At 48.8% G+C, this 281,633-nt stretch overlaps 6 protein-coding genes, 1 long non-coding RNA gene and 3 pseudogenes across 19 annotated transcripts in view; 6 read left to right on the forward strand and 4 right to left on the reverse strand.

Moving 5' to 3' along the window:
• The first annotated feature begins 4,457 nt into the window (after positions 1-4,457).
• Positions 4,458-14,936, forward strand: PLA2G15 (phospholipase A2 group XV). Of its 2 annotated transcripts, none has more exons than XM_028096684.1 (6): positions 4,458-4,767; positions 7,528-7,684; positions 10,183-10,301; positions 10,550-10,648; positions 11,049-11,273; positions 12,996-14,936. In XM_028096684.1, exons 1-6 carry the CDS (start codon positions 4,653-4,655, stop codon positions 13,505-13,507), a joined length of 1,227 nt encoding a protein of 408 aa, XP_027952485.1. In that variant the 5' UTR covers positions 4,458-4,652; the 3' UTR covers positions 13,508-14,936. The 2 variants fall into 2 exon arrangements, with proteins under 2 accessions (XP_027952485.1, XP_087883565.1); XM_088027439.1 differs by lacking the exon at positions 4,458-4,767 and adding an exon at positions 6,833-6,968.
• Positions 14,937-17,698: 2,762 nt separating this feature from the next.
• On the forward strand, positions 17,699-54,017 carry SLC7A6 (solute carrier family 7 member 6). Of its 7 annotated transcripts, XM_088027443.1 has the most exons (13): positions 17,699-17,781; positions 19,610-19,737; positions 23,822-23,958; positions 28,529-28,683; positions 30,153-30,705; positions 40,393-40,518; positions 42,603-42,747; positions 43,410-43,533; positions 43,736-43,839; positions 47,319-47,415; positions 49,170-49,319; positions 49,431-49,614; positions 50,295-54,017. In XM_088027443.1, the coding sequence occupies exons 5-13, from the start codon at positions 30,189-30,191 to the stop codon at positions 50,387-50,389; spliced, it is 1,542 nt and encodes a 513-aa protein (XP_087883569.1). In that variant the 5' UTR covers positions 17,699-17,781; positions 19,610-19,737; positions 23,822-23,958; positions 28,529-28,683; positions 30,153-30,188; the 3' UTR covers positions 50,390-54,017. The 7 variants fall into 7 exon arrangements, with proteins under 7 accessions (XP_087883569.1, XP_087883568.1, XP_087883572.1 ...); XM_088027442.1 differs by lacking the exon at positions 28,529-28,683; XM_088027446.1 differs by lacking the exon at positions 23,822-23,958.
• A 456-nt stretch (positions 54,018-54,473) lies between these two features.
• SLC7A6OS (solute carrier family 7 member 6 opposite strand) lies at positions 54,474-62,496 on the reverse strand. 2 transcript variants are annotated; one of them, XM_028092124.2, is made up of 5 exons: positions 62,260-62,490; positions 61,854-62,135; positions 57,952-58,155; positions 56,556-56,673; positions 54,474-55,257 (listed from the first exon to the last, which is right to left on the reverse strand). In XM_028092124.2, the coding sequence occupies exons 1-5, from the start codon at positions 62,452-62,454 to the stop codon at positions 55,127-55,129; spliced, it is 930 nt and encodes a 309-aa protein (XP_027947925.1). In that variant the 5' UTR covers positions 62,455-62,490; the 3' UTR covers positions 54,474-55,126. The 2 variants fall into 2 exon arrangements, with proteins under 2 accessions (XP_027947925.1, XP_027947930.1); XM_028092129.2 differs by lacking the exon at positions 56,556-56,673 and having other exon boundaries at positions 62,260-62,496.
• On the reverse strand, positions 59,146-59,989 carry LOC148163165 (cytochrome c-like; annotated as a pseudogene).
• A 43-nt stretch (positions 62,497-62,539) lies between the features above and the next one.
• Positions 62,540-106,978, forward strand: PRMT7 (protein arginine methyltransferase 7). Of its 4 annotated transcripts, none has more exons than XM_028092089.1 (18): positions 62,540-62,631; positions 67,264-67,440; positions 71,355-71,391; positions 79,450-79,599; positions 84,074-84,182; positions 87,752-87,864; positions 91,030-91,271; positions 91,495-91,675; positions 96,455-96,582; positions 97,014-97,149; positions 98,351-98,434; positions 98,983-99,030; positions 99,676-99,765; positions 103,450-103,611; positions 104,730-104,804; positions 105,585-105,745; positions 106,450-106,546; positions 106,754-106,978. In XM_028092089.1, exons 2-18 carry the CDS (start codon positions 67,346-67,348, stop codon positions 106,928-106,930), a joined length of 2,085 nt encoding a protein of 694 aa, XP_027947890.1. In that variant the 5' UTR covers positions 62,540-62,631; positions 67,264-67,345; the 3' UTR covers positions 106,931-106,978. The 4 variants fall into 4 exon arrangements, with proteins under 4 accessions (XP_027947890.1, XP_027947905.1, XP_027947897.1 ...); XM_028092104.2 differs by having other exon boundaries at positions 106,450-106,556; positions 106,754-106,842; XM_028092096.2 differs by having other exon boundaries at positions 62,563-63,193.
• A 3,741-nt stretch (positions 106,979-110,719) lies between these two features.
• On the reverse strand, positions 110,720-121,717 carry SMPD3 (sphingomyelin phosphodiesterase 3). The gene is made up of 7 exons (XM_028092115.2): positions 120,398-121,717; positions 115,610-115,685; positions 115,324-115,479; positions 113,723-113,812; positions 113,356-113,419; positions 111,053-111,215; positions 110,720-110,821 (listed from the first exon to the last, which is right to left on the reverse strand). Exons 1-7 carry the CDS (start codon positions 121,715-121,717, stop codon positions 110,720-110,722), a joined length of 1,971 nt encoding a protein of 656 aa, XP_027947916.1.
• Positions 110,868-112,572, forward strand: LOC148163166 (uncharacterized). Its single transcript, XR_015769132.1, has 2 exons — positions 110,868-111,548; positions 112,331-112,572. It is a non-coding gene; the product is annotated as an uncharacterized LOC148163166 (long non-coding RNA).
• A 34,732-nt stretch (positions 121,718-156,449) lies between the features above and the next one.
• On the forward strand, positions 156,450-165,230 carry LOC148163167 (heterogeneous nuclear ribonucleoprotein D-like; annotated as a pseudogene).
• Positions 165,231-221,913: 56,683 nt separating this feature from the next.
• On the reverse strand, positions 221,914-223,916 carry LOC114198967 (myelin-associated neurite-outgrowth inhibitor pseudogene; annotated as a pseudogene).
• A 35,862-nt stretch (positions 223,917-259,778) lies between these two features.
• The window catches only part of ZFP90 (ZFP90 zinc finger protein), a 25,880-nt gene continuing 4,025 nt past the window's right edge, over positions 259,779-281,633 (forward strand). The window contains exons 1-5 of one of the 2 annotated variants that reach the window (XM_088027447.1): positions 259,779-259,935; positions 260,223-260,287; positions 277,109-277,259; positions 277,599-277,694; positions 281,446-281,633. The exon at positions 281,446-281,633 is cut by the window's right edge and continues 4,025 nt beyond it. In XM_088027447.1, the coding sequence (XP_087883573.1) occupies positions 260,255-260,287; positions 277,109-277,259; positions 277,599-277,694; positions 281,446-281,633 (468 nt within the window). In that variant the 5' untranslated portion in view covers positions 259,779-259,935; positions 260,223-260,254. The remainder of the gene's footprint in view (positions 259,936-260,222; positions 260,288-277,108; positions 277,260-277,598; positions 277,695-281,445) is intronic. The other variant, XM_028094996.2, reaches the window with a different exon arrangement.

A 281,633-nucleotide genomic window follows, 5' to 3' on the forward strand; every position in this document is an offset into this window, starting at 1 on the left:
GGCTTGTAGTAAACTTGCTCAATGAATGAATGAATGGTTGTCTTAAGTGCTTTGCTTTGCATCATCAGCCTAGTAACTTTCAGCACTAGTAACCTTCCCTGGGGCTATGGGCCTTTTCCTCTAGGAGTCTCATCTGAGCTCTTTCCACCCCCCTCCCAACCCATCCCTTGTCCTAGTTAACGCCTGCTCTTCTTCCAGATTTTCTCTCAAGGCACCTCCCTCTGTAGCAGGGGTCTCCACTGTAGTATGAGATTTCCTGTATTTCATTGGGCAGTGTCCCCCACCCCAACCCAGCTACTAGGGTTCATAAATCGTTAATGAATGAATTGAAAATAACATTCGTGAAAGGGGTGAGCAAGGCTCCAAAGGTCCAGCCCGTAGCGTTTCCCAAACTAAAATGCAGGTACTTGGGGGAAAGGAACTTGGTCCTGTGACCCAGGCCACACACTTGCGGAATCCCATCCTTATCTCAGCCCCTGGAGGCCTGCTATGGAGGCAACTGGCGCTCCAGCGGCGGGTACGTGAAGGTCGGCGCAGATACCGGGTGGGAGTCCTCATGTGGGCCCCGGAGTGTGGCCGGTCATGTGGACCTGCAGGGCATCTAGGAGTGGTGTAAAAGGGCCCTCTTCTCTCCCTCCCAGGCCAGAAAATATCCCACTGTGGGAGACGATTCTACACTGGATGCCTTGTGGGATCCACTGCGGCGATCTACACTCGTCGGCTCTGGCCCATCCACACCCTCTGCGGCCCAGTGGACCGCAACTTGACCATCTGCTGCTACCCTTATCTCCTGGCCCTCCAGGGTAGCCGGCGCACTGGGTTCCACCCAGGTTCCCAGCTGAACGCCTTTGCCGAATCTTCGCCGAGTACCCACCAGAGGGCGCACTGACCCTGTCGCCTGAACCAGGCGTTGGGGGCTGGGAGGAGGAACTTGCACAGGAGAGCCCAACCGGCAAGGCTCTAGGACAGAAGTGAAAAGGGAAGGGCCTTGAGACCGCCTCCTTCTGGTTTGAGCATCTTTGCAGATCCTGGCTTCCTGTACAGAGGCCAAGTTTTTAAGCTTGGTTTTCAAGACCTCCAACCTCTCTGTTCCGTTCCCACCCACCATGTGCCCCAGACACACTTAACTGTTATTGTTCAGGTCTCCAGGCTGTTGCAAATACTAAGCTCCCTACCTGGAGCACCCACCCACCTACTCATCCCTTTGTTTTCCTGGCAAATTCCTACTTATTCTTCAAGACCCATCTCGAATAATTCTTCCTCCAGGTAACATTCGTTGATGCCTAAGCCAGGTTAGATAACCTGTTCTGGGGGCACCTGGGTGGCTCAGTCGGTTGGGCACCTGCCTTCGGCTCAGGTCATGATCCTGATGAGGGAACAGAAGACTGGCTGAAGACAAAGCATAAGCTGACACTCTGCAACCACCCCCATCCCCCACTCCTGGGTGGGACATATGTGACATTCTTCAGGAATCTCCCAACTATCTTAATGTTAATGTCTTGCTAGAGGGGAAAAACAACCCTAAGTTGACAATGGCAAGGCCTCCAGGATCTTGTAGGTCCTCCTTAGCATATGAAAGTTCTTTTTCCTTACCATCCCCCAACCCCATAGTATATAATCAGCCACCCCTCACAACCCCGGTGCCCAGCTTTTCTGCCCATGGCCCTGCCGCCCGTCCTTTAATAAACCAGCATTCTGCACCAAAGACGTCTCAAGAATTCTTAGTCGTTGGCTCCAGACTCCACCCCACTGAGCCTAACCTATATTCCAAAACCCCATCGATCCCAGGACCGTGGGATCCCCTGCATCCGGTGCCCTGCTCAGTGGGGAGCCTGCTTCTCCCTCTCCCTCCCGCTCCCTCTGCTTGTGCCCACGCTCTCTCTGTGTCAAATAAATAAATAAGATCTTTAAAAATATATAGATAACCTGTTCTGTCATGATTCGGTCAGTGTTTGGCTCTGGCATCAGAGGAATAAGAGCCTGATGAACTGTGAGCTTTAGGGAGAATCAGTTGGCCTCCAAATGGGCTCAGCTCTGGCTTAGAAGCCGTGGTCTTGGTTGGGTTGCCCGAAGCCCAAGGCACCCACCTGGTCCAGACAGGGGAGCTTGGAACTTGTGCGAGCAAGAGGGAATGCAAAGGACCCAGTGTAACAGAGAAAGGGCAAAGGCTGTTGGCTGGATTCTCATCGGAGGAAGCTAGCACAACTGGCCTGTGGCCCTCTCAGTCCCTTATCTCCTTCTCCAGGTCGGAGAGGCACCCACCAGGACCATATCCTGGAAGGGGGAAGTGTTAGAGAAGGGGGTGTATCACTCAATCATCCAGTATATGTTAAGCACCTGCTGTCCGCCTGGGACTGTGCTAATGATACCTAGTAACCAAGAAGGCAGTTGCACCAGTAACAGGCAGGTGAAGGCTTCCTCTTCCATGGCTTATATTCTGCTGGGAGTCAGGCCGGGGCTGCTCCAGAATCAATGGTCGTGTCTGGGCTGAGGCCTAAAGGCAGAGCTCAGCCGAGTCCCCCAAACTGGGGGCTGCAGAGTGACCCCAGTGCAACAAGTGCAGAGGTCCAGAGCAAGAATGAGGTTGTCCTGTTCTAGGCAGCGAGGAAGCTGTTGAAGGTGGAGACAAGCGAGCTGAGGAAGAGGGGAAGTGAAAGTTGTGGGAAAAGGCCAGAGTCCCCTGCAGGCTCCTCATTCACTATGAGTGAGATGCCTATGATGCATTCAGTAGGAGCATTGTGAGGGGGGTTAGGCGGAAAGTGATGGGCCTGATTTAATGTTTAATGGTGTCGACCCCATGGAGAACAATCCATAGGAATAAGGGCATAAATTGGCACATGAGCAAGGAGACTACTATGGGGATGAAAGTGGTTTGGCTTTGGGAAGGTGGGGGGGGCAGGGCTTGGTGACCACCTGGTTGTGGGGTCTGAGAATCAGGATAGTATCTAGAGTCCAGGTCTGCAGCCAAGGGCGATCATGTGGACGGCAAGGTCATTGTGAGAAGGGGGGATCCTTACCTTCTGATTCCTCTCCTCTCCACAGTGCCAGCACAGATCATTGCTGACTAGGTCTTGACATCCTCACCCCGCAATGGCTGTGGTTCCTATTATCTGCAGGGCCTGTGGGACTGGGACACCCTGTGAAGGGCCCATGGTCACCTGAGGCTGCTGGGTTGACAAGACATTCAGACTGGCCACAGTCCAAGGCCGCCCAGGCCATCCTGATGCCTACCCTCCCTCCACTTAACCCTTGACTGTGGACTCCTGCCTGTTCCTAGTACTGGCAGAAGGATGTCTATGGTCTCCCACTGTGGACCTGCACTAGATTGGTCCTTAGCAACCCCTCTTTCTGGGGGTCAGGATGGAGGTGAGCGAGTCAGGGTTTGGGGTCCTTGCCAGGGCCTGAGGGAGATAGTTGGACCTTAAGAGAGTAGTGTACCCCAACCACCAATGTGTTCCCCTATAAGAACACAGGAGGGGCAGGCCAAGATGGTGAGTTGATTCATCCAGGAGTACTCTGAAAGGCTACAAAGGGTCAGCTATTGGCCAAGAGGAAGGAAGGAAGGGGAGGGCTAGAAGTCTTAAGACCAGGGGATGATCAGGGTGTTGTCTGGCCCTCAGGAGTAAGTGTGTGGAGGATCAAGACTTTCTGTCTCCAAACATACTGGTCTCTGGATCCTAGAGTGACCCGTGGTGCTGGTCATATCGCCAGCTGTCAAATCTGCCCATTCTGTTTGCCTCTGATTCCTCCAGCAGGGAGTCTGTGTCCTCTCTGGATCCCCAGTTTGCGTGGAGTGGGAATGGTAGGTGGACTCCAAGGTCACAACACCTGTCCTGCTCTGCTGGGGAATCTGCCAATGGGCCATGGCCATAGGGTTGAAGTTCAAACCCACTTTCTCTGGGGCACTAGAACTGCTCAGTCTGGAGGGGTGACTCCATATTACCCGGAACTAAAACTTCAGGCCGGGCAGCCCTCACCTGTCCCACCTGCATTCCTAATCCCTGGACAGACGCAGGGGGCCCCTGGACCCCTTGCTTGAACCCACGTGCCGTCGGGGCAGGGTGTGAAGAATCGGTGTGGGGACTGCACAAAGGTCCTGGTCAGCTCCCGGTCCCCTAAGGCCCAATAACTTTCCGGGACTCACTTCTCCCCTTCTTCCCCTTGCTCTGACCAGAGTCTCTCAGCAGCGGCGAGCACTGGACTCTGAACCCACCCTCGGCCCGACCCGTTCCAGATCTCAGGTCAGGGACGAGCCAGGAACTGGGGGTGAGGGCTGCGCAGCGTGGACTTTGGGTACACAAGGCTGGGTTGGGTATCCAGCAGCGGCGAGCTGGGTCCGGGACTGAGCAGAGAAGCCAGGCTGAACCCGGATCGATCGATGCGATCGATGCGATCGATGCGCTCGGCGCGCGGCGCGGTCCAAGGAGCTGGCCTGGGAATCGCAGGGGCGAGGCGGTGAGCTCCGACTGTGAGGGACGTGCCTGGCGGCGAGTCCCTATTGGCAGGCCGTTTGGGGGAGGCGGATGCTGATTGGCCCGGCCGCCGCGGCCGAGTGCGGGCGGTGGGGTTAAGCGCGTCGCCGCCGCCCCGGCCTAGGCGCGAGCACAGAGCGCTGAATCCGCACCTCGGACCTGTAGCGGTGGTGTCACGCAATGGGTCTTCGCCTTTGTCCCTACCATGCGGCGCTGCTCCCGGGTGGCTTCCTGTGCCTCCTGCTCTTGGCGGATCCGGCGCTCCCGGTCGGACGTCCCCCTCCGGTGGTGCTGGGTGAGGCGCGCGTCCAGTCGTGGGTCCGTGTGTTCGTGGGTCCGGCAGGACGGGCTCCGGGGCGGGGGGGGTGGCTGTCTTCCAGGTCTGCATCTGCTCTGAGCCTGGGGTGGGGGAGCATATGACTGTCTTGCCTCCTGGGTCTGTCCGTCCACCTCCCGCCATGCTGGGCGCGGTGTGGTCAACCTCTGCTCACCTTCTCCTGTAGAATATGGGGTAAGTGGGAGGGCTACGGTGCGGTTGTCCCTCAGTCCTGTGTCTGCGTCAGTCCCAAGCGTTGCCTCGCTTTATGCCCATTTTTTAGCTGGAGAGACCGAGGTCCTTTGGCCCCACTCCTGAGGATCGCCGGGGAGTTGGATGTTCTCGGATTTGGTCCCCAGGGTCCTCATTGTTGGTTTGGGCATGGCTAGGAGGCTCTCTTGACCCTTCCAGCCCCATGTGTTTCAGGAGGCATTATTAAAAGGAAGCTTTCTGAGGAAAGAACGGCTCTCCTAGCCTGCCACCAAGACTTCCCCCACCCCCAAACTTATCAAATGGGTGGCCTTAGGCCTGAGAGAGGAGGCTTAAGGGAATCTGAGGATGGCTAAAGACAGAGGTAAGGTTTGGGACAGTGGCTATGAACAGACGTCAAGGAACATGCCTGTACTCTGCCAGACCAATTTGGACTGGGCTATACTGGGACTAGATGACCTTCCCTGCTTATCCCCTCGTGGCCCTGGCCCCTGCAACTCCACAGGAGCCACAGTATTACCCTGTGGTGGTGGACAGGGAAGAGACTTCTGTCTTCATTCAAGCATTGAGTTGGTGGCCAGCCAGGACTCCTAAAGGCAGAGACATGTTACATACTGAGTCTGCTACAGCATGACCCCCATGCTCTTTCTAATGGGAATATTTTAATGGGGATGATGCAGATTGCAGAGGCGTAGGGTTGGCAGGCAGTGTGGTCCCAAGGGGGTCCCCCATCAGGAACTCTGGTCCAGGAAATACCCCAAGGGGATGCTGGGCTCAGGTTCACCATGGGATTTGGGCAGACATGGCCCTGCATTCCCTAAGCTTGCAGGGGTCCCCAGAGATGAGGTCTGTGTTGGGCAAGCACAGAGAGTCCACCAACCCAGTCAGGAAAGGCTTCTTGGAGTGTGTAGCTAGAGCTGAGGCCAGGAGAGAGTACCAGGAAGAGGAAACTACATATTAGAGGGAGGGAGGTAAGCAGTCCAGGCTGTCTGGAATGGAGTTGGGGAAGGAGTGGATTGTGCAGGGCCTGTGACTGGTTGGGTCATCTAGACTTTATCCTCTAGACCCACAGGGGGGCACAGGTAGGCCTAAGTTCTGAGTATGAAGGGTGTGGCATTGGGAAATGTGTGGTCCCTGATGCACGCAGGCTTTTTGCTTGGATCACCGTGCTCATTAATTCATTCAGTTCTTGGTTGTCCTAGGTCACAGCAGAGGAGCCTTATGCTCCACCCAGAGTCACAGAATCCTCATCTGCCTAGCTTCTCAGAGAGTGAAGGTGTTGGCATCAATCCTGGGAAGCCCCATGGTGGGCAGTGGAAGAGCTGTTCCTGTGCACCAGAGCAGGAACCTGACCTTGGCCATCAGAGGATTGGCATCCCAGGGTGACCAGCCTCTATGAGTGAGACCCAAATTGGTGGTAGAGGAAGCAGAGACCAGAGAAGTGATACAAAAGAAGTGGGCAGGAGGAAACTGTAGCAAGCCATTTCTGCCCCTCTCAGCCTCAGTCTCCTCATCTGTAAAGTGGGCATTGTAAGGATGTTCTCTCCCAGTGTTATTTGCAGTGAAGGGTACATAGATGTCCTAGTTTTAAGCAGCAAGGGGCTTAAGAAATCACCACACAGCCTGTCCAGGACAAAGGGCATTCAGGCACAGCAAATCTGGTAGCTTCCTCATTTAGCCAATTCCTTTTGGTGGAGACAGTGACCAAGGTCTCTGCACTGTCATGCTGAAGACTCCCCACTTCTGCATCTGTATTGCTAAGGGAGGTGAAGGCAGGTGTCATACCTGCCTCCCATGGTTGCCCTGAGGACACAGATGATGTACAGGGGAGGGCATGCCCTCTTCAGGGCTGGGTTCACAGAGCCCCGAGAAGGCTCAGGAGAGCCAAGAGCTGGTTGTTCACTCAGGGATCATGAATTCTAAACGGGGATGTGCTTGGAAGGTGTCAAGAGCATGGCATGTAGAAGCAGGTGAGGCCTGAAAGGCCAATGGGAGCAAATATTCTGGGAAGGGCCTTAATATTGGGCAGTGAAGCCATGGGGATGGGTTTGAGTGTCACAAGGGCCCCAGGGCTCTGTGTAGACCAGGCTCTGTGTAGCTGGTCTGTTGAGCAGCTTGGGCAGAGAGAAGTTATCCTTGGGGCCTGGGCATACCACCCCTACTGGGCCATGGCTGGAATGCGGTGATGTTTCAGGGTAGCCATCTCTGCCACAGGGGCCAGGTGTGCTGAGAGGCGAGGGCCCTGCAGATGGTCTGCTCCCTGGAACCTTACTGGGCTCTCAGTAGGCTGGCAGCTACCTCTTTTCATTGCCCCCCTCCACAAGCCTGCCCTGGAGTGCCTTCTCTGGATTCAGTTTTGGTTGGTTAAGTGGCCCAGTGCTTTGTCCTGTTTCCCACTCCTTCTTTGAGTGAACAAGGCCCTCCTCTGTAGCCTGGGACAGCTGTGGTAGAAGGCCTTTGGGTTCGAGCCTCAGGGGTCCCCAGCCTGCCAGGTCCAGGGCCTCACGCGTGCTCTGTGTCCCTCTGCAGTGCCCGGTGATTTGGGCAACCAGCTGGAAGCAAAGCTGGACAAGCCAACGGTCGTGCACTACCTCTGCTCCAAGAGGACAGACAGCTACTTCACGCTCTGGCTCAACCTCGAACTGCTGCTGCCAGTTATCATTGACTGCTGGATTGACAATATCAGGTGGGGGCTGGGGCACAGACGCGGTGCTGCTCACCAACCCAGCCTAGAGAAATCTCTAGAACCCGTTTCTGTCTCATCCCCACTTCAGCACACCCTGAGGTCACTGACCTCTTGCCCTTCTCCTTTCCTCAGTCTGAACGGCACCATCTCTGCACCCTCCCAGACAGAACTTTCTTCCCTTTCCTGCAGCTCTTGTCCCAGCCTTATGCCTTGTGCTTCACACCCTCTGCGTGAATTCTTTTTTTTTTTCTCTTAAGATTTTATTTTGGGCGCCTGGGTGGCTCAATCGGTTAAGAGTCTGTCTTCGACTCAGGTCATGATCCCAGGGCCCTGGGATGGAGCTCCGCATCGGGCTCTCCCTCTCCCTCTGCCCCTCCCCCTGCTCCTTCTCTCTCTCTCAAATAAGTAAAGTCTAGGGCGCCTGGGTGGCTCAGTTGGTTAGGCGACTGCCTTCAGCTCAGGTCGTGATCCTGGAGTCCCGGGATCGAGTCCCGCATCGGGCTCCCTGCTCGGTGGGGAGTCTGCTTCTCCCTTTGACCCTCCCCCCTCTCATGCTCTATCTCATTCTGTCTCTCAAATAAATAGAATCTTTAAAACGAAAGAAGGAAAGAAAGAGAGAGAGAGAGAAAGAGAAAGAAAGAAAGAAAGAGAAAGAGAGAAAGAAAGTCTATTAAAAGAAAAAAAAATCCCTGCACCTAATGTGGGGCTCAAACTCACAATCTCGAGATAAGAGCCCCATGCTCTACCGATTGAGCCGACCAGGCACCCCCTTACATGTAGATTCTATGCTCCAGCCCCTATTCATAGATTCAGTATGGCCTCCACTTCTTCCCTTGCCTCTGAGTTGGCCACTGGCCCCTCAGCTTCTTGTTCCTCCTGGGACATACCAGGTCTCCATGTCTTTGTGCATGTGGTTCTTTCAGCCTGGAATCTACCTCTACACCCTTTGCCTGATAAATTCCCTCCCATTCACCCTTTTAAAACCTAAGCCTGGTCCTTCTGGAAAGTTTCCCTTGCCACTCCCCAGAGCTCTTAACCTTTCCTTCCTCCAGGCCACATGCCTATTTCCTTTCATCCTTATCAGGTGCCAAACTTTGCTTCCAAGGATGTTTCCCTACTAATAAGATAATGTTTTGGGAATAACTCCTTATCGAATATAGGCACTGTCTATATTACATACTTTCTTTCATTTAGTCTTATAGCAACCCTATGAGACAGGTACTGTTTTCAGCCCTGTTTACAGATGAGGAAATCTGGAAGCTCAAAGATTACAAAGTTGCCTAGGGTCACTTAGCTCATAAGTGGCAGAACCAAGACTTAAACCCAGATTGTGTGACCCTAAGACCCAGCTCCCTGAAGACAGAGGTTGTCTCTCTTTTATCTTTATAGCAGTAGAACCAGGAACACAACTGGTGCTCAGTAAATGTTTGAGCTGAATGGAGTCTCACAAATTAAATTTTTTTCCTGGAGACATACTAGCAGGTTCTGCAGGTGCCTTGCCTTTCCCTGTTGTTTATGACATCTGCTTTGTTGACTTTTTCCTCTTCTGTACGTGATCAGGGTTATTTCTGGGCTGTTGATCTGCAGTTCTATTTTTATACGAGAGGCATAGTCTCAGGTACTGCCAATGGGAGGTTCAGGCTGATACTGAGAGGGGCTTGTCTACCTTCATTGGACATCTGACCTGTTTAGAGCGGCTTTGGATTTGTAGAAAGTTTTCTACACTTTGCTGAGTGGCCACTGGGTTCATCCACAGATTGCCCTAGAGAAAATGGGTCCCCAGGACCTATTATTTGGATCAATGTTGGGTATCTTGTCAGCTTTCTGTGGCTGATCTTAGGGGGTTAGGACTCAGGGCCACCAAGGATCGCAGGTCTAGCCTGTGTTTCCTTGGGCACATTTGTCTCCTTGGTTATCAGGGAGGCCAGAACAGGGTTCCCGGTTAGCACAAAGGTTTCCTCTTGTCTCCCACCACCCTGTCCGTCATTTTCCAGGCCTTGCCCGTCCATCCACATAGCAGCCACAGGTGTTTGGGCCTTAAGGTGGGGGTTGCTCTGTTTGGTTCTGTTGTGTGCTACACTTACCCTCTCCTTTGCTTGTGTCGTGTTGGGTGGTAGGAGGTGAATCCATGCAGATGGGGCAGTGGGAGTGTGCAAGATTAGGCTGACTGCCTTTTGGGTCAAGTGTGGTGTGGATGGCAGAGCCAATTTCCCAACCAAATCCAAGACCTGCATTCTGCGGTAGATAACATTGAGAAGGAAATACTGCCTTGATGGGGCTCCTTGGGTTAATCTTTGGAATGAGTCTTGGTTGGGGTCTCAGGTGGGTATGGTTACTCTGATCTGTGCTTCATAAACCTGCTTTGTTACTTTTTAGTCTCCCCTATACTTGCCAAACATGAGGATAGTAAGGGAATATGGCTCAAGACACAGAGCAGTATTAGGACACACCAGGTTCAGTGTCACCTCTGGGTCATCAGCTCAATCCTCCCCTGATAGGCTGGTCTACAACAGAACGTCCCGGGCCACCCAGTTCCCAGATGGTGTGGATGTGCGCGTCCCTGGCTTTGGGAAGACTTTCTCACTGGAGTTCCTGGACCCCAGCAAAAGCAGTGTGGGTATGTAGCCCTTCCTCATGCCCTCCAGGGAACGGGGCTGGAAGTTCTGCTATATTTCCAGAGTGGGAGAAATGCTGTTGGTTTGAAAGGGTAGCCTGTAAACTGTCTCTCGGCAGTGTAGCCACTGAGCCTTATAGCACTCCTTCGGGGATCTTCTGCAGTAGATGTCCCGGTCTCCTTGTTGGGCGTGGTGTTGGGGGCAGGCACTGGCTGTACTCGCCCTAATTCCCATACATTACTGTCTGCAGGTTCCTATTTCCATACCATGGTAGAGAGCCTTGTGAGCTGGGGCTACACACGGGGTGAGGATGTCCGGGGGGCCCCCTACGACTGGCGCCGAGCCCCAAGTAAGTGGTCACTCTTGCTTCCTCTGTGACGTCTTGGGAGGTGGGGACGAGGAGGTCACAGCCACCATAGGCCCTGGGCTCTCCCCTGCCCCCAGGGCCTCTCGTGTCTATCCCAGCGGTCACAGCTGTCACCCCCTAGTCAATCTGTCCTGTCCCTTCCCATCCCTCACCCCAGGATTTCTGGGCCTCGGAGCCCTGGGGAGAGCTAATGAGGCTGAGGAGGAGAAAAGGAGCTCCTAGGTTTCCTCCCTTCCTGGAAAGGGAGGGGAAACCAGACCATTCCTACTTGGATTTTAGCATTTTCCCCACCCACCTAGTCCTGGATCTGGCCTGAAGAACATTTAGTGGTTCAGGTCCCAGGACCCTTCCTTTCTGACCCCTGCCTGGCTCTGGCCTACAGATGAAAACGGGCCCTACTTCCTGGCCCTCCGGGAGATGATCGAGGAGATGCACCAGCTGTATGGGGGCCCTGTGGTGCTGGTTGCCCACAGCATGGGCAACATGTACACACTGTACTTTCTGCAGCGACAGCCACAGGCCTGGAAGAACAAGTACATCCGTGCGTTTGTGGCACTGGGTGCGCCCTGGGGGGGCGTGGCCAAGACTTTGCGTGTCCTGGCCTCAGGTAAGACCCTGTCTGACCTACCCGATACGGGGGCTGATGTGGCAGGAATGGTGCCCTCTCTTTCCTTCAGCAGTGTCCTCCTGGGAAACCTCGTGTCTTTTCTCTTGGGTGAGGATCGTTCTTTCTCCAGAGCGGTATGCTTTTCCAAACATCTCTTTTCCCAAAAGAGAGCCTAACGCTACTTAATTTCATCTCTCTAGTTGGTGTCCTTGGTTGTCTGTGTACTTTTTTTTGCAGCGTGTCCGTGCACTGGCCCAACTGTTGGTCACACAGGTACTTGATTGTGCTTATGTGTACACACATAGGCTGTGCTCTGGCCTGGCTGGCCTAACTTGGTTTGACCCAGAGTTCTTTGGGGGAGCCTTCTCCCTATCTTCATGCCCACCTTTGCCCCACAGAAGGAAGGTTGGGCTACAGTTTCCTGTTTATGAGTTACACCTCCGTCTGTGGCAGTGGGGAGCCTTTGTGGGTAATGCCGGGAGGAAGCAGGTGCAGATTTCTTTGGGCCTGCTTGCCTGGCAGGGGGGAAAGCCACCTCCTTCCCCATTCCTCCCCAATTCACCTGCCTTTTCATGACTGTCAGAGCCTGCCACCTGTAGCCGTGGGGCTTTCCTCCCTCCCTCTGCTAGGACTGCGGGGTGAACCCGCGGCCCCTTACTTGAGGAGCCATGAGCCATGGCTATGCTAAGCATCTGAGGAGTTTTCTTCCTCATATCATCAGCACTGCCTGACCTACTTGTTGGTCAACTGATAGTTGCCATCACGTTAGACTCAGTGTAGTGACCGTGGATTGGCTGGACAGTGAATCCAGATACAGTGAGGACTCATTACAGCCACCTACTCTGTCCAGCCTGAACCTGAAAGGACAGATAGGGGCATGCCTGAGTTTGAGACAGGAGCTGTGGTGGGGCTCAGGTTCCAGCCTTTCAGAGCCTCCCTATGAATCCCCTTAGAGCTGTGCCTCAGATTCTGGGAAACTGTTCCGGCAGGCCCTGACAGGGGGGTGGTAGTCATGGACTAGCTAGGGGCTTCCTTTTCCTCAGGGGTCCTACAGCCAGACCCCACAAGAGCTGAAGGCCTGTGGTCAGTCAGAGAGGTGGGGTGATGGGTGGCTGTGGGTCCTGAATAGATCAGACGGCCCCTATTTCCAGTTCCAGCTCACTTCCCAGAGGCCCTCACTGGCTGTGTGGTTGGCATTCCTGTGTGAGAAGGGTTCTCGTTCTGCCTGCAGCCTCCCCTCCTGCCTCGTCTCCTGCAGGCCTGGCTGCCCGGGTTAGTGACAGGCCGATGAGTGGGATACGACCAGGGCTGGCTGGTGGCAGGCCTGAGACTGAGCCTAGGAAAAGAAAAACATTTTCATAACTCCGTGTAAGCAAAGAAAAAGAGGAATGTGTCTGTGGGCTGCCAACGTGCTGATTCACCTTCAGCAAGGTCAGTGCCCACAAGCCCGGTGACAAGCGCTCGGTGGAGGGTACTCCTTACACAGTGAATCACCTTGTGGGTATGTGCTGCCTAAATCCCCGGTGATGAAGTGCAGAAGGAAAGAAACAAGGCCTGGTCGTGTGCTTCGCAGATGGAGCAAAAATAAAGGGAACATGGGAGGTGCAGTGACAGCATGGAGGCGCTGGAGTGCTGACTGGGCCCCTCCCTCCCCTCCCCGGGGCCCCACAGAGGCCCAGCGTGTGTTCCTGAGCACAGACTGAGCTAGCCCTCTCCCTGCAGGAGACAACAATCGGATCCCGGTCATCGGGCCCCTGAAGATCCGGGAGCAGCAGCGGTCTGCCGTCTCCACCAGCTGGCTGCTGCCCTACAGCTCCACCTGGTCGCCTGGCAAGATCTTCGTGCGCACACCCACAACCAACTACACGCTGCGGGACTATCCCCGCTTCTTCCAGGACATCGGCTTCAAAGACGGGTGGCTCATGCGGCAGGACACGGAGGGGCTGGTCGAAGCCACGGCGCCACCTGGCGTGCCACTGCACTGCCTCTACGGCACCGGTGTCCCCACGCCAGACTCCTTCTACTACGAGAGCTTCCCAGACCGCGAGCCCAGAATCTGCTTTGGCGACGGTGACGGCACCGTGAACTTGCAGAGTGCCCTGCAGTGCCGGGCCTGGCGTGGCCGCCAGGAGCACCCAGTGTCGCTGCAGGCACTGCCGGGCAGCGAGCACATAGAGATGCTGGCCAATGCCACCACCTTGGCCTATCTGAAACGTGTGCTCCTTGGGCCCTGATCCGTGCGCCAGGCAGGGCTGTGGGACGGCCTAGCCACGGCCGTTTGCTTCTCTTGTCCTTTGGGGCTCTCGCCGCCCGGGAGTTCAGCAGCTTGGGACTGACTGCCTCAGGTCCTCAGTCTCGGGTTGCGACATATCTGCCATTGGAAAGTGCTGTTTCTTGTCCTTCCTCTGTGGGAGTGAGGAAGGAAGAAAGAGTCTGGACTCACTTGGGGGATCCTTGCTGGAAAGAATGCTGCTGCTGTTGGAATTGCTGTGACCTCAGGACTGGCTCCGCAGGCGGGTTGGTGCCCCAATCCTGAACTCAGGGGCCATTTGTTCTAATACTCCTGTGGCCTTTTCACACTCACCCACCAGGCCCTGGTCCCTCAGTCTTCCTGTGAGGGCTATTACTGAGCTGTGGTCCCTGTCCCTAAAGGTCCCAGGGATGGACTCCTGGTCCCTACGGTGATCTTCCCACAGACTGGCCACAGGTAGGCTTGCTACTGGCTGTGAGTGGCTGGAGCTGCTGGCTTCCCCGTGGCCTAGTTGCTCAACAGCCTGACTGTGGCTTTCTGGAGGCAGTCTGGTTCCTCCTGCAGACAGGGGTGAGTTGTGTTCTCCGTAGTTCCCAGGTACTGGGCCATTCACTCCTACCTCCCTCACCTCCAAGAACAGCCTAGCTCGGGATCGAGCAGCAGGTGGCCCTCCATTTCTTGGGGGCGCTGTCCCAGGAGGCTTGATTCCCCTTGGTTGTGCTGTTAACCCACAGTATTGATGCTGGTTCCCTTTGCCCTGGGACTGTGGTTCAAGGATGAGAGCAGGGCTCAGTCTCATGGCCTTTTAGGTACTCATGAAGAAAACTCAAGGAAGTAGCGAAGGCCATTCAGAGGGACCCTGAGCTGCCCTCTTGATAAGCCCACCACCACATTACCACCCTGCCCTAGGGTTTTTCTAGCACCCAGGTGGGCCGGCACAGGGCTGAGAGGAGGTAGGGCTCTTGCCCGTCTTGCCCAGCACCTACTCCCGCCAGGCAGCTCACTGGTGTTAGTCTGCAGAGACTAGCCCAGAAACTTGAGTGGGCCCCTGAGAGAGCCAGGTGGCTTGGGGCTCCCCGGGTAGTTTTTTGTCTGCTCCAGAGGTGCTTCATGGATCTTGCTATAATAGCAGGGATGGAGAGTCTGGATCTGCCTTGGTGGCAGTCATCTCCAAGTGGGCGATGGCTGTAGGCCAAGACTTGAGTCTCGCCTCTAGGATGGGACCCCAGAACCACAGTCGGGCCGGACTGGGCTGCTCTCCCACCAGGTTTCTGTGGAGCTGGATTTTCTCTGTTGGGAACATACCCAGCATCTCTCTCTCCTTTTATTCCTGGATTGTGGGCCCCTCGTGGAGCTCTAAGCAGGCTGTACCTTGATTCTGGCAATAAAAATTTTCTGGATGCTGTAAAGTACCCTGGCTGAGGCTCTGTTCTGAGCATGAGAGGAGGGAGGTAGTGGAGGGGTGAGGGGGCTAGAGAGGTAGGTAGTCGGGCTAGACCCTTCCCGGGGCCTTGATGGGTTCTCTCAGCACCAAAGCATGGCTCCTATGCACCTATTTGGGCCTTACCCTCCTGCCCCATCTCCTGGAATCTATTTCCCCTCCTGGGATTAAGAACCAGGACCTGAAACATTCCCACTGGAATGTGGCTCCTGCTTTCCCCCTGCTCCTGCTTGGCTGGCAGGCCCCACATGCTGCCACAGAGCTGGGGGCAGAGGACAATCCTTCAGGTCACCCTGGCTGGACTCTGCCTCCCAACCTTTTTGTCCTCTCTCACCTTTCAGGTCTCAGCATCTTTTGACCCTAGAGTTCTTTTTAAGACACCACCCTTCTACTTTGTTTCTTCAGTTTGTCTGCCCACCATCTGTCTCCCTTGGGACAGAGACTGAGGGAGGAGGAGAAACTAGGCTGAGACTAGGTCAGAGACCAAGATGGGCAGAGACAGGGACCAAGACTGGGAACCAATGGAGATGGATAAAGACAGGGAAACAGAGAGCCTGATACAGGGAAACATGTATAGGGATGGGGTCCAGGATTGTCTGTAGTGCAGAGCCCAGAGAGGGGGTTGAGGCCTGTGGGGGTGGTGGGAGCCCCAGTTCCTGGGGACCTGTCCTCCCACATTCACAGCTCAGCTCCAGCCAAGTCCACTGAGGCCTCCACAGACACATGGACACTGTTGTGCTTCTGTAGCCACCACCTCCCCGCCCCCTGGGGCTCAGGCTTGAGGACGTTATTGAGGGGCTGGTGGTGAACAGGGTGTGGCGGCTGTTTAGAGCTCCTTGTGTAAACTGTGGCCAAGAGCCACATAGGAACCGGCTGTGCGGGGCCATTTAGAGCGAGGGTGGCCGGGCCCTAGTCTCCTGAAGCCCCTCCTCCTCCCGGCCTGGGCTTCAGGCTTCAATACACCCTGGACCACTAGAGGGCGCTCTGAACCCTCACTGCACTAGTTATTGGCCAAACCTGGAAGAAGGGTGGCCCAGAGAGGGTGAGGACGCCCAGCGATACATGGGTCCAGCTGCAATTGCTTGCTCTGGTAAAAGGGTAACAGCACAAAAGGGTGCAAACCCTTACCTCCAGGTCCTACCCAGCCTGAGTCCCAGCTCTGCCCTGACACCCACCCTCCCCTGCCACTCCTTGTGGTGGCCTTAACAGCCACCTACTCACCCGTGACCTGTTTTAGCCCCACTGCCATCCTTGGTTTCACAGCTGCAGAGAGAGAGCATGGAGTCAGCAGGCTTTAAGACCAGCCGACTGGGGTTCAAATCTGAGCTCTACCAGCTCCAGGCAAGTAGCCTGGGGAGTCTCCTTACCTCCCTGAGTCTCAGCTTGCTCATCTGAAGAATGGAGCTGAATAAATGTACCCCGCAGGGTGGTCCTGAGGAACACTGATGGTATTGGGGAACATCCGATTCAGTGCTTGCTGCATAGTGGGCTTTCATGGTGGGTTGTAACCGGGTGTGAGACAGCAAAGCCAGAGAGCTGGATGCTGGCAGGTCATGTATGTGTTTGTTGCAGGGGTAAGTGGACCAGCTGCCACTGAGTGACACAAGTGAGCGCAGTCCTTCCTCTGCCTGGCCAGGGAGACAGAAGGAAGGGATCCAGGGGTTAAAGGGTCAGATTCTAATGACTCCAAATATACAAGCACTCTCATTCACACTTAGGGAGGGTAGTCCAAGCAGAGAGCACAAGGAGGGCATACGAGTGAGGGTTCTTCGAGGTTCATTGTCTCAGGTCTATAGGTAGGAGAATGGAGGGGTTTTTAGGCAGAGGAGATACAAAGTCATTCCCCTGTGGGGATGGGTTAGAAGGAACAGGGTAGGGATCGGGAGGCTACTAGAGCTGGAGTGAAGAAAACCTTGAGAAGATCTGCAGGTCCTTGGGGGGCAGGTGTGCTGCCCATCTCTGGCTGCGTCCTGGGTGATGGGGAACAGGGCTTTGGGTATGGTCAGTCTGGAATTAGAGGGTGTGCAGTTGTAAACACGTGTCAGGGGAAATGACTCCATGTTCCAGGAGAGAGTCATGGCTTGAGGTTGTGGAAAGGAAGCTAAGGTGGAGGGCTCAGCTGCCCATGAGGTCAGGAGACCTAGAAGAGCCCAGAGCTACCAGAGGAAAAGAGCCCCTAGAAGGAAAGGAGGAGGAGCAGCCAGAGGTAGAGGAAGACAGGAGGGTGCAGCTACCCCTCCCCCCAGGGGATGTTAGTAGGGTCACACAAGTTGAGGATGGAATAATGTCCTCAAGCCTGAGCCCCAGGGGGCAGGGGGGGTGGTGGTGGCTACAGAAGCACAACAGTGTCCATGTGTCTGTGGAGGCCTCAGTGGACTTGGCTGGAGCTGAGCTGTGAATGTGGGAGGACAGGTCTTCCTAAAGCGCGTAGGGAAGGGGTTGGTGGTGAACAGGGTATGGCGACTGTTTAGAGCTCCTTGTGTAAGCTGTGTGGCCAAGAGCCACATAGGAACCGGCTGTGCGGGCCATTTAGAGCGAGGGTGGCCGGGCCCTAGTCACGGGCAGCCAAGTGCACGCAGACGCTGGGACCGCACTTCCGAGCCGGGTCGGCAGATCCCTGAGGCCGCCCCGGCCCCAGGGGCCCAGAAGTGACGCCGCAAGCCGACCCCGCGCGCGGAGCTAGGCGTCCTGTCCCGACGCGGCGCGCGCTGTCGCGATCCGGCGGCGCGTGACGTGGCGGGGGCGGGGCCTGAGCGGCCGCGGCGGCCCCGGCGGTCGAGCTACCGAGCATCCTGTCGGCGCCTGGCTACTGCGAGGTAACGGGCCGCGGGCGGGTGCGCGGGGGAAGCGGGGCCGGGGCCGGGGCCGGACCGGGGCCGGGCCGGGGCCGCGTCCTGGAGGCCGAACTGTCTGCGGGGTCGCCGCCGCCGCAACGTGCGGGGTGCGGGCCCGCCAACCCGGGCGCGGAGCGGGCGGGCCGGTGGCACGTGAGAGACGCGGCGGCGAGAGCGTGCCGGAGGGGTGACGCTGTGCGTGTAAGAGGGACTGCGAGCGTGAGGGTGGCTCCAGGAGTGTGGGGAACGCTGAGTGGAAGACTGAGCGTGTGAGAAAGACTACGTGTGTGAGTGTGAAAGACCCCCTGAGTCTGAGCGTGACTGTGTGTGTGCTCAAGAAACACCCTGAGTGAGAAGATGACGCTGATAGTATGGGAGAGACCTTGGTGTGAAGGAGACTGGGTGTGCGTGAGAGACAGGCGCCCTAGACCAGGAGGGGGGAGAGAGAGAGAGAGAGGGCGCGCGCGGGCGTGTGTGTGTGTGTGTGTGTGTGTGTGAGAGAGAGAGAGAGAGAGAGAGACCCAGAGGGTGTGAGAGCCTGAGTGTGAGGGTGACTCCACAAGTGTGGGAGAGGCTGAGGGTGTGAGGGACACTGTGGTGAGTCCCTGAGTGCAGTGCTGACTGTGTGAGAGACGGGGAGATACTGGAGGCTGAGTGTGATGAGAAGGAGAACCTGGGCTGTGAGAAACTGCAAGTGCAAGGCTCTGTCCCGCAGGATCAGAGCTTCCGGGGATGCTGCGAGATTTTCTAGGGCCCGCCCGAGCTTGCAGGGCTGGCCTGTTGGTGCTAGGGAACCGGGTGCTCCTGCTGTGATGGCTCTCTCTCGTGTCTTCATGTCCTGTCACCTTGTTTGATCATCTCATGTTATAAATGGAAGGAGATATTTGTAAAACATTCTGAGAATTCTTCACTAAGCACTGAGCAAACAGTCTGGGTACCACATTGTGTAATGATCAGTATAAATTGGAATCAATATTTAACATGTTTTTGAGTACCTCTTGTGTGCACTGGGCTGTGTGCTTGGTGACACAGTTCAAAAGAATTAGGTCTCTGCCCTTGATGGGGGGGAAAAAAGCACTGCCAGCAAATCTAGCATCGCGGTAGCCGAATGCTCAGCCATCTGGTGCTTCTCTGAGAGCTGCTCTCTGATTTGAAGATCTGGGAGGAGCAAACTTTTTGAAAGTCTGTGAGTGCTTCCTGAGCTCATTTTTGTCTCTCTTTGCTTGCTGTGAAGCCCTTTAGGAGGAAACTGCCCAGTCTGCCTACATTGCTAAGGTGCCCTTGTGTGCTAATGGCTTTTGCTTCCCAACTTTGTTCTCAGACTGCCATTCAAGTTCTTATATTTGATTTCCCTCTCCTGACAAAAACGCAGAAAACCACAAACACGATTTTTTTTCATATCTTCCTTCTTCCCTGTCTGGCTGTGGACATATTTTTTTATTGCAGACTAAAAGTAAATACCAGTTATGTGACTGATCTCCTTGGCCCTTCTTGGTACAGGAAATTTCCTGACCTCTGTCCTGCGTGTTTCCTGCTATAGTCTCCAGGATGTGGATACATTTTTACAAAAGTGACGCAAACAGGGCTTACAGGACCTGGGACTTGCATGATTTGAGATGACCGGGTTGGTTCTCTGACACATGTGGGCTGGTTGCTTCAGTTACACTCCACTGTGGGTGTGACAGAACTTCTCAGTAATTGAGTGCTGCCCCTGCCAGGCATGTAAAACTTAAATTTTACAAAGGGAAATATCATCCTGTTGCTTATTAGGTTCATTTTTTGATAAGCTGCCTCTTACTCTTTGTTGCAGAGGTTAAATGGCCAAGACAGACAAATGGAATTAGGCCTTGGTGTGAAGACTTCCATTTTCTTCTCAGTACCTGACCATTTATGATGAGGCAGCTTATGAAAGTGTGATGTTTGCTTATTTCCTCACAGGTGAATATTATTGCTCTGTTCTCTATTAGATCTTGGATCTTTGCGATTTGTAAAGAGTTTCAGTTATTTGTGCAAGATGCGAACAGGATACTATTAATGAAAATGGCTCACATATAATTAACAGTTATGTAACACTATATTATATAAAATTGTATGTTAAATTGTATCTTTTTCTAAAGAGTAATTGTGGTGGTTTATAATTAAAGATACTTCAATGAGGTTGTTAAAAAGAAATTGAGGGGCGCCTGGGTGGCTCAGTCGTTAAGCGTCTGCCTTCGGCTCAGGTCATGATCTCAGGGCCCTGGGATCGAGCCCCACATCGGGCTCTCCGCTCGGCGGGGAGCCTGCTTCTCCCTCTCCCACTCCCCCTGCTTGTGTTCCCTCTCTCGCTGTGTCTCTCTCTGTCAAAAAATAAATAAAATGTTTAAAAAAAAAAAAAAAGAAATTGAAAACCAAAGTCAATGGAAAAGACTAGATATCACATACTGTTGAAAGTGAGGGTATTTATTCACTGTGATTAGGTGCTGAATTTGATATTGAGTTTCCTGGTATCTTAGGTAAAAACATAAATGTAGAGTTATGTAACTTTTTCATTTGATATAGGGGTACTATATATATAGAGAGAGAGAGAGAGGGAGAGAAGGAGTTAAGCATTAAAAAAGTTAACGCCTATTAATTGTGGAAAATATATAAGACTGAGAGAAGTATAGAAAAGAAAGAGTCCTCTATGTTTTCACCACAGTAGAGATTTTAGTATTTTTCTCAACAATCTTTTCCCCTATAGCCACCAATTATAAAAGAGTTCTCTCTCTTTTTTTTTTAAGATTTTTATTTATTTATTTTGACAGAGACACAGCGAGAGAAGGAACACACGCAGGGGGAGTGGGAGAGGGAGAAGCAGGCTTCCTGCCGAGCAGGGAGCCTGATATGGGGCTCGATCCCAGGACTCTGGGATCATGACCTGAGCCACCCAGGCGCCCCAAGAGTTCTCATTTCATTTTATTTTTATTTATTTATTTTTAAAGATTTTATTTATTTATTTGACAGAGAAAGACACAGTGAGAGAGGGAACACAAGCAGGAGGAGTAGGAGAGGGAGAAGCAGGCTTCCCACTGAGCAGGGAGCCCGATGCGGGGCTCAATCCCAGGACCCTGGGATCATGACCTGAGCCGAAGGCAGGTGCTTAACGTCTGAACCACCCAGGTGCCATTTTATTTTTTAAAAGATTATTTATTTGGGATGCCTGTGTGGCTCAGTTGGTTGGGTCTGCCTTCTGCTTGGGTCATGATCCCAGGGTCCTGGGCTGAGCCCCACATTGGGCTCCCTGCTCAGCGGGGAGCCTGCTTCTTCTTCTGCCTGCAGATCCCCCTGCTTGTGCTCGTGCACTCTCTCTCTCTCTCTCTCTCTCTCTGACACATAAATAAATGAAATCTTAAAAAAAAAAAAAATAAAGATTTATTTATTTATTTTGAGAGAGAGAGAGCATGGGCATGGGAGGAGGGGAAGAGGGAGACAGAGTCTTAAGCAGACTCTGCGCTAAGCACAGAGCCCAACATAAGGCTCCATCTCACGACCCTGGGATCATGACCTGAGCAGAAACCAGGAGTCAGACGTTTAACCAACTGTGCCACCCGGTGCCCCTATAAAAGAGTTTTTAAATCCAGCTTGTAAAGTATTCTTTGTAATTGAACTTTGAAAGATTCTTCCTTTTTTTTTCCCCTTAAAATTGCATATGATAGTTTCATGGTTAAATTTTCATGAGGCGATGTTAGTGGTCTGATGAATTCCTTTATTATCTGGTACAGGAGCCTGTAAAATAGGATGAAAACCTGCTAGAAAGCTGCATTGTGTCCTTACGGGCAGGGTTTAATGCTAGTTTTTCACAACAGAAACTTAGAGGCTATGCTGAATTTGGAAATTGTCTTCAATAGTGATTTTATTTATTTTTATTTTTTTATTTTTTAAAGTAAATGGTGTTTTTTTTTTTTTAAGATTTTTTATTTATTTATTTGACACAGAGAGAGAGAGAGAGACAGCGAGAGAGGGAACACAAGCAGGGGAGTGGGAGAGGGAGAAGCAGGCTTCCCTCTGAGCAGAGAGCCTGATGCAGGGTTCCATCCCAGGACACTGGGATCATGACCTGAGCCGAAGGCAGATGCTTAACGACTGAGCCGCCCAGGCGCCCCTTCAATAGTGATTTTAGAAACTGTATGAGAGAGACTGAGAATCTGATACTGTGTGTGATCTTCAGATGCCGCTATCTCTTATCAATTGGATAAAAATTGAAGGCAGAAGGATAGCCAGTTCATAGAGGGTGATCTGATAAGATTTTGTTGCACACTCTTTCCCCCAAATACCAGGCTACTGAGCTGGAGATAGCGGCTTAGTTATTAGCTCCTTGATTTTCATCCCATTGTTGAAGAAGGTCTGCAAATCTATTCTGTGGGGATAGGATAAACAGTGCATCTCACACAGGTATGGACTGCCCTTTTGAGAATGTATGTAGATACTATGGTGACTGATTAAATGCAAATGAATTCAAAACCATTATTGTAGTCATAGTTGCTTTTTATCATTTTTTTCTCCATCATCTGTTACTTAAAGAACAAGTACTTTGACAAAATGTTAGGAACCACTGTCTCAGACTGAATTTTCTGTTTGATCACTTTTCTTAAGGGTTTTTTTGCTTATTGTTCTGGCGAGCAGGTGGCTTAAGGTCTTAGACTTTCAGTAGGGTTTGTTGTGTATTTTCTCTTAGCTATTTTCTGTCCTTGGTGTATTTTATTCAGTGATCATGGACTGAGTACTGAACCTGGGCTAGGCCTTGTCCTGGGTGCTGTTAAAATAGATGAGGAACTCACAAACTAGTTGGGAGACTGAAGCTAAGTAAATGCAACAGAATGAGGTGGCTGCTAAGGCAGAAGTATGTACTACAAATCTTTTGGGCACAAAGAGATATATGGAGAAAGATGGCAGCTAGGCTGTTGGGGAAAAGGTGGTAGAAGAAGGGTGTTAGAGGGCTCAGTATGAGCAAAAATATGTTTGTCTCATGGACTTTGGAAACCCTGGACTACTTCAGGTTCTAGAAACTGCAAGTAATTCAGTGGGACAGGACCTTGGGTGGGACTGGACCTTGGGTGGGACTTTGGGGTCGGGGTGGGGTGGTGCAGGACATAGTGATAAGGCCCTGCTAAGAAGGTTGGAACTGGTCTTAAAGGCCTCAGGGAGCATCTTGAGGGAGGGTTCCTAACAGTGTTCTGATACCAACTGCGATATAGTAGGATTGATACTCTGTTGTGAAACTTAAGGAGCCAAAGCAGTGTTTTTTCTGCTTAGAAGGTTGTCTCCCACCTCTAGCCTGTCCCGCTCTCCTGTGTGGAGGTAAACCCTATTGCAGATGCTATTTTTTTTCTTTCCCACTCAGAATTCACATAATTACTTAGACAAGAGCTATGTTGGGACATTCCATTTTCAGGCCTTTTAGATCTTGCTGATTTTTTTTTTTCCCCCACACTCCTTCCATGGGGCTTGAACTCATGACTCTGAGATTAAGAGTCTCATGTTCTACCGACTGAGCCAGCCAGGTGCCCCTAGATCTTGCTGATTTTTTGTCTGCATATTCTGTTAATGACTGAGAGAGGTGCTTTGAAGTCTTAACGTAATCGTGGATTTGTGTATTTCTCCTTTCATATCTATGATATTGCTTTATGTACTTTGAAGCTATGTTGTTGGAGGAAACACACACTTAGAATTGTCTTCTTGGTGAATCAATCTCTTTGTCATTATGTAATGTCCCTCTTTATCCCTAGCAGTATTTCTTATTCTGAAGTTTATTTTGTCTGATGCGAATATAGCTACTCCAACTTTCAATCAGTGTTTGCATGATTTATTTTTTCCTATCTTTTTACCTAGAACTTATTTATATTTATTTGTTTATTTTTAAGTAGGCTCCACACTCAGCATGGAGCCCAACGAGGGGCTTGAACCAACTACCCTGAGATCAAGATCTGAGCTGAGATAAAAAGTTAACCAACTGAGCCACCCAGGCACCCCTTTATGTTTTTATATTTATTATTTTTTTAAGATTTTATTCACTGAGAGAGAGAGAGAGCACAGAGGGAGTGTAAGAGGGAGAAGCAGACTCCTCGCTGAGCTCGATCCCAGGACCCTGAGATCATGACCTGGGCCGAAGGCAGACGCTTAACCAACTGAGCCACCCAGGTGCCCTGATGTCTTTATATTTAAAGCGTGTTTCTCATAGACTACATGTTGGGTTTTGCGTTTTTATCTAATTTGTTCTGTCAATGTCTATCTCTTAATTGGTATGTTTAGATCATTTACATTTCATGTTACTATTGGGTTAGTTGCGTTAAAATCATCCATCTTGCTAGTTGTCTTCTGTTTTCTGTTTGTTGCATGTTTTTTTTTCTGCCTTCTTAAAAATTTTTTATTACTTAAGTATATTTGATATGCAATGTTATATTAGTTTTAGGTGTACAACATTGTGATTCTACAATTCCATACATGCTCACTATGATAAGTCTAGTGTACCATCTGTCACCATACACTGCTATTACAATATTATTGACTATATTTTCTATGCTGTACTTCTTTAAAAAAGATTTTATTTATTTATTTGAGAGAGAGGAGAGCATGAGTGGCAGAGGAGCAGAGGGAGAGGAACAAGCAGACTCCCACTGAGCATGGGGAGCCCTACTCGGTTGATCCCACGACCCTGAGATCATGACCTGAGCCGAAATCAAGAGTTGGAGGCTTAACTGAATGCGCCACTCAGGCGCCCCTATGCTGTACTTTTTGTCTCTGTGACTTATTTATTTTATGACTGGAAGTTCGTACATCTTAATCCCCCTTCACCTCTTTTGCTCATCCCTTCACCCCCCTCCGCTCTGGCAACCACCAGTTTGTTTGATGTATTTATGAGTCCTTTTTTGTTGTTGTTCACTTGTTTTGTTTTTTAGATAAGTGAAATCACATGATACTTGTTTTTCTCTGAGCGATTTATTTCTCTAAGTGTAATACCTTCTAAGTCCATCCATGTTACTGCCTACTTTTGGTTTGAGTATTTTTTTATTTTATTTCCACCTTTGGTTCATTATTTATACCCCTCCTTTTAATCTTTTTACTTTAGTGTTTTTTTAAGTAAATTACATTATTTCACATATAAGAAATTTACAACTGTATAACTCCCAATTCTTCCTTCTGTCTCTGTGCTTTTGTTGTCATACATTTTACTTTTTTTAAAAAAGATTTTATTTATTAGAGAGAGAGAGAGAGAGAGAGAGAATGAGCAGGGGGAGGGCAAAAGGAGAGGGAGAAGCAGCCTCCTGACTGAGCAGGGAGCCCAATGCAGGCTGATCCCAGGACCCTGGGATGATCCCAGCCCAAGGCAGAAGGCAGATATTCAACTGACTGAGCCACCCAGGCTCCCCTCATACATTTTACTTTTATATATGCTATAAATCCACAATTCATTGCTACTATTTTTACTTGAGGCAGTCAATTATATTCTAAAGCAAATAAAAATAGCCACCCCCAAAGTTTTTTTTTCCAAAAAGTATTTTTTTATATTTACCTCAGACCATTTGATATTATCCGACAGCTCTTGGGGGCTCCATTCTATTTTTTTTTTTTTTCATTTTTTCCCACTTTGACTCTTAATGGTTTTCATCCCTCTGCTGAAATTTCACATCTGTTTCTGCATGCTGTCTAACTTTTCCATTAGATTGTTTAATGTATTAATCATAGTTATTTTAAATTTCTTGTCTGGTAGTTCCAATATCCGGGTCATCTCTAAGTCTTGTCCCGTTGATTACTTTGCTTCTTTGCTTTTTTTTTTTTAAAGATTTTATTTATTTGTTTGTTTGTTTGTTTGTTTGGGGGAGAGAGAGAATACCAAGCAGACTCCTTGCTGAGTGCAGAGCCTGACGCGGGGCTAGATCTGACAACCCTGAGATAATGACCTGAGCCAAAATCATGAGTTGGATGCTTAACAACCCACCCAGGTGCCCCTGATTACTTTGCTTCTCGGTAATGGATTGTTTCTCTTGTTTTTTGTTGTGTTGCTTGTAATTTGTTACTGATTGCTAGATGTAGGACTTAAAACAGTAGAAACTGAGGCAAGTATTTATTCTAGGTACATCTCTTCTTTTGTTAGGGTATTAGTGTGGGAGTTCCAGTCAGTTAGGAGGTGAGTTGGGTTTGGGTTTTGTTGTTGTGGTTACCTTAGATGCACACGGGGGCTTCAAATTCCTCAGGTTTAGGATGAGTTTACTGGTGGGAGGGCTTTTCCTCAATGTTTATTATGCTTTACTCTCAGCTTTAGGTCTTTCTTTTGTTGCTGGGTGCTTGCTTACCTGCTGGTGGGGAGCAGGGATTCTCTGTTGTCTTGGTTTAGCCTCAGTGTTAGGCAGGCCCTGTTTTTCTGGGTCTGGGGGGAAGAGGGGTGTAGATCTTTCTGGTGATCCTGCCCTTGCCCCAGAGGTAGGATACTTCTAATGGTCCAGATCAGAATTTCCTGCCTTTCCCCCAGGCATAAAGGGGTGTTTTATTTTTCTTTTACTCTGCCCCAGCTGCCTTGGGAGGGACAGAGTTTACCACCCTTTCCCCAGGGGTGTAAGATTTTTATTCTTTAGAAAAAGGACTGGGTGGACCTTTGCATTTTTCCCAGAGTAGTGATTGCTTTCCTTCTCCAGACTAGCACTACTGAGAAGCTGTCTCTGGCCTCCTGCGTAGTATTTTTTAATGAACATCCAGTCTACTGAAGTCTGTGGAGAAAAACCTCTGGGTGTCTATGCTCTTGCTAAACCACACAAGACCTTTAGTAATTCATTAAAAATTGTACCTGAGTTCTTCTTACTTGCCTGCATGTTGGTCCCATCATTCTCCCTCTGCCACAGGTGAACCAGAGCTTGCGTCTCTTCATGGAGGTGCCTGTTTTTCCTAAAATTTCAGTCTGGTAGATTGCCCTGTAACCTCAGCTCTCTGATGGCTTCAAGAAAAGTTATGGTTTTGTAGATCGTGTGGCTTTTTCTTGTCATTGGAGTTGGAGTGATGCTTTTCCCAGCTTTCTATATCCTAAATGGAAGTTAGAAGTTAAGGCAATTCCATTTTATACTAATTTTATTTTCCAGTGAAATGAATTTCCCTCTTTCTTTCCCAGTGATCTTGTGATTAAATACATACTTGGTCTTCATCCACTGTTTCTAGACACAGCTCCTATAATTTCCTATATAGGAGCCATAGGGGCATGTTCTGTTATAACATTTGCTTTTGTTCTCAATTCCTGAAATAGCTCCAGGGCAATGAAAGTGAAATGGTGTCTTTTGTTATTTATATAACAAGTCCCTTTCAACCCACTTCTGAGTTTATGTTAATGAGGTGATTTTTGGAAAGTATCCAGATCTTCTAAGGATGGGGGCTAGTTGCTAGAGGAATCAACTGTGTGATTAGGCTGTTGGAACTTTGAGTCCAGTCTGACCTCTGGGGAGGGGAGAGGGGCTGGAGATTGAATCAAGCACTAATGGCCAATGATTTTAATCAGTCGTTCCTGTGTAATGAAGCCTCCATAAAACCCCCAAAAGGACAGAGTTTGGAGAGCTTTCACGTTGGTGAACAGGTGGAGGTGCTGGGTGAATAGCTTGCCCAGAGAGAGCATGGAACTCCACACCCCTTCCCATATGCCTTGCCCTATGCATCTTTTCCATCTGGCAGTTCCTGAGTTATATCCTTTTATACTAAACTGGTAATTTAGTAAGTAAACTGTTTTCTTGAGTTCTGTGAGCCACTCTAGCAAATTAATTAAACCCAAGGAGGGATAGTGGGACCCTCCAATTTATAGCCAGTCAGTTGGAAGCACTGGTAACAACCTGGACTTGTATTTGGCATCTGAAGAGGGGGCAGTTTTGTGGGACTGAACCCTTCTCTAGTAAAGCATTAACATGAAGACAGTTGGGAGCTTCCGGGACATTATACTCTGCCTTCCTCAAGTATTTGTCAATGGGCTGCAGGTTATAAGGACATTTAATTTTATCTACATTTCCTTCTGGAAGTTAGGTTATTGGTAAGTGCTTTTTTCTCATAAATCACTAAGACATTTGTAAACTAAGGGAGACTCCTGTCCTGTAGGACTATAATCTCTATAAATTAACCATTTGTTTTTTCTTCCCTTAGCTTTAGGGCAGCCAAGAGTGCTGAGGAATGTCACATATATCCCACCTTGGGGGTGGGGGTTGTGGGGTGTCAGCTTGTGCTTTGTCCTCAGCTTGTCTTCTGCTCCCTCATCATCAGAATTGAGTTAAATTGTCTGGTGTTGCAGAATTGCTTGATGTGTAGAAAACCCATACATCTGGGGCGCCTGGGTGGCTCAGTCGTCAAGCGTCTGCCTTTGGCTCAGGTCATGATCCCAGGGTCCTGGGATCCAGCCCCACATCGGCTCCCTGCTCGACGGGAAGGCTGTTTCTCCCTCTCCCACTCTCCCTGCTTGTTTTCCCTCTCTGGCTGTCTCTCTCTCTGCCAAATAAATAAATAAAATCTTAAAAAAAAAAAAAAAAGAAAACCCATACATCTGGTGTCAGAGGTCCAAAAAGAATATGTGGGAGCCCCAGCCTCCTCTCCCCATCTGCTAGGGTCTGATAGAATAGAGGGGAGGCTGAAGCGGTCACTGGGACCAGGTTTCTCTGCTTGCTTCTGTGTTGAGTTGGGTGGAAAAGGGCAATATAGGTCTCTCTGCACCTGACTCATGTGAGAATATAGGCTCCTCTGCTATTTCCAGGTTTGTTTTCATGGTTGCTTTGGCTCACCTGACAGACACGTGAAAACAAGTATGTACCCACATGCCTGTGCCTGCCTAGGGAAACCTGCGTGGCTTGGTGCCAAGAGTGAAAGAAAGAGTGGTGCGCCTTAAAGCCAGATCTCATCTAAGCAGAGGTAGGCTGGGAGTAAAGGAAGGCTTGGTAGTGCCCCAGAGGAGTTTTTTTCTCTTGATCTCCAGTCCAGACCCTGGCAGGGGACCAGGACAGGTAAGGCAGGAGTTTTGGATGGAGCTGTGGAGACTGAAGTTTTCCCTGAGAACTGCTTACTCTTGAGTGGCTATGGTTCCCTCGCTCTGAGCTCCGTGAGGTAAGGTTCTGGCACTTCCATCTTTGTTGAGTAGATGAGAGGCTTCTGGGAAGATGATGTGCTGATCTCATTCTTATCCCTGAAGTTATCTCTGTGACCTTAAAAGACTGATTCCTGGGTGGGAATCATATGGCTTATAGGATTCCTTTATCCAGAAGATGAGGTGGAAGTAAGTAGGTGATCTGAATTCCTGATTACTGGGGCACAGGAATTGAGAGTGCAGGTTCAGGAAGTGCTTGTCCTCCTCTGACAGATTCTGGGTTTTTCATATATAGGTTGTTGTGGAATCTAACTTCTTTGAGGTTTCTGGACTGGCTCAACTCTAAACCAAAAGTAGTGGTGTGTGCCATCTCCCTATGGGATGCCTTCTAATGCCAGATCTGTGGATAAGAGAAGCCATGTAGCTCTGATTGGGTGTCAAAATTCCTGGGTCCTGTTCTGGGAGAATCTCCTTGCAATCCCAGACGGTAGTGAGGGCATGCTGAGGAGGAAAACAAATAAACTGATAGCAGTCAAGTCCCATGTTAGGGTGCCCTCTGGATGTTCTTTCTCCATCGGGTCTTAATTATATTCTCTCTTTTCTGGGCACTTTGGAAAAAGAGATGTATTGAATGGGCAAGCAGCAACGTAGGAAATAAGATTGATGTTGTAGACACAGCAACACACAGGCGTGTATTTTCATGAAGGTCCTTTCCTTATTCTAGTCTTTGCAATGGCCCTGGTCTTAGCATCTTCCTAGCCAGCCTTTCTCACCACCTGCTCATGTTCTTTGCTGGCCTGAGAGTAGCTACAGACTTGTCCACATGTTGCTGGATACTGCAGAAGTTCCTGTTTATGTTTGGGTGGAGGTGAGTGGGTGTGGGCAGTGAGAAGCCTATCAGGCTGACTAACCTGGCAGTGGGAGTCTGGTCTTTGCAGGAGAGGTTTGTAGGTTTTAAAATGGTAAGACCAGACCAAAACCTGCACCTCAGGGAGAATCCATGCTATGGATAAACCTAATGCCAACCTATTCTTGGTGTCAAGCCAGGTACCTCTTGTTGGAAGTTGCCATCAGCTGAGCTCTCACAGTTAGGTTTCTTGGGAACACTAGGTGTTTGCCTGCCTCCATTTATTTCTCTGTGTCCTGTGGTGGAAACGGAGATAACCTCATTATATTTAGGTCTGTGTGTAAGGCATGCTGTTCCTACATAAGAGGTTGGCTTTGCGGGTCTAAACCAGAGACTCACCAGCTTCTGCCCTAGACTGACATACTTATATTCTTTGATATTCTTTGCCAGGCCACAGTAAACACAAGTGAGAAGGAAACATTTGTCATGGAAGCCAGGGAGCTGGAGAGTCCCACACCAACCTACCATCTCATTCCCGAGGCCAGCCAGCCCAAGGAAGATGTCAGCATGCAACCTCAACAGACCGCAGAAACTATGCAGCTAAAGAAGGAGATCTCGCTGTTGAATGGGGTCAGCCTGGTGGTGGGCAACATGATTGGCTCAGGAATATTTGTCTCACCCAAGGGCGTGCTGGTATACACTGCCTCCTATGGGTTGTCTCTGGTCGTATGGGCCATTGGTGGGCTTTTCTCCGTTGTTGGTGCCCTTTGCTATGCAGAGCTGGGGACCACCATCACCAAGTCTGGGGCCAGCTATGCTTATATTCTAGAGGCCTTTGGGGGCTTCATTGCCTTTATCCGCCTGTGGGCCTCTTTGCTAATTGTTGAGCCCACCAGTCAGGCCATCATTGCTATCACCTTCGCCAACTACATCATCCAGCCCTCGTTCCCTACCTGTGATCCCCCATACCTGGCCTGCCGTCTCCTCGCTGCTGCGTGCATATGTAAGTCTGGGGTTTAGTGGCGGAGTATGTTTAAGGGTGTGGGTTCCTTTAATAATGCTAATGGTAACTGATACTTGAACACCATATTTTGCTTTTGGCGGGGAAGAGAGGCATCTTACCTTTTTTTTTTTCTTTTTTTAAAAAAATATTTATTTAAGAGAGAGAGCAGGAGCAGGATGGGTGGGGGAGAGGGAGAGGGAGAGGCAGATTCCCTGCTGAGCAGGGGGCCTGATGCGGGACTCAATCCCAGGACCCTGGGATCATGACCTGAGCCGAAGGCAGATGCTTAACTGACTGAGCCACCCAGGCGCCCCGCATCTTACCTTTTGAAGTAATTTCACCAAAGTCATTTAACCCTGAGAGATAAGTAAGGGTAAAGGTTAGGGATGAGAGAAGTTTGAGTTTCTTTGTGGCTTTTGGTGCCTCACATTCCTTCTACTCTTGACTGTTCCAGAGTCCTGTTCCCCAGTCTGTGTGACAGGTTGGTGCATGTCTTACATTTGTCTTACTAGATGTTTTGATTGGAGTCAACATCACTAGTTGTAACTGAACCCAGAAAAAACATCGGTGCTGAGGACTTTATTTTTTGCTTCCCAGCTTTTTATTTTAAACCAGTTTAGAGGCTGAGGAAAGAGGCTTCTCTAGATTGTTGGGGTCCCAAGGTGTTATCCCTCAGCCCACAGTACCAGTGATTCCTGCCACTGCCACTCTTTGCAGCCCATTCTAAGCAGCAGGTACCACACCAAAATGGCTTTTTCTCATTGGTGTTTCAGATTTCTTTCTCTCTCTCTCTTTTTTAAGATTTTATTTATTTATTTGGAAGAGAGAGTGCGCGTGCGCGCGAGAGAGAAGGAGGGAGATCACAAACGGGGAAGGGTAGAGGGAGAAGCGGACTCCCCGCTGAGCAGGGAGCCCAATGTGGGACTCGATCCCAGGACCCCGGGATCATGACCTGAGCCGAAGGCAGATGTTTAACTGACTGAGTTACCCAGGCGCCCCATATTTGGGTTTCTGAGGACAGAACCCGAGAGATCCCAGTTGATCCCTCTTTATTTTCCTTTTTCTCTCATGAGGTGGTAAGGAGGGATTCTGTGAAATCGCTGAAAAGGAGAGAAGATTGCTGTGAATTTACCCAATCTTGTAGAGCTAGTGTTTTAGCTGAGAAGTGGCCCAGAATTCCCTGTGTTCCTTAGCACTGTGCTGCCAGGGGCACTTAATTATACTCTGTTCTTTCCGTATCTCTGCTTGCAAAAGTTTTGGCAGTATATGTAGTTTATCCACAGTGTTAAAAATAGACTGAGAGTACCGTGGAGTTAGCAAAAAAGGATTGTATGGTACACTGTGCTTCCTGACTTGAAGGAATTTGTTAAAGACAAATGTTAAAGGGAACCCCTCCACATGGAGCCCCAGGAGGAGGGAAGGTGGGTACTCAGCTGTATGTGTGTTAGGGTCTGGCCAGGAGAACTTGGGCCTGACTGAGTTCTCTAAAAAAAAAGAAGAATTTTCTGATTATAAAATGTGTTCATTAGGAGAAGATGAACTTATCCTCAGTCACCCATAATCTACCACCAAAAGATGAACACCTTTAATAATTAAATCATGTCTTCATTTCTTTCTTGTATAGAATTGGCATCGTACTTTGCATATAACTTTATATTCTGCTTTTTAAATTTAGTATATCATGTTTTTCCCCCTTTTTATGGAACGTTCTTCAAAAGAAACATTTTTTAAAGTAGCGTCTTTTTTTTTATAATTACTGTTATTTAAAGGGAATACATAGACGTTATAGGCACTTTGAAAATGCAAAAAAATAGAAAAAAGAAAAGAAAAATCACCCATAATTTTTTATTTTATTTTTAAAAGATTTTTATTTATTTATTTGTCAGAGAGAGAGAGAGAGAGCACAAGCAGTGGGAGCAGCCGGCAGAGGGAGAAGCAGGCTCCCCACTGAGCAAGGAGCCCCATGTGGGACTCGATCCCAAGACCCTGGGATTATGACCTGAGCTGAAGGCAGATGCTTAACCAACTGAGCCACCCAGGCATCCCCACCCCATAATTTTAACTCCCAGAGAACTATTGCTACTATTTCTGTGAAATACCTCCTAGTATTGTTTTTTCTGTGCATATATCATTTTTTTTTTCTTTTTGCTCTTGAGATCATACTCTCTGTGGTTTGTATAATACTTTAAAAATTTTAATATTTAATCCCTTTCATCAGATATTCTTAGGAAACATGGTTTAGGGACACATAAATAGTTTCCTGTCAGTGTGGTATAGTGGTTAAGATCATAGGCTCCCATGCCAGACCAGGACTGATTCTAGCTTTACCAGCTGTTTTTCCCAGCTGTTAACCTTGGAGGAGTTAGTTAACTGTTGCCTTGGTCTTCTCATTTGTAAAATGGAAATAGCATGAGGAATAAATGGATCAATATAGGTACAGTACTTCTCTTTCTGGCATGGAGTTAAGTGCTCTGTATTATTATTATAAATATAGCTGTAGGAGTCTTTGTATATAAAGATTAAGAGTTTCTGCACCTTTTTTTTTTTAGGGTAGAATTAACTATACAGGAGAAATACCTGTGTCTAAAGAAATAAACAGTTTTAGGATTCTTCATGTGTTACCCAGTTTCCTTCTAGAAGGTTTTGTGAGTTTGTACTCTTATCTAAGCACTTGAGAGTGCCTGTGTGTTGGTCTCGTGATGGCCTTAGGGTGAATTCCAAGGATAACCAAGTCAAAGGACACCATTCTATATATAATTTTTCATGTACCGAAGATTTTTGTTTGGTAAATCTTTTTTCGTTTATGATTTTCTCCACTGTTTTTGTTCTTTTTTAACGAAGCCCATCCCCATACCGGGAACTGCTCTTTTTTCTTTTCTTTGCCAGAACTGCTCTTTTGATTGGAGGAGAGACCTCACCTCTTAGAAGTGCAGTCATGGTATCTGTGGCTTTTTCCATTCAAGTGTACTTTTACCCAGATTACTCACCATCAGAATTCCTTCAAGCCCCTATCCCAGAAGCCCAGGCTTTTCCATAATGCATACCTGCAGGTAGGAACTTGTCAGAGATGGGCTTAAGTCATAAAACCATGTCCTGTCCTAACTGACAAGACTTTGGGGTTCAGCTTACTTCTCTTCTTGGAATTTAGTGTGTAGAATTGGGCTGATGCACCATGTAACAAAGCTGGGGTGTGCTGAAGGGAGTCTCTTTGGGCAGGGGTGGCAGTGGTCTTAAGAGACAAAATTGGAAGATACCAATTAGCTCATAATTGGGGTAAAAAACACAAAAATCTGTGCTGAATCCATGGCGAAATTTAGGTAGGTTAGGAGAATTGAGTTAGTCTTCAAATTAAGATAAGAGGGGTCCAGGTTGTTTTTTTGGGAGACTGTCTATGGAAATTATAGCCAGACAAGCTAGACAATTGAAGTTCCATTCTAGAAGAAAGGGCCCAGCATTCTCCATATAACAACTGGTCAGAGTTGCAGGCTAGTGGCCCATGGGCCAGACTTGACCCACAGATATATTTGTTTAGCCTAGTGTTGTAAGCAATTTTGAATTACTTGCCAACATTTGAAAACCAGGACCTTTCTGTTGAAAAATCAAAAGTTCTGGCAACCTTGGACCCAGATTCCTTCCTGAAACAATCAGCTGCCTTTGTGTAGTGGTTGCTCCCTTTATTTTTTTTTTAATATTTTATTTATTTAGGGTGCCTGGGTGGTTAAGCGTCTGCCTTCGGCTCAGGTCATGATCCCATGGTCCTGGGATCGAGTCCCGCATTAGGCTCCCTGCTCCTTGGGAGCCTGCTTCTCCCTCTGCCTCTCTCTCTCTCTCTCTCATGAGTAAATAAAAATTTTAAAAAATACATTTTATTTATTTATTTGACAGAGAGAGAGAGCATGGTGGCGGTGGGGGGTGGGTAGCAGGAGAGGGAGAAGCAGACTCCGCCCTGAGAGTGAGGAGCCCGACCGTGGGCTTGATCCCAGGACCCTGGGACCACAGGCCCAAGCTAAAGGCAGATGCTTAACTGACTGAGCCACCCAGGTGCTCATATACCCAGACAGTCTTGCCTTTGCTCAGTTGCATTACCTCCTTGGCCCTTGAAGGCATTGCTGTTTCACATCCCGACTTTCCAGCAGCCCCCCCACCCTATTCCCAGGTTATACTGGCAGAGAGATCCTAGCAACTTTTTTGAATTTCAGGCTATCTTAGCTACTCATTATCCTAGAACAGTGGTTTTCAACCAGAGGTGAGTTTGTCGCCCAGAAAACATTTGGCAAGGTCTGGAGACATTTTTGGTTGTCACACCTCCTTGGAAGGGGTGCTACTCATCTAGTGAGTAGAAGCCAGGGGTGCTATTGAGCATCTTATAAAGTGCAGGACAGCCTCTCACAACTAAGACTTATTTTGCCCCAAATATCAATAGTGCTGAAGTTGAGAAACTCTATTCTAAGGGTGCATTCTATTCATATGTGTTCTGGGAGTTTGTAATCTTCCGTGGTGGGTGGGGCCTCAGGCTGTCAACTGGACTCGGTGTGCTCAGAGGCTCTTATACTCACTTATGGGACTGTAGGGGAAAATGGTAGTTCTTGAGGCCCATAGGTCCCTCCTCTTGCCAGCTGACCAGCAGTATTATTGGCAGCTCAGGTGCCCATGAGTACTTGATTTGATTTTGGAAGGGTGATTTTTCTTAGTCTGTTTATTTTTGTGGGATCCTGCCTGTTGTGTAGGCTCATACACGTCATTCAAAAATATTTGCTGTGAAGGTTTCATTGTAGAAGTCGTTCAGCACTGACACTGGCATCAAAGCAGAGGCTTGCTCACCGCTGAGACTCCATTTCCCTCAACCCCCAGGGTTGGTTTGGGGAAAGCTGACAGTGAAGAGGAGCAGGAGCAGGAGGAAATGGGGGAGGGAGACTTCTAAATTAGAGGAGATTGGAGGGAAGAAACACTGTGTAATGCCTGAATAGCTTTCTGTTGTCTCTTGCTGTCTTGGACTCAGGCCTGGGCAGGGTTCTGAGAAGGAAGTTTATGCTCCCCTACTTTGGTCACTGGTTGCTATGGATAGACAGCTTTCATGTTCTGAAAGTCACATGACTCAGAAGGACTGGGTCTTTACCATAGTCTCAAAGACCCTGGAGTCTACCCCTGTACAGACCTTGAATGGTTTGATAATAAGACTAAATGTGTGTATTTGTGCAGTTAAAACAAGGAGGATTCTTAAAAAGGCATATACCTGACATAATCATATGCGTCCCACGAGGGAGCTCCAGAGTCCTGGATTTCCATTTGGAAGGGTTTACCTCTCCTGGACTGTTACAGAACATTTTTCTCCTAATATACTTGTAGATGGTCTCTCCCTAGCTTTTTTCTTCTCCCACCTTGTTGCTGTTGTTGTTAAGGATTGCATTCCTCTGTCCTTGAGTGCCCCTTAGTAACACCCAGCTTGTTTGTGGGAGGAATTGGAAGGGTTCCTTCCTCCCTGTTGCTGCGGGAAAAGGGAGCCGTGACTGTCAGCATAACTGGGACTATAGCTGCGGATTGCTGAGTGATCTCCTCATCAGAAAGAGAATATGAGAGGTACAGTTCTGTTTTAGGGTACATGTATTATCCAGGATTGATTTGGGTTTCAAACACCTGAAAACCAAAAGCAGCATGGCTCAAATATATTTAAGTTTATTTCTATCACATATTAAAGGTAGGCAGTATGGGACTGGTAGGGTGACTTCATAATTTTTCAGGGAGCCAGGTTCCTTCCTTCTGCCTTACTGCTCTGCTATCCTCAGCATGTGATTTCTAGCTGGTGGTCCAAGATGGCTACTCAAGCTCTAGCTGTCTAGTCTGTACTGTGGCTGACAGGAAGAACAAAGAAAGGCATGCTCCGCCCTTCAAAGAGACTTCCTGAGGTCTTATTTATATGAAACTTTCCTTACCTCCCTGGGGCAAGAACTTAGTTACTTGGCTGTAACTGCCTGCAAGAGAGGCTGGTAAATGTCAGCTTTAATTTATTTATTTATTATTATTTTTTAAAGATTTTATTTATTTAATTGACAGAGAGAGAGACAGAGAGAGAGGGAACACAAGCAGGGGGAGTGGGAGAGGGAGAAGCAGGCTTCCTGCCAAGCAGGGAGCCCGATGCAGGGCTCGATCCCAGGACCCTGCAATCATGACCTGAGCCGAAGGCAGTCGCTTAACCAACTGAGCCACCCAGGCGCCCCATTGTCAGCTTTAATTTAGGCAGGCCACACTCTACCTAAAATTTCTATTACTAAGGAAAAATGGAGGAACAGATATTTAAAGATAACTAGCAGTGTTTGCCACAGAGAGACTTTAGGGTTTGGTGTAGATCTGCTATTTGAGTATTCCTTTCCCAGCATCATGCCCCCAGAACTTGAAGACCCTCACATGGACGCCACACTCATTGGTGTAGGCTTTCCAGCAAGGACATGAGATCAGAAGAGGAGGGAAGGCTTGGATGTTGTAATTGTGGTAGTTACTTTTATCTGAGCACCTGGCCTCCAGGCCCAGCCTTGTGCTTGAGCGCTGATAGAATCTATGGTGCTAGATGGGGATGGGAATTTGGGGAGGTTTGGAGGGGTGAGGATCAGATGGTGAAATGTTTCTTATTTAGAATCAGGAAAACGTTCAGGGGACTTGGCTTCTGTTTGGTAGACTGTTTCTGGGAGCTCTCTGTTCTCTGGCAGAGCTGAGAGTACAGTGAAGCAAGCAAGACTCCTGGGGCCAGCCTTTAAGGATGCACTCACTCTCAGGTTCTCCAAGTGGTTCTGAAAGTGAGTGTTTCCTTAAATTTTGTGCGCCAGGCGCCCCCCTCACCTCATCCTACTCCTGGCCTTGCTCCTTGGCTGCACATTGTTCTAGATTAAGTAGTTTTTATGGAGGAAGAAGCATATGTGCAAGATAAATAAGTCAAGAGTATAAAATAGTATAAAATGGAAAAAGTCTTTCTCTCTCTCCAGAGCTTTGGTCTTCTTCCCCAGAGGCAACCACTGTGACAGGCTCTTTTGTATCTTTCCGACTGTCATTCAGAATGGGGAGAAGGAGTAGAAGTGAGATGGAGTGCCTGTCAGTGGGTCTGAGGATTATGTCTGCTTCTCTCCCCGATCTTGCATCCACATCTTGGTGCTGCATGGCGGAAGCACAGTGAGCATAGCCAGGGCACTGTGTGCTAATCTCTTTCTTCATGTGTATGTCCATCTTTTTGTCTCCCTCTCTTTTTGTCCCTTCTCTCTGTCTCTTTATCTCTGTCTTTTGTCTCTATCTCCACTGTCTTCTGTGTATTTCTCTTTCTCTGTTAGGCTTTTTCTCACAAGCTGCATGCCCTCTCACTTCTGCTTCTTTTCATAGTCCTGCTTCCTTCCTTTGTTTTCTTGTGGTTTTTTTGCTCTATTACAAGGGCCTGAGTGTCACTTTGACTTGCTGTATCTCCCAACTCTGCGACTGTTAGATAGATTCAGTCTTTTGGTACCGCAGTCTATGTTCCTGGGAAAGGCAATTGAATAGGCTCAGCTTGGGTGATCAACTGTGGTAGGTGAGTAGGAGCAAGTCCCAAGAAGGGGCCTGGAAGGTACCTCAGAATATGCTTACTATATTGCACAGGGGTCTGTGGATTACAGGTGGTTATTAATTAGGTAATCCTTACACTAGCTGATGTAGGCTTAGCCCCACACAGCAAACTTTGATTTAGCAGGGCAGCAGCATGCGTTCCTTTGGCCTTCCCTCCCATTTGTTTGTTGCCTCCCACTCCTGACTGACTAGTGAGCACTTGTGTCATTTGCCAAAGTACTACTGAGTGAAGGCTCTTTTTTTTTTTTAAAGCTTTTATTTATTTTTTTGTCAGAGGGAGAGAGAGCGCACAAACAGGGGGAGTGTCAGGCAGAGGGAGAAGCAAGCTCCCCACTGGAGCAGGGAGCCCAATGCTGGACTCGATCCCAGGACTCTGGGATCATGACTTGAGCTGAAGGCAGATGCTTAACCAACTGAGTCATCCAGGTGTCCTAGTGAGTGAAAGCTCTTAAAGTGCTATGGAGCCTATTTAGCCATCGTGTTTATTTCCACAGGCTCTAGGCTCTCCTCCCTTTGAGTAGAGGAATGTGAACTTTCTGACAGTTGCCTCGCTCTAGGGAATTAGTGGTTAAGTGAAAGTCATCACCCTTTTGATTCCAAGCAGAGTTCATCATTTCCCCTCTTTGCTTGGCAAACAGTAAAACAATATGCTTTTGTTTCCCCCCGTAATAATTTGTGGTCTCCTTGGGGAAGCACCACGTAAATGCCTGAGGGAGAGACCTTGAGCCAGGTGTCCACATGAGTATAGCATAGATACTAATCTGTGCTGTGAAGTGGAAATGTTACAGGGTTCAGGGAGAGACAGCTCAGTGAGCAGCTGGCTGGTATATTTGGGGAAGGTTTTACAGAGGAAGTGGTGACCAAGCTAGACCTTGAAAGTGGGAGATGCTGTTGGCTGTGGCAGCACAAGGAGGAAAGGACATTTCTTTTAAGAATACATATGGCACCAGTAGGGTGCCTGGGTGGCTCAGTTGGTTCAGCTACTGCCTTCAGCTCAGGTCATGATCCTGGAGTCCCAGGATCGAGTCCCGCATCGGGCTCCCTACTCAGCAGGGAGTCTGCTTCTCCCTCTGACCCTCCCCCCTCTCATGTGCTCTCTCTCTCTCATTCTCTCTCTCAAATAAATAAATAAAATCTTTAAAAAAATTAAAATTAAAGAATATATATGGCACCAGTAAATGGTGTAGGAGTAGATAGAGGTGGCTTAGAGGATGAGTGCAAAAGATTTTGTAATAATGTTTGAGGTTCACATAAAAGTTCTATTTTTGGAGGCTTAGGGCAGTACTTAGCAGTGTCACTGTGGTGCCCCTTGTATTCTGCTCTTGTGTCCTCCTGGTGGGTGAGAGCAGTCCCTGTTTAGCGGGGGTAAGGTGCTGGGACCCCCAGCACGGGGCCCAGATAACACTGAGGTCTACAAGGAACTGGAAATAAAGCGAGCAGTGCAGACAGGAGCCTGGGGAATGCCCAAACAAGCTCGCTTCTCCATGGACCTCACTGAGAATTGGGAAGTTTGGATAGAAATGGAGAGGGAATTGGGGGAGGTCCTTATAAGCTGAGGAATGATGGGTGGCCTCTCTCAGCCACAGTTTCCTCATCTATAAAACAAGAATAGGAATGTCTATATTTTGGGGTTGTGAGAATTAATTGAAAGGATGTATGTGAAATTGTCAGGAACTTACATACAAAACATTGTCTCTGTAATTCTTAGATGACTTGCCACCTGCATTCAAATTCACCTCATTTATTGATGGGCCTCTCTTGTGGCCATGGGAATGTTTTGTGCCTTGGATGGTTTGGAATGTTAGGAGTCTGAGTGGGAAAGAGCGGGTGAAGTCCATTATTCTTGGGCCTGGGGGCAATTTCCAAAAAATGATTCTGGCTGTCAGAATTTATGAATGTGTTAATGCGTGCCTTTGTATCTTTACTTGTTAACAGTGATGGGCAGATGGTGGATGTCCCTCCATTGCCTGTTCTTCAGGCTCTGATTGGTCCATTGGCCCCTTTGCTTTAGGCAGATAGGGCAGAAGCGATGTTCTCTATAAGAAGAGATTGGATCACTGTGCCCTCAGCTTAAGCCTGCCAGTGACTTTATGTTTTTCCTTCTAGGTCTGCTGACATTTGTGAACTGTGCTTATGTCAAGTGGGGCACACGTGTTCAGGACACGTTCACTTATGCCAAGGTCCTAGCGCTCATTGCCATCATTGTCATGGGCCTCGTTAAACTGTGCCAGGGTAAGATGGGCCTGGGCTGGGAAGGAGGGTGGATGACTCTGGGAGTTAGCCTAGATTTCCTAAGGAGGACATGGGGAATCTTGGCTTTACTGATTAGCTCTTTCTGTGTATATTGTAGACTGTCAGTGAGAACAAGACATCTGTTCCTGGGCTTCTTGGGCCAGGCTGGCTTGGCCAGCTGAACATGAGTCAGTCACTCCCTCAGGGCTGCTTTCCCTGTGTGGAGGCTGGGAACATTGCAAGAAGGCAGCTGGGAGCCCAGGAGTTTTTGAAACCTGGATCTTGTGTAATTGGATCATAAATGTAGCTGGTGGGGATAGAGTGAGCCCTGCTTGGCCCTGTTTTTGGTCTGTGACTGCCAGGCAGTGAATAGGAAAACCTGGCCGTCCTTGAGAGGAGTGGGTAGGTGTGTATGTGGGGTAGATGGAGTATAGAAATGAGTGGTTATTTTGCAGCCTTTACTTTTCATCTGGATTTGCTTTTATTTAACATTCGGTCTCAAAGTCAGCTCTCAGTAAAATAATAAAATAGTATGAAGTTGGCACTGACTTTCCTGCATGTTGGCTTTAGAAAGCTTTTCATTCCTGAACCGGAGTGGACTGGCAGTGAGGATAGACAAGGTCTCCTGAGCTCTTAGGGAAGTCTTGAGGTATCTTTGGCCAAGGAGATCTCAGTCATTCTCTAGATTGCCTGACACTAAACTCAGCCATGTTTACATTTACCAGGGAGAGCTGAGACCCCCACCTCAGATTCATTGGATTAAACACAAAATGGTTTTGGAATTCAGAAAGCTCTGTCTGTCTTGGCAGCTGGTCCAGTACCTTTGTGAACTTGTGCCAAGTTAGTACAGCCAGCCACCTCGATGTCCTTGAGTCCCAGGAACATCTTGGGGTCAACTAGGGTAGCTGAGTTATGCTCCTATCAAGATCTGTGCCTTAATTGCTATGTATGATGACTGACACGCCTGGGGCATGAAAACCTCTATTTTCCCTTCTCTTGCTGCATACCCAGCCCTTTTTGACACATTGAAGGAATAGGTCTACTTTTTGCAGGGGGTGATGGCAGGCTTCCTTATAAATCTGGATCTTGTTAAAAACCTCCATTGTGTCCAGAAGGTCTTTCTCCTGGGCAGGCAGGTGCTGCTCCCTTGGCTTTCAAGTGTGTGGTCTCCAGAGGCCTCTAAAGAGAATGACAGGTGCCTAGGCTGGCTCTCTAAGGGTGGAAGTGGCTCAGGGCTACCCCAGGCCTAGTGAGAGATAAGAAGATCTCAGTTCTTACATAGCCTGTGATTTCCTGCCACATGCAACTGCAGCCTGTGCAAGTAGAGCAACAGAATTCTCTTCATGAGAATGAGGAAACTATTTGACCAAATTGTGCGGCGGTTTTGTCCACAAGACACAGTTCCACAGGAAGGCCTAATTGTTAATTAAAAATACCTCCTTTATGTGAAACAGGGTTCTTTCTAAAAAATAGGAAGAAGAGCTCTGGCCTACTGTGAGGTCACTTAGAAATTCATTAGAGCTTTTCTGGAAAAGGTGTTATCACTTCAGAAAGCTGCCAGGAATGCCTGTGTTTTCCTGAGATTGCATATATTGCTAGAGGAATATGCACTTTTTTTTTTTAAGATTTTATTTATTTGATAGGGAGAGACACAGCGAGAGAGGGAACACAAGCGGGGGGAGTGGGAGAGGGAGAAGCAGGCTTCCCGCGGAGCAGGGAGCCTGATGTGGGGCTCGATCCCAGGACCCTGGGATCATGACCTGAGCTGAAGGCAGACGCTTAATGACTGAGCCACCCAGGCGCCCCGAGGAATATGCACTTTCTAGAGGGAATGGTTGGGGTGAAAAAGTACGGGGAGAGCTGGTGGTTGTTCTTTTGATGTTAAATTATGTTTTTTTTCTTCCCTCTGCCTGCTTGCTTTTCCCTTCTTTTCTTGACCCTCCTCTCTTTTTCCCCATCTTCGCTTCCTTTTTCTTACTGCCTCTCCCTGTTTTTCTCCTTATACCTTCCATCTCTCCCCTCCTTCTTCTTTCTCTTCCTTTTCACTGAACCCCTTCTTCCCCTGCCTGCCTTTGTCCCCACAGGACACTCTGAGCACTTTCAGGACGCCTTTGAGGGTTCCTCCTGGGACATGGGAGACCTCTCTCTTGCCCTCTACTCTGCCCTCTTCTCTTACTCAGGTTGGGACACCCTTAATTTTGTAACAGAAGAAATCAAAAACCCAGAAAGGTAACGGTGGGATCACACTCTTACTCCCCAACTTGGCTGGAACTCCTGCTGATAGTGGGCACACTTGCCCTCTTCCCTCCCCCTTCTCTTTCTCTCATCCCTTCTTCCTCTCCCTACTCCTCCTTCTCTAACTCAGAGAGATTAGGGGCTAGGTTGGGAACGAGTGAGGGTGGGAAAGCCCCTTGCTCCTCACCCTCGGGGTACACTGGAGGATCCCCCAGGTCCTTGCTCGTGGAGAGATCCTCCAGTGGGCAGTAGCTGACCCAGCTCAGGCTAAGGTATTAGAACCTTGTGCTCTGGTGCTAACACTGAAGCCTGGGGAGCCAGAAGCTTATTCTGGGCATTCAGGTTCCTAGCCTGGCCTCCAGTCCCTGAAGGACACTGCTCCTCCTTCCGTGGGACCCACTGGTTCTCTTGTGGCAAGGATCAAATACTGAGCCCCAGCTATTTTCACAGAGAAGGGTCGGTCTCTTTCTCTTTCTCTCTGTTTCTCAGCAGAAAGGAGCATGGGATTCATAAACCCCCCTAGACCATGTGGGAAAGGGGAGCCTGCCTCAAAGACTTAGAGCCAGGGAACTGTTAAATTTTCGAAAAATCCCTGGGTGAACTTTGACTCCAAAGAGAGTTGATTCTAGGTAGTCCTATCTTACTTGTCCTGACAGAAATTTGCCCCTGGCCATTGGGATTTCTATGCCAATTGTGACGCTCATCTACATCCTGACCAATGTGGCCTATTACACAGTGCTGAGCATTTCAGATGTCCTTGACAGTGATGCCGTGGCTGTGGTGAGTCCCCATTTGCTCATCATCTTATAATACTGAAGGGCTCAGTCTCTCTCTAAGCCCCGCCGGCGCTGCAGGGTGAGATGATGGGTCCAGGCTAGAGGGCGGGCTGCTCGGCAGTGACGGTGTTTGTCCTGACAGCGTAGGTACAGGTGGCTTATGAAACCCTGTCCTGTGCTGAGGGACTTCTGTGCTCTGTCCCCAGACATTTGCTGACCAGACATTTGGCATGTTCAGCTGGACCATTCCCATTGCTGTTGCCTTGTCCTGCTTTGGGGGCCTCAATGCATCTATCTTTGCTTCATCAAGGTAATGTGTTTCTGCTTTACCAATAACAGACTGCAGTATTTAATCTTCTGAGGCTCCAGGTGAGCCCATTAGAGCCCTTCTTTCTTTTAGATGTGTACAGGGTGTGTGTGTGTGTGTGTGTGTGTGTACACTTGTGTGCATGCATCAGCTGGCCTTCGTGCAGACATTTGTATGCTTGAAGCTCATACTTCCATCTGAGGCGATGATGGATTGGTGAGAGGCAGAGGGGAGGAAGGTTATAGCTTGGAGTAGAGAAGATTATTAGTGATCACTTGCCGTGTACCAGGTATTGGTACAGGGTGACTCTGCCCCCTCACTTCACAGAAATCACCGAAGCTGACAGGCAGGCTCTGTTCTCCTCTCTTTGTAGACACTTCTCTATAAGAGTGTTTGTCCTTCCTGTTGTTTCAGAGAAAGGAGTTCTGCTTTTCCAGGCTGACTCTGCTACCTGGTTTCAGGGCCCCAGCACTACCCCTCTTCTTAGCACATGGCTTCGTCACTTGGCCCTTCTCTTTGGTGGATTCCAGTAGGAGCCAGCTCTGCACAAGCTTCTCTCATCTCCGCTCAGTGAAGTCACAAACCAGCTTTTCTCATCTCCCTTCTTCCTTTCTGGACACACTTCTTCAGGGAATGGTCTGCATTTTGACTGCCACTTATTTTCTAGCCATTACACTTGGACTTCTGCTACCTAAAAAATACTCTTATGAAGTGTCCCTGTGATCTCCTTAGCCTACTTCTAGTCCTTTTCCTACTGGACCCCTGAAGCCAGTGATGCTTACCGTCCTCTGCTTCTGAAACTATTCCTGTGACTCTGTAACACTCATATTTGAGAGGAAGCCTTCTTTCCTGATTTCTCTTTCACTCACCATATAAATGTTGCTGTCCCCAGGGCTGGGAGTGTAATAGGCATTCAGTAACTATTTTCTATGTGAACAGGTAAGAGGATGAATTAATAAAAGAAATAATTTTTTGTCCTATTTATTTTTCTTTCTTTTATTTTTTTAAAGGGAACTTTTTTTTTTTAAAGATTTTATTTTTTTGACAGAGAGAGACACAGCGAGAGAGGGAACACAAGCAGGGGGTAGTGTGAGAGGGAGAAGCAGGCCTCCCGCGGAGCAGGGAGCCCGATGCGGTGCTCGATCCCAGGACCCTGGGATCATGACCTGAGCTGAAGGCAGACGCTGAACGACTGAGCCACCCAGGCGCCCCTGTCCTATTTGTTTTTCTTACTGGTTTTGACACCACAGTCCATGTACTTGGGGCCTCCCTTGGGTAACCAGAGTAATAGATCAAATTCTTGGAAAACGGTGTGGTATCTTCCCTTAACTTCAACCTGGTACGGCCAGGGTTGCACTGGATGTGACTCTTAACAAGTTACCCTACCCAAAGATGGTGTTTCCCATAGCCTTACCCTTATCAATGCCCAAGACATTCCAAATGGCTCTGTCATTCTTCTTAAAATACTTAACACAGTACGTACGTTTTAAGCTCACTCAGCTGTGTTGTGGCATTGACCGGGTGGGGGTGGGTATCAGAGGGTAAGAGTCTGGACCAGCACACAAGGGGACTGCAGTGATGTGGAGGTAATGTACAATTGTCTCTGTGTTAACTTCTCGCTTTTTCTTTTATTACCTATGTAGTTGTTTTTGGCTTTGTACTAGACACTTTTGCTCTGCTTGCACATTATCCCCTTCCAGCATCCCCTCTACCATATTTCTTCTCTGCCCAGTGCAGATTATTATTATTTTTTAAAGATTTTATTTATTTGAGAGAGAATGAGAGAGAGAGAGCACGAGAGGGAAGAGGGTCAGAGGGAGAAGCAGACTCCCCGCTGAGCAGGGAGCCCGATGTGGGACTTGATCCCGGGACTCCAGGATCATGACCTGAGCCGAAGGCAGCTGCTCAACCAACTGAGCCACCCAGGCGCCCTGCCCAGTGCAGATTATTAACCTGTGAGCCAACTCCCACCATCTTGCCCTACAACCTTTCCAGATGCTATCATCAACTCCTGTGGCTCCATCTGGATGACTCACAAGTATCTCAGTGCACTCCACCTGTGCTTTGTCTTTAGTTGTGTTATTATGTGCTGTCGAGTCTCCTTGCTTGGCCTCTATATTTCCCTTGGTGTTCATCCTCTTCTCCCAGCTCAAAAATGTACATGCATGCACACACACTCACATGCAAAGGATCACCAGATTTGATTGAGGTGGTCACATCTGTCTTGTTTTCTCTTCAGCCAGGGTGTCTACCCTCATTCAGGCCTCCTCTCTTATAGGACAGTTATCACAGATTACTTTTTTTTTTAGATTTATTTATTTATTTGGGAGGTGGGGGGAGGGGCAGAGGGAGAGAGTCACAAGCTGACTGTGCGCTGAGCGCGGAGCATGACGCAGGGCTCGATCCCATGACCCTGAGATCATGACCTGAGCCCAAATCAAGAGTTGGAGGCTTAACTGACTATGCTACCCAGGCACCCCACGGATTACTTTATCTGGCCTTCTCCCTGTACCCTAGCTTCTCCCTGCTTTAGTTGGCCTCCATGATGCCACCAGCGTCTCTGTGTCAAATCCTGTCAGGCCTTTACTTCAGAGCCACAGCAGGCTCTCAGTGTTCGTTCAGACTCCACAGCATGGCCTCGTGCAGGTTCCTCCCAGCTGTTTCCTCACACACTCTAACCTGGGACTGTAGGCATTCTAGTACCAACCTCAAGGAGGCCACCCTCTTCCACTCCTTCAAGCCTCTTTTGCCTTTGCCTATGCTGTTTCCCACCCGTGTGCTCGCCTTCTGGCAAACTCCAGTTCTTCACAGCCCGGATGTGGTCATCTCTTGTGAAGTTTTCTGTTCCCCCAGCCCACCCCCAAGCCTGGTGAGTGCTTTGTGCTCCATGATGATGCTGACTACCCTGGCTGGCAATTCATTTCTCTCTTGCTCTGTTTCTCAAACAGTAGGGCTCTTTAGGGACAGAGAGGAACCCTGGGTTGTCTCTGAGCCCCAGGCTTGTCCTGTTGTATCATGTATCTGGAGCTCAGGGAAGTTATATAGAGAGCACAACAGAAGGCTGGCTGCCCTTTAAAAAGCCATTGTGTTAAGTATGAAATCTGGGGGGTGGCAGAGTGGGAGTACCCCTGATGGAATGGATTGGGGTGGCAGTGAGTGATGGCAGGGTGAGGCATCCGTTGGTTGATGGTGGGTTTCATAGCTGAGGGGCTCGGGGGTGTCCATGGCCAACAGAGGGGTAGGGCATTCCTGGATAACGTTGAAGTACCCATGGTTGGAGGTTGGAGACATCTATGGGTAAAAGTTGAGGGGTGAGGGTGAGGGAGGGTGGGTGTCGGGCATGCATTGAGAACATGGGATACTCCTGAGAGACTGACTGCCTCCTGTGTTTTTCTGGAGCTCTGAGCCTAGTTTGTCAAGTGAGGAGTGTGGCTATATGGCCAAGTGAAAGGATCATCCTGACACATTTCTTATCCTTCTAGGTTGTTTTTCGTGGGCTCCCGTGAGGGCCACCTCCCGGATGTTCTGTCCATGATCCACATTGAACGTTTTACACCCATCCCTGCTTTACTGTTCAATGTAAGCTCTGCTGGGGGAGTGTGGAGAATTGTAGTACTCCTGCTGACTTTATGAGACGACTGTGGGTGGGAGGTATACTAACTTAAGATATTTCCCAAGCCTCTCAGTGTTTCTTCTTTTTTCTTAAAGTTTTAAAAAATATAAAAGTAAAACATAGTTATAGGAGAGAAGGCAAATTGTACAAAAGAATATAAAAATAAGTTTGTGAGATTTATTTTTGAAAGATTTTATGTATTTATTTATTCAGAGAGTGTGAGCAGGGGGGAGGGGGAGGGGCAGTAGGCGAGAGAATCCCAAGCAGACCCTGCACTGAGTGCAGAGCCTGATGCAGGGCTCCATCTCACGTCCCTAAGATCATGAGTGAGCCAAAATCAAGAGTTAGATGCTTAACTGATGGAGCCACCCAGGCAATCCTAAATTTTTTTTTAAGTAGGCTCCACACCCAATGTGGGCTTGAACTCATGACCCTGATATTAAGAGTCCCATGTTCCACTGACTGAGCCAGCCAGGTGCCCCTGCTTTTTTTTTTTTTTTTTAACTTTAATTAAATCATATTTAGAAGAGCCAGGCCAGTTGTATACCAACTACCTAGGGACTTCTTTTCATATTATAGACTTTATAGATTTCTTTTTTTAAAGATTTTAAGTTATCTCTACACCCAACATGGGGCTTGAACTCACAATCCTGAGATCAAGAGTCATGTGCTCCACTGAGGAGCCAGCCAGGTGCCCTAGATATCATAGATTTATATATATTAGATGGTGCTTCATATGTGCCAAGTACAATTATATACCCCTTAAATAGTTTTCATCAGCTCAACCCTTCCTCGCCATTAGTATCAAGCTTCGTTATTTAGCTTTATACTGAATTTCTGCAATCTAAAGACGATTAAGGATACTTCTTTAGTTTCTTCTTACCCCTGGAATTTTCCTGGCAATTATCACATTTGTGTTTATCATTATGAACTTTGTATTTTGTCAAAGTAACAGAAATCCTCTCAGTATATTGATTGGGATAGCACTGAATTTATAAATTTAGGGAAGATTTGACATCTTGTCTTTTAATCATCTCCCCAGTTTTCCCAATACGGTCCCCCTTCTTTCCCTAGAATGGGCCCTTTTTGTTTTAAACCCTTTGTTGATAATCTGGGTGAAAAGATTAGGTGGGGGAACTCCATATTCTTCAAGTTTAAGTAAATCTGACCATGTCACAGGACTCTAGTCCCTGACTTGTCTTCTAGGACTCTTTTGTTCTAGAGGTCAAATTCTGTCATACCTCTCTTATCAGGGGTATAGATCCATTTTGTCAATCTGCATTTCTAAGACCCCAGCACAGTGAGATGGTTCTGGAGGCATATACTCAGTTTGTATGCCAGGTAGCTGAGACTCAGGAGTAATGGTATCCAGAGGGGAAAGTGATTCATATTGAGGTTGGTGCATCAAAGTGAGGAGGGCCTCACTGTCTGCCATCAGGAGAAAGGAGTCTGGCTTGTTATTAAAGTGCTTGCAAAAAGAAGGGAGACATTGTGTGTAGGAAGGGCCCCCAACAGAAGAGGGAGCGATGCCACCTTGAAGGTTAATACAGAGATTAGACCTATCTAATGCCAAGGGGTCAATGGAAAGAACTGGAGGTAACCTGGTAAGCTAAATCAGCGGTGAGCAGATGATCGGTACTGATTGCTGGGTGGTTGAAGTCTCCTGGGGTGGCCTGGTGGTAACAATGCCCACTCCTCCTCCCATCCCGTCCCCTTCCAGTGTACCATGACACTCATCTACCTCACTGTGGAAGATGTTTTCCTGCTCATCAACTACTTCAGCTTCAGCTATTGGTTCTTTGTGGGCCTGTCTGTTGCTGGACAGCTCTATCTTCGCTGGAAGGAGCCCGAGCGACCCCGGCCTCTCAAGGTCAGTGACTCTGGATAGACTAGGAGGGATGGGCCCTCTCCCCACCGTGACTTCTCTAAACCCTGTTCCCCCATAGCACTTTACCTAATATCTCACCTCCCTTCATTTCAGCTGAGCCTGTTTTTTCCCATCGTGTTCTGCATATGCTCCTTGTTCCTGGTGATTGTGCCTCTATACAGTGACACCATCAATTCCCTCATTGGCATCGGGATTGCCCTCTCTGGGATTCCTGTCTACTTCGTGGGTGTTTACTTGCCTGAGTCCCAGAGGCCAGTCCTTATTCGAAATGTCCTGGGTGAGCTTTTTTGCCTGTTATTCACAATGTGTGTGTGTGTGTGTGTTGCACAGATGCCTGTTATTCACACTGTGTGTGTGTGGTGCACAGATGCAGGCAGAGGTGGGAGTGGTGGCTAACAGCTGCCCCTATACTAGTGATGTGCTAGAGACCATGAGACCTGGTTGCTCCACATGACTTCTTCCCTTTTATCTTTTTTTTTTTTTTAAAGATTTTATTTATTTATTTGAGAGAGAGAGAATGAGAGCACGAGAGGGAAGAGGGTCAGAGGGAGAAGCAGACTCCCTGCTGAGCAGGGAGCCTGATGTGGGACTCGATCCCAGGACTCCAGGATCATGACTTGAGCCGAAGGGAGTCGCTTCACGAACTGAGCCACCCAGGCGCCCTTCCCTTTTGATCTTGAGCACTTTAGTGCTAACTTTAGAGTCCTATTTTGGGGTTAAAACACTCGCTTTTAAAAGTGTAATCCATGTGGGAAGATGAGGAGTCATGCATTACTTTCTGGTTGGGCACATAATGAAGGACAGTGAGGCTTGCTGGTGGTAAGAGGCAAAGCCTGGTGCAGGATACCCAGGGGACAGGTGGGAGGGAGCCACAGACCTGCTTTAATCAACTTTGGGGTGTTCATATTGAGGTTGTAGCTGTCAGCTTGCTGAATTCTGTTCTCTATTTTCATTTAGCTGCTGTCACCAAAGTCACCCAGCAGCTTTGCTTTTGCGTCCTGACTGAGCTTGATGTAGCTGAAGAAAAAAAGGTTGAGAGGAAAACGGACTAGAGGCCAGAGGTGATCTCTCTTGAGGCCTGGAAGGCCAACCACAGCCACCAAAGTCCAGATGACAAGACTACAGGCCCACCCCTCTTGTTCTAAAGGAGTGTGGTGGCCCACATTGTATAAGGGGGGCTCAGGGCTGATGGCCTGCTCTGGTGGTCACTCTCATTGGTAAGCTACGGGAGACTCAGGTTCCGAGGCAAGCCTGAAGATGGGAACTTTATAGAGGATGGTGGTGGGGAGGGCTTCGTCAGGGTAATAGTTTAGTTTTATTCCTGGTGAGTAGGTACAGTTTACCAAACACTTGGCGAACTGCACTGGGAGAAGAGGGAGTGCTAGGTTAATAGATGTAGCTGGTGGTTCTGAATTTGTTATTTGAGGTTTGAATCAGGAGCCTCTACAAATGGGGCTGCTTTATGGGAAGATTTCCTGTGATGGTCCAAGCACTGACTCTAGAGGCCTGAAATCCTACCATTTCTTCCTCTGACTCAAAATCTTTCCCTGGGAAGACAGTTGTATTTCATTATTTATTGATATTTAATCCAGGACACCAATTCTAGCAGAGCATTGGTGTTTATTCATCTACAGGATGCAAAAAGCTGATTGTGTTTAAAAACTCAAAGTACCCCCAACCGAGTCCCTCTGCCCTTAGAGGTGTGTCTGTGTGGTGGGTCAGCCTCTGATCACAGAGTTTTTTTTTTTGCTTGGTTTTACGCACAATTTTCTGTTGAGTCTTAGCTGCAAAGGTGAACTTTAAAGATTTTTTTTTTTTACTCATGTATTGGTTACACTTTAGTTAGTAGGTCACACATTATAAGCACCTGGCTCAAATCAGCAAGGACGAATGAACAAATTCATGAGTCAGAAGTCTGATAATACTGCTATTCTGAAAGATAATCCCTTATTTTACTTGAGACCTCAGGTCCTTATTCTAGATGATAGAAGGTATATCTCTGGTTTCTGGTATGAACTTTAGGAGGACATAAACTGTTTTAGAATTCAAGTGGATTACCTGGATTCTCTCAGCTGTTCAATGGCTTAGAGAACATCTCATGGACTCAAGCCACCAAATAGCTTGTTTCTGTCAGGGCTGGTGTGAGGAACTGCTGTGCAGACCCACGCAAGCCCACCTTGGTGCTAGAAGTGGTCATTTCCGTTTTCCAAAAACCTCACACCAGACTGCATCCTCCTCTTCTGTCCCCGACACTGGGCTTCGTTTACACTCTGAACTGTCTTGGTGTGGATCATCAGGATAGTGCATTCCCGTCCTGTCTGCCTCCCTTTGCTGGAGGTCTGGCGGGCCTGCAGTCTCAGGAAGAGCTTGGTACTTGTGTGGACTTCTATTTTCTCCCTTTGGAGGTCAGAGAAGACTTTGGGGGACAAAGCTGCTTCAACCTCAATCTGGCTCCTCAGCAGGCTGCATGATTGGAAGCAACTAATTCTGGTGCTCAGGGTGTGCTTTAGCATCCAAGTCAGGCCTAATGGATGTTCCCTGTGGGCAGCCATGGTTGCAGTGGACTATACAACTGTCCAGACTTCACCCAGGAACCCTTCTGTGGGAGGGCATCCAGAGACTCCCTACTGTCATCCTGGGTCCAGAGGAACCTGCTGACTTGGCTAACCCCATGCCTGGACTTCTTATCCTTTCGTTTTAGAACTGGTCAATGGTAAAGACAAGAACTATGAGGCAATCTCCCTTTCCGAACATTCTTTTCCATCAAATGGCCAGGGCAGTAACCTTGGCCATACTTGTTCAATAAAGACAATTTAGGGGAGCATGATCACAGCTGCCTTCCGTTCAGGGCATGCATGGATGAGAAAATGAGGGGACATTCTTACTGTCATGGGTTGGGGATTTGCACAGCAAATTCCTTCCTGGCAACAGGGAGTCTTATGCAAAGGCTGACTTGCCTGGAGTATGTAAACATGACTCCTGCCTGAGCCAAGATGGCACCTATCCCAGGGATCCTCTGGAGCTAATCCTTTAAGCAGAGTGTGCTTGTCTTAAGGATACCTGACCCAGGTTTTAGCTTTCTCCACTGAAGCAAATGACCAGCTAATCCCAGGAACTTGCTGCCCCCAGTGGCTCCCGGGAGAAGCACGGGCCTCATGCCTTAAGTGCCCCAGGACAAGCTTAGTGAGCCATGTCGTCCTCCTCTCATTACTGGATGGCAACCACATTCTTCCTCTCTGTGCTGGATACAGACTTCACCCAGGAACCCTTCTGTGGGAGCGAAGCCAGAGGCTCCCTACAGCACTCAAGCTTCATGGTGGAATTAAATTTCTGCAAGGTCTCTGTTGTTCGTCTCCTTCAGTCCTTCTCCTGGTGTGCTAATCCCTTTTGCAGTAGGTACAGTATGTGAGGTTGTCAGCCCTTTCGTGTTGGCAGACTTTAACGGTACATAAACAGCAGTGAGCACATTATAATGGCACGGAGTGGTTTCTAATCCTTTGTTTCTATGCCTACAGAAGACTAAGAGGACTACTGTTAGACATGTAAGTCGCTGCCTGTCGCAACACTGAATTGTACCTTTGTGGAGAGCTAGGATGGTTTCACTGGTTTTCTTAACTGTAAGAGCCTGAGGATGTGAACATACAGAATTTAACCACGTAGGCAGGTTTAACATGTGGATAAGAACTCATGTAGGTGAAGACCTACAAAATGAATACAGAATGAAAGAAAGGGTGGAGGCAGGATGGAAAAAGAGAAATAGGAAATCTTAAAAGATGTGGGAAGACCTATCCCTGTGTACATGATAGTGAGTCTGTGCCACGTGCCAAGAAGGCACATTTTGAACCAAAGATTGTTTTCCTAGACCTGTGCTGTCCAGTATAGTAACTACTAGCCACAGGTAGCTAATTAAAATAAAAAATTTGATTCCTCGGGTGCACTAATCATATTTCAAGAGCTGAGCCACATGTGGCTAGTGGCTACTACTAAACATATCCATCTGCACAAAGTTCTGTGGGACAATGTTACATTAGAAGAATAAATGCCAACTCAGAGTTAAGACATTTGTGGTATGGAAAGAAGTAGGGTCAGGGTTTCCTTACAAGGAATCTAAGTTCTGGTAACAGAATTGGTCACTGTTTTTGGTGAGTGCTGTGAATAGTTGACCTTTCTCATTGGAAAGCTATGTTTAGGATATGTTTTCCTTTTCCTCACCTGCCTAAAGTCCTTAGTGTCTAAGGTCAATCCTGAAACTTCTGTCTCACTAACCCCCTCCCCCCATCTTTGGTGGACGGTAGGGAGAGAGTGTGTACAGTGGGAAAACATATGTAAAGACACTGAGATCTGGGGACGCCTGGGTGGTTCAGTTGGTTAAGCAAGTGCTCAGGTCATGATCCTGGAGTGCTGAGACTGAGTCCCACATTGGGCTCCCTGCTCGGCAGGGCCTGCTTCTCCTTTTGACCTTCCCCCCTCTCATGCTCTCTCTCTCTCAAATAAATAAAATCTAAAAAAAAAAAAAAAAAGACATTGCGATCTGGGCACCTGGGTGGCTCAGTCAGTTAAGCATCTGCTTTCGGCTCCTGTCATGATCCCAGGGTCCTGGGATTGAGCCCTGTGTCAGGCTCCCTGGTCAGTGGGGAGCCTGCTTCTCCTAATAAATAAAATTAAAAAAAAAAAAAAAAAGACATTCAGATTTAAAAGGTTTTTAAGTAGGGGCACCTGGGTGGCTCAGTTGGTTAGGTGGCCAACTCTTGCATTTGGCTCAGGTCATGGTTTGGGGGGCCTGGAACTCCCCCTCCCCCCATTGGGCTTTGTGCTCCATGCAGGGTCTGCTTGAGGATCATTCTCTCCCTCTCCCTCTGCCCCTTCCTCCTGCTTGTGTTCTCTCAATAAATCTTAAAAAAAAAAAAAGTTTTCTTTTTTTTTAATTTTTTTTTTAAGATTTTATTTATTTATTAGAGAGAATGAGAGAGAGAGAGAGCACAAGAGGGAAGAGGGTCAGAGGGAGAAGCAGACTCCCCGCCGAGCAGGGAGCCCGATGTGGGACTCAATCCCAGGACTCCAGGATCATGACCTGAGCCGAAGGCAGTCGCTCAACCAACTGAGCCACCCAGGCGCCCAAAAAAAAAGGTTTTCAAGGAATTTTCTTGCTCCCTTTAATTTTTACTAAACACAGAGTATCACATTCATACATCCTGTTCTCCCTGGCACCACTGCCAAAGGAAGACAGCAGTCTTTACAACCATTATCAGAGTCAGGAAGCAGGGCGATGGAGACAGCTATTAACTTAAAACCTCTCAGAGCTCAGGCAGATTCTACTTCCCTCTCCAACAGCCACCACTATGGCCACCACTATCCCGTCGGTGTTGCTATAAGGGACCCCATGTAGCCCTTCTAGATTCCGTCTATCAAAAGAAACAGGCTTTTAGTGGAGGCAGTGGCCTGGTGGTATGAGAAAGCTAAAGCTTAGTGCTGAGGAAACAGAAGTTTCTCTTCCACTTACTGGCTTTAGCACAGGAGGAGAATGGGAAAATCCCCAGGCCAGGAAGCTTCACAAATGGCATTTTTCCCCCCAGACTGTAAAGTCACTTTTGATTGAGGATAAGGGGCCCTACTGTTACTGAAAAAGACACAGTCCTTTAGCACACATTTTCACTGGTAGGATGGTGCTGCTGGACACGGTTTTTCCTTTTGTGTTAAGCTAGAAAACCCAGGGATGTTACCAGGATGGCTGAAGCTGCAGTCAGAGCCCTCAGGGCACATAACTGAACTTCATATATATCACAGGATCATCAGTCTGAATCCAGGTCATGGGGGCTGTCGTAGCCAAACTCTTTCTGCACATCCAAAGGGTATTTGCTCCACATCTGTGGTCTGCTGTTGCCTCTTTCCTCTTCGCTGAGGCTGTCATATTCATCAGAGCCTAGAATGGTAACAGGAATGGGCTCTGAGTTTCTAGGTGACCATGATAATCATTTCCCATCTCAGGAAGGTCTGGTTTTTTTTTGTTGTTGTTGCTGTTCTCCCTTCTATGATACTTGCTCAGTAAAGAGAATTTAGGGGGTAAAAAAAGGCAAGCCCGTTTCTACGACCTAAACCAAATCCCTCAACAACACGGGGAGTATTTTTTCATTTCTCCCCTAAGTATAGGATTTCTTTTTGTTATTATAGTTGTAGTCATACTGTAAACATAATTTCACGTCTGCCCTATCCTTTTAACTTATCAGTACTTCCCCAATAGAATATTCACAGTTTAATTAACTGTCCCTCCATTAACAGACACCAAGAAATTCTTTTTGTTGGCACAAAGAACATAGTCCCTGAAGGATCCATGTCACCAGAGTATCTTTCCTTCCTCTTTCCCCCAGGTACCATGTCTGTGTTGCATCTTTCTCAAAATGTAAACAAAACAACTTCTTGAGAAGTTAGATAACTGATCTGTCAAAATCCTAGCCCTGCTCCAACTGGCAAACCTCTCCAATACCTTTTTTTTTTTATTTATCAGAGAGAGAGAGACAGAGGCAGGCAGAGGGAGAAGCGGGCTCTGATGTGGGACTCGATCCCAGGACCCTGGGATGACCTGAGCCGAAGGCAGACGCTTAACCGACTGAGCCACCCAGGCGTCCCTCCAATACCTTCTTGACTGAAGCAAGAGAAGAGACACTGAGCTGTTTCCCTTAATCCCAACCACTGAAGTTAGTGCAATATTCTCTTGTTTTCTGGAGAGAGGATGAGGCTCCATGAGGTGAAGTAACTTCCCCAAGACCTACAGATAGGCAATGACAGAACTAAGGATTTGAGGGGCGCCTGGGTGGCTCAGTCGTTAAGTGTCTGCCTTCGGCTCAGGTCATGATCCCAGGGTCCTGGGATTGAGCCCCACATCGGGCTCCCTGCTTGGCAGGAGGCCTGCTTCTCCCTCTCCCACTCCCCCTGCTTGTGTTCCTGCTCTTGCTGTGTCTGTCTCTATCAAATAAATAAGTAAAATCTTTAAAAAAAAAAACACACTCTTTAAAAAAAAAAAAAGAACGAAGGATTTGAACCTAGGCTTCCCCCGGAAACACTAGTTCTTGGGGCTCCTATAGCTCTAACAGCTTGTGGTTGAGCTGTTGGGAGTTCAATGGCAGAGAAGGAAAGCCAGTTAAGATGTACTTGTTAACCATGCTCACAACTCAGTCTTGGATCCCACTAGTCCCTTCCCATCCAAGGCCGTCACCCATGTACCTCTGGACTCATCTCCATCAGTGTTCTCCTCCTCTGGATACTCATTGCGCCAGTTATTCTCACTATTCTCATCATCATCATCTTCATAAATATCTTCTGGTTGCTGGTCATCATTCACCTGCACATCTCAACACAAACATGAGTATAAGTCAAAACCTCTAAGGTTGTGCTGCAGGAGAAGCTATTAGCAGACCAACTTGGAAAAATCACTTAAGAGCACTGTGTGGAAAAGAGGCAGCCTAGGAGCTGGTCTGAGTATGCTGCACAAGGGGCTGTAGTAACCTTGGGCTACAAGGTAGAGACAGCAGCCCTACTCCTCACTCAGAGTCTAGCTCCAGCCATCACATTCCTGGTGGGATAGGATGAACTCCAGAAGGGAACACACCAGGGTGGGGATGAGAGAGACCTCTGAGTAAGTGTTGGCAGTGATCTTTAAACTTTTGGACAGCCAGGTGGGAGAGAGATTACATGGATTACGGGTGATGCCGAAAACCAGAACCAAAATCTAAGTGTGAGGGGCGCAGGGAGAGGGACTATGCAATGATCCAAGGTGGGCGCCTGACTGTGAGACAATGGCTGCAATGCAGGTATGGGATAAGGTGCCGCTCCTCACTTTAGAATTTATTTTAAGAATAATGATGTCAAGGGGTGCTTGGCTGGCTCAGTCAATAGAGCTGCAACTCTTGATCTCAGGGTTATGAGTTCAAGCCCCACACTGGGTGTAGAGATTGCTTAAAAAAAAAAAAAATGTCAGGATGTTAGCTTTCTTAATCCAAGGTCTCCCCCCTTTTAAGATCCAGTTAAAAAAAAAAAAAAGCTTTTACTCCTATTCATGTTAAGAATTTCTGGTTTAGGGCACCTGGGTGGCTCAGTCGGTTAAGCAACTGCCTTCGGCTCAGGTCATGATCCTGGAGTCCAGGGATCGAGTCCCGCACCGGGCTCCCCGCTCGGCAGGGAGTCTGCTTCTCCCTCTGACCCTCCCCCCTCTCATGCGCTCTCTCTCTGTCTCTCATTCTCTCTCTCAAATAAATAAATAAAAATAAAATCTTTAAAAAAAAAAAAAGAATTTCTGGTTTATTTTGTCTTTATTATAAGCCCCTATATGTTTTCCCCTGAAAGTGGGTGTTAATAAATGATAAAAACGATGTTGCAAACCTTGTAAAAGATCTAAGAGCAAAAATTATCAGTGTACCTGTCATTCCCAAAATTCCCTGCACTAAACCCAGGTTCCTAGAAGGCATTTAGAATAAATTTTTCCATTTAAACAAGGACAAGAAGAGCTAAGAACAATCTTGAACCCACTGGAGGCAATGTGGAACACAGGGAAGCAAAGCACCCAGACTAGAGAAATGCTTAGGCTACCTCATACCCTTCTCATCCTCAGGGGTCCCCTTACCAGCTCCCACTCCTGGCAATAGGGCTGCACAGAGAGGATGTTCTCAATCCATCCTGGAGTGGCCATCTCCAAGTAGTAAATGTCATATACATAGTCATCCTTCTGCTCCTCCTGGTGCCCGATTCTCGGTCCATCCTCAGATAGAGTCAGCCGTTCACGAATCAACTCTATGGAATTGCAGAGGATCACATCTGGGTCAGATGTCTGTAAAGAAATCAAGAGATGATACATACATGATCCAAAACATGGATGTTCCAAAAGGAGAAATTTAAGATTTGAGTGAAGGAAGTCTCTATAGTTGTCTATGTTAGATTCAAGATTCTTTTTTTTTTTTAAGATTTTATTTATTTGACAGAGACAGAGCGAGGGAACACAAGCAGGGGGAGTGGGAGAGGGAGAAGCAGGCTTCCCTCTGAGCAGGGAGCCCGATGTGGGGCTTGATCCCAGGACTCTGGGATCATGACCTGAGCCGAAGGCAGATGCTTAATGACTCAGCCACCCAGGCGCCCAAAAGGCAACATTTTAGATGCAGGTAATTTTAACCGAATTGGCATAGTTAAGACCAAAAAGGTAAAGTGGACACTGCCAGCTTATCTTCAGCCCTTGCCTTTAACAGGCTAACAAACACAACTTGAAACACAGCTGAGTCTTGCTGTTCTATGAGACGGTGAAGGGATTTCCTCAGTATTTACATATATATTAATATAACCAGTTATATCAATCCAAATATAAAACCAATCTTCTATAAGTTTAGAAATGGCATTTACCATCTCTGTGAAAGGCTGAACATTACTGGGGCACCTGGCTGGCTCAGTTAGTGGAGTATATGACTCTTCGTCTCTGGGTTGTGGGTTTGAGCCCCATGTTCAGTGTATAGATTACTTAAAAATAAAATTAAAGGGCGCCTGCGTGGCTCAGTTGGTTAAGTGACTGCCTTTGGCTCAGGTCATGATCCTGGAGTCCCACATCGGGCTCTCTGCTCAGCAGGGAGTCTGCTTCTTCCTCTGACCCTCCCGCCTCTCATGCTCTCTCTCTCAAATAAATAAATAAAATCTTAAAAATAAATGAATTAAATTAAAAAAAAAGGTGACCATTACTAATCAATTGTAATCAAATCTCTGGAAGGGGAAAACAGTGACAGCATTTGCTGAACCGGAATTACTATCAAAGTTCAAAAAGGTGATCCTATTCATTTAACCACAAGCCCATCTTATTTAAATCAGGACTGTCTAAAAGAAACACTCTATCAGCCATTCATAATCTGAATTCTGGTGTATGATACAGTTTAAATATGGTACACATAAAAAGACATGAGACATTTTTGTTTTGTAATAAAGTTGTGGCCAATTATTACTCCTTAGCTTTTTTGAGATAAGCTATCAAGTCTGCCCTTTCTCCTGTCTTAATGTCACGAAGATAATTTTTGTTTCAGGGATGTACTTCTTTGGGTTATCCAAATACTCCATCAGTGTCTCCTCTCCCCAGGTGATGCATTTGTTCTATTTATTATTTTACTTATTTATTTGAAAGCGAGAGCTCTTGCACACGGGGGGAGGGGCAGAAGGACAAGTAGACTCCCTGCTGAGCATGCCCAATGCAGAGCTGGATCCTCTGACCCCAAGATCATGACCTGAGCTGAAGTCAGACACAACCGACTGAGCCACCCAGGTGCCCGGATACCTCTTGTTGGCATCCTTGTAAGAAAATCCAGGGGCCAGGGCGCCTGGTTAAGCGACTGCCTTTGGCTCGGGTCATGATCCTGGAGTCCCAGGATCCAGTCCCACATCGGGCTCCCTGCTCAGCAGGGAGTCTGCTTCTCTCTCTGACCCTCCCCCCTCTCATGTGCTCTCTCTCTCAAATAAATAAATAAAATCTTAAAAAAAAAAAAGAAAAGAAAATCCAGGGGCCCGACCTTTCGCTCAAATAGACCATAGAGATTTGGCCCAGTCTTATGCCTTGCCTTGCCTCTCTTTTCGACAGTATGGCAATGGGCACACTTCTGAACAAAAATCTTCTTGCCCTTCTCAACACTACCCATTTTTAAATCGCTCTTCTGTTGCACGACAAATGAAGGTGACTGCTGGCAAGCCAGATGTCCCACTCTTTCATGTGCAAACACTTTTTTAAAAAAATTTTTATTTATTTATTTGAGAGAGAGAAAGAGAACAAGCAGGGAGGAGGGGCAGAGGGAGAGGAAGAAGCAGGCTCCCTGATGCAGGGCTTGATCCCAGGACCCTAGGATCATGACCTGAGCCTAAGGCAGCCACTTAACCGACTAAGCCACCCAGGTGCCCCAATGAGCAAACACTTTTTGATGTATTTACAGTTTGTATTGCATTGTTGAGAAAGATCTGTGTTCACATCCTTCATCAGTTTATATACTAGTTTTTGTTATAAAACTGAATGAGCTATTTGATTGATTTGATTCCACTCAACACTGGTTTACTTTTAAAAGGTATTTGACTTGTAACTTATGAATCAGTCTTCAATTAGTTTTGGTAAGAAGTGGCTGTAGTCATCATGCCCAAATTGTTATCCAAGTATATTAGCACCACAATTAAATATTTTTTGCTTGATATATTTTGAATTAAAATTTCAGTTTTTAAACTTCAAAAACTATCAAAAGGAGTGAAGAGTGAAGTTTTTTTTTTAAATGCTTATCAAGAGGAGGCAAACCTTAGCTTGAGAATTTTCTATTTCTATAGTCTTTTTTTTTTTTTAAGATTTTATTTATTTGACAGAGAGAGAGAGAGAGAGCGAGAGAGGGAACACAAGCAGGGAGAGGGGGAGAAGCAGGCTTCCCACCGAGCAGGGAGCCCAATGCAGGGCTTGATCCCAGGACCCTGGGATCATGACCTGAGCTGAAGGCAGAAGCTTAATGACTGAGCTACCCAGGCGCCCCCATTTCTACAGTCTTAATACATGTAGTAGAGTTTGTTTTTTGGAACTGAGGTACAAAACAAATTTAGTAAATATAACAATGGAAAGAACACTGGATTAAATGTGAGAAGACTTGCACTCTACACTTCAATCTGCCTCAAACTTGATTTGCTACGCAAGACCAGTCCTTTAATCTCCCTTTGATGAGTTTTTCCATCTGTTCTATCTTTACCTTGCTCAAAAACCTCCAGTAATTCCCCATCTCAGGGTGAAAGGCAGTGTGTCCTTAAAAGTACCTTCAGGGTCTAGCAGGCATCCTCTCCCAAAATCCTTATTATTTTTCCTCCGTTCACTGGGCTCCAGCTCCTCAGTTCACTAGGCTCTGGGCACAGTGATCTTGAAAACACCAAACTGTCTTTAAGATATCCACAGTGCCTTGCCATTCACCTCCTCCAAGCTCTCACTCATGTCATTTTCTGAGACCCTCTCTGAAATGGAACAACTCTTTCCCTGCCACCCAACCCCCCCCACACAGCCCCTATCAACATCTGACATTGAATTTCACTTCTTTACCGTTTCTCTCCTCTACCTGAATGTTAAGTCCTCGGGGCTCCTGGGTGGCTCAGTCGGCTCAGGTCATGATCCCAGAGTCCTGGGATCGAGCCCATGGGGCTCCCTGCTCGGCGGGAAGCCTGCTTCTCCCTCTCCCACTACCCCCATGCTTGTGTTCCCTCTCTCGCTGTCTGTCAAGTAAATAAATAAAATATTAAAAAAAAAATGAGTGTTAAGTCCTCAAAGGTATATCCACAGAACCTAAGAACAATGCCTGGCACATAGTGGCCACTCAGTAAATACTTGTTGGATGAATAACCTAACCTGCAAAAAGAGGTTACCAGGGCTGACAGATCATCCATCGGGAAGGTGAAGCCGTGTACCTCCTCTTAACTATGTGCTGACTTAACGCCCAGACTCCTGGCACTATCAGTCCGGGGAGGCCCAGTGCTCTCTGGGCGGGTACTCACCTTGGAGGAGCCTGCGGTGGCGACGGCCTCTGGGTCTCCTTCCTCGTGGACTAGGTCGAACAGCTGGAAACCTGCGTCCTCGGAGGCTTCTGGGTTTCCCGGTGCGTCGATGGACTCTGGGCTACCCGAGGGAATCCCCGAGGACCGGCGGCCAGAGATCACCCTGTAGCGGCCCTCCTGCCGGATCTCCCGAGTCGAAGCGCGGAGATCGCGGCGGATACGCTGCTGGCTGCCCTGGGAAGGGCGCAGGGCGGCCCGAACGAGCGCCTGGACTGGCTCCTCCTGGAAGGTAGTAGGGGAGGGAAGCCGGGGTAAGCAGGAGGTTCTTCAACGGGTCAGGGATACAATTTCGTCCCGGCAGTGCTCTAAGATCCCCTTCAAACACCGGCTCCAACCCGCCCAATACCTGGGAGCGCACGGTGGCCACCAATTGGAAGACATTATTCTCCGGCCCTCTCTCCAGATCCTCGGGGGCTGTCTTTTGGGTCGCCGACTCGACGGCGCCGCTCCGGAGGCGTTTACAAGAGAGGACAAGGGCTTCGGCAGGCTCCGCGCTGCGCTTTCGCTTCACGCGAAGGACTGCAGTCCTGCCGGCCTCCATAGCGGCTGTCGCGGAGTACTGTGGGAACGCGTGGGGTGCGACGGGAGGGCCCTAAAGTTCCGCTTCCGTGCCTCGCTCCCGGCACGCTCAGCGGGCGCTGGGAAGTCCCGCCCCCTTTTGCCAGTCGCGGCCAGGTGGAGGCGGCGGCGGAAGTGAACGGAACGGTTTCTGCGGCGGGTGAGGCCCTGGGCGGGTTGGAAATGAGGGGTCTCAGTAGAGTCCCGAGTGCAGCCATCATCTGTTCTCAGGCCATGGGCTCGGGCTGACGTACCTGGCGTGGGCGTATTGGGCCGCCGGAGTTTCCGTCTCTTCCGGATTCTCGAGGACCTTTATAGAGTCCTTATGGGGCGGCTTAAAGCCCCTGGGCTGGCAAGAGAACTGGGATACGGTTCTGTTGGGTGACCTCCACGGGGACCTGGATTATACTACTTGGCGCCTCCTCTCAGCGACAGAGACTCGAACCGCAATCATAACGGAGCTCGAAGCATCGCACCCCTAGCTGGGCCACGTTTCTTGGATTCAGGGAACTGCTTATGGGCTCGCTTTTCCCAGTCACTGTGTTGAGTAGTTGGAAACCGGTCCATTCACCACGTTAGCCAGAGTGGCCCTGTAAAAGCGTACATCTGACGTGGACATTTTTGTGCTTAAAACTCTTGAGTGGCTCCCAGTGCATGTAGAACAAAATCCAAACATCTTTCCGAAGCCAGCTTGGCACAGTGTGATTTGCAGAAGCCCACCGGTATAGTCTATTTTACTTTTGCTCAGAGTGCTTCAGTCACTCAGGCTTTTGTCAGTTTTTGCTTATGCACTTCCTTATTTTTCCCCCGTAGGGAAAATAGGGGTAGGGGAAAAGTAGGGCTAACGTTTCCAGAGACATAAGCACTACTCTTTCCATAACTTTTAACCTGGCTTATCTTGCATGTCTCAACTTAAATGGCACCTTCATCATTCTTTCCATAGCCGTGTTACTCTTTTTAATAGCATCCTGCATATTTCCTTTCTTGCACCCACACAGTGTGGGATTGTTTATCCTTCGTCTCTCCCTCATTAAAATCTAATCTGTTGGAGGACAAAGATCTCCTTTTTTTGTTTATGGGAGTCCTCCAGCCCCAAATGCAGTGTTTGGCATTGTGTAAATTTTACTAAATTTTGAATGAATGAACCAAATACCTGCTGTGAAGTCTGACAGGTAATCCACTTGGGGCTTGGCAGGGTGGTTTCCATTCCCTCCTTATAAACCATCAATTGAGTTGACAGGTTTTGGGGAATGAGGAGGGGGGTGTCACAATATCTCTTGAATCTGGAGTGTGGCTCCTTTTGGGAGAAGACAAGTTGTAATAATAAATGAGGGGATTTCTCTAGAAGATGTGTAGTTCTCACCCAGAGAGGTTACAAGACATGGTTCCCATCTGCAAGCATTTATTTACATTTATATGAAACCAGTAACTTCTCTCCGGTTGTGAAAAAAAACTGTAGTCCTATGTAAAGCCCGAGCAAGAGCACGAAAAGGAAATTCCATAGATTAGAATACTACACTGTTAACCTTTAAATGACTTCAGAATTGGTCCCACATACCCCACAGGATAAGGGTTTCAGGGCTCTCCACAGTATGTACCCCACTGACATGTTTGACTCTTTGTTCAGTTTTACTTCAGCTAAATTGGTTTATTCACTGTGCATGACAGTCTCTCTAATCTGATGAAGTGCCCTCTCCCTCCCATGCTTGCCTTAAATCGTAGTCATCTTTTAAGTCTTCACTGAACATTCAGCCAGATGTGGCTATTTCTTTCTACTCTAGCAGTTTTTGGACACAGTTTTCTTTCTTTCTTTTTTTTTTTTAAGATTTTATTTATTTATTTGACAGAGACACAAGAGAGAGAGGGAACACAAGCAGGGGGAGCGGGAGAGGGAGAAGCAGGCTTCCCGAAAAGCAGGGAGCCCAATGCGGGGCTTGATCCCAGGACTCTGGGATCATGACCTGAGCCAAAGGCAGATGGCTTAACGATTGAGCCACCCAGGCACCCCGGACAGTTTTCTAAAGCACATTATGGATTCTGATAGTTGTACTCTTTTTTTTTTTTTTGATTAGCACAGGAGATGTTCACGGTTGATTCTAGCAAAGCTTTTTTTTTTTTTAAAGATTTTATTTATTCATTTGAGACACAGAGAGAGTACATGAGCAGGGGGAGAGGCAGAGGGAGAGGGAGAAGCAGGCTCCCCGCTGAGTCAGGAGCCTGATGTGGGACTCAATCCCAGGACCCCGGGACCACGACCTGAGCAGAAGGCAGACAGACACTCAACCATTTGAGCCACCCAGGTGCTCCCTCTAGCAAAGCTTTTTAACCTATAGGTTGCAACCCACCAATTATGAAATCAGTTTAGTGGATCATGATCAATTTATTTATTAAAGGTTTTATTTATTTGAGAGAGAGACAGAGCTGGCCACAGAGATAGCGAGAGAGAACATCAAGCAGGGTGGAGAGAGAGGGAGAAGCAGGCTCCCGGACGAGCAGGGAGCCCGACACAGGGCTTGATCCCAGGACTCTGGGATCATGACCTGAGCTGAAGGCAGACTTAACTGACTGAGCCACCCAGGCGCCCCAGATCATGATCAATTTAAAAAAAAATGAAATAGAGTAGAATATATCAGAGGGCCTTGCTGGCAGGAAGGCTAAATACTGTTTTGTGAAAGCTTATGTTTATGTGTGTGTATTGTGTTGATGTAAAGTATATTTCTTACTGAGGTTGCCACAGTTTGAGAGCCGCTCGATGAGAGGATGGATACACTGAGATTTTAGAAGTCGAGTTTCACTGAAGGATAAACTGACTACTTTGAACCAGACTACTGACTGCCTGAGTCTTTAAAGAAAAGATATTCCCCGTCTTCATTTGTAAGAATTCAGTGTTTGGGGCGTCTGGGTGGCTCAGTGGGTTTAAGTGTCAGCCTCTTGATTTCAGCTCAGGTCATGATCTCAGGGTCGTGAGATCCAGCCCCCTGTCAGACTCCGAGCTCAGTGTCGGGTCTGCCTGAGATTCTCTCTCCCTCTCCCTCTGCGCCTCCCCTGGCAGGGCTCTCTTTCTCTAAGTAAATAAAATCATTAAAAAAAAAAAAAAAAAAATTCAGTGTTTAGTTAGTGTAGATAACTTCAAGAGAAAGGCCATAATTCTGGCCAATTAAGTGCCTTAGGGACGTTTTAGGGATCTGTGGAGTAGGCATTCTTTCTAAGGTTTCCTGAAGATGGATCAGTGTTTAACAGGAAATGAAGGGAAGTGTGGAACATTTGATGTTTTCTGAAGGTAAGAGGCAGGGTGCTGGAAGAGCTCAGACTTGCAGAGAGGTGCCTTCAGACTTTGAGGTGTGGTGTTTCTCTGTCAGAAATAGATCTGCGGAAATAGCGCACACAAGACATGAATCTGGCAACATTTATTTGAAGGATGTTGTTTAGATGAATATTCTTTTAAATTTTTATTTCTTTAGGGGTGCCTGGTTGGCTGAGTCGGTTAAGGGGCTGCCTTCAGCTCAGGTCATGATCCCAGGGTCCCTGCTCATCAGGGAGTCTGTTTTTTCCCTCTCCCTCTGCCCCTCTGCGTGTGTGTGTATATATGTGTGTGTGTGTGTGTGTGCGCGCGCGCACACTCCCGCTAATAAATAAAATCTTAAAAAAATTTGTTTTTAATTTCTCTAATCTCTATACCCGATGTGGGGCTCGAACTCAAGACCCTGAAATCCAGAGTTGCACACTCTATAAAGACTGAGCCAGGCAGGCACCCCCTAGATGAAGACTTGTTTTAAAATTGCTTTTAAAACCAAATATTGAGTAAGAAGTACTAGTTACTAAAAAATGGTAAGGCATAAAGAATGACAGTATCGTGAACCTCTTTAATCCTACCACCCATTTATGGAAGAAACAGTGCTATTTTGAAGTCACCTCTGTGACCCTTCTTGATCCCAGGCTTTTCCCTTCCCTCTTAAGGATAACCACTGTCTTCATTCCCTTCTGTAGCTTTTTAGTGTGATCCCTGAAGGATATATGGTTCTTGTTTTTGCATAATTATAATTTTATGTAAATGTAATCATACCGTATGTATTCTGTGATTTGCTTATTTTTTGGCTCGACGTATTTCTGGGATAGCTGTGGTTTATTTGTTTAGATGAAGGTTTTCCTAGTTTGTTTGAAGTGCTCTTTATTATTTTTCCCTTTTTTTTTTTAAGATTTTTTTTTTATTTATTTGTCAGAGAGAGAGAACACACAAGCAGGGGGAGAAGCAGAATCCCCGCTGAGCAGGGAGCCCGATGTGGGGCTCGATCCCAGGACCCTGAGATCATGACCTGAGCCCAAGGCAGACCCTTAACCGACTGAGCCACCCAGGCATCCCTTTATTATTTTTCCTTAAACTAAGTGTGTGATATACTGAGGCCGTATTGGTGGCACTCTTTTACCACCACCCCAGTCTCTGTTTCTCCTTTCCTATTAGCCTCCTGTTCCCTCTGCTTTATTTCTCTTCTCATCTGCCTTTACTTTGAGGCTGCACCCAGATGCACTTGTGAGGCTCATTTGACCTGTGTTGGAATCACTGAGGACTGCTGAAGTTTCCAGATAGCTTTATGAATTTATGTATTACAGTTTTTGATGTTATATGCTGAATATAAAATCAAATAACTCTTGCTGGAAAGATTAAAATACTGATTAACAAATATTTTCAGTGGCTTTGACACTTGTGTATGTCTTGATTTTTTTTTTCCTTTTTCCTTTTTTTTTGTCTTTAAAATTTTTTTTCTTTCCATTTTGGGCATTATGATGTGAATAGATTCTGACGATTAGACCTGTCCACAAGAAGTGAGCTGGCAAGGCTGCTTTTCTGTGCTAAAACCAAGGAGCTGATTGGCACCATGAAAGTCTTCTGCGGGCGGGCCAATCCGACCACGGGATCTGTGGAGTGGCTGGAGGAGGATGAGCACTATGATTACCACCAGGAGATTGCAAGGTAACAAGGGTGTGTTCACAATTGGTTGCAGCTGGGTGGGGCATTTTGCTCTCAAAGCAGGAGCCCCGGAATGCGATGACTATGGACTAGGCATTACCCAGTGCTGCTCTTCAGGGCAGGTACTGGTCATGAGCAGGTCTGCTTAGCCAGGTAGGTTTGTGTGGGAGTGAGGCAAAGTCATTTCTGTGTGGAGAGTCAGATATGTAGCAGCCTTCTTGGAGTCTTGGGAGGGTCTGTCTCATGGAGCAAAGAGGGCCCAAGGGTCAGTAGTAGTAGTAGTTAGTAGTTAGTAGTAGTAGTAGTAGTAGTTAGTAGTTAGTAGTAGTAGTAGTAGTAGTAGTTAGTAGTAGTAGTTAGTAGTTAGTAGTAGTAGTTAGTAGTAGTTAGTAGTTAGTAGTAGTAGTAGTTAGTAGTAGTAGTAGTTAGTAGTAGTAGTTAGTAGTAGTAGTTAGTAGTTAGTAGTAGTAGTTAGTAGTAGTAGTAGTTAGTAGTAGTAGTTAGTAGTTAATAGTAGTAGTAGTAGTTGTTAGTAGTAGTAGTTAGTAGTAGTAGTAGTTAGTAGTTAGTAGTAGTTAGTAGTAGTAGTAGTTAGTAGTAGTAGTAGTAGTTAGTAGTTAGTAGTAGTAGTAGTAGTAGTTAGTAGTAGTAGTAGTAGTAGTTGTTAGTAGTAGTAGTAGTAGTAGTTAGTAGTAGTAGTTGTAGTTGGTAGTGGTAGTGTTTCTGAAATTTAATCATTTACTTGTGCTACCAAAATGGTGATACATTTAACATATGGCTAAATTCTCTTGAATGGAAAAAGTGAAAAAATGTGTTTTTTTTTTTCCCTTGGATGGGATCTTTAAACCTGTGTAAGTGAGTTACTGTTCTTTAGCAATCATTAAGTGCATACAACATGATAGCACCGTGCTAGGACTGTGAATACCAAAATGAAGACGATAGGGTTCTCATCCTCAAGGGACATGCAGTTTGTGTGGTTTTTTTTTTTTTAAGACTTTATTTATTTGTGAGACAGACAGCACAAGCAGGGGGAACGGCAGGCAGAGGGAGAGGGAGAAGCAGGCTCCCCGCTGAGCAAGGAGCCTGATGGGGGACTTGATCCCAGGACCCTGGGATCATGACCTGAGCCGAATGCAGACGCTAACCAACTGAGCCACCCAGGCGTCCCAGGGATATGCCGTTTTGTCAAGAGACAGACATAGAAAAAATTATGACAATGAGAGAAAGACCAGTGGATACAGGCACAAGAGTTCGTGGAAGCAGCAAGAACAGCTGGGCTGGGGAGTGATACTTGAGTGATTTCCCAAATCTAGAAGAAGGGAAATTGCTTTCTGAGCTGCAGGGATTACCTGTAATCTTCCAGATGAACTGGTTTGGGGGGTTGCAAGCAGTTTGAAGGGGCTGGAATGGGGTACAAAAGCAGGGCTGTGGTGAGAGAGGATACTGAAAAAGGTAGGCAGGGTCATATTGTGAAGGGTGGTGGCAAAATGCAGGAAGAGGAGCATGAGAGTAAGTCTGGGCCTGTCTTGTCTCAAGTCTGACATTAGTCAAGCTGCTTCACTTCCTGGAGCCTCAGTATGGTAATATATGGCTTGATATATGTAATAATGTACATTTCTTCATATATCTTTATTTTAAGCTTGTTTGATGAATGAGTGAAATACAGTGTGTGGTGCAGAATAAGGGATCAAAAACATTACCTTCTTTCTAAAGATACTGGACATTATTTTCTGAGTGATTGAGATGTTAAACGGAACAAACAGATTAGGTTGCATTTTGGAACGTTTACTGAGAACAGTGTGGAAAGTGGGTTGGAGGGAGCGGAATCCATTTGGGTGTTACTGCAACCCCACAGGTGAGGCAGTAGAGGTGGGGAGAGGAGGAGACAGCTTTGAGGGAGCTTGAGTTTGGTAACTCCATTGGATGCAGTGAAGGAACGAGAGAGAAAATTAAAGAAGCACCCAGGATTTCTGGCTAGGGTGAAGGAGTGGATGGAGCTGTTGTTCCCGAGGGAGAACACAGGAGAAATGGGTGTTGCTGGGAAGAGGAAGGTGATGGAGATTAGGTATCTGGGTTTGAACATCCAGGTAGAGATGCCAGTGGGCAGATAAACATGGATCTGGAGCCAATTTGCAGTTGTTAGAATTGAAACTAGAAGAGATTGCAGGCTCTCAGGGTATGGAATGAGAAAGGTAGAGGGCTGAAGAAGGAATCCTGAAAGAGGGGAGGCAGGAGAACCAGGAGGGAATGGCCAGGAAGTGGAAAAGAGGAGAGCGTTCTGGGAAGAGGGAGTGTCCACCTGGGACAGAAATCCTGGATGTTACTGATGGAGTGGGCTCGTAGTGCTTTGGGAGAGTGATGTGTCTGTGGAGTGTTGGGGAGAGTGGGTGGAGTGGTGGGGAGAGTGGGTGATGAAGCTGGGAAGATGTCTGTGGAGTGGTGGGGAGTGGTGGGGTGATGAAGCTGGGAAGATGGGGACCAGACATGCCTCTTGAAAGGCAGAGAAAGGCAGAACCAGATTTCAACTACACATTTGTAGGTGGGTTCACATGTAAAAAGCCTTGTGCCATTAAAAAAAACAACGGGATGCCTGAGTGGCTCAGATGGTTAAGCATCTGCCTGCAGCTCAGGTCCTCTAGCCCTGCATAGGGCTCCCTGCTTGGCGGGGAGCCTGCTTCTCCCTCTCCCTCTACTGTTCCTCCTACTTGTGCTCTCTCGCTCTGTCAAATAAATAAATAAAATATTAAAGAAAATAAAAACAACAACAACACTATTCTTTTAGTACAGTGCTCCTCAAAGTGTAGAGTATGAACTGTGTCATGCTTGCCTGGGGCACCAGTTCAAGTGCATATTTCCAGACTCTGCCCAGTTTTTTGGATCAGGATCGATTTGCATGTATCATGGGAATGTGCATTTAAAATAAGCTCTCCAGGCTGCCTGGTTGGCTCAGTCAGTAGAGCATGTCTGTGACTCTCTTTTTTTTTTTTTAATTTTATTTTATTATGTTAATCACCATACAATACATCATTAGTTTTTGATGTGGTGATGTATGTGACTCTTGATCTCAGGGTTGTGAGTTCAAGCCTCATGTTGGTTAGGCGTAGAGCCTACTTTAAAAAAACAAAAACTCTCCCGTGATTTTGATGTTGACCTGAAGCGGGAGGTCCTCTGTTGATTGAGAGTGTCTGAGCTCTTACCTGGAACTCAAAAGGCATTTTTGGGCTGGGACTCGTGAGTTCTGGAGGTTTATCCTGATCCTGTCAGAGATTTTCCAAGTTTGTGAATTGTGACAAAATACAGAAAAGCAGCTCTCCTCCCTGTAACAGCCTGTAGTTTGGTGAACTCTTTGTTCTCCCTGATGAGGTAAGGGAAAGTGCTGGGCATGACACCCCTCACTTACATAGCAGGTGTATACTTTTCTTGATTCCTCTCTGCTGTGTTGCATCTGTGATTATCCCAGGGTCCTGGGATCGAGCCTCTTGTTGGGCACCCTGCTCAGTAGGGGAGTCTGCCTCTCCCTTTCCCCCTGCTCATGCTCTCTCTCACTCAATCGCTCTCTTTCAAATAAATAAGTAAATAAAACCTTAAAAAAAAATTTAAAAACGGGCCTGGATTAGAGATGTAAGGTACAGCATGGGGAATATAGTTAATAATATTGTAGTAATGTTACATGGTGACTACATTTACTTTAGTGAGCATTGAGTGTAGAATTGTCAAATCACTATGTTGTACACCTGAAACTGATATAACATTGGGTGTCAGTTATGGTTCAGTAATGAAAAATAAAATGGGCTGGCCTGGATGTTTGTCCCATCAGATTTAGGAATGCATTATATATGTGAATGCTCTCATAGGCTGATGGATATCATTATTAGTAGAGGTTTCTGACTTGTCTTTTTGTTTTGTTTGTTTTTTAGATCATCCTATGCTGATATGCTGCATGACAAAGACAGAGTAAGTGTAAAAGGAAACCATTAGCTCACTGTGGGGTTTGAAACCTGGAGTTACAAGGTTAAAGTTTCCCTCAAAACACACAAAACCCATTTCCTCCAGAGGCATGATGGTAGAATAATGTAGATGGGCATCATGGTGCAGTGGTCAGGAAATCAGTCGGGAGGCTGGGGCCTACTTCCAGCTCTGCTGTTTACCTGAGTGTGACCTTGAAGAAGACATAAGACCTCTGCAGATCTTGTCCATTAGGATTTAAAAGGAATGGGATCTCTCTAGCTGTTCTTCATTTTCTCTTCTAGATAAAAATTCTCTAATTACACAGGTTTACCTGGTATAGTCCATTTGTAATTTTAAAATCAAATCTCTAGAGGCCACTGCAGACTATTTTGTAGAGCACTTTTGGCTTCCATTGCACGGTGACATTTCAGCTTTTTTTTTTCTTTTCTCATTTTTGTTTCACCTGAGTTTTCTTTTCCTGTTTGAATTATGTTATAGTTCTGGTCTTAGGGTGGCAGCAACGCAGGTTTTTCTGGTCTACAAGAAAGAGGGCTTGACTAGGCTTTCTCATCTGGATGGCTCAGAAATGGGGAGGCTTGGGCGCCTGGGTGGCTCAGTTGGTTAGGTGACTGCCTTCGGCTCAGGTCATGATCCCAGAGTCCTGGGATTGAGTCCCCCATCGGGCTCCCTGCTCAGCGGGGGGTCTGCTTCTCCCTCTGACCCTCCCCTCCTCATGCTCTCTATCTCATTCTATCCCTCAAATAAATAAAATCTTTAAAAAAAAAAAAAGAAATGGGGAGGCTTGAAGGAGAAGGATGCAGGGCCACACTTAAAACTGAGCAGTGCAGGGCAGCAGAAGGATCAGGGGACATGGTAGCGTTGGTCGTGAGGCTATGTCAGTGGTGGTGTCTACTTCATCCAGCCCTGGTTAGCTGCTCAGCCTGCATAATTCTTGGCAACATCATGGCAGAACAGTCTCCTTAAGCACCATTAGTTTGTAGGCCACACCAAAGGGGGCTAGGTGCCTCCCTGATTTTCATCAAACATCTGAGTGCCTTTGCTGAGCTGTTGGGGCATTACAGAATGTGGAACAAACATTGTTCCTGGTTTTGAGTACTTTTCTCTAGCTTGATGGTCTTGGCTTCTTAATGGATTCGTGGGTCTTTGAGCCTCTCTGATTTTAGTGTCATCTGCAAAGTGGATCCTTTTTGCCTCAGCTTCCAGGGGATTTGACAAATGGCATCGCCATCCGTTCAGTTAGGCAGGCCGGAAAGATGGCACCCTTTTCCTTATCTGAGCCTACAGTCTTTCGTCAAATCCTGTGCATCTTTCAGCCCCACTGCCTGCTCAGACCTACCTCGTGTTGGCTTCTCTTTGCTTTCTCTATCTGGCAGCCCAAGGGGTCTTTCTGAAATGCCAGTCTCTGTTATTCCTCTGCTTGAAACCCTGAGAATCCTGTTTAGCACCCTCCTTGGTGGCCTCTCATTGCTGTCAAGGTAAAATCCAAACTCCTTGGAGGAGTGTTCCTGACTCTTTATTATTTACCCCTTTAACTTCTCCCCCTCACCCCCACTTCTCCCTATCAGGAAATGGAGTCAGAATTTGCTGGGTAGTGGGCAGAGCCAAGGTAAACTAATTTCTCTGTACTTTTGCCTGGTGCCTTACATTGTTATTATTTTAGAGCACTTCCATGGTGCCTTACATTGTTATTATTTTAGAGCACTTCCATTATCCCGTAAAATTATCTCATGCCTGCAGTCACTCCTAGTGCCCGCTCTCAGCCCTTGGCAACCACTGATCTGCTTTCTGTCATTGCAGTTTTGCCTTTCCTAGAAATTTCATGTAAATGAAGTGATATGAGAGATAGTCTTATGTGTCTGTTTTCCTTCATCATGTTTTTGAGGTTCATTCATGTTGAGTATATATTAATATTCACTCCTTTTTATTGCTAAGTAATACTCCATTATATAGATTTACCATATTTTGTTTATTCATTTACCAGTTGATGGACATTTGGATTATTTTCAGTTTTGGCTGTCATAGTAGTCCTATTTGTAAACATTCACATGCAAGTGATGTGTGGACACATTTTCATTTCTTTGGGGTATATATGTATGTGTGGAATTGCTGAATCCATATGTTAAACGTACATTTAATTCTGGCTTTAATTTCCATTTTTTTCAATGACTAGTGATGTCAGATATCTTTTCATGTGGTTACTTGCCATCAGAATATCTTTGGTGGGGGCACCTGGGTGGCTCAGTTGTTAAGCATCTGCCTTCGGCTCAGGTCATGATCCCAGGGTCCTGGGATCGAGCCCCTCATCGGGCTACCTGCTCCACGGGAGGCCTGCTTCTCCCTCTCCCACTCCCCCTGCTTGTGTTCCTGCTCCTGCTATCTCTCTCTCTCTCTGTCGAATAACTAAATAAAATCTCAACAGAGAGAGACACAGTGAGAGCTGGAACAAAAGCAGGGGGAGTGGGAGAGGGAGAAGCAGGCCTCCCGCCTGGAGGGAGGGAAAAAGCAGGGAGCCCCATGAGGGGCTCGATCCCAGGACCCTGGGATCATGACCTGAGCTGAAGGCAGACGCTTAATGACTGAGCCACCCAGCTGCCCCTAACTAAATAAAATCTTAAAAAAAAAAAAAATTAGAATATCTTTGGTGTAGTCTAGGGTTATGAACACAGATATGATTTTTTTTTTAAGATTTTATTTATTTGGGAGAGAGAGAGCACACGCACGCTAGTGCATAAGCAGGGGTAAGGGCAGAGGGAGTGGGAGAAGCAGACTCCCCACTGAGCGGGGAGCCCGATACAGGACTCTGTCCCAGGACCCCAGGATCATGACCTGAGCCAAAGGCAGACGCTTAACTGACTGAGCCACCCAGGCACCCCCATAGGTATGATTCTTGATAGACTGTGCCCAATTGCCTCTTAAGAGGGCTTTGGTTTCACTATAGTACCTTCAAAATTGGGTAATTAAAAAGTCAGCTAATTTAATGGGTATCATTAATTGGAGGATATGCCGACCCTGGTTTACTGTTGAGGTTGGAGCTAACGGGGGTTCTCAGGTGATCGGCTCATGGCTGTACTGAAACTGCCAGGCCAATTCCCAGTTCTCTCCTTCTATTATCCTACAGCCACACAGAGAAAACCATACCCTCCTGCTTTGGGGGGATGTAATGTGTTTGGAAGGCCGCTGTGCTCCCCACTTTACCATCAACTTGATATAATATATTTGTTGTTCAGTTTCCTAGTTTGACAAATTCTGGCAATTGCCATACTGATTTTCTTAAAAAATTTTTTATTGTGGTAAAAAGCACAGAACATAAAACGCCATACTTTTTTTTTTTTAAAGATTTTATTTATTTATGTGAGAGAGAGAGAATGAGGTAGAGAGCACGAGAGGCAAGAGGGTCAGAGGGAGAAGCGGACATGGGACTCGATCCCGGGACTCCAGGGTCATGACCTGAGCCGAAGGCAGTCGCTTAACCAACTGAGCCACCCAGGCGCCCTACCATACTGATTTTATCCAAGACATAAATGCACTTCCTTTAAGAGTCCAATAGTTCTGTAAGGCTTATTGTGAAAAAGAGCAGTCCCCTGGTGTGTTTTTCCCCCAGAAAAAACCTCTTAATGCTTAACCTCAGAGGCAGCCTCATTGTTTCTTTTTGAGCTGTTTGTTTTGTTTTTGCTTCCATATATAAGTAGCTATTCTCTTGACTTCCCTGTTTAGAGCTGAGAATTGGGTTTTCTTTCATTTCCTCCTTCCAGCTTATTCCCTTCTCCTCCCAGTGCAGTTACAATTTTTGCTGAATCAATATTCAGTGTTTCAGTAGGCAAGTCAAACTCTATGTACCGCTGTTTAGTATCTTTCTGAAAGGTGGTTATGAGGTAAGCACTTACATAAATCTGTGTTTGTTAAAATCATGTGTTTACTTTATTAGAACTGTGGAAACACTATTCATAGGTGAGCTGTATGGTATACTCCAATCACTTTGCCTTTCTTGCATAACTCTTTCCTAATAATGGTCTTCTTTTCGCTTTGTTTTCTATGTATACATCATTCTTTTAGGCCCAAACTTTCCCCCAGTAGTCTAAATTTCCTTTCAGAAGGAAAGGTCAAAACAGTCGGCTATTTTTTTTTTTTTAAGATTTTATTTATTTATTTGACACACACAGAGAGAACACAAACAGGCAGAGCAGCAGCAGAGGGAGAGGGAGGAGCAGGCTTCCCGCCGAGCAGGGAGCCCGATGTGGGGCTCAGTCCCAGACCCTGGCATCATGACCTGAGCTGAAGGCAGATGCTTAACCGATTTAGCCACCCAGGCGCCCCAACAATCGGCTATTCTTTCAGTTTTGTCTTCTTGGAGATTATCTCTGGGATCATTTTGACCTGCTTTAGTCCAGACTGGGTGCTCTACAGACTTGCTGTGTATCTGTCATCCTGGATTTCTTGTTTATTGTCCTGCAGATTTCCTTCACTTCTCTTTTTAGATTGAGTCCTCTGTTTCCTGGCTCCCTGGTGTTCCTCTGTGGTTCACTCTCTCTTTTTGGCTAAGCAGAATCTTCCTCAGGTTCTTGTGAGAGGGTGCATGGGAGGTGAGTGTTTGGAAACTTTGCTAATCCTAAAACTTCTTTATTCTGTCCTTACACTTAAGACTTAGGCTGAATATGGATTCTAGTTTGGAAATCACTTCCCATCAGAATTTTGATATTATCCATTTTCTTTTCTTTTTTAATTTTTAATTTTTTTTAAAGATTTTATTTTTAAGGTAATTTCTACACCCAACATGGGGCTCGAACTCAGAACTCGGAGATCAAGAGTCGCCTGCTCCACCAACTAAGCCAGCCAGACACACCTATCCATTTTCTTTTAGAGTTCAGTGCTGCTATTTTGAGATCTGGTACCATTCTTAGTCTTTAAAATGCTTGTGAGAGACATACAGAAGAATAAAACATGTGTGCACAGTTTAAGAAAGAATAATAAAGTAAATGCTCATACACTTACCAATCAGCTTAAGAAATAGAACATTACCATTACTCAGAATTCCCGTGTGCCTCCCTCCCCTCAGAAGTTTCCACTGTCTTGAATTTTCTATCAGTCACTCTCTTGCTTTTCTTTGTAGTTTCACCACCTACTCTGTATTAAAAAGTAAATTCTTAGTTCTGCCTGTTTTTGAACTTCATATAATGGAGTCATACTGTGTTTATACTTTATGACTTGCCTCCTTGCTCACTGTTATTTTTGCGATTCATCCATTTTGCATGTAGCTGTAGTTCATTCACTACTGGATACACTTAATCCGTTGTATAAGCATATCATTACTTACCTATTCTGTTGGTAGGCTTTTGGGTTGTTTCTAGCTTCTTGCTGTTGTAAGTGGTGCTGCTAGAACATTCCAGGACCTGTACTCTGGTGCACATGCACACTTTTCTCTAGGTTGTGTATACCTAGGACTGGAGTTGCTGCCTGTTGAGTTTGTTCAGCTTTAGTAGGTAATGTCAGATTCTCTCCCAAAGCGGTCATGCCTCTCTACATTCTCCTACTTGTGAGTGATTGTTCTTGTTGTTTCACATCCTTGCTAATATTTGGTATTAACCAGTTTTTACATTCTTGTCAATCTGGTGGGTATGAACTAGTCTGTCAGTGTAATTTTAATTTGCATTCCTCTGGTTGCTACTAAGTATGAGTCCTTTTTGTTTGTTCATTGGCTTTTCATGTTTTTTATGACTTGGTAATTTACAGGAGTTCTTTATATATTTTGGGGGCTAATCACCTGTCAGTTACATTATTGTAGGTGTCTTTGTTGGTTGTTTTTTCATCTGATAAATGCAAGTTCTTAATGTCAAATTTATTTTTATATGTCCTTTATTGGCTGGTACTTTTTGCTCTTGTTTAAGAAATCCTTCCCTTTGCCAAGGTTTTAAAGGCTATTGCCGATATATAAAATTTCAGTTGATTTTTAGTTATCAATTTGAAATTCTGTAACTTCCTAAGTTTACTTAGTTGTAGTAATTATCTGTAGATATTTTAGGTTTTTGCAGACGTTCATGTATGAATAATAACAATGTGCTTTCTAGACCTTATTTCATTTTTTCTTGCTCTAGTATATTGGATAGAATTCCCAGTATAAAGTCCACTTCATCTGATTTTTAAAAAATTTATTTGCTAAAAGTTGTTCATAATCTTTAATCTCTCTAATATCTGCAGCATATATCCGATGCCCCACCTCGCTGCTCCCTGCCTTATTCCCAGTTTTTGGGTACTTCTCCTCCCCGCCTTTTTTGGACTTACCAGAGGTTCATCAATTTCAGTTGATTTTTGAAATAACTTTTATTAAAAAATCCTATAAAATCTCTATATTCCCTAGTTCATTAATTTTTGTGTTTTATTATTTTTATTCATCTGCTAATTTGGCGGTTACATTGCAGTCCTCTTTCTAATTTTTTCTTTTTTAAAAAATTTTATTTATTTATTTGATAGAGAGAGACACAGCGAGAGAGGGAACACAAGCAGGGGGAGTGGGAGAGGGAGAAGCAGGCTTCCCACTGAGCAGGGATCCCGATGTGGGGCTCGATCCCAGGGCCCTGGGATCATGACCCGAGCCGAAGGCAGACGCTTAACCGACTGAGCCACCCAGCGCCCCCTCTTTCTGAGTTTTTGAGGTGGATGCTTACCTTATTGTTTGTCTTTTCTAGTATGTTTCTCTCCAAATACTGCTTTTAGGTACCCCCTGAGTTTTGATATGTAATTTTTTAAAAATTCAGTTCTAGATATTTTCTAATTCTTTTGATTTAATGTTTTACCTGTGATTTTAGAATTTCTCAGTGTTCAAAAGTCTCTTTAGTTATATTTTTGTTACTGAGATTTCTAACCTGATTGCACTCAGGTCAGAGAATATTGTCCTTTTGATACCAGTCTTCTGTTAGTTGTGTACTATTGCATAACAAATTATCCCAAAATTTAATGGCTGAAGAGAGTTATCATCTCACCATTTCTGTGGGTTTGAAATCTGGGCTCAGCTTCGCTGCACCCCCTGGCAGGCTGTGATCAAGGTGTCAGCGGGTCATGCAGTCATCTTAAGGCTCAATTGGGAGGAATCCACTTCTAGGTGTTTGGCTTCTTAATGTTTCTTACTAACTTGCCAGCTCATTAGTCATTTAAAAAGATTTGCAAGTATTTTCCCCATCATTATTAGTTGTTTTCAACAGAAGGGTCAGGGTACCTCTTGAGCCAAACTGTTACAGTTAGCACATGTATCTGTTTAAGCTACCAAATACCTGAACTAAAAACAAAGAAATGATTTCTTGGGGAGGGGATTATTTTGTAGACCAGGAACCTGTGTGAATTAGAGTCCAGTCAGGAAACCCAAAGCCAGGTTAATCTTTCAATGGAGGGACTCGGTAACACAGATGTGGGAGGCCTGGGAAGCAAACGGGAGCACCGAGGTTCCCTAGTGGCAGCCATTGTGGGAAGCAGGTCCATTGTCTGGGGCTGCGGAAACACAGAGAGGAGTAGGATTCTTGAGCCCGGAAGCGTGGAGGAGAGGCCCTGTGGAACTGGGGGGACAGCTGCTGGTGTGCTGCTGCCGTCCGAGGGGCGGGAGGCGGCTGGTGATGAGAGGACGGCGGGGAGCTGCCTCTGGAGCCGGCTGCCCCTCCTGGGAGGACACTGACGGAAGCAGCAGCCGTTTGGGAAGGAACAAGTTTTCTCCGTCCTGCTGGTTGCCCTCTGGTTTCCCTCTTGTCCATACCGAATAGCTGGAAAAGGAGAATGTGGTTGGCAGAGCCCCAGCCCCTCGAAGCAGAGTACAGAGGAGGAGTGGATGTGGAGGGGAGGGACAGTCGCCAAATAAGGGGCAAGAGGCTGACCCCATGCTCTTGGAGTCTCACAGGGCCTGCCTGACCCAGCTAGCCAGGGCTGTTCCTTGAGGCCAGAAAGCCATGGCATCATGACTTACACTGTTGCTGCCAGCCGTGAGTCCCACACTTCACAAAGTACCTTTCCATTTATTTCCAGTAACTGGTATGAAGTGACAACTGTTTTCTCCCTTTCTCTTAGAATATAAAATATTACCAAGGTATCCGGGCTGCTGTGAGCAGGGTGAAGGACAGAGGACAGAAGGCCTTGGTTCTTGACATTGGCACTGGCACAGGACTCTTGTCAATGATGGCGGTCACGGCAGGGGCTGACTTCTGCTATGCCATTGAGGTGAGCCACACTCTTCAGTTGTGTGTCCTGTGTCTTATGTGGGGAGTCCCTCATGCACCTTGCCTATCCGTTTGTTCACACACGTTCACGGAGTGTTCACTCTGTGCCAAGCACAGGGTCGGGTTCTAAGGATATGGAGATGAATCAGACATAATTCCTTCTTCCAGGGGCTCATTTTCTCCTCGGAAAATAGCAGTTCTCAGCCTTGACTGCATGTCAGAATCACTAAATAGCTTCAAAAAATACTGATGCCTAACTGCCTTCTTCCCCCCCAGTTTTAATTTAATTATTCTGGGATGGGGCCTAGGCATTGGGAGTTTTGACTCTGTGCCAAGGTTGAGATCTGCTAGCTTAAATGTCCCCACAGAGCCAGCTATCTTACTATGTTTGTCAAGAATTGGGTGTTTAGGGACACCTGGGTGGCTCTGTCAGTTAAGTGTATGCCTTTGGCTTGAGTCATGATCTCAGGGTCCTGGGATCAAGCCCCGCATTGGGCTCCCTGCCCAGCAGGGAGTCTGCTTCTCTCCCTCTCTCTCTCTCTGCCTGCCACTCTGCCCTGCTTGTGTGCTTGCTCTCTCTCAAATAAATAAATAAAATCTTAAAAAAAAGGAATTGGGTGTTTAATATACGATTAAACATACAGTTTTACTGGTAATGTCAATAATGCATTCCATTATAGGAAGTATGGTAAATGTAAAATAAAAATAGTATGTTAACTCATAGTTAACCATTGTTAAAATTTTGGTGTATATTCTTCCCAGCTTTTGGAAAGGGGTGGCATGTATTTAAACACTTTTTCCTATGAAATTTGGTTTGTGTGGTGATTGAGTTGCAAATAACAAAGTCTCAAAATAACAGTGGTTTAAACAAGAGAAAAAGGGCACCTGGGTGGCTCAGTTGGTTAAGCATCTGCCTTCAGCTCAGGTCATGATCCCAGGGTCCTGGGATTGAGCCCCACGTCGGGCTCTCTGCTCAGTGGGAGCCTGCTTCTTCCTCTGCCTTTGCTCACCCTGCTTGTACTTTCTCTCTCTGTCAAATAAATAAAATCTAAAAAAAACACAAAAAACAAGAGAAGTGTTTTGTTTTCTCACACAAACTCTGAAGGTAGCACGCTGGGGTATTCTACTGAGGCTCTTTCCAGCTCCCCACCCACCATCCCCTCAGTATGGCTCTCACGCTCCTGATCTGGAAAGGTAGGCATTTTACAGAGTCATGGCAAATGGCGTCATGGTAGAAATCCAGAAAGGTGGATTGTAGCGAGACTATGGAGGACCTAAGTGCTACAATAAAGACTTGAAATTCCCATATCTTGAGTTAGTTCTTAACCTGAAGTAAGAATAGTGGGCTTCAGATTTCATGGAAGTCCTGAGAGCTGTGTGTGTGTGTGTGTGTGTGTATGTGTGTGTGTGTGTGTGTGTGTGTGTGTGTGTGTGTGACTTCGTAAAAACATTAAGAGTCACTTCTTGGCCTTTTTGAGTATCATCAAGATTTTTAATTAAATACAAAGAAATCAATGTTTTAGGATGGTTGCCTTAGTTAGTCTTAAGTAGATTTTATTATCTTTACTTTATAAATGAAGAAACTAAGACCCAGAGAAGTTAAAGACTTAACCTCACAGTTAATAAATAGGAGGGCTAGACCTCGAGGCTTGGTCTTTTGATTCCTACTTATGGTGCTCACTCTATAGTCGTAGCTTTGATGGAAGAGTGTGTGAGATTTCTAGTATGGGTATCGGGGGGGCAGTGATGCCATTGACTGGTAAGAGAAGCTCGGAGGAAGATACTTGCTTTGTGGGAAAGATAATGCATTTCCTGTTGGATGTGCTAAGTAGGAGAGAGGCAAGTCTCAGGGCAGGAGCCAGTGTATGTGTCGACTGCTAATTAAAGATACAGGGTGAGAACATGTTTTTTGACAAAATTGGTAGGACTGTGCTCTTGGGTATTTCCATATATTCCCATGTCAGTTACCTGGATTTCTAATTTCTCTCTTGCTGCTCTGATCTGTAACTTTCACATCTCTTCTGTTGGCTCTTGACATCTTATGGTGGCCTCCCAGCTCTTACTTTAGTGACCACTTTTGAGCGTGTGGTCATTCTGTCTGGATTGCCCTGTGGTTTTCAGCTCTCCCTGAGCTGCATGCCAACAGGAAAGACAGGTCTGGAACAGTGAGTGAGAACCTGCTGATCCCTAGAGCTGGATGTCTGACCCTTTAGAGAGTGGCATGTACAAGTGCATTTGCAACTCATTTGCTAAAGATGTGACAGGTGAGGCTGACAGTGTAGGAGCTTGTCCAGGGAGAGAGAGTAGGATGAGAAGAGCAGACCTGGGGACCCGTGCCTGTGAGGGAAGAAGAGTGGCCGATAACGTCAAGTTCACACAGACAGAAGAGACCCTAGAGGGCAGAGGTGGAAGCCAAGAGGGGGCGGATTGCATGGGCATCATGGGAAAGAAGGAGTGGTCAGCAAGTGCGGGTGTTACAGAGCAGCATTGCCTGGTAGAACTTTCTGTGATGCTGAATATCTTCTATAGCTGTGCTGACCAGTAGAGTGGTCCCTGGCTACATGTGGCTGCTAAGTACTTGCGGTGTGACTTGTATGACTGGGGAACTGAATTTTTAAATTTCATGCAGTTTTAATCAACTTACATTTAAACGCCTGTGGACCCTGTATTCGCACGGGTATCGAAGTTAAGCAGGATGAGGCCTGAGAGAAGGCCGTTGGGTTGGTAGCTAAGAGGTGACCTCCTTTAGGTGGTGTTTTCAGGGGAGTAGGGTTGAGGAGTGGATGGAATACAAGAAATCATATACAATGACTATAAACTTCTCTTTTAATACATTTGAAAAGTAAGGAATATTTTGGGAAGGTATATTAGTTGCAGTGATTTCTGTGGCAAAGTCTTTGAAAATGAAGCATGGTCCTGCTTTCCTTACTTTTCTTCTCTTTTTTAAGAGCCAGAAGAACTTTCCCAGGAATCTCTAGCAAACCTCTCCTTGGGTATCATTGGCCAGAATAAGGTTAAATCCTATTTAACTTAACCTCATTGACCTGGCCTGAGAGATTTGGTTACCCGTAGACAAGGCAGGTCACTGCTTGGAAGAAGGTCAGTCCCCCAGACTGAATGGAGGGGCAGGAGAGTACAAAGAATGATGGGAAGTCAGCTTCAGGGGCCATTCCAGAAAGAAGTGTTCTGGGTGAGGTCTTGAGTTCTTGGTGGCTGAGGAGGAGACTGTGAACATCAGAGCCTGAAGGGTCAGCAGAGGAGATGAGTGATAATATCAAGAGGCAGGAGGGCTGAGGGGTGACATGAACTTGTGATACTTTGGGGTGGAGGCAAAGTGATGAGTGAGAACTGAGAGCGTGAGGCCCTCAAACTACATCTAAGAACATCAAGCCAGATCCTAGAAATAATTTGAAACAGATTGTGAAGATTTCTTTTCCTAGCTAAGCACATATGTATTCTTTACGGAAGAATATAGCATTTCCCCCTTGATTATAATAAAAGAAATATGTGTTCATGGTAGAAAAAATGGAAATCTTGTTGTGACCAGTTACTTTTTCATTTTCTATTTCCACCTCGGTGGGTGTGGCCACATGCACATCTGTATGTTTTATGCACTCTTGTGTTTGGAGCTTTGCAGTCTAAATTGGGCAGGCTAGAAAGTGAAGAGTTGGAGCGGGCTTGTGTTTAGGGACATGAGAAGGGTTCAGGAAGACTCCTGGAGAAGAGGGGATATGTGCTGCCCTGGAAATTGGGTTTGCTTTGGCAGGTGGGGAGTAGGGCAGAGAAGGCTCAGGCTTGCCTAGTGCACAATGAGATCAGCATGGCTGGAGCATCAGTCATGGGTGGGGAAGTAAGGTGGTTTGTGTTGTGGAGGGCCTCGAATACCATAAAATGCAGGCCGTATTCAGCCATCAGCGGGGATTTGGGACAGTTTTGAACTGATGCTTATTCACACTTAAGGACTAATACAGTAACAGTCTCGCTTTCCTCTGGAGAGGACAGCACATGTCCTGCCCCAGGCCCCAAGTCCTGGTTTTGTGAGGCAAGCACCCCTACTGCCTTCCCCTAGCTCAGCACTGACACCTGCCATCCTTGCTAGATAGTGCAATCTCCTTGGGAAGCCCTGCCTCCCTAGTGTGCCTGGCTCTTAAGGTTTAACTCATGCAAGTTAAACCCAGCGCAGTGTCTTCCCTTTGTATTCATTTTCATGACACTCATTTGGAGAATAATGTATTTATGTTCCAAAGATGAGGTCTCCTTTTTTTAGATCAAATCAGCCCAAAGATATATTTTGCCTGTATCATGTGATAACAGAGGTACATATTATATATTCAGGAGGAAATTCTGTCGTGGAGACCTCTTTTACTTCAAATCTTAGTACCTGTATCACAACATATCTTACTGATCTTGGATGTTAGGATGTTACTCTTCAATTTATTGCTCATTTTTCGTTGGGTTTTGGCTCTCATTTCTAGGTTTTCAAGCCCATGGCTGATGCTGCTGTGAAGATTGTGGAGAAAAATGGCTTCACTGATAAAATTAAGATTATCAACAAGCATTCCACTGAGGTGACCATAGGGCCAGGTAAGAGCAGTACATACTCTTTTGAAAGTTTTACTTGCCGTCGAAGGAGAGAAGAAAAGGTTTATTCTGGTTACCTGGAATAAGTATTCAGGTAATCACAGAGAAATGGAGTCTCTCCACGTGGTCTGAAAATAAGGGCTCAGCTTCTCTGCTAGTTGAATCAGCAGTGAGCCCCAGAGCTTGTCCCGTGCAACGGTGGTGATACAAATGAAACTTTCTGTTGCTTTAAGCAAGTTAGAATTCTTATGTGACTCAGCTCTCTGCGTTTTGAGTTTCCTCAGACAGAAGTGGAAACCAAGTAGATGGCAGAGAGAGGTTTGCTTCGTGCCAACATCCTGCTTCAGCGTCCGACACGAGCGAGTTGCCTGTGTGGCACAGTCTCTCCAGCCTCTCAGAATAGTTTTTAGAGTCCAGGCATTTGAATCCGACTTCTCAAATTTCACATGCCACTGATTCCTGGGGAGCACAGTGGAAAGCTTTGCAAAAGAAGCTTCTGGGGCGAGGGTCTGGATAGCCTCGCAGTTTTTTAAAATGCAGTAATTTAGAAGGAAGCCTCTGTGCAAGGTCAAGATACTTGTTCCATTTAATTAAAGAAAGGTTTTTAATGGAGAACCTGAAACATGCACAAAAGAAGGGATTAGTGTCCCCTTTGTTTTTGAAACATACATGCAAAAGAGTATACAAATCATTATCCTATTTTTTTATCCTATTTTTTAATCAATGTTATTGAGGTAAATTTTCATAAAATGAGTGCATCTGTCTTAGTATATAGTTTGATGAGTTTGGACAAATGTAAACACATTTGTAACCTCTTTTAAAATCAAAATAGTAGAATGTCTTTATCATGCACAAAGAGATTGCTCATGACACTTTACAGCCAATTGCCTCCATATTACTGACCCTAGGCACCCACTGATCTGCTTTCCCCCATACAGGTTAGATCTCCCTTTTCTAAAATTTTGAGTAAATTAAATTATCCATGTGTACTCTTTTGTTCCTGCTTTCTTTTCTGTAGCATGATGCTTTTGGGTTTCATCCACATTCTTTGGATCAAGATTCATTCTCTGCTCTTGCTGAGTAGCACTCGTGTGTGGACACCTTCGTTCATCCCTTCACCTACTGAGGGACATGGGTGGTTTCCTGCTTAGGTCTTTAGATTTACTGATCTTTTCTGGTGTCTAATTTGCTAGGTACATCTAGTGAACTTTTTATTTCTAATACTGTATTTTTCATCTCTAAATGTTTCCTTTGATTCTTTTTTATAATTTCCATTCTTACATGTTTGTGTGTGTGTGTGTGTGTGTGTGTGTGTGTTTAAGATTTACTTAATTGAGAGAGAGTGAGAATGAACACAAGCAGTGGGGGAGCAGCAGAGGGAGAGGGTGAAGCAGACTCCCTGCTCAGCAGGGAGCCCGATGTGGGACTCGATTCCAGGACCCTGGGATCATGACCTGAGCCAGAGGCAGACACTTAACCGACTGAGCCACCTAGGCGCCCCTGTGTGTTCTTTTAAATAGTTAACGTTATCTATATTAGCTGTTTTAATATTTTTATCTTCTTCCACTTTTCTGTCTTTTGACTAATTTTTATCCTGGTTCTGGGTTAAATTTTTCTTCTTCACATGTTTAGTAATTTGTATTTGCTTGCTGTGTGTTTTGGGAGTTTTGCATTGCTGAATACCAGTGTTTATTGTTTTCCTTTAAAAGCAGTGTCTGCCATGCAGTTGGGCTACTGGCAGATCACTTTGATCCTTTCAGGGCTTGCGCATTTTTTGTTTGTTTTAATTTGTTTTATGAGGGGGGGAGCAGAGGAAGAGAAAGAGAGAACCAGTAGAAGCCAGGATTTTGCAGTACCCCTTCCTCCTTCTCCCCCTCCCCGACCCCAGTCATTTATGCCATCCAAAAATGTCTCCAGACACTGCATTAGTACTCAGCATGCCAGATACCAGGCTCTCAAGAGTGTTGAGATTCTGTGGATCATAAAGCTTTGTTTATTTGAAGCAAATTGGACGATAAATCATTTTAAGTTGCATAATTGGCTTAAAAATTATTCTTGAGGTAGAATTGGCAGGGCTTGGTGACTGATTGGATGTAGGGTGACAGAGAGGGAGGAATCAAGAATTCAGCTAATGTTTGCTGACTGTTCCTAGGTGCTGGGCATTGTTCTAAGCATTGGGGTAAAATGCTGAGCAGAGCAGGCAGGGTCCCTGCTCTCCTGGAGCTGCTGAATGATGCCCAGGTTTCAGGACTGGGTGACTGGTGGTGCGGTCCACTGAGGCAGAGGCAGAGGCAGAGGCATCAGAGGGAGAAGCAGACATGTAAGGGTGGGGCGCAGTTCGCGACAGTGTATTTCCATTCGAGTTTGGCATGATATCAGAGAGGCTGGGCAGTGCCCCTCGGGAGGCTGGTCTCTGGGCCAGAAGACAGAGGTTTCTTGTTAGCCTCCTTTCATGGCATTGAGCACAAGGGTGCTTTGTAGAAAGTCGACAGCTTTTACCTTTGCTGTCCTAACCAGCACCACCTGGAGCAGATCTCATTACCCTTGTTTTACATATGAGGTGACTGATGGTCAGCACTGAGGGTTCAGGGCTAGAAAGCGGGATCCAGGCTCAGGTCTCCATGACTTAAGGTTCACGCTGTCTGTACTGCATCCTCCTTTGAACCCCCTTAATGCTTCTCTTCCCTTGTGTTATCCATGAGACTTGTTTTCTTTGTAGGGAAGATGAGTGGGCTTTGTCAGATTAGAATTCGTGCACCATTAGGAGTGTTTACAGTTAATTATCTATGATGAATAGCCCCTTCCAAAGTTAATTTTGTCTCTTGGCTCATTAAAAATTAAAATTGTAGAAGTAACATTACATTACATTACAGAGGTTAAGGAAATAAGAGTCAGCCAAAGGACCTCCCCTACTCCTACTATCCTAAACAACTATTACTTGGGAGATCGTTCGGTAGCAAGAAACTAACTTATTTAAGGGGGGTTTAGTGTAGGGAACTGGTGATGCTGAATCCTGGGTCTCGTAGTATCACTGGAATTACGCAGCCTCTCTAGCTTTGGTTTTCTCTCCCTCCATGAAGCCTAGAAATATTTGAAGGACTGACGTTCAGTTTTGCTTTTCAAATCATTTTTGCTAATACGTTAATAGTTTAATTGTTAATTTGTATCTGTCCAGTTGCTAATAAGAATGAAATATTTTCCATATATTTGATTGATTCGTTTTTCTGTTTTGAATTGTCTGTATTTTTGCCTGGTTTTCTTTTTGGGTGTTTATAGTTTTCTTATCAGTTCTGTGAGTCCCTTGCAATATTAAACATACAGAAAATTGAAAGAGTGTTATAACAAACACCTACATTCTCTTAACCAAAATTTACCAATTGCTAGTGTCTTGATGCATATATGTATATCAAAATGGGTTTTTGGTGAGCCATTAGAAAGTTTCATGACACTTCTAGATACTTGAATGTACGTATGTGCTTTCAGTGTAATCTGTTAACCTTTTATCTTTCACGTTTTTGCTGTAAATATTTTTTCTCATCAGTTGTTTGCTTCTGTTTCCTTGTGTTTCTCAGATGGTGACATGCCATGTCGTGCCAATATCCTGATCACAGAGCTGTTTGACACGGAATTGATTGGAGAGGGAGCACTGCCCTCCTATGAGCACGCGCACAGGCATCTTGTGCAGGTAACCAGGGGCCTCCCTCGGGTACATTGCTGTGACCTCACCTGGCTCGCACAGGTCTCATTGGTGCACAGCCTGAGCCCTCAGTACTTCCCTGTACCCCCTAGGATACCCTTGATTCCTGGGAGACATTGGTTCTCCTTAATTAGGACTTCTGGGTCTCTTACCCAGTTTTCGTAGGCTAGAGTTGATGTCTTCAAATTCAATTCAATTCAGTAAAGATTCTTTAAATGTCACCTGTGTATAAGGTGTTCTAGCATGCTGGGAGAAATATAAGACCTCCTTCCTGTTTCTAAGACCCACACTGGTCAGTGATGGGGCAGACTGGATGGCCAAATGGAGAGGCTTACCAGAAGCACCAGTAACATTTGTTTTCAGACTGGCAGATGAGGGCCGGGATCAGGAGATGAGGACATATGTAGAGAAGGTGGAATGTGGAAAGGCCCTGAGGAGAGGGAGAGGTGTCCCAGGTAGCGGACCTGTGCAGTTCATCAGTGGGAACACCCCCTAGGCGGGCTTGTGAGCTAATGGTGGAATGTCAGGGAGAGGGTGGAAGGCCTTGAATGCCAAGTCCTCTCACCATTCTAGGCGAAAGAATTTGGGTAGTGATAATCTTTGGCAGTTTTTTCCGGAAGGGAGAGGCATGCTGAGTGTTATCGTGGAGATGTTTGTCTTGCTTTTTTATGGACATAAATGTCCCCAGAGGCAATGGCCAGCTGGGGAGTGTGAGTGTCTGCTTCTTTTGCTGCCACCTGTCCTGTGGGCACCATCTAGGCGAACCTGCAACTGTCCCAGTCTGGGACCCTGTTGAGGGGTGTTTGGTTTGGCCAGAATGAAGAATGTGGCTCCTTCCAGGGCATTTGGGGCCACAGGCCACATTACTCGCACAGTCAGCATGTGATGGTGATCACACTGTGTGAGACATCTCCTTGTCTCCAAAATATAAGATTTTTTTTAGTAACTTTGGTAGTAATTATTTCTATTTTTCCACATTAAAATCATCAACTAGATGAATCCCTGAAACAGAGAACACAAGGATATTTAAAATTACATTAGTGTTGTCCAATTGGTCTTTCTCTAATTCATCTAATAATTAAGAAGATGTGCAGGCAGCTGGCTGCGGTTTCCTTTCTCAGCTGGTCTGTGTAGCCAGGTGTCTGTTGTCTGTTCTAATCATTGTCCCCATCTGCCCACCTTGTGTCTGAGCTTGAAAGAGTTACAGCTTTACACAGAGGCTTCCATTTCCAGTCCCTTTTCCTGCCTTCCTGAAGGTCATGCAACCAGGATGCTGGAATATCTGACAGTTAGTCCATGTGCTGGCGAGTGACCCAGTGATTGATCTGAGAAGGTAAATTTATTGAGCGCCTTCATTTTGCCAGGCCCTTTTTTGACAGGAATATAAAGGTGCACTCCTGGGCAGGCAGGTAGGTGAGCAGGTTATCACAGTACAGTTGGAGGGTACACTCAGATGGTGGTCAGTGGGGTGAGATCCTGCCCGCTGTGGTAGAGGATGATGGGGAGCATCAAAGAAGATGAAGCTCGAGCGGAGTCAGTCTTTGAATAGTAATCAAGTGTTGGTCTGCCATACGGGGGCGTTCTCAGTAGAGGAAGTCAGCAAGCACAAAGGTGGGAAGGTGAGGTGGTGCGGTGTGAGTTGTTGGCATTATGGGTAGTGGGGGAGGTGGGGTTAGAGCTAAGGCTGGAGGGCTGGGCAGAACTAGACTGAGATGGGCCCCTGTGCTCCAGAAGGCAGTGTGGTGCCACAGGAGGGTTTAAAGCAGGGGATTGGCATCGGATTCATGTAGGCAGGCACGTGGAGAGCATTTGGGGTGCAAGATCAGGGGCAGGAAGAATGGTTAGAAGGTGTTGGAGTCATCCAGGTTCTGGGGCTGAGGTGGGCCTCAGCTGAGACCAGAGAAATGGGCCTAGACAGGTACCCTTGGGGACGGGGAAGGTGGGCAAGGACTTGGTAATTACTTAGAGGCATTGAGGCAATGCCAGGGTTTGGGGCTTGGGAGACTGGATTGGACGGTGATGTTCCCTACTGAATGGGAAGATGGGAGGAGGACCAGGCTTGGGAAGGAGGGGGAGAGGTGAAGGTGATTTGTTTGGTTTAGACAGAGTTTGAGCTATCTGAGGGTCAGACAAATAGAGAGGACCAAAGAGCCTTTTGGCTATGCAATATTTGGTAAATGAAGATGGACTGACTGACGGATGTCCCTCAGGGGAGAGTGTGTGTAGGGAGAGAGATGGGCCAGACCACGTCTCTGGGGCGTTGTCTCTGTGAAGGATGGGTAGGGGAAGCACAGCCTTGTGAGGCAGCCAGAGGAGAGCAGTGTTTCTCATCCAGAGCCATGCCTGCAGCCATTTTTGGTGTCACAACTGAGAGGGGGACGCTCTTGGCATCTTGTGGATAGAGGCCGAGGAGGTTAGTGAACATCGTATGATGTACAAAACAGCCCCCACAGCGGAGGATCATCTGACCCAAGAGGTCTGCAGTCTGAGACAGGGGAGCCCCGGGCCTGTCGTTGCCCTGCAGTCCGAGCTGGGAGCGTCCTGTTCTGCCTGGGCTCCTGGTGCCTGTTGTGTAGAGGCTGTCGGGTGAAAAGAATGAGGTAGGAGGGAAACCGGATGAGGGACTGCAGCCAAAACCAAGTGAGGGGAGTGGTGGGCAGTGCCTGGTGAGGCCAGGAAGCCAGGTCATCTGAGGGTGGACACTTGTCCATCGAGCTATGCAATAACGAGGTTCTGGTGTCTGGGTGAGACCTGTGCTGAAGAGAAGCTTGGAGCCCCGTGCCATCATCGCTGCTTAGCAGCAGACTTGGACTCTTTCTTCAAAGTGGGTGTGGGAGTTCATCAGCATGATGACAATTAAGGGTTATTTTTGAAGCATTTAAGAGTGTCATGTAGTTGGAAACTCACCTGACATAAATCGTTCTAGGCATAATGTGTATTCTTTTTGAAATCTGGTTCCTTTTTTTTTCTTCCCCAAGGACATTAGGCCAAAAACAGTTCACCATCCTATAGCGGTAAGGCGGTAGATGTTACTCAACTGACCTGACATTAAGGAACAAGCCTCTTTTGATCAATGAGAATTACTGTGGGTTTATTTTATAATACATATACCAGTTTATTTTTCTCTCTTTTGTTTTTGTGACATAAACTTAGGAAAACTGTGAAGCGGTACCTCACAGAGCAACTGTCTATGCACAGCTGGTGGAGTCCCGGAGGATGTGGTCGTGGAATAAGCTCTTTCCTGTCCGCGTTCAGACCAGCTGTGGAGAGCAGGTCATCGTCCCCCCCTTGGAACTGGAGAGGTGCCCTGGTGCTCCCTCTGTCTATGACATTCAGCTGAACCAGGTGTCGCCCACTGACTTCACTGCCCTCAGTGATGTGATGCCTATGTTCAGGTACCAAGGAACCGCCCCAGCCAACGGTGCTTTGAGATATTTGGTGGAATTGGGGTCTTAAAAGTTCTTTATGAGTGAGAAGGAAATCTAGCTGATGTCACCTGCTTCTGAAGGCAGGAGTCCATTGCAGACAAGTCTCATTGCTGGTGATGTCACCGTAAAAGCTTAAAAATGGAGTATGTGAGCTTAAAATATGCTTAAGTTCCTGCGTATTCTTCCACAGTGTGGACTTTAGCAAGCAAGTCAGTAGCTCAGCAGCCTGCCACAGCCGGCAGTTTGAACCTCTGGCATCTGGCCGAGCTCAGGTGGTTCTCTCCTGGTGGGACATTGAAATGGACCCTGAGGGGAAGATCAAGTGCACCATGGCCCCCTTCTGGGCACACTCAGACCCAGAGGACCTCCAGGTAAGAGGCAGGAGTTGAGCATGTTTTCATGTAAATCAGGAAACTTGTCCACTTTTCATTGTGGGAAAGTAGCATGTTGAACCTTAGACTCACAGGAATTTTGAAACAGAAGGACTAGGTCAGGATTTTTTTTTTTTTAAGATTTTATTTATTTACATGACACAGAGAGGGCGAGCACAAGTAGGGGGAGCGGCAGGCAGAAGGAGAGGGAGAAGCAGGCTTCCCGCTGAGTGTGGAGCCTGACACAGGCAATCCCTATGGCCCTGAAAGCATTACCTGAGCTGAAACCAAGAGTCTGCTGCTCAACTGAGTCATCCAGGTGCCCGTTAGAGAAGAGTTACAAAAAAACAAAAACAAAAGGCTACCTATCATTAAATAGAAAACAGACGTCTAGGCCAAGTTCACGTGCGGCACCAGCAGACGTGAGGCCACAGGGAAGCTTTGGTGTGCTCGCTCCCCCAAGTCCTAGCACAGCCACACTCAGAGCCCCCACCCCTTGCCCCCATGTAATCCCAGGGGCCTCAGCTCAGCTTGGAATGGAGGACTGCAGTCTGTCTACAGCCTCATTTTCCATGGCCTCAAAATCTTTTCTAGCTTAATAGAAAGTGGGCGGAGGATGTGAACTACAAAAAAGGAAATGCAGGGTTTTAACACGCAAAAAGCTGTTCAGCCTCACTTATAAGAGTAGGGCAGATGTAAACTTTAGTGAGACATTATTTTCCACCTGTTAGTGATAAAGTTCAGAAAGTTTGGTGATGTGCTCTGGGTGGAGCTGTGGGGAAAAGCAGGCCGGTGAATGTCAGAGCGTCCGTGGATTGTGGGGACACCCAGTCTGTGACCATGGGAAGAGACTCCACCTCTAGACATTGAGGCTCTGGGTAAAGTTGCATATGTGTATCACGACGTGTGCCAGGATACTCACTACAGTCCTGATCTGATAAAAAAGACGAGCAATCTAGAAGCCACCAGTAGGGGACTGGCTAAGTCTGTTGTCCTAATATCCATTCAGAGGGTGAGGCAGGTCCCTTAGCACTGATGGAGAACAATCTCCAGGATGATCATTAAGTGATACAAAAATAGAGGTGCAGAACAATGTGGCATGCCGACATTCATATTATTAAAGATGAGAATATATGTGTTTGAGTTTACGTGTGTGGTGGGTATGTGTAAGAATATCTTTGGAAGAATTTACAGAAATTGGTAAAAATGATTGTTTCTGGGAAGGGGGCTGGAGGTTAGGGGTGGAAAAGAAACTTAACTTTTCACTCCATGACCCTTTTATATCTTTTGAATTTTCTCTCCTGAAAAGAGTGCATGTGTTGTCTACCCTCTATACACACACTCAAAGGGGGGAAAAGTGGAAAGGTGCTTCAGGGCTGAGAATGCAAACCTTCCTTCCGATGAGGGAGCAGAAGGCAAACTCGGGACAAAGCACAAGCTGACACCCTGCAGCCCCCAGTCCCACCCCCAGGTGGGCTCTGTGTGACATTCCTCAGGCACTCTTGCTGCCCTAAAGCTAAGGGAAGGAAAAACAAATGGTTAACAGAGATCAAAGACAAGAGTCTCCCTCAGTTTACAAAATGTCTTCGTGATTTACAAGAAAAAAGCATTCTTATCAATAACCTAAATTCCAGCAGGAAACTCACAGCTGTCTTAGTGTTAATGCTTTACTAGAGGGAACAACAGCCTTAACTTGACAATGGCAAGGCCTCCAGTTTCTTGGAGGTCCTCTTTAGCATACGAAAATCCTTTTGAAACCTCCCTTTTCCTTACTGCCCCCAACTCCCAGGTATATAATCAGCCACCCCTCACAGCCCCGGTGTAACAGCTCTTTCTGCCCGGGGGTCCTGTCGCCGTGCTTTAATAAACCACCATTTTGCACGGAAGACGTCTTGGCCATTGGCTCCAGACCCCACCAACTTCACCAACATTTCCAAAAAAAAAAAACCATCCCTTCTCTACCTGGGAGGCCCTGGGTACCATTCTCTCTGTATTCTGTTGTCCTCTTACTACTTGCTGGGCACTGGATTTTCTTGATTGCTGGCCTGCTTGTTCTAGGTGTACGCAGGGTGACATCGGGGGATGGCCTGAGCGGCTCCCCTGCCCCCTGAGTTACTGCTTAGGCCAAAGGGTCATGACTGCTGCAGGATTGCAGTTGGTAACTCCCGACCCCCAACCCCCGGGCCTGTGAGGTCCCCCCTCGCCCCTCTCCCCTCCAGTTGCTTGGCCTTGGGCGGGTGTGCCTCCAAGCAGTGCAAATGAACTCTGCACAGCCTGGTCTTCAGGGGGTCTTCCGCAGGCCGAGTGTTTGGGGGCTGGAGGGGCTGGTCAGAATTCGCCCGCAGAATTGAGAAGGACACTAGGGCCGCTTGCTTCCTCTCCGGGAGGGCGGTGGTACAAAATTAGCATAAGAATATAAAATGCGAATACTTTCATTTGCATATCTTCACAGTGCTACTGATGTTTTGGAATATAGGTGAGGTTTAGTGGGGTGAGGTCCGGAGCTGAAGACCAAGAAAGAGTTCTTGAAATGTCTTTGGTGCAAAATGGTGGTTTTATTAAAGCACGGAGACAGGACCCGTGGGTATAAAGAGCTCCTGCCCTGGGATCTTGAGGAGTGGTGATTATATACTTGGGAGTTGGGGGAAGTTAAGGAAAAGGGAGGTTTCAGAAGAACTTTCATATGCTAAAGAGGCCCCCACCTACAAGATACTGGAGGCTTGCCATTGTCAAGTTAAGGTTTTTTCCCCCTCTAGCAAAGTGTTAACATTAATATATTAGGGAGATTCCTGGAAGACTGTCACATGTCCCATCCAGCAGTAGGGGGTGGGGAGAGGTTGCAGGGTCAGCTTATGCTTTGTCTTCAGCTAGCCTTCTGCTCCCTCATCACTAGTATGTTTTTTTTTTTTCCCCTTCAATCCTCATACAAGATGTGCTGGGTAACCACATAATGCCTAAACTGAGACTGAGGCCTGACCCAGTGATCGGAGCTGGGCCTCCTGTCTAGGCAGCAGTGGTGGGTGCTTGTCTCCTGATGGGTTTGTCTTTCCTTTATCGGCAGTGACTTATGGACTGTTAGAAATTTGAAGAGCTGCTAATGGATCTCCCTCATGACTTCACTAAACTGCTCTTGGTCTGAAATATATTCAGTCTCTCTCACCTCGGCCAGTGGCTTCAGTCAGCATCCCTTTAGCGTTCGGACCTGGGAGGCTGGCTTGTGAGGACGTGATGGTCAGAGAGCCTTATTGGGGAAGGCTTCTCTTGTCTTTGGGTCAATTTGCCCAGTAAGGAATGAACAACAGGTTTTAGAGAATCGATTTTTTTCCTCCTTGTTAGCGTTTACTTGTGCTATAATGTGTCTAGTTACACTGTCATTTTCTGACTTTTATGTTCAGATAGACATTTTAGATAACCTGGGAATGTCGTTCACCTGCCTGTCGGTTAAAATTAAAATCTAGGTAGGGCAGAATGCGTTCCTGTGAAGTGGGGCTGGTGTCAGCTCTGTTTGCATCCGCACCCAGCGGTGCCCTGGGAGTTTCCTAGGGACCAAGTTTTTCTTAGTTCCTGCTGATGACAGAGAATGAGCACACACTCGTCTCGTCAGAATTGCACCAGGTATCCACTTTTTAGGACAGTTCTTTCTTTTTTAAAAAGAGGCTTAAAGATTGTAAGAGTAATAAACCTTGTGTAAAACAAAAATGAATCCAAAGTCACTCAGGGTCCTATCACTGCAAAGAACTTCCTTCTTTTGATCTCTTTCCACATACATGAGATTGTCGGTGCTGATGTCTGTATTTTCATGCTGCACTCGTCTTCAGTTACCATCTTTAGCGTCTGCTGATTGATATTCTGTATATTCTGTATAAGGACTTGTAGATCCATTTCTGAGCTGCTGGACATTTGGGTCGGGGCCAGGTTTTGCTTAGTCTAAATCTGTAATAAAGGTGTTCATGTGAATATAGCTTTTTTCCTTTGGTTTTTCTTAGCAAAGAATCCTGTATGTGGGATTTGTAGTGTCAAAAAAGATGAACAGAGCTTATTAAAAGTTGACTCTGGATCATTGTAAACTGTTTCACAATTTAGAGTATTTCAGGTCTTTAAAAATGATTTTATATTATTTTTATTTTATTTTTTTTTAATAAGTGCACTGCACTAGGCATGGAGCCCAACAAAGGGCTTGAACTCATGGTCCTGAGATCAAGAGTTGGAGGCTTAACCGATTGAGCCACCCAGGCGCCCCTAAAAACTGTAATTCAAAAGAATAAACAGAACAAGACCTTTCTGTACTATTTTCCCAACTTTTTATTTTGGAAAAATTCTAAACCCACAGAAAAAATGAAAATAAACACTGATATGCCCTTTACTTAAATTTCCCAACGGTTAGCATTTGCTCTGTTTGTTTACTCTCTCCCCTATCTTCCCTCTCTGCTTCCCTTCTTCCTTGCCTGTACGTGCGCACACACACACGTGAGGTGGAGGCATGCACGTGGACACGCGCGTACATGGGACAGAGTCCCTGGTCCTGAACTCCTCTTGAAGACTGCTACCCTGGGCTGCACTGTATCCTTCTAAAGCCAGTAGCGTTCCAGCAAGCTTTCCAGCCATTGGCCTCTCTGACTTGAGAATTTTCTTCTTTATTTTTTTGGCAAGAGTAGGCATCTGTAGTCCACAGCATGGTCTCCCTGCAAGTGGGTTTTGGGCGTGGATTTTGACTCCTAGATTAGAAGCATTGCTCTTTTTGCAGCTTGGGGACGCCTGATTCTCTGTTCCCTGTTTCAGTGGCGGGACCACTGGATGCAGTGTGTGTACTTCCTGCCACAAGAAGAGCCCATTGTCCAAGGTTCAAGCCTCTGCCTGGTCGCCCACCACGATGACTATTGTGTATGGTACAGCCTCCAGAAGACCAGGTATGTCCCAAGTCTTGTTGGGGGGGGGAGGGCTGTGCCCTGGGCCGGTGACACTGTGCACTTATGTAAGTTCGCCTCATAGACCCTGTAGAGGCACGAGTGGGCAGGTTTGTGTCTGAACAGAATGAAATAAGAGTAAAAGTTTTGTGACTGGATGTGTTAGCGCCCATTGTCCTGTACTAGAAGAGGCTGTCCTGGTTGCGGGGCCCCCATTTGGAAGAGCCCTAGATGAGAAGTCTTGAATTGGGGGGCCCTCTAACCTCTAATGCCCATTTGTAAGCCAGCTCCTAGACCCATGCCCTCTAGAGGATGTGCCCACCATGGCCCATCTCAGTTCTACTGGGCAGATCCCTGTGCCATGCCTTTATGCCTGCCAGTGCCTAGCAGGTCATGCTCATCATATGTGTCCATCTGTTCATTTCCTGGCCTAGCCCTGAAAAAAACGGGAGAGTCTACCCATCACGCCCCGTGTGCGACTGCCAAGCTCACCTGCTCTGGAACCGGCCTCGGTTTGGAGAGATCAATGATCAGGACAGAACTGACCAATACGTCCAGGCCCTGAGGACGGTCAGTGTCCAGTCCCTTGGGTGGTTATAGGCAAGAAGGAGTTAGTCCCGTGGGCCCCAGCTCATTGCTTGCTTATAGTTCGTTGGTTTTGATTTCTGTGCTTCCTGGTCTTCAGGTGGCTTCTGGGTGGGCCCTCAGGTGGTGAGCCACGGAGCATGTTACTGGACTTTCTGCTTTCAGTTTTCTGCTGTCCTGTGAGAGCCTCTTCTTGGGAGCCTCACCTCGGCCCCTGCCTTTGTCCCTCTAAACATGTCGCCTTTGTGGTCACTAGCAGTTCCTGTGGATGATACCAGTGGATTCAGCCACCCCATCCTTTCTTTCATCTGCCTCCTTTTCTAAAATTTTCTAAAAATAGGGCGCCTGGGTGGCTCAGTTGGTTAAGCGACTGCATTTGGCTCAGGTCATGATCCTGGAGTCCCGGGATCAAGTCCCACATTGGGCTCCCTGCTCAGCAGGGAGTCTGCTTCTCCCTCTGACCCTCTTCCCTCTCGTGCTCTCTATCTCTCGTTCTCTCTCTCTCAAATAAATAAATAAAATCTTTAAAAATAAAATAAAATTTTCTAAAATATGAATCTGGTTATATAACTGTCCTGCCTAAAAACCTTTGCTCCCTGCTGCCTTTAGCAGGGGTCTTTCAGGCCAGGACCACACATAGGGTTTGGAGGGGTGTCTCTTGGACCTCTTGGAGTTGTATGTAGAAATATGTGTGCAGATATGCAAATGCATGCATTTTTGCAGGAGGGAAGATCCCAGCTGTCTTACATTTCTCTCAAAGGGATCTGGGACCTGTAAAGTAATCCCTGCCTTTGGCGAGACACTTGACAGGCCCACAGTTGTCTGTGCTGTGACCAGAGAGGGAAGAGGCTTGTTGTAGACTGGGAGGTGACCTCCAGCAAGTGGGGCAGGTCTTCAGCTGGGCCTTTTAGGACAGCTTGAGGAGTCTTTCCTGACAGGTCTGGGTGGGGAGAGGTTGGTGAGGTGGGTACATTGGAGGGCAGGGGCTGCGTAATGCCTGGAAGGCAAGCATGACTGTGGGGACGCAAGAAGATCCAGCTGGGTGTTGAGGGTGTAGAATCGGATTGAAGGATCACAGAGTGAGTTGGTGGGGTCAGGAGAAGGGAAGCATTTCTGTGAGTGTGCCAACAAGAATTTCTTGACCTACTATAAGAACACCTGTGTTGAGGTGGTTCTTCTCCTGCAGGTGCTGAAGCCGGCCAGCGTGTGCCTGTGTGTCAGTGACGGCAGTCTGCTCTCCTTGCTGGCCCATCACCTTGGGGCAGAGCAGGTACTGGACATGTGCCTTTCTCCTAGCTTCCTAAAGGCGGCTCTTGAGTTCGAATGTTGCGTGGTCTGGGTACACAGTTCTGTGACTCGGGCTCTTTGCAAGCACAGCTGCCAAGGATGTGGGGCTTTGGGGTTGCTCGCCTCCGTGTGCAGGCAGGAGTCAGGCTGTAGCTATTCCCATAGAGCTGCAGCTCGGGTGTTTGCATCTGCATCTTGCTAGGGTCAGTGCAGAAAGGGGGTGCAAGGATGCCTGGGTGGCTCAGTCAGTTAAGTGTCTGCCTTTAACTCAGGTCATGATCTCAGGGTCAGGGGATCAAGCCCTGTGTGGCCTCCATGCTCAGCACGGAGTCGGTTTCTCTGCCCCTGCTCTGTCTCTCAAAAGTCTTTGGAAAAAGAAGAAAGGGGGTGCTGTCCCCCTGGGTAATGAGCACAGGTAGACTTGGTTTGGTGGTACCTTCTGCCTTGGAATGATCATGTTGGTGTTTAATCTCTAATTTCTTTCTCTGTCAAGTGAATCTCCCACAACTAAGGGCATGGTATTCTCTTTAGGTATTTACAGTAGAGAACTCAGCAGCTTCACACAGACTGATGAGAAAAGTAAGTGGTAATTGTTATGGAACTGACAGGGGGACCGGGCGGGGCCTGCTTTCCTGCATCTAGGATTGTTCGCTTTGATGCCGTGTTGGCACTACGGGAGCTAGTGAGAACCCCCTCCATCTTGAGAGCTGGCTCAGAACTCTTCTCGGGCTGTCCCTGGATAGCAGCAAACATTCAGACTCTCCTTTCTTTTTATGGCTTTTCTCCTCACTTCACATAAAACTAACAAAACTAAAATGTTTGCAGTGATACAACTGAATTGATGATTTGTTTCTGCGACCCAGTGTCCAGGGAGTCACTGCTCACAAGCTGGCCTGACTGATTGGTTCTGTGATGGTATTTCTCCCCCTGGCCAGTGATTGGTTTTGAGTTCTTCCTCTCTGAAAGAAACTCCCAGAACTACAAGCCTATTGCTGAGTCCTGCTCATATGCCTGCAAGAGAAATTTCTTTTGCTCTTACAACATTTTGCTAGTGATCTCATCTTTGGTGCACAGGATGCCCCTGGAGGAGAGAATTTTCACAAAGCAGATAAAAGTGGTCCTCCAGAACTATTTGGCCAGAAAACTGCAAACAGACAAGGCAACTTTGAGATGTTTTTTTCCCCTGGACAAAAACAATACTTTCATTTTTTTTTTCTCGTTAAGATTTTCAAGGCTAACCACTTGGAAGATAAAATTAATATAATAGAGAAACGGCCTGAATTGGTAACGTCTGCAGACTTGAAGGGTAAAAAGGTGAGTGGCGAGGGCTCTGTCCCTGCACGGACAGCCCAGCACTGCGCTGGCCTGAGTGCCCCCTTCTCTTCTCTCGGCTGCATGGTGGCTCCCACACCTGTCTCAGCGACAAGGCCAGGCAAGGCGGAGATGCCTCGTATGCAGATTTGTGCGCTGCTCTCAACTCTAGCTGATCTCTGCTGCGTCCGAGGGAGGGTGGCTCTGTTGGGATGAATAGCAGCGTATTGTGTCCTCTCTGCCTTACCCCTTTACAGCACTCCAGCTCCCTTTGCTCCCGTATTTTGGTTCGCCTTTCTGCTTCCTGCCACCAGTGTGGTTGATCTTCTGATCTTCTGTTTCCCACAGTTGGTCTTCTGACCACCCCCACCCCACCCCGTGTGCCTCTGAAACTACTCCCACCCCTTAGTGACCTGAGACACTAAACACAGTCTTCCCGCACATTTCCTCTCACCAGCTCCTGGACCCTCATGACCCAGAGGCCTTCTTAACATGTTTCTTTTTAGGTCCTTAAGAGACTGCCTTTTTTAGGGGCGCCTGGGTGGCTCAGTAGGTTGAGCTTCTGACTCTTGGTTTCGGCTCACGTCATGATCTCAGGGTCATGGGGTCGAGTCCCGCCCTCTTGGAGAGTCCACTTAAGGTTCTCTTTCTGCCTCTGCCCCTCCCCCTGCCCTCTCCCTCTGTGTCTTCTCTCTGGGTGATCATGTCCAGGTACCATCTGGATAGCTTTCCTTACATATCCCACAGGCCCTTCAAGCTGGAATCGATCATCTTTCTTTGCCACCTTTTTTTGTTTTTAAACAGCTTTACTGAGAGTTGACATACCATAAAAGTAACCCATTTCAAGTGTGCAATTCAGTGATTTTTAGTAAATTTGTAGAGTTGTACAGCTATAGCACATTCTAGTTTTAGAGCATTTCCATCACGTAGCCCCTAACCCCAGGCAAGCATGGATCTGGTTTCTGTCTATACATTTGTTTTTTCTGGGCATTTCATATAAGTGGAATAAAACAATATGTGGTCTTTAGTGTTGGGCTTCTTTCGCTGGTCACACCTTTGAGGTTCATCCATGTTGTAGAATGTGTCAGCATTTTATTCCTTTTTAATGCTGAATATTATGCCATGCCGCATTTTGTTTCTCCATTCACCTGTTGGTGGATATTTGGATTGTTTCAAAAACTATTTTTGGCCTTTAAAATAATGCTGCTGTGAACATTTCTTTCTCTTTCTTTTATTTTTAGTTTTAGGAGGGAACTGATGCAGCTAGATTTTTTTATTCAAGTAATCTCTGTGCCCGACATGGGGCTCAAAATCACGACTCCGAGGTCAAGAGTCCCATGCCCTCTGACTGAGCCAGCTAGGTGCTCCCATTGCTGCTGTGAGCATTGATATATATATATATATATATATATATATATATATATATATCTTTGTGAAGATACATGTTTTTAATTCTCTTAGATGCATAGGCTTGGAATTGCTGGGTTGTGTGGTATTTTGTTTAACTTTTTAAGATACTGCTACACTGTTGTCCAAAGCAGCTATACCATTTTACATCCCCACTAGTAACATGTATGAAAGTTCCAATTTTTCTGTATTTTTATCAACAGTTGGTACTGTCTGTCATTTTTATTATGGTCATTTTAGCAGGTAATGTCTCATAATTTTGATTTGTATTTGCCTAATGACTAATGATGTTGAGCACCTTTCCACGTGCTCAGTAGCTGTTGCATGTCTAGTTTGGTGACATAGTTTTTCTTTTGCCCGTTTTTCCCCGTGCCTTTTTTTTTTTTTTGAGAAAGTATTTTTGAGATATAATTCACATACCATACAATTTACTCAAAGTGTGAAATTCAGTGATTTAGTATATTTATAAGGTTGTAAAATCATCACTACAGTCGGTTTTAGAACATTTTTATCACCTAAAAAGAAACCCTGTGCCCGTTAGCAGTCACTTCCCACTTGCTCCCAATCCTCCCAAACCCTAGCCAACCTCCAATCTACTTTTTGTCCAGGGATTTGTTGATTCTGGACAGTCACATAAATGGAATCATATGAAATGTGTAGTCTGTTTGTGACTGGCTTCTTTCAGGGTTCATCCATGTTGTAGCATAAATCAGTACTACATTTCTTTTTATTGCTGAAGAATATTCCATTGCGTGGATAGACCACATTTTGTTTATCTGTTCAGCAGTTGCTGGACACTTGGGTTGTTTCTACTTTTTGGCTGCTATGAATGTCGCTGTCTGAACACTCAGTACAAGTTGCACTTTTTTTGTCCTTCTCATAGATGAGGATTAAAAAGCTCCGGTTCTGGGGCGCCTGGGTGGCTCAGTCATTAAGCGTCTGCCTTCGGCTCAGGTCATGATCCTAGGGTCCTGGGATCGAGCCCTGCATCGGGCTCCCTGCTCCGTAGGAAGCCTGCTTCTCCCTCTCCCACTCCCCTTACTTGTGTTCCCTCTCGCTGTGTCTCTCTCTGTCAAATAAATAAATAAAATCTTAAAAAAAAAAAAATCCTCCTGTTCTATAAGCCACTGATAATGGCCACTGGCTAGCCTCCAGGTCACTAGAGTGGTGACTGGAAGGGGTGAGACCAGGCTTTCTTGCCTTGTTCCAATGTTGCAGGACCAACTCTTTTCTGTCTTCAGTGTTTCCTTCTGCATCTTCCTTACCTCAGCTGGACACCAGGTATCATCTTACACCGGCCCCTCCTTTGATGCCCCTCTGCTTGGGCCCAGCCCTGGGTGCCCTGTCTCTTCAGCATCTGCCACGTCTCCCATTCCTTCCTTCTGTACGCTCCCCACTCCTTGCTTGGTCCATTGCAGTACTCAGCCAAGTCGTCTCCTGTGCCCATGCTCCCTGTGGGTGGGGTCTCCACATGCTTCTTGGTTGTCAGAGGGCTCTTTCTAACACACATTCCTTCCATTTGAACTCCTGATGAAAGCATTTAGAGATCCCCTCTTACCTCCAGGATAGGGTCCAGTCCCCTTGGCCTGCCATCAGCTGCCTTTGGGCTACTTGGCTCCTCTGGCCTCACTTTTCTGGCCTCACCCTTTACCAATTCTACCCTGTTTGCTTGTGTAACAAGCTCCCGAAGGGCCTTGCTCTCACACCCATGCTTTTGCCCCTGCATCCCTCTGTTCGAATCCCCGGTCCTTTGCTTTTCTGACTCCTATTCATGTGTTTGTTCATTTACTTGGCAAACATTCACTGATCATCGGCTCGGCGCCAGTACTTTGCAGGGTGGGGGGATACTGTGCTGCCAACCTCCCTGCTTCTCTGGTGCTCAGAACCTAGTGAGGCAGCCTGCTGGAGGAGCACTGGTAACAGTTTGTCATGATAAGCTAGGAGTGGGGATCTACCTACAGGATGCCATTCAGGAAGCTTTCCTGATGCTGTTCCGTCTGGGCTCCCTCCACATGTCCCTTCCTGGCCTCTGACTGGCAAAGCTTACTGCGCTGTACAAGGATCCCCTCTTCACCTCTCTGCGCTCCTGAGGGCGGGGCTCGTGTCTGCTCATCTTTCTGTCCTTCAGGGCAGGGGCAGACCTGGCATGCTCGTTGGTTGCCTGAGTGAGTGAATGAATGCCTTTTTGTTTGCGTGTTTCCCATGAAACTTGTAATGTGCCTTCACTCTTTAGCTGGATCATTCTGATGCCTTGGTCCTGCTTCCTGCTCTGATTGCCAGGTCTCTCTCCTGCTGGGGGAGCCGTTCTTCACCACCAGCCTACTGCCATGGCACAACCTGTACTTCTGGTACGTGCGGACCGCTGTGGACCAGCAGCTGGGGCCCGGTGCTGTGGTGATGCCCCAGGCTGCCTCACTGCACGCTGTGGTCGTGGAGTTCAGGGTAGGCCACCCACAAGTTGTTGCAGAAGGGCTGGGAGGGGAGGGGCCTTGTTTTCTTGCAGAGACCTTGGGTGCAGGTGGAGCAGTGTGAGTCCTCATGGTGGGAGTCTGTCCTTTTCTGTATCAGCACACTGCAGGGTTGAATGGAAAAGGCTTGCCTTTGTACAAATGCAGTAATTTGGCATACGAAGTGGAAGTGGCTGTGTGTTGTCATTTTACAGTTATCCCTTATCAGAATAATTAAAAAACATAAATGAAGAGTTTCAGAAGACATGCTGCATGGTATGCTCTGCTCTTAAGAAGAGCTGACGCTCCAGTTGTTAAAAGCATTTTGAGATGGAAAGTCAGGTTCTTTATGCAAGAAAAAATTGAAAAGCTTCATTTTGATTTTCTCATCAAAGCAGAACCAGTCACAAAGTCGTTTTGGGAAAGGCATTTCTTTTTAAAAGGATTTTGAAATGCTTTCAACCTGAGAAGTAGAGTGAACCTCCTTTGATATTTCTTTGATTAGAGCAGCTTCATCCATTGGCAGCTCAGTGGCTCTGTCGCTTATTTTCTGGGCATTTCTTCCATGTTGCTTATTTGCCTCATGAGATTTCCACGGGGGTTCTGGCTTTCATGGCCCAGGAGGGAATGTGGGAATGATGCTCATTCCCAGGCATGTATCCTGGAAATGGGACACAAAATTGGTTGGCCCGGGTGCACTTGTGGTCCCCTCCCTCCCATTGTCCTCGTGCTCTGTTCGTAGGTGCAGAGCCTCAGGAGCTAGTTTACAGATTTCTTCCTCAAGAAAACCCATCCCAGTGGCTCTGGCAGATTGTCCCCCTGTAGGTGAGGACTTGGGGTCCTGTGAGACCTGGCAGATTTGAATGACCATCCTGGATCCTTGAAATCTCTGAGCCCCTTCGACCTTGGGGTCTCTTCCAAGTGTGCGGGAATAGCAAGGTGTGCCTCAGGTTTGGGGCTGGGGCACCCCCAGCCCAACTTCACTGACCCTTCTTGCTCTTGTGACCACGCTTCTGTGTCTGTGGGTGGGTGTGGATGCCGGCATGCTGCTCTACAGAACCTGTGATGTCCATCCCCAGCTGGGTGTCGACAAGGGCTGTGCCTTCCTCACAGGACCTGTGGCGGATCCGGAGTCCCTGTGGTGACTGCGAAGGCTTTGATGTGCACATCATGGATGACATGATTAAGGTAGGTGGGGCCACAGTTCCACCCTGCGGGATCCCACTCCCCCACTCCGCGTGGCCACAGCGTCCTGCCCTTCCCACTCGGCCTTCCTTTACACAGTGCAAGTGAACATGTAGATCTTGAGTTTGGCCCCATTTCTTACCCCACCCATCACCCCTGTGCCTTGGGCTGCACCCCGTGCCCCCTCACTGCTTGGCTTTATACACTCTCCTTGCCGCCAACTCGTGTGTGACCTTCAGGCAGCAGCCCAGAGATCACCTGTGGGGCAGCTTTCCTACCCAGCCCCATTCTCAGCTGGAGGCTAGTGTCCACAGGCACTGTGACTCCTGTCTCCCTCTAGACTGGGAGCCTCATGTCGCCGTGACATGGCAGCTGTAGTGCTCAGGAAGGGTCACTGAATGGGCGAGTGTCCAAGTGCCAGATGTTTGTTTGTTTGTTTTTTTTGCCACTGTAGACATTTGGTCCTCAGAGTAGCTCATGACCAGGAGTGTCATCCCATCTTAAAAAGGAGATAATGAGGCTTAGGTGAAGTGACTCACTGAGGAGACACTTGTGCACAGCAGCGGGGAATGGAGAAGGCAGCTGGTCTGATCCAGGTGCCTGTGGTCTTTCTGTGAGGACCCACTGCGCCAGGTGACTGCGGCAGTTATTCTCAGGGACCTGGGCCAAGGAGGTGAAGGACCACGGGCCTAGACCTTGGAGACTGGACCTGAGTCCCTTATCTTTAGGCTGTTGGCTCTGTCTCTGTTTCTGTACACCCCCACCTCCCCTTCACCTTCTCAGCGTGCCCTGGACTTCAGGGAGAGCAAGGAGGCTGAGCCCCACCCACTGTGGGAATACCCATGTCGCCGCTTGTCCGAGCCCCAGCAGATCATGACCTTTGATTTTCGGCACCCGGTCCCCCTGCACCCGGTCCGTGCTGAGGGCTCCATTGAGCTGAGGAGGTAAGAACAGGTTCCAGGGTGCAGCAAGTGGGGGAAGAGAGGGTGGGGCCTGCTTTCTGTCTAGTTACTGCCCAGGTGGCTAAGCACTTACTTCGGCTGCTCTCACGTGGGGTGAATGGCCTTCTTGTCTGGGCCTTGCCCCTCCTGGTCCGAAGTGGCCCTGAGTCTCTAGCAGGTCCCCATAGCCCCTGGGTGTGTGCTGGTGGAGAGGGAGATTCAGAGTGGGCTTTGCACATCCCCCTACATCTGCAGCTCCCCTTGAGCTCAGCATCATGACAATCAGAGCTGTACAGAAACGTAAGTTTTGGTTGCTATGGTTACTCACTGGGCCATTTTTCCTGAACTCTGCTGGGAATTAAAGCAGGTTAGGAATTGGTAAGGGCTGCTCATTGTGAGGCACAGTTGGGCCGTCCAGCTCCAGCTCCCTTCAGAGGGAGGAGCTGCTGCTTCCCTGAGGAAACACCCCGGCCCCGTGGTTCCTCTAACTGCTTGGCCAGGCTGCAGGGAGCAAGTGGGGCTTTGGGTTGTGGTTCTTTTTGCTTAGCGTTTTACCAAGTGGCCTTTAGCCAGGTGGTATTAGCAGCCTCCTGATCGAGTAGGAAGGAGAGATTAGAGGTTTCTGGAAGGCAGAGGGAAGCTGTGGCTATGCCTGCCTGTCTCTTGCATGGCTGTTTCTATTTGGCCCAACATCCCCCCACCCCCAGGCCTGGGAGGAGCCATGGGGCCGTCCTGTGGATGGAATACCACCTGACCCCTGACAGCACCATCAGCACCGGCCTCCTGGAGTCTGCAGAGGACAAGGTAGTGCTGTGTACGTGAGTCCCAGAGCAGGCCCGCCCTGAGAGCTGGCACTGCTCTGGGTACCCCTGGCATAGGCAGCCAGGTCCAAACTCCTCCGTGGCCCCAGGTCACCTGGCCCTGAGCGGCAGCTTCTCATTGTGAGTTGCCTGGGCTGGAGGCTGACCAGGAGGGGGCTCTGCCGTCACTGCCTTCTTGTTGCTTCTACAGGAGGACTGTTGCTGGAACCCGCACTGCAAGCAGGCTGTGTACTTCTTCACCAGCCCGGACTGCAGAGCTCCGCGGGGCGGCCCTCGGACCGTCAGCTACACCGTGGAGTTCCACCCCCGCACTGGGGACGTCACCATGGATTTCACGCTGTCAGACACCCGGAAGGACGGGTGCTGACCCTCACTTGTTGCGAAATAAAGTGGCCCGAGGGCTCTGGGCTCTGAATGGCGTGAAGGTCCCGCTCTTTTCAGGGCCCAGTTAGGCCTCTGGGCTCCGAGGAGCCCTCTTCCCTTTTTGCATTTTTGTGCCCGCCAGTTCCTCGATTCGGATGTGACGGGCAGGCTGAGCTGCTGACTGAATTTGAAACCGAGGAGGGGCCAGGGAGCTCCCCCCTCCCTCCCGCCCCCCGCCGTGGTTCCGAAGTGCTCAGAAAGCTCTCACATGGCAGGGTCCCTGTGCTGTGCTGGGAGCGGCCTGGGCCAGGCAGGTTGTGTGCTCTCAGCTGGGAGGGGCTTCTAGATCTAGGTTGGGATGCTGACTTGTGGCTAGGCCCTGGGCCTGAAAGACCCTGGCAGGGCCGTCCTTCTCATGTGTTGGGTGACGTTATCCAGGCATATCCGTAAGTGTCTGGCCTCCGTATGCAGCATCAGCCCGTGACTGAGACTTGACACCTGGACAGCAGGCTGCTGCTCAGAGGATAGGGAAGAGGTGGTCTTGAAGCATTTCCTGAGATGCAGACCCAGGAAAGCAGCCATCAGGAGGAGGAGCCAGGAGGTAAAGCCTTTTCCTGTGTGCCCCCATTCTAGCAGAAGGACCTCCCGCCACCTTGGAGGCCTGGGGCAGATGGGTACGCTGTAGCCACTCCAGCCTGGCGCTTGCTTTGCTGGGGAAGGCCAGGGAGTCCTGAGGTGGTCCCAGCCTGGCTTCTCCTCACTCAAGGTGCCTTTCGTTCTTTATTCCCACTTGCAGAGGGAACAAGGAGATAGTAGGAACCCAGGTGGCCTGGTTTTCTGGCGGTTCAGGGCAGATTTATTCTGTTCCCGTGCTGCTGGGGGGAAGGCAGGAAAGGCCGGCCCCCCACAGCCTGGCCCCAGCTTGCCACTCAAATAAGAGAACACCAGCCTTGAGCCTCACAGTTTTATTTTCTTATTATCCATCCTTCCGTTCAGCACCAGTAAAGGGAAAAAACACCTCTCTTTTCAAAATATTTTTATCAGGTGTAAAGATTGTTTTTCTCCTAGGGAAGAATCGTCTGGATATATATTTGATAATATTTTTACCAAAACCTTAGGTGTGCTTACCATATAAAACCCCTAATGTCCCATGAGGATACAATACAGAAAAAAATACAGAAATTAAAAAATTGTTTTTTTTCCTTTAAAACAGTATTTCTAAATCTCAGCAAGTTAATACAATAGTTAAAAAGCATCAAGGTTAATATTCATACTTTAAAACTCAAGGTGGTTTGGACAAATGGAAATGACCGTTTCCTTCCGAAGCTGACCCCTGCCTCCTGGCTTCTGTGGAGGAGGCTGGGCCTGGGGCAGGCGTGGGGCCTTGGGTGGGGATTTGGATGACCCCTGTGTCCACCCCTCCTAGGCCTAGATGCCACAGAATCTGAGATCCTGATAGTGTTTTCTCTTTTATAAAAAATCAAAATGGAAAAGTCTGGCTTGTGCATGGTCCTAGGAGTCCACAGCCTTGATGAAACGTGTGGTTGGGCAGTCGTGGCCTCAGTGCTGAGGCTGCGCCAGAGGGACGGGCGAGGGGAGGTGGGATGCAGGCTGGCCCGGCTCCAGATGCCAGGGCCAGGCTGGGCAGAGGCGACCTTGTTAGGACAGGAAATGACCGAGGCACAGGGAGGTATGACTTGCCTAAGGCCGCCCTGTGAGTAGGGAGAGAAGCATGTGCCCCCTGTGCCGCGGCTCCCGGAGAGCTGCCCTGGGAGGGAGGTGGCTCCTCGGAGGGATGGAGGCTGGGCCAGCGTTTCTCTGCTTCAGGAACCCTGGCCTCTGTCTCTCCTGTTCTCCTGGACACGGCTGACTCGAAGCCTGAAGGCCTTGGCTCAGTCCTGCCATCCAGGCATCGAGCGTGTTCAGTTGGGCCCTGCCTGTGTGAGCAGAGATTCCTGGCTGCTCCTGGGAGTGGGGGGCCCTCTGACCCCACGGAGCCTAGCCAGGGCCCTGGAGGCCAGGCCCTCAGAGGAGAGGCACAGCAGAGAGTCCAGGTGGGACTGTGTGCTCAGGGTTGAGCAGCCCGTCCTGGCTCTGGACTCAGGGTGGGGCTGGGGGGCTTGGTCAGGGAATGCTCCTGGCAGCAAAGCCCTCAGCCCAGACACTGCCCTGAACAAACCAGTGCCCCCGTGTGTATGGTTCTGAAGAGCCTCTGGCTGGCTGCTTGGCCCCCGTCTTGATCCCTCTTGCAGCTCAGGTGGGTGACAAGGCACAGCATCAGCGCGCCGGCACCAGGAGGCTTCTAGTATTCGAAGGGTCCTGGTGCACTCCCCAGCCTCGCTGGGCAGAGCTGGCTCTGAGCCAGGTGGGCACAAGGTCGGGGCGCTTCGAGGAGAGGTGACAGTGGGGGTTGTCAAGAACAGTCCTCCGAGTTGGAGGGTCCTTGTACTGGGAAACAGACACCAGCCTCCCTTGCGTGACTGTGGGGAGCATCCCCAGGTGTGTTTAAAAAAGGCAGGTAGGCAGAGGCAGTGCTGCCATGGAGAGGGGAGCTGCGGACCTCACCTGCGGGCTCTGCCAATTCCTGCCCAGTACCCAGGTCTGGTCCTGGTCACATGGTGGCAGAGTGGGTATCTACGGGCCTGGATGCCAACCAGTACCACTCGCTGCCCCAGGCAAGCAGTGGCCCCCGGCCTTTACCCCCAGCCTCCACACTGGTGAGGGTGAGGGGACAGGCCGGTCTGCACCTTGGCTTCCTGCCCCTTCATCCAGGGCCCCTGGGTCGCCTTTCAGGTTGGGCCTGGGATGACAGAGCTGCAGCCTCACCCGGAGGCAGGCAGACAGTTCCTGAGCTCTGCCAGGGAAAGCTTGGTCCCAAACCAGAGAGGTGTCCAGAAGGGAAATGGGATCAGGCAGAAAGAAGAGGATGCGTTGGTTTTGACAGAAAAGCTATAAATCTATCATTTGGAAAACCTGAAGTCCCCCTGGCCCTCTCCTCAGATTCCCTCTGCCCACTTTGAAGTCTCTTGGGGGAGCCTCTGGGGCCCTGTTTGGCTGGGAGAGGGGACCCCAAGCAGTGTTCTCCCTCATGGTTTGCAGACCCTCTAAAGTGAAGGGTGGTTTTCTTAACTTTTTCTGTTTTTCTTTTTAAAATGTAATCGCCCTTGAATGCAAGACCCTGGGAAGAGCCCGGCCTTGCTGGTAACTGGACATAGCCCTCACGGTCCCTGCTTGCTAGCCGTCTGGGCTGGAGGCGGGAACTTGTGGCCCTGTGCCCAGAAATGCTTCTTTGGCTGGTTCTGATCGTGTTTGGAGTTTGGCCTTGGGTGAGGCCCGAGCGAGGGGTCTGTGTGGCTACGGCGTGGCATGTGACATGCGGGCAGCGTGCATGCGAGGGTGCAGGCATGCGACACAACATGGCAGCAGACAAAAATAATGAACCCTGGACGAAGCTTGAGAAGAGATACAAAGAGTACGAAACCCGGTTCTCATACTAACCCCCGGGTTACAAACTAGGTTGTGCTGTAGATTTGTAGAAAATCACGTTTCGAAAGAATGGCACTGTTGGGCAGCTGCGGCTCCCAAGGCCGGCCTGACTCCTCCGTCCACGGTGAGTGCCCAGAGGTGCAGGACGGCGCTGGTTCCAGCTCACCCGGGACTGACCGAGGCTCCCCCCGGGTCCCTGCCCTCCTCCCCCAGCACCAGGGGCACTCGCTGGAGAGGACATGGCCAGAGAGGTGCTGCGGCTCAAAGGGCTGGCAGAGGCCCCACTGCTCGGAATGACGTGGCTGGTCTATGCCTCTTCCTCTCCTGAAGACACCATCAGCCGCATGGCCACTGGAAGGTGGTCAGTCAGGCCAGACAGCTGGGTGATAAAACTGAATTCTTCCACCTCCTGTTGGGGAGAAGCATCCCTATTAGATCCAGAGGGTATCCTGCAAAGGAGGGGCCTGGGGAGCAGGGGTGGGGCCGCGGGATGGGGCGGTGGGAGCATCACATGGGCCCCAGGGTCTGTGGGACTGACCGATCTCGTTTTCAGAGGTGAGCTCCGTGCTGTTGAGGGGTGCAGGGCAAGGGTCCCCTATCTACAGGCATAGCCTGGCTGCCCGGCCCACCCCAGACTCACGGCCTTCCAGTCCGGGCACAGCCCCTCCTCCGCATATAGCATGTAGTCGATGCGCCTGCCGTTGCCCTTGAGCAGGTCCTTGCGTCCCTTCTGGCCCACCCCGGGGCTCTTGCTGGTGGGGAAGGCCAGGTACTCCCTGCGGCCTTCCTCGCTCTCCAAGACCCTGCTCGACACACAGGAAGGCACAGGAAGCAAGGTGAGCCCCTTGCCCCCTTCCCCAGGCCCCAGATTCTGAGTGTGGAGACACGTTCTCTGTTTTGTTTTTTTTTAAGATTTTATTTATTTGAGAGAGAGAGAGAGAGCATGAGAAGGGGGAGAGCCAGAGGGAAAAGCAGACTCCCTGCTGAGCAGGGAGCCTGATGCGGGACTCATCCTGGTGGGACTCATCCTGGCGGCACTCCAGGATCATGACCTGAGCCAAAGGCAGTTGCCTAACCAACTGAGCCACCCAGGTGCCCTGGAGCCACGTTCTCATCCCCAAGTGAGAGAGAAGCAGGTCAGACCAAACCCGGTGTTTTAAGATCTGTCTTCCCTGTGGAGCCAAAAAGGGCCTGGGGTGGAGGGAAACTCAGTGTGAGCCTGTGAATTCCTGGCTGAGCCGTGCCACTCCAGAGTCTGTCCAGGAATGTCCCATGTCCACTTTGGGCTTAGCTGTGGCTGAAGTTTGGACACAGCATTGCCCAGAACCTGGGGCCGAGTCAGGGACAGAGGTGCAGAACAGGGCTTTGCTCAGAGCCACTGGGGGGCCTGTTTTGGGAAAGGGTCTTTGCAGGGAACCTCAGGGACTTCTCGAAGTCCTCAGACCTCCTGGGATTGTTGTTTCAGGTCAGCAGGGGGCTGGGCGAGGCAGGAGGGCACCCAGGCCCTATTCCAGTACTGGATTCCTGGGTCCATCTAGCTCTGAGCGGCTGTGCCACCCAACTCCTGAGCTCTCCTCTGACACGAGGATGATCACCGTGGGCCCCAGGACACTTTGGGGACCAGGCATGCTGAGAAAGGAACAACGTGGTGGGGGGGGGCCTGTAGGAAGAGCATGTGACTCTTGATCTTGAGAGTGTGAGTTCAGGCCCCACATTGGGTGTAGAGGTGACTTAAGTAAAACTTGGAAAAGAAACAAACATAGGATGTGTCTCCCATCCCATTCCTTGGAGGAAGGAAACTATGTAGGTGCTTAAGTGTGGGTCAAGGTTCTACACGATGTGCAAGGTGCTCAGCTGGGGTGTTAACACCCTGAATCCAGGTCTTTTGACTTCCTGTCTGCTGTTCCCTTCCTGCCAGGTTTCCTCTGGAGCCTGAGCACCCGCGGTGAAGAGCCTTCACGGGAGACCTGCAGAGGGCAGGCGCCGACAGACACCGCACAGACCCGCCAGGCTGGCTCATGCCGGGACCCATGGAAGGGGCGCCTGGATGTGCACAGCCAGCAAACATGGGTTCCTACAAGGTCTTTATCAGCCCTGAGATAAATACACTAATGACATGCAGAACATCATTACATCTCAGAAATATAATCCATTACTGTCCTTTGCCTTTGATAATTAATTCCAGCATCAATGATCTAAGAGTTACTGATAGTCATTTTTTAATCATCATCTCATAAAAAGATAATTTTCTCAGCATAGGATGATGTTTCAAATTTAGTCTATAATCTAATTAATTGGCTCAAATTAGCTGTGAGGAGCCACTGCCATGACTCTGTGCAGTCTCAGGCTGTGAGTTATAAATTGGTTCTGCTGGCCTCTCAAATGTGCCCTTTATGGAAGTCTCATCAGATTCAAGTATGAAGTTCGGCTAGGATGGAACTGTCTCTACTTCGAAAACACCGGTCTGTGTTAGCTCCGCTCGTATTTTAATTTGCCTAATTTGTGGCTACCAGCTGCCAGGGTCCCTGCAACACAGGCCATCCCCACGGCCCTTCCACAGGGATCTCGGCAGCCCTGGCCTCGCCCCGGGGGGTTCTGGGCCCTTTCCTGTTCCTGGAAGTGCCTCAACAGGATGGGGCTCAGGGCAGGCCAAGTTCTTCCAAAGTGAGCCCGGACCCTGGTGCTGATGTAGGAAATGCCACCTCGAGCCCCTTGTCTTGGTGGGAGGCTTCTCCGTGGGAGGACCAGCCCCCCGGGGCATGAGGGTGGCCCAGTTTCCACCCACCCCAGCTTCAGTCCCTGAGGTCCTCACAGGCTTCTTTCCCATGGAACTGTGTTCTCTGCTCTGCCCAGCACAACCCAGCTCCATGCTCAATGCTCATCCCAGCCCCAGGAGCCACCCTCCCCTGCCCGACCGTGGCGGCATGGCTGCTGGCTGCTTACTTTTGCAGATTGTCAGGGGTGCATACTTCCTCGTCGTAGAGGTTGTCTGTGTCCAGCAGGGTACCTGGGAACGAGGAGGTGAGAGTGGCCACTGTGGGCAGGGCCCAACCAGCCTCTAGGAGGGCCGCCTCCCTGGGGCGGGAGGTCTGAGTGAGGCTTCAGGCCTGGGCAGCTGACTTCCCCTGCCCCTTGCAGTGGGGTCTTGGGGGCAGGGCCTGAAGTCTCCCTGGGAAGCCTGCAGGGAGCCCAGCCTTGGTGTAGTGTCAGGCCTTGGCATGGTGGGCTCAGGCCTCGGCGGTGCCCCTCCCCTCCCCCGGCCCCCCTTGGTGCCCCCACCCTCAAACCTCTGCCCCCAGCCCCAGCTCACCGATGGCCCAGGACTTCTCCTCTCCGGGCCCCAGGCGGCAGGGGTCCTTGTAGTGTGTAAACAGGGAGTGCTGCTGCTCCAGCTTGTCATCTGTGCAAGCAGGGAGAGGGGGGCTGCTGTGGGGCACAGGGTGTCTGTCCTCAGGGCTGCCTGCCTCTGCTTCTAGTCAGTCATGCTGACCAGATGCCACCGAGTCCCTCGGCTAACTGCCTCTGGGTGGGCTCTGTGGTCTGAGATGAACCTGCGGTTCATTTGTCACTGGTTTTCTGTGTCCTTGAGAAAGCACCCCCCCAACCCTGGGTTGAGCTATCCTTCTGAGGACAGTGGTCGCTGTCCCCCTTGGGCTCTCTCTGGGTGCTCCTGCCTTCACAGCCCTGGGTGCCCAGGCTGAGTGAGGAGTGACCCTACAAGGCTCAGAGGGAGAAGTGACCTGCCCTGGATTCCAGTTAGTCCAGCCAACTCATGGAGCCAGACACCCCCTGGGAGGAAGACAGGCACCAAGTGGGGCCCGACTGGGTGGAACTCTCCAGCAGCCTCTTCTTTGTGTGCCATGTTCCCACCCTGACTCAGGAAGATCCCAGGAACACCCAGCATTTGGCGCTGGTCCCAGGCATGTGACTTTGAGGGCACCGCAGGCTGTGGCCCGGGGCTGTGTGTTCCATGGCAGGCACTGTCCCTCACCCACCCTGGAGTTGTCACTATGGTCAGGGGTTGATTTCTGGGTCAGGAACCGATAGAAACAGCTGCCACCAGGTAAGGGCACCACCCTGTGCTCCAGGTGGGACCTTCAGGTGTCCTGCTTTCACTGCAGGCTAAGCCTGAGCTCACAGACCCCATGTCACTCACGCATCTTTGGTTTCACCTGGGACTTCAGCTGTTGTGGAAGGAGCCCAGGAGCCAGTGGGCGCGGTGGGGGGGTGGGGGGGACTGGGGGTTCCTCCCATCAGCTCCTTGGGCTGAGGGAAGCTCAGAGCTGCCCAAACTCCCAGGAGGTCCCTGAGATCAGCGTGATCACCAGATTAGTTAAGTCAATTATTTAAAAGTTTGCCCATGATCAATTTTTAGTCTTTTAGCCTAATGGTTAAAGGCATAATTGCCAGGGTTCAAATCCCAGTTCAACCATGTCCTGGCTGTGTGACCTTGGACTAGTGACTGGGCCTGTCTGGGTCTCTGCTTCCTCTTCACCCCTGCAGATCAGCACCGTGCTCACTCTCAGGATTGTTCTGAGATTTAAATGAAACAGCCGTTAGAATCATGCCTGGTGCAAAGCAAGAGATGACTGAGGACTTGGTGGGTAGTGTTAGCTGACTCGCGCATAGTCTGAGTTTCAGAGGCCCCGAGGCTTCTTTGTCAGAGGTTCATTTTTAGGGCATCTCTTTGTCTCCAGTAAGGAGGCCTCTGAGCTTTCTAGGCAGAGCGTGGGCTCTTCTCATTTTAGGATTTCTAGGGGGCAGAGAAATCCTAGTCTTGCTAATATCTCACCCACATGCTCACAAGGAGCAGGAAGTTCTTCAAGCTGCAGAACCCAAGCCTTTCCAGCCGTGCCTGGAGCCCATGCCCGCCCCAGCAGCCGACCTGACTGGGCAGGACCACCGCCTCACCTGAGGAGCAGTTGTCAAAGTTAAAATCTCCGCAGATGACATCAAACGCCACCAGCTCCTCGGGGTTGGCTGTGCTGGACGAGGAGGTAGATTTTCGGAAATCAGCCAGCCAGTCCTGAAGCAGGTCCAGCTGCTCACACCGGATGGCACTGTCCTCTGTGGGGCAGAACCAGAGAGATCAGATGGCAGAGCTGCAGTCAGACCCCAGTCAGGCCCCGGTGCCAGCCCTAGCCCGCGGCGGGGCGGACTGCCCACCCCCTGGAAGGCCCGGGCCACCAGACCCTACCTGGCAGGGCATGCAGGTGCGTGCAGGAGATGTACCCGACAATTCTTTGGTCCTGAGGTGTGCTTCCCACCTGCACCTGTTGGGGAGGAGGTGAGGTATTGATGAAGTCTTCATTGCTCTGAGTACAAGCCCATCTCTGTCAGCTCCTGGCTTGACTTGGGCCCAGGTAGATACAGCACATGTCATGCTTCTAGGAGCTTCTGGTCCAGTGTGGGAGGCAGATGTATCAAGAAATACCAGCCTCTGGCATGGTAAGCGCCACTAGTAATTCATGCAAGGCTTTATAGGAAGAAAAATGCAGAAATCCCCACTCATTTCTTCCCTGTCCTGGTGCCCAGAGTGTCCATGTGAATGACCCTCATGTGCCAGCCCTTCAGTTCCTTGTCCACTCCTGTGATGGCTCTTTCCCCCTTCCCTTAGTCACAGCCTAGACCTGATCCCACCCTGCAGCCCGTCCCTCCGAAGTCCAAGTCAGACTCCCCTCTGGGAGCAGCGGAGCCACAGAGCCTGACACCCTTCCCAGCACGGAGATGACTCTGTCTCCCCAGCCTCTGCCCCTGTGGCTCAGGAGAAGCCACTTCATCTGCTTTTTGGCAGTGGTTCCTGTTGGTTCCCTGATGTGGGATGACAGCTGTGGCCTGTGTCTCCATGGCACCTGTGTCATGGGCTGACCTCAGGTGTCCCCTGGCCTCTGCCCAGAGCCCAGGCCTCCTTCCTCCACAGCAGCCTCTGCAGGCCTTCATGCTGCACTCTCCCCAGACCTCAGCCTTTGCCTCCTGCTCACTAGGGGAGTCCCCAGGGGGTGGAATGGGTCTGGGGGCTCCTCTGAGACTCCCTGCCCAAGTGCAGATGATCCTGGTGGGCTCTCTCCACAGGCTGGTGTCACATCACAGACAACCCAAAACAGCCCTCCGTGGTGACCGTGCTGCAGGCCTGAGCCCTTGTCAGGGCTGTGGTCGTGGAGGTAAGTGATGCTGCCCAGCCTGCAGCTCTCCCAGGCCCTCTGGCCACGGCCCAGCTGCTGGAGGCCAGAGGGGGACGTTGCCCCTCCCCCGCCAGGCATGCTCCTTTGGATCATCTGTGGATGCCTTTCCCCAGAGGTCTCTTTCCCTCTGGGCTTTCCTCCAACCTGAACCTCAGCAGTCTTCCCCGAACTTCTTTAATCTGCTCCAGAATGGGTTTTCTATGATGATGAGATCCTGGAGCCTGGGAACCGTCCAGGGAAGGTGAGTGTAGAGGCCAGTTCGTGTCTGGGGGACATATATCTGCTGAACATGACCCTGCCCATCCCCCAGCTAAGAGTGGCCTGGACTTGCCACCGCTGCCACATCACGGGCCCTCCACTCTGACAGCCTTGGGAGGCTTCCCTTTCTTGTTGCTGCCAAAGTCAGGTAGGCATTATTCTCCTCCATCTGGGTTTTCACATCATTAAGTGTTCTTAGCTTTCTATAGCTCTTCGTCTCCTTTCCCAGTCTGGATGGATGTACATCTCTCCTTTCCCAGCGCCCAGAGAGATGAACATCTGGTGACTTGAAAATGGGCAGTACAGCCTGGTTTGGGGGCTGCTTATAAAGTCCCATGTTCACCACTCACTTCTTGCCCACAATCCAGACCCAAACCTCGGCCTTTCAGTACCGCCACCCCTGCAATGTCTCGGGAAATCACATACCATTGATGTGCTCTGTTGCAAAAACACAACACGGTTTTAAAATCACAGTGCCCCCAAAGGCCACACGGTGGCGCTCTTGCTCCCTGTATTCCTGGGGCAGTGGGTCTGTTCCCCCTGAATAATAATAAACTTGAGCACTAGTGCTTGGTATTTCATGGACACTGCCTTGCTAGAGCCTTACAACAGGTCGGAGGGTTATACAGGTTATACTAAAATTATACAAGAATTGGCTTGGGGTCACGAGGCTCTGTCGGCTGAGGCCGGTTCACATCGGATGTTTGCTGCCCCAAGCCCAGCTCCTCACCCTACTCTCCACTGCTTTCTCAACTCCTGGTGACCTGGCAGGCTTTTCACCTATTCGACGGTCTTAGTGTGTCAGCCCCTCACTCACTGGGCACTTGGTGTCATCTGCCTGTGCTGACACTGGGGCAGGGACAGTGGAGGTACCACTCAGCCCTCCCCCCCACCCTCCCAGAAAACAGCCCCTGCTGCCCGTCCCTCAGCGCAACTTGGCTGCTCCCGTGACTTCCCTGCTCTCTGTCAGCCCCGTCAGCCCTGTGAGCCCCGTGAGCTGCCAGGATCCGCTTCCCTACGTGCTTGGACTGATTGATTCTGCTCTGGCTTGAGTCCTCAGGAGTGGCAAAGGTTTGTGTTTCTCTTGCAAAAACAATCACACCGAGAGGCTGTGCCTCTTAGTCCTGGTGGGCAGAGACTGTCCACAGGGAAGGGGCCCAAAATCAGGCTCTCCTCGACGTGAGCAGGAGCGATTCCGGTCCCTTCCTCCTCAGGGTGCACAGTAGCAGGAAAGCACCTTTTCCTCAGGCATAGATGCGTCATGGGGAGAGGAGGGATGCAGATGGAGGGAGCACTGACCTCCACCTGCAGCCAGGGCCTAGCCCCTGGCCTGTCTCCCGAATCCTCATTTATTTCACTCCTCCAGGCAGGAGAAACAGGCCCGCTCTCACCAACCGATGAGCTGGGTCTGCTGTGCACGGGGCTCAAATGGCCCATTCTCATTTCTGTCTGACTGGAGAGACAGAGAGCAAGATGGCTGGGGACCAGGCTGAGGGTCCCACAGAGGGACAGCTGGCTGTGGAAGCTCCACAGAGGCGGTGTGGCCAAGCCAGGGCGGGGCCAGGACAAGGGGAGCTGGGTACGGAGGCCCCCCGGGGGAGTGGGGTGCCGGAGCAGAGCCCAGGGCAGGTGGAGGGGCCCAGCTGAAGGCTGGGCTTCTTCCTGAGGCAGCAGGAAGGGGCAACAGGAGTCAGACCTGGGGTGGGAGGGGGATGGGGTTGGGAGGGGAAGGACAGCCCCAAACACAGGCAGATGTGGAGGAATGACAGCCTGGGCCATGATAGTGCAGCTGGGGCTTGGGGGGGGTGGACCCAGATGTAGTTGGAAAGTGAAATGAGGAGCCTGGATGCAGAGGCTCAGGGCACAGGGAGGAGTCAAGGTGGGCATGGTGGAAACTGGCTGATGGAGATGGGCAGATGATGAGTGAAAGGGGACTGTGTCCAGGAGGCAGCCGGACATGGAGCTGGGGGCCCGGGGGAAGAGATGGGGGCTGGGACAAACTCGAGAGCCCTCAAACAGGTGTGCACGTGGAGTCTGTGCAGCGACCTCCCCAGGTGGGTGAGTGGGGCTGGCATGGTGACCACGTGGAAATGAAGAGGACTACCCACGTGGGGTTGGGTCGCCCTGCTGTGGGGGCTGCCAACCCCTCAGCTAGGGCTGAGAGCTGGGCAGGAGGCAGGAGGCCCGCCAGGTGCTGTCAGATCTGCAAGGTGGGAGGGAAGTTGCAGACAGGATTTTATATGGAATATCTTGATTTTTAAATGTTGGCCAACACAGGAAACTTGTTGGTGTGGACCAAATTAAGCATATCTGCAGAGCGGTTTTAGGCTAAGGAGCCGAGGGAGCATCAGCAGTTAAAGGCTGGGCAGGGGACCAGGGGCCTGGAAGGAATGGCCAGAAAGGTGAGAAGAATGTCCGCAGCAGAGAGACCGTCCCAAGAGACTGTTGTGACCCTGGTGGGCATGGTGGTTGGGGTGCCAGACCAAGGAGGGAGATGAGGGTGTGGGCTGGGGGCAGGGCCAAGGGGGTCCCCAGCCTCTGAACCATCTGTGGTAGAGTGGGTGGGAGGGAGAGGGTTCAGTCTCCTCCTGAGCTTGACAACACATCCCTTCCTTCCCCCAGAAAGTCACTCCAGCTGCTGAGACAAAAATATATCCGAGGAACAGAACATTGATGAACCATATGCCAAAATGGGGAGGTAAGAGGAGCTCACTCAGTTTTAGCATCTCAGGCTGCGAGAGGAGAGTCAGGGACCCCCAACTCTGGGCCTGCAGAGCCACACAGGAACCAGTGAGCACTCTGGAGTGGGATCTGGGTCCTGTGTCAACTGGCCAAATGTTTCTTCCCCAAACCCTGGAAACGCTGAGAGTGGCTTTTGCGTAGGGAACAAAAAGTCAACACTCGGTGTGTTGTCAGACTCAGTAGAAGATAATGGGTAATGACCAAATTACCATGGTCTAAAAACTCCTGCAATTGCATCCAAATTAGCAGAAATAATTATGATTCCCTTTAATTAGTGGCTACGGGAGCAAAGCCTTGGGCTGGTGGGCAGAGTGCCTGGCACGGCAGCTGCGTGACCGCCGGGAGGGAGGGCGCATCCGGCCTGTGAAGCTGTGGGCCTAAGCGAGTGGGCGTTGGCCCCTTCGTGGACAGGGGCCCCCTGCCTCCTCCTCCTCCTCCCTTTATCACTGCCACCCTGACCGCCGGCACCGCAAGGACCCCCCAGTCCTCAAGCTCACTTCCTGCCCTATGAGTGGACACCAGGCTGCCCCCACTTTACAAATGAGGAGATAATGGCTCAGAGAGCTGAGGAACTTGCCCAAGAGCACCCTGTCCTCAGCCAGGCCTGTCTGAGCCTGGACCCTCAGCCCCTGTCCCCGAGCTGGGCGCCCACCTGTTCAGCTCCACGAAAGGCCTTGCCTGCCCCCAGCCCTCCCAGAGTGTAAGGACCTCCTGGTTGCAGCTACCCGCGCCCCCCCCCGCCCCCGCCCCGTGGCTCTACCACAGGCTGACCTGTGCCCCGGGACAGGGCCACGGCCTCCTACCTTGAGAAACAGCGCTCCTTTGGAGGCCAGGCCGTCGGAGCGCCGCCCGTTGGGGTAACAGTGATAGGCCACGTCCATGATGGGGTAGCGGCTGGCAAAGAAGAGGCCGCTGTTGAGACACTTGAAACTGCAGCAGCCTTGGCAGCCGTAGACCCCGACGTCGTACAGAATGTACTCGAAGTAGCCATGCAGCTGGTCTTTCAACTTGGCGGCTGCCCGCTTGTCAAACACCTCCTGCAGACACAGGAAGTCCAGGTTGGCGGGGAAGAAAGCGGACACCTCGTGGTCAAAGGCCTCGTCCGGGTGCCGCCTCTTGCGTGCGGCTGTCTTCTTCGCCCCGGAGGCCTTGTAGGGGAGCTTGCTGTTGGTGGCGCCCGGCTCCCCGCTGCCGCCGCTGTCCGCTGCGGCCCGCACCTTCACCAGGGACTCCCTGGAGGCTGAGGGGCTGCCCGGGCTGCCCAGGCTCCCCGAGTCCCCGTCCTGTTGACTGTGGTTGGGCGTCTGGCCCTGTGGGGCCCCGCCAGCCCCATTCCTGGCTTGGGCCCCAGTGGCGGTGTCATCGGCTTCGGGGGGCCGGCCCCCCTCCTCGCCTCCGCCTCCGATGCGCACGATGCAGGCATCCTCCAGGCTACCGCCCTCGGCCGCCTCCCCAGAGGCCGGGCCGTTGGCAGCCTCGTCACCCTTGTATTCCACAGAGGCCGTCCTCTTAATGCTCCCAGGGACAGCCCGGGCCACGCCATCGCTGCCCTGCGGTGACACCAGGCTGCTGAAGCTGGCCGCACTGATGGAGGTGTTGGTGGGCGAATCAATGTAGATTTTGATCTGGGGCCGACTGGCGCCGTTGCGGATTCTCTGCCCGATCTCTTTGGCCCGTGCTTGGGTGTTGAAAACATTGTTGAGCCTGGCCAGCGAGTCCGGGAGGAGGCAGAGGTTGGCAGTGGCAAAGCAGAAGCTTTTGCCAGGACCCGTACCCTTCCATTCACTGAGCAGGGCCGCCCCACCGGCCGGGCCCTTGTCCTCCAGCCGGGAGTAGACGTAGGGTCGGCGGGCGGACTGCAGTGGGGACCAGAGGAGGAACCCGACAAAGGCGAAGGGCAGCGAGGCAACTAGGAGGGCCAGGTAGACGGGCGTGAAGAGCACGGTGCAGAGTAGCTGGAGGTAGCACGGGTCGTCCGCCCGCTGGCGCTTCTCATAGGTGGTGGGGATGAAGGAGGCCACGAGCCGGTCCGCCAGCCAGTAGCATGGGAAGAGGAGAGCCCAGGACACAGCGTGCAGGGCGGACAGACAGCTATTGGGAAAGGGGGCCGTGTACAAAACCATCGCAGCTCACTGGGCGCCGCGGCCGGCCCTACTACATGGTGTCCGTGGCAGCGCGGGCACTTTCCTGCGAGGGGTGGGGGGGGGGAGCAGGTGGAGGAGGGGTCACCTCCTGGTGAGCTGCGTCTCCAGGTGGTCAGTGGTGAGTGTTGGCCAGCCAGTCATGGTTCACCTCAGGGGGCCATACTGGGCCACCAGGGCCTGCAGGAGAACCTGTAAGACAGAAAATAAGGGGGCTTTACTCAGCCTTTAGGGGAGCTGGTTGGAGGCTGGGGCCACTCTCTCCCTCACGCTGTTCCTGCTTCCTCTGTCAGAAAACAGGAGTATTCTGTTTGCCTGTGTGTGTTTGGTTTTCTTGAAGTAAACAGCTTGGTGACATGACCACGTCTAGCTGTCCATCTTGATCTTGTAACCTAACTGCTCAAAAACGGACCTCGGATTTTGGAGGGGCCTAGCTTTGTGGGCATTTGGGAGGCAGGCTGGGGACCCTGGAGGATGCCTGGGCCTGATGCTGGCCTGGAGCAGCCAGAAGCCCATTAGGAGCCAGGGGTGTGCCTGGAACGGGCAAGGGGTGACCCTGATTCAGAGGAGCCTCAGACATACCCGCTTGTCACTGAGTGTCCTTCAGGTCAGAACAGAGAGGGAGCACACAGCAGAGAAATGGGGTCAAAGAGTCCTGGGGTGCAGGGCAGTGTGGCTGGCAGGAGGACCCCTTACAGGAGGGCCCTACCCACAACCGGGCTCTCACTGTGCTGATCCTGCAGCATCAGCCCGCCCTTGCACTCCCACCCCTGCTGACCCCCACCAGAAATCCCTGACTGGCCAGGATCCTGGCACTGCCCCTCCCTGCCTTACCAACTTCCGGAATGATGGTCCCTGTGACTTTTGGAGAAGCGTCCTGGGGCTGTGAGGATCTGGCCCGAGCTTCTCCCCTAAGCCTGAGATGCAGCCCTGGGGCCCAGCTGAGGCCCACAGCTGGAGGAATGAGTCCCCCCGGCCCCCCGAGGGCGTGAGCCTCAGACCAGGCCTTAGGGCCCTGCCTAGCAGAGGCCCCTAGCTGCAGTTACTGCGCTGAATGTAGAATCAACAAAGACAAGAGTCTGGAGTGTTGGCCCAGCCTTCAGGGACCTGTGGGAGATCATTCTGTGGTGAAGCTGGTATAAGCATCATCTCAAGTCTTCATTACCCGAACTGTTGGTGGGTTCACTTCCTGGTCATCGTCTCCCCGACCCAGTCTAGCCTCTGCCCTGGTGCCACGGGAGTCTGTGCCCATGTTCCATCCATCCTGGCCCCACTGCCTGTCTTCCTCCTGCCTCCCTGGTCACTGCAGCCAGGACCTGGGTGCCATCCGGGTTGTGCCTCTGCCAGTCCCCACATTGCATCCGCCCCACCCCTGGAGCCCCTGGGCTGGTCCACGACTGCATCATGCTTCACCCGCTTTCTTGGCTGAGTCTCCATCAGGCCATCTTCCATTCAGTGGCTTGAGGGATTCTGTCCGGTCTGACCATCCCTCAGATACCCCAAACCCTCGGAAGCCTCTCTGGGCCCTTTTTAGGCATCTTGTCTCCTAGCCAGGTCGGCCGTGTCTGCAGCCCCATCTCCCTTGTGCCCAGTTCCCACTCAGTGGGATGTGTTTTCCTATCCGTGCCCTGCCCCTCACCTAGCTCACCCCTTTTCTTCTAGACTCAGCTCAGAAATCACCTCCTCAGAGAGGCCTTTTTGCCGCCTTTTGTCAGCTGGCGTAGGTACCTCCACTGGGGGCTCCTGTCCCCATTGTGCATGGCCTGCGCTCTGCAATTCTAGGTCATAAAAGCTCATGGAACACGGCCACCTCCCCAGCAGACTGGGAGCTTCCTGGAAGAAGGGGCTGCATCAAGGGCATGGTGGGTCCTGGGGCCGCACCAGCAGGAGCTCAGGAAATAGGTGGGTGAATGGAGGTCAATCTGCACTGCCCCCAAGCCTAAGGTGTGTGTGTGGGGGGGGAGCGGGGGGGAAGGGAGGATTTCCCGGATGCACCTGTCACCTAAGGGTACTCCCATGGCCACATCTCCAGGGCTGATTTAGTGGGGACGAGGTGCTTGTCCCAGACCAGGGCTTAATGTCTAAAGATGAACTTTAGCTGGTGTCTGTGTCTGGTTCTGGAGAATACATTTCACAAGGATTTTACTTTCTTCAGGGGAAATCGCTTTGAAGGAAACACCAGAAGGTTACAGTTTGGGGAAGCAGGTGTGTCTACTCAGACCACAGCTGTCTGGCCAGGAGCCATGGGAAACAGTTCCTTTGCAGACAGCTCTGCACTGCGCCTTGGTTTAATCTGGGAAAAGCATGCCATCCGCCTGTGGGCAGCTGGACCACGTGGCTTTGTCTGGTGCTGTAGTTGCAAAGCCTCTCACTCAGGTGCAGGCAATGAGGCTCACTGTCAAGGATGTTGGTGAGGGCAGAGGGCCAGCCTTCCCGCTGGGGCAGGGGTGGGGAAGCTATTTCAGAGGATGGGAGGAGACTCCTGACATCCTGCCCTGGAGTCCCAGACCGGACAGTGGCCTTCACCACCTTCTCCAAACCCAGCCTGAGTCGTGGGCTCCGAAGGCCAGGCTCTGTGTGGGGGGTGCCCTAACCTCCATGGCCTTTACTTTGGGGTCTGCTGATTCAGAGGTCCTGTGAACTGAGGCCCTGAGACCAATTTTACACTGACAGTGGCTGAAATTGGAGGGTTTGTTGCACGCCTGCTGACCCTCTGTGCACGTGATTTTTAATACCCCAGCAGAGCTCAATCACCTCTGTGGCCCAGAACTCATGACTCAGTACTTAGAGGGGCTATGGCTGTCCAGTCTTCCCATGCCTGCCATCTGCCAGACGTACTTATTCTTTCTTTAAAATCCCAGCAGTTTCATTTGAGGGTAACCCGAAGTTGGCTGCCCCCCTCTGAGCTGGTGGGTTTGGCTGCCTTTGGCCCAGCATGCATGCACACAGCAGCCTGGCTGGAGTGAGAGCTGCAGGAGAGGGCACAGAGCCGCCTGCACCAACTGGACCTACAGGAGGAGGCAGGTCCCATCCCTGCAGGTGGGGAAGGTGGGATGGTGTTTCCCAAGCCTCCAGCAGCCACTGCATTGGGCACCAAGGTGCTGGGGGTAGGGGTCTAGGCCAGACTTTTGGGCACACCCAGATGTCACCCCTAAGTGCATGGAGGGGGGCCCACTCCCAGGTCTTCTTAGCTCTTTCCTCCTCTTCTCTGTGGCCCAAGGTCACCAGCCCAGCCAACACCATCTTCAGCTGAGTGGCCGCCCCACCCCATCACTGTCCCCCTGTCCTCTGTCTCAGGCCACAGTGTGCACGGAGGTCAGAAGAGCCTCCTAAACAATCTGATTACATCCTCCCTTCGGCGGTCCTGTTGTCTTGGAGGAGAAAGTCCGGTCTCCCAGTCTCTGTCTAAGGGCCCTCTGTGCTCCTGCCCCCTTTTCCTTCCCCAACCCCACCCTGGAAGGGCCCCTAGCACCTCAGAGGTGGATGCAGCCTCGCTTCATCCAAGGGCTCCTGAGAAAAATTCCCAAACCTTCTGTTCTCCCCTGTGGCTCATCCCTAACACTGGCTGGGCAGGGTGGGCATCTGCCACCAGCTGGGACAGAGCTTTTAGTAGGGCCCGGTCCCCTCTTCAGCTGCCCTGTGTCCACCTCACTTATGTTGGGGCCCCAGAAACCCTTCTGGGCAAGTACCTCCCCAGCCCCGCCTGTAGCAGCAGTGAGCGGCCAGGCCTTGTTCTTTCTGCCTCCCCTGGGCTGGTCACAGGAATGTATTTGGTCTCCATTCAGGCATCAGTGGGTTTGAGGTGGCTGGCGGCTGGCAGCCCAGGGGGCCCACCACATTCCGCCGAGATGGGGCAGCTCTGAGCCTCCCAGCTCTTCATGGCTACCTGGGTGCCCCGTCCAGCCTCCTCCCCTGCTCACCACCCCTCCGCACCCGGGGCAGAAGGGGCCTTTGGGTGCTGCCCACCCGCTCCGCAGGCAGTCCCTGTATCTGTGCCCAGGGGCTGCTAACGCAGTTGACACAAAAGGGTTTGCTACTGATGGAGCCAGTTTCTAAAGCTCTGTGGTTAATTATTTTGTCTCAGTGAAATAAAAGGAGGGTAAACAAACAACAACACATTAATTAGTCTGATCTACACTTTCCCCATGAAAGAGGGGAGTGGGAACTGAACACCAGAGGCTGGGAACTTCTTGGCAAGTCGTGGCGGTGGGGTGTGTGTGTGTGTGTGTGTGTGTGTGTGTGTGTGTGTGTGTGTGTGTGTGTGTGTGGCAGAGCGGGATGTAGCACAGGTGCCCAGTCTGCACCCCTAGGCCTTTGTCTCGCCTCCACCCCCTTGGCGGGGCAGGACATAGTGGGTGGCCCGGCCCAGGCTCTGCCTCCGCCAAGGAATGCCTTCCCCCACCCCTCCATGCCCCAGCGCTCTGCTTTCCTGTCCTGGAGCTAGCTTCTTTATCAAGCCAAGCCCACCATGGGCATCTCTGATGAGGGTGACATATGTGCTGAGCGGTAGTCACTCAAGCCTCTACGCTGGATTGCGCTTTCAGTTTCCTATTTTAAAGGAACAATTACTCCTGGGTTTCTCCCCATTGTAAGTCCTGGTGTGGGGCTTCCTGGTTGCTCAGGATACCCGATCCTCCTCCCCTGCCCCAAGGCCATGGTTTCCAGAGCTGAGCTTGCGTCCCAGACACCCTCAGGTCCTCGTGGTAACTCCTGAGCCCTAGGATCAGTATGGGGGGCTACCCAGTGCCCCAAGGGAAGGCTCCTGGGAGTCAACCTCAGGTTGCCGCCTCACTCCTCGCTGCACCGCTCACTGCTCAGCTTGGGCTCAGGGACGGGCTTGCTGAGCCTATCTCGTTATCTCTGACATGGGGGTAGCAATACCAGCCTTCCAGGGCTAATCGTGAGGCTTTATCCTTCCCTACCTCCCCTCCTCTTCCTTGTAGGACCTCCCTGACCACGCCTCAGCTGAGGTTGATTCCTGTGTGTCCTGGCTGCTCACACCCTGACCTGTGGATTCGGTGGATTTTGAAGAGGGGACAAGCTGGTTCTGTGCACGGTGCTGGGGGCAGCCGGAGCCCACCCACCAACCCTCTAGGCTCCTCACTGACCTGCGGGACCTTCAGATCCTCAGAGACCCATCCACACCGTTCAGGCTGGAGCTGCCGGCCTTCACTAATGTGTTCCTTCCCCTACAGTGAGGACTGGACTGGGCCTGACCGTGACCAGGAGCCTGGGCTGCAGAGCCATGACAGACAGAGGGGGCAGATCGGTTCGCAGGCTGGTCCGGCCGGGGGGGATCTGGCCCGGGAGGTTTGGGGGCCAGACAACCGTAAGTCCAGATGGGAGAAGAGGTGGTCACAGGCTGGCCTGGGAGGTCACAGGCCAGTGACTTCTGGGCAGGTATGGGGTGTTGACAGACAGAAGCTTCACTCCAGAGTTGCTCCTGTGGGTTATTGGTATCTGTGGGGACCTGACCTGCAGCCACGACAGCACCAGAAGGGGAGACTTGGACGGCTCCGAGGCCTGAGCTAAGCCAAACCTCCTCCCCATACACCTCCCTAAGGGCTGGGGGACTGGCTGCTCTGCTATCCCTTGGGGAGGGCATCGCAGGAATAGGGCCTGGCCAGGCCTGTCCTATTTGGTGTTGAAGATGGCGGGGAGGTCCCCAGCAGCCTCCTTGGGTAAGCGGCAATGGACAGGCCCTCTACTACTGGATACCAAGTGACCCTGGCCCCAGGACAGCCACCTGGGAGATGGACCTGGCAGGCATGCTGGTATACCACAGACCTGCTGCACAGAGGATCACAAAGGGTTCTAGGTGAATGCTGATTTTGAATTTGAATTTCTCCTGCAGTGGGAAAGCAAGCAAGCCAGCCTAGTTCTGCTGGCCCAGGCAAGCGCTGGCCCCAAGGAAGCCTGAACCATCTGGAGGGATCTCTGAACTTTGGAGAACTTTGGGGAAGTTGAGGAGGGTTGGGAGTTGCCCCAGGTTGGGGGCAGGATGGGACCTGTCCCTCCACCATAGCCCTTCCCTCTGGTCCTCATGCCTGCTGAGCCCTCTCTCATCCCAGCAGCAGGGCTGGGAATCCTGGAGTAGAGGGACCTCCTCCCATCCTCTTTGTGTCCACAGGCTCATGTCTACACAGGCACTGGTCCAAGCCCCAGGTTTCTGCAGGAAAGACTGAAAGGATTGCTCCAATCCAATTACCGGAATGTGCTCACATCCACCAGCGGCGCCGAGATTGGGCAGGCCCATTTCTGCCTGGATGCCTGCCGCCCTGGGGGTTGGCATAGCAACAGGGAGCTCTGAGCTGCTGAAACTTGGAGTCAACTCCCTCCATCACTGGGAGGACAAAAAGAAAGACTGAAGAGGATGCCTTTCTAGGTGATGCAGGTCAGACAAACCCAGGCTAATCCCTGAAAGCCACAGAAATGGGGTCTGGGGTCTGGCATGAACATGTGTGCCATGGCGGCAACTCCCAGTGACCTAGGCGTGCCAGGTGAATGCCCACTGACCCTTCCAGATCCAAAGCACCTGCCCCCTTCTCTCTGAGGCCCTCCCCAACTCCGCCATCCCTCCCATACCCTTCCTGCTCTGCACGCCCCCCAGCTGTCCCTCTAATCAGGCACCTGGCTCTCTGTACATTGGGCCCCCACCAGCAGCCTGGGAGCGCCTGATGAAGTCTCCGGCACCAGCACAGGCCCAGGTCCTAGCCTGCTGCCCCCCTCCTCCAAGGGGAGGGCAGTGAGCCACACTAGGTCAACTGACACCACAGCCCCCTGACCCCAAGGTGAATGGTCATAAGACCCAAGCTAGCTCTCACTGGTGCTCTTACTGGACCCCTCAGGAAAGAGGCCTGTATTTTCTCTGAGCTGGAAGCATCAAGAGCCTGAAGCTTCTGGAGCCTTCCTTGAGAGTGAATCTATTTCAGAGGAAAACAGACCTTAGGGCTGGAAGGAGAGAGTCCTGGTGGCACTTTGAGCTCCAGTTTCCCTGTGCCTGAAGACAGCACAACCCCCAGATTTTCTCATTCGTGAGTTAGCAAATTACGCTTTTCTTTGCTCTGGTCAAAGTTGCATTTCTGTCACTTGCCACCAAAGGGATCCTAACTAATATATACCAGTGACCCGATCTTTCTAAAACTCCATTCTTAACAGTTTGTCTCCTGGGCGAACTTCGCCCCTGGCCTGCCCACTGGGCACAGGGGGCCTTTCTCCTGAGTCCTTGAAGGCCCTGTGCCTGAGGTGTGTGCCCACATGATTTGAGCATCCCTCAGGAGCTAGCAAAAACTTGGTGTCAGATGTGCCAGGTCTGGGTCCTCCTGCTGGATATTGGACAAGCTGCTTCAATGCGCTGTAGTTTGCTAGTCTGTTATGCATACAAATCTCCGTCTCTCTCTCTCTCTCTCTCACACACACACACACAATCTCAGGGTATGCACAACACTTAGCAGGGCACCCGCCACATCTCTAGTAATATCTTTGTCACTATTATGACTGTATAATTTCCTTGCTGCAGAGGACCCTCAAGACACAGCTGGAGCCCTCAAAGTTTGCTCCTTGTGTGGTTGGTTACTTGACAAGGAGGGTGCCCCGCTCTCCCAAACAAGGGGTGAGGATGGTGCAGGGGTGGCAGGGTCCTCCATCTCCGGGCAGGACTGTCTGCTGGGGGCTGCTTGTAAGCCCAAGTCATAGGCTTCTGCAGAAACCAGATGCAGGCAAAGGGGCCATAAAAATTTCAAAGAGACACTTTCCATGGGAGCTATTAATGCGTCATGTGGTTTCTGAGAATAGGAACAGGCTGCAAGTAGCTCTGTAGCACTCCTTCAATCAGCCAGCCTCGGCATTTCCACGTCAGAACTCAGAAAGCCCAGATGAAGCGGATTCTTGCATGACTGGAAAGCAAATCTCAAGCCACATTGGAGGTGTATGTGCCAGGAGCGCTCGAATCAATTTAATAGTTAAAACGACAGTCCTCCTGGGCGTAAGACCTTGTGCTGCAGTGACAGGGGACAGTTGCCCAGAGACCATGGGCTCCATCACAGGATGGAACTGAGTTTGAAGATCTGGCCACCCTCCCCTCTCCCGTCTGCCATTCCAGAATCATCCACTGGTGACCAGAAAGGGGGCCATTGAGGACAAGGCTGGATGGCGTCTGGAACCTAAATCCCCACCTGAGCCATCCTGAGTGGCGGCGTCTCTCATTCCCACATACCCTGTATTACATTCAAGAACCCGCCTGCAGCCATATCTGTTTGCCTGAGTCCGCTGGAAGCTGAAGCCCACAGGGCTCCTGCCAGTCCTGTGCTCTCATGGACGCTGAGCCCAGGATAGGAGGAGACTGGGGGGAGGGCTGCCTCCATGATGCAAATCGGATCTAAGATCACTCTGTTCCAGTGTCTCCTCCTTTTGGGCACTGAGGGCAGTGCACAGGCAGGACTGGAGCAGGCAGTTGGAACTACCAAAGAAGTGGCTTTGATGTCCTTAAGCAAGGTCCAAATCGGGAGGCCGTGGGCCCACCACCGAGCAGCTAGCCCGGCATAGGCCTCCTGCCCCAAGTGCTCTGAGCCTGCCCACGTGCTGAGGTCTATGCCTGAGCTGGTCCTCACACGCGCGTCTGAGCAGGGGGTCCTGGCACTCCCCAGCAGGTCATGTCACCTGCCTCAAGCAAGCTCTGTGGTGCCTGCCCTCCCCCGGGGATGGAGACCAGGAGGGATCTCACTTTTCTCGGGCTCTGCTACGAAGGCTGCTGTCCCCGCAAAGTCCCTGCTTCCCAGCTGATGTTAATGGTTCATGAGCTGAACAAGGCTCAGAACATCCTTTGCTTAAGAAGAAATGAAAACATACTTTCTGTGGGAGTAGAACTTTAAATACAAGTCCACACAAATGGTAGGATTTCTGCAGACCCAGTGTTCAGCTGCATTTCAAGTACAGCATTTCCTCCCGGAATGGATTGGCCGACTGAGCGGTGTGTAGGCATTTCAAGGCCCCAGAGAACACAGATGAAGACAACAAACCTTCCTAAAACAGAACAGACTTGCTAAAATTCTTCTGGAGGGAATCATTTCACATTTCAGTCTCAAGTTTTCTGTGCAAAGAACATTTAACAAACCGAGTCCTGGAGGAGAATTTATGCAGAGATTAAAAAGCAAACCAGTGTGAGTGAGTAAATAAGATCAGGCATCAGCATCTCACCGAGCCTCCCCGCAGCCCTGGGCAGCTGGGCCTGAGGGCAGGGCCTTCTGGACAGGGGCTGGATCTCATTCACCCTTGTCCTGGGCCCTCTCAGAGGCTCTCCTCATGTCCTCCCTTGCACACCATACCGCCTGAGCCCTTGGCTCTGAGAGAACCAGCAAGAACTCGCTCCCCCCTGAGAGAAGAGACCCCCCCTCAGGCTAAACCAAGGACTGCTTGCTTCCGGAGGACTCTGACCTGCCCGTGGGATTTCAGAGCCTGCTCCAGAGTGTATAACTTAGAGAGCACTGCTGGAGCCTGCTTCCCCTGGGAGTGAGATGGGGAGCTTCATTTGCATAAGGTGGTGAATGAGTCATTTGTCCCCAGCAAAGGCCAGTGGGGGAGAGATCATGGGGATCTATAGTTCCTCAAGTTCCCGCCCACTGCTGCCACCAAACTTGCCTTCCAAGGGTCTTCTGTGGCTCTGGGCTCCCACTCACCCCTGCCCCTCCGGTAGTGGTAGCTGTCTCTACACCTGTTCTTGGCTGTCAAATCCTGCACTTCTGAAAAGGGAAACAAGAACCCTTGGCGCTGGTCATGGAAGCTGTGTCCCCCCAGATTGCTGGTATAGACATGCCGGTATAGACAGGGACTCATCTCCATCCAGGGATAACTACTTAAAAGCTAAGCACACTTTATCTTTGTGAACATCTGGGTAGACGTTTCCTTTTTTGTCTCTACCTCTGCCTCCAAGCCTAGGATAGGACCCTCGCCTCACTTCCTCTGGCCCCCAGAGGGGCTGGAGCCTGCTCTCTAGGCATGAAGCAGGATTGCACTTCCAGGTCCCCTTGTGGTCGGGTAGAATCATGTGACCAGCTTGGTCTGACCCACTAGCTGTGAGTGCAAGTGATAATGTGTCACTGCTGGGCCAGAGTCCTTAACAGCAGGTGTGAGACTTTCTAGAGTTCTCCCTTTGGCACATTTACCTATAGTATTCATGATGATGGTTGCTCCATCAGCATGGTTCCCAAGGTGAGGATGCAAGCGGCAGGGCCCCAGCTAACCCTGTTCCCCACATGTCATGTGAGCAAGAAAAAAACTGATTGTAAGCCACAGCATAACCCATCCCAGCCTGACCAATAGAGGAAGACTTCTGATTTCTTTCTTTTCTTTCCCTTTCTTTCTTTCTTTCTTTCTTTTTCTTTCTTTCTTTCTTTCTTTCTTTCATTTACTTGAGAGAGAGAGCATGAGTGGGAGGGGCAGAGGGAGAGAGAATCCCAAGCAGACTCCGAGCTGAGCACAGAGCCCTCGATCTCACAACTATGAGATCAAAATCAAGAGTAGGATGCTTAACCGACTACGCCACCCAGGGACCCCAGGCTTCTGATTTCTTTAATCCATTTACTAAAAACAAGCCTTACTGATCAACAGCCCTCAGTTTCCCAGGTATATAGCTTGATTGACTCCCCAGACCAGACTCTCTTCAAGAAAGATCTTCATTTTAAATGGCAATGATGATGTTCCTCTGCCCTAAATCCAGACTAGGGTCAGGGGCTCCCCTGACCATCCCCTCAGTGTATGTACTGAACAGTTGACTCCCCAGGGCCACGAGGCATCCGGGGAGCTGAGCCTGAATCTTTTTGTTTTTAGTGGAAGCCATTTCTGCTCAGAGAAGGGGCCACTGCTAGTGATAGAAGTAGCAAAGTAAATCCACAGACGTGGGGAAGTGAGTGCACTGGAAGTTTCGGCCAAGGATCGGTATACAGTGTTGGTTCCAGGGACCAAGCCAGACCCACAGGCGACAGTGCAGGAGGGAGTGTCAAGAGTGCACTGAGGTGGTGCAGACTGAGATGGACGCAACAGCCTGTGCTTAATGGCTGGGGGTCACACACTGCCAGGTTGTGCTGGCTGAGGGGTGCATGCCCAGGCTGGCCAGGGGGGAGGGCTAGGAGGCTGGGGGCGCCTGGCATCCAGCTCCTATGAATCAGATGCAGCACCGTGACTGCTTGGGGTATTTTGCAGCAAGGTCCCAGGAATTTCTGGGGGCAGAGCCTTTGCTTTCTAGGTGTGTATATTTTAGTGTGGGGGTGTCCTCCTGGAAGGCAAGGAGACAGGAAGGGGGTAGGTGGTGGGTGGAGTGAGCAGTGAGCAAGGGAGGGAGATGAAGCGGAGAGTCCAGGAGGGCTGAGAGCAGGCCTGAGGGAGGCAGAGCCGCTCAGGAAGTCCTGCCTGGCGGGCTACGCCCTGACCACAATGACCCACCAGTTCCCAGGAAGCCGGCGAGGAGACGCCAGGGAGGAGCAGCTGTGGAAGATGGGCCTGAAAAGAGGATCCAACACATTCACTGACAGTTTGTCTTGAGCTGGGCTTGTTTAACTTAAATGCTTAGAATGTCTGAGTAGCTTCCCACCTACACCACACAGATCAGCCTAGCCTCGAGTAATCCTTCTGCTGAGAGCAGGGGGAGCCGAGCCTTGCCGGCCGCGCCTGTGTCCTGCACTCTGGGCGGGCGGAGGGACCCTCTGGCTGGCTGAGGGTCTGAGCAGCGCCCCCCAGGTTGAGGCTTCCTGCACCCCCCTCACCACTACACAGAAGGTGGACAGGGGGTCTCACCAGGCTTTCTGGTAAAGTTTTGGACAGAAAATTGCCAGAACAGAGTTCAGCACCAATGAGAAAACAGTCTATGCAGTTCAACCTGATTTTGCTTTAAAAACAGGCCCAACAGGAGGCTTCGGTTGCATGATCCTCATCTATCCTGCGGCCCTCTGCCCTTGGTCTTGGGGCCACCATCCTTCTGGTTCCCTTCCTGCCCCTGGGGCTGCTTCTTCTCTGAGCCCTTGGTTGTCCCCTCCTCCCCTGCCCACCCTGACCTTCCTCTGCCTCTTCTCTCCTCCCTTGGTTGATCCCTCAGTGTCACCTGTTCTCAGGTGTCTCTCCTGATAGCTGATTTCTTCGTCCACTGCCCCCACCCCCACTCTTATGAGTAGTTCCTGAGGCTCTGGACATCCTCCATACCCTGCCTCTTCCCACAAGCCCCTGGTTCTGCCTCCTTAATGCCTCCTATCCATTCCCACGGTTACAGCCAGCTCAGGCACCGCCCTGTCCCAGCTAGACACTGCCCAGCCACCACCTGTCTCCCAGCACCTGGCCTCCCCTCGTCTGGTCCACATGGTAGCTACTGGGATCTTTTAAAACTACATAGTAGACCATACTACTCCCCTGTTAAACTCTTCAGTGGTCCCTGCTGACCCCAGGAGGATGCCCAAGCACCTGGCAGGGAAGGGCACACTAGGCCCAGCATCCTGATCTCCAGGATCGCTCTGCATCGCCCCCTACTTCTGAAGTCCCAGGGCCCCTTGTGCAGTTCCCCACCACACCCTTCTAGGCCTCCCTGCCTTTGCTGGGCTGTTCCCTCATAGCCCTCACCTGTGTGCTGGGATGAGGCCTCAGCAGGGGGCTCAGGGTTCAAAAGTCACAGTGACATCTCTTCACCAAGCCCCAGCCAGTCCCCTACTCTGTGGCCCCAGAGATAACGGGAGGACCTTCAACCTGGCTGAAACAGGTCATTTCTCTCAACAGCTGGTGGTTTCTGTGCATTTATTGCCCATGGCTGCAGTCTGCACACCAGAAGGGGGACCAGCCCCCCCCAACAGCTTCAGATTTACTAAGCTAGAAGCAGAACTGAGAGAGGAGGCTGAGCAATGGTGACAAATTCCATTCCTCAAAGCAAAGGAAGCAAGGGTCATAGGTGGCCTTATGGATTGTCTCTGCAGACCTGGGACCCTGCTCTTGTTGTTGGCCCCAGCAGCCTCGGAGCTGCTCACCCCCCCCCCCGCCCCCCACCTCCAGTCCCAGAGAATGCAGGTTTCGTGTTCTAACTCCGAGGCCTGCATTCCCCTGCAAGCACTCAGGGTCTTATCCCATCACCTGACTCTAGCTGTCGGGCACATAGTAGGCAGGTAATAGGAACCCCTGATGACCAACAAGTGTCAGCAACCCCCCTGCCCAAATTGCTTTCCACTAGTTGTTTGACAGTGCTTGTTTCATAGCATCCTTGCCAGCTCTGGGTTTTAAGCGATTAAAAAAAATTTTTTTTTAACAGTTTAGTGGGTAATGATAGCTGGTTACATTTCCCAAGATAGTTAAATTGTATTCCTTCATTTTCATGAAGTGCTGCCTCAAGTCTTCCCTATGCATTGAAGAGTTTGTATTTTCTCCAAAGATTTGGGTGGGGGAGACACCCCCCCCCCCCCGGGCCTTGCTCTCCACCAGAGGGAGTTCCAGGTAGGCACAGACACCCCCAGAGCTGTTTCCAAACTTTTTAACCAAACAGCAGAACCTTTTCTTAAACAATTTCACAGAGCCTCTCTTCATATAAAATATGAATAATTCGCCTATGAGGGGAGGCCTGGAGCGGCACTCCCCCTCCAGAAGCCCCTGTCTTACCTGGGGAGGGGCCCGCTGGGACCCTCTTGATCTTCGTCTCAAGAGGGGGCGCCACCGCAGTCAGGACCTGAAAGGACATGAGCGGTTCACAGAGGTGTCCAGAACTCAACCTACAGCCACCCAGCAGCCCAGAACAGGTGAGCCAGGTACAAAGACCAAGGGACCCCACCTGCGCCACACCCTCCACGTCGCCAAGGAGAGGGTGTGGACCCGGCTGTCCCCGCGGACGGAGGAAGTGCAGCCAGGGGGGTGGGGGCAGAGGTTTGTGCGACAAACCTGCACAGGCCCGGGGGGGGGGGTAGGAGGGTTGACAGGTGGGGAGGTCTCCGCCTGACGGGTGGGAGGGATGAGAGCTCCACATGGAGGGATGAGAGCTCCACATGGACAGCTGGACCCGGGCCAGGCTGAGGTTGTGTGAGGTGTGGGGCGGAGAGAGGCGAATTCAGAGCTCCAGCCTCGGGGCCTGCCTGGGTTTGATCTGATAGGCGAAGCTAGAACAATTAGAGCTTTCCCCCAGGAGCTTTGTGTGATCTCAGCCTCGCCAAGATACGTGGGGGTGGGAGAGAGCTGAACCCAGGCCATAGAAGATGGACCGCGGCCACCCGGACTGGGGTCGGGGAAGGGGGGAGGAGGAAGCCGCATTGAGAGAAAGAAATAGGGGGCTTTCACAACAGATAAAGGTGAAGGTAGGCTGCCTAGGGGACGCTCAGCAGAGACACTTCGTGACCTCAGCGGGGTCTACTTAGGGGATGGTAGGGAGGACATTCGCGTGAGCCGAGGCCTTGGACACGATGCTACCGGCTCCCTGCGTCCCTTGCTGGCTCAGTCCGGACCTCAGCAGCGCCAGGCACGCCCCCCGCAGTGGGGTTGGTAGGCTGGGTCTGGCTCTCTGGCCCTGCCTTCCCCTTCTAACCCGGCCCCTGGCCTCCAGTATTGACCTCTCCCGGGACACTCTGGCTCCGCCCCCTGGCCCCCGGACCTGCGCAGCTCTCTGGCCCCGCCCCCTGGCTTCAGGCGCTCCTTGGGCTCTTTAGTCCAGCCTTCCAGCCTCAAGTCCCGCTCTCAACTTTACCGCCTTATCCTTTTTTTTTTAAGTTTTTATTTGTTTATTTGACAGAGAGAGAGGAAACACAAGCAGGGGGAGTGGGAGAAGCAGGCTTCCTGCTGAGCAGGGAGCCGGATGTGGGACTCGATCCCAGAACTCTGGGATTATGACCTGAGCCGAAAGCAGACGCTTAACGACTGAGCCACCCAGGCGTCCTCCAGCCTTACCCTTGGCTCGAGGCCCGGCCTCCTGGCCTCAGGCCCCAGAAGTCCAACCCCGCCCGGGCTCTGTGCAGTGCTCCTTGGCCTTCCACCTTTTCAAGCCAGTCCTACTGCCAGAAACCTCTTCACTACCGTCACATGTGGAGGCAACGGTTACTCTCCAGCGCTCTCCTCTGGACCAGTTCCCATCATTTATATGCACTTATTTTGCAAATCACTTAAACTGTTTTTCAGAGGAATCTGAAATTTAAGTTCCAGGCCCTCGGTCCACAAGCCAAAGATGTTTCTTCACTTGGCAAACAACTGGCTCTCTCTTGCTTAGGAATCCCCATAGAGAAGCTCCAGGGAGACCCGTGTTCGAGCCCTGGGTCTGCTATCCATCTGAGCCTCAGTTGCCCCCTTCCCTCTCATGCAGGGGGTCACTCCAGTGTCTTGCGCAGCTGTGACCAGGACCAAATGAGCATGGGTACTTGATGTTGCCACATTAGGGTGGGAAGAAGGAAGCCACAGTCCCTAGGATCTGTGTTCCCCTGGGGATCCTTTTTCCACGTGGACACCCTAACTTGTTTCCTCTGAGTTAACCACGTGATAGGCATCCTTCCCCACCCATAGCCTGGGGAGTCCAACCTGCCAGGAGGTCAGAGGGGGTCTGCTGTTGTGGCTTCCAGGGGAGGTCCTGTCCCCCGTACCTGGGATGTCTACCTCTTCACCCTCGGTAGGCTGATGACCTGCAGGCACCTCTGTCCTTCACCCTCTTCGTGGGCTGACCTGACCCTAGCACACAGGCTGACAAACATTTAGAAGTGGATATGAAGGAGGCAGACCTCTCCTGAGCCATCCGAGCCTTTGTGACTCTCAGGCCCCACCAGCCTGGAGTGAACTTCTCTCAATGAGAAGTTTCTCAAGGAGGCCCTTTGTCCTCAGACCTTCCCCAAACCGTCCCCCTCCAGCTTCACAACCTCACAACCTCTCTCCCCCACCAAACTCTTCTAAAAAATTCTCTGCACATTTTTTAAAAAATAGAATTAAATGACAGGAACTGACTATTTAGGGAGGGGTTCCCGAGAGGAAATGGGATCTCTACAACCTTGAAATTACAGGACTTTTTTTTTTTCCTCAGAAGAAAAACTCATCAGATCATTGATATTCTCAGCCAGACATTGTTTTGAAATATGCTCTCTTCTGTCCTTACACAAACTACAGGCTTTCTCCCTCTTTGAAAATAAGATCACATCAAGTCAGGGATTAGAAATGGGAAAAATTCAATCAGAGCCTCCCTCGGGCCTGCTACACATCTCAATACACTCATAGGCCGGCAAAATCAGTTCCCGCTACAACCCAGCTCAGCATCATCATTCAAAACGCACCCGTAGGAAATGGTGAAACAGAAGGACCTTTCATCCCCGAGTGAGCGAGGCCTGCAGGGCTGCTCTCCTAGCTCTGGAAGCTGGTGGTGCCTGGGCCGGGTGGTGCCTGGGCCGAGTGGAATCGAGGCCTCTTGCTTAAATAGACGGTAGGGCAGGGCGGGCCTGGGGGGCGGGCGTGGAAAGTGGGCTGTTTACCCAGCACAGCAAGGCAGTGTCTATGGATCCAGCAGTGGTCCTGAGCACACGCCTGCCTGTTTGTCCACCAGGAGCCTCAAGCCCACAGGCCCAGAGACCGCAGACCAGCACCTGGAGTGACCTCTGATGGACGTGCAGCTCTAAGTGACACCATGTCCCTGGATGCTTGGTCCAGGTTCCTGGATGCCTCTACCTCCCCTGAGACACAGCCCACTCAGCAGAACCAGCTGTGGAGTTGGATGGACCTGCTCCGTAAACCAGTAAGTAGTGGCCTCAGGCAGGGCATCTCTCCAAGCCTGTTTCTACTTTCTTTTTTTTTTTTTTTAAGATTTTATTTATTTATTTGACAGAGAGACAGCAAGAGAGGGAACACAAGCAGGGGGAGTGGGAGAGGGAGAAGCAGGCTTCCTGCCTAGCAGAGAGTCTGATGCGGGGCTCGATTCCAGGACCCTGGGATCATGAACTGAGCCGAAGGCAGATGCTTAACGACTGAGCCACCCAGGCACGCCAGTTTCTACTTTCTTTCTGACTTCATAGGTCCAGAAATAATGTGTGCAAAGGGCCTGGCACCTAGAAGGTTGATTTATTTATCCACAAGGTAATGCAGGGGCCAGGTACTGTCAACAAAGTTCAAGGCCAGAGATGTTTAGAAACGTACGTAAAGTCACACAGCCCTGTAGCTGATTGTCACGGTCAGATGTCGTGCAGACCTGAGACTAGGTTGGGTTGCTGGAAGTCCCTTGGGGTGAGGGTGAGAAGCAGTTGCTGGCCTTGGGGAAGGGTCTTAACTGAACTCTGGGGAAAGAGTTACCCCTAAACCTCCAATACCAAGGCAAAGGGAGAGGCATGGCTGGACAGGCATCCTCAGAGGCCTGTGTGTGCATTTGGTTGAGACCTTATTGGCGGGGTGCAGAAGTATCCCAAAGTCACTGCTAGGGATGGCTGGTGAAAGGAACTTCCCCCCACTAAATGCATATATTATAGCCCTAACCCCCAGTGTGGCTGTATTTGAGATGGGGCCTCTAAGGAAGTAATTAAGGTGAAATGATGTCATAAGGGTGAGACCGTGATCCAATTGGATTAGTGTCCTTTTTAAAAAAGACATCTGAGACTCCCATGGCTTTATACATGCATCGAGGAAAGGCCATGTGAGGACTGCAAAGCCAGGAAGAGAGCTCTTACCAGAGACCCAATCAGCCAGAACCTTGATCTTGGGCTTCTGGCCTCCAGAATTGGGAGAAAATGCATTTCTGTTGGTTAAGCCACCCGGTCTGATCTTTTGTTATGGCAGGCCCAGCAGACTAACACAAGTGGATGGGATTGAGCATGGGGAGCGTGGAAAAGGACCTCCAGTTCAGGCAACTGAATGGGGGCTAAAGTCGCTCACTGGCCAGGGGTGGGGTGGGTCAAGGGAGGGTTGTGGTGTGGAGGGACATTTGCATGGATGTGTCCAGGTGGCAGTGGAATATTCAGACCCACAACTCAGCAGAGAAGTCTTGGCTGGAGCAGGATTTGGGAATTATTAGAGTGTAGGTTAAATCTTAGGAGTGGCTGAATTTTGTCAGATCACTTACTCTTTCTTTTTCAACTGGTCCATTCTAATTCCAATGTCTTGTTATATCAGATTTTGTCTTTCATATTTTTGTAAAAAGCGAGACATTCCCTCTCTCTTTTTAAGTATAATTGTGTACAAATTCCCCCCCACTTTTTAATGAGTCTGTTTTCTACTACTCAGAGTGCGTCTTACTTGGGTTAGCACAGCTAACCATGTGGTTAGGGCACTCAGGTGTGGTTTGATGGCACATTTGTTCCTGAGATTCATCTCGTCTTAACTCTGTGATGTCGGTCCTCTTGTCATTCTTATCTAATTTCAAAAGAACAGATCTCCCTTCAGCTTGCCAGATCATTTATCATTCCAAATTGTAACTAGCAAATGCTGATTTCTTTCTCTCGGAGTTAAACTTGAAAGGCACAGCATGCGTTCTTTACTTCTAGGCTGAGCTGTTTTGTTCACCTCTCGAAATTTTTCTTGTATTGTTTCTTTGCTGATGTTTCCCTCATCGTGTGCCTCACCCTGTTTTTCTTCCTCTCACCTACTCTAGGGCTGTGACACTGGCTCTCATTTCCAAAAGGGTTATTTGTACCTCTGATTGTCTTCTTTGTCTGCATTTCTGGTTTGATGTCTTACTTTAGCCCCGACAGCACCTCTCTCTTTGCTCTATTGTTTCAGTTATCCCGACTTCTACTTCTGGACGTGTTTCAATTCTTTTATAGTTTCCACCATGGAATTACAGCGGTTTTTTTGGGGGGGGGGAGGGTGAGTGGGGGTTCTGATCCGTTCCTGTTAGTATTGTTTTTTGTCACATTTCTTTCACAGTAGTTATTACCCAGTTCATCTTCTTCGTTCATGGGGCCTTTCAGATTCCATCATTTAAAAAGCAAACAAGTTGACATATATTGAAGGCCCACTGTGTGCAGATGCTGCAGTTCTGTAGGAGCCCATTGCTCCTATAGGTCTGGTACAGCAGAATTCTTCAGTTAGAGCTGCTTTGAGGGAGGTTCTAGTTAACTAAGATTTATTCCATCTTGTTCCAAAAAAGGACTTAAACTGTGTTCTATGTACAATATAATAGACTTTTTTTTTTTTTAAAGCACTGAGAGAATTAGAGCTAAGGGGAAAAAAGGTAGAAAAAGCAAGAAGCAGCCAAGCAGAGACACAAAGAGAGCATGCAGGGGGTGAGGGTCTCCGTATTCTGATGGTGGCCTCGGGCACAGAGGGGTCGTGTCTTATGACCAAGGCTTCTCCTTTTGATTTCTGTTGGTGGTGTTGAAATGACCCTTTGTTTTAAGTTCTTACTTGAAAGTCTGTGGCAAAGAAGAGGCCCCCTTGGTGTGACTCACTCTACAAGCCCCTCAGGTGGGGAACACCTACTTAAAATTATTTCCCAGTAGGGATAGAATTGGCAAGGGACACATGACAGTGTGGGCAGGCTGCATGTAAACAGTGGGACAGCCACCTCCTGCTGGTTTTTCAAAAGTTGGTATTGATTGAGCAACTAATCGGCTGTGTATTTCCTGTGCTCTGAATCAGATAGCTTCCCTGTTTTGGGGTGGCAAGTGTAATCTGGGAGTGGAAGGCTTCTCGGGGTCTCTCTGTTCCCACAGAACTCCACAGTGGCCTCATTTCACACCTCTCAGGAAACAGTTTTCCGAGTGACAGATTGATTGGTGTATGGGTGGTTACCAAAAAAGAATCTATTTTATTAGCTATTTGTCTTGCAAAGTGAAATCGTTTTTTAAACTTTATCAGAATGTCATCGTCCTGGGGTTTTGCCCCTGGCTTGGAGAGAAGATCTGCAGACCCCACAGATGATGAGCTGCCATGTCTAGGTCTTACTTGAGCCCCTGGGTGATGAGCCTGGGATGTACTGCCCAGGCTGAAGCTCTCGGGGTGGGGGTGGGGGGCATGAGGGGCAGCTGGGCACCAAAGGGGTATTGCCATATCTCATCCTGATGCCTGAAATGGCTTTTTTTTTTTTAATATACCAAGGGAATATGAGAATCTAGACGTTCATACACATAAGAGACCATGTACAGGTAACCTTGCTTTTCTATTTGAGAAGAAAATAGAAAACATTCCACTTACTCATTTTTTTAGATGAAAAACAAGGAACTATATGAAACAAAAAGCATTTGGTTTTCTGTTGGTGGCAGTTAAAGAAGAGAGAAAGACAGAGGGGGACTAAAACCCATGGAGGGAAGGCAGAGGGTGGAGTTTGGTCCCCAGGAAGCCTCAGTGAGCCCAGCCCCCATCAGTCGGTCAGTGGGCAGAGGCTCTGTCCTTGGCCCTTCCCTCAGCCCTCAACCTGTCCCGTCCAGAGTCAAGGCCGGTCCCTCCCAGCTCTGCAGTCCGTTTCTGGCCCCTGCTCCCCCTCTTCCTTCCCTCCTCGGGCACTCTTTGGCTGCCTGTGGGCCGTCCACCATGCTCGGGTCTCAGCCCGGATCCCAGCTCAGGTCCCCAGCACCAGCCGCTCTTGAGTTCACTCTGCCCCTTGTGTCCAGAACGTCCAGATCTCCCTCTGTTTAAAGAACAAATCCCTCTACCTAGCCTGGTGTGGGGACCTTTGGTAATGGGGCCCAGCCTTCCTCTGCCTCATTTCTGCTCCCCATCCCTCCCAGTGATTGGTTCTGATGGCCCCGACCTCTAGCTTTCATCTTTCCTGGAACACTGCATGCTCTTTCACGCCTGCGTGCCTTTGTACATGCTGTCCCCAGTGTCCGGGACACCCCCCCCCCATTGGTGCACCTGGCACCCATCCTCTATGGCTCAACTCTGCAGCTGCCGTCCCCCATCCTTCAATCGCACACCCACTGGGCATCAGACTGGTAGCCTAGAGCCCCCTGAGCCCTGAGCACAGAGTCCAGTTCCTGAAAGGCCCTCAGGGAGCCAAGGTTGGATTAATACAGTGGTTTCTAGCCAGGCCAGAGTGTCGGTCACCAAAGCATCCAATTCCCTCTGTATGTACCAGGTGGTACAGCAGGAGCTTTGAGAAAACGTCCCAATCGTTTGAACTAGTGCATCAGTTAGGCTGCCCTGCATAAAGGGAAATTCTCGAATCACATAGCTAGAGTGGCAGAGCCTAGACTCGGAGTACGACTCATCCATGGCCCCATCCTGGCTTGAGTTTTGACCCCACAGGGCTCCCTAATGCTCAGAAGGCACCCACAGGCAGGGGAGGAACCCCCGCCCCCAGAGGTCTGGGAAGGCTGATAGCCATCACCCTCCCCTCTTTGCTGCCACCCTCCTGTGTCCCAGAGGGATTTGAGGTGGATGGTGCCACTATTTGTCCTTACACCTGAGCGTGAGGGTTGTTCTCTTGGACGTCTGTCTGGGCAGAGAGCTGGGGGTGCTGGGAGGGAGTAAGCCAGCAGAAGCCAGGCAGAGCTATTATTGGGGGTCTCCGGGTGTCAGGGTGACACCCTGGCTGAGTGCCATCATCTCTCAGTGGGTCCTTCAGCCTTGCCTCCACCATTCATTCTCCACACAGAAGCCAGAGTCCGCTTTCTATTTGCAAACCTGAGTACCCTCTCAGCTGATGCCCCCCCCCCCGGATAAAACCCGTGCCCTGGGTCCATCCTCCTATCCTGTGTCACTCCTCACCAACCTTACCCACGCGGCTCGTGTCTCCAGAGCTCTCCTTTCTCCTCCTGCGGTCCCGGTCTCTTTCAAGGCAGGCCTTCCCTCACACTGTCCCCGCATGCTGGAACCCCCCACCGCTTGCCCCCTGGCCTGAAGGAAGCCTTCCCAATCTCCCCTCACGTTTACTATTAGAGAATCCCACAGGGAGCGCCCATCGCTCCCCTCCCTGCCTCTGAGGGGGCTGGGACCAGGGTCACGTGTCCGACAGTCCTGGCCACCAGCATACAGACAAGGCTGTGGGGAATGACAGCCACAGGGAGGAATGTGCCCTAAATGCACCCCTCCAAAGGGAGATGTTAGATCCTGTTCTGGGAAGTTGGGGGTCAGAGGAGGAGAGGGCTGTCCAAGAGGCAGGTAGTTGCTTGGAACGTGACTGAGTTTTGGCCACGTGGACGCCGTGCCAAAGCCACGGCTGTGAATGAGGGCGGGGGGGGTGGACAACAGGGGGTCAAGGGCAGAACCATGGGACTCATCCCATTTTTGGCTTGGTGAGGAAAGAGGAGCCAAAATGAACACTTGGGAGAAGGCGGGAGAATGCAGAAAAGGTGGCTAAAATATAGCACTGTTTTTTTATTTAGTTCTCAGATAATCTTACTTTTTTCCTTTTTCACTTAGAATAGCTGGAAAAGGAGGGCCCTACGTGGCAGTGCCTGGATGAGAAAACCATGTCAAAGCTGGTGCCAGATCCCTCACTCTATTTTTACCTTCCTGACACTACCTCTTTGAGCCCCGAGGAGGGCACCTGGCCTGAGGTGGCCAGCCCTCCCTTCGTTCTCCAGAAACCACCAAAAAGCCAGCCATTCACTTCTCTTGACCAGAAATAAATGCATTAGACAAATGTTCTCAGGCAACCTTGAGGGATGTGCACACAAAATTATCCCATAAATTACTTTTGTTTCCTCTCCTCAGTTCAGAGTTGGGCTTTTTTTGTTGTTGTTGTTCACATTAGTACATGAAAGTTGGACAGTAATTAATGTTCTTAAAATAGAACGCCCATAGTCCCAAGTTTAGAAAGAAAAACCACCTAGGAATGAAAGAAAGTGGACGCATGTGAAAAGCTACTTCTACTGGCCACAGAATCTTTGATGAGCCTCGGTGGGGAGCGCCTGGCAAGCGGGATTTGCAGCCGAACACGCCATGGACGGCCGTGTCTGTGATGGCTTTTCATTCTGTTCCCGGCTCCAGGTCAAGGAAGCCTTTGACATCGTGGCCAGGAGCTGTGGGGGTTCACCAACCTCTAATTACAGTTCTCTTTTAAAATATTGATGAACAGTCCCTCTGTTGATTCACTCGTTTTTAAACACGGAGGCTGTAGCGGTTGGCTCTGCTCAAGGAGAACAGACTCTCCAGGCCTCCTCAGGCCACAGAGCCTCTCCCCACACCTTGAGGCTCTGGGACTCTCTTTCAAACACTGAAGGAAAAAAATTGCCCCTCCGGGTGGGGGTGGGGGAGGTCACTTCAGGATTCAAACTCAGGCCTGGCTAGGCTGCAGGGGGAGGCCCTGCTTTCCCCAAATGGGGACTCGGGCCCTCCACTACTCCTACCCAGGGTTCAGGTTGGAGGTGTGGGGTTAGGCAGGAGGGGCCGCCATCCTCCCCCCACTGCCCCCTGGCCTGATGCCCCACTGCACGTCTGGCCACCCATCCCTGGGATGGAAGGGGAGTGGGGCTGAGGTGATCGCTTCCAGTCCCATAGGGTGGAAGAGCTAAGTGCCATCCATCCCATCTTGGGGACACCCACACAGAAGGACCTTGCAGGCCCAGGCCCCCCCCAGAGACAACTGACTACAATGTGGGGATGGGTGGTGGTCCCTATTCTCCTGGAGGACTCGGCACCCAATCAGCTGCTTCTTGCCCATACTCTCAGCTTTTCATTGCCTGACCTCATTGACTGAGGACTCAGCCAGCAGCCAGGCACTGACCTGGCTTCTGTAGTTACCTTGTGTAGAGAAAAGCACCTCATTACAAATGGGGTATGTCAGCGATGCCCATGATACCCCAAAGCTCCCGACTCTGTGGGGCTGAGACCAAGTCCCTGATGTCATCACTCTTCCCCACACTACAGCATATAGAGTAGCTACTATTGTTAACATTTTACAGATGAGGCGACTGAGGCTCAGAGAGGGGAAGTGTGCTGCCTAAGACCACCACGGAGGAGGTGGGATTGGAACCCAGCTCCGCTGGACTCTGAAACCAGGGCTCTTCTCAGTCCACCCTGCCACAGAGCCTTCCAGTCCCACTTCCCGCCTTTGGCAAGTGGCCTCTGGAAGGGGGACCCTCAAATACATGCGATGTGGCCCTGGGGGAGGGTGTCGTGGGCTCTGCTGTGGTGCTGCTTGTCAAATCCTGCCCAGCTCGACTGGGGTGCCCCCTTAGTTGGGGGACCCTGTTGACATGACCCATTTGGACTATAATTTTAAGAGGTAATTATGGATCAGCTTGGTGACCATCAGGCCCTTCTGCTACATCCTAGGAAATGGACCTAACCCTGTTACAGGGTAAATCAGATATAATCAGCTCCTAATTCAATAGGGTGGCTCTAAAGTAACATTTATCAAGATACAGAAGCTGGTCCAGTGAGTTAGACAACAGTGGTGGTTGGATTAGACTCAGACAAGAGGAACCCATTTGCTGATAGTTTTAAAAAGATTAAGTGGGAGAGACAAACTTTTCCAGTACTGTCCATTATTAGGTACATTCACTCATGTGTTCCAGACACAAACAGGGGCATCTTTCAGACTGGCCACGTGCTTACCTCAGCCTCCTCCCACCATGCTTCATCCTTCAAGTCCTGACAAAGGTGCCTAGACACCTGGAACACCTCCTGTCCAAAACTGAACCTGGGCAAATAGCCAGTGGGCGGGGCTGGCCATTCCTGCCCCTTTTGTGCCTGAGAATCTGAAAACTCTCAGCTACAGAGCTCAAGTACATGGCAAACTTCTGGCCAGCTCTGAGTGGGACAGACTCTCTTCTGACTGGTGGTTTGGGAGTCACATAGGCTAAAATAATAATCAGGTTTTTGGGTGATTGTGACTGCATGTGTCACTTTTGCATTCGATGGAACATTCTGTCCCGGCCTCCTTCCCACATGCCAGCTGAGTTGACCAACAGCAATCCCAGGCCCACACCAGACTTCTCTGCAAACTTACAGAGGCAGTGGCACCAAGAGCCAACAACGTTCCATAGACTCCTCCCCCAGCCTCCCTTCGCTCTACAGGCCTGCCTTCCAGACATCTGTGCAAGCCCCCACACCCCTTCACCCACACTCGGGCTGGGCAGTGACTGGCCTCAGACCCACCATGTCCCCTCTTGGGCTCTTGCTCCCCCAGCTCCTCTCAAAATTGTTAAGGTCTAACTCTTATAATCAATTCCTTATTCCATCACACTCATGGTGGTTCTGCCTCTTTGACTGAACCCTGAGTGATAAGGCAGCCCACTTCTCCAGGTAGACTTCATTTCTCTCTCCTGGAAAATGGGGATGGTGGGAGACATACCAGTTCCAGGAAGGGGGCTGAATGCAGGTGCTAGGTCTGAGCTTGGGATTGACTCTGGAGAGTACGTTTGTCATAATCTGTGGACAAGCTTTAGGCCAGAATCATGACTCGGTCAGGCTTTTCATCTTGACACCAGCTGTAGGAGCCCTGCAGAGCAGGGCCCTCATGAGGTCAGTGGACAGGTTTATGCTGGTGGCAGAAGATGTGGGGGGTCCTTCTAATGGTCTGATTGGTTATGTAGCACCGTGGGTGCCACGACAGAGTATTTAAGGCAATGGCTGGCTAGAGCCTTTCCTGATTGGACACTGGATCTCACTTGGGAATGCAACCCTAAATTGGAACATCATTCTCCTGGGAAGCCAATGAGTGCTGAGTTAGGAGGCTTCCAAGAAGCTGCTGAGAAGGGCAAGAATGGCTCTTCGGGCAGAGACGCACTCTGCTGACTTGCTGGTGAGGAGGCTTGGCTCCCGTATGATGATGAGCTGGAGAGTGGATTTGTAGATGCTGGATCAGGGTGCTGCACACACAGTGCCCACCTACCTCTGGCCCCAGGTCATGGCTCCCACTGTCACACCCTACCTGCAGATGTCCCCCTTCTTTACTGTCTTCAGGTCCCTGCTCAGATGCCACCCCCTCAGAATAGCCTGTACCCCCATGTGCAAACTAATGCCCCCTTCCATCACCCTCTATGCTCTTACCCTGCTCCACGTTTCTTTCCAAAGTATCACCATCTAACCCAGGATGCATTTCCATGTTGTCTTTCTTCCTCCACTAGAAGGTAAAGCTCCACAAAGGCTGTGCTCCTGTCTGTTTTGTTCACCATTGGATCCATGACACCCAGAACAGCACCTGGCTCACAGTAGACACCACTGCAAATTTGCTGCACCTCAGAACTGGTCTCTGTGTGTAGAAAAGTGTCCTGCTCTCACCTCTACCTGTCTTCATTTGTGCTTGGGAACACTGAAGACAGCACCCCCAGCCTGGAGGAAGGCTGCTCCTCAGAGTCAGGAAGGCTGGTTTGATCAGTTAAGTACTAAACCTGAATTCTCAACACCAGGGGTTTAGTCTTTTCTTCTGATCATCACTCTTGATCTTAGGCTTTGTAACCATTTTAGAAGTGGATTTGGTGTGATTAAATTCTTTTTTAACCTAATCCTGTATGGAAAACAAAAGTTTTAAAGGGAGTGAATTAGAACGGATTTGCTGATGTCTGATCACTTGTGCGGTAATTCACCCCAGGCTCATTTCAAAACCTGGGCTGGGCATCACGTCCTGGAGAATACTCCACCGGATCTTCCTGTAACAGAGGAGGGAAGACTCCCGTCCTTAGACGAGAAGAGTTACATGGGAGCCAGAGGGGCTGCTCCTTTGAGGAGCAGAGCTGTTGGAAAGCCCATGCACTTGATTTCGCAGGGAGCACCAGTCCCGGCTGGCACGAGTCAGCATGGCTGGGGTGGCAGGCAGCGTTACCCGCCCTGGCCTGGTTTCTCTGTTTTCTCTTGGAATCCTCATGACCACAGCTTGGGAAACGCAAGGGTGGGTGTGCAGGGGGTGGTGCACGAGGAGAGTCTGGCAAAGGGCTTTTGGTAGCAGGACTGCAGGGTCAGGTCGGGGTCTCTCAAGGAGGAGGAGGAGAGGAGTGCCCTGTGTCCCTGGCCCACCTGCCACTGAGGCACGAGCTCCCGGAAGCGGGTGTGTCTGCAGCTCAGCCCAGTACAGAACCTGGAGGTGTCATGATGGCAAGAAACGGTGTTTCCAAGAATATAACATAGAAAAGAAAGCTGCCCACCCAAATTGGAAACAAAAAGTCACTGGCACTTGACTGGGACCACTCTTGTGACCTGGAACCTTGTGGGAGACCCTGTTCTTGGCAACACCAGAAGCGGGAAAACTGAGTTTCCTCTCTGTCACCCCTGTCACACGAGTGCAGACTTGCTGGGCCCTGTGGGCCAAGCTGGGCTAGAACCTGGCTTTTAGCCAGATATGTGGTAACTTTCAGAAAATGGGATTTCCTTCTTCTGCTGATTTGGTTTTTAACTTTGGGGATTTATCATTTGTTTAATCTCTAGCTTTTGGGAGCAGACAGGAAGGTTTCTTCCACCAAGACAGGTGTTGTGATGAGGGTTTGGGGTCACAGCCTTAGGACTCAACGGCTGCCCTGCATCTTCTTGTCCTGCTGGCCTGGCCGGCATGGCTCCCACGCCTGCCGGCTGCCTGGCCCCGGCTGCCTGGCCCCGGCTGCCTGGCCAGGCTTCATTAAAGGAGACGCACAGAATCATTCTGTCTGGGAGGTCTTATGGTCCGTTCCCATTGCGAACCCAGCTACACTCAGATGAACATGGCAGCTTGGGGTACAACACAGCGCCACACGCAGTGCCATGAGCCTTATCTCACTCAATTCTCAACCCAGTCCTAGTCTGAGAAGGCCTCAGAGGTCACCGCTTTTGCCCTTGGTCAGCAGCAAGGCTGGGATCTGCAGCCCCATGGCTGTGTTGTGAGGGTCTATGCTCTTAGCCAGCCTGTCATTCTTCCCAGGGGGCTCGTTTGATGATTCATCTCTTATTCTATACCCAGAGACAATGAGGCGGAAACCAGAAGAAAAGGGGGCTATTATGATAGCAGTATTTGCCGTTTACCTAAATTAGATAATAAATCACGGAGCTACTTGAAAAATATACATGTCAACCTCTTGAACATCTAGTTATCACTTAGTGCCATTTGATGGTACCTATGGTATAATTAAGACTTTTGTAGAGAAAATAAGATATTCTCTGTGAAATGGAAAAGTGAATGGGAAAATGCATTTAACCTGGCCCTCCTCTTCCTCAGGGACAGGGCAACAGACCCGTGGTGGTGGGCGGCTGGGGCGCTTGGGCTGGTGGGTGTATTGCAAGCATTCCCAGCCCCCTGCAGACCAGCATGGGGCGCCGGGAGGGGGAAGCCTGTTGCCTAAGTAGCAGCGGGCCCAGCTGAGTGATGCTGCCGAGCCCAAAGGACTCCATGCCCATTCATCAGCCTCAGCATAATTGGGCATCTGCCACTGGCATCTCCAGATGTTTGCCTTGATCAGACGTTGATGTGGTTCAGTGTTTTCATTGAGAGCCTCATAAAAAGCTCTAGCTGGTTGGGGACGCTTATTGTTCATTTTATTTGAGTTCCTTATCATGTGCAAAATGTTCCAGGCACCATTAGGAGACACAAAAGACTCAGAAAACAGTTTCAGGGCGGGTGGAAGCTCACCCTAGCGCGGAGACACGGCCTCTGAAATTTACAAACATTTGCAGAACACAATCAGCTGGTAGGAATGAAAGTCGCTTGAAGCCGCACATCAGGGCAGGGGGGTGGGGTGGCGGAGACTGAGGATTTAATGCTCGCCTGAGAGAATCTTCTAAAATCAGATGGGTGTTCCAGGCTGTTTGCTCATTAATGTGGTCTTCAAGTTACTTCTCAGCGAAACTGGGAGTGTGGGGGCCCGTCCTGGGGCAGAAGCTTGATCAGGAGGAAATCAAAGGGACATGGATCCTGCTTGAGGTGAAAGGTTTGAGGTGCAGGTCCAGGCACATTATAATTATTGCTTAACCGTAAATGTATCTTGGCAAGATACATTGATTTGTACATAGTTTGCTAAGGGCCTTTAAAGGAAAACAGACCATAGGCAATGAGAACTGTCCCCATCAATTTACCAAATTCATGTCTGAGCATCGTGGCAGTGCGGAGAACCCTGCTCATAGGCGTAAATTAAGGCTATCTTCCTTGGAAAAGGATAATTTAAATGATCAATAACCTCTTTTGCAAGAATGTTTTGAGAGCATTCCTTTCTAAAAATTGACTTCATTTATTCTTTCCTCTTATCAAAAAAGGATTTGTAGAGGTTTTTAACAAAAAATACGACGGTGGGGTTATTAAAATTGAAATAGGAAATCAGAACTCAATATGAAAAGAGAATATAAGCTTTGTAACTGTAATGGCTAACCTTACTTCTGTGACCAAGGTCTACATTTAGCTCTGAGCTTCCTGGAATCCAGGGTAAGAAGGGCAACATAATCAATGACATAGGTTTGACTACTGAAATGGGCCAACTATGTCACTTCTTGACTAATTATTCATGAATTTATAAAAAAAAAAAGCAAGAGAGGCAGAGGAAACTTTTGGGGAAATGGGGGGATATTTTTTAAACATTTAGAAGGGAAAGATGGATTTTGACATTTTTTTGTGAGAGGCAAAGCTTGGGCAACAATGACAGACACGCCCACTAAGATCTGGGTGAAACCTGGAATAAGCTCTGATTCGATCAGTTCATTGCTGAATGAGTCACTCCGGACCAGGACGCAGGCATTCAGCGTGTCTGGCCTGTCCTCAGGAAGAGGCTGTGTTCGATTTCTCCGCTCTGCCTAGACAGCACCTGGTACATTTTGCACATAAAGAGCTCAAACGTGGCTTTGTCTCCCCTGGGTTGAGAAGTCCGGGCAGGCAAGGACCCATTCCCAGCACCCCCTGGGTATGTGTGCTGCTAGTAGCCACTCAGCGTTGGATGATAACAGCTCACAAACTAAAAATGGGAAACGTATTCGTAAAATGACAAACACCTTTTGCAATGTAGTGGGAGCATTTTCGCAACTCTTAGTGACAACAGTTGAATCTTCCAGTTTTCTGCTTTTGCCGTGAAGAAATTCTGGATGGACCTGCCCAGAGGCAGAGGGGAGGTTATGAAGCATTAGAAGGGTTGATACAGTTGTGTTATTGGACTTCGTTTTAGAAGGATCTGCCATGGCCCCTATGATGGAGTGTTCACCGAAGGGCTCTGCTTAGGCAGACTTGTGTCAGGTCTCACAAGGCCCCCACCTCCTCGCCAGTAGGTAGATGGTGGGAGGGGGCTTGGAGGGGGAGGGGCCCTCAGTAACAATGCTGACCGGTCTCTAGAGGTCCTCCCAACAGGCTTAAGGGGGGGATTCCAGCAGACACTGCATTTTACAGTCGGTCTGCAGTCGCCTTTCATCCTCAATTACTCAGTGCGGATTCCTGTGCTGCTCTAAAAATCCTTTGTGTTTCACCATTTTGTTTGAAAAAATCCCTAGAGGGCTCATTTTGTCCCAGCAGGGAATGTCTTTCCTGAGAAATGAAGTCCTGGGCTCAGGCAGGCAGGGTCTCTGGAGGCTCCTGAAGTTTGAGATGCTGGCAGAGGGGAAGGGTGCAGCGCGGGGCGGGCTGAAGGCCATGGCCTGGACATCAAGCCCTCAGGAGGGGGCATGCGTCTGCAAGCAAGACATTGCTCGTGGCAAAGGCAGGGTGTTTGGGTCCCTCCTGTCCCGGCCATGCTGGGTCTGTGCTGGGGCCGTAGCGTCTGAAGTGTGGAGCTCTGAGCAGGGGCGCTGCCTCCGGGCACAGCAGCGGGTCTCCCGCCTAGCTGGGAGGCTGCCGGTAAGTCAGGTTTCCCCTCTGGGCCTTGCCTTTCTTCCTTTCAGAAGTGGGGATTTGAATAGTATCTCAGTCACACCAGATCAAGGTGTCCTGAGGATAAAATGCAACACAAAGTCCTGTCACAGCCTCTGGCTCAGAGCCTGTGCTTGGTGTGACTGTGGTTATGTGCTTCTTACCCTGTCCTGGCCGCTGAAGGGCCCACCAGCTCTCTCCCCCAAGTCTCATATCCTTGACATAGGTTTTACACCCACGGGAGAGGAGGCTGAGCTTAGTCCCCACTCAGGCGAGCCCCATGACCTCCCTGACCCTATGTGCGAGGTGGGGCATCCAGAGGAGTCCTGCCTGTCGCCTGAGTGCTGTGGGAATCAAGCACCGTGAAGACTCTGGAGAGACAGTCCCCTGCCCCCCCACTCCAGCTCATGAGGACTGAAGACATCACTCAGAAGATGCACAGCTCAGTGCCTGGCGCACACAAATGCCCAGCAAGTCTGGTGAGGGTATTACAAACTGCCAACTCCATGGGTGCTATTTGGGAAGGGAGGGCTCAGGGGAGAGGGGGACAGGGAAAGTGGGGGGGGTTAGGCCCTGTCGTCCATAGACCTGGGACCGCCCCACCAACCTGAACATGGTTGGTGTTGTCATTCCAGATGCCACTCTGAGGATCAGGCACCAACAACGCACAAATTCCCCTCCTGGCCTCACCACTGCCCACCCCCCCAACATCAGGGGTAGGATTGTCCTATATTTTTATATACTAAATCTGGCACCTCTAAGCGAAGGGGTTAAGAATAAACAGTGCAGGGGAAGCTGGGTGGCTCAGTCATTAAGCGTCTGCCTTTGGCTCAGGTCTTGATCCTGAGGGAGAAGCAGGCTCCCAAGGAGCAGGGATCCCGATGCGGGGCTCGATCCCAGGACCCTGGGATCATGACCTGAGCCGAAGGCAGATGCTTAACGGACTGAGCCACCCAGGTGCCCCTGTTTTTTTGTTTTTTAATTCAGAAGTTTCCCAGACATGGAGAAGGACTTACAGCGTAAGCCAGAGGAAGGCTCCAACACTCCTGTTATAAGCAGTGTAAGTAAAATAGAGCCGGTGGCACAATGGGCCTGGCCCTGTTGTCCATGCAGAGTCCAGGCAGAGCGAAGACCACTGAGGGCAGGAGCACGGCTCCTGAAACGTCAGGTCAGGAGCTGCTTGGGCTCTGCAGCAGATGCCATCAAGTTCTGTCTCAGTGGGGCTTCGGGGGGCATCCCTGACTGCCCCTGTGGCAGAATGGGAGGTGGCAACTGTTGGGCCCGAAGGTGTGACGTTGGAGAAGCCAGCAGGACTGGACCATGTGGCTGGACTGCTCGGAGGCCAGAAGGCCCCTGTGGCCATGGAGGAGAGCAGCGTCCAGGCAGAGCGGGCCTGTGTGCGGCCCCTCGGGTAGTCAGACCCGCAGGGAGGGTCAGCCCGGTCCCCCTCTTCCTGGGCCCAGGCCTGTCTTGTCAGCACCACCTCAGTCCAGTGATCAGGGACGGGCACAAAGTCCTTGGGTACCTGGTGTTCAGGCACCACTGCAGGGTTGGAGTGGGGAGCTCCAGTTATGGGGGTCATGCTGCCTGGCCAGATAGGGGCTCTGAGCTGGGGCTGACACCCTCCACCATCCCCTGCCAAAATGACCACTACAGTTCAGGCTGGAAGCCTGGGTTTGTGGGATTTTCTGCTTGGGGTCCTTCCTTACTTGCCAGCAGGCATGAGCGGAGGGGTGGGGAGTAAGGGGTGGAAATGGGGGCACTGGGGAAGGGACGGGGGCTGCACTGAGGCTGGGCTGCCCCCAGAATTGAGGTTGGGCTGCCCCCAGAATTGAGGTTGGGCAGGTGGAAATGATGATGGATAATGAGCAAGGAAAATGGGGCCCACGCCCAGCAATGGAGGAACATGCAGCCAACACGTGTCACATCCTCCGAAAACTAGCTGGGCCACTAAAGCAAGCCCCATGCTTTATTTTGGTTTTTGACTCTGTGAAATGGAATTCCTAATGCCCTCCCAGGGGAAGTGGCTGCAAGGCCCTGGGGATCCCAGGCAGTGGGGCAGCCGTCAGGAAGTGCTGAGGGTGGGAGCTGGGGGCCAGGAATGGAAATTCAGGAATCTGGATCATCCGGTTTGGAGATTGAGGGGCTCAGGGGCCAGTGTGCCTTGTACAGAAATGAGACTGTGGGGGAAAGTAAGGTGTTTGGGGACATGATGAATTTGAGAAGGTGGCAGGCAGCTGGGAACGGGGGCCTGGACCAGGGGGAGCCACAGAGGCAGAAGGTGGGTAAGGGTGTTTTGCATCAGGATGTTTGTGAGCAGCCAAGGGGCATTTGCTGAGAAGAGAAGCCAAAGATAGGTTTGGGGGGAGGGCCGGCACCTAGAACGAGCAAGGAGAAAAGAAGGAGGAAAGGAGGTAGGAGGATGCTGGGAAAATGCAATGCGTGGAGGCAGAAGCAGTTGCCACTGGGCAGAGCTGTGCCCAGAGCGAGACCCTGGGGAGAGCTGCACATTTTCCTGGGAATGCAATAGGAAGGGAGGGCACGAAGTACAGGTTATGAGGAATGAGTGGACGGTGAGGACGTGGCAGATTTTACTAACTGTTAAGTTACCCCCCAGCAGCCTGCTAAGAACCATGAGTGCCTGCTGGCCCAATGCCTGGTGCCAAGATACGCTGCCATCCCTGGCTGCCAGACACGCGGTGTGGGGGGGGAGGGGCGCAGCCAGCATGGCAGCCCCCTCCTCCGACAAGAGATCAAACCACTTAACACCAAATATATATAAAAGGTCAAGATCCGGAAATTCAACAGATTTCCAGCCACATCTACCTCCGAAAACATAGCTGTGAATCCGGAAGTAAACAGAAAACGTTTCTGCGTGGTCAAAATGGCCGCCACAGCACCTGCAACACTAGCGTACTCTGCTTCGTAAGGAAACACCCTCAAGCCTTTACTCAGAGCCAACCTGCTTTTATTTAACACACAGTTCTGATAAACATTGTTACCTGGTTTGAATCGAAAGAGAAAAAAATCACAATCAAGAGAAAAGGTACAATGTAAGTGGCTCAGAAAAATCTCAACTGTATGAGATCATCATGGTGAGGGATCAGCCTGGACAGGCTCCCAATTCCCACGCCAGACTGATATTCTGTGATTCTCATATTTTTGTGAAGAGGATCCCCAAGTTATGAAGACATTGTGAAATCATGTTCCATCTCCATTGCTTAAGAAGACAAGGCAGCGTACGTTATATGTCAGGAAGTCGTTCTTTAAAAAGTTTCCGCTCTTGAAGAGGAAATGGAGCCACTTTTATTGAGCATCTACTATGTACTCACCAGCTTAAATCCATTAACTTCCTAACAATCCTATAAGTAACCACGATTTTTTACCATTTTATGGAAAAGAAAGTAGACTTAGAAGGCTAACGTGATTTGCCCCAGCTCACACCGTGAATGCTTTTCTCACTGCCCTCTACTTCCAGTTCTGGGCAGAGTGCCTGTGGGGACCACCTGCTCTCTGGCAACAGGTGGCCTATGGGGCCTGAGTTCAGGGAATGCCCTCGAGGGAGCTAGTCATGCTCTCTGTCCGGTCAGCTCACCTTGGGGCCCAGTGTTCCTGCCCCGGCCTCCATAGCTTTGGCTATTCTGTGGGCTGCAGGTGGGGGCCCAGCCCTGCTCCTGCCCCTGAATCCAGGACAAAGCTCCCCTCTCCTCGGGTGTAGACCATGAGTGGTGAAGTCCTTGCAGCTGGAAGATAAACAATGGCTGCGAGAGCCCCATCACGAGGGGGTAGTTTTGTGAGCCCTGTCCTCCAGGGGAAATTACTCCTGAAGGACTTTGATGGTGACAGGACCTGTTTTTCATTCTGTAATCATTCAGAAAAATACATCCATTTCAGTTTATTCAAAACAGTGGAAAATCATTGAGGTTTTTCCTGTGTAAAGGTCAAACTATAAAAAGATAAGTGGACTCAGAGAAATCCAGGCTAGTCATGAAAACGTGGCAGTGTACTAAAATGGATCCAAAAGAGGATCTAATCCTTCTTTGGAAACAGCTCATACTAATCCCCCCTCCCCTTCCCTATGTGTGTTAAATTCCTGTTTGCAGGTTCAAGGACACGAAGTCAGGGACTCTCAAGGGGTAGAACATGGACCGTACAGACCGGGGTCCTGGATCAGAATCCCTGACCCGCTGCTACATGCCAAGTGTGAAAGCTGGAGCAGGAACCCTCACCTCCCTGGGCCTCCATTCCCTCGCCTGCAAAATTGGGAAGATCCCCCTTTTCCAGGCTCTCCTAGAGGTCGAGTGTGCTGCCCGACAAGGTCTGGGCAGGTGAGGACTGAGTGGAGAGAACCTTCCACCATCCTGTCCATGACTTGCACTTGAGGGGACAGAGGAAGCCTGGCTTGGGCCACTGGCAATGGGAACCCTGAGGAGGGTGCTGCTGGACCACTGCCTGGGAATAGATCCCCTGAGCTGATCCCCCCTCCCCGCCACTGGACGTCCCCAGACTCTGATGGGACTCCGTGGCATACGGCCTTGGGTGACCTGGGAAGTCCTTGCAGCTGGAAGCTAAACAAGTATGTTTGAGATCCCCATCACAAAGACATTTTTAAAGATTTTTTTTTTTTTCCTACAGAGAGAGACACAGCGAGAGAGGGAACACAAGCAGGGGGAGAGGGAGAGGGAGAAGCAGGCCTCCCGCGGAGCAGGGAGCCCCATGCGGGGCTCCATGCCAGGACCCTGGGATCGTGACCTGAGCCCCCCAGGCGCCCCACGAAGACATTTTTAAAGGGGCACTTGGTAATTCAATGGCTTTTGTGAAGCTGAGCAGGCAACTGGAGAATGATAGAGAATGATAGTTTTGACAACACAGCCTGGACAGTAAAATCCTCACTTTCCCCTTTACTAATTCAGAACTTCCAGAAGGTCTTTACGAGGGCCTATGGGAAGATAAGGAGCAGCTGTGTCTCCTCTTCTTTATCAAAACCACGCTCCATCTATGCTCAATTGTGTGCAGCCCTGCCTGGTTGGGGGGCGGGGGGAGGCCCAGCCTAGTCTCTCCCCGCACAGCCCACCCCCTGGAGAGAGGAGGGGATTGGGGAGGTGGAGTCAGGTTTCCTGGTGGCAGTCCCTGGGCCTGGGAGGACTCCAAGCCCCACAAATGGGAACTGGCTTTTGTTTCTTGATTTGTGTCCCCAAGTAGAACAGAAGGCGCAGCACGGGCAAAAACCTGAAGGGGGAGGCCATGGCTCAGGGGTCCGGCCAGCAGGGGCGTGGCGGGAGATGAAGGAGCCCGGCGGTGGCCAGATCCTGCAGACATCAGATCCAGTGAGTGACAGGTCTCATTTGTGCTCTACAAAGGTCACCCCGGCTGTGGGAACAGAAGGGTTCAGAGGCAGCATGGCTGGGCAGGGGGTGGTCTTGGCCACCCAGGGATGTGGTGGCGGGATACAGGACATGCTGTATCAGGAGGACGGACTGCTGTCACACGGAGGGCTGGGGGAGAGGGGATCCTGGGAGGAGGTCCCTCGGGCCTGTGGCCTGGGCACCTGGGTGGATGGTGATGCCTCAGGAGGAGATGAGATGGGGGAGAGGTGATATGGATTTGGGCATCAGTGAGGAGTCGGAGTTGGGCAGGTAGCCATTGACTGATGGAGGGACATCCGGGTGGCCCTGTCCGTCGGAGCATGGAACTCAAAAGTGCAGTTAGGGAGAGAGTCGAGCCAGAGATAGGAAAGTGGATGAGACCAGCACACTGGTAGCTGAAGCCAATGAGTGGACGAGATCCCATGGAGCGAGTACAGGGTGAGACCCAAAGAGGGCGAGGAAGGGAAGTTTCAGGAATCACTGGCATTCGAGTCTGAGGAAACAGACTCTGTGGAGAAGCGTAGGGAGTGGTCAGAGAGGTGTCTGGGAGAACAGGGGCTCAGGGGGACCCTGGGAATCTGCGGGTGGCGGGGGGTGGGGGCAGGACACAGCAGGGAGGATTGCTTTCGGGCTCGCGGCCCTGTTAACCCGGGCACACGGGAGAGAGATCCAGCCTGATCGGCAACGCCGAGGCTCAGCTGTGATTCCCGCCAGCTCTGCAGGTTTGCGGACGGTTTGTTTTCCTGACTAGAAGGTTCGGAGCGGGCTTCTTGGGGGTTTCCAAGAGATCCGTCAGCAGAAACTATCCACATCTTAAATTCTCTCCCTGCTAGGACCTTTTAACTGTAGGTCACCTGAAAAGTGTGACCACGGCTACTGGGTATATATTATTTTAATCCCAACTTGAAGAAATATTTATAGCTGACACTTGTTTTAAACGGCCGGAAGAGGTTCTATTTTGTGATCCTTTATACCCTTCAAATGAAGAGCCTCCTTTGAAAAGATCTACAAATTACCGGTACAAATCTTGGAGAGTCTACCTCTTTAGCTTTTTTTCTTTTGTAGGTCACAAGAGACCTGTCTTAGACCATTAGGGATTTAACGTGACATGTCTGCTTTGCAAAGTGAAAGAGGGCAGTTTTTGGCTCGGATACAGCAGTTGTGCCTCCAAACGTGTCTAATGGCCTGATTTAGCATTAAAGCTCTGAAATAATTGATTATCCATGAGGGTAGCTATTTAGAGTTCATCTCATCAGACTCGAACTGACTGCACCTGTGCCGGCCGCCAGGGCAGCTAGGTGAGGCCAGGCAGAACCAAACGGAGTCGGAATGGGGCCCGGGATCCTGCGATTCCGCGAGGCTCCAAAACCAGGCCTCCATAAGTGACAGGTTGCTGTCACCACTGTGCGTGGGGAGCAGGCCCCTGCTGGGCCCAGGTCAGGGAATGAATATTCTCGTGGGGCTGCTCTGTCCTCCCTGCCTTTTCCCCATCTCGCGCTCCCTGGGCCTCAGAGCCGCAGCTGTCCCAGGCCTATACTCTGGGTCCCACACTTCCCTCCACGAGCCCTTGCAGCCTCCCCAGCAGGGTGTGCTCCTGGTCCCTCCTGACCCTCTCCTCCAGCGTGTCACTGGCAACCCACAAAGTCTGGGTCGAAGGCCACAGCCTTTTTCTCCTAACCCTGGCAGGTTTCCTCTTACGGGCACCACCCAGCTCGTTCCCTCATTCTGCCTCCTCCTCGTATGCTTAGCCAACAGTTTACCTTGGCAGGTTCACCAGGAAGCAATAATACTGCTAAAGCCAGGCGCTTGATGGACCTTGTGTTTCTGAAGTTCTGTGTGTGTGTGTAGGTAGGTGTGCCTTAGGTGGCCGTTGAAGTTTCCAGGCCGAAATTACTGCTGCCCTTGCTAATGAGCAGAGGCTCCAGCCCTGTCTACCCGGTGTGGCACGGCCAAGGCTAGGTTCCAAGGCCATCTTGGCTGGTCCTAGTGCCTGCCTTGTCCAGGCCTAGGTGGGAGGCCTGTATCCTTGGAGGATGCTTCAGCCCCCACAAGAGCTCTGGGGCTGGAGGGGTGCCTGCCTGGCTCAGTCAGTTGAGCGCCTGACTTGTGATTTTTGGCTCAGATCACGATCTCATGGGTAGTGAGATGGAGCCCAGGGTTGGGATCCACGTTCAGCGGGGAGTGTGCCTGAGATTCTCTCCCTCTGCCCCTCCCCCACTTGCTCGTGTGCATACACTCTCACTCTCCAAATTAAAAGAAAAAAAAAAAGCTCTGTGGCTGGAAAGCTCCCCACGGACTGCTAAGGTTCTCGGTCACAAACACTGCGCCCAAAGGCTCTTTGTAGTGGCTGCTGTGGTTTCTGCCTAGACCCCATCCTCAGGGCTGACACGTCCAGCCCCCAGATGCTCTCACAGCTTTGTCCCCCCCAGGGAATCGCCCTCCTCCGAGGGGAGCTGCCGCACTCAGGTTTAAGGCCCCTCCTGGAGGCTGGCCTGTGGTCACTGCTTGGTTGATGGAGAGGAGGGACTGAGGCTGGGCCCCTTGGCCTCCATCTGGGGCACCCCTGAGGGGCCATCTCAGCTCCTGAGTTCCTTGTCGAAATGCCAAGGCCTCATACAACCAGAGTCTGGCTCACTTTCTCTCTCTGCTCGATCTTTCCTTCCTTTCCTTGAACTGACTATCAAATCTGCACAGAAATTGGGTTCCCCAGTCTAAGCTGCCGTGAGCTAGCAGAGAGGGGCTGGGCGGGCCTACGGCCCCTCCCGTCCCTTCACTCCCCTCCCTGTCTCCATGCCTCCAGGGCCACCCCGGGCACCTGGGCTGCTGAGATGCCTCAGTTGTTCTATTGGTGCACTCCTTTGGTACACTCAAGCCTCCCTAAGAGGTCACTTGGGAGGCATTTGTTTGTTTTTGGACTTGAACTTAGGAAAAGTTGGGCCTTAGGTCTGTGTTTGATTTGTGTTTATGCTACCAGCGCTAGTGACTGGGGGGTAGAGAGCGGCCTTTCTTTGCTTTGGCTGCTAGGAAGCTCAGAGCCCCTAGTAAGCTTCATGTGTTACATAACACCCTGTTGCCTTCTGAGTCCCCTTAAAGTACCTTTCTCACCGTTGTGATTTGTGGTGTTTTGCTGTATCACCCGGCTTCCTCTGAGCTGCCTCAGAGTGTTTGGGATGAGGTGGGCTACAAATGAGTAAACACAGGCAGCTGTAAGGGTGTGTTGTCAGAGAGACCCGGCTGCCAGTTACCAGCTCTGGGACATTTGCCAAGTCACAACTTCTCTAAACCAGAGTTTTTTTCAGCCAGGGAGTGGGCCTGATGCCTGCATCACAGAATTATTTTGAAGATACACAGTAAGCATGTGGCTGGTGCGTATCAAGGGCTCAATAAATGGTAGACATTAATAACAATGTTTTTCATAACATCCTGTTGCTCTCATGACTCTGCCCTACCACGTGGTGGGTCGGAACTTCTTCCTTCCTGGCACGTGCTGGCTGTCAGCCAGGATGCGTTTCTGGCCTGTTGGGTTTTACTTTCTTATGGGAGAAAGGTGTCCACCCAGGCCCCCGCACCTCACGGCAGACCCTATGGGCCGGCAGAGGGACCAGTGGGGATGTTGGCTGATTGTTCATCCAGGCAGGTGGAAACACAATTAAAATGCCCATGACATAAATGAGCACACACTTGGCTGGAGGAAAACGAAAACTCAAACTCTTTATGCAAACCGAGCCTTCAGAAAATGAAAAAAAGTTTGTAGACGAGAGATCGGTGATGAGTAATTTAACCAAGACGATGTAAATCTAGGCCTTTGGCTACTTTAAATATAACCATCGGATATAAAAAGAATTGCACTAAATTTTTTAAAGCTGCGATCTTGCCTAGGGTGAGAGACTCACTTTCCCGGGAGGGCCATGTTCCCCGAAGGCAAGTGCGGAAGTCGCGGAACAGCACCCCTGTTACAGCGTCGCGTCCCCTCCAGGCAGCTGAGGAGGTTTTATGCATTTCAGCGCACACTGGCACCCCATATGCTGCCTGTTACCTTGCAAACCAGTTTAGAAACCATATTGGGACAGAAAAGCCCATGTCAAAGGGCAGGTGGCTTAGAAAAGCCTTTCTTTTGTCCATTTCTATAGTCAGCCTGCCCCTGGCTCTGTCCCCTCATAAATGGCGCCTGGGCTTGAACTTTGGTTTTGAGCTCATCCAAAGATGGGTGTACCACTGGAATTCCTTGCCCTTTCTGGGGGATGAAGAGAGTTGGGAGCAGGGAGCCGTCCCTGTACCTGCTCTAGAACTGGACTCCAGAGTGCATCCTCTTTGAGGGGGGGCGGCGAGCAGGGGGTAGCATGAGGGCACAGCTGGGCACAGAGCAGCCCTGGTATGGTCTGTAGGGGTGGGCCTCAGGAAAGGGGGAGAGGAGCAAAGAAGTGAAGGGAGGTTCAGGTGCAGAGCACGCGTCTGGCTGGGCTGTTTAGTCCTGGAGGGCTGAGGGATCCTGGGCCACACCATTGGGCGGGAGCTGCCTCAGAGCTGCTGTGGCCACCGAGACAGGGAGAGGCTCACAGGCGGTGGCTCTTGAACCCCTTTTTGCGGAGCACATTAATCAGTCTCAGGAGCCTTCCTTTGGGGGATCAGCCAGTGTAAGAGGGTAAGTGCCTGGGGGACCAGAGACCTCCTGCTCTGTCATCCACAGGCAGCCCGTAGCCTGTCGCATGTGGGGACAATGTCCCCCTCACTGCCTAAGCTGAGGAAGGGGGTGGGAGCCTGCAGTTTTCACTCTTCCTCAGCATCTATTGACTATTCTCCCTACAAATCTGTTGCCTACACATTTCCTTGCACATCCAGAGTTCTGTTGAGTGAGAAAACCCACGCACTTCACCTCTATCTCCATAACATTTTCTTCCCTTCCTATGGAAGACAAAAGTTCAAGGAAGATCAGAGACTCCCACACCCCTTGCCCAACAGAGCACAGAAGCCTCAAGGTCCAGTTTCCAAGCACACGGGCTGGTCCATTTACCCTGATGACGATGATGATGACGATCGTAATGAAGCACACAGTCTTGTTCCTAAAATGAGTATAATGTCTATACTGATAAAGGCAGCATCCGAAAGGGGAGGACAGAACAGACTTGGGAGCCAGACTGCCCTGGGCCCATTTCCTGGCTCCCTTTCTCACTAGCTATGGGAAACCGGAGGTCACTGGACTGCTGCTGCTTCCTTATCTATAATATGGGGCTCAGAGTAGCTCACTAGGGGAATGCCTGCCATGTGGTAGTGTCCTTACCAGCTCTCGCTATTATTATTACTATTCTTACCCTGGATTTCGTTACTGTAGGCACTTGAGGCCTTTTCACATGCTCTGTCATTTGAATCTGACAATCCTATAAGGCAGGGTGTGATGATGATTATTCTGCTGTGCAGATGAGGAAACTGAGGCTCAGAGAGGTTGAGGGACTGGCCCCAAGACACCCGCCTGCCGCAGAGTCGGCACGCTCCTCCACCTGGCTTGCCCTGGCAAGGCCGCACAGCCCAGGCCCCCAGGATTAAACAAGACGCTTTGCCATTACCTGGCAGGTCTCCCATTATCCCTGCTCGGCGGGGTGGGAGTTTTATCCCCTCTCCTTAGAGCATGGAGATAACAGCCCAGTGGGTGGAGTGGCTCCTGCATGGGCCGCCTCCTCCAGCTAAGCTGCTTTGGAGCCAGCTGATGAGGGCTGCTCTTCAAAATCATGGCACATGGAGGCAGCTACTCACAGGCCACCCCACTTGGTGCCGTGGCAGTGATTAATAAGGGTAGTCTGCGTTCGGGTGAGGCCTCTCAGCTGAGGCCTCAGAGCACTTTGCAAGCATTAATTAAGCTTCAAGGTGGTGGCTCAGGTTGGGGGGGGGGGCGCTGAATCCACTTTACATGTCTTTAGCTGATGCAGACAGAAACCAAATCACTCCACCAGCCAGCCATGGCCTTTGGCTCTGCCAGGCCCCCGTGGGCATTCCTCATCCCGGCGGTTTGGCCAAAATCGTTTGCAGAGAAAAGATTTCCTCACTTGTCTTTCCAGACCTCAAAAGAATAACTGGCCCTCAGAAGCCATTTCTCATTCAAGTTAGGAGCAAGCCAACATCTCCGTGGCTGGGCCCTGCCCGATGGCCAACCACTGGTCTGCCAAAGCTAAGTAGGAGCTAATGGAGCTCAGGCCTGCACCCGTCAGCATGTCAGAGCCTACAGCACCTGCACCTACACCTGGGGCCTTTGGGATCGGGCCTGTCCCTGCCATCCCAGCTGCACGGCAACCCCCAGCCCCTATCGCTTATCTGCTTCCCTCCCATCCCCAGCTCTGCCCGCACACATCACCACCTGCTTTCTGTGGTTCCGACAGCCTGTGGCTCATCGGGAGTTGTGAAGAGCCCGCATAACTGGGGGTGAAGAAGGCATGCTCAGATTTGTGTTCTGCGATGAAAATTCAGGGAGATATGTATATGAGGTGAGGGAGGGGGAGGCAAGAGGCTGTGGGGCCACTGACTACAGCAATGAGCCAGGGGAGTATGGATGGAGCTCTGCTTGGCCATGGCAGCGGGGTGGGGAGAAGGGGCTTGAGGGGCATTTAGAAAGGAGATCGACAGAACGCTCCGCTGCCGCTCCTGCCGCGACCCGCACTGCGAGCCAGCACCCCCGGCCCACAACTCCGCCACCATGGAGGAAATGAATGAGTAAAGCAACATAGAGGAATTCGCAGAGGGATCCAAGATCAACGCGAGCAAGAATCAGCAGGATGACGGTAAAGTGTTTATTGGAGGCTTGAGCTGGGATACAAGCAAGAAAGATCTGACTGAATATTTGTCTCGATTTGGGGAAGTTGTAGACTGTACAATTAAAACAGATCCAGTGACTGGAAGATCAAAAGAGGATTTGGATTTGTGCTTTTCAAAGATGCTGCTAGTGTTGATAAGGTTTTGGAACTGAAAGAACACAAACTGGATGGCAAATTGATAGACCCCAAAAGGGCCGAAGCTTTAAAAGGGAAAGAACCCCCCCAAAAAGGTTTTTGTGGGTGGATTGAGCCCAGATACTTCTGAAGAACAAATTAAAGAATATTTTGGAGCCTTTGGAGAGATTGAAAATATTGAACTTCCCATGGAGACAAAAACAAATGAAAGAAGAGGATTTTGTTTTATCACATATACAGACGAAGAGCCAGTAAAGAAATTGCTAGAAAGCAGATATCATCAGACTGGTTCTGGGAAGTGTGAAATCAAAGTTGCACAACCCAAAGAGGTATACAGGCAGCAACAGCACCAACAAAAAGGAGGAAGAGGTGCTGCAGCTGGTGGACGAGGTGGTACTAGGGGTCGTGGACGAGGTCAGGGCCAAAACTGGAGCCCAGGATTTAATAATTATTATCGAGGATATGGAAATGACAAGAGCGCCTATGGTGGTGATCAAAACTACAGTGGCTGTGATCATACGGGGTACAGACGGGGATGTGCGGACTGCAGTGGCCAACAGAGCACTTATGGCAAGGCGTCCCGACGGGGGGGCGATCCCCAAAACAATTACCAGCCATACTAAAGGAGGACATTGGAGAAAACAGGAGACTGCTAAAGTTAACCCATCTTGCAGGATGACATTGAAGATTGGTCTTCCATTGATCTAAGATGATTATTTTGTAAAAGACTTTCTAGTGTACAAGACACAACTGTGTCCAACTGTATATAGCCGCCAATTAGTTTTCTTTGTTTTTACTCTGTCTTTTGCTATCTGTGTTATGGCTCGATATGGATTTGTGTTTATACAAATTTTATTTGTACGATTTCATGTTAAACCTCAAATAAATGCTTCCTTATGTGATTGTTAAAAAAAAAAAAGAAAGAAAGGAGATCGACAGGGCTGGGTGACTACCTGGAGGTGAGGACGAGGGAGAAGGAGGAGACCTAGATGAAGCTCCTGGCCATCAGATCCACTCCACTGGGCATTTGTGCCCTCTGTGTCTGGCCCTGGGCTTAGTAAACTTGTGACCTCCTCGGCAATGTTAGTGCAAACCATCTGCCCCAGAGATACCATGTCAGGTAGAACAGCCGAGCCCCAATGCTACTGACTTCACTATAATGAATAATGACTTCACTTCACTATAATGCCTTTCCCAGGCACCATCCTTTCGAGTTTGACCAGGGAGGGAGGCCTCACACTCAGAGCTCAGCCTCCATTCCTGGGCCATGGATATTCCAAGGCACCACTGGGTTTGACCCACACAAGAGTCAGGGGTGGGGGTGGGCTCTTGTTCCCCACTTGGCCGAGGACACCAAGGCTCTGGGGTTAAGTGACCTGCCAGCGGTAGGCTGAATAGCAGCCGCTGAGAAAGGTCCATGCCCTAATCCCTAGAACCTGGGGGAAAAGGAACTCCGCAGATGTGATTAAGCTAAGTGTTCTGAACTGGGGAGCTTATCTGAGGTTATCCAGGTGGGCCCAGTGTAATCCCAGCAGGCCTTATAAGAGGGAGGCAAGAATGCCAAAGAAGGGGATTGCAGTAGAAGCAGAAAGTGATACACTCTGAAGATGGAGGAAGGCACAAGCCAAGGAATTCAGGCAAGCCCTGGAGGTTAGAAAAAGCAAGGAAATGGATTCTCCCCTAGAGCTTCCAGAGGAACTCCAACCTGGCGACACTTTGATTTTAGCTCAGCGAAATTGATCTTGGGCTTCTGACGTCCAAAACTATAAGATAAGTAACTGTAAGATAATCCTAGGCGTCCTCCGACTCCAACAGAAATCCTCAGTAGGAGGCACAATTTATTCTGGGCAGAGGAAAAGGTTTATTTTGATTCTGCAGAGGCCCTTACGGTTTCAGAATCAACCTCTTCCCTTGCCCCAGAGTGGGGAAGCCATAGACCCTGGGCCTGGTGGTCATAGGAGCTGTGACCAGGGTGAGGTGCTTGGGCAAGACAGAGGGAGAGCCCCCCGGGCCTGGAGGGTATGGGAGGCAGAGGACAGGCAAGTGCTCCGAGGAGGAAAAGCAGCATTTTGCTATTGTCACCAAAGTGTGAGCCCCAGCTGCCAGGGGTCTGCAGTGAGGGGCCAACCAGAGGTGAGGCATTCCACCTCCTACTGAGGGTTTCTGTTGTAGTTTGCTGTTGCTGAAGATTTGGGGAGAAAGAGGAGGGAACTCTCTCCTTGGCCACAGAGCTGAGGTGACTGCAGATTGCTCCTTGTGTGGTCTCAGTTTAACCTCCAGGGAACAGAGGGTGAAGGTCCGCCTCCTCCAGGTGGATCTCCCACAGAAAGGGGGGAGTGGAGCCGGGAGGGGCAGGGCTGCACAGGCTCCTCATGACAGTGAGGCCCCTTTTCACTTAAAATGTCAGATTCTCCTGGAAAAGGAAGTTTCTTTAACCATTGTACATATATACAGTTCTGCCCTGGTTTATAGGATTTTAGTTAAGATTGTGAACAGTCACACAGTCCTTAGGGGGCTTCGGGGTCATTTTCACCCCGATTTGTGGATCTTCACAACAACCTGAGGCGGATAGTGGTATCATCCCAGTTTGCATTTGAGGAAATGGAGGCTCAGAGAGATGACGTGTCAAGTTAGTTGTCAGCAAGGATTTTGCCCCAGCTTTTCCTGCCTCCTCCTGGCCTTCCTTATGACCCAGAAGGGAGCTCAAAGATCAACCTGTTCACCCCTATTCTGTGACCTTGCTCTGTGAGGCCAAGGGCTTTTCCTGGCATACCACAGGGAGTCCACCAGCAAACTTGGTTGGGTGTATCTGTTCAGGGGTCTTTTTCCTGCACCCCAGACCTCTGCTTCAGGCCTGGACGTGGGGCCTTGGCCCACCCCATTGTTCACCCACCAGCCAGTATTTCCTAAGCTTGGTGCTCTTCGAGGCTCTGTGGGCAGCTCGGAGTATGGAAGAACAGACTGACACAGAACATGTCCTGGAGGCTGCCGTGGGTGGCTCCGGAGCCCAGCAGTGCCTCTGGGGATGCTGCAGGAGCCACTGGGGTAATGCCATCTAGGAGAGCCGGACTGGGAGAGGGAGCATCTAGAAGCCTCAGGAGGGGGTGGGAAGCCCACACTGAGGGTGGACATTGCCCAGAGTGAGCCAGTAAGAGGTTGAGGTGACCGAGGACTAAGGCTAGTACTGATGAGAGAGGACCTCTCCTATTCAAAAGAATTAGGCTGTTTGGGGTAGAGGCATCATGGGCAGGAGCCCTGTATGTCAAGAAGGTCTCCTCCAGCCAGAAGGTTAGAAGATTCCATATGAAGAGTCAGTGGCTGGGTTTACCCCAGAAAAAGGGAAGGGGTCCGGCTTCCTCATCTCTCCAAGAGCGGCTTTGGCTCCTGAAGCATACGGCATGAGTGGGGGGCAAACTCCACTGGATGCCATGCGGAGCAGGATGTCCCTAGGGAGGATTCAGAGTGGCTCTGCTGGCCGCTGGAGCAGATCTGGGATGGGAAGAAAGGAGGGCAGAGGCAGAAAGGTGGAGGCCCCACGGAAAGCATCCAGTCCTAAGCTCTTCGGATTGTTGTTAGAGCTGCAAGAGGATGAGGGTGGGTGAACCTAGACACTGGGAGGCTGGTGGATCCTCCGTATCCGGCCAAGGCCCAGCCCAGGCTGGTGCTGAGTCGTGGGCATCTGGAGAACGAGCAGCAGCGCGGAGAGAGAGGGAGCTAGGGAGCTATACGCCGCCCAGCGGGGAGGCACCTGGGTTTGCCGGTCTTCCTTTCCTGTGCTATGCTGCAGGGAAGCCAGCACACATGTTTCCTTGAGGACGATGACATACGCTTAGCACAGAGGCTGGCAGGTGAAGGGTGCTCAGAGGGGTGCTGAGTGAGTGAGTTGGACCAAAAAGGGAACAGAGGCCCGTGGTCTTCATAGTGGGCCAGGTTTTCCTCAAGAAAGATAAACTTCAGAGAGTAGAACAAAGGTGAAAAAAGAGTAGAGGTTCTATTCTAGACTATCTTATCTCTTGCACTATTAATAATCCTGCCCCAGTTTTGCAAACTGCGTAGCATTGTTCTCCACAGGATCTTTATATGATCAGCCATCCAGTCAACATGTTTGCTGATCGTCTACTAAGGTTTCACGCAGAACCAGGCCCCATGAGTGCCAGACACAGGTGCACCCACAAAGAAATGACTGTTGATTCAATAACCTCATTTGATCTTTGACAACCCCATTCTTTATGTCGTTATGGGGATGGGGCCCTGGAAGAAGAGGAAACAAAGGGTGGTAAGCCGGCTGGCCAAGGTCATGCAGATAACCAGTTCATGACCATACAAAGCCGTTCCTCTGGGTCTACCGGATGGTGACCTCAAGCTGACCCTGGCTGGCCTAGCAGCTCCCCACTACTGTTTGGCTCTTACAGAAGTGACTCACGGACAGGGGTTTCCAGTGGTAGTTACTAAATATCTGAGAGAGAGACATGTTTCATAAAACTGTGAAGCAATGAAAAGCCCTTAACAATTGATTTAGAATCCATTTGGCAAGGCACTAGCACCAAGAATAGAAATATCCCCAAGAGGCCAAGGGGCCAATCTCCACTCCTCATTGCCATTTCTGTCACTGTACTCATTTTCCAGTCCTGACCATGTGCGTGCATTTAATCTCTCACACGGACCCAGGCCTCAAGCCTGTGCTGTTTGACAGTTTATCAATAACAAGACCCATAACTACATTTATGGGCTGCTGCTCTGCCAGGAACCTTATATTTGCCCATTGAATCCTGCCATCAGTCTACTTAGGTTGATAGGATTATTCCCATTTTACAGATGAGGAAGCTGGACCATCCTAGGGACATTCAGCTCCTAGGTTTTATTTATTATTTTTTTTTCTAAAGATTTTATTTATTTGACAGAGAGAGATAGAGCAGGAACACAAGCAGGGGGAGTGCGAGAGGGAGAAGCGGGCTTCCCTTGGAGCAGGGAGCCAGATGCGGGGCTCAATCCCAGGACCCTGGGATCATGGCCTGAGCCGAAGGCAGACGCTTAATGACTGAGCCACCCAGGCACCCAGCTCCTAGGTTTTAATCAGAGATTTAAGCTCAGGTCTGTTGGATCTAAACAAAGATGGTCTTCCCACTTCTCTGTGGTTACCAAACTTGTAAGTGACAGAGAAGAGCCTGGAAAAACAGTGAATGCATTTAGTGAAGATGTCAGGACCCTGAAATACCTTGAGGCCCTGGGCAGCACTGTTCACTAAAACTCTCTGCAGTGATGGAAATGTTCTGTATCTGTTATCCAATATGGTAGCCACAAGACACACATGACTATAGAGAACTTGAATTGTGGCTAGTGTGACTGAGAAACTAGATTTTAAATTTTATTTAACTTAGCCACATGTGGCTGGTGGCTATTACTGGACCATACCAGACGTAGTGCTATGGGCAGAAACCAACAGGACGACTCTGGGTCAGGATATGTGCAACTCTTGCCTTTGAGTCATAGGAACAGGACAGGGAGCCCAAAATAACTGGGGGACCCCAACACTGTGTGCTCGGGCCTCAGCATGTGAGCTCTGTGCAGCCCCCTCTACATTTGGGAGCTGAGACATGAAATCAGACAAAGGAAGGAGGGAAAGAGTGTGTAAGGCAGAGGGGAGGGATGGGGCTTGGAGAGTGGGGGCAGGTATAAGAGGGGTTCACCTGAGGACCCCATCCCTAGTTCCCTGTGCTACAGCCCCAGAAATGCAAAGGAAACACGTCTTCAGAGAAAGACCTCAATGCCAGTAAATGGGCCTGCCCCAAAGGAAACACCTTCCTGTCCTTCTGCTGGATGCCCTCGACTTCCTGTGAGCCTGTGACCACTTTTGTCTGCTTCCTACTTCTTGTTTGCCTTGGAGCATCCAAGCAGCCTCTGCCTCATCCTGGGAGCAGGGAAACAAACATCACCGTGGAGACAAAAGCACTTGACTCCACTTATAGCGGCTAGCGGCCCAGGATTTTCCAGCCTGAAGGCCCTTTGCTTCTGTGAGCATTGCCCAAGAAGATCTGGCCATGGAAAAAGACATTAGGAAGCTGAGGGCAATAAACTGTGATCAGAAATAAGAAGGACAGGTCCCTGACGGGGCATGGAGGCCACAGTTCGAATAGGATGGTCGCACAGGCTGCCTTGAACCTCAAACAGCTCTCTCCCTCAGTTTGCAAATTGAAAGCACCCTTCAGCCCATTGCCACCCTGCACTGCAGGTGTGGGGGAGCAGGTGCAGAAGCAGAAGGGCCTGGACAACTTGCTCCAGAGGAGGCTTCTTGCCTTGGGCTTTCAAAGGAGAGGGTGGTTTTACCCTCTTGTCCTCCTACTGTCTTGAGGCCAGACTTCAACGGGCAGGGGGTGGATAGCAGAACCGGTCATAGGGAGAAAGGGCCTTTCCAGGAAGTCATGCTATGAGGTGGGATATGTAATCCCTTCTTTTCCCTTATGATTCTGGAAGAAGAGTAAGCTTGGGAGGTTTGCAAGAGGCAGTTCCTGTGGTCCCCACATCACAGAGCCCTCCATCTGCACCTGAGCCTGGACTTGGGAAAAGGGGTCATACTTGATCCCTGCCTGGAAGAGAAAGGCATATATGGCCAGCGATGGCCACGACGTGGTGTGTCCAGAGAGCCCAGAGGAGGCCATGATCCATCAGGTTCTCGGTTCTGGGAACTACTGTACATCACAAGTCCCAGCGCACAGTAGTGGCTGTGGCTGGAGGAGCCTCAGTGGGTAGAACCAAACCCGGCTGCCCTGGGCGCTGCTCCTGGGCAATGACCCCTCTCTGAAGGCTGCACATTTGGGGAGCAGATATGGGTGAGGGTCTGGGTCATTGTTGTGTTATGAATCTGGAGTTGGTCCTGGCCCACCAGGTACTCTGAGGTAGGGTGTGTGGGAACCCTAAGGCTGGATTACTGATGACCTGGATTCAAACGTGGACAAAGTCAAGGCCTATCTGCTTTCCTGTCAGAGACAGTGAGCTCAGCCCAGGCAATCTGTCTGCCAGCTCCCGTACTCCAAGTAAGGCTCATTGTAATCAGGGCTTCCAGAGCCAGTCTGAGCTGTATGAGGGCTGGTTCATGCTCTGTGCTCGGGCAGTGTTCTGAATAAACAAGGAGGGCTCTGTGGCCAATGACCAGGGAGCTTTGACTGCTCCAGCACCACTGGTGTAGGGCTGGATTTCCTGAGAAGGACCTGGGTAGGTTGGAGGACAACGGGCCTCAAGGCTACTACATTGACTCTAGGAGAACAGTGGTTTCCGCTCTCAGCAAGAGCTTGGGGCAGGAGAAAGGAGCTGGAGGTACATGTGATGGGCACCACCGGCCCTTCTTCCCTGGCCTGCAGTGTAGCACAGCCAGGTTAGCCCAGGTGGGGAGGAGCCCAGGGCCGACGCCGGCCTGGCCTGATTATCCTTGTCAGCAGCAAGCCCCTATGAGCCCTCTGGGCTATGCCGTTCTCTGTTCTTTTCCAAATGAAGGGGAACCGGTTCTCTGGACCAAGCAGTGGGCCTTGTCTTAGGAGAGGGGAGCGATATCCGGGTCTGCAGTGAGGCAAGGAACCTAAAGTGGGGCCATGCTTCCAGTTTGAGTGTAGAGGAGGTGACCCTTGAGGTCAACTTTGACTTGAGAGCAGCAGAAGCTGCCTAGCCCCTCCTCCCCCACCTGTCCCTCTCCCTTTCCCCTTCCTCATTCTTCCCAGGGATGCCTGAGAACGTTTTCCAGAGAGAACACCTGAGTCTCAGCAGAGCCCACCATGGGGCCTTCTGTGAATATTTGGTACAGAAGCTTCCTCCTGCCTCCCCAGTCATGCTTTTTATCAACTGCAAGGCCAGGGCCACGGGTTGTGATTCTGTGGAGAGAATCAATTTCATAGATGTCAATAAACTAAGAAGAGGATTAATTTAAACTCTGAGGCTGAGCATGACAGCTATTTTGGGTCAAGTCCACATTTTGTCCCTGAGTGGACTCTGGCTTCCGCATCCTTTCCTGAGTTCAGCTCCTCAGCCTTTTGAGTTCAGTGCACTGAGTCTGGCCATGTGCCTATGAGGAAGCCCTGGACGCCTTTCCATTCTTGGGGCCTTTCCCCACCATCTCCTGCTGTTCGTTCATTGTAAAAACCAAGCCACATAGAAGAGAATTTAGAAACACATCAGGCAGATTCCCACCCCTCTCAGAGCAATCGATTCTCTTCGGCCTTCCCCTTCGATCTGGGTCCATGTGTGTGATGGCTGGACAAGGACACTCGCTTTATGGTCTATTTATTCAGTTAATGTTAGCTGTGTCTCCATGTGGCCTTTGAGTCTTTGAGCGCATCATATCCAGTGGCTGCAAAATGTCGTGTCAAGTGGATAGACATGCATTATTTAATCATTTGCCTTCTGTGCACATTGTTGCTGGAAGCTAGGTCACCTGACCTGATTTTGGCTCATAATGCACATTTGCTAGTGCCAGTGCAGGAAGGCACAAAAGTAGGGCCAGAATTTAGACACATTTATTTATGAAACATTTATTAACTGTCCGCTAAAGACAAGGAACTGTACCAGAGAGAGGGTGAGGTTTGGTGGGAGTGGGGGGAGTAAGAAAATGTGGCCCTAGATACCCAAGTGCTTGACTGGGGCCAGGAGAAGGGCCTCCAGGTCTCACAGGATGAGGGGGGATGTTAGGGCTTGTGAGTCCCAGGGAAGTTACAGTATGTCTGGTTCTGAGAAACTAGGTTCTCAAACAGTTGGGACTTGTCTTTTAGACATTGGTGCGTTCCCATTTATTTGCCACTGATGATAAAATAGTCAAGTTTGGGACTAATTTACCTTAAAAAACAAATAAGCAAAGGTTCTAGGGGCTTTTCCTAATATCACTTCAATTTTAGTCATGTGCCTTTGGATGTTTCTTGAGTGGGAGGGGAAAGGATGTGGAAGGAGAGCTGTGTGGCTGGGAACTGTGGGAAATGCAGGAGTTTTCCCCAGAATGACTCACATCCATCACACACAGCAGTGTGGTCACAGAGGCTAAAAACCACTACTTGGTAGGAGAAAAACTGCTAGGTTTCCTGAGCTCCTGCTGCAAGACACACTGTACTAGGCACTTTACATAGGGAAGCGTGATTTTCTTTACAACAGTATTTTAAGGTAGGTATGATTCTCTTCACTTTATTTATGGAGTTTGCAAATTAGGAGAGTTAAGTGACTTGCTAGAGGAGACTTAGCCCTACCTCTTCTCTAGAGCCAGGTGGCTGCATAGTATCTCCTGAATCCCTGTTTCCAAAGAGTGGTCTCCTGTATGTTTGCCTTTGAAAACAAAAGGGTAACTGGAGAGAACCCAGACCTAGGAATGCAAGAGAAATTGTATGTAATAATTTTAGAAAGCTCTCTTAAAGTAATTTACTTCCCATAAAGAATAGGTACTTAGAGCTGAGATTGATAAGAATATATGTTTAGGGTTAGTAGTTAAGTTTATTTTGGTCATTTTCAAAAGAAACTGTACCTTAAAATTAACATACCACATCAGTGGGCTAGGAACCTGATCTCAACCTCACTCTTTCTGCTGGTAGATTAAAGACTTGAGGGTATTTACAGACTTTCTGTTCTGCCCCCAAAAGTCAGGAGGCCAGACCAGAAGCTCCTGCCCAGCAAATTTCAGTGGTGGAGCGGGATCTGTCCGCTGAACCAGGAGCTGGATGTGTGTGGTGGGCAGAAGGAAATTTGAGGGATCCTGTGCGAGCATTCCAGGGGCCAAGGCAGTCTGGGCCTGGTTTTTAAATTTGACTTTGATGTTTTTCTTGATTACTGCCACAATCCTAATTCATCGTCCCATACATCAGAGCTGTAGGTTCTGCTTTCAAATGGCATACGGAGAACTATGCTCAAGGTGCTGATTTATCTAATTCTTTCATGGAAACCTTCTTCTACCTCTGACCGTGGATGCTCTACACGCTCTCATCACTACCCCTTGGGGCATCCTTGCTTCACATTCAATCCCTGCGCCCTGTGCTTGGAGGGGCTTCACTAACCGTTTCCTCTGCAGGCATGTCCCCCATGCCTGCCCCCGCATCTGGGTTGACATCCAGTCTGCAGGCTGATGTACACCCTTGAAACTCTGGTGAATTTGGGGCTAGAGATGCATTCATGAGCCCTTGGCATATAGAGGGGAGCTGCATCCCTCTCCCAGAGTAGGTGAGGTCAGCAGGGGCATGGGCGGAGGGGGAAAAGCAAGGAGACCAGGGTCTGTCTTGGGGAAAACCACAGCTGAGCTGTCAGTGGAGGCTGGAAGGGTCATAAAGCCACAGTAGAAGAGATGGAAGTGGAATTGGGAAGACATAGGTGCCCCAGGGTTTTGAGGAGGGAGTGACCAGGTGGGTTTAGAAGGGCCAAGAGCCCCAGGCTGTGTGGGGCCTGCTGGGATTCCTGTCCGCTGTTCTTGTTAATTTTATCCAAATCTTCAAAATCATAAATCCTGTGTGATGGGGATGAGTCTGAAACTATTTTTTTAGTTCACTTTTTTTAAACTCATAGAATATTATATGATCATTAAAGAACCCTGGAAGAAAAAGCGGAAAGAAATTTTAAAATACCTAATTTCAAACTTTTCTGAACACACCAAATGTCAACCTTTTGGTATATTTTCTTTCAGTGGCTTTTCAGTGGCTTAGGGTTATTAAAGTTGTGATTAGAATTATACTGTATATATAAATCTGTACTCAATTTAACATTTATATCCCAAGTATCAATCTATGATGGTCTTTTAAAACATGGCAAACATCATTCACACGGGAACAAAGTTCAGCACTCGCCTTCAATCCTCTTCAGAAAATTACTCCTTTCTGCTGTTATACATGTTCTGGCTACTAGATGTCAGGTACTGTGAGTAGTACGTAAATTTATGCCCGCAACTGTCTTCATCTCGTATTTCCAACAGCAGTGGGTTTTGCCTCAAGTGTCCTGATGCTAAAATCCTGAGTGTACAAATGTTCAGAACAGTTACGCTTTCACAATTACTCCTATGAATATAAAATTGCCCTTTTTATCCTGCCTGATGCTACTTGTTGCCTTAAAATTGTGCTTTGTCTGATATGGCCACTCATGCTTTTGCTTTTGTTTGCATTTACCTGGTATAGCTTTGCCTACCCTGGCATTGTTTTATTTTACGTGAGTCTCTTGTATTTATTTAATCTGGGAGCCTTTGTCTTGTAACAAGGGAATGTTAAATACTCACTTTTATTGTCAGAACCATTTTGGGTAGCCTCCTGTCATCTTGTTTTGTGTTTTCTGCATTTCCTTTCTTTTCTGACTTTTGCGCCATAGCAGATTATTTCTTTTATCTTCTGCAGTGATTTGGACGGGAGACATCTTGTTTCTCACTCCACTGATCTGCATTCTATTGCCTCCAATGAATGTTTTGATTTGTCTCTGTGTTTGGTTTCTAAGCAGCTCTGCTTATCTCAGCCTGGCCCCTTCTCATCTCCTTTTGGTGGAGGCAACATCTGCAGAATGGTTTTAAAGGTCCTCTGTAGTTTTTTCTTTGTTTGCTCACTCTGGGAAGGGAGTCCTGCATAGGTGCCCATTGGTGCTTCCTGCAAGATAAAGGGACCATCCAGGCCCCAGTCAGGGGGCAGGTGTGTTTGGGGATGGTGAGGGGGCGAGGCAGGAAGTGTCCCCACCACTGCCTGCGGAAGCCCCCAGGAAGAGGTGCCTGCTGGCCCTTAGCTGAGAAAAGCAGCCTGAGCAGCCGTGGTCCCAGGTGGCAGGGCTGAGCTCTCTGCAGAGAGATGGTCCCAGGGCTAAAGGACCAGAGTGAGAGTGGATGGGGGACTGGAGCTGCCTGGGTCTTGGCTCTGGCCTAGAGACGTGGTTCAGAGCCTGATAGGCTCTGCATGAAATTTCCTGGGCACATGAATTATTTGAAAAGAGGCTTTTTAAGACTTTTTAAGATTTCAGTGAGAGCTTTTTCAGTGCTTCCATTTGTCTACTCTCTTAACCAGGTATTGCTCTAATGTGTTGTATATTAAAACTCTCTCTATGGGGCAATTAAAAAGCTTTAAACAACTTGCTTAAATTAAACACTCTGGCATTTTTTTCATTTATGCAAGATAGTTGCTCCTCTGTGTCCCCAACACACAGGGGCCAGTTCTGGGGAGGCCTTGCCCCAGCCACACACAGGGGAAAGGTCGGGTGGGGCTGGCTGGGGAGGACTGCCTGCCAGGACCAAAGAAGGTCTCCAGAGGGAGACACAGGCCCAGCAAAGATGTTCTTTTCTTTCTTTTTTTCCAGCTTTATTGAGATATTATTGACATATAACATGCAAGTTTAAGGTGTACAACCTGATGATTTGATATGAGAGTATATTGTGAAATAATTACTACAGGGCTTTGTCTTCTTGAAGGGCCTGGAGACAGGGGTGGGGCTGGCCTGCCACCACTGATCCTGCATCTAACCAGGCCAAGGCTTTCCAAACAGTGGCCTCAGACCTGCCGGAAGGGCACAGGGCAGTGCATACAGGGATAGAGTGAGGGGGCCAGCCTGGCTTCTGCAGATGGAGGGGAAGCCAAATAGTGACTTACGAGAGCTAGACCATTTCCGCTGGCCACTAAAGGCTGACCCCTCAAAAACGGCAAGTGTCTCCAGGACCAGCATCTCAGCTGATCCTCTGGAATCCCTTGGAACATTTCAGCCAGAGTCAAGAGGGTCCAGACAAGCTGGTTCCCAGGAGGCCTTGGAGCTAGGACAAGTCCAGGCCTTGGCCACTGAGATCAAGGTTATCACTCTAATCTCCATGCCACTCTAGGCCCACATGGTCAAGATGACCACTACCAAGCCCTTGGAGGACCAGATGGGTAAACTGAGCTCCAGAGGTGTAGATGATATATCCAAGGTCACTCTACAGGCCAATCCCAATTCTCTTCAGTGTCTCAAAATATCCACACTTCTATGTGTGTTTGTGTAAACCCCCTGACTCAGGTGTTAACATCTGGGTCAAAAGTGTGTGTGTGTATGTGTGTGTGTGTGTGTGTGTGTGTGTTACCACACCCCCTTTGCCCCTGTCAGTTAGTCGCTCCTCCTCTGTGCTTCTAGTACTCTCTGCTCATCCCCCCATCATACCACTTACTTCGCTGCACTGCAATTATCTGTGTTTGTCCTTCCAGGAGGCAGTACCTAAGGGCGGGGACTTTGTGCTGCCCTTTGTATACAGTAGACCAACATGAATTTTGTTAAATGAATGTTGATGAATTCCTAATTCCACCCACTACACATAGGTTACAGTGGTTTGGTCCGATTAAATGTGCAATCCTTTTCTGATCCATTAGTGTAAAATTATGTTCTTCTGAAGGTTAGCAACTGAAAAATTATTTTGCTCAGCATTCCATCCCCGTGGGGAGCCTGGCTGCTTGGACCACACTGCTTCATGGATGCTCCTTGTGGCCACATGCTCTAATTGCAGGCAAAGGGTCTCCAGAGTGGGTCTTTCAAATGAAGCATGTAAAGGAAAATATTTTTACTGAGTGTATACCCAACAAGTTTCTGCAACATACCAGCCTCTGCCTCCTTCACCTTCATGCTGCTACCTCAGACACCACAGCTGGACCTGCTCAGACTTGATGTGAGATAAGGTTGGCAATATAAGATCCCAATTTGGCTCACCTGCTGGGCTACCTTATTCCAGAGGTATGAGGAAGCACCTAGAAGGAAGCATCATGAGGTGACCACATTCATTTACACATTTCCTACAGTGCATTCCTTGTTCTGTTTTGGAATTGCCTAACCCCTAAGGATAGGCACTGTGTCTCATTTACTTCCATCTCTCCAGTGCCTGGCACAAGGCTTAGCACACAGTAGTGTTAAGTACGTGAGCAAGCTGTGAACACTTGCTGAGCACCTACTGTGTGCTAGGCCCTGGGCTGGGAGCTGATCATAGGAACATCTAAAAATGGACCCTTGGGATCAGAATGATCAGGTAAAAGGGACCTGGCTGGTAAAGGTATTCTGAATAACCATGGCTATGCTTTCTGATGCCCAACCACTTGAAACATCCGTACCTTTATTATTATTATTATTTTGATTTCCCAATTTGATTTTATCCTTCAGAAGTCACCATTCCTCCCTGTTGTGTTCAGTGTTTGACACACATTAATCGTTCCTGGGGTCAGTGGCCACAGGAGCCTTTAACATTCTATTACCCAAGTGTTTGTCATTTCTCATTAATGGTATGTTTAAAATCCCCAGGCACTTTTTCCTGGATAACTTGTCAAAATCTCTGTGGCCTTGCCGACCTGTTTGTTTATCCTTCCAGAACTGTGGAGGGCATCTGGAACCCTAGCATGACTTTCTAGAGAAAATACAGTGTGGCACCATGGTCTCTTTCATTCTCTATCATCTTGCACATCAGAACTCCTTTACTTGTCAAGGGGCTCTCTCGTGGCTGTGAAAGTCCCCTCCCCATTGCCTCACACCCTTCACAGAACTGCAGGGGACTCTCCGAAAAAGCCCGCACTGTGCCCCTCTCCCTTCCTGCCTTTGTTTTCCATTGTTATCAGAAGCGTAGCCATGGAGAGAAATCTGGTGGTCAGCAGCGACTGCAGCCATTAGAAAAGACAGATTTTTCTTCTAACGCCCCTAAGGAGCATGGGGTCTGGTTTCTAGTCCCTGCAGTTTGCAGAGAAACAAGCACAATTAATTCACGATGGCAGAATCTGAAAAATTTCATTTTGTGAAATGAGCTCTCCGCAAGAGAGGGGGCGACTGGCTGACAGGTGTTGAATCCAAGAAGGACTATGGGATTTGCAATGACCCTGACTCAGGCCCTCACAGCAGCCACCCTGGCGGGCAGCTACTCAGGCAGGGGTGTCACTGGGAAATCCTGGATCAAAGGATAACACTGCCTGCTTCCCAGAACACAGAGAAAAGGACTCAACCCAGTGAGCAAGCCTTCTGTCTCCCCCACAGAAAAAGTCCTTCTAAGCTTTTTGCCTGAGTTTGAGCATTGCAGCTGTGTTTGGCATCTGTGTTCCTGGTAGCCCATGCTGCCTACCACTTGACACAGGCAACAGTGCTGGTAGCTGACCTCCCACCCTTCTACTGCCTAGGGCTTTTGTGAAGACCAAATGAAAGAAAAGGCTATGCACATTTTTGGAAAGCAGAGAGCAGGGCCAGGCGTGCTGGCTTGTGGTGCCGTCTGGCCACGCTCTCCTCAAACTCTGGCTTTGGGCATGCTTGGTCACCTGCTCCACACGGCAACTGTATGCCCAAATTCACTGAGCTGCCTCAAATTGGTGCTTTCAGATTTCACATCCCCTCTTTTGCCTATGAACTTTTTTGGTTTTCTAACACTTGTTAGCCTGATATCCAAGGCTTTCCAAACCCTTATTTCTAAACATCTGTTTCCTATTGAAAACCTCTTCTCCATTTCAGGGCCCCCAGAACACATCATTGGCATTCCCAGCGCCGTTCATTTGCTCACAGCTTTTTGCTGCCTTCCCTCTTCTCGGTACTCACCGCTCAGAGCCTCTCCATATTGTACCCACTCTTGAAGACCAAGCAGAAGACCTCTACACAAGCTAATCAATGAATCCTCTTGCCCTCTTTCAAAATAACAGTCATTGGGTTCCTGTTGACCTTGAACCAGGGAGGTAGTGATCACAGTGGTTAAGAGAAGGTTTTGCGGTCAAATTGCCTGGGTTGGGGTCCTGGTCCCACTTCTTACTGCTTGTGTGACCTTGGGCAAGTTAAAGTACCTGAGCGTTGCTTTCCTCAGCTATAAAATAGGGATAATAATGGTATCTCTTTTATGCATATAAAGTGCTGAGCAAAATGCCTGATGGCACGGTGAGCATTCAGTAAAGGAAGGTTAGTATTACTCTTAAGAATTTTCTTAGAAGTTGGCTTGTAGTGGCCATAACAGCCCAGGGAAAGTAGATTTTATTGCCCCAGATAAGAAAAATGAGGCTCAGAAAGGTTAAAGCACTTGCCCGAGGCCACACATTGGTGGTGAAGCTGAGATTCAGATTCAGGTCTGTCTGGCTGGGATCCATAGCTTTAGCCAACTGCCATAGACAACCCGCCTTAATCAGGCTTCTTGTGCTTACTTCAGCACTTGTTCCTTGGTTCACTCTGCGCATTGGCATCTCCCTTCTCCACAGCCAGACCCTGGGCTCTTGCAGAGCAAGGTTTTTCAAAATGCACCATTCTGTATTTGTTGAGTGAACAAGAGGGAATGGGTGGGGAAAATGCATTTTAAGATCAGAACTTATCCCAAGAGAACTTAATACTGGTACTTAAGTCCTTGGAAGTCACGGGTCTCTCAACAGAACCATGGGTGAGCCTGCCTCCCAGATCTTCCCCACCTCAATCCCCCCACCACACTTTGACCCTGGACATTTGACTATGTTGCTTTCCTGCCAAAATACTTCCAGGGATCCCCACACTTGCTGTGTAACTGGTCTGAGTGTTTTCTCTAGGGTCCAACATGCTTTGTTAACATAACTCTTCACTAAGCTTAACATACATTTCTTTGGTCCAGAAAGCAAATTTTTGGAAGAGGAATAGATATTCAAGGACAGCAGCAATGTGTTCCCTCAGAGCTGTGCAGTGAGTGGACCCTCGGTCTGCTTTAAGAGCCAGGAGAACATGGTTCTCCTGGGGCTATGGTTTCTAGATTTATGCCCCCTTTATTTTTAAAGCAAAACTGCATGTAAAATGCTCTAAACACTAGGTCAGAATGTCAGAACTTCAGGAAAAATATGATGGAGAACAAAGCCCATTTTGCTGCTTGCTTTACTATCCCAGGAAAGAAACCTCACATGTGTTAATGGGACAGAGAGAAGAATATGAAAGATTGTATAGGATGCCCAAAGTTACTGAGATCCTACATTTTGGTGTAGACACAATCAGATGAAACTGTCCTTTCAACCTCCTCAGGGACCAAGCAAAGATGGGGAATGTCGCAGTGAAAATGTAGAAAAAATCATGGAGAGTCTCATAAAAAAATTCTCTATTAACCAAAAGTTCCCTATTAAAGAACATCTGAAATTCCATTTCATGCAAGTCACCGTTTTTTAAGCATCTACTATGTATGAGGTGTTTTATTTGCATTATCTAATTTAGTCCTCACCACAACCTGCAAGAGAGGTGGTGCTAGCTCCATTTTATAGAGGAGAAAACTGACAGTTTTTTTTTTAAGATTTGATTTTTAAGTAATCTCTATACCCAAAGTGGGGCTTGAACCCACAACCCTGAGATCAAGAGTCACTCCACCAACTGAGCCAACCAGGTGCCACGACTGTCTTGATCAAGGCCAATGGATGGCAGAGTGGCTTTGACCTCACATACGCCTCTTTTTTTTTTTTTAAGATTTTATTTATTTATTAGAGATCGAGTGAGGGAGAAACAGCATGAGAGGGGAGAGAGTCAGAGGGAGAAGCAGGCTCCCCACTGAGCTGGGAGCCGATGTGGGACTCGATCCCAGGACTCCGGGATCATGACCTGAGCCGAAGGCAGTTGCTTAACCAACTGAGCCACCCAGGCGCCCCATACGCCTAACTCCTACCCGAGATCTTTCTCCTAGAGCATAAGGCTTATATTTCCCTGAGAAATCTTGGAGTCAAAGAGACTTAGAGCTCTTGGGTCATCTGTTATAAGTATACTTTGATCATCTTCTTCCTCAACTTATTTAGCAGGGGTCAAGACCTGTGCATAATGCAGTTAGCTAATTTGTTTATCCATTGTATGCTTATTTAAATGGCTTGAAATCTTTCCTCAATATCATTATCTGCCAGAAAATTGGGGCCACATCAAGGTAGTTCATGAGCTTATACTGAGCAAGTATTTTCAATCATGTTTTAACTAGTAGTAAATCTTTTCCTTCATTTATCTGAAAATTGTCTGCTTGTTCTCCTTCCTGTAGCCCCTGTCTTGTAAGATTCTATAAGCCCCTTCTGATAGTAACAATAGCTAATATTAAGAGGCCTGATTAAGGCAGGTTGGCTATGGCAGTTGGCTAAAGCTATGGATCCCAGCCAGACAGACCTGAATCTGAATCTCAGCTTCACCACCAATGTGTGGCCTCGGGCAAGTGCTTTAACCTTTCTGAGCCTCATTTTTCTTATCTGGGGCAATAAAATCTACTTTCCCTGGGCTGTTATGTACCAGCCACTGTTCTAAGTAATTTGACTCAATCAAGGAAGCAGGCTCTGTTATTATCCTCATTTTACAGGTGAGGAAATGGAAGCACAGAGATCGATCAACTTGTCCAAGGTCACACAGCCCAAGTGGTAGAGATAGTATTCATCTCAGGCTGACTGATTATAGAACCTACTTTGCTAAATGCCTTAGTTTGTAAAGAACATTTCCTCCTAAGTGAAAGCACTCTAGAACAGTGTTATTCAGTAGAAATATGAGGTATAAATGCAAGCCACATATATAATTATAAATTTTCTAGTAGACACATTAAAAAAGTAAAAAGAAACAAGTGAAATTAATTTTAATATTTTTTATTTAGCCCAATATATCCAAAATATTATTTCAACCTATAATATTCACATTAATGAGCTATTTTATATTCTTTTTTCATACTAATTTTTCAGGGTGTATATTTTATACTTACAGTGTATCTCAATTTGGACTAGCCACATTTCGAGTGCTCAGTAGCCACATGTGGCTTGGACAACATGGATATAAATGGGCACTCTTTTCGTATTTCATCTATGATTTGTTTCTATTTCAACTTTAAGTTTTGCGTTAAGATTAGATCCAAGAAGCCTATGTTAATGAAAACGTGCCCTTTGGATAATTTGGTGAGCAGAGCAGTAGTTTAGTACAGTGGAGAGAAGAAGCTTGAGGAATTACTAAAACCTGGATTCTAATCCTCATTTTTGCCACTACCAGGGCTGTGTATGGCCAGTGGCAACCCTCAATTTCCCTCAGCCTCTTTCCTCATGTTAAAAAAGAGATGACAGTTTATGATTATTAAGGTTCTTTCCATTTCTAAAAAGTCTTTCTGCTCGTCAGGGGTTCTGCATCTGTTTCCACTTTCCATTCAAGATTCCTATGTGACAGAGCTTATTCCAAGTTGGACTATGTTTGCTATGTCCAGCTCTGTGCCTGGCACATTGCAGACACAAGAATATTTGTTGAATGAATGAAAATCCTGTTCTTCTTTGATGGATCCCTGTCTTTCCCAGTTTTTGCCAAAATAACTATAGCAGCCTTAGCAATCAATTACACTTTTATTTCCATTCTCACACTGGCATAAAATCTTGATGATCTAAGTTTTCTGAAGGGTCAAAGCCAGAATTAAAAACCATTTCCTGATCCTGTTAGCAAAGGAGATGGTGCTCAGCTGTAGGCATGGCTTCCTAGAGACCCCCACAAATGGCTTTCCTCTTAATACATGCTGTTCCAATGTTGAGGAGAGTTAATTAATGACTCTAAATAAGAAAACAATCAAATCTGTCTGCGGTCATGAGTCAGAGCAGACCCAGATGGGGAGCCGGGTCCTTGGCCTCCAAGTGCCCTCGGAAAAAGCAATAGCAGCCTTGCTCTGTGCATTGGAGTCCTGCAAAGCCCCAGCCTAGGAGGGGAGGAATTACTCAGAATGGACTGGACACCCAGCCTGATGTGAGGCATTTTCTTTTTTTAAAAGATTTTTTTATTCATTTATTTGACACAGAGAGAGCAAGAGAGACAGAGAGCAAGTACAAGCAGGGGGAGCAGCAGGCAGAGGGAGAAGCAGGCTCCAGACAGAGCAGGGAGCCCGATGAGGGGCTCGATCCCAGGACTCTGGGATCATGACCTGAGCCAAAGGCAGACGCTTAACCGACTGAGCCACCTAGGTGCCCCTGTGAGGCATTTTCTTAAAAGGTGAGCCCCCCCATCTTTGTGTTGTGCAGACTGAGATCGAGAGAGGAGAAGAAGCAAGGTCTATTCCTCTCTGCTCTCTTTAGATACCTAAACAACCCCACTACTGAATGGGGAGTTCTCAGGCACAGGCCTCTTGGCAGAACCAGAGGACATGTGGCCTGAAGCACATCAAGCCACAAACCTGCCTACCTTCAGGAGTCCTGAAGGCACATATGAAGGCAGAACAGTGGTTATGATGACATGAGGGCAGGAATGTGATAGTTCCCTGAGATTAGCTGCAGCTCACAACAATGAAAACTTTTATTTTGGTGTTAGAGATTTTGCTGTAGAAACGTGAGAGTGGGAATAATAGGGGAAAGGAGCCTCTTAACAATATCCAAGTGTCCTCAGCATTGTCACCGGACCGTAGCTAGTAAAGATAAGCCCTATTTCTTTGGCTCTACATGTACTCTTTGAAATAATATCAGCCTCCTCATTGTTCCCTCATTCTTGCAGATTATTAAAAATAAATTTTGCTGCCATCCAGGCTTGGCTTCTTGTGAAATTGTTCCACTCTGGAAAGAAAACCCTGGGACGCTGGCCATGAGGGTCATTATACTCCCCTTTCTCCTCCTTGGTAATCAAGTATAGGTATCCTTCTGTCAGGATAATATGTAAGGTATTGTGGTAATATTCTTGATGCATTTGAAAGGACTCTTTGAGGCTTATGTCTGAATATTTGTTGGTCCCCAATCCATTCCTCTAAAATTTGGCTAGAATCTCAGATAGGACAGTTCAAAACTTCAATTTTGCTTCTCCAATAGCAGTAGGAAAAAATCGTGCTAAGAGGAGGCTCTGGAGTTTAAGAGATCCAGGTGGGAATCTAACCTGTTCCTTCTGATCTCTGTAATCATGGGCAAGCCCCTTTCCTCTCAAAGCTTCATTTCCTCATCTTGAAAGTGGAAACACCACCACCACCTACCTCATAGGTCTGTGAGGATTAAATACATTCTCACATGTGAAAAGCCTGACTCAGAAATTTCCTCTTATTATTAGCTTGTAATTCTTTAAATAGGGTTTGCCAATGGGTTTGTTTGAAGCGATGCAGTACAAGCCTCTATAGCTCTGTTTCCTCCTATTTCTTTCTGTGATGAGCTTTGGGGAAATCCTCACAGAGGCCGTGGTCTTCAGAGCTTGCTTCTACTCCATGCCCTAAATCCTGCCTTCCCACTAGTGGGGTTGAAGCCAGTGCTCCAGAACCTTGGACAGCTCCTCTCCTTTGTGACGGCAGGAAAGGAACAGGAGGGATTTGGGGAATTTTCCCAGAAAGGCTGCATTAGTGCTTGGATTTAGGAATCCCAAGGGCTTCATTCCCACTCCCAGCATGCATGCTACTTGCCTGCATCCTCAGATTCTTCAACATGACCAGCTCTCCTGGAAAAATTCTGAGGAGCATCTCCTCAGAAACCTGTTAACTACACCCATAAGATTTACTAAACCTTCACCCCCTTTCCTTCTCTCCTGTGAACTCCAAGGATTTTTTTTGAGCCCAAGAACAGAAACACCACCCACATCTTCCTGTATCTGCTGATATTTAATTTGTTTGGCTTCTGTACAAGGATTAAACATTCTTGATTAACTTCAAGTGAAAGTAATGTATGAGCATGAAGAAAGGTTTTACAAGACAAAGAGATTCAGGTATGAATTAAAAGAAACAAAATAATGTTATTGCCTGAAGGTGATGTTAAGCACCATTCTCTAATCAGAATAAGCAGGTGGTTCAATTTATGAGATAATTTAGCTTTTCACTCTCTAATGCAGAACACAACACACATATGCAGTCACCTTCTGAACAGGCAAGGAAGAGATTAAGTCCTATTTTTACTTTATGATACTGAGTCACATAGTTCAATGCAAATCACATGGATGCCAAAGTAAGAACAATACCAGGTATTTAAATACCTCCTTTCGTTTGAGGAGCTCTAAAGATTTTGTGGCTGTGTGAAACCCCTTCAGAGCAATTCTGGGAGAAGAGACACACGTCACCAGATGAGGATTTAAGACAGAGCATGTTTCATCCATCTCCCCTACTCCAATCAGTAGGTTTTGAAGAACCAGGGTTTGCCAGTTCTTTGCACTTAGTAATAGCCTCGAGTTTTGCATTTTCTGGGCCATGTTGTCAACCAGTGAAAGAAGGCTTATCTTTGAAAATATGTTATTGAGTAATAATGAGGAAGAGAGGAAGATAAAGTGTAATAAGAAAGGGGGGTGGGAACATAGTGGGAGAGGAAGAGATAAGAAAGATGCCTAAAACACCCTGAGCTTGGTAAGCATTTTCCACACACTTTCCTCTTAAGCAGATTTGATGTCCACCCCTGGACAGAAACTTGGGCAAAAGCATTTTGGCCCTCTTTAAATACTTCCCCCTTTAAAAAAAAAAGATTTTATTTATTTATTTGACAGAGTGAGAGAGCACAAGCAGGGGGAGCAGCAGAGGGAAAAGGAGAAGCAGGCTCCCGCTAATCAGTGAGCCCGATGTGGGGTTCGATCCCAGGACCCTGGGATCATGACCTGAGCTGAAGGCAGATGCTTAATCAACTGAGACACCCAGGTGTCCCTTTAAATATTTCTATATGGGCAAGGACAGTGGCAGTTCCACTGCTTGAACTAGTTTGAAGGAACTGCCATCAAGAACATCAACCTAGGACTCCAAGGGCAGACAGGGAGCCCCCAAATAAAAGGGTTTGTGGTTTTTACCTAACAATGCCCACACCCACCCTGAACCTCCACACTACGGGGGGGTGTTAGTTGCAAAATTACTACTTTTCCCAGTAGAGGTCGCTGTGGGTACTGGCAGTGGATACTCGTGGAGACTGGACCAGGCAGGGCTGGGCTGGATGGTGGCTCCACTGTCTGGTAACTGCTCTTCCTGTGGTTCCACTGACAATGGTCTAGCCCCTCATCCTATGGGAAAGGGGTTTCTGGTGGGGATTATCTCAAAGCCACACAATACCTTTGCTATAAAAATACTATGAAATTGAGGTCACTTTCTGGGAATAGGCATGTCTGGGAGGGCTGTCCTTACCCTCTAGGGGCATCCACTCAGAGTGGTATCTCTGTGTCTCACTCATGCCCTGTGAGTATACCTTGTATTACTGAGAGGCCACCTGCCACCAGCAACCCCAGACCTATGGCTCTACCAGACATGGAGGCCAAATGGACAAAATTTGCCTTGCCACAAAATCTTGCACCCACATCATAAGGGACTGTGCTGATGAGTGCCCCGAGCCCCACCTGGAAGCCCACGTGGAGGAGTGGGGTGGAATTCTGGGCCCCAGGGCAGCCCATTACAGCAGGATAAGGTTTCTGAAGGATGGGAAGGGCAGGGCAATGGTAATGGATATTAGGGTCAGACCTGAGACCCCAGAAAGACTGAAGAGGGCTCCACATACTTGTGAGGTCCCATCTTCTAGGCCACACCCAAGCATGCAGGTTAGGCCCAAGGCAGCCTGAAGCTACCTTCACCCTGAGGGCACCCACTGGGACCCTAGGTTATTACGATGGCTTTAGAGTGGAAGGGGCTCCCACCCTGCCCCCACCACCAACATCTAAGGTCAGCAATAAGTGGCTCCTCTTCTCACAGGCTCACACAGCCAGATTCACAAGCTCACCGTGACACACACATGCACACGAGCACACGCTGGTACATTCACCCAGTCATACACGTTCACACACTCTGACCCACATCCTCACCCATGCAAACACACGGTGACACAAACACACTCAAACCCTAGAATCAAACTTGACCTAACATGGTTGATGGGGCGTGGGGACACCATCCAGTCAGGATGCCCCTCCAGACCCTGCCCACTTAGGTCTCCTGAATCTTGGTACCCTCCCCTCCAGGCGGAGCACCCCTCCCCGGCCTGTCCGTGTCCTCGTGGTCACAGGTCTTGAATGTCCCCCAGAAGGGACCCTGATTACCATCGCGCACAGGGCATCCTGGGGTGCTGGGCCGGCGTAGGGGGTGGTGTGCCGGAAAGAAGGGTGCGGGGCATAGTACCCAGCCAGGGCGCAGCCGCCTCCTCCCTCGGGATTTTCCATCCCGGCTCGCGCAGGCCCGAGAGGAGCGAGCGCGCTTTGTCTCCCGCCCGGCTCCTGGCATGTTTCCGCGGAAGCTCTCTGCGCCGCGCCCGGAGCCCCCCCTTCCCTGGCCGCGCCCCCCGCCCAGCGGGTGGCGCAGGCCCGTCAGTGCAGCGACCGCCGCTTTGTCCTACCGAAGATGCTTGGGCCGAGCGCAAAAGCACGGTTCCCGAAGCCGCCGCCGAGCGCCCTGGAAGCAGGTTTCGGTAGCCGGATCTGGGGCGCTCCCCGCGTGAAGCTTAGCAGCCTCAAAGGTCTGGAGGCTCAGGGGACATCTGCCCCGAGCTTCGGAGTGCTAAAGAAGGGACCCACCCCGTCCCGCCCGCACGTGCCCATCAGCGTCTGGCTCCCTGCCGCGGTGCAGGAGCCGGGTCGCCAGGCGGGGCGGGACGGGGCGGGGCAGGGAGGGTCCTCTCGACTTTTGGCCCCTGGCCTGGATCCAGGTAGAGAGGGCCTATGAGGTAAGGCTCAGAGAGGGAGAGGTCGGGAGGATTCCCTCCACCCCTCTTACTTTCCCCCACCGCACATCCACACCCAGGCCACTCGGACCGTAGGCAAGGGGCCCTGAGCATGGAGAACCCCCGAGAATCCGTCAGTGCCTTCCAGTGCCGGCGACTTCAAGCACGGTGGGGAGGGGTCTCCCGGCCTTAACTCCTCACATCCCAACCCCCCCCCTCAATAACCTAGGCGGGTCCAAGTGGGAGGGGGAAGAGTCCCCTGTCTCCATCCCCATCCCGTTTTCCTTCTTTACAAAAACCTAGGCTTCAGGAAAGGGGTGGGCACGGAAAGGATCTTTCTGACATCCCAAACAGGCCTTCCTCAATAAGCCCAGGATGGTCTGAGCGGTGGAGGAGTCCCCTGGTCTCATCCATCACACCCAGACTTCCTTTGTAACCTCAAGCAGTACAGGTGTTATGGGGAAGGGTCTCCCTACCTCTGAACCTTTCATCCCATAACAGTCCCTCCCATCTTCAATAATCCAAGCAGCCTCGTTTTCAGGGATGGGGGTGGGGGAAATCTCCAAGCTCCCCAACGCCCTCTCAGTAGAGATGGGGGGTCCCTCCAGCCCTTGCCCCTCACACTCTCACACTGCCCCTCCACCATAAAACAAAAACTAACCCAAGCTGCTCTGACTTCAGGTGCCGGGCCACAGGGAGGCCCTCGAGGAGTCAGTCAGCAGCTCTCCGGGACAGATGGTCTTGAGGGCGGTGAGGAGAGGTCCCATTAACTCCCCAGGCCCCCTCATTTCTCAGTTCATCCCCGGCCCCATAAAACAAAAGCGAACCCAGCAGCACCGACCTCAAAGAGGAGGGAGGGCTGTCGGCGCTCCGCAGCGCAACCAGCTCTTCCGGGCTCCTCACTGCCCCGGCTTTCCCGCGGTGGCTCTCGCGGTGGCGGCTGTGGCGGCGGCGGCGGCGGCTGTGGCGGCGGCGGCGGCGGCGGCGGCGGCCGTGGTGGCGGCGGCGGCGGCGGCGGCGGCGACCGCTGCTCTCGCGTTCGGAGCCTCCCTCGGACTCAGCACCTGGAGCTGCGAACAGCTCCGCGCCTCATTCCGCTGACTCCGCCTTCCCTGCGCCGCCGTAGCCAATGGCGATCCTGGCCCCACCCAGGAGGCCGCCCATTGGGGGCGCCTTCTCCGCTCTCTTCGGGCGGGCGGGCTGGTTTCTCCGGCTCTCGGTCAAGACCGCATCCCCCAGAGACTGCCGGAGTTTTTCCACAGCCTTCTGGAACTGGTAGTCCTTTAAGAACGCGGAGGGGGCTAATGCCGCGGGGTGGGGTGGGGGTGTAACCAAAGGTGGACTGCATTTCCCAGGATGCATGAAGAAACCGAGGCGCTGAGGAGGGCGGGAGGACTGTTTCCATAGCAAAGGCAGCTGGTTGGGGATGGCTGACAGAGAAATGGGGCAGGCCGCGGGACCCTCGGACTGTGCGTGACTTCGGGCACCCTCTTGGGAGGGCGTTTCGATTTTTTTTTCTCCTCGATACCCACCACGGGACTCTGGGCCTCAGTTTTCCCATCTGAGAAGAAGGGCGTGGATCCGTCCCCCTGCCCACAGTCCGCGGTGATGGAGCAAACCGAGGTCGAGTCGCTTTGGTTTGCCCAACAAAGGTGAGAGAGGACGGAGGAGACCTGTGGCTTCAGAGTGTGGCCTTCTGAACTTTATCCCTTTATATTTGTCTCGATTTATCATACAGGAGCGCTTTACTTTTGGTCATATCTCTTGAGCCGTCACAAGGAGGCCTTCTCATCCGGTCTTCCGCTCCCGGACTCTTGGCCTCCTTATGGAGGACGAACGTTGCCTGATACGGCAACATTTCCCCCACAGTAGCCAGAGGGCGCTACTCAGGCTTCCCAATGCCTATGGAATTAAGCCCACGCTCCTCTCAACAGTGCTCTAAAAGCCCTTCTAAATCTGGTGACCACCTTGTTCTTGCAACACTCTGAACTTCTTTGGTAGCTGGGAAGCCTTAACCATCCGTTTTCTCTCGCTCTGGTGGTTCCTTACACCCTTGCACTCGACTCACCCTTCACACTCTTCAAGCCCCAGTCAGCTTACGTTGCCTCAACCGTGAAGCCTTCCCAGATGCCCGGCTCCATATTAGGTACCCCACCTTGTGTGTGAGCCGCGCCCTCTACTACCCCTGTTCTACTTGCGTGTTTATGTGTCCATCTTCCACATTAGATTGTAAGATCCACAGAACAGGGGTCATGTCTATATTATTAATACTTATAGTCCAGTGCCTAGTGTCTGGCACATAGTAGGTACTGCCTAGATATTTGTTGAGTTGAACAGGAATTGAAAATGAATTGAACAGTAATTGAATTTTACGCACACCTCCATGCTATTAATTCCCTAAGGTTGCACATTTCCCATTGCTGAAAGCATTCAACTAGAGGGATGCCACCCTAGTGAGGAAATGTTTATGTCATTCATACAGTGGCTTTAGGAGCCCTTACAATCCTATGATGCTAGGGATTGATAGATTCATGCCAATCATTACTTGGAAGTCTTGTCAATTCTCCCCTAAATGTCATCAGTTCTTCATGTTCCTCTATTTCTAGCTGTTTGCCCTTCTCCTTTCTGTGCCTAAATTCCCTACCTCCCACTCCCTTTCTGGGAAAGATCTTCTGCCCCTGTCAGTTATAAGTAATGACAGTGTGAGATCTCTGCCCTTCTTTCAGTTCTCTGCTCAGCATCATAGGGCCCCAGTGGTGATGTCCCACCTTGCTAGTTAATGTTTTGTTTTTATTTTTGTTTTTTCTGGATCTTTTTACACTCAGGGCTCTGGTGTTGGCCAGATGGTCCAATTAATCCCACACATGCTTCATATGTCACCCCATCCAGACTTTTGGGTGTATTTCAGCTAAAGCATTCTTGGGAGAATGCCTTAATATATGAGTATAATTAATTCATGGCCAAAGAAATTCCCAGGGGGACAATTACCCTGAACCTGATTCAAACCAAAAAGACAGATCCTGAGGAAAAGAAACTCTGTCATCCTTAAGTTGATGACGTCCATGGAGGGAAGACTAGGATGGGGGGATGAGTAAAATGGATTGCATTTGGGGAAGAATTAACAGGAACTCTAAGAGGCATGGCACAGGGGCTTTGGTCCAGGCTAAACCATGAGGGAAGGCCACTAGAGCTGGGTAAACAGATGAGGCCTCATTACTGAAGGTGGGAAAACTATCAGGAGACAGGGGGAAATGGGATTTGTGCTGACACAGAGTGTCTAATTCTGTGGATGCAGTGAGAGTAGAGGTTCTTGGAAAACAGGTGGGGGAAGACTAGACCACAGGGTGGGCATCGACAGAACATTGGCAGAGTATCAACAGAAGGCTAGCAAAGAAGACTGCCTAGAGCCACAGTTGAAACTCTGAAGGTTAGCTTAGCACTTAAGGAGTAATGCTAGTTTTCAGGAAATTTTTGCAAATAGTGAAAAAGCCAGGGTACCATTCTTCCAGAAAGCAGGAACTAAAATAACGTTGGTCCAGCCAAGTACAGTAAGGAAGGCTGGGTTCTAATTTTGACTTTGCCTGTGATTAGATGTGTGATCCTGGGTTGGACCTGATTCTTCATTTGTAAAATACTCTTTATTGGTGTTAGGGAGCAACTAATAAGATAGAGGTGTGGGAATCCAAAGCCATTTACTAGCTGTGTGACCTTGCACAAACTACATTACCAGATCTACAGTTTCCTTATTTGACAATGTTGTAATAGATAAGTGAAGTTCTTTATGTAAAGCACTTCACAAATATTAGGCACTTTAACAAATGTTCTCTTCATCTTGGATTATCAGAAGTTGGTTTGACTGTGAGTAAACAGGGCATGAGGTAATGTCCTGGGTAGTCCGGGTTCAAATTTCCATTCTCTTATTAGTTGTATGATTTTGGTCAGTCATATGATTAGTGTATTTGTTTCGTCATTTTTTAAAGGGTGGCTTTAGAGCAGAGAAGTCTCAGAGAATGGAATTCTAGCTGATTGGAAGCTAGAGTTATAAAGGATTTCAGGGTAACGTTGAGCTAGCTTCCTACCTTGTTAAAGGGGAAAGAAAGGTCTCAGTGAAGTTCCATAGGTCTTCTCATTAAGTAATGAGGGGATTAACCAAAATGTTGAATCTCAGAGGTGGGGTTGGAGTGATTAACCAGGGCTGGGTGTTGAAGAGCCTAGTATACTAGGCTAGTATACTATAGCTTTATTCTAAAGATAATGAAGGTTTTTAAGGAGACATGCATTTTGAAAAGGTCTAGGGCCCATGTGGAGAATGGACGGAAGATGAGGCTAGGATGTAGTTTAGAAGCTGCTGTGGTGACCCAGCACAGCAGCTATGAAGATAGAAAAGAGAGAGCAGATCTGAGACATATTAAGGAGGTAAATATTCAAAGAACTTTGTGAGTGATGAGCTGAGGGCACAGAGGAGAGGAGAGTGGTGAGTAAGGGTGCCCAGGTGTCTGTCTTGGGAAACTTGGTGGATGGATGGTGGTATTTTCCCCTGAGGTGAAGAGCAGTTAAGGAGCAGGTGGGTTTGAGGTGAGTGGGAGACATCCAGGTGAGATGTCCAGTAGGGTGATTTGGAACTTGGCTTGGGAGAATGCCTTAATATATGGTAATTAATGGCCAGAGAAGAAATAACCAGAGGGACTATTACCCTAAAACTAATGAAGACCAAACAACAGATCCCGAGAGCCTGTCGTCCTTGAGAGATGTGATCCAGAAAAAGAATCTTAAGTTATCAAGTTATGAGCATATACATCATGATCGAAGCCATGGGAATGGATGAAATTCTTCACTAGAGAGGGTCAACGAGAAAACCAAAAATCCCTTGGGAAATACCAGTGTAGCTAACTCTTGGGAATGGTTTTGAAGGGGAGGAGGGAGAAAACCAGAAAGGATGTAGAGTTGAGAGACAATTTTGTTTTAAGTTGGGAGAGATTAAGGACATTAAAAAATGCTGATGGGGAAAAGCCAGTAGAGGGGTAGATGAGGATAAAGGAAAGGGAAGGGTTAAAGAATAGAGTAAGGTCAGCAAGGGGCTTACCAACGATAGTAAGAAGTCCAATAGCATTGGTGAACAATTTCAACATAAAATGTGAAGTGCATTGTTAGGTTGTTGAGAGAGAGAGAAAGATGGAGAGAAAGAAAAAAAGCCCACAATAAGTTCTTGTTTGTGTTTTATATAGTATTTTTTTCTCATAATTTACCCACATAGGAGGTGGTGGGGTTCAGAGTCAGTCTCAGGCAGGAGGAGGGCCCACTTTTCCTTTAATTTGGGAAGGGCAAAAGGAAGGAGGAGTTGGAGATGCAGGTGGGTTGGTCGGTCAGTAGGTAGATAGTTGGGAGGTGGGCTCAGGAAATGGAGGCAGTTCATACGCAATGGCCATTACTTCTTATGTGATGTCAGAGACAAGGCTACCTGCTCAGCGTGAGGAAATGGGATGGAATGGAAAGCTTGGAAAAAGGATTGAAAACATCCAAGATAGCTGCTGTGGAAAAGAGGAGGGAAAGCTAATAGCAACCCATGGGCCCTGCAGAGCACTGGTGAGGGCCTGCTGAGGTTGGAGGCAATGGGTTTGTGGGGGAAACTAATTTGTAGGGTTGTAGGCTTTCTTCAGCATCCTATCAGCCCTGAGATAGGCACGGAGAAGGCTATTGGTGAGGCTTATCCAGGTCTTGGCTTTGCTGGAAAGCAAGAAAGCAGGGAAATTGGAGATGTTGAGAGGTAGAAGTGCTGGTCCACCAAGAGGAAGGTGGTGAACCAGGATAGAGGAGCAGATGAGAGGGGTGGGGTTCTCAGTGTAGTGAGAAGATAGATGTGATGGGTGGGAGGGAAGAGCAGGGAGGGCAGGCAGAGCTGATTAGAGGTAGAGGAACTCTAGTCAAGGGCACTGGCAGGGTGGCTGGAGTGGACAGAGGATGGTCATGGGAAAGCACTGAAAGGCAATTTTGTTGGTCATCAGCAGGTCTCCTAGAAAGATGGATGCTTTGAAGGAGAGAGGAACTCCAGTAGCCCTGTGTCAAACTGTGTAGTGAGTGGGAAGTTAACAGATGGTAAGGAAGAGGGATAGGGTGCAGAGACCTCTGACATGAGTGTCACAGAAATCAAGATGTTGGGGAGCTAAGAAGAAGCCCTCTTACCCTCATAAGAGCCCTGAGCTTTCTTATACACATTCGTAGAAGTATCATCTCAACATCATCTACACATGATCAGTTTTATCCATACCTAAAATGCAGAATGTCTAGGAATAAACTTAATGAAACCAAAAAACAATTCCAGATTTCATGGTGAAGTTGTATCAACCAAGTTCAATGTAGTGATTCCTGCAATTTATATTTTGGTAGAGTTTGTAGATTTGAGTATGTGCATATCAACTAGAAAATGTGTTTAAGAATTTTGCAAATTTCATTTCTTAGCAACGATTTGTTTTCTCAGTTTAGAACATAAATTAGAGAACTTGTGTTGATTTTTTTTTCAAATGTAGAGCTTAGAGCTTAATTCATGCCTTTGAAATGCCATGAAATTGAAACGCAGCCATTTTCCTTTCTGCATCCTTGAAAAGGATTACAAAGATTTTATTAGCTTTTTGGATAATCTTGCCAGCACACACAGACTTTCACAAGGGTCTCCTATCAGTAATGTTGGGTTGTGAATGATGCTTTAGGAGTGTTGTATGTGAGCTATGTAAGACAAGTCAAATAAGCAGCCAACTTTAGGATTTTCCAAACAGCAGCTCAGTTTACAATTATGGGAGTTGGTATAGCATATGAAATGTGCACCTAAGTGTTAATTGAGAAACATGATCTTCATAATTTTTAAAGGAAAAAATGACAAAATCAGTTAATTGTATTGAGTAATCTTTGCTTAAAAAAACCCAATGTTGGGACACCTGGGTGGATCAGTCAGTTAAGTGTCTGCCTTTGGCTCAGGTCATGATCCCAGGGTCCTGGGATTGAGTCCTGCATCGGGCTCCTTGTTTGGCGGGGAGCCTGCTTCTCCCTCTGCCTGCCGCTCCCCCTGCCTGTGCTCTCTTTCTCTCTGACAAACAAATAAATAAATAAATCTTAAAAAAAAAGAATAACACATCATCCCTAGTATGTAATATAATCCTAACATCTTTTTATTTTTCCACATTATAGTCTACATGTAGGACACACGTATATATATATATATAGTTTTTCATATCTTTCACATTCTGGAAATCATAGTTTTAGATGTAACTTTGAGTTCTGCTTTTTTTTTAACATAACGTAATAAGCATTTTCTCTTGCTAAGATTGAATTCATTTTTCAGTTGTTCATTCACTCATTCATTCAACAAATATCTAATGAGCTGTTTTTGTGTTCCAGACAGAACTGGATCTATAGTGGTAAACAGGATGCAGGACTTGCTGTCAAGGAGCAAAGATTCTTTATAAACACCATCTGTAATGACTGCCCAATATGCCATCAAAACCATACTATACTTAATCTCCTCCCTATTTAAGGCTTACTGTTTATTATTAATAATGACGTAATGAATATTTCCAAGTTTATAGCAGTTATCCTTTAAATTATTCCTTAAGGTAAATTCCTAAGTGAACAGTTATTGAATTGAAGGATTAAAAATAATTTTGGTGTTTTGATACTCTTTGCCACATTGATTTCCAAAAAGTGGTACCCATTTTACTCAGTCACCAGGATGAATGTTCCAGCTTTATCACAGCTTCTCCAGCATTAAACATTTCTTTCTGTTTTGCCTAACGTAAAGTATAAAATGATTCTTCTTTTTATTTTTGCATATAATTGATATCTAGTAAAAGTGCCCATCTATCTTTCTTTTCTTTTCTTTTCTTCTTTCTTTCTTTTTCTTTCTTTCTTTCTTTCTTTCTTTCTTTCTTTCTTTCTTTCTTTCTTTCTTTCTTTCTTTCTCTTTCTTTCTTTCTTTTCTTTTTCTTTCTTTCTTTCTTTCTTTCTTTCTTTCTTTCTTTCTTTCTTTCTTTCTTTCTTTCTTTCTCTCTCTCTCTCTCTCTCTCTCTTTCTTTCTCTCTCTTCCTGTCATTGGTTAATTCACTAGGTCCCTAGGAGGCTCTTGGAGGACCATTGTCCTATCTTGTGGATCATGCCTGATGTTTAGCACACATTGGAGGCTCATAGCATCTTAGAGTTGCAAGGGATTGCATTCATCATGTAGTTCGACTAGAATTTTTGGTAGATGGCTCTCCAGCCTCTGTTTGCATATCCCTGGCAATTGGAGACTTCACAACCTAATGGGGAAGTCTGTCTTGTTTTTGCCAGGCTCTACGGGTGTTGAGGTGGCAACGGGTCCCAATGGCTCCCTCGTGACCCCAGTTCTGTCCATGAAGCAGAGCCCACACGCCAGATGTTCCAGAACCTCTCTACCTTGGCTGCCCATCTCTGCAAATATGTGGCCAGATTAGAATGTTCAATCCCAGGTAAGTCTGGCAGGCCCAGGGGCCAAGGCACTGTTACACCCGTAAGTCTCTGCAGTGGTATGTCATCAGCCTCTTCACCTGGTTCATATGAAGTTTAAAGACCTACTTTAAGTGACCTGTAGCCAAACCTAGTTCCTTACCTCACACTTCTATGGTTGATCTTTTAAACTTGAAAACAAGACTTTGCTTTTCTCCCTATTTTATATCAATATATTGGGAGAGAAGCTGCCTGGGTCATACTCCTGCTGTCTAAAATTGGGATAGTAAGAGTCATTCTGACAATTTTATGTGTTGATGTGATGATTGAGTATAATGCAAAGTTGGACATTTGTCACTCATTTTGGTTGCCGGGCAGCTGAGTCTCCTTCCTATGCTTGAGATAGAGCCATCTTCCTTTACAGCTAGGGCATGAGCATCTGCTTGAGGCTCAGGCTCCTCCAGTCAGACAAGCCCCCTCCTCATGCCACACCTCACCAATTTTGAATTGGAAGCCAGTGACGGCAAAGGAGTAGGGTCTGCTCTGTAACCTTTTTAGTGATTTGATGGGTACAATCTCAGTTTCCAGCGACAGCAGTTTTCCTGCCACACCCAGGATGAGGGTGTCTGTGGTGTAGGTGGCAGGGATGGAATTCCAGACTCAGTGGTCATAATGATGTCTTCTTAGACTACTGTTGAATTGGGGTTTAGGGCATTGTTTCTGACTGTGTGCTTCTAAGTCTGATTTTCTTCCCTCTTGGTGATTTTGTCAGCTACTCACTATCTTTTGATTTATGTCCTTTACTGTGCACGTCAGCTAAAGTTAGTAACTTTTGCTTACAACTAAAAATCCTAACCTATACATTCAGGATATGAAAAGTGTATTGGAAAGTGCTAAGCACCACACACCTGCAAGATATTATTGTTTGGGATTTTGATTCTTAAGTAGTGAGTGTGAGGGGAGTGGGGAAGGTAGGCCTGAACTCTGTACCTGCTGAGAGTTCAGATAGGTCTAGGCATGCCTGGAAATTTGGCCAGTGGGAGGGTATGATGGCAGGAACTTGTGGGCTAGACCTTGGCTCAACAGTTAAAGGCTGACCGCTGACCCTGAGGCAGTTGTTATGGGGATGGAAGCTGCCAGAGGGCCTGCCTGCTGGACACACATTAAGTAGACGGGCTGCTTGCTTTCTCCTACCCTTGGACCGTTACCAATAGCCAGGGCCAGAAGGTGGGGCTAGCCTGTAAAGCAGGTCTCTTGGGGTTGTGCAGCTGCCCTTGGGGTGTCCTCACTGGGGTGGAAGAAGAAACCTGTTTGGATATGCTCCCCACCCCTGGAATCACAAGAAGGATTTGAGCACATACTACCTTTCGGCTGCCCTTCATCCCACTGAGCTATAGCTTGGCTTTCCAGCCCAGCCTGGCTGTGCCTCCCAAGTCCTGCCTTGCATGCTGCCATCTGAGTTTATCAGTCCTGGTGTCCCAGAGTGGGGTTGAGGCTGGCACGGCTGCTGTAGTCAGACCCTTGGGAGCTTTGTGACATTGAGATTAGCTTCCTTGGGGACTTTCTGTCTTGAGCTCCAGATGACCCCCAAATCTGCCCTGTTGGGTGTGTGGGTGGGGGGTGGTGCTCCTGCCTTAGGGCATTCCCTGATCCGAGTGTACAGTGAACACTGGTGCTAGCCTGATCTCTGCCTTTGCCCAGTACCCTGGTGCACCTCCAGCAAGGACGGAGATCATCATGTGTTAAGATCAGTCAGGAGTCATGTACTATGCCTGGGCTATGGTCGTATCCGAAATGGGGTAGCACTGAGCATTGTTCAGAGGAATCCTCACGGGGAGCTGTAGGTTCTATCCCTGCTATAGCTACTGATTTTGTGATGTTAAAATCACAACTACCTATTTTAATCTTGCCAAATATGACTATATATAATATTTTGATATAAAAACAAATAAAATAAAATCCACTACAAAAACAGAATAGAAAGAAGTTCTTAAACTTTATCATCTGATCTACATAGGCTTTCAGTGCCTAAGTTATTCTGTGTCAGGTAGTACCCTGGCACTTTGCATACTTTCTCTTACTAATCTTTATCATAATCCCATGAGCTAGGTACCATTTTAATTCCCATTTTACAGATAAGGAAACTGAGGCCCACAGAGGTTATAGGACTAGCCCAAGGTCACACAGCCAGGAAGTGAGAGAGCTGGGGTAGCCATCTACTCTCAGAACCTGAGAACTGCCCTTCCCTCAGTCGATTCCACTGTGGAACATCTCTGGCTATTAAAATGTTTTCCCGGGCCGCCTGGGTGGCTCAGTCGATAAGCGTCTGCCTTTGGCTCAGGTCATGATCCCAGGGTCCTGGGATCGAGCCCCGCATCAGGCTCCCTGCTCAGCAGGAAGCCTGCTTCTCCCTTTCCCACTCCCCCTGCTTTTGTTCCCTCTCTCGCTGTGTCTCTCTCTGTCAAATAAATAAATAAAATCTTAAAAAAAAAGAAAGAAAGAAAGAGTTTTCCCTCACATGGAACTAAAAATCTGCTTTTCCCTAAGTTAGGACCATTTCTGTTTCTGCTTATGCCAGTAGCCCACCATGGCAACTCCTGGTCTCCCAATCTTTCAGCTCAGTTCTCTACTCTAGTCATACCTGAGGGCACTTCAGCTCCTTTTTCAGGGAACATCTGAACCATTTTGTATCAGCTAGCTCCTTAAGACAGTCACTGTAGGAAGGTTATGGCTGGGAAGCTCTCCAATTTTCTGGTCACTTTGACTCCAAAAATACTGGCATGCAGTCTTTCCCACTCCTGGCAAGGTCATGGCAAGAAATAATGAACCTAGCCACAAGCTTTAGAAAGGATTTGGTAGAAAGTTCTTCTCTAAGAAAATGGCAGGAAAACAGTCAAAACAGTAGAAATAGTATCAATACTGTGCTAAGGATTGTATTGCTGCATGGGAGTCTTCTGTCCCCCTGACTGGAAGGCAGGCTTCATGAGGATGGGAATTTTTGCTAGTTTTGTTTCCTGTTGTATCCCCAGTGCCTAGAACTGTGCCTGGAGCATAGTAAATATTCAAATATTTGTTAAATGAATTACTAGTACAGTTCTACCCCTGGTGTCACTTCCTCAGGTTACTAAGTTGTTTTAGAGAATAATGTGATCTCCCAAGCCCATGGCTTTGAATTTCTTTTTCCATTACATCACCAGCAATTTTTCTAGCATTGTTGTGATTTTGATTCATAAGAAGATAACTTTAGCCATATGTAAAGTACATTGGGTAAATAACCCTACTTCAAAAACAATTTCATGGGGCGCGTGGGTGGCTCAGTTGGTTAAGCAACTGCCTTTGGCTCAGGTCATGATCCCGGGGTCCTGGGATAGGGTCCCACATCGGGCTCCCTGCTCAGCAGGGAGCCTGCTTCTCCCTCTCCCTCTGCCTGCCCCTCCCCCTGCTTGTGCTCTCTCTCATTGTCAAATAAATAAATAAAATCTTTAAAAAAAAATTTCCTTTAAAAAAAAACCAAAAACAATTTCATTTGTTCTTGTAAACCTAAGGGTAAACTGGAAATTGGTTCAGCTTGGTAAAGGGCAATATGCAGGAATTATTGGATTTCTAATCTTCCATCTTTTGGAAAAACATTGTGTGGCTTTCTGTCTTGAATGTTGAACTTGAATTCAGAAAGTGAAATCATTAAGAAAGAGCTAAACGAGAGGATTGGCAGTCCTTACATTTTTCTCATTGTTACACAAATAATACATGCTCACTGTTAAAAATGAAAACATATGGGTAAGCAAAATGATGAACATAGAAAGCACTTACAGTTCTATCCCTCAGAAGTGATCACCGTTACCGTTTCTTCGTTTATATCAAATACTGAAATCAGTTAACATGGCTATTGGTTCAGGGAAGGGGCTACATTTTTCTGATTAGGAGATCTGGTTCCCAGCCCAGGTTAATCTGTGCTAAGAGCAGCAACAGATGTGAGTCCAGCAAGACACAGTTAACAAATGGATAGGGTCACCCCCAGGTCACATCCTAGAATCTGACCTTAGAAGGTGACCTGAGAAGTAGGAGAAGGCTAGAATAGGAGGGAGTAAGAAAACAACTTTGACCTGGTTGAACATCCCAGATGTGAAAAATTTCACAAAGTTTTCCTAGAAACAGGAGTGTCTTTTCCTGAGAATTGAAGATAATCTTGGGAGAGTCCGCCTTGGGGTGACTTGAAAGTCAGAAAGACAGATTGTGCAAGCAAGGCTCTGGGGGGACGATGAGGGTGCTGAGCATGAGGACTCAATGTGTAATTGTTTGGTTTGTCTTCTGGACCAGTTTTCTTCTATACTGATTTGCTAGGGAGGGGCCCTGTCACTTCTGGTTTATGACTCACTGCAGGAAAAGGTGGAGATGTGTGAATCAGACCTGAGGGCAGGTCCTTGGGCATGTTAGCATCTTCAAGCTGCCCTTGGGATCCCTAGGAGGTCTGGGGCATGGACCAAATGGCTTATATTTTTCTTTAAATTTTTTTTTACAAATTTTGCATTCTCTTCCATTATATTTGTCTTAGTATTAAAATAATATTTTAAATATCTTTAAATGAAGTTGATGTTCCGGTGTTAGGTATATAGGCACTTTGTGTAAATGTTAGTTGAATGAATGAATGTTGTTCACCTTGACATCCAGAATGCTCTTGCTCAGGTTGTGGCAAGTCTGAAAAGGCATGAGGGGACTCCTGGGCGGAGAGGTAAAGAAATTAATACTCTACTGGGTACCACCCATATGCCAGATAAGGTGCCAGGTATTTTACCTGCAGAGTCTCAGTTTAATCCTCATCACCTTCCAAGAAACCCTAAATTATAGGCAAATAATTGGAGCATCAGAGAAATTAGATAGCTTTCTTAAGGTTTGGAATCTAGCAAAACCAAGATGAAAATCCTGGTGTGTCTGGCTGGGCCTCTGCTCTCTCCATACACCATGCAGCGCCCCCTGAAGCTAGTTTACCCATCAATTTCTTAGAGATTTCATGGGGAATGTGGCCCACTGCTCTGTCCTGGGGGCATGAAAGAAGCTCCCATGTTCTGTCTTCCGGGATGTACTGAGGGCTGGAAGAGCAGGGGTCACAGGACTTGACTGTGGGCAGAAGGCGGCAGTATCTCTGGGAGACTGGAGCACATCTCCTCATTCCTGAACAAGCCAAGTGGGAGTACACTGAAATGTTCCATGAGGAGAAGGGCTTACTTGCTATGTTATTCCAGGATAACAACCATTCAGGGTGGTGGTTGGCATTTTTAGCTCATTTAATCTTTTGAACTTTGTTCCTACTTTGTTATGGCTCAGGTTCAAGTTTCACTGTCTCCACTCAGCCATGAGTTGCGTGTCCCTGGTTGAGGGATCCATCATGGCTTTGTGGAACTCTCCAAAAGCACAAATTACAAGGTTCCAGATTATTCACAGATGTCCAGGGGTGGTTGTTAACATGATTATTCAGTGAGGGCATTGTGGTCCCTGAAGCTGATGTGGCCATTTCACCTTCCAGGAAAGGGAGAGCCCATGGTGTCTTTCTTCTCCTTAGGTTAAGCTCATGGATGGCACCCTCTGCTCTTTCTTCCAAAACTCCTTCCCTAAGGCACAGGGCAGGCAAGTATGTGTCAGGTGGATAGGGCACTTGAGCCCTGAGAGCTGGATTCCTTAAGACAATTATAGGTGGTTGAGAGAAAGTAAATACAGTGTGAACCCACTGTATACAGATTAGAGAAGGAGCTGGAAGACATGTTCTTGCATATTAACTAGCCTCCAGGTCTCCTTTTGCCTATCTGTAGTTCTAAATTTTTCTGGCATTAATGAGCATTATTTTCCTTATAAGAAAAAAAAGGAACTAGAAACAAATCCTATTGTTGGATATTTAAGGAATTCTGACTTATTATCAGTATAAACAGTGCAGAGCAGGAATAACTAGCTGAAAATGAGTTAAAATTTATAAAGCACAAAAAGTAGACCCTATCTCTAAATTCCGAAAAGTGGGTAAAATTGCTTAAAGATGTTTAAGGGTGATAAAACTTCTGCAGTGCTCCGCAGCATGGTTTCTATTCAAAAAGCAATGACTAGACATAATAGTGTCCATCCCACTTATCCAATAATAGTTTATCAAGTTGGCCAAATTACTGCATTTTAGAAACTTGTAAACTTATCTTTCTAAGCACCTTGGACACCAGTCACCTGCACAGGGGTGGGAAGTAAAGACAAGAATCTCATCCCCGGGACACCTGGGTGGCTCAGTCATTAAGCGTCTGCCTTCGGCTCAGGTCATGATCCCAGGGTCCTGGGATCGAGCCTCGCATCGGGCTCCCTGCTCAGGGGGAAACCTGCTTCTCCCTCTCCCACTCCCCCTGCTGTGTTCCCTCTCTCACTGTCTCTCTCTCTGTCAAATAAATAAATAAAATCTTAAAAAAAAAAAAATCTCATCCCGATGTTACCTCTGAGTTTGTGGGGGTGGTCATAAGGCCAAAAGATGTGGGCTGGCAAGGTTATGTTCCCAGAGAGGCATTTGACTCTGGTTGCTGGAGCAGAAGCAAGGTGGGGTGTGGATTGTTACTTCAGTGTTGAAAACATCAACTCCAGTCGTTTGGATGGCTTTTCTATTTACTATCTTTTAAGTTACAACAGACTATTTTCTCTTCTATAAAAGAAAACTGGAGGGCTGCCTGGCTGGCTCAGTCGGCAAAGCATGCAACTCTTGATCTTGGGATTGTGAGTTTGAGCCCCACATTGGGTGTAGAGATTACTTAAGAATAAAATCTTAAAAAAAAGAAAGAATAAAATCTTAAAAAAAAAAAGAAAGGAAAGAAAACTGGAAAAGGCTCTTTTGTCTGCCAACCCCAGCTGTTCACAGAGCTGCTGTATCTACCTAGCATTCATGTCCTTAAGCCCCATGTTCAGCTGTACCCTCTCTGCCTACCCCAGCCTGGAATAATCTAGTCTCCCATCTTGTCTGCAGGACTTCAGAGCTGTTAAGCTCTACTGGAACAAAGAAAATTAGCACCACCACAGAGATGTGGTTTCTAACTCAGCTAGCTCTTTGCCACTCCTTTTATTCATACCTGGTCAGACGCTAATCCCATTCCCCATGGTGGCTGTTTCCTGCTTGTCCAGCTCTCCACAAATTGTCTACCCCACCACTGTCTTTATCACCAATGACCTTAACTTCTACTGCGCCAGGACAGTGAAGCCTATCAGGTTCTCAGTTCCTCTCTTCCTTGCTTCTAAAAGGATTCACATGGCATTTCTAAGACAATCCTCCTAGGCGCCCCCCTCCCACCCTCTCTTGCCTCTTCCAGGATCCAGTACAATACTTTATCTTCTTTCTCTGATTCTTTAATCTTTCATCTGTGTCTGCTTCCTTTCCTTCACCTTGTAAGCATAATTCTTTCCCATCCCAGACATAGGCCCTTACCTTCACTTTCTCTTCCCTGGCAGTTTCCACCCTGCCCTTTATAAACAAACTTTTTGAAGGTAGCCTACATTTTGTGTCTCCATTTCCTCAGCTTCTTTCATTTCCCACCAAGTCTGGGTTCTGCCCCCATCATTCTACCAAAATTGCCCTTGCTAAGTTCACTAGCAGCTTCTTAACTGTCGAGTAATTAAATGACGTCTTTTCACCAGAACTGACCGACCTCTGTGATATGTGATCAGTTTCTATAAGTCCGCCTTAAAACTCTTGTTTCTTTGGCATTTCTTGTCCCCTGATACTTTATACCTGCTTCCTCTGACCTCTCTTCATCTAACCAATCCTTTAATACTAGTATGCCCTGAAATTCTGTCCTTGACCCAGCTTCTCAGCCTTTCTACCTCGGCTTCCCTCCATGAGCTTTTTAGTGACAAGGGATTTGGGCTGTGGCCAGTGGCTACCCAGCAGAGTTCTGTAGAGCCGGAAACCATCAGGTCTCTTTGATCTCTAACACAGCACATAGCCTTGACACCAAGGAATAAATTTCTAATGATGGAAATTTGCCATTGGACCCTTCGTGGATTGGATGAGGTAAGTCTTAGAGGTAACTGATATTCAACCATGGGAAGCCGTCCCCTTCCCTGCTCCAGGATTTAGCCAACTAGAGGACATAGAGTGGACACACATGAAGGCCTTAGGCCCACAGGGCTGCTTCATGTTACAGTCCAGAGTCTTCTATGTTGAAACATGTAGCTCTATTTCATTTGTCTTCGTTGCTCTATAGTATTCCACCATGTGGATATACTATCGTATCTATTCTCCTAGTAAACATTAAGCTTATTCCTAGTTTTTTTTCCATATTTCCCACAATGCTCTGTAACACTCTCATAATGGTCCCCTGTGCATACATGCAGAATTTCTCTAGAGTGTGTGTGCATCTTGGACTTTACTAGTGGATGCGAAGCTGCTTCCCAAAGGTTGTACCAATGTGCACTCCCACTGGCTTGCATAATAGTTCGCGACATTTTAAACCAAAGGTAAAGATGAAAGCCCCACCTGGCCCAATCTAGCTCTTTGCTCCCAGGCAGCTACCTGCTGCTTGAACACCCCGCATGGCTATGTGGATACCATACCAGACCCCAGTGTCTGCTTTCCAGCCTTGCCTGGGCCCTCAGTGCTGTTTGGCAGTCTTCTTGCTTAAGACCTGCTGGGATAAGTCCCCATGCTCCACACTGAAGCTATTTCCACATTTTCCAGAATTGGAACTTTCTCCTGTAAGTGCCTGTTGCCAGAGCTAGTTACATAATTTGCGGGAATTGGGGCCCCTTGCTTAAAATGCAGGAAAAACCCTTTTTCTCCCCCTGCAATTTCTTTCTCTTGACCTGTAGTAGTGTTTTTAATTCATTGTTTAATGTTGTACTTCCTCAGGCACAAGGGTTGGTCACAGTTACATGTGCAGCCCCTCACAGTGCCTGGGGCCCTACGGTGCAGTGTGGTACACACACCCAACCATGACCCTCACTTCCAGGGCTGGTGTGGCCACAGGATAAGGGTGGTAGGCCAACAGCAGAGAACCTGTCCCAGGGAGGGTGGCCCTGGGGGAATCGAGGTACCCAGCCCTTGGTGCATGCTCTGTTGTCCCATCAGACTTCGTTTGCAAGACATCAACTCAAATATAAAATTATTAAGGACTTTGAGGTGGCCATAATAGAGCATTAAATCCTCAGTTCAGGGCCCAGTACAACTGCACTGGTTGCTTGTCCCTGAAGCCAGCCCCACAGGCCACACGTCTCAGGCCCAGGTGCCTAGACCCCCTTGCCTGCCATATTCTGGATTAGCTGGAGAGAACCCACTGTGAGTGTGTTGAGTTTTATTGGCACAGGTGTCATGTTTTTGCAAAGAGATCCCCAAATTGTTAAGTTTGTGTCTGTTTGGAGCCTGCATTCTTTCTTTTGTCCCCAGTGGCTTCAGCCACTTAACCTAATTCTTCTCTTGGTTCTGTTTGTTTTAATAATGTAAGAGTATTTTTGTTCACTATGGTTAAGCCTTCAGGTACCAAAATAATACTTAAAACTATTCGATGGAAAAGGATAGAAACTCCCTCTGGAGACTACGCCAGCTACAGCTCTATTAGGCTAACCCAATGTGTGGCTCTTTGTCTAATCTTGTGAGATACAAATGATAATCACCAGTGAAAGTAAGACAATTTTGACTAATAGAACTATACTCCAACCAAAAAAATAATAAGGTGTGATAAGAAATAGTGTAAAAGCTAGTTTTGAAATATTTCTGAACAAATTTGATTTTAAAATTGTAAGACTGTTTTCTCAACAAATATTGAGAATAGAAAATTAATTTCATATTCTGTTCAGTATCAGTAGAAGGCACTCTCAAAGTGAACTAAAATTGGATTTGGGTCAGAATGGAAAATTTGAAGAGTTCTAGGATTTCCTGAGATTACATAGCTAAAGGCTTTGTAGGAAAAATCCTGTGTGTGTGTGTGTGTGTGTGTGTGTGTGTGTGTGACAATTCTTGCTGTTTTAAAATATTGGTCCCCAGAAAAGGCATTTCTAAAAATAAATTTGGTGTCAGTTTTGTTTCTTCTTTTTCTTCTCCTTCTCCCCCTCCTCCTCCTCCTTCTTCTTCCTCTTATAAAAGATTTTATTTATTTATTTATTTATTTATTTATTTATTTATTTATTTGAGAGAAAGAGATTATGAGCACTCAACACTCAAACAGGGGGAGGGGAGTGGGAGAGGGAGAGAGAATCTCAAGCAGCCTCTGTGTTGAGCACAGAGGAGCCAGTGCAGGGCTTGATCTCAAGACTGAGATCACGATCTGAGCTGAAGTCAAGAGTTGGACACTTAACTGACTGAGCCACATAGGAGCCCCTCTTCTTCTTTTTAAAAGTTATTTGGGCTAACATAGTTTTTTGCTATCCCTATCCACTGAAATTTTCCAAAATACTGGGATCTGTACATCTACTAGTAAAGTTTGTTAAAAAAAAAAGTTAAGGAAGCAACAGGGAACATCCACATTTTTGTTTATTCATAATGTAGCTACACACTTTTGCAGTCATTTAATTAACTGATTCACCCAGAACCTGGGGGGCAGATTCTGAATTTGTCTTATGGTAAAGGAAGAGCAACAGAGCAGCTTGCTTGCCCTGCCTGAGGGAAGGTGGCGGTGTGGTTACAAGGAAAGCAAGTTATATTTCTGGGGTGTTTGTTATGTGACACTTGTTTAACACATAACCTTATTTAATCGTCACAGCCAAGCCACTTGCAGGTGGGGAAACCGAGGCACAGCAGGGCAGTTACTTAGCCAAGGCCACAGAGTGGAGAAGCTATCCAGTTCGAATTCCTCTGTCCCTCTCAAGAACAATAGCAGGGCATCTGATAGTGCTGAGCCCTGCGGTCTGGGGGAAGAAACTGAGTGTTCTCTGAGGGCACATGTGCCTCTGGTCTGGTTCTCCTTTCTCTGTTCTCTCAGCTAGCTGTCCTTGGTCTTTCAGGGCCACGTGGATAGAATTGGCTGCTTTCAGAGGAAGGCCTCTGAGTACTCTGTGTTGGCTGAGTCTTCCACGAGCCACAGAGGGTTAGAGGAAGTTCAGTTTCTCTAATGGGGGAAGATGAATGGCCCAGAGCTCAGCCCATGCAGAAGGAGTCATGCTCCATGGGCAGGATCCCCCAGGTAGCCTGACATAGGGCAGAAGGGTGTTATAGATCCAGAACTGAGACCAGGAGAGAAGTTGTCTGCCTAGGATCCTGCAGCAGACTGTGCCAGAGCCTCGCTCAGTGCCAGGCTGCCCACTGCCTTCGCCCTGGTTAGTGTGTGCCGTGCAGCTGCAGATGGCTGGAGATGGCACTTGTGGGACTGGCGGGTGTCGGCGTTGTGGTGCCATTCTCGTTCATTAGGAGCCTTGGAGCCACATTCTTCTTGGGAGTTGATGATAACGTGTTTCCAAAACCGAATTAACTCTTTGATGTTTAAGATCCTGGGATCCAGAATCGATATATGTATCTCATGTCTTATCCCAACTCTGCTCCAGATTTTGAATGATGAACAGATGGGAGCAGTTAACCTGAAATTCCCCAAGGCAAGACTGACTAACTGTATCTTTGTGGTCTGCAGGAAGTAAGAAAACCTTCTGCAGTGCTATACCCATGGAGTGCCATGCCCTGGGGAGAATTTAGCTTGGGCTGCAAGATGAGTGAGCTAGCACTGTCTTCCAAGCACCCAGCAGGCTGCTGCTTTACTCCAAGGGTGGAGCTGTCTTGGTCACTGTGGCTCTTCTTTCTGCTGGCCTGTCCCATCTATCTGGCTTGCTTTGCCTGACCCATCAGTATCTCTGAGATGCCTTGGGACTGGAACACAGTAAGCCCAGATGAGAAAGATGCCTAATTTGATAGTGGTCCCCAGGAGAGTTCCCTGCAGTAGCTCAGATTTCTGGCCTTAAGCTTCTCTTAGTGACTCTGGACTCTGCTCTCTAGGAGGCTTCCCAGATTCAGTTATGACCGCCCCCTCAACCCTGTCTCTTGAATCTTGAGCTGGACCTGCCTCCAGCTCATGCCTGCCCAGGTGTCCTTGGTCCCCCTCCCCATCCAGCTCCTGAGTGACCCCTACTTTCTTACGAAAAATCCCTGTACCTTGCTCTCTTCCCTAGAGCTAAACCCTCCTTGATCTGTCTGGACCAGCCCCCATCAGTTGGGTCAGGGAAAGCCCTGTGGGGTACGACCAGCTAATCTGGTAGTTTAGCAGGTGGGTGTGGGGTGGGGGTCAGAGTAGTATCAGATAGGAGCCATAATAGCTGGAGGATGAGGAGGGCATCTGAATGTGGGGCTACCCAGGAGTCAGGCCAAGGAAGTCCAAGTCTGACGTGGAGTTCACAAGGCAAGCTCTAATTGGACACAGGTGACACAGCCAAGAAGGCCAAAGTCTGGGGAAGGTGGTTAGGAGACAAGTGGTGAGTGAAAAGCAGAGCTGGAGGCCAGCTGTAAGAACTAAGGGTTTCTGGTTCTCATGCATCTCAGCTGAAAATGTGTGGGAGATGCAGCCATGGTCCACAGTCCTGACTGGAGTGTGCTGCTTGCATTGTTGACTCACAGCGTGGCCCTGTCCTTTACTGGTTTTTTTTTTTTTTTTAAGATTTTATTTATTTATTTGAGAGAGAGATTACGAGCAGTGGGGAGAGGCAGAGGGAGAGGGAAAGGGAGAAGCAGACTCCCTACTGAGCAGGGAGCCTGATGTGGGACTCGATCCCAGGATTTGGAGATCATGACCTGAGCTGAAGGCAGATGCTTAACCGACTGAGCCACCCAGCCGTCCCTACTGTCACTATGCTAACTTGGGCTACTCCTCTCCTTCCACCTCTTAGGCCCACCTTCTGAACTTCTCTGCTCACTTGTGTACTCCTCACTCTTTCCCTGAAAGCCTAGCCTTTGCTCCCAGCCACGCTGCTGGACCTTGCACCCAAGGCTGGTGTAGGAGCTGCCCTGCGAAGACCAAGAGCAGTGCATCAAGCCTTCAGGAGAGGCCCTGGTGGGGCACTTGACTTTCTTTAGACCTTCTTGGCACTCAGCCAGCCTTGACCACCCACTGAACCTGTCCAGGATTCACACACACACACCCACACACACACCACACATATCACTCACACATATACCCCCCTACACACATCTGTTTGCTTTTGGCTGAGGTGTTGGCTTCTTCTTCCTGTATCTGGCCCTACCCTATCCTGTCCTGAGTTCTTTCTCCCTTCACTCAGGGATGGAGTTCTGGAGTTCTGGAGTTCTACCTAAACTGCTTCTGGCATCCAGCCTGGTCAACCCTGTTCTTGCTTCATGACCTCTCAGAGCTAATGCTACAGGGCGGAGGCTGTGAGAATCTTGAGGACAGGGGCCTCTTCCATCTGAATGAGGCTGAATCCACAGGGCCAGCATATAGTAAGTGCCCAATAAATATTTAAACAGGGGCCTGAGTTCCTAATAGGAAGGTAGGTGGCCTCAGGGTCAGGGCCTGGATGCCCCCTCCACCCTGTGCTGCAGAGACGTACACTGTGTGTGGTACAGGTTAAACACCAGGTATTGGGGCACTGAGATCAATCAATCGCAAAACAGCATGTCCTTCTCCACAGGACTCTGCAGTTGGCTTTAGTGCCTTCTCGTTCACACCCTTATCTCCCTGTATGCCAGCAGGGACAAAAACTCTCCCGGGAAGACCATATTCTGTTATAACTCAAGTGGGAAACGTGCCGTGCCAATGTGAGCCCTGTGCAAGTGCTTGGTAAGGGAAGAGGTCTTCCAGTTTTGCCTCATCTACTGGGGTGGCCATTCTCGGTGCTTGATTTCAACTAAAATTCATCAGGAGGATTTGCTTGGTTGCTTGGCCTGGTGGCGAGTTGTTATCTGGTGTCTGCTGGGTGAGAGAGATTTAGAAAGCAAGCTTTTCCCACCATTTGGGGGCACTGAGCTCAGTCAGGAATGTCTGAGAGGATGAGGGGTGCTCCCCAGTTCTGAGCCTATAGAGACACTGGGCTGAGGGGAGAATGTGGATGTGGGCCAGAGCCAGAGAACAGAGCATGCACGAAGGTCAGCGGGGCATTGGTAGTGACCTAGAAAGAAAGCTCAGACTGTCTGCTGTGCACAGCCTCTTGCCCCTTGTACCCTGGCCCTTCTCAGAATCAAGGTGAACTTCCTGAGGAAATGGAGCCACAGAAGACCCCAGAGGAGAGGATGACTCTCAGTAGAAGAGTCGCCCTGCTTCTCAGGCATGCCTGACAATCCATCCGCAGACAGTTTCTGCAAACCAGATTGTTTTGTGGATACATGTGAGAGACTGTGTGACTTAAAGGAACACCCAGAACACCTGTCCTTCAGGTGTCTAATTCCTTTGTCACTGTAATGTTGTGATATAATAAGAAATACAAAAAAAGAAAAGAAAAGAAAGAAAAGAAAAGAAAAAAAAAAGGAAAGAAAGAAAGAAAAGAAAGAAAAGAAGTACATATTTGGTCTTTGTCACTGGTTCCTGGCACAGAGCTCCTAAAATCCTTGTAGCTTCCTGAGTGATAGAGCTGAAAGGGGTATTTTTTGTTATTCATATAAGCCCCTTGCAACCAAATCTGAATTTATGCTGATGAGGTGGCTTGGGGTAGAGGGGATGGGTGTTGGTTTCCATAGGAACCAGCATGTGAGTAGAGCCTTGGAACTTTCAGTTCTCTCTCTGGCCCCCACCCCCAATCTCTGGGGAGGGGTAAAGGGTTGGGGATTGACTTAAACACCAAAGACCAGCAATTTAATCAATTGTGCCTGTGTAAAGGAGCCTCCATAAAATCTGTAAATGAAAGGGTTCAGAGAGCTTCTGGGTTGGTGAACACACTGAGGTGCTAGGAGAGTGGCGCACCCAGAGAGGTCATGGGAGCTCCGCACCCCTTCCCCATACCTTGCTCTATGTATCTCTTCCATTTGGTTGTTCCCAAGCTGTAACCTTTATGATCCACTGGAAACAGTATCAAGTGTTTCCCTGAGTTCTGAGAGCCATATAGCAAATTATTGAACCTGAAAAGGGGCTCATGGGAACCCTTGATTTGCAGCTGAGTTGGACAGAAATGTGGGTTACCTGGGCACCCACTACTTTCAGTTGGTGTATGAAGTGGGGGCAGCCTTGTGGGCCTAAGCCCTTAACCTGTGGCGTCTGCACTAACTCTGGGTAGTTAGTGTCAGAATTGTCTAATATGAAGGGAAAACCCACACCTTGGTGTCAGAAGTATTGTACAGTTTTTCCTTTAGTCATATGAATAGTAACCCCAACACATATGTCCATTTTATGGTTAGATTTTTTTGAATCCAGCTTTCCTTTAGTGAGGCTAATGCTATCAAGGAAAACCCACAGGGAGTGAGGGCAGATCACACATGTTGTCAGATCTGACAACAGGGTGGAGGATTGTATTCTTAGCCTAGTTGAATGCCACAGAACTTAAGTCCTTTGTGTAGAGTCAAGTGTTTGGCCCTCAGGAGTCAGGACCTCAAGAGACTTCAATCAGGCCAGCATGGTAAGGATTGGAATCTGGGTTTAGCCAATTGCTGGAGGAGCACCTTGTACATAGCTTTGGCTTACTGGCTCCAGAATTTGACGAGTCACTGTAGGTTATGTAATGACCACCTTGTCTGACGGCCCCGACCTGAATGGTGAGCCCTGATAGTTCATTTCCTTCAAGAGCCAAGCGTGGTTCAGCATCCCACCTCTGCCTTATCCAGTTCTGCAGCACTGTGGGGAGTATTCCTGGAGTGAGTTGTTGCACATTCCACAAATGAGGCAGGCATGACCGTGGCCCACATGTTCCATGGTTGGGTGGACTCCTCCAGGAGCCCAGTGTGATCACCACTGGCCTTCTGCTGCTGCCCAAGGAGGCTGCTCCATCATTGTCATCCTCTTCCTCAATAGGAGACTTGACACAGAAGACACAGCTCTGTCCCTTGAGAAACCTAGAACAAGTGAGGGACCTGGATGGCAGAGGAGACATAGATTTTGTAGACAAACTCCACACCCACATCCCACCAGGAGAGCACAGGAGTGACTGGTCTCCACCAAGGGGCTAAGGGCTGACACCTTCTGCTGTCTCCTTTTCAACAGCTTTATTGAAGTATAACTGATATAAACTGCATATATTTAAAGCATACAGTTTGATGAGTTTGACATATGTGAAATCATCACCACAACCAAGACAAGGAATGTTTTCATCACTCATTTCCCTGTGCGCCTTTGAAATCCTTCCTCCCTGCCCTTCCTGCCCCCCTTAGCCAACTACTGATCTGCTGTTGGCCACTGTAGATCAGTTTATATCTTCTAGAATTGTATATATGTGGAATCATACAGTATGTGCACTTTTTTGGTCTGCCTTCTTTCATAACCTCATTATTTTAGGGTTTATCCATGTCCTTGCATGCATAAATAGTTTGTTCCTATTTATTGCTGAGTAGTATTCCATTGTGTGGATATACCACAGTGTGTTTATCCATATCCATTCATCTGTTGATGGACAATTGAGATGTTTCTAGTTTGGGGCTACTACACATATAGCTTCTATAAATGTTCATGCATAAGTATTTAAATGAATACATGTTTTTTATTTCTCTTGGGTAATTACCTAAGAGTGGAATGACTGGCTCATATGGTAGATGTATGTTTTAACTTTAAAAAACTGCCAAACTATTTTCCAAAGTGGTTGAATCATTTTACGTTCCTACCAGAAATTTCTGAGAGTTATAGTTGCTCCATAGCCTTGACAACATTTGGTATGATCATTCTTTCTAATTTTAGCCATTCTAGTGGTGTGTAGTGGTATCTCATTATGGTATTAATTTACATACCCCTAATAACTACTGATGTTGAGCATCTTTCCATGTGTTTACTTGCCATTTATATATTTTCTTGGGTAGAGTGTTTCTTCAAATGTTTTGCCCACCTCTAAAGTTGGGTTGTTCATATTAATATAATATATAAAATAATTATAATTCATATGTTGTGACACATTAACATAGTATATGTTGTATATTATAATATATTGCATATTATATAAAATTATATGTTATATGTAAATATTTATAAGCTATCTGTACACCAAAAGGCTTGTATTTCAAATATATATTCAAATATGTTATATTCCCCCTTGGAATTTATTGACAAGCTCTGTGATGAATTGGCACAGGGTTACAGCTACGTTGAAATATTAAGGAAGAGACTAAAGTTTATAAAGTTTGCTTATTGGTGGATATATAGTTTGCAAATATTTTCTCCTGGTCTGTGGCTTACCTTTTCATTTTTGTAGCAGTGTATTTTGAAGTACAAAACTTTAAAATCTTGTTGAAGATTTTTAGATCAATATATTGATTTTTATCCTTTGGAGCCTGTGCTTTTGTGTACTCTGTAGGAAGTCTTTGCCAAATTTGAGGCCACAAAGAATTTCTCCTATATTTTCTTCTAGTCATTTTGTAGTTTTAGTTCTTACATGTAAGTCAGTGATCCATTTTAATTTTTGTGTCTGATGTGAGCTAAGAGTCTAGGTTCATTTTCTTTCAAGATTCCTGGTGTTCTAGGTCAGTGTTCTGTCTTCTCCCCACCACACTTCCATCTCCACCTCTTCATGAAGCCACCATCCTGTGCTAGTCTCTGATATCTCCTAAGCTATTCAGCCTCTGACTTCCTGCTGTATGCTCAAGTATTTGGTGCAGACAGTGTTCTGGATGCCCTGGAGTTTCCATCTGGCATTGATCATGAGGCAAAGACCAGACAGCATCCTTGTGAGGCCATTCCACTCTTGATGGTTGTTTAATTCTGGCGACAGTTTGCCTTCCGTGACATCTGTCTCCTGCAGTGACAACCCAAGGGTCTGGAACTCCCCAGTGGGAGAGACAATTGGAATCTCAACTATCCTGACATCCTTGTTGGCACTTGCAGCAACCCTTGTGTGTGGAAAGGAAGCAGCCTTCCTGAGTGAAGCCAGCTGTTGTTATTATCTTCATACCACGAGTGAGCAAAGTGAGGTTTCATAAGATTCAGTGACCTGCCCAAGGTCACCCAACTGGCTCACCTCAGAGTGCCTTAACTCCTGGGTCCAGAAAGGACCCAGACTCTCAGGCCAGCAGTTTCCACTCTATAAAATGCTGCAAGTTGCATGTGGAATTTTCCTGCCAAGAAGACAAACTACAGCCCCGTGTTTTTTTATGGTTTCAAAGAAAAGCAACTTCAATGAATGAAAGGTTTCAAAGGGCATATTTAAGGTCTGGGGTGTAAGTCAAAGAACTAGGTGTGGGAGAGGCTGGTTTTCCCTTTGTCAGATGGATCTTGGCTTTATTTTTTCTTCTGCTTTTTTTGGTTCCAGAAAGGAAGTGTTCCTGGGGGTTCAGGGCTCAGTTCACAGCACTGAGACTGTGGAGGAAAGAAGGGAGGGGCTGCCTGATGTACATTCCCTTCAGTCCTGCTTGCGGGAGGCCCTCCACGGTGCCTCATCAAGACCCACGTTTCTCAGCCTGGTGTCCTCAGTCTCTTTTACCTGGTCCTTTCATCTGGTCTCTGTCCACCCAGCCAGGCTGGTGGCCTTAGGGACATCCACACCCTTTACCTGGTGTCCAGTCTTCTCCTCGTCCCTCAGTTTTGTGTAGAGGTTGGGATGGGAGCTTGGGACCAGTCTGTGTAAATCCTTGAAAACCAGGAGACAGAAATAGAATGGTGGTTGCAAGGGACTTGGGGGAGGGGCAGTTGTCATTTAATGAGTACAGAATTTCAGCTTTGTAAGATGAAAAGGGTTTTGGAGATGAATGGTGGTGATGGTTATACAACTATGTGAATGTACTTTAATGCCATGGAACTGGACACTTAAAAATGGCTAAGGTGGCAAATTTTATGTTATGTGTATTTTACCACAATTGGGGAAGAAAAAAAAACCCCAAAAAACCTTGAAAGCTGGCTTAATGCTTAAGAGCATGGGATCTCTGAGCCAGACAAGCAAACCCAGGTTTGTTGCTTTATGGTTGGGCAAACTTGGGCAAGTTAGTTCATTTGTCAAAGCCTATTTCCTCATCAATAAAACTGGGATGATGTTAAGATCAGCTTGTGGAGTAGCTGTGAGGAGTGGTTGGAGGTATTGCAGGGCCACGCAGTTGTTAATACAGTATCTGAATCTCCTGCCTTGGGGAGTCCAGCATTACTGTGGTTGCAGGGGAAGCCACTGGAAGGGGCAGGCAGTGAGGCCGGCTAGTGTCCAGCCATCTAAAGTGGACAAGTAGTGTGGGGGCTGTGTCGGGAGGTAGTGAGGGTGCCCTGGGTTTGGATGGTGATTTTCCATAGCCATGTGGAGCGGAGAACAAGACCCAGCTCCATCACACACACACACACACACACACACACACACACACACACACACACACACACACACAGGTGCATGCACGATATGATGTTGAATCCTCTTTTGTGTTTTCTCTTCTCATCTTTTTTCATGTTTCTCTTTTGAACTGATTTTTTTTTTTTTACTATTGTCTTTTTTCTCCTCTACTAATGAGAAGTTATACACTGTGTTTCTTTTTCTTTTTCCTTTTAGTGGTTACCTAGAAATTACCATATTCATACTTATCAAGGTCTAAATTTACTTTACTTTCCTCTTTGGTAGTGCAGACTCTTAAAACATCTTAACTGTTTCCCCCCTCATTATTGTTTTGTACTTTAATTCTGTCTTGTTTTGCTATAACCTCACAAGACCTTATAATTATTTTTATAGTATAAGCCAACATTTGTTTAGCTTTACCCACATATTTACCACTTTTTTTTTTGGCTCTTCATATATTCTTATATCTCAGATCTTCCATCTGGGATTATTTTCTTTCTGCCCAACATACTTTCTTTACAATATCCTTTAATGAGAGTTCCCCAATTACACATTCTCTCAGTTTTTGTTTGTCTGAAAATGTGTTTGCTTTGTGCTCATTCATGGAAGATGTTTTCACTAGATGAAGAATTCTGGGTTGTCAGGTCCCTCCCACCCCAGCTTCTACTGTTGCCATTAATAAATCAGCTGTTAGCGTAAGGTATACTACTTTCTTTGCTTTTCTCTCTCTCTCTCTCTCCCTGTCTCTTCTGCTGTGTGTGTTCTGCCATTTACTCTATCTGTTTAAATGTGTGTTTCTTTATTTTCCTCTTCCTTTTTAAAATTCTGCTTGAAATTCCTTGGGATTCTTAACGTCTGTGAATGGTGTCTCTTATCAATTCTGGAAAATTCTCAGCAAGTATCTCTTAAAGAATTCCCTCACTCCATTCTCTCTCTCTTCTCCTCCTAGAACTCCTTCTAATCACAGGCCACTCTTTTCCATGTCTCTGAACACTTCCTCCATATTTTCTATCTTTTTTTAAATACAAATGTTTATAGCAGCATGTTTCTTGTTTTTTTTTAAGATTTTATTTATTTATTTGAGAGAGAGAGAGAGAGAGAGAGGGAGCACAAATAGGGGGAGGGACGGAGGGAGAGAGAGAAGCAGACTCCGTGCTGAGTGGGGAGCCCAACATGGGGCTGATCCCAGGACCCTGAGATTATGACCTGAGCCGAAGGCGGACGCTTAATAGACTGAGCCACCCAGGCTCCCCTGCAGCATGTTTCTTAATAGTCAGAAAAGTGGAAACAATCCATATGTCCATCAACAGGTGAATGGACAAATAAAAGTAGCATATCTGCACAATGCAACACTACCCAGCCATTGTGGGAGTGAAGCACTGACACATGTTCCAACATAGATCAACTCTGAAAACTTTTATGCCGAGTGAAAGAAACCAGACACAAAAGACCACAGATTGTATGGCCCCATTTATATGAAACATCCAGAATAGGCAAATCCACAGAGAAAGTAGATCAGTGGTTGCTGGGGTCTGGGGGTAGGAGAGAATGGGGAATGACTACTAATGGGTATGGAGTTTCCTTTCTGAGGTAATGAAAATGTTCTAAAATTAGGTAGTGATGATGGTTGCACAACTCTGTTAATACACTAAAACCTACTAAATTATACACTTTAAAAAGATGAATTTTGGGGCGCCTGGGTGGCTCAGTCGGTTAAGCGACTGCCTTCGGCTCAGGTCATGATCCTGGAGTCCCGGGATCGAGTCCCGCATCGGGCTCCCTGCTCGGCAGGGAGTCGGCTTCTCCCTCTGACCCTCCCCCCATCTCATGTGCTCTCTCTCTCTCTCATTCTCTCTCTCTCAAATAAAATAAATTTAAAAAAATCTTTAAAAAAATAAAAGGATGAATTTTGCAGTATGTGGAGTCCATATTTTCCATCTTTTGATCTCTCTCTGCTCATTCCTCTTGCCTTCTTTTAATCCATCTGCCAGTTCACAAATGGTCCCTTTAGCTAAGTTTCATCTTCCGCTGTGTTTTAAAATCCCAGTTATGGTATTTTTCATTTCTAGGAGTTCTGTTTGCTTCTTTCTCAGATCTGTTGGGTCATTCTTTATAGTTTCCTGTTTTTTGCAGATATTTCCAAGCTTGTCTTCTATTTCATTAAACATATTAAATACGGTTGTTTTATAATCTGTGCTTGGCAATTTCATTATCTGAAGGTGTAGGTTTGTGCTGCTATTTGTTGTCTCTTCTGGTTCTTGTTTGTTGTTTCCTTGTGTCCTTTGTTATTTCTGGGTTGTGTACCACCCAGTATACTGGAGAATTTATTAGTGGGTATTTGTTGAGGGCTGGGATGAAGATGCCTTCCCCCAGTGAGAATTTATACATCCTTCTGCGGGGTACCTCAGAGTATTAGCAGTGCAGAAGTACTTTGAACTAAGTTCATGACTTACTGAGGTTGAACTACCGCAATGATGTGAATCTGGGCTGCTACTCTGTGTGAAGGTCAGCTTGTGGCCTAACTTCTCAGGGAGGCCCCTCTTCCCCTTCTTTTGCATTCCCTGGGTCTGAGGCCTTTAGGGTGCCAGCTTAATCTGGGAGGGTCTTCTGATAGATTCCTGACTTGGGACAGGTCCTGAGTTTTGACATTTGTCCACATTGCCCCTCAAGGCCATTAAAGTGGAGAGTCAGATGTGCCTGTATCAGTAAACACAGAACCAGGACTTCAGCATTCTTTACGTCTCTAGGTTTTTGCCTCTCCTTCCATTTTGACCTTATTCCTTTCTCCCTTGTCAGTTCTTCAGTGTTCTCAAGAAGGCATTTTTCATGTTTTCTACAGTATTTTTGGTTATTTTCAGCAACTATATTCCCTAAAACAGAAGTTGGCAGATCTTCTCATGCTATTTGACCGTGAATAGGTCACTTCCCTTCTCAGGGGAGGTGCCTGACCAGCAGCTCCAGTGCTGGGAGCATGCAGGGCCTCTCGGGGAGTCTGGACTATGGCCTCAGTAGTATCTCTGGAAGTGCCCACATCAGGCCTGTGAGGATGTTAGACTGCAGATTGTTTGGGGTGACTTGGCTTACAAGCTGAACCTCTGAGAAAAATTCTCCCCCTGGGTCTGGAAGGCCACTGGTGAGTATCTATTCCCAGAGGAGTTGGCTTGCTGGGGCCAGGAGGCCAGGAGTGTCCATCTCTATCCTGGGAAGCTGGAATAAGGGATTCCCCTGGGGGCTGTTCAGGCTCTTCCTAAAGTCAATTCTGACCTTTCTTCCCTACTCCATTATAGTTCTCCAGCCGGACCACCCCTGCCAACCCAGGGCATAACAGTTCTCCCTAACACCAGAGGGTTTGAATGTGGATTACATTTCCTCCTTAATAAGAACTCCCAAAGCTCAGCTGACACTGCAGTATCCTGTTCCTCAGCCCTTTGGGTGTTGGTAGGGCACCCGCTGTTCCTCCCTGAGCTTAACCTCAGTCATTCCTATCCTTATGGCCCTTACGCCAATTCCCTGGGAGGTGAGGTCTGGCCCAGCAGGCTGGACACGTCCACTCTGACACTGTGCATGACATGGTCCCTGTCCAGAGAGACCTTTCTACATTTCAGTCGGGTGGGGTGGGCAACAGGCTGGAAATTATTGCACTGGCTATGGAGCAGTGCAGGTCTGGAAAAAAGAAAAGTTCTATGATCCTAAATCATTATAGACTACCTTATAGAATGCAACCACTTTCCTATCAAATGCAGCACTTTTTGCCATTTAGCCCATATGCTTGTATACAATAGATAGCTCTTTAAATAAGCTCAAACAGCTTTAAAAAAAAAAGGTGCATGGCCTTACAAAATGGAAGATGAGATTCAAATGCAGATAAAATGTATCAATTAAGGAGCCCTAGTCAGTCCCTGGGCTGCCACAGTTTATACCTTTAGAGAAAACAACCATTCTCCAAAGGTTTGGCTACATCCTAATTATCCAGTGGAGAATTGGTGTGTCTTTGGAGGAAAACATTACTAAGGGCTTATAGCATGAGCTATCTCCAAGAAATTCCCTGCAGAGGCACAGGGAAGAGAATTAGGCCAGTGCCAAACTCAGGCACACATTCTTGTATCAACAGGCAAACATCACTGCATCCTTTTTTTTTTTTTTTTTTTTTTTTAATCTGGGAGTTTCTCTGGGATTCTTTGAATAGCAAAGTTTGTACTTCTTTTAAGGCACTTCTTATCTCATATGTTAAAATATTTCTCTGAGATTTGTTCATGTTGTTTTCTTGGACTGGGCTGCCCTTTCTCCCTTTATCTGCCTGGCAAACCTCTGTTTATTACTCAGAGACTCCTCAAGTGGCCCCTCCCCCCAAAGCCTTCCCTGACCCTTGACACTCCCAGTAGAAAGACCAGCTCATCTAATTCTGCTGGGGAGTGAAACATGAATGAGAATGATATAAACCAGGTGCTATTCCCACTTTGCTCCCGGTACACCTGTTCTGGAACATTCTTTGATCATTTCATAGAGCACTCTGAATTGTGTTTCATGGCATCTGTGCTGTGAGACCTTTACGCTCACCCTCACTTTCCACATTCCCAAGCACCCTCACTGGACCTGGCTTTCAGGCTGTGAGGGTCAGTGAGTGTCTGAGAGCTGGCTGTAAGCCTCTTTCAGGTAAGATATTCATCTCTCTTCCTTGAGATATCTAGTAAAGGGCCTCACATGCGCCAGGTACCCTAAAAATATTTGTGAAATGAACAAAAGGAAGTGAATTACAGACCCTTTGCAATGGAAGATACTGACGTACCAAGAGTCTTAGCAACTTTTTTAAGGTAGAGTGTGTGGGGTTTTTGTTGTTTTTTTTTTTTAGATTAATTCTCCCCTTTATCATTACAGTTAGCTAAAAAATTGCCAGGCAGCCCACAAAAACAGGATTTGCCTTAAGACCAACCCACAGAGTTAGTGGGAGACTAATGGCGCTGGGACCTGCTGGGCTGGGCCACCAGTAGTGTTTAGCTAAGTGTCGAGAGCATTAAGAAGAAAGTCCGGGCTGGAGGTGTAAGGTGTGCAGCCCCAGCTGTGGAACCTCCATGATGTGACTGCACATATCCATCTTCACACATTTGCAGGGTGATCACCACTGAGAGTGTACATAGCTGTAGATGGACGTTCCCGGGGCCCAATACGTGGGCACGGTGACTATGTGGGGGAGTAGTTGGGGAGAGGGCGGTCAGCAGGATACCTGTCAACATGACCAGAATGGTCCCAGCCACCATGCCCATGGTGACACTGTTGCTTCTAGGTGGAGGGATGGAGGGATGGGAGCAACACGCACTGTCACCTGCATGCGGTTGGGCTGCAGCCTCTTGGTGTAGTGGATGACATGAACAGGCGAGGTATACGGGGGCTGTGTGTAGTCCGTGCCTTGCTGTGTGTCAGGACTCTGCTGGGAGTAGGCACTTCGCCTGGGGTCCACAGCGGTCTGGTAGGGGTTGGGGGAGGAGGAGTATGGTGGCACTGCCCCAGTGGTGGGGGGACAGGATACTTTGTAAGGTGTGCCAGAAGTGTAGCCTGTTTGGGAGCTGCAGCTGCGTAACCTATGGGGAAACCAGTTGGATTACCATTTCCTTTGGCATTTGCATAGTGAACCCCCAGAAAAAGCAGGAAAATAAACAGGATTCACGATTTCAGGAACTGCCCACGCCTTCTGGTCCGCACCCAGCTCCACCTCCCTCAGGCCTCCAGTGGCCCGGTCAGCCCCACCAGACAAAGCACAGCCAGGGTTCCTCCCGTGGGCACTGCCAGGCCGTACCCTGCCCAGGCGCCAAGCGACCCTGAGCTGCAGGCCTGACCTTGGTGCCACCCCTAGAGTGTGGGGGCCCTAGAATGAGTTTGTAGGATTTCACTTTGGGATGCTAGCTTGAGAAATTTTCAAGCGACGTGACATTAGAAGGCCCCTCTCCAAGAGAGGTGCCACAGGATACCTTCTAGGAGAGACTGACCTTTAATAAGCCTTTCGTGGAAAACCAGTTACTAAACCAGCTTGGAGGGAACCCGAGAGCAAGCGGCTCATGGCTGGTTCTGCCCCAGAATAAATAATGGGATCAGCCCCAGTGGTGTCACTTACATTTTGAAAGAAATATTTCATTTATAATCATCTGCCTGTAGCATCAGAAAATAGTTTGATGGTCATTGGACAAATGATGCGTTTGTGCCTTGGCTCCAGGCTTGTTCCCCCCAGGCAGAGCCTCTGGCTCTTGGCTGCCCTTCCTTGCCAGTATGCTCCAGTGGTGCAGGGACTTTCAGCCCCTGGCACACACATATGTCTTTAGTTCCCAACCTAGAAGCTTGTGGGGCATCATTTCTGGGCATTTATCCTCCCACATTTGATCCCTGAAGAATGATCTCCCCTGGGCCTCCTGTACTTGGCCTTGGCACTGTTCCCTGATTGATCAGGCAGAGTGGGAGCTCTCTTCCGCCTGAGTGGCCCAGCTCCCGACATAAACACCAGTTCATCTTAGGCTACAGCTGAATGGCAATGCCAAGACTGCAGGGCTAGGTGGAGAAAATGTCACCCCTACACAGTCATCCAGCCAGGGCCCTGCTTAGGACCCCTGAATCCATGGAGGAGGAAGAGGCCAGGACTGCTGGGCAGTTACCCAAGGCATCAGGAGCTCATGGGTTCCCTTTGCAGTGGTTCTCTCTCACTGTGTCCAGGAACCACTGCAGGGTCTGCTGTCCATTCCACCTCTCCAAGCTGCTAACTGCAGGTGTAGTCTCAGAGGCCATTTTTCACCAGATGTGGGGAATGCAGACAAACAAACAGATGTTGGAATTTCCTGATGAGTGTTGTAGCAGAGGCCTCAGCACCTCTGTGCCAAAGCTCCTTATGTGGGGAAGCAGGGGGCCCACCTTACCGAACCCCACCCACCTGAGGATCTAGCTGAATCCTGATCGGTGCAGACTCTTCTCTTCCCAGGGGAGCTGGGAAAGGGGAAGGCTATGCCTTCTGCCCTCTTCCCGGCTCTTCCCACCTCTTAGCTCCTGTTCTGAACCTCTTATATCCCACCCCATGCTGACCCGCCCCACCTTCTTGGGCATATTGAATTCACTGAATAAAGCTTCATAGATGCCCATGGGCCTGACACAGACAGGACAGGGATGGATGTGACACTGTCCTTAGCCTCAAGGAGCCCACAGTCTGCCGGGACAAGCAGATGCTAACAGCAAATTGGGCACTTGGCTGTGGAGCACAGAGGAAGATGCTGTTCACAGGGACCTGCTAGGGTTGGGAAGGCTTCTGTGGAGAGGGCATTACTGAGCACGACCTTGACAATAGAGTAGGAGTTCTCTGGGTGGTTGAGGCAGGAGACAGCCCTGCCAGTGGAGGGGACAGCATGCACAAGTGTAAAATAGCATGGCACATTCCGGGAACCATGACTGGTGGATTGCCACACAAGAGAGATACAAGAGATGAGGCTGGAGAGGGTGACCAGACTACTAGAAAGGCCTTGCAGACCGAGTTGGGTGCTCACTGTATTCTGAGGGCAACAGAAGACTGCAGTGAGGGTACAAGGAGACTCTGCCCTTTCTCCTTCTTTTTTTAAAAAAAGCTTTATTAAGTTATAATTAATATATATACACTTTACTAAGTTGTATATAATATTCATTAAGTACTATATAATATATATAAACTGAACGTACTTAAAGTGTACAATGTGATGAGTTGTTTTTTTTCTTAAGATTTTATTTATTTATTTGACAGAGAGAGAGAGACAGTGAGAGAGGGAACACAAGCAGGGGGAGTGGGAGAGGGAGAAGCAGGCTTCCCGCTGAGCAGGGAGCCCAATGTGGGGCTCGATCCCAGGACCCTGGGATCATGACCTGAGCCGAAGGCAGACACCCAACGACTGAGCCACCCAGTCTCACCAATGTGGTGAGTTTTAACATATGTATACACCTGTGATACCATCACCACAATCCAGATAATGAATATATCCATCACTCCCAAAAGTTTCCTCATGTCCCTTTGTCGTCTCCCTCATCCCCACTACCTCTAGGCAACCCCCCATCTGCTGCCCTGTCAGTACAGCTTAGTTTGCACTGCCTGAATTTTACATAAATGAACTCATTCAGTATGTAATATTTTCGTTTGTTCTTCTTATCACTCGGCATAATTGTTTTTGAGATCCATCCATGTTGTTGTATATATTAACAGGTAATTCCTTTTCATTGCTAAGTATTAGTCTTTTGTATGGATAGACAATTTGTCTATCTTCAGCTATTGATGGGCATTTAGGTTGTTTCCAGTTCTGGCCTACTACACATTAAGCTGCCATGGATGGGGCGCCTGGGTGGCTCAATGGTTAAGCGACTGCATTCGGCTCAGGTCATGATCCTGGAGTCCCGGGATCGAGTCCCACATCGGACTCCCTGCTCGGCAGGGAGTCTGCTTCTCCCTCTGACCCTCTTCCCTCTCGTGCTCTCTATCTCTCATTCTCTCTCTCTCTCAAATAAATAAATAAAATCTTTAAAAAAAAAAAGCTGCCATGGGCGTTTGTGTGGATATGTGCTTTTATTTCTCTCGGGTAACTATCTAGGAATGCAATGGTCATGTCATATGACAGATGTATGTTTAACTTTTAAAGAAATTGCCACACTGTTTCCTAAGTGGCTGTTTGATTTTGCAGTCCTATCTCAGACATACCTTCTTCTGACTGGCTACAAACTGCAGGATGAACCTTCAGAACTGAGTCTCCATGTGCGTTTGCCCAGCTTGTGACTACACCTGAAGGCTTGAGACATGTACTCCTTGGGACCAGGAAAGGGAAGGAGGGTATCCTGGGATTCTTTCCTAAAGATGATGTCAGAGACTTGGCATCATTTCGAGAGGCTTGTTTGTCATCGATACTGCCTCAGGAGCTGGGGGAATTGAGTAGCACCGAAGAATAATGAACTAAGGGCACCTCTAGCTCAGAACTTGAGAAAATCCCTTTGGACCTAATGAGGCCACAATCCCACAGATTAAAGCCCAAATTCCACAGAAATGAATTTTTGTGTAAATAAATGATTTCAGAAGCTTATGTGGGGGCACCAGCCAGCTGTGGGAATGGCTGTGGTCTCTGATTCAGAGCCCTGTTCCGGAGAAGTGGCATCCTGGCCAGATGGTCAGGAGGAACCATAGAACCAAGGGCTCCAGAGCCCCGGGGACCCCCCAGGTGAAGGTTGCTAATCTAGGTACATTCTCCACAGGTCAGAGCTATGGAGCAGCATCCAGGACTAGAGGGCAAGACCAATGTCCATGTCCTTCTGGCCACTGCTGGGACCTGACCTTTCCGGCTGCTCATATCTGTAGGGTGTGAGCCCCACCAGAGTTATGAGTGTGCTGTTCATTCATTCACATTCATTAGTACCTCTTTGGAACCAGAGATGACTCAGGCAAATTGGGGTCAGGTTGTGAAATCCCCCAGTCTCTGCCAGGTCTTTGGGTGGATTGTAAAGAAGGGACACAAAATAGTGATTAGATCAGGCTTGTGTTTTAGAAAGGGACCCTGGCAGCCAGTGTGGAGGTTAGACTCAAGTGTGGATAGTTCGTGGGCAGGGAGGTCATCAGGAAGAGGCGAGGGAAGATCTGAGCAGGCGGCAGCGGTGGGAGGACGAGGGACTTGGGACGGATATGTGGATGAGAAAGAGAAGAGTCAGCCCCACCCCATGGCTGCCAGCTCTCTTCTCTCATGGCTTTAGGGACATTGCTATCTCCCAGTTCCCACCAACCACGGATTGCATAAATAATAAATACATGAAGGCTGTTTGGAGGGATAGAAGGATGCTGTGTGGCTCCACCCATGCTTCTATCACCTGCCTAGCAGGCATCCTTCACTGAGGTGAGGATGGGAACTGCAGGTGTCCTCCTGGTTCAACAGGATGTCACTGACTCATGTCTGACAGCTCTCAGCATGGACTGACTCAGGGAAGCTCAGTTAGTCACCTGGGCAACAAGGGCACTGTGGTCCCTTCTTGCCCCAGATTCCTAAAGCAGTGAGGGGCTCCCAAAACTTTAAACCTTTAGGAAGGAAAGGCCTCAGTTTCTCATGAAGACCTCCTCCTTGGGGCAGAAAGGGAGGGGAAGAGAAGCCAGAGCTTGGTAGGGAGATCAAAGGTCTCCGCTTGATCCCTGTTAATGAAGTGGGTCTTAGTTGTGATCACTGAGTGTGGATATCATGTGACATTTGTCTGGTTAAGCACAGTGAGTATAGCACTGATGAGGTATGTTTCTGTGGTTTTTACTGACCTGCTGAAAGCTCCATCCACAGGGGACCTCAGAATGGTGTTCCCCATAACCAGAGTTTACCCTCAAAATAGTGTGGAGGGGCAGAGGAGGAGGGATGGAGGGGTTCTGGGCAGGGGCCACTGGAGCTGCGTGATGTGGAGGAAAGAGTGCTGGTGACATGTGGGAAAAGCCTAGAGTCCTGGGTTCCGGTCCCCTTTGCCATGTCCCCTGGGCGACCACAAGAGGGAATCACTTCACCTGTCTCAGCTGATCTGGACTCTGATCACAGAGGCTGCAAGTCAGCGTCTATGTCTGTGTTCCCTTGTCTTTAATCTGGGCCCTAAGAGGTTCAAAGCATTGGGCACAGACCCTCTGAACTGGGTTTGTGAAAAGATAGATCAGAGATGTTCACTTTGAACAGCTCAGGCTGTGACTTCTTGGCCATTGATGCCAAGTGTTGAAAGTGAGTGAAGGGCTAAAATTCTAAATCTGGGGCCCAGCCCTTAGCTTGCAGCCCAAATTCCACAGAATTTGACGGAGGTTTGATTTGGTCATGAGGAACATGATTGTGCGTGGTCATTTGCTCCTGGCCCAGAGGCTGCTCACAAGTCTTTTGAATCAGTCTTAGTGTTTCAGAGCTGGGAGAGCACTGAGTGACTTCCTCTCAACCCTTTGTTTGATGTGAGAGGAACCAGAGGCCCAGAGAGGGTGGAGGAGCAGCGGAGGCCCTGGCCAGAAATGACCAAGCTTGTCCACATGGGCTCTGAGGGCTCCTGGGGGACCTCAGTGCTTGATGTTCTGGGCTGCTATACAGGAGGCACCCAGTGGTCACTGACTCGGAACAGCCTTGGCCCTGTTCCCTGCCCTGTGGCACCACCAGCAGGGCCCTCCTGCCCTTGTCCGTTGAACCTTTTAGAGAAGAGAGCCTGCCTGGTCTTGCCTAGTTGGTGAATGGCCTTCCTCTCTGCCAGGCTATTGCAACAATAGCAGCAGCAGGAGCGGGGAAAGTGGTTTAGGCACAGACAATGGAGGTGAGGAGCCCAAGGGTGGGGAGGGGACAGCAGAGATCCAGTGCTAGAAGATAAGGTTTATGATGAGCTGGGTGGTGTGTGGCCCACAGAAGAGATAGCCCCGGTGTTGTTTTCCTCGGTCCAGGGCACTTGCCTGGATTTGATGATAAAAACCAGAGCCAGGCCTCAAGTGGTGGTGCCAGCCTGAGAAATCCAGGGAAGGAGGCCTGGCGATGAGCTGTTTGGCCCCCGGCCAGATGGTACAGGTGGGGCATCCCTAGACCCAGGGCATGAATTCCTGCCAATGACTCAGGAACTTTAGAGCCGAGGGCACCCTGTAAATCTCCACAGCTCTGCCAAGGCTCCTACCTGGGGTGATGGCCTCAGGTGAGTGAGGAGGAATGCGGAAGATCTGGGTAGGGCATGGCCCGAGGAGGGAGGCTGTGATCTTTGTGCTGTATTTGTGCAGCAAACCCTCCGCCAGGCCTCCTGGTGCCACCTGGGAGCTGTAGATGTGGGATGTACAGTCCACAGTGGCGTGAGTCACCTACACAAAGCTTCTGGGATTTTCTCTGTATCCTCCATGCCCTGCCTTCTCAAGCAACCTGGCTGCTTGCTGCATGAGTGATGGAAAGGGAGGAGCAAGCAGCCACACAGGGGGTCCCTCAGCTCCCAGGCCTTCCACCCACAAGGATGGGAGGGAGGGTGACCTGGAGCTCTTGCGTGTCTGTGTTGGGGGATGGTGGGGGAAATGAACAGCCTGGATGAGCCTCTGATCCTGGCTTCCTGATGGTCACTGAGCCCTTCCAGAGTTAAACCTCAGATCCTTCAGATTTGGGAAGACACTACCCCCTCCCTCTCCTCTCATGCCCTAATATCCCCAGCAGTGCCCTTACACCTGGCTCTTTGACCTTCTTTTCTTCTCTCTTCCAAACCTTCCCTGCTTCCTGGCCCAGCTCAGTCCTCTGCCTCCTGCCCAAAGCCTTCCCTGCTGTACCAGGCCTTGCAGACCTCCTGCTTTTATCTGTTCCTGTCTCTATACTAGTCTCAGGGAGGGCAGGTAGCTGATGTAGGAGGCATCCAGAGAAGGAAGGTAGAAGGAGAGCAAGACCCAGCAAGCTTATCTACAACTGAGCAGAGGCCTGGAGTAGAGAATGCCCAGGAAAGAAAGCCTGAGGAGTGGTCATCTCTCTGGCATCTGTACCAGCAAGGGCTGGGAACAGGGATAGACTAACAATGGGAGCCCTGGTCAGAGGGCCAGGCTGATAGGGACAGGCAGGTGTTTCCCTGGGGGTACTAGTCGGGGCTGTGATCAGTGGAAGAGATAGCAAAATAGAGGAAAGGCCAGAGACCTGGATCTGGGCCTCTCTGGATGGTGAGGCAAAGGCTGAGGCCCTACCATATGCAGCCTCTCTTGGGACTCTTGGTAGCCAGAGCTGGGCAGTAGGCAGAGTGAAGAGATCTGATCATGAGTCACTGGAGAGCCCATTTTGGGTGCAGAAGCAGACACCCCCTCTGCTTTGTGGAGCCCTACTTATTAAATGGGGCAGTACCTCTTCCTGGCAGTTTTGGAGTGGTGCTCATTGGAGGCAACCATAGGGCCTTTAGCATAGGCAGCTCCGCCCCATCCTTTACTCCCACTCTGGGTACCACAAGTGCATCTGTGCCTGAGGAGGGCCGCTGTGGGTGGCGGGAGGTATTCTCAGCACCAGTTGTCACAGCCTGACCCAAGTCATTACCCAGCAACCAGCCCATCACAGATGAGGAACTCAGCATGGTGGAACGGCAGGCACCCACTCGTTTTGAGCAAAATGGGGTCCCCAGCAGCACAGCCCTGAGCCTGCCTTCTGCCCCTGAAAAGGCCTCATGGTGTCCCATGTTCCCCCAGCACTTCAGGGGAGCAGTGTCTGGAGCTGAAGCCCTGGCCAGCCACAGACCACACACCATGGGATTGACTAGCAATAAAATACACCAATTTAAAATCATAAGGGAATTGCAGATTAAGGCCACAAGGAGATACCACCACACACCTATTAGAATGGTCAAAAGAAGAAAAAAAAAACCTAATTATATCAAGTCCTGGTCAGGATGCAAAGCAACTGGAACTCTTAGACATGGTGGGAGGGAATGCAATTGGTGCAGCCACTTTGGAAAACACTTTGGCATCTTCTTGTAAAGTTAAGCATTCACTCACCATATGACCCAGAAATCCCAATCCTACATATTTACCCAAGAGAAATGAACTTATCTTTACACAAAAACCTGTATGCAACCACTCATAGTGGCCCTATTCATAATTGCCCCAAACTGAGATAACCCAAATGTCCTTCAGTTGGCAAATGGATAAACAAACTGTGATCCATCCATACAGTGGGATATTCCTTGGCAATGAAAAGGAAATCAAACTCTCAAATGTATGATATGATATGAGCAAAAATAGGAATCAGTCCCAAATGTGTTATGCTAAGTGAAAAAGGCAGACTCAAAAGGCTCCGTGATGTCGTTCCAGTTACATTTTGGAAAACGCAAACCTATAGGGACAGGAGAGAGATCAGGGGTTGCCAGGGTCTAGGGTTGGCAGTGGAGGTGGAGGGGATCGACTACAAAGGAGCACAAAGGAGTGATGGAAAGATTCATAGGTTAATTGTGGTGATGATTACACAGCTGTGCATTTATCAAAACTCATAGCACCGTATACTACAAAGGGTGGATTTTACTGTCTATAAATAATACTACGTTCAACCTAACTTAAAACATACACGCACACATTAATCACAGCCACTGTTCCTGAGCACCTACTAGGCCCGGTGCCAGGGGCTCTGAGTGTTTTCTCATCCATCCACTCATTTGTTTGCTCAGTCAGCGAGCATTTATTGGTGTCTTCACCAGGTGCACAAGGCTAGTTACTCCTCCCTAACACTTTCAAGCCACATGGCTCCCTAAATTGTATAGAGAAACTAGCAGGAAGATGTGGCCAGAGCCCAACCCTCGGGGCCTACAGGTGAGCTTGAGGATTCTCTGTGGGTACATTTCCATGGGGAGAGGAATTCTGAGCTTTGTCACCCCCTCAAGGGATTCTGCAGCTCAGAAAGAGAGACCAAGGTGAGGAACGAAATCATAAGGACCTGGGCAGGGTTTGCTCCCTCTTGAGGTGCTGGTCTTGCACCAGCTGGCCAGGCCTGCCCCTCACAACTCTGAATACGGAACTTGAACTGGGATGGAGCGCTGGGGTTCCAGGCCCGGTTAGGAACACATTTTTTATATAGGGTGGCTTGTTCTCTGCTTGGGAGAGATCTGTGTCTGCCCCGCTCAGATGGTAGTAATCCTGGCTTCTCTGGTAAGAACCCAAATGTGGGAACCCCCTGGATAAACCCAGCATGTGGGGTACACAGTCACAGGAACACTGTACAGCGGTAAATATGAGCAAACCAGAGCTGCATATATCAGCAAGGATCAATCTCAAAAATACAGAGTGGCGTGGAGAACAAAGGACAGGGTAGACAATATATGACACCATTTAAATATTGTTTAAGAGTTGAACACCTTGTATTTATATATGCAGATTCTTCAAAGAGATCAAATTACATTTAAAAATGCTTTTTTATTTTTTTTCAGTTTTATTGAGATAGTTTACACACAGCGCTATATAAGTTTAAAGCATACAACATAATGACATGATTACATATATTGTAAAATGATTAAAACAGTAAATTTATTTAACGTCCATCATCTCATATAGATACCAAAAAAAAAAAGGTTTTTTTTCCTTGTGATGAGAACTTTTATGACCAACTCTCTTAGAAACTTTCAAATATACAATGTGCCAGTGTTAACTATAGTCATCATGTAGGTTAAATATGTTTTAAAGACACAAAATAGTACCATATATTGTGTTATAAACTTAAAAATATAAAGACATGAACAAGAAAGATGCATACTAACTTCAGAACTGGATTAGCTCTGGGGAAGGTGTCACCAAAAAAAAAAAAAAAAAAGCAAATATGGCCAAAAGCGAACAGATTAAACAAATTTGAGATGTATGACTTAATTCAAGGTGATGTGTTGCATATTGTTTTCTTTACTTTCAGTTGAAATGTTTCATAATTAAGAAATAATCCAGAATGAACCTTGAAAACATTACACTAAGTGAAATAAGTCAGACACAGAAGAACATATATTGTATGGGTGCACTTACATGAGGTGTCCAGAGTAGAAATTCACAGAGAGAAAGTACAGTAGCGGTGACCAGGGGCTGGGGGAAAGGAGGGTGGGGAGTTACTGTCTGATGAGTACAGAGTTTCAGTTTGGAAAGACTGAACATCTCTGGAAATAGATGGTGGTAATGGTTGCACCCCAACATGAATGTACTGAATGCCACTGAACTGGACACCTAAAAATGTGACTGGCAGTGGTAAATTTTATGTTATGTATATTTTATCACAATAAAAATAAATAAAAACAAGCCAGAATAGGCAAATCTATAGAGACAGAAAGTAGATTAGTGGTGGCCTAGGGCCAGGGAGGATGCCAGGAAAATGGGGATCATCAGTAAGGAGTGCGGGGGTTTCTTTTTGTGGTGACGAAATGTGATGATGAGGTGCCTGGGTGGCTCAGGTGTTAAGCGTCTGCCTTCGGCTCAGGTCGTGATCCCAGGGTCCTGGGATCGAGCCCCGCATGGGGCTCCCTGCTCAGCGGGAAGCCTGCCTCTCCCACTCCCCCTGCTTGTGTTCTGGCTCTCACTATCTCTCTCTCTGTCAAATAAATAAAATCTTAAAAAAAAAAAAAAGAAATGTGATAATGATATGTTCTGAAATTGATTGTGGTCATGGATGCACAACTCTGCGAATACACTAGAAGCCATTAAATCGAATGCTTTCAATGGGTGAAGTCTGTATCTCAATTAATCTGCTTTAAAAAAAAAAAGTCAAGGGGCGCCTGGGTGGCTCCAGTAGGTTAAGTGTCCGACTCTTGATTTCAGCTCAGGTCATGATCTCAGGGTTGTGGGATCAAGCCCCAAGTCAGGCTCTGTGCTCAGCAGGGAGTCTGCTTGGGATTCTCTCTCTCCCTCTCCCTCTGCTCCACCCCCACTGTGTGCGCACACACACACACCCCTTCAAATAAATTAATTAATAAATCTTACCAAAAAAGGCCAAAAGAAGGGAAATCCTTTCTGTGTCAGCTACTCTAGTAGAAGCTGAGTTCTGTCTGGTCTGAACCTGGCTGTGACACGAGTTTCTTGGAGTCATCGGGAGCCTCCAAGCCTCCCCCACCCCTGTGACATAAGGAGGGAAACTTGTCAGCCCGGCTCCCAGGGCTGGAGCCATTACCACATCCATGGGGTTCTAAGAAGGAAGCAGAGTCATAGCCTCTGCAGAATGAGGTTAATGAGAATCTGCTCCAGACTCCAGGGGTTTTGAGCCTTAATTAATACTTGTGAGGCCCTCAGTGATTGTGAAATCAGAGGTTCTATAAATCTGTACGGCAGTGGCCTTATTAGTGCCAGCACATTACTCAAGAGAAAGTACCAGCCTTCGTATCACTGCCTTAGCTCCCTGGAAAGGCTGGGCCCGGGATACCCAGGCCAAGCTGAAGCTGTCTCTCTTGCCCCTCCTTGTCTTGCTTTCTAGGCCACTCCTGGGGTCCAAGTGGTCTGGACCAGCCTGGGGCTTCAGGGCTCCCCTCCCTGTCCTGAGCACTGTGACCAGGCTCCTGATGGACAAAGACCTCCACTTGGGGGTCTGAGGAGGGAAACCAGGCATATTCCCCCACAGCAGTCTCGGTGATTTTCACTCCACACCTAAAGAAGGTGGAGCATTTCCTTTTCTACAAATCTCAGGACTTTGATGAGAGCACCTGACACCTTCCCAGGTTGCCATCCTTACTGTATTTGATGTGTCTCCTAGGACTGTGGGTCCCTGAGGGGAAGACTTGGCTCTGCCCTCTACCCACAGCAATCTGGGGGCACGGAACCATCCCATTTTACCTTAGCTTGGGTCTTCTCTGCCTCATGGCTCCTTCCTGGTCCCCTCAAACACCCTCCCCCAGCAGGACTCCATGACACAGCCTCTTTCCTCCTTTGTTCTGGCACTGTCCTCCAGGATAGATCCTCAGACCACATCATCCTTTGGGCTACCCACTCAAGAACACCTCACACCAGACTCAGGGGCCCTATTTATGCTAGACATCTTGATGCCATGCAGAGCCATCCCCACCTGGCAGAGCCTCTTTGCCCTTGGACTCTGTGGACTCATTTGTAACTGCTGGGATGGTTCTCTGGCCAGAGGGGTGGTGGTAGATGGAGGCACAGGCTGGGAGCCAGGATCTATGGCCCCCGGTGCCCTCAGCTCTGGGGCTGGGACCCTGGAGGTCTATGAACCTGAGGGTCTGCAGCCCAGGTTACCTCCTTCATTCCAGGGGACCCTTAGCCCCCAGTGCCTGCTGACCCTGGGGCTGTGACCCTGGCCCAACCTCTGGTATGTGGGCCTCTCTAACCAGCCCTTTTGATGAGTGCCTGTTAAGACCTGGCACATGGGGTGCCTGGCTGACTCAGTTGGTGGAGCTTGCACATCTTGATCTTGGGGTCATGAGTATGAACCCCACAAAGGGCATAGAGTTTAATTTTTTAAAAATTAAAACTAACTAAATAAATAAAAATAAACTTATTAACGACAACAACAAAAGACCTGGCACAGCTTTTCCCCCATACTCGATCTTATTTCTGGGGACTAATCCCTGCTCCCCACATTTCCCCGAGGTATGTTACATCCTGATGGGTGCAACTTGTCCCTCCTGCTGGGTAGCTCTGAGGATCGTAAACATCACCCGCCATGTCAGCAGCCCCTCCCTTCCACTCTTCATCCTGGCTTCCTGACAGACTCAGACATTGCTAGGCCTTACCCAGGGCCTGTCAAACCAGATGGGACTGAGGCCAGAGACCCCCTCAGGGCTGATAGAGGTCTCTTCCACAGCCTTCTCAGGGGGACAGTGTATCACGGATAGACCTATAGGCACTGGAGTCGTCTTCCTGGGTTCAAACCCTATTTCTACCTTTTACCTGCTGTGTGACCTTGGGCAAGTTGGTTAACCTCTCTGTGCATCATTTGTAAAATAAGGGCAATCATAATACTACTGCACAGGATTGTTGGGAGAATTAAATGAGATCATTTATGGGCAGTGCTGGGCCTGGCATACAGTAAATACCCAAGGAAGGTCAGCTGTCAGTGGTGCTAAACTTGCTGCTTCTGAATCTCCTTGAACATCCATGGTCCTTATTTAAGAATATGTACTGGGGGAAGAAAAGAATATGTACTGGGAGGGCACCAGGCATCTTGCCCAAGCCAAGGTGACCCCTGTGTACAACCTGCCCCCAGGCCTGCCCCCAGCCTCCACCCCAGCTGAGGGAGCGCTACCCACAATAGATGGATGCTGAAACTCCCTCCCCAAAAGCTTATCTGTGCAGCATGCCCAGTAAGTGCCTCCCCGACCCTGCTGACCACTTCACACCCCACCCAGCTGCTTCTGAGGGTCCAAGGTAGGACACTGAGGCTGCTTAATGAGAGGGTATAGGCCTCTGCCTAATCAGACCATCCCGGACAGCTTGGAGAGGCCAGTTTTCTTCTATTTATAGTTAAACTTCTCTGCCATTATGGTGCATCTCTAGTTTGGGAGCTCTTTTATTATGTTTTCTTTATGCCTTCTTCATGTGGGTGAGTGGAAAAATAAATGAAAGGGAAAAATCACAGTTTTATGGTTAGGAAAAACTGCCAGGGGGCATGGCAGGCTTTATGTTCACTGCCTTGGTGGCACGTCTAGGGTGTCCTGGGGCATCAGAACAAGACATGACCTTTCCTGGGTGTGGTTATGGGGTGCTCATGAGGTAGGGTGCCCTTGGCTATAGGAACAGACTGGAGCTTGAATACTGGTTTTGCCATTTGCTCCCTGGCTGCACTTGGGTAGGTCATACCTCTCCAGGCCTCATCTACCTTACCTTTAAAATGAGATCACAAGGTGGCTCAACTTCCTGGTGGGCTGGAATGCACGGTCCCCTTGGAGATGACAAAGGGCAGACTAGCAGCAAGAGCAGGAAAGGCTGAGGCTCAATTCTGGCCTGCCCTAGGTGCCCCAAACCCCTGTCTCCATGCCTTTTGGGACCCACAGAACTGCTACCCCTTCCCACTTTTCTGCTGTGACCACTCCCCTGGGAGGCAGAGGAGCCCAGAGTGACCAGGCTAGGATGAGAAGAGCAGTCCTGTCTGGAATAAGGACTGTCCTGCAGCCCCCCATGGAGAGGTAGGAGTTAACATGGTCATAGTGGGTCACCAAGTTGCAGTCACAGATCTCCCTGGCACATGAGTCCATTTTAGGAGGGTGGCCTGGCACTTCTCACTATGGAGCAAGGCCTGACTTATTTTAAGCTGGGTGGAACAAAGGGCTCAGTGTCTCTGTGGTTTGTGGTCTGTGCACATGGCAAGGCTGTGGTGGGAGGGACACCAGGAGGCCCAGCTCGCAGCCCTCATCTGACCTACTGTGGGCCAGCATGCCTGCAGGGATGCCCATTCTCCATCCCAAAAGCCTGGCTGGACTCAGGCTGAGTGGATAGAGAAGGTCCATCCAGAGGCTCCTGCCTGAGGCACTTGAGCAGGGCAGGGCAGATGGCTGGATAGCCAAGGTCATGTCCAGAGGCCGTGGCTGGGTCAAGGTCACTCAGCCATGATCTGTACAGGTCTTTAGGCAGAGGGACTAGGACCATTTCGTGAGATGGGAAAGCTGGGGCAGGGAGCAGGCAGGGGAGGGTGGAGGAATGGGTGGGTGTAGCACGCAGGCGGGGGAGGGTGGAGGAATGGGTGGGTATAGCACGCAGGCGGGGGAGGGTGGAGGAATGGGTGGGTGTAGCACGCAGGCGGGGGAGGGTGGAGGAATGGGTGGGTGTAGCATGCAGCTGTTATACTTGAGGCAGACCACCTGGGTTTAAGCCCCAGCTTGGCCAGTTACCAGATATCGTATGACTTTGGGAAGTTATTGAACCTCTTTGTTCCTCCATTTACCCATTTGTAAAATGGGGATAATGGCAGTAACTTACACCAAGGGCCACTGAGAGGGTTAAATGAGTTCAGTGTAAATCACTTAGAAACAGGCCTGGCACTTGGTCAGTCCTCCATGGCCCAGCCCTGCCCTGACCCTGCCTTGTCCCTTTGTGAGTAGATGACCAGACAGTTGGTCACCTGTGACCCTCTCCTCTTGTAAGGGGCAGGAAAGGAAGGACCGTGGCCTTTGGGCAGGCAGTGAGGTCAGGGCAGGCTCTCCCCGTAACTTCTTGGCCCACTTCCTGCTGCTCAGGAAGGGACCTTGGCCACGTTCTCAGCTTTCCTCCACACCCCTCATCTTTGTTGTTCTTGTCAGTGGGTACCACTTCTGGTACCCTGCCATGTTGGTCAGGACCCTCAGTGACTCTCTGACACTTTGGCTTTTCCTCTCAATGGCCCCGGTGACGGTGTACCTGGCTGCCCAGGTTAACATACCCGATGTCCTTCATGTGAGGTGCTGCCCCAGCCATCAGCAGGTGTGGATGTCCGCAGACTCAGGACTGCATGGCCTAGTGCCCCTGTCCCAGAACAGACTTGGATTCCGATCCAGACTGCTGCACTAGCCAGATGTGTGGCCTCCATCAAATCACTGGGCTGCTTGCTCTGAGCCAGTCTTCTCACTGGCCATGTAGGGATGATGATTCCTACCTCAAGGGTCATTTGAGGACTGGGTGAGAGAACAAATGGAAACACCCGCCTGGGGCCCGCCTTCAGGAGCTGCTCAGCTCCTCCCACAGACCTCAGTGACTCACTGGGGGAGCAGGGGACCGAAGGACCAATAGAGCTTGTTCTGCCAGTTTCATTTCCTTCATTTCTCACCAGTCTACCCCCCTTCTGCCAGCCCACCACCTTTGTCCTTGTTCAGGCCTCTTCAGACCTCTGTTCTCACCCCTCAGTCCATTCTCCACACTCAGAATGAACTTTAGAACACATGAATCAGATCATGGTACTCTCTGCCTACAACCGTCTGTGGCTTCCCACTGTCGTCAGGTAAGGTTCAAGTTACTTAACCAGACCCATGAGACCAATGTGATCCGTCCCTGCCCGCTACTCATCACTCTTCCCGCAACTGCCCCCAGCATATTCCATATTCCACAATTTGCATGGAGTGACTTCTCCCCTGGACATGCCTTGTACTTTACACCTCCAACTTTCATCTGCAGTTCATGGAATAAGCTGGATTTGGCTTCTGCAAACCCCCTCTCCCTCAACTCTCTCTATTGGAAAAACTCAGGTAGGCACCATTGCATAATCAAATATAGATCCTATTTTCAGACCTTTCCCTACCTCACTGTGGGAAGCCTCCAGGGGGGCCAGCAGGTTGCGGTGTGCCTGTTTTCTTTCTTGCTCCAGCTCATCCTCCATTTGCTGGCCGCTCTGTTATCCCAGACAGGGTGGGGGAGTGAGGTGGAGAGAGAAGCAAGAGGCCCCCAAAGGGCTTCTTTTCCCTGGATCTAGAATCTGACATTCTGGCTTTCCCTGTGGCACATAGATAACTTCTGGATCTTTCCCAACTGGGCACTTTCATGGGTTCCTCAGAGATCCTTCTCCCCCCTTCCCACTAGGAACCCCCAAACAGTTCTTTTGCATGGGGTTCCTCCCCCCAAGTGGCTGCTTATGGCCCACCCAATCCTCTTTCACTGCCTCCTCACTTGGGCAGGATACCTTTATGATGACCCCAGGCCAGGTCCTGTCTGTTGGTGGTTTGGGGGTGAGAGTGGAGCACAGGCATCTGTAAGCTGCTGTGAGAAATTTGGATGCTAACATTCTAAAAATGTGGAGGATCCCCCGGAGGGATTGTGAAGCAGGGGAGTGACATGATTAGTGCCTACTGTGACAATCCAGGCAGAAGACTGTGGTGTCTTCCCCGGGATGGGGGCTGCAGAAGCCAGGGGAGCTGGCTGGAATGGTGGAGGAGCTGATGGACTGGCTGCTGGTTTAGATGTAAGGAGCAATGAAAGAGAAGAGTACGGTGTTTTTGGATTGAGTAACTGGGTAAACAGAGGCACGAATCATTGAGAGGGGGAAGCCTGGGTGGAGCAGGCTGAGGGGACCAGAAATCAAGGGTTCAGTCTTGGCCATGCAGTGTTGGAGATGCTTGTGAGATCCCAAGTAGAGCTGTCCAGGGGGCAGATAGATAAATGTAAGGCTTCCACCGATCCACATGGTGCCTTTGTGCAAGTGAGAGAAGGGCAAATGTAGCTCCTACCAGGCAGGGCACATGGTTTGGTGAGCAGAGCACAGCTAGACCTCAGCCCTGTGAATCCCCTTGGCCATGCACCCTTGTGCCCCAAACAAACTACTCAGCTCTGCATGGTTGTATAGTCTGGAGACTCAGGGAAGTATCTGGGACTGGGGAAGAGCCATTAGCTTGTAGGATGCTTATTTGGATGCTGTGTGGGTTAGTGGCCAAAGTAGGGAGGAAGGACCAGGGATGTGCCCAGATAGGCTAAGAGCCCTTCCTTTCCAGGGCCAGAGTTTTCCTTCACTTCCTGCAGATGAAAACCCCCTGCTTCCCTGCAGGGCTGAGTAGCTATGAGCCCCTCGGTTTTGCCTTTGCTGGGCTCATCCTGAGGAGCGACACAAAGGTGGGACATGAGGAGGTTTCATTCTCTCTTTCCATCCTTAATGCAGGTATGTTAACCTCTGTCACCATACTGATGGTTATAGTGCCCCCAGATGGCTCCAAAGAGAGGGTAAGCACGAAGGTGGGGGCATTCAGAGTGCCCCTTGGAATCCCACAGGAGAGGAACAGGAATAGTCAACCAGGCCACAGAGACTAATGGTTGAGGAAGCAAGCAGCCAAGTGTTCGATAGAGGAGTGATGGGCTCAGACTGCTTGGGCTCAAAACTCAGGGCCAATTCTTATCACCTGGGTGACCTCAGCTCTAATAAAGCATCTATCTCGTAGGGCAATGGTGAGAAATGAATGAGTTGTCTCACGTAAAGCACTTAGCACAGTACTTCAAATCTTAAGCGCCCAGTGAGTATTAGCTTATATGGTGTGTATGAGAAAGCCCTTCCCGGTGGAGTGCCAAACCCCCTGCTAGTTGCTGACCAAAGCAGGCAGCAGAGGAAGTGGCCTTGCTGAGCTGGTAAAGCTTGGAGCTGCTTTCTGCCTTCTCAAGTTGGGGTCCTCAAGGGGTCACATCCCCAGAGCCTTGTGGAGGTCAAGCTTGAGTCACTGCAGCTGAACCGGGACTCTCCCCTGTGCAAACACTTTCAGGGAACGTGATTTCACAACTCCTCAGGACCTGGTCCAACACTGCTGAGCTCCCCCCGCCCCCCGTATGTTTTCCTGGGGTTGTGCCTGAGTCCCGATCTCACGGTTGAGCACTTTTTAATCTTCAGAGTAAGAGAGAAGTAAACTCAGTGTGGGACCCTTTGTTGCACCACCTTACACCTTCTCTTTGGCCTGTATGGGGTCCTGCTGAGTGCCTTAGACTCTCTTTCCAGAGAAAATGGCTCCCAAATACAAAAGTCAAAATTTGCAAGATTCCTCATCTTTTAGGAAAGATCCCTGTTGGCGCCTGGGTGGCTCAGTTGGTTAAGCGTCTGCCTTCGGCTCAGGTCCCAATCCTGGAGTCCTGGGATCAAGCCCCTCATCGGGCTCCTTACTCAATGGGGAGTCTGCTTCTCCCTCTGCTCTTCATCCTGCTCGTGCTCTCTCTTGTTCTCTCTCAAATTAATAAATAAAATCTTTTTTTTTTTTTAAAGGGAAAGATCCCTGTTATAATTTAGTGGTTAAGCTGGTGGGCCCTGGAGTTGAATTTCCTGTCTCAATGCTGCTTCTACTACTTACTGACTGTGAGGCCTTGAGTTAACATAGTCTCTAAACCTCAGTTTTCTTATCTTTAAAACGGAAGCAGCAATGGTGGCTCTTTTATAAGGTTTTGAGAGGATTAAAATGTAGGGTAACCAACTCGTCCCTGTTTGGGACTCTCCCATTTTCACACCGGAAGTGCTGCTTCCAGGGAAACACCCCAGTGCTTGACAAACTAAGACAATTGGGCACCCCAATTGTAAATGACACCCATTATATAAATGACAATGTCCAGAAAGCAGTTAGCCCAGTGCAGGCAGTTCATCCAGGTTCCGTTCTGTCAGCTAATACTATTGGTCTTTTCCCTAATTAATCGATGTGATAGGAACATTGCCTGGGGGATTCGGAGTCCAGGACTCTGTTCACTGTTCTGTCCCCCTCCTGCTCTAAAGGCTTCCTGGGTACCTCTCCATCCTCCCTGGGGCCTCAATTTGTTCACCCATCAAATAAAGGAGATGAACTTGAGAGTCGCTGGGGATTCTTCCCACTAAAGCCTGTGAGATTTATTCAGGGACGCCCTCCCAGTGCCTGGTAAGGCAGCCTTGAATACAGATGGTACCAGGTATGCATTTGTCTGCTTGACATGTCATTGAGCAAAGCCCACGCACGTTCTAGCAACACAGTCTGCCTTAGGAGAAGTCTGAATTGCAAGTTTCATTTGCACCTTGATGGTGACGTTTTACCTACAGCTAGGGCTGATTTGGCTCTTGGAAATCTTGACCTACGTGTTGGGGGGAAATGACAAGATAATTGATGTTCTTGTGCTTTCATGAGGTTAGCAGTCAGCCCCAGGAATAAGTGTGCTATCAAGAAATGGAGATTTTCCCCAGGAAAGCCTTTTTCCTTGAGGGGAATGCAAAGGGTTGCTTCTTCATCTGGGGCAGGTGGAATCTAGGTTTTAAACCCTCTTTGTGGGACCCACCCCAATATCCAGATTTCAAGTAAAGCCACATGTTCCAGTAGGAAATAACTGGGATCCCCCAAGATCTGGGGTTTCTGAGTCCTTGAGGGCATAAGTCCTAGGTTATCAACCTCTCCTAACTGTGTATCCTAGTATAGTACTGGACTCACAGAAGATGCTCAGGAATAGATCTGCTTTACTTTGTCATTCCCAGGCATTTCACTTTCTGGGGCCTCTGCACACATCCTGTCGGGTTGCCTGCAACATGCTCAGTTGATAAGAAGGGCGGTTTTATTTTAGCTCTAATGAGGAGGATAATGCTCGGGTTGGACAGAGCTCCCCAGACTTTGAGATGTATACCCCTCTCAGATTATTTGATGATTGTCTAGTTGGGTCCTGGGGGATGAGGGGCAATTGCCCCTGAAGAGAATAATTGACTTAGTTAACTGTCCTGGAAATGATTAATTTTGAGGCCAGAAATGAAGCTAGTCTTAGTACTGGAGGAGGGAGAGACTTATTTTTTCTCTAGGGCTGCTTGAGAGGCCTCCAGATTCTGAGATACAGAAATGGGGGTTTACATCCTGGTTTGGCTGGGACTGTCCGGGTTTTAACACTGAAAGCCCTGCATCCCAGGAAACTCCTCAGTCCCAGCCCAAGTGGGACAGTTGGTCACCCTACACAGAGACGTTCGGGTGGTTCCAGCATGGGGACCCAGTGCCCACATTGAGGCAGGAAAGAGCAAGGGAGCAGATGTAGAGGCCCCACCGTCAACTGCTGTCGGCTGGAGGGGGTCGGCCGAGGACTAATGGATGGTCCCAGTGGGGCCACAGCAGTGACTAAAGACAAGCCATTTCTGAGGCAGATGACTTTTGGGAGACCTGACATCTGGCAAAGAGGCTTGTCAGGACTGATCTTTTGGCTCCAAAAGCCCGAGTGGGGCCTTAGGGTGGCCAGGGAGGCCAGCAGTGCTCAGCTGAGTGGCCATCTCAGGGTCGTTGGCAACAGAGGCAGCCTTATAACCAAAAAGCTGGCATATGCTCTGAAGCACAAGTAAGTTCCCAGGAAAATCTCAGATTTTCCGGGGTTGGGGGGGTTCACTTGCATAGGGTGCTAAACCCAGCCAGATGGTGGTAGGAGCTCATGCTCTGACATGAGGCATGAGAGAAGGTTCACCTTAACTTTGTTCTGGGCTAGTACAGTAGGCTGAATAATGGCTTTCCCTCTTCTCCCCAAAGATATCCCCATCTTAATCCCCATAACCTGAGAATGTTAGCTTATATGGCAAAGGGGATTTTGAAAATGTGATTAAGTTAAGGATCTTGAGATGGGGATATTATCCTGGGTTATCTGGGTGGGCCCTTAAAATAATCACAGGTGTCTTTAGAAGAGGGAGGGAAGGTCACAGAAGGAAGCTGGAAAGGTGATGTGATGATAGAAGGGGAGGTGGAGTGATGGGCTTTGAAGCTGAGGAAGGGGCCACAAGCCAAGGAATACAGGTGGCCATTGGAAGCCAAGAAGGCAAGAATTCTTCCCCCAGGTCCTCTTAAAGGAACCAGCCCTGCTCACACCTTGACTTGAACCCAGTGAAACTGATTTTGGACTTCTGACCTCCAGACCCATAAGAGAATATATTTGTTTTCACCACGAAGTTTGTGTTGATTTGTTATAGCAGCAATGTGAAGCTAATACTGCTGACGAGTTGGGAGTCACAGTTTGGCCATGTCCTATTTCTCACATTTATCTTCACAGCACACCTCATGGGGCTGAGAAAAGTGGGAGAGAACACAGAAATCCTTTCTGGTGTAACTTTTCTGAGGAATAGGCTGCCCAGAGTTTTAGACCAGCACCTAGAACAGAACTTGAAACACGGTAGTTGCCAAAAAAAAATTTGCAAAGTGAATGAATACTTTTAGTCTGGTGATTGAATTGGAAGAGCTCCTGAAAGGAGAATAAATGCCCTCCAGGCATGACCAACATGGACTCTCATTGAAAATCCTAGATCCCAACCCCAAGAGTGCCCCTCTTCAGACCCAAGGGCTTCAGTGGGTCTCACTAGATGAGTCAGCTGGGGAAGGATTGCCAGGTAGTTTAACCAAAACTTTGAACACATCCAAAATTTCTCAACCAAGACACACTATACAACATGAGAAGATTATTAAAAGTCCCCATTGTGTCTCATATTTTACATGGTGCCATGTGACTTTTATTCATTTATTTTTATTTTTTTATTTTTTTTTTTAGTAATCTCTATACCCAGTGTGGGGCTCAAACTCATGACCCCAAAGTCAAGAGTTGCATACTCTTCCAACTGAGCCAGCCAGGTACCCCTGTTTCTGGGAAGTGGGAACTGGCTTTAGGAAGCCACAGGATCCCTTCTTGCTGCACAGACACCTGACCTGGGGCATCTGCTGGCTCTTGACATTGAACACACATCCACTCTGGAATTGGGCACAGAGACTAAAATGGTTTTCAAAAACTTGGAGGAACAGATTATTTTGTTAAAGGAAAAGAAATTATTCCTCTCACTAAGAGCTTTCAGGGGAACAACATTGTGTCCAAGGTACCAACTTCTTCGTAAGGAAAATTAGGGAAGCACTCTTTTCTCTCATCCTTAGCAACTAAGGTGGAAACGTGCAGGTTTGGATTGATTCGTCACAAATCTATAAGAGGAATGTCCAGAATACTCAGCGGCTATGTGAGGACACCTAGGGGTTCATTTTGGCTGTTGAGAGAGAGGTCTGAGGTGATGCAGAGGGGGTAGTGAGGGGGCTCCTCCAACCTCTGGTGATGGAGTTCCCACCGTTTTTGTCCTGGCTTGGTTGTGATCCATATCCACCAGGCTGGACACCCACAGGGTCCAGACTACCTGTGCCTTGTCCACTGTGAGCTCTGCAGTGCCCATTCCTGGACTTGGCATAAGTAGATGTTCCATAAATGCTTCCAGAATTTCATTGAATTATCCCTGTAGCTCAGATAGTGGATACTAATGTGACAGGCCACATACTTCTGTTGGCAAAAGCTCTTCCTTCTCCTGGCCTTCTCAGAAGTGAGGTCACTCGGCCCTGGGCCCCAACCAGCCAGCACCATTGATTCCAGGGCTGTTCAGTCCGTCGACTCACCCAGAGCCCCAGAGTCACCTGCACCAAGCAAATGGGAAGTTGGCTTTCCTGTTTCTTCCTCTCTTTGATCCCTTCCTTCCACTCATACTGGTGGGGCATCAGGTTGACCAGTCAGTGTTCTAGGTGTTGTGGATATAAGACAAGCAAGGACCTTGCTTGGAGAGCTCTTTACTGAAGTGCACAGAGAAAGAGGTTGATCTTTGCTTCTCAAAGAGATAAACTAAGGGGACTTTATTACATATTACCCAAAGGAGTGGATGTTCACCATTGTGGGCCTTCTGTATCCATTTCCTCTTTCCTTTGGTGATATACTCCACGTTTTATTTGAATGTCCATCCTTCCCCTATGCAGCCCCTGCACTTCCCATCCTCCCCAGCTGCTCAGGCAGGCCTTGATAGAGTGAAGCCAGTCAGCACGTCCCATTCCCCTGGCCCTAGCGATTGGCTAATGGTTGGACACCTGACCCAGTCTGGATCACCTGGACCAGAGGGACTTTTGATGGGTGCCTGGGAAGATGTTTTCTTGATCATATGGAGAAAGACCCACTGACCCTTCTAGATGGTCAGAGTGTAGACATGCGTTTGGAACAGCTTTGACCTCTTTATGGCGTTAGGTGTGGCTAGGCTGGGGAATGAAGCCCATAGTCAGAGGCAGTCAGGCCTGAGAGAATCCCAGAGCAGTGGAGTCATTGCCCAGCCTGAACCTTGGCTGGAGCCTCAGCCACCTCTGGACTCTGAGGTTATGTGAGCCAATCCACTCTCGTTATTGTTTGCATTAGTTTGGATTTGGTTTTCTGTGTCCTGCAGCTGAGAGCATATTAGCTGATCTTACTAAAGAGGCATTTCAAATCTGGTTGCAAGGTCAAGACTGAGGCAGTCTGGGTTTAGGGGAAAGAGGGCCAGGCACTGGTTAGTGACCCATTCAAAGACCAACAGCCTTGCATCCCCAGCTCAGAAGAAGTGGGAAGGAGACCTGAATATGGACCGAGGAGCCTAGGCCAGCGGGGTGAGGAGAGGGCTAGTGCCGAGTCCCTCGCCCCAGCCTTGGCTGGCTGCTCCCTTACTTTAATGCCATCTGACTAGTAAATGCAGCGTGCAGTCCACTTAAAGAAATCAGAGCAGCTGCCCCTTCAAAGCAGGAAAGATGTGTGTAGGTGGGTGGGGAGGAGGTGGATAATTATGCAGGGAAAATAGTTTTCTTGATATTCTTCTGGAAATGTGCATGGAGTGCAGGGAGCAGCAGGAAAGATGAGAGGAAAGGGAAAATGTATTAGTAGAGGATGTGCATTGTGCCCTCCAAAGGGGCATAGGATGGAGTGCGCCGCACATCACATGCTTATCTGACCACAGCACCCTTTTCCGGGGAGCATGGGAAACCTCCAGACAGGGGACTTCATCCATGAGTGACTAAAAGATTTGTTGGGAAGGATCGAGTCCTCCTTTTGTGTGTGTGTTTGTACAACACACTGACTCTTCCTCATGACCAGTGGGGTTGGGTGCCATTTGCATTTCACACCTGGACTTTTCATGTTCTGGGGAAGGAGAAGGGAGTTCTTGCCTAGCAAGAGAGGAAGCTGCAATGTGCTAGGGAGAGCTAGGAGCTCTGTGTGCTGTTTCTTTGCCCCCTTAGGGGTCTGCCCACAGATTCCATGTACCCTGCATGCTTTGAGCGGCAGAGGGACACCACCAAACTTTGAGAAGCAGCTCTGAGTCTGTGAACGTTGGATGCCAATAATTATCCAGCTGTGAGTAAGCTGAACATTTCTTAGGGCTATTTCTGTGTAATTATAAATATTTGAGGATATTAAACTCCCAGGTTGCACATTGAGGGTATTATTTGAGCAATGGCTGGCTGCAGAGCTGAAAATGCAAACATCCTTTCATTCCTCCCTCCTGGAGCACTTAGAGTATTTTATGGGATTCAAGAGAAAAAAAGTTTCAGTTGAGAAAAAACAAAACAAAACAAAACAAAACAAAAAAACCCTGGAAGCAAAGTCAGTTGCTAATATTTCTCAATAGCTCTAAATCAAAAAAGAGGAATGTGACCACTTTACTTAATTGTGGTGGGTTTGTGATGCATTTTCTCTATGGGTTACGAAAGCAATTACCATCAAACCACCTACTTGTGCCTCCGTTGTGATAAAATGTTCCCTCTAATGGAGCTGACATGCCAAGCAGAGGGCCTTTTAAAGCACTTAATGCTTCCAGAAGTGTTCGCACGTGTGGGGCTCCTTGGCGTGCCCTGAGATCCCATGACCGGCTCCCTCTAAGGACATGTCAGGGTGCAGGGGTTTCTGAATAGGAGCCAGGTCCTTTGAAGCAGCCGCCCAGGTCTGGGGCATGAGCAAGGTCTCTGCTGCCCTGGATCTGTCGGTGGCCCCCATGAAGCCTTGGGACCTGTCCAGCCTCCTACCCTCATACCCTCAGTCACCCTATCCTGTCTGCCCATCCCCTGAAGTCTCATATCTCCTCGCCTGCTCCCCATCTGCGTTTCTCCCACCCTGGAAAACAGAGGCCATCTCCCATAGACACGTGCACAACCGGGCCTTCCATCTTCCGCTTTGAACCTATCCCCTCCTCCCACAGCTTCCCCACAGTCCCTGGGGGTTGCCACTCATTCTCCAGACCCCCAGTGCTCCAGGATACTATGGCTCCGGTGCCCTTGAACAAACCCCTCCAGTTGAGGCTCCTACATGCTGTACTGCACCACCTCCCCCTTCTCAGCCCTTGCTCTGGGCCCTGGGTCACCCTTTCTCACCTCAAAGAACTGCCTTCATCTTGGGTAACTTTAACAAGGTGTGAATGGCCCATCGCAGGAGCCAGGTCACAAACTTTCCTGATGCCCTTCCACTTCCAGACCTGATAGTCTTGGCCACTAGGCGACACCTCGGCCACACTGAGCGCCCTGTGTCTCCCTCACCCTCCCTCCCTGCTCCTGCAGAGGCCTCTGGTCCCTAGCCCCGAGGATTTTGTGTCCTCATTTCTGGCTGGGACCCTGTGGCCATCCCTCTGCCTCCCTCTCAGGCCCCTGAACCCCATCATCTCCATCCCTCCGCCCCTGTGCTGCCATCCAAGGCCCCTTAGCCAGCCGCGGAGAGAATCCTGACCCAGCAGCCTCCCTCGCCCCTTACTCCACCCTGGCTTCTGTCTCCATTTCCTAAGGTCACAGCTAGACGCCCCTAAAGATGTGTTAATGTTAAAAGTTCTTTAGAGTAAAATAACCAGGACTCTCCTCCCCCACCCCACCCCCGTAGATGCGGGCAGCCGGCAGGGGGCATCTTCCGAGACACTAGGGCAGCATCCCCGCTTGCTTCCCAGGGGCGCGGTGGGCGCGGCGGGAGGAGAAACAATCCGACATCGGTTTGAAAGCTCAAGGTCCTCACACAAAGGTGGGATTGGATGAAGCGGGACCGATCCCGGAGGCTGCGCTCCCCAGACGACGCTCCAGCCGCCCGCGCCAGGTCCCTTTCCAGTTCACCATCCTTGGTTGAGGGAGCGAGAAGAGGATGCGGGACGAGGGGAGCAAACCCAGGTGGACCCAGGTCGCGGCTCCGGCCTGAGTTCTCGGCCCAGATACACGCGGGCCGCCTGGTCCCCGCAGCGCGGGCCCCGGGCGCCCCCTGGAGGCTGTGCGCTCAGCCCAGACCCGGGAGGGTTGCGCCCACGAAGAACTTCCTGCCCATCAACTAGAAAAATAACCGCCATACAAGTGGACAAAGGACAGGAACAGAAACATTTGACATGAAATACAAATGCCCAATAAAACGTTAATCTGACTTTTACACAGGCAGGATCTGTTGCAATGCATTACATTCTTCGCTCCTTTAAATCTCTCAGCAACACTGCTGGGGAGAGACAGAGTACTCCCATTCTGTGAACGAGTAAACTGAGGCACAGGACTTGCTCAAGCCCACATATAAAGTGACAGGGCTAGGATCTGACCCAAGCAGCCTGACAGCAGAGTCTATGGGGGACAGTCGGTTGAGCGCCCGACTCTTGGTTTGGCTCAGGTCATGATCTCAGGGTCGTGAGATCCAGTCCTGAGTTGGGCTTCGCACTTAACGCAGTCTGCTTGAGATTCTCTCTTTCCCTCTCCCTCTGCCCTGCCCCCTTGTGCACACATGCTCTTTCTGTCTCTAAAAATAAATAAATCTTTTTTAAAAAACTATAAAAATTGCTTATGTTTTATATGGTGAACTGCCCTATGGTTCAATGTTGAGAAACTGTCGATTCTTATGTCCACCTGGGCTCTTTTGAGTCCTGCTTGGACCACCTTAAGAAGGTGTGAGTTGTTTTCGAGGTGAGCACAAACTGGGGCAGAACCTGGAACAGAAAACAGCTGGGAGTAAGGGCTGCTGTGGGAGCCAGCTGGTATCTCCATCTCTCTCCCAGGGTCACACAGTCTCTCTCTGAGCTTGCTCTCTTCTCAGCCAACAGCACCTTTGTCCCCTCCGCGCCCCCTTCACTCTGAGTTTCCTTTCCCTGTCTCCTAATTTCTGTTTCCTGAGTTTCTGCTTTCTCATAACTGAACACGTCACTGGGCTGAACATCTCGTGACCTCTCTGTCTCCTCCTTCCAGCATCTGCACCAGCTACTAACCACCTCCTCCCTGGAGTTCTTCATTCATGTTCCCAAGCCAGCTCATCTGTTTTATGCCAGGGCACATCATCTATCTCTGGACAGTCCCATCCGGGTTCAATCACTGGAGCCAAAAAGGGAGGGCATCAGGGTAGCCAGCATGAGGCTGTCCCTTCCACCAGTGCCCAGGCTGATACAGGTACCGCTATTAGACTGTCTGCGACAGTCCCAGATTCATTTTTTTATTCTGTTTGCCCATGCTTGCGTTTCAATTTTTGACCTTTGTTATTGTTGTCTAGAGGTCTTTTAAGGGTCCTTAAAAATTCCTCAGGCACCCAGCCTGCTTCACTGCAGAGGCTCCTACCCAGATGCCTGGCAGGGGGAGGGTCGTTCATAGTTAAACAGGAAGTCCTTTCTTCCTCCTGCTTTAGCCTCACCTTTCATCAAAAAAGGGAGGGGAGACCATATTTAATAAATACCATCCATTAGATTAGATCGACGGTCTCCAAATATTGCATTTCTTCCAGAAACAGTATCTCCTGCCCTCACAGAAGAGCATGTGGTCAAGAGGAAATTGAATCAAGTCCTTTAATCAGCCGCAGTAGTATTTGAATCATTTAATTTAGGATCTGACAACCACAAATTACTTTATTTTCCAGGCCAATTTTAGCCGACCAGGAGAGCTGGCCTAGTCCGACTCATGCTTAATAAATCACTCCCTTGCCTGACGTGGGAAGTTTGGGGAAGATATTTTTCTGGGGCTTTTCAAACATAATCAAAACAATCTCCCATGCTGTGTGTGCCTGACGTGAGTCCTTGGCCATGCTCCCTTTGCATGGCTTTGTGCCTGTAGAGTGAGCCCTCCCGCTGAGGGAGCCAGGGACACGAGGCAGGCAGCTGTCACCTCTGCAGCCTGTGCTCTTTATTCCCGGCTCCAAGTTCTCATGGCTAGGAAAACAAGTCAAATCAAATTAGATGCCAGACACAAGCTGCTTGTTGCAGCTCACCCTCTGCTGCCTCGGACTTTTCAACACCTGCCGAAACCCCTTCCCTGGAAAAAATGAAAGAGGAGCTTCTGATTTCAAATAACACCAGTGGGACACCCCAGATGTGGCCTCTTCCGGAGTCATGTTAAATCACCTGTGAAGTCGCAGTGAAGGGCAAAGTGCAAGATTTCTCCTTCAGAACTAGTCTACATGTCAGTGTGTCTGAGACCCTGGGAGATGCCTCCCCTGGCCACCGGGCAGATGGAGCTGGGCTGAGAAAAACCCATGGGACTTCATTCTGTCCCTCCTGCAAGCTACAGCCATGTGTCTGTACTAAGGGCTTGCTTTAGGCCAGTCTGCTTATGTTGCTCATTTTTCTCCATTGATTCCAAGGAGACAAAGTGGCAAGAAGGAGGCTGGGGGGCCAAGGCAGGATGCGTGGAGTTATTGGGAGCATGTTGCATTCCTGGAGATATAGTACTGATAAACAAGTGGCATTAGGAGAGGAAGACTCTCGAGTGGGCCAGTGCATGCAGGGAATTGTAAATTTTATTTTATTGATTTGTTTTTTAAATTCTTTTTTTTTTTAAGATTTTATTTATTTGACAGAGAGAGAGAGAGCACACAAGCAGGGGGAGCAGCAGAGGGAGAGGGAGAAGCAGGCTCTCTGCTGAGCAGGGAGCCCCATGCGGGGCTCAATCCCAGGACCCTGGGAACATGACCTGAGCTGAAGGCAGAAGCTTAACCCAATGAGCCACCAAGGTTCCCTGGGAATTGTAAATTTTAATGAAATTCAGTTTGTTAGAGTTTCTGTCTTAGTCAAGGTTGTGTTGATGTGAAAATAGAACCATCAGCAGCCAAGGTTACAAAGGGGAGGGTGTACCTGCAGAGACCTGGGAAATCCTGGGATGGAGCCAAATGTGAGAGCCCTCCAGGCCTCCTGGGAACTGTATGGTCACAGGTAGCATCTCCCTGGCACAGACCTGGGGCTGCTCACCCATCTCCTGTCTCTGGGCACCCTTCTCTGCAGATGGGCTATTGGTTCCTGCTCGCCCCCCTCAAAACTTGAACTCACACAAACTTGGCTCTGGGTTCATCTGGTCATGACACTTGACCCAGTACTTGGAGAGCCACCAAGGAAACTCCCTTCTGGCCCCTTTGTGGGGGGTCTCCAGGGACAGAGTGCCCCATGCACCGTTGTCCAAGTCCTGGGCAGCTGTAGGGCCCCTGTGCTAGATAGGTGTTTGTTAGGAGACCCTACCTGAAACTTGTCTAAACAGCAGCTGCCCATACTTAAGAATGGAGCTTTGGGGGAGGGCTGCTGAAGCCCCTAATCCCTCACATTGTCACCACCACTGCCTGAACCCCCACCACAATGCCAGGCCTGACCTATTTAAGTAAACCTTGACTCTGCCATTCATCCTTGTGTAACTTGGAGCCCCTTTCTTAATTTCTGATGCTTGAAAGTGGAACAGGGATAGCAAGAGCACTTTCCTTCCAGGGTTGCTATGAAAATTAAATAACTATTTGGGAAAATAATAAAGATAATACATCTTTTCGACCTAGGTGCAACTGGAGGTCATAGAAAACGTAGATGAGTGTAGACTGGAGATATGATCTTGTTCTAAAAAGATGAATATGTTTTGAATTGACACAAGAGTGAAATACATTTCATTGAAGAAAAAAAATTCAAGTAATTTATGTGTAGCCCTATACACATGACTCATAAAATATAACTATAAAATAGTTTGTCTTGCCCTTGGATGAAATTTAAGCTAAGTCCCTGTATGACTGTCTTTTTTTTTAACCCCTTGGCCTGGCAGTAGTTTTTAGCTCTTTCTTCCTCCCAGAGGCTTTCTTGATCAAGCTCTAAAACGACCCCGCGCTGGTTCTCTCATGTCAGCAGTGGTCCACCTCTGGTCCACTGGAAACATTCACTCATCTTTTGCCCTCATGATCTCTGGGCTTGCAGGCAGATCCCAATGTGGCCACTCTTCCAGCTGCACTGTGAAGACATCTGGCCAGCCTGTCTCCTGCCATTAAGATTTCTCTGACGTAAATCGCCGTAGTTCACTCTATCCCTGAAGCTCCAAAGGACATGACTGAGCCTTCTGAGTGATCCCCCAAAAGCCCCTTTCCCAAAGCTTGAAGTGAGGAACAAGCATCCTTCACTGTCACCCTGGATTCACGCCCCCAACTCCCCAAATATGTCCGTAGAGCCCAGCACACTGCAAATGCTCAGATAATGGCAGCCATTCCAGCCCTCTGATCCTGCCTCCCAGGGCCCTGCCTCTCAGTGGCCACCTGGACTTGACTGTCCCTTTCCTGAGCAATTCTAAGCCCTAAGTCCCAAAGGCAATCCCAGTCCTTAAGCGACAGAGTTATTGAGAGGCCAAACTGGGATTCCGCTCCAAGGCAAAATATTCCTTTCTAGTCTTTGCCAGCTGCCTCCAGGGGGAACGGTGTCTCTACCCTACAGTATGAGGATGAATGGGCAGGTGAGGAAGAGGAAGGTGTCCAGCCAGCCGCAGAAATGTGATGGGTATGGCAGTGTCCCAAACAAGCACCAAATAACCCCCACATTGGCTGCTGGATATTTTGTCCCATTGAGGACTTACTCAGGGAACTCATGAAAGAAGAAATCAAGGCTCCTTGCTCAGTGTGACCAAAGAGAGCTCAGGAAGTACCAGACCTTGAGGCAAGATGAAAACCATGCCCCAGGAAACAGAAGAGGAAGACACACCGGAGAGACCCAAGGAAGATACTGAGGGTGGGGAGAAAGGGAGGACCCTGAAGGCAGAGATGCCTTGGGTAGAAACCTTGGGTCTGAGGACCAGCCCAGAAGCCCTGACAGAGGGGTCCGTGCCCTGTTCTCAGAGTGGCCCAGGAGGAGACAGATGGTCTGGAAGGCCAGGCAGTGCCCCAGGAACATCCACACCAGCAAACCTATCTCAGATGATTAAAAATGGCAGCAGATAAATTTAACTAAACATGAGTAATGGGGACACAAAGGGGAAGTGAAGAGAAATAGAATATTTTAGCAACATAAGGAAATGAGAGGAAAATGACTTTGCAATGAAATGTCAAACTTCTGTGCCTGGAGGAGATGTAATCTGGTCATTGCAGGCTCAGGGGAGCGGGGGAGTCTGTGGTTATTTCAAGCAAATTTTAATTCACTTTAATTTAATAACATATGGCTAAATTCCTTTGTGGCAGTGTCAGGGGATAGAAACAGGAGTCAGAGAGTTACCTGGGGTGTTTATTTTTGTTGTTTCACAAGGAGCTCTGTGTGTATTCCTCCACCCCTCTTCCTGTCCATCCATCAGCCCATCCATTCATTCAGAGAGTAAATGTTAAAGCCTGGGGATTAGAAAAACAAAAGACAGCCCTGCCTGCTCCCACCCCAGGATATCCTGGTCAGTTGGGGAGACAGACACGTGAACAGAAAGTTACAGTATAGGACCACACACTTGGTGTTCGTTAGAAGTTTGTGAATTGAGGGGGCGCCTGGGTGGCTCAGTCAGTTAAGCATCTGCCTGCGGCTCAGGTCATGATCCCAGGGTCCTGGGATCGAGCCCCGCATCAGGCTCCCTGCTCAGCGGGGAGCCTGCTTCTCCCTCTTCTCCTCTTTCTTCTGTCACTATCTCTGTCTCTCTCAAATAAATACATAAAATCTTAAAAGAAGAAGAAGAAGAAGGAGGAGAAGAAGTTGTTTGTGAATTGAATGCACGATTGAAAAGGATGGTTCTGGGAAGGCACCAAAAAGGAGTCAACATCAAGCCGGGTTTTGGAGAATGAGTATGAGTTCACCAGGCAGACAAGTAAGTTGTGAGCAGCTCAGGAAGAAGGGCCACATGTAGCAAAGGAGTGCTGCTTACGGTCATGGAGCTGGAGGAGATTGCCCAGGGAAAGGAGACAGGCTAAGAGGCAAAGGACAAGGAGAGACACAGGCTCAGTGGACTTCGGATGGGGAATAACACTCTCAGAAGGGCAGGCTCTGAAGACCTAAAGCCTACCCTCACTGCAGTCTCCTCTCCAGCCTGGATGCCTACTCATCCTTCGAGCCTCAACCCAAGCATTATGTCCCCCAAGAAACATTTCTTTCTGATTCAGGTTGGGGTGAGTCCCCCCTTCCCCAGGCATGTTCCCAGTACACCCTGTGCCACCAACCCTGTCACTGCCGATTCCACCCCCATATTGGGTTAGTGAGTCTATATGCCTGCCCATCTCCCAGCTGAGGCTGCGATGCCCAGTTCTGGTGATGCCCCCCCCAACACTGGTGCCTCCCTGGATTCTAGCCAGGCTGTCCCGTCCATCCCATCCCAAGGATTGTCCATCCAGAGAATTGGCCCCAGCAGCTGAGGGGCGCTGGGAGGTGTGGCTGAGAGATGCGTGTTTTAATTCACATCATGTTGGACTTTTCTGCTCTTCTAGAGGGACTCTGGAGTGTACCGGGTAAGAACGCTTTTTAAGCCCCCAGGACCCTGGCTTGGGACTACTGGGTCTGGGAGACAAAGCCATAGAAGCCTGGCCCCAGGGCAGAGAAGCTAGAATGGCTGAAGAGGTCAGGTCAGGGCCTAGCAGTAAAGGGACCTGTAGGGAGCCACCTCCCTAAACAGAGCTGCCCCCAATTCCTTGCCAGAGGGAAATGACAGAGCTCTAGGTGCTCTGGATGTCCTGGTTGCTAGGCGGCAACGGAGGCAACGGAGGCAGCTCGCAGGTCGCCATGGTAACCGCAGAGCCCGAAGCGCTGTTACCCCCTAGACCACCGTAGGGGGGTGCAAGAAAGGCCTAAGGTGTGGCATCCCGGAAGCTAGTGGATGGGTCAGTGGCGAGGCTGGGATGAAAGACCCAGCTGACTTTCACTTCCATGTTTTCTCACCTCCGCTCAGGTCATACCTGCGCGGTTTGAGCCAGGCATAACAGTTGTAGGAGAAAAATAAAATGGGGCTTTGGATCCCGCCAAACCAAATCTTTCATTTTACAGATGAAATAGAACCCACAGAGGGAAAGACACTTGTTGGTGACCACACAACTGCAGTCCTGCAAATAGAATTGAAGAGAAAATGGAAAAGAGGAAAATGATGCAAATGACCAAAGACCTCATCTAGAATGTGTTCTGTTGTTTAACTTATCATTTTAAAATTTAAATTGTTTTAAACCGCAGCATTCACCTGATGAGTTAAAAAAACACCACAGTGCCACATGGAACTTACGAATCTCCTTCAGCTTGTCATATGCATTTTTTTCTTCCTCTACCATTTTCTTCAACTAGCGTCTTTCCCTCTCTGGGCTTCTATTTCATCCTTAAAAGGAAGGAGCTGGTCTAGTTAATCTCAAAGCCCATTACTCTTTATAATAAAGCAAAGCCTTCATTTCATAAACTCAGCCAGGTTAACTGGGCACACATTTACTGGGCATAGAAGTGGGTAAGATCCTCTTGGGGCTACAGTCCATTTGGCAGTCAGATGTCTCTGTAACTGGGCCCCTGGCAGGTTCAGTCTAAAGGCAGCCTAGCCTAGGTCCCTTGGATTCATGTATCTGGCTGTAATGTTAGAGAACATTAACCATGAACAAAAATTACCTTGAGAATAACTGCAAGTTAATTAACCTTGCAATTTTATTTTAAAAACAAAAACTCAGGGGCGCCTGGGTGGCTCACTTGTTAAGTGTCTGCCTTCGGCTCAGATCATGATCTCAGGGTCCTGGGATCCAGCCCCATGTGGGGCTCCCTGCTCAGCGGGGAGTCTGCTTCTCCCTCTACTACTCCCCCTCTTGTGTTCCCTCTCTGTCTTCTCTCTCTCTGTGCCAAATAAGTAAATAAAAATCTTTAATTAAAAAAAAAACTCAGGGGGTGCCTGGGTGACTCAGTTGGTTAAATGTCCTACGCTTGATTTCAGCTCAGGTCATGATCTCAGGGTCGTGAGATTGAGCCCAGCAACCGGCTCCACCCAGGACATGGAGTCTGCTTAAGATTCTCTCTCTCCTTCTCCCTCTGCGCCTCCCCCTACCTTACCCCCACCTTTAAAAAAACAAAACAAAACAAAACTCAGAGACACAGTTAATCAAAAAAGTATGATGTGAGAATAATCTTATTTTAACTTCCAGTCCCTCATTCTTTCTCAGCCCTCCTTCCATATCCTATCTTTGGCTCATTTTGTCCACTTCTTGGTTTCTAAGCTGAGTCCCCTGTGTTTGGCTGGAAAAGCCCTCAGATGCCATTTGCATCTCAGAGTGTCTGGTAGGATCAGTCTTCCCACACAGCTAACCACATCCCAGTCACTGAACACCCTTGTCTGATAACAGAGGTATCTGGGGAAAAAACTTCCTGGAATAGACATTTTTCAAGACTCCAAGCCCATGAGGAAAGTGACTGGCCGAGCAAGTGGCTGAGCCAGAAGCTAAAGTGAGGTCTTCTGATGCCTGGCCCTTGTGACCCTTGCAGGGACTACATTGCCCTTGAGGTGACACCACTTGGGTCTAGCCTGAGTCGCCACACCTGGGATGGAGAAGGAGTCTATGGGGCCCTTCAGTTCAGTCCAGGGGATCAGGAGACCACCAGGGAGTTTTTGTGAGGATATCCAGGGCAGCAGGAGCTCAGAAAACATAGGTTTTAGGTGAAATTTCTGGGGGACTTGTAGAGGCTTCAAGCTTGACTTGAGGGTAGTTGGCAGGGTCAGTAATGGTTCAGAAACTGCCAAATGCATGTTCTGTTATTGTTATGCAGAGGACTTTGCAGGAGTAGGAGGGTCCTAATGGCCAGCAGGTGGCGCTAGAGCCCAGGGCTCCGCGGACCGACGCCTGGAAGCTCTAAACTGTAGCAGGTGTTGGTCTGATGTGAGGGGAGGACCCTGGCGCTGAGAACTCGCTTCCCCTCGTGTCCAACTCGAAGCTCGGCCTCAGATCTAGCAGTGGATGACTGAAGCTACGCAGCCTCCACTCAGCGCCTCAGTCGTGTCCTCGCGGCTTAAGAGTGCATGGAAGACAGTCAGGGGACCCGAGTTCCCTGTTGGTCCAGTAATCTCTGGTTCTCTGGCTGAACAGAGTCGGATCTGGGCGAGCTACCTGCGTCAGGTCCCATTTTTTCTCACGAATTCTCGTGGAAACCAGGGGGTGGAACATTTTTATGAACGTTTTAAAGGATTGGAACTTGGATATTCCTGTGTTGTGGGGAAGGCCCCAGCCAGAAGGCTTGGACCAACGGCGGGCCAAGTGAAGAATTGAAGGTCAAATCCAGGTGGATATTAAGGATAGAGCAGATAAATGTAAGGCATCTGGCATTAGCGACAGGTCTTTTCGCCTCTGCCCTAGCTGGGACAAAATCCCGCTGAATAGTGAGTGCATCATCCGTTTCCCCAGCAGAGGGGCGGCCTCCTGCCCACCGTGTCGCGGGGTGTGAAGAGGTTTTGGAGCACAACTCGGGCACCTGGTGGTCCCCGCCGATCCCCCTGGGCCAGAACCTCAACTGGACCTGTGAGATGGTCTTTTCAGCTGCAGTACTCCCAAGTCCCGAGCAGACGCCGAGGTAGTTGTCATGGAGACAGGAGGGCGCAGAGAAGAATGTGATCCCAGCTCTTGATTGGCTGGGAGGGTGGTTAGCGCCACGCCCCACGCCCCACGCCCGCGGCGTAGCCATCAACCCCCAGGTGTAGACTGTCCTCGGAAAAACCGGCCTCTCACCTCTCTTGGCCCTGTGGCCGGACGACATCGGCCGACCAGGATACCTGACCTTCGGCGGCAGAGCCGGCCAGGTAGGGCGGGCACTTCTGAGAGGAGACTGCCGCTCCCCTCTCGGTGCCCTTGGCCCTCCCGCCCAGAACGCGGTCCCTGAACGGAAAGAAGGGGACAATGAAAAGCAAAACTCAACTTTGCCTCATTTGGCAAAAGTCTTCCAGGTAAAAGCTACCTACCACTCTTAAGTTGTCATTTTTGCTTTGTTTTGCCCTCTGTGTATTCCTTACCAATTTTCCAGTGCATCAGTTCATTTTCAAAGGTTTTAAAACGATTCCATCCAGCATTAAAGTTGCTTAGCCACCCCGGCAGAAACGTTAAGTGCATTTGTGAGTTCCTTAGAGGAAACCCACCAATACCTGACTTGGGAGATCTGGCTTCACTTCAACCTCTTCCAACTTCCTCAGCTCCTTCTCACGCCCGGTTAGTTCCACAGCCTTGTAATGTTGTGAGCTGCACCCTTCACCCACCGGGAGCTAAGCTCAATTGTTTTCTAGCGTATCCACCTACTTACACAATGAGAATTCAGGCTGCTCTCCTTACACACAGCCTGTTCTCTAATTCCCTTTCCCTTTCTCTGGAAGGCATTGGGGGTAATTTGTGTAACCTCCCCTTTTCCTGGGTGTTCTCAATGTTTGAGAGGTTTTCTTTCTCACATTCATTTTTGGGAGTGGGGGTGGAACACTGCAATTCCCCCCTAGGCGGAGGGCTTGCCATTCTGAGGAATTCTTTTCTTTCCCATTCTAGTTTCCTCATAAAGCCTGAGAAAGAGGGGTGGTGTCGAGGCAACGGTTAATAGCAACAGGGCAAATTCAGCACCCGGCTACCCTTTTGTAAGGCCTGAGAGTGTCTAGCCCCAAAAGCTTTGTCTTTCTTTAGAATGCGAAAGAACTTAAATCCTCATCTGAGTCCCGGTTACCAATTTTGGGACAACGGGAAAAGATTCTTTTATTCCCTTGGAGTAATAAGTGCCTCAAGTATCTTAGGCGTAGTAGGCGTGGTCTGGGGAATCAGTGTCCAAACCTTCGGTAGTGACCCATGGGTGAACATGGCATAGGAGAGGCAACGGAAATAACATTTTGTGATGAAGATGCGACGCTGCCCCACTCCCTTCACTATGCCATTCCTGTAGCTGAAGTCAGTACCTGAAATATATCTTGTTGATATGTTTACGTTTTTATTGTTGGCCTCGTCCACAGCAGTGCACACCAGCTCCCCGAAAGTAGGGTCTTTCCTTTCCCATCTGCCGCTGAATCCCGCCCCTAGCACAGAAGAGGTGCTCAGTGCCTATTATTGGAATAAATGGACGCACGAGTATCCAAGCCACACCGCGGACCCCACCGCTGCTCCCCAGGGTGGCGCAGCGACCTCCCAGGCTGCCTCTACGGGACCCACACGCGCGGGCCTCTGGGAAGTGTAGTCAGCCACCGCCCGGGAGTTGCGGGACCGAGGCTCCGCGTGCGCAGGCGCACTTCCGCCTCTGCCCCCTCCCCCGCCGCTGCGGCCATTGTCCAGCCCCAGTGCGGCTAAGGCCGCTTTGGGCCGCCCCTCCGCACATCAGAATTGGAGAGGACTGAACCTGCAGCGGGTGCAGGAGGAGCTGGACGCGAGCGCAGAGGGGGCCCGAGGTCCCGAAATCCGAGTCCTCAGGAGGCGGTAATTCCGAGCGCGCGGGTCGAGGCGGCACCTCCCACGGGTTTGGCTTGTATCCGCCCGGCCGCGCCCACCATCCTGCGGGTGGGACTGGGCGTGGTCAGAGGACGGTGTCCAGGATGCCTCGAGCCTTTAATTTAGGGCCGGGGGAAACGGCAGGCCTAGGCGCGGTCCGCGCAGCTCCCTAACCGTCTCCTGGAGAAGTGGCTGAGGGGCGGAGGCGGGCCCGGCGCGGCGGGGAGGGGTCGGCGGTTGCAGCCGGGTGAGTGGGCCCTGTCCTCTCTCCCCAGCCCGTCTGGGAGCCGGCCCCCGCGAGGCAGGAATGGCCCCGAGGCCTCCGACGGCCGCGCCTCAGGTGAGCAGCGGGTTCCTCACTACCCCGGGGCGTGTTTAGAGCAGTCATTGTTCTCCGCCTGTGGACGGCCTTTCCCAGCTTGGTCCTCCCCTCAGAGCCTCCCAGCGTGCGAAACCCAAGATGTCCAGAGCTGGGGGGGGTGGGCGTCCCAAAAAGGGGGCCGCACTGTGGGGAGGAGGGGACCAGGGCGGTGAGGTTCTGCGGGAAGAGTTAAGAGTGAATGTGTCGGGAAGTGTCACTGTTGAGAGTCCTGAGTGCCAGGCCAAGTCCTTGAACTCTGTCACGGAATGGAGAGGGTAGGGTGGTAGGATAGAAAACTACATAGAGGAGGAAGTAACTGTTAGGGAAAGAGAGAGCAGCCCCAGCCTCTGACCCAGGAGCCATAAAGAGACCGTAGGAGCCGAAGAAGCTTGGTCAGGATTTGCCTTGGAAGAGGCTGGAGATGGGCTTTCTTGGGCCAGGAGGAAAACAAAAACAAAAACAAAAAAAACAACGTACAAAACAGGAAGGACCTGTCCCATAGCTTTTCGTGTTCTTTTTTGCCTTAACAAGGGTATAATAGTGTACGCCCCCAGGTGTCCAGCCTTCAACTTCATTAATATGAAGCTGATTTTTTAAGTCATTTATTCTTGTGAGAGAATAGGCATTTTCTAGAAGTATCAAAACTCAGGTTATGCATTGATTTACATAGCGTATATCTGAAACTATAACGAGGTTCAGATGGTATTTTAATCCACACTCTCTTTAGAATTAAGGAAAAATCACAGACTCTAGTTGTTAAGTGTGTGAGACTATCAAAATCAATCCAGGGGCACTGCCTGGCACAGTTGGTTGAGCATGTGACTCTTGAACTCGGTGTTGTGAGTTTGAGCCCCACATTGGGTATAGAGATTACTTAAAAGTAAAATCTCAGGGTCATGAGGTCGGGCTCCGTGCTCAGTGGGGAGACTGCTTGAGATTCTCTTCCTTTCCCTCCGCCCCTCCCCCCACTCCCGTTTGCATGCACGAATGCTCTCGCTCTCGCTCTCGCGCTCTCTCTCTCTCTCTCTCTCTAAAATAAATAAATCTTGGGGCGCCTGGGTGGCTCAGTTGTTAAGCATCTGCCTTGGGCTCAGGTCGTGATCCCAGGGTCTTGGGATCGAGCCCCGCATCGGGCTCCCTGCTCAGCGGGAAGCCTGCTTCTCCCTCTCTCACTCCCCCTGCTCTCTCCCTGTTCCCTCTCTCGCTCTCTCTCTCTCTGTCAAATAAATAAATCCTTAAAAAAATAAACCTTAAAAAAATAAAACATTTTATAGTAAATTAAACATATAATGCCTTTATATCTTTTACTTCTTTTTGTATGTTTTTGTTTTATAAGGGTGAGCCTTAAGGAGTAAAACAAATAACAATACTAGAACAAGATAGTTGTTTGGTTTGACATGAGCCAGAGCAAATCACTGGTCATCAGTGCAGTTCCATATAAAGCACTTCCTCAGCAGGCTGTGAGAATTAGGATCGCTTAACGCAGTTAACACCTCATGGGGGTGATGATCCTTTCCGTAGGGGTTGCCTTTTTTTTTTTTTTTTTAAGATTTCCTTTATTTATTTAACAGAGAGAGCACACGCAGGGGAAGTGGCAGGAGAGGGAGAAGGAGAAGCAGGCTCACCGCTGAGCAGGGCCCAATCCGAGGAGCCTGGGATCATGACCTGAGCCGAAGGCAGATGCTTAACTGACTGAGCCACCCAGGTGCCCCAGGGGTTGCCTCTTTGAGGGTGAAAGTGGATTTGTGTTCTGAGCAGTGAATGTTAGGGACGCTTTTAAACTACACTTTCAAAGCTTTGTTGCCCAAGTACTCTAGTTGAGTTACATTCTCTCAGAATGGCCTGACAGTTCCCTTGGGTTACCTAACCCAGGCTGCAGGTAATGACCCTGGAGGAAGGACAGAACAACTGAATCTTTTTTTTTAAGATTTTATTTATTTATTTGACAGAGACACAGTGAGAGAGGGAACACAAACAGGGGGAGTGGGAGAGGGAGAAGCAGGCTCCCCGCGGAGTAGGCAGCCCGATGGCAGGGCTCGATCCCTGGACCCTGGGACCATGACCCAAGCCGAAGGCAGACGCCCAACCATCCAAGCCACCCAGGCGCCCCAAAACAACTGAATCCACAGAGGGGGTTTTTGGGCAGAAATTTCCCTTTGTCAGAGTTTCTTTTTCTCTGAGCTTGGCCCTTCAGGGAATGCAAGAGATGAGTAATTGAGTCATGTGACTGCTTATCCTGGAGGTTTACTGAGTGGGGGAAGCCTCATGCAGTCTATAGCACAGGAGAAGTGGTATCACGTGTTGTTTCTGAGGTCCATAGGCTGCTGTGCCTACAGAGAGGGGAGAGGAAATTCTGCCCGCGGGAAAGAGTCAGTGGAGATGTCACTTTTGAATAGGAGCAGAGTCCAACAAGTGAAAATGAAGGGGGTGGAGATAGAGCTGATGGACTTTGTGGGTCAGGGACGTTGGGAGGCAAGAAGATGAGGGGCATGTTCGTGAAACTGTTGTCCTGTGTGACAGTGGGTGTGGGCTGCAGGCAGTGGGTAGATGAGAATAGAAGGGAGTTTGGATGTCTTTCTTTGTGGCCCTGGTAAACCATTCATTCATTCATCTATTCATTCAGCTGATAGCCATTGAACCTCTGTGATGTGCTAAGACACTTTTCTAAGCGGTTGGGATACATTAGTGAACAACATTTATAATGATCTCTGCTTCTGTGGGGCTTACATCCTAGAAGGAGGAGACAGAAAAATTTAGTAAGTAACTTTTATAATATACTAGAAGCTTACAGGACCAGAGTGGGGGAGAAGGTAGAGAAAAGTAAGGGGGATTGAGTGGGGAAGAGGGTGGATTGTGGTGAGGGTACAGTTTAAATAGCGTGGTCAGCGTAAGCCTTCCTCTTGCTGAGATGGGGACATCTGGACAGACTGGAAGGAGGCGAGGGAGTTAACGATGCACAGGTCTGGAGAAGAGTGCTCTGAGCAGCAGGATGTGTGTGTCTAGTGTGTTCAGGGAGCTGCAAGTGGTTGGTGTAGCTTGAGTCACTGTTGTTGAGCAGGAAACTAAGATGATTTCTTCTTAGTTTTAAAGATTGCTGTGAATGACAAAATGTAGGAGCAAGAGTTTGAAAGTCAGAGCTCCCATGAAGAGCTCGTGTTTGGGGGGGGGTGGGACCTTCCGCTGGAGTTTGGCTTACAAATACTTGAAGTGGCTCCAAAATGGAGGGGAACAGGAGCAGAGGGGGGATACCTTGAAAATCCTTAGGATCTATAGGATTGTTGGTAGCTGTATCTGTGTAAACGTTATGTATCATTCTCTTCATTATATGCACTACATTTTTAGTTAGGAAGAAAAGGTGAAACCACCAGAACAGTAAGAAATGGAGGAAGTTTTATAAGAAAAAAGCTGCACATGGAGACCAGGTTTACCTTGAAGGGGAGGAAGTAGAGAGGAGCCAGGACCTGGTCTTCATTGACTCCAGATCCCAAGAGCTCTGTGGTTAGGCCATCAGGATGAATAGGCTCAGCCAAAGCTGGCTCAGGTCACCCCAACTCAGGCAAGATGCTCCTGGACCGCTAGGGGCAGCCAAGCCACTTGCCGAACCAGGTCAGGATGTTTGCAGTCAGGAATGTTCAAGCTCCCTGTGTCCATAAGTCCCCTTTTTTAGCCTTCTCTTGAGCTGACTGGAGCTGGGCTTTAAGCCTCAGTCCAGACACTCTTTCCCCTGGGTAAGGTCGGGTGCCTCTCGTGCATTCCCACAGCACCTGTGTACAGCGGTCGTAGTACTGTTTTTATGTCACACGGAGTTGTGTGTTTACCCATCCATCTCTTTACTAAGCTTTCAGCTAGCTCTTTCAGGGCAAGGCCATTTGACTGCTTTCATCCCTTTCTCCAAAGTACACACTCTGGAAGTGGGTGTCACAGTAGCAAACATTCATAACCATTTAACCCCAAGCAGCAATTTTGTACTTTCTGCATTTTCTACTAATAGAGCAAAAACTAGTTTTCCAGTTACAGTGACCCTAATTTTCTGATAAAATGATTGTGAGAAACAGTATAACTGTCACTGAACACTTTTAAGAAATTTTGTCTTTAAAAAAATTTTTTTTAATTTTTAAAATATTTATTTATTTGAGAGATCGAGAGTGAGAGAGAGCACAAGCAGGGGGTGTGGCAGAGGGAGAGGGAGAAGCAGGCCTGCTGCTGAACAGGGACCCCCATCTGGGGCTCAATCCCAGGACCCTGAGATCATGACCTGAGCCAAAGGCAGATGCTTAACGACTGAGCCACCCAGGCTTCCCAAGAAATTTTGTCTTTAAGACAATGTTAGGATGTCAAAACCTGTTCTTCTAAGAACTATTTCAAAAAAATATTATTTTCCCTTTTTTCTGTGTCTTGTACTACTTTTATTTAAAATATATCTTATCAGGGGCACCTGGGTGGCTCAGTTGGTTAAGCATCTGACTCTTGATTTTGGCTCAGGTCATGATCTCAGGGTCATGAGATAGAGCCCCGTGCGTTGGGCTCTGAGTTAACAGAGTCCACTTGAGATTCTCTCTCTCTCTCTCCCTCTGCCCCTCCCCCTGCTCTCTCTTTCTCTCAAAAATAAATCAATAAAAATCTTTAAAAAAAATATTTATCTTATCAAAGCATGTGAGCATATATAAAATACAAATTTTTTAAATAGAAAAAAGTCATTTGTGATCCCTCTTTAGCACCTCTATATTTGTTGTGATGAATTTCCTTCTTTTCTCCCTATGTATGTTTTTCCCTTAAACATTTTAAATTTCATATAATTTCTATATGGATTTTTCTTTTGCTTTTTTAAAAAACTTTTTTTAAAAAAAATATTTTATTCATTTGGACAGAGCATGAGCAGGGGGAAGAGGCAGAGGGAGAAGGAGAAGCAGACTCCCCGCTGAGCTGGGAGCCCAACTCAGGGCTCAATCCCAGGACCCGGAGATCATGACCTGAGCCGAAAGCAGATGCTTAACTGACTGAACCACCCAGGTGCCCCTAAAAAACACCTTTAATGGCTGGTTTATACTGCTTTGCATGAACATACCAAAATTTATTTAACCATTTCTCATAGGACGTTAGGTTGTTTCTAAAATTTTTATGATTACAAATAATACTGGGATAAAATTCTCTTGGTTACAGTTGATTTTTTTTGAAAATAAATTATTTCATCTGCGTTCTTAGGTGAAATAGCCCTTAGAGTGAGAAAGGAAGATCTTACAGTGGTTTGGTGGCATGTTTATCCTTAAGTTGTAGAAACATTCAGATTGCTTTTCATCTTTTTCTGCCTTTTGAAAGAATTTACTTACAAAACATTTAGATCTAGGATTTTTATCAAGAGGATGATTTGGGAATAGTTTACTCTATTTCTTCCTTAATTAAGGTTTTTACTTTTTTGCATCAACATTGGTGATTTAAAATTTTTAAATTATCCATGTCATTAAGGTTTTTCACATTTCAGGGCACCTGGGTGGCTTAGTCGTTAAGCGTCTGCCTTTGGCCCAGGTCGTGATCCCAGGGTCCTGGGATCCAGCCCTGCATCGGGCTCCATCCCAGGGTCCTGGGATCCAGCCCTGCATCGGGCTCCATCCCAGGGTCCTGGGATCCAGCCCTGCATCGGGCTCCATCCCAGGGTCCTGGGATCCAGCCCTGCATCGGGCTCCATCCCAGGGTCCTGGGATCCAGCCCTGCATCGGGCTCCATCCCAGGGTCCTGGGATCCAGCCCTGCATCGGGCTCCATCCCAGGGTCCTGGGATCCAGCCCTGCATCGGGCTCCATCCCAGGGTCCTGGGATCCAGCCCTGCATCGGGCTCCATCCCAGGGTCCTGGGATCCAGCCCTGCATCGGGCTCCATCCCAGGGTCCTGGGATCCAGCCCTGCATCGGGCTCCATCCCAGGGTCCTGGGATCCAGCCCTTCATCGGGCTCCATCCCAGGGTCCTGGGATCCAGCCCTGCATCGGGCTCCCTGCTCAGCGGGAAGCCTGTTTCTCCCTCTCCCACTCCCCCAGCTTGTGTTCCTGCTCTCACTATCTCTCTCTCTGTCAAATAAATTAAATCTTTTTAAAAAAATATTTTTCACATTTCTTCGCATCTGCTGTGTATTTTACTGGTTTGTTTATTCCCTTTAAAGTCATTTGCTTTGTTGTTGTTTTTAAGATTTTATTTTTAAGTAATCTCTACACCCAATGTGGGGCTCCAACTCAGAACCCCGAGATCAAGAGTCGCACACTTCACTGACTGGGCCAGCCAAGCACCCCCAGTTGTTTCTTTTATATACTAGATATGCCAAAGGTTTTTCTGTTTTGCTGGTATTTAAGAGGAACCAGCTCTTGGTTTCGGCTCTTAACACCATCATTTTTCTGTTTGCCCCTGCTCTTTATTTTCCAGAAATTTAATTCACTTAATTTTTTTTTTTTTTTTTTTTGATCCTCAAAATGACTCCTCATTTTCCTTCAGTAAGCATGACCCAGAATGGGCGCCTGGGTGGCTCAGTCAGTTAAGCATCTGCCTTTGGCTCAAGTCACGATCCCAGGGTCCTGAGATCAAGCCCCGCATCCAGCTCCCCGCTCCTCAGGGAGCCTGCTATTCCCTCTTCCTCTGCCTGCCGCTCCCCCTGCTTGTGCTCTCTGTCTCTGTCACATAAATAAAATCTTAAAAAAAAAAAAAAATGACCCAGACTCTGTATTCATTGACTCAGCAGACATTTTTGGAATACCTTTTCTGTGCCAGGCAGTGGTCCTTAACTAGGGTCACACTTCACAAGTAGTCAGGAGAAGGTACCTGCTTCCTTTAGGACGTCAGTACGGCTTCAGTGAGGAAATTTAGCGAGAGGGTGCACATAAATGACCAAGCTCAGTGCCTGGCCTGTGGTGAATGAAGTTCACTGAATGTTAGCTGTTGCTCTTTTCTAATGAATCACCTGAGGAGTTTTTGAAAGTTGTTTGTCAGGGCCCTCCATGCATGGCAAGTTTTCTAAGTTGCTCTGATGATTCTGGACAATTCCAACATGATTGGTTTTGGAGATACTGAAATGAAAAAAAGTTTGAGGAAAATGTTGAGGGAGAAAAACATGAATAAAAAACTACAGTTCTAGAAGCGCCTGGGTGGCTCAGTTGGTAGAGCATGCAAGTCTTGATTTTAGGGTCATGAGTTCAAGCCCACGTTGGGGGTAAAGATTACTTTAAAAAAATAAAATCTTTAAAAAAAAAGCATATATACTTAAAAAAAAAAAATGAACAGCTACTATTCTGAAATGGAGATGTGGACCAAATGCTGAAGGGGGAGGCGGGGAGGTTGAGGGATCTGGAAAAGCTGGATCTAGATCTGGAAAAGCTGGATCTGGATCTAGAAAGGTGAGTAGGAATTTTTTCTGTGGAGCTGAGGGAAGAAAGTACATGGTGGTCAGAATAAGATGTACAAAGACAAGGAGCCTCGAAAGAGAATGATGTAATAAGGTCAAAGAGTCCATGTGGTGGAAGCATAGGGTGTATGGCAGGAGGCAAAATTGGAGAGAGAGATACAGGCCTGTATCACTGTAAACTTCCCTTTAGAACCGCTTTTGCTGTATCCCAAAGATTTTGGACTGTTGTGTTTTCGTTTGTCTCCATGTATTTTTTAATTTCCTCTTTGATTTCTTGGTTGACCCATTCACTGTTTAGTAGCTTGTTATTTAACCTCCACATGTTTGTGTCACTTCCAGATTTTTTTCTTGTGGTTGATTTCTAGTTCATAGCATTGTGGTTGGAAAAGATGCATGGTATGCCTTCATTCTTTTTGAATCTCTTCAGACTTGTTTTGTGGCCTAACATATGACCTGTTCTGGGGAATGTTCCATGTGCATTTGAAAAGAATGTGTATTCTGCTGTTTTAGGATGGAATGTTCTGAATGTATCTGTTAGATCCATCTGGTCTAGTGTGTCATTCAAAGCCACTGTTTCCTAGTTGATTTTCTCTTTGGTTAAGTGGAGTGTTAAAGTCCTCTGCTATTACTGTATTACTCTTGATTATTTCCTTTATGTTTTTTTAGGAGCTTCTTTTTGTATTTGGGTGCTCCCATGTTGGGTGCATGAATATTTACAATTGTTATATTTTCTTGTTGAATTGTCTCCTTTATGATTATATAATGTCTTTCTTTGTCTCTTGTTACAGTCTTTGTTTTGTTTTTCATTTTTTTTAAAGATTTTTATTTATTTAGTAGAGAGCGTACAAGCAGGGGGAGTGGCAGGCAGAGGGAGAGGGAGAAGCAGGCTTCCCTTGGAGCAGGGAGCCCGATATGGAGCTCGATCCCAGAACTCCGGGATCATGACCTGAGCCAAAGGCCGACGCTTAACCGACTGAGCCATCCAGGTGCCCATACAGTCTTTGTTTTGTTTTTGGGTTTTTTTTTAAAGATTGTGTTTATTTATTTGACAGAGAGCGAGAGATTGAACACAAGCAGGGGGAGTTAGACGGGGAGAAGCAGGCTTCCCGCTGAGCAGGGAGCCCCAGCGGGGCTCTATCCCAGGACCCTGGGATCTTGACCTGAGCCGAACGTAGATGCTTCACCAACTGAGCCACCCAGGTGCCCCTACAGTCTCTGTTTTAAAGTTTGTTTTGTCCAATATAAGTAATGCTACCCCAGCTTTCTTTTCACTCTCATTTCCTATCCTTCCACTTTCAATCTGCATGTCTTTAGGTCTGAAATGAGTCTCTCCTAGAAAGCAGAAGGATGGGTCTTGCTTTTTTCTCCATTCTGTCACCTTGTGTCTTTTGACTGGAGCATTTTATCCATTTACATTCAAAGTAATTATTGAGAGATCTGTACTTACTGCCATTTTGTTACTTGTTTTATGGTTGCTTTTGTAGTCTTTTCTGTTCCTTTCTTCTCTTGTTCTCTTCTCTCACAGTTTGCTGGCTTTAGTGATAATACTTGGATTCCTTTCTCTCTCTCTCCCTCTTTTTTTTTTTTGCATATCTGTTTCTGGTTTTTGATTTGTGGTTATCATTAGGTTTGTATATAGAATCTTACGCCTATAGCAGTCCATATTAAGTTGATAGTCTCCAGAGTTTGAATCCATTCTTTACTCCTCTCCCCCCACATTTTAGGTATATGGTGTCATACTTAATATCTTTTTTATTCTGTGACTCCCTTGACTGATTTTTTATACATATACTAATTTTTTTTGCATACTGCCAGGCTTGTGGCACTGCTTTGGATGAACTCCGGCCAAGGGTATATTGGAGGGGGCAGGTCTGCAGGAGAACTCGAGGGTTGGCGCAGACGGTGCCAGTAAGGTCCTTGCTGGTCTGCCGTGGGAGGGGGCCTGCAGCCTCCTGGGAAAACTGCTGAGACTGGGATGTAGGGTGAGTCCACAGAAGAGCACTGGGGCAGTATGTACTGTCAGCAAGCGAGGTGGAGAATGTTCACACTGCAGTGGTTCCCACAGGTGTTCATGTATTCAGGGTGGGAAGTAGAGGAGGGAAATGGTACCTGCCAGCTCTTTTGTTCTTGGAGAAGTCTCCCAAGGATCCCTGCTCCTCCAGTACATGCTCTGAGATTAGTAAATAAATCTCCTACCTCTATACCCCAGGTGTTTTTCAAACTGCTCCCTCTGTGGTGTATCTCCATGGGGCTATTTATTGTGCTGTCTCTTCAAGGGCGGGGACTCAGTTTCCTATCATCCTGTCTCGCTCTTCCAGAGCTGAATCCACTGATTTTTTTTTTAAAGTTGCATGAGGCACCTGGGTGGCTCAGTCTGTTGGGCGTCTGCCTTCTGCTCAGGTCGTGGTCTCAGGGCCCTGGGATTGGGCCCTGCGCGGGATCCTTGCTCAGCGGGGAGTCTGCTTCTCCGGCTCCAGCTGCCCCTGCCCCCTTCTTGTGCTCTGTCTCTTCCTCTACCGGCAGATGCTGTCTCTCTCAAACAAATAAAATCATAAAAAAAAAAAAAACTTTATTAAAGTTCCATGTGTGAAGCCCCACTTACTGTAGGAACTTTCAAAGTTAGGCCTCTTTGATTTTCAAAGCTGAATGTTACAGGGATTCATTTTCCCAGTGCAGGTCCCATGAGCCTGGGGTTCCTGGTGTGGGGGTCTGCTTCTCTTCTTTCTCTGTACCCAGGTTGTTCCTCCCTCCTTCGTACAGTCCCACAGATCAGTTTGGCTCCTCACCAGTCTTCACCCTTCCTACTCTCTTCATTATGGCCTCTTTTCCACATTTCACTGTGGAGAGTCTGTTCTGCCAGCCTTCAGATCATTTCCTGGGTTACTTGCACTGAGGTGGGTGCTAGCTAGGTGTATCCACAGGATGAGGTGGAGATCTAGGACAGTGTAGAGCAACACTGTCCAGAAAAATATTAACTACATATATAATTTAAAATTTTCTAGTAGCACAATGTGGAAAGAAATAGGTGAAATTTATTTTAGTAATATATATTATTTAACCCAGTATAACTGAAATATTTCTACATGAATTAATACTTTAAAATTAATGAGCTATTTTACTTATTTCTTTATTTTGGTGCTAAGTCTTTGAAATCCAGGTGTATTTTACACTTGCCACACATCCGAATTTGAATTAACCACATTGCAAGTGCTCAGTAGTGACAGGTTTCTGGTGGCTACCATATTAGAATGGATCTAGAAAGTTATTGCCTGGCTTAATGGTCATTGGCAGGGGAGGTTTTGAGCAGGATTTGAGAAATGAAGGGGAGGGACTATATGTAGGAGATGTTTTTTGAGGCTCTTGGTGATTCCAGGGCATAAAGGAAAAATGAAGAGGCAAGGATGAGGTCCAGGTTTCCAGGTAGGCCTCTATGGATGATAATGCCTTTAGTCTAAGCCTAAGTAGGGTGTGTGTGTGTGTGTGTGTGTGTGTGTGTGTGTGTGTGTGTGTGTGTAGAGGCTAATGTTAATAGTGTCTTTTCTCCACACTCAATTGTTAGATATGCCGTTAACTCAGTTTACCAAGCCTAAGTAGGGTGTGTGTGTGTGTGTGTGTGTGTGTGTGTGTGTGTGTGTGTGTAGAGGCTAATGTTAATAGTGTCTTTTCTCCACACTCAATTGTTAGATATGCCGTTAACTCAGTTTACCAAGCTATTACTGGTCTGGAACCAGAGCACATGGAGTACTTGAGTGAAAACGCCACACTATGTCTTAGCAAATATAATGTGTTCTAATTGGGCTTTGGTCTTAGAGGGAGTAGTTTGTATAAATGTAATTGTTTTTACTTACTAGCTACCATTCTCTGATTTGCAGCTTTGCAAAGTTACAAAGTTTCCTGAGTTAGAATTTGAGCAGATTTCTCCTCCAGAGTTGGCACTTTAGAGTTGGAAGGGGTATCTGTTTATATTTGCAAGCCTTGTTCTGCAGAGCTGGAAGTGTCCTTTCACCCTTCTGCTCTTAAAACTCTTTACGCGTTCAGTTCAGGGAACCCAGATACAGAGTTAGAGATGAGAAGATTGGACCAGGAGGTCTGTGATTCACCTGCACATTACTTACTGCACGTTATTAGTGTGCCGCTTTTTACGGGCCTAGGAAATTGAGTCTTCTCAACCTACTATATGCTGTTTCTAGTTCTTTGGACCTTTTATGTCAACATGATGCAGGCAAAATACTTGATACTTCATGATAACCCTGTTAATTTTTTTTAAAGATTTTATTTATTTATTTGACAGAGAGACACAGAGAGAGCAGGAACACAAGCAGGGGGAGTGGGAGAGGGAGAAGCAGGCTTCCCGCTGAGCAGGGAGCCCGGTGGGACTCGATCCCAGGACCCTGGGATCATGACCTGAGCCCAAGGCAGATGCCCAGTGACTGAGCCACCCAGGTGCCCAACCCTGTTAATTTTTAAAAGGGGTTGATAATGAGGTTCAGTTATATCTGGAAGGAGGGTGAATGCTGTCGAGTTGAGCTCTCAGAGTGGCTCATTCACACTGGGGGTCTCAGTACATTTTGCCTGTTTAATCTTACAAACTCTTGATTGTCTTTTATGTACCAAGCTGATTCTGACCTCTGGAGTTTCGAAGGTGCCTGAGTCAAGGTCTTGACCCTTTGGGAGCACAGTGAATCATAGGTAACAGTCACTATGATGTAGTTTCTTAGGAGCTTACTGGAGAGGGATCCAGGGAGGAGGGTCGTGGGAGGTGTGAGGCACTTGGCCCAGACCTGGGGTTAGGAGAGGAGCCCCAGAGGGAAGAACTTTATAGAGTCTTGGTGAGAGAATAAATGTTACCTCCACAGAGGAAGGAAGGCCAAGCATTTTTACAGAGGCAAAAGAGAGTGTTTAGTTTCAAGTTGTAACTCTTCTTCAGGCTGAATTATGGTGTCAGAGGGAAGGAGAAGCCAGAGATGAGGCTGTGGAAGTAAGATGGGGACCAGGTTATGAAGGACTCTGAAGGTCACATGAAGGAATGTAATTTTTAATCTCAAGAAAAACATTTATTGGGTGCCTGGGTGGCTCAGTCAGTTAAGTGTCTGCCTTTGGCTCAGGTCATGATCCCAGGGTCCCGGGATCAAGCCCCACATCGGGTTCCCTGCTCAGCAGGGAGTCTGCATCTCCCTCTGCCCCTCCCCCTGCTTGTATGTGGTGTGAGCTCTCTCTCTCTGTCGCTCTCAAAAAATTGAAAACCTTAAAAAAGAAAAATATTTATTAAATATTTCTGGAACACCTACTACTATGTGCCAGGTCTATTCTAGGCAATGAAAAGTCAGGCATGAAGAAAATAGATAATAGTCCGGCTTTCCTGGAGTTTACACTGTGCTCTCTGCAATACATACTGTAAACAAATGAAAATATATGTCAGGTGGTAAGAACTATGAAAAGGAGAGGAAACCAGAGTGACAGTGCAGGGTGGGGGTGCTGTTTTACGCAGGGTGACCGGGGAAGTTTGCTCTGATTAGGTGATGTTTGAACAAAGAGCCACATGCACATGTGCGGGAAGAAGCTTCCAGGTCAAGGGAACAGTCAAAGCAAAGGCTCTAGAGCAGAAACATGCCTAGTGTGTTCCAGGAATCTGAAGGAGGGCAGGGTAAGTGAAGGGGGGAGAACAGTGGGTCAGGAATGAGGTTCAAGATGAAGTCAAGGAGATAGCTGAAGTGGGGGAGGCAGACTGTGGAGGGCCATGTAGGCCACTGTAAATACTTTGGCTTTTATTTGGAGTGAATTGAGATCCTGTTGGAGATTTTTAAGCAAAGAAGTGACTTGATCCGACAGGTTTTAATATGATCACTCTGGTTGATATATGGAAGACAGACCTGGGAGCAGGGCATGAGTAGAAAAGGAGAGAGACAAGTTAGGAGGTTGTAGCCATGGTCAGGTAAGAGGTGATGGTGGCCTGGTTTGTAACATGGTCAAAGGTTTGAATTTTAGAAAACTGACTCCGATTGTGGGTAGGAAAGAGAGAGTTGGTGGGACCAAGAGTAGAACAGAAGCCAGTTGTTGTCCTGTTGAGGCAAGAAATGACATTTGTTTAACTTGGACTAGACATTTGTTTACTGGTCAGCACATTCTTTACCATGAGTGCAGTCTGTTTGGGGAAGCGGAAGAAAATCAGGAGGCCTTGTATGAAATATGGGGAAACTGGGGGTGCCTGGCTGACTCAGTGAGAAGAGCATACAACTCTTGATCTCGGGGTCATGAGTTCGAGCCCCACGTTCGGTGTAGAGATTACTTAATTAAATAAGAGGGCGGGGCGCCTGGGTGGCTCAGTCATTAGGTGTCTGGCTTTGGCTCAGGTCATGATCCCAGGGTCTTGGGATCTCCCAGGATCAAACCCCGCATCGGGCTCCCTGCTCAGCCGGAAGCCGGCTTCTCTCTCTCCCACAACCCCCCTTGTGTTCCCTCTCTCGCTGTGTTTCTGTCAAATAAATAAATAAAATCTTAAAAATAATAATAGGGGCGCCTGACTGGCTCAGTCAAGAGGAACATGTGACTTGATCTCAGGGTTGTGAGTTCAAGCCCCACGTTGGGTGTAGAGATTATTTAAATAAATAAATATTTTAAAATAATAATAATAATAAGAGGGACCAGTTAGGCAAAGGAATCAAGGTTGGCTGACAGCCAAAGGGGCTGTATAAACATACAGGACACCGTAGGCAATGGGGAGAAAGTGTTACTTCTTACAACCTGACTTAAAATGTCTGCCTTGATCCAGCCCCTTTTTCCCAGCTGGCCATGCCCATCCTGAGCCCAGCCTCCCTTTTCAAGCTTGGTAATCCCTGGCTTGGATTCCCACTTTCTTCTCCCATTCAGATGGTACTTCCTCTTCAGGCCCAGTACATAGCCTGCCTTAAGCTTCTCTTCTTTCCCCTCATTTTCCCTCCTCTGAAGGCCTGTGGCTCCTCCCTTTACTATGGATCATCTTATATTGTGCTGTAATGAATAACACATTTTAAAATAAACTGGAACCTACTCAAGGAGTGCAGTGTTTTTCATTTGCATTTTTCTTTTTGCCACGGTGCATCTGGTAAAGCCAGGCCCCTAGTAAATATCTAGTGTCATCTTACCTGGCACAGTCAGATCCCTGATCTCTGTCAGAAAAACCTCCCACGTTCCAACACGGAGCCGGTGTTGTGTGTGGATGTGGCCATGTTCCTCACTCAATAGAAGAAGGTGCCACTCCTGTCTTCTCTAAAATTCAAATCTCTGTTAGGAAACCACACAGTGTTTAGTGTGAATCACACACTTGTTGGACACCGGTGTTTCCAAGTTAAAGAAAAAACGGTATAGTCTCTGCCCTCATAATGCTTACTATCTAACTAGGAAGACAAGTATTAAATAGATTATTAGGTTTAGTTGAATAATCATAGGTGTACAAAATGGCTTAAAGCACATGATACAGGGATTGACCTTCCAATGGGGGATCAAAAGACTTCACTGAAGATCTGTTAACCAGCACCCAAAATGTGGAATGGAATTAGCAAGGGAAAGACAGGTGGGAAGGTGGGGAGAGAATGACACCCTCCAGGAAATTGAAATAACTCTAGTTGAGCTATAGCTAAAGCCCACAGGGAGAAGGACACAAAATAGGGCTGAAACTTCCATGTAACCTTCTCTCACTGCTCCAGTGAATTCAGCTCTGCTTTCAGTGTCTTTTCACACTAATCGTCTTTACCATATTTTACTGTGTACATTTTTGAGATTGAAATCCAACCAGGAGCAAAGGAAATATTTCAGTTAGGACATGGTGACAGGTGTCTCATAGCTTAAGAAGGCCTAGTAAGACAAGACAAAAATCAGTCCATGAGTATTGGAACTGATGGAGAGGCATGGGGGATGTTAGCCAGCCTAGGTTCAGTGGGGTGGTAAGGAAGAAATGATTGGGGGGGGTAAGAATCGAGAAAAGACCTTGACATAGCAATTCCAATCCTAACTAGCTATATTTACACAAAGGTGTCATTGCAGTAATGTTTGTAGCAGCAAAATACTGAAAATAATCCAATTGTCTACTAACAGGGACTGGTCCATTTATTCATTCACCAAGCATTTTTTTTAAAGATTTTACTTAGAGAGAGAGAGAGAGCGTTAGAACATGAGTGGGTTGGAGGGGCAGAGGGAGAGGGAGAAGCAGGTTCCCCGCTGAGCAGGGAACCTGACGTGGGGCTCAATCCCAGGACCCCAGGATCGTGATATGAGCCAAAGGCAGATGCTTAACCGACTGAGCCACCCAGGCTCAGCCTAGGCCCCTCACCAAGCATTTTTTAAGCATCCACTCTGTGCTGGGCATATAACTGATCAAGATAGATAATGTCCCTGTTCTCGTGGAGCTCATGGTGGCAGAGGTGGAGGGGTAGGGGACAGAGAAGTGAACAAGCTAATCTCAGATTATTTTTAGAAGTACAGGTGTCCTTTTTACCTGAATCTGTTTGGTTCCTGAGTTCAAGTGGCAGGGATTTGGGCACTGAGTGATAACCTGTGCTTGGAGGAATATTAACATGGTTATGTGATGGAGAGTAAATCGGAGGGGAGGTGCTAAGACAACTTTCCTGAGGGGGTGTGCTCGAGATGAGACCGGAATAACTAGAAACTAGTTTCCAACCATGTGGGGATCCTAAGGGAAGAGGGAGTAACAAGTATAAAGGCCCCAGGGTAGGAACAAGCTAGATGTATTCAGGGATCATCAAGGGCAGCCTGGCTAGAATCCAGTAAGTGGTGGGGATATCTGAATCTTATCCTTAGTGCAATGGATATTGTAAACCAGCAATGCCGTTGGTTTTAGGCAATGAATATGTTATGATACAGCTGTTTATGGCGTACTATGAAGCAATTCAAAGGATAAGGTAAAATTATTTGTACCCCTATGGGAAGATCTCCAAGACATAGTTAAATGCAAAAAGCAAGTTGTAGAGCAGTATGGTAATTCACAAAACAAGACTCTGTGTATGCGTGAATGAAGCATGGAGTAGGGACTCTTGCATGTATGTACCAAACTGTTAACAGTATTTATTTCTAGGGAGCACAGTGAGATTGGTGAGGGGCTGAAGGAGGGCTGTTGCTTTTACTCCCCAGTATATTTGGATTTTGTAACAAAGGAAATGCATGGTCAGTGAGGAGTTGGTGATTGTGTGACAAGGCGTGGCTTTCCAGGAAAACACAATAGCTAAGTAGGGATACGGGATTGCAGAACATATTGCCCCTTGTGACTTTCCTGCCTGCCATACTGGATTCTTTACAAAATTATGTAAGTAACTACTGTATTTAACCCAACATTCCCCTCAGGATATCAAATGTGTGATCACCATTTCTGATGAGCCTACAGTATGTTCCCAGTATTGCCATGGGAACATTTGTGGTGTTGATCCCTAGTTGAACAGGAATGTGATCCTACAGGAATCAGTGACATTCAAAGATGTGGCTGTGGACTTCACTCAGGAAGAATGGCACCACGTGGACGCAGCTCAGAGGCGCTTGTACAGGGATGTGATGCTGGAGAACTATAGCCACCTGGTTTCTCTTGGTAAGGACCAAGTCAGTATCTTGCCTACTGGCAGGTTTTTCCTTTCTCAGGTGCTAAGGTTGTGGGGCTTGTAGATCAGGTGGCCGTGAGCAGGGTATGCACGGTTAGAGCTTATTCTTCTCTTCGCGACTCAGCTTTACAGTTTTCTGAGCCTGCTTTTTAAGTAAAGTTCTTTCTTTTGCAGAACTGGAAATAGGTCATTTGATTGCATGACTCCTCAAGTTGCACTTTTTTTTTTCCTTCAGAGTTCCTGAAGATCCAGGACTAGTACTGACTTGTAGGAAGGGTCTTTGTGCACTTGCCCAAACAACCAAATCTTGTGTATTTACCCATGAGCAGGATATCAAGTTTCCAAGCCAGAGGTGATCTTCAAATTGGAACAAGGAGAAGAGCCGTGGATATCAGAGGGAGAAATCCAAAGACCTTTCTGTCCAGGTAAATGAGGAGGAGTCAGGCATGCAGGAATCAATGCAGACAGTGGCACAGCTGAGGGAGGGGGGGAGCACCTTCATATTGGTGCCTGGGGAGCTCCTAGACCTGCAGAGGAAACTAAACCATCTCCTGGGTGATACCTCTGTCTCCCTTCTGCAGTAGGATGTTCCTGCTGCTGACAGGTCTTAGAGGAAAATGTACCCCTTTGTCCTACACAGAATACCATTTCTCCCTGTACTGTGATCATATCGCTGGATTTTCTCCTCTGGTGTCCTCAGTCTCCCATCATGATTAGCAATCCCTTTTCTTACTCATTCAGACATTAATTGAACTCCCATGTCTTCTTGTTTTGTCTTGCTGCTTTTATGGTCGGTGGCCCCAGACTTGTAGAAGTACTCACGGCTTTGATTCTCCATCTTTTCATAACTTGATTTCAGACTTCTTTCCCTCACCACATTCCTACAACACCTGTCTGGGGAGGAGTACCATCTTCCTTCCATCCTATTTTCATGCCAGTTTGTTTCATTGCCTCTCCATGGCTCCTGGAGTATCCTTCTCTCCTGGTCTTCTGGCTTACTAAGTACTTCTTGGCTTTAGGTCTTTGACTTTGCTTGGTTTCCCCCCTAAGTGAATCTGCCTAAGGAGTCTGCTCTTCAGCTTCCTCCCCTTTCTTTCTGTATTACCACCTTCCAAGGGTGGTAGTTACAGCTCTTTATGCTGTGCTTTGGACTCAGAAATCATCCTTACTTGTACCCTGGTCACTTTCTTCCCATCTCACAGGACCCCTCCTTGTGGAAGTCCCATGCAGTTAAATACCTAAAATCTAAATTAATCATCTTTCATCCCCAGCCAGCACATTTTGCTACCTTGCCCATTACCCGTTTCTCCCCTTGCGCATTAGAAACCACTGGATCAGGGGCACCTGGGTGGCTCAGTCGTTGGGCATCTGCCTTCGGCTCAGGTCATGATCCCGGGGTCCTGGGATCAAGCCCCACGTCAGGCTCCCTGCTCTGTGGGAAGCCTGCTTCTCCCTCTCCTACTCCCCTTGTGTTCCCTCTCTTGCTGTCTCTCTCTCTGTCAAATAAATAAATAAAATCTTTAAAAAAAAAAAAGAAAGAAAGAAACCAGTGGATCTCTAATCCCTCAGTCCAAACACCCCAGTCAGTTTAGACCTTTTCATGCAATTCAGGTTATTTTCCTCCCAAATTAGGCCCCGTGAGGAGATTACTATAATTCCCAGTTGAAATTGCTCAGTCTTTTATAACCAATATTGGATTTTTAAGATCATAGCTTTTTTGAGATATAATTTACATACCATAAATTCGCCTTTTTTAAAGTGTACAGCTTAGGGGTTTTTCAGAGATTTACTGAGTTGTGCAGCCATCACCAGTATCTAACTACAGAACATTTTAACACCCAGAAAGAAACCCCATACTCATTAGCAGTTACTCTCCATTACCTGCTACCCCTGCACCCATTAATCTTTTTATCTCAGTGGATTACCATTTCTGGATATTTTATGTAAGTGGAGTCATATAATATGTAGCCTTTTGTGACTGGCTTCTTTCACTTAGCATATTTTCAGGGTTCATTCATATTGTAGCATGTATTAGTACCTCCTTGCTTTTTATTGCTGAGTAATATGCCATTGTATGGACATACCACATTTTGTTTATCTGCTCATCACTTGGTGGACCATATTGGATTTTAGTGCTTTATCTTCATAAACCACCTACCTCTGACAAAACCTTGCTGTTACTCCCTGTACCTCATTATAGGAAACAGATCCCCCTTGATTTAAAGGTCCCCTATTGTATCTTCCAGTATTCTCTTTCTGTTCCCACTAAAACAAGTTCCACTTGGGTTGAACTTCTTCTTAATGTTTTCTGTAAGTACTGTACAGTTTCCCTAATTAGATAATACTTTCTACCTATCCAGAGCTGTCTATTCCTTAAGTTTAGGGTGTCTATTCAATCCATGAACATAATATGTATTTATATATTTATTTCTACCTTCCCTGATCACAAGTACCATTTATATCATCTTTTACTGTACAAGCTCAGATTTAAAATATACCATCTGATGGTTTTCCTTTTTTATCAAAAGATTGGCTCTTATTTCTAAGACTTCAAGCTCTTGGAGAAAGAGCCTATTATATATCTATGTATTCTATCTGTGTTATAGAGCACATAGAAAGTCAGGAATTACTTGATTGTTTTTTAATGTGATTGGGTAGAGAATTTTCTCATTCATTCATATCAACAAACATTTCTTGAATATCCCTCTGAGAAATATTCTAGAAGAAATACAAAGCATTTTCTGTCATTGGGAAATTAGAATTGAGTCTTGTTCCAGGGTAAGGAATTTTGAGGCTTAGGGCCCCTTGGTTGTTGGTTTTTTTCCCTCCTGACATTTTATTATGAATATTTTCAAATGTATGGAAAGTTGAAAAAATTATATAGTGAACACCATATTCCTACCACCAAGATTCTATAGTTGTTAAAATTTTATTATATGCTTTATCACATATTCTTCATCTATCCCATCATCTTTTTTTTTTTTTTAATCTATACTTTTTGGTGCATTTCCAACTAAGTTGCCAACACATACATTTCACCCCTACACACTTCAGCATACATATCGTTAATCAAAGTTCAGTATTTATGGTTTTTTCAAGAAAAATGTACATACAGTAAGCTATACAACTCTTCTAAGTACCATCCAGTTGCTTTTGACAAGTGCATTCACCCATCTAATCCAAATTCATTTCAATATGGAACATTTCCATCACCCCAGAGCCCCCCTTCCCTTTAGTTTTTAAAAATTACCATTTTTAGAACCTAGAGACTAATTGTCTGCTGTATTCTGAAATGAAACAGGGATTTAGAGATCAATTTATTAGGCTGAGTAAAATCCTTTTTTTTTTTTTTTTAAGATTTTATTTATTTGAGAGAGAGAGAATAAGAGAGAGCACAAGAGGGGGGAGGGTCAGAGGGAGAAGCAGACTCCCTGCTAAGCAGGGAGCCCGATGCGGGACTCGATCCTGGGACTCCAGGATCATGACCTGAGCTGAAGGCAGTCGCTTAACCAACTGAGCCACCCAGGTGCCCTGAGTAAAATCCTTTTTGATCGAGGTGATTAGAGTAGAACCAGAACTCAGACAGGCTAAAACCAGAGCCCTAATTATAAAGGCGATAATGATTTGCTTCCTGAAATATTACTTTATCTCAGTTTGTAAAGTATAGCCATTGGTCTCCAAGTATGTCAAAGAATGATTTCAGTCACGTCAGTGGCTGCGGATTTTCTCTATAGGGTTTGAAGATTTGGAGCCTCAGAGGTGACTTTAAAGAAATTGTGAAATGGCTGAATTAGGAAGACAGATTTTGGGATGATTTATAAAATGGACAGGAAGCATGGAGAGCAGTTATTAGGCTCTTACAAGACAGACCATGATTGTATTCCATTTGTGTCTGTGCCTTACATTCTCATGCTCACTTATTCCCTTATATCCTAACCAGCCCTCCTGGAGGGGCTTCCTCATTCTAGACTTGCCATACACTCTGGCTCTGCAGTCTGCACTGTCACTTCTCTTTACTTTTCCTTTCCTTCATTTGGGTCTTCTCTCCAAACTACAGGACTAATTTCAAAACAGAATCACATATAGTTTATATTTCTTTCATTTCCCCATTCCTACTGTAGCAGTTTGTTTCAAGAGGAGGGAACAGGGGACTTTTGCCCTTTGGATTTTTTTCAGACTGGAAGACCAGGCCTGAAGCCAAATCATCACATCTGCAACAGAGCATATCTGCAGGATCCCGTAGCACAGATGGCCTTTCGCATGCCACATTTGAAAGCACTTGGGATGTTAGTAGCCAGTTAGAGAGACACCAGGAAACCTGGAAAAGATACCTGGGCCCAGATGCATCCAACCAGAAGAAAATA

The sequence above is a fragment of the Eumetopias jubatus genome, unplaced genomic scaffold (genome assembly GCF_037043125.1).
Source record: "Eumetopias jubatus isolate StellerSeaLion01/CBP00866 unplaced genomic scaffold, mEumJub1_p1.0 scaffold_10, whole genome shotgun sequence".
In the NCBI taxonomy this organism is placed as follows: domain Eukaryota; kingdom Metazoa; phylum Chordata; class Mammalia; order Carnivora; family Otariidae; genus Eumetopias; species Eumetopias jubatus.

What these genes read in the sequence shown, in the direction of transcription:
- SLC7A6OS (XM_028092124.2), bottom strand. Translation starts at nt 62,454, where the DNA reads ATGGAGGCCGGCAGGACTGCAGTCCTTCGCGTGAAGCGAAAGCGCAGC. An exon ending in CCACCGCAGGCTCCTCCAAG is followed by an intron (nt 58,156 to 61,853) that starts GTGAGTACCCGC and finishes ATTTCTTTACAG; the next exon opens with ACATCTGACCCAGATGTGAT. An exon ending in TGATGGAGATGAGTCCAGAG is followed by an intron (nt 55,258 to 56,555) that starts GTACATGGGTGA and finishes TTACCATTCTAG; the next exon opens with GCTCTGATGAATATGACAGC.
- PLA2G15 (XM_088027439.1), top strand. Translation starts at nt 6,833, where the DNA reads ATGCCCTCTTCAGGGCTGGGTTCACAGAGCCCCGAGAAGGCTCAGGAG. An exon ending in CCCCAGCAAAAGCAGTGTGG is followed by an intron (nt 10,302 to 10,549) that starts GTATGTAGCCCT and finishes TACTGTCTGCAG; the next exon opens with GTTCCTATTTCCATACCATG. An exon ending in CGACTGGCGCCGAGCCCCAA is followed by an intron (nt 10,649 to 11,048) that starts GTAAGTGGTCAC and finishes TCTGGCCTACAG; the next exon opens with ATGAAAACGGGCCCTACTTC.
- SLC7A6 (XM_088027443.1), top strand. Translation starts at nt 30,189, where the DNA reads ATGGAAGCCAGGGAGCTGGAGAGTCCCACACCAACCTACCATCTCATT. An exon ending in ACAGTGATGCCGTGGCTGTG is followed by an intron (nt 43,534 to 43,735) that starts GTGAGTCCCCAT and finishes CTCTGTCCCCAG; the next exon opens with ACATTTGCTGACCAGACATT. An exon ending in AGCGACCCCGGCCTCTCAAG is followed by an intron (nt 49,320 to 49,430) that starts GTCAGTGACTCT and finishes CCTTCATTTCAG; the next exon opens with CTGAGCCTGTTTTTTCCCAT.
- PRMT7 (XM_028092089.1), top strand. Translation starts at nt 67,346, where the DNA reads ATGAAAGTCTTCTGCGGGCGGGCCAATCCGACCACGGGATCTGTGGAG. An exon ending in GATGTGATGCCTATGTTCAG is followed by an intron (nt 91,272 to 91,494) that starts GTACCAAGGAAC and finishes ATTCTTCCACAG; the next exon opens with TGTGGACTTTAGCAAGCAAG. An exon ending in ACGTCCAGGCCCTGAGGACG is followed by an intron (nt 97,150 to 98,350) that starts GTCAGTGTCCAG and finishes CTTCTCCTGCAG; the next exon opens with GTGCTGAAGCCGGCCAGCGT.
- SMPD3 (XM_028092115.2), bottom strand. Translation starts at nt 121,717, where the DNA reads ATGGTTTTGTACACGGCCCCCTTTCCCAATAGCTGTCTGTCCGCCCTG. An exon ending in AAGGAGCGCTGTTTCTCAAG is followed by an intron (nt 115,686 to 120,397) that starts GTAGGAGGCCGT and finishes CCTCCCCAACAG; the next exon opens with GTGCAGGTGGGAAGCACACC. An exon ending in GCACCTGCATGCCCTGCCAG is followed by an intron (nt 115,480 to 115,609) that starts GTAGGGTCTGGT and finishes TCTGCCCCACAG; the next exon opens with AGGACAGTGCCATCCGGTGT.